Raw genomic sequence first — 243,793 nt, 5'->3', positions numbered from 1 at the left:
TTTGTTGCCACGTTTAGGGAACTGGGGACTTGCATACCCAGATCCCTCTGTATCATAGATCATAGAACCCTACTGGCCCTGGGGACTTGTCTACCTTAATGTAATTTAGGGTACCTACCGCTTCCTCCTTCAATATATTGATATTCCCCAGACATTTACACACCTATCCTTGGCCTTAACATCCTTCACACCCATCTCCTTGATGAATACAGATACAAAGTCCTCATTACGAATCTCACCACCTTCCTGTGACTCCACACGTAACCTCCCTCTATTGCCCATGAGTGGGCCTATTCTTTCTCGAGCTACCCTCTTGCTCAGAATACATGCATAAAAGAACTGGGATTCTCCTTCTCCATGTTTGCTAAAAACGTTTAATTGCTCCTTTTAGCCCTCCTAATTTGGCATTTAAGCTCCTTCCTGTTTTCTCTATACTCAGGGGCTTTGTCAGTTTTTTAGTTGCCTCGACCTATTTTATTTTTTCTTTTTGACTAAGCTTACAGTTTTCCTTGTCATCCATGGTTCCCGAATTCTGCCATTTCTGTCAGGCATTTCCTGCATTTCAATCACTTGGCTTTAAAAGCTTCCCACATGCCAGGCGTGGATTTGCCCTCAAAGAGCCGCTCCCAATCCACCTTCCCCTGTTCCTGTCTAATTTGGATGTATTTGGCCCTTGTCCAATTGAACCGAGGGTCACTCTTGTCCTTATCCATTCCTACCTGAAGTCTTGTGGAATTATATGGAATCCTTTGCTCCTGTATCTGCTCTGAGCTTTCCAGGTGATGTGTAGCTGACTGATGCTTTTTCAGATTTGAATTCCCTTGCTCCACCTTCGACCTATTCTTAGCATCTTTCCAGTTCATGGCTAAACACCCCTTTTTGTTGCAGTGGTGACAAACAGCATCAATACATTTGTGATGATTCACATAGTGTGTCCCTCAACACCTGAAACATCCCATTGCTTTCACCTTCTTGCTGCCTCTTTCTTGATGCAGTGCCCCCTCCTGCACATCACCATTGGTCTTCTGGATATCTTTTGCTGCTGTTGAGATGGGGGGATGTCATTCTGTCTCAGGCAAGGTTAGTTCCAAAGGAAGGTGGTGAAACTTGAACTGAATCTTGAGAAATGAGAAATACGTAGTCGGCAGGATTCAAACATGTGCAGGGAAACCTCAGTGGATTTCTCGTGCTTCATCCTAACCACTTGGCTACGACTACACATCAAACAGCGCCTAAAATCACACTGATCTCCAGTCAAAGGAATTACCAATGTTACCAAGTGTTTCAGCATCTCCCCAGGTTGACGTTAACTTTTCTACCCCAATATCTCTCTCCCTTTTTCTATATCTCTTTCCACATATTCACTCCTTCGATCCTCCATCTCTTCAAGGGATATGGGAGGAATGAGGATATTAAATTCGATGATCAGCCATGATGAAAATGCATGGTGGATCAGGCTCGAAGGGCAGAATGGCCTGCTCCTCTTTCTTGTTTCTCAAAACAGAAGCAGGCTATTTCCCCCATCCCTGTCCCTTCCTCTCTGTTCCCCGATCATACGCTGAAAATTTGCATTCTAATTCAGTAGAATGATGAAAAACAATTCAATAAAATATTGATCAGGATAATTTTGGTGACGGTCATTGTCCTATCAACAGAATAAGATGAGACTGAAAATAAAATGATCAGTTCCTTTAAATCGAACACAAAACTGCAAGAAGTAAAACTTGTAGTGGGTGAGAACAGATCTGTTGCGGTTATATTGGAATTTTCGAATGCCATAAATATCTATAACCTGACAATGTGCTGTATTCGAACTGGAGGTGGTTCTTCAACAGCCAAGATACATTCTCTGAATTTAATTCCGTGTTTAGTTCAATAATAATAGAATTGTGTTTCTCGGGTAGAAGGAGAGAAGTCTAGTTTTCAAACAGGTTCTGTAAATTAGTTCGATAACTGGCTGAAGATAGGTTTAGATGTTTGAATTAGAGAGCATGAAATGATCTGTTTCTGAGTGTTGCTTTGGTCAGTTTTGGTGAGCAGCTTTGCAGTTCTTAGATTCACATTTGCTGAGCGAGAGAGTTGGGTGAAGCGACACTGGAGGTGCTCCATTCATTTTTGACTGTTCCTCAGAGATGAGCGATGGCCTGGTTAAGGAGGACTTGGTAGTTATTTGTGTAACCCTCATAATTATTGAAACTAGATGAAGTATAAGTGATGGGGTTGTGTTAAAGTTAAGTCATGACTCGACAGTTTGGCCATGTGGGAAGGAAAGGACGTTTCCAGTGCCCACAGTGTGTCCACTTTCCTGAAGAGTTTCACGTTGTAACTACCTGGAGCTGCAACTGTGGCTGGAGTCACTGTGGAACATGCACAACGAATTTGATTGAATTCTTTGAGGATGTAACAAAAGGGTTGATGATGTACTGCAGTGGATGTTGTGAACATGGAACTTAGCAAGGCGTTTGACAAGGTCCAATAGGGCAGAATGGTGAAAACAGTAAAAACACATGGGATGGAGTGTAATGTGGCAAACTAGGTAAAAAGATGGCTTAGTAACAGAAAGAATTGCTAATGTTCCATCGATGCCTTGTAACTGGAAAGTTGTTTCAAATGGTGTTCCACAGTGCTCAGTTTTGCGACCCCCTTACTGACTGCGTTACATATTAACGATATGGACATGAACGTGAGGGTACGATTGGGAAATTTGGAGACGTCGAAAAGATTGACCGAGCTGTGAATAGTGTAGAGGGCAGCTATAATTTTGAAATGATATAGATGGGTTAATGGAGTGGGCGGTAAATTAGCAGATGGATTTTCTCACAGAGGTGTGAATTCATGCAGTTAGGGAAGTCAAGCAGTTGTAGAGAGTACACAGTTGATAGGAATATCTTAAGAGGGGTAGATGAGGTGAAATATCTTGGTGCTTTAAGACAGCAGTTTAATGGACAGCATTCCAAAGAAGGCATAGGGAATGTTATCATTCATTGGCAGAGGTATAGAATAAAATATTAAGGATATAATGATGGAATTGGATAAAACAATGATGAGGTGAAAACTGAAGTATGGTGTGAAGTTCTTGTCATCATATAACAGGAAGTAATTGTTCTGGAGAGAATGCAGAGGAGGTTTACAGGAATGTTACCAGGGCTAGAAAACTGTTGCTTTAAGGTGAAATTAAATAGCTTGTGGTTATTTTCCTTGGAACAAAAGTGCACATAATGATGTGGGGAAGAGATCGAGTATAGTGGATGAAATTGTTTCCCTTTGTGGATAGAAATATGGAGCATAGTTTCAAGGTAAGTGTCACAACGTGTAGAAGGGAAATGAGGATAATCTGTTTTATTCAGAGGGTAGTGCGTGTCTGAAATTCTCTACCCGAGTTGGTGTTGAAGGCAGAAACCCTGAACTGTTTTAAAAGGTACCCTGATCTTAAGTTTGAGTTTAGAATGGATACCTGGGTTCCTCGTGCATGGCATTATGTACTGCAACTTTTATATGGCTCTACCTTGATATACCCAACTATTTTGTCACCTTTCCCTCTGGCTATATCCCCACTGACTCTCTCTCTACAACACCCAACAGCACTGAAAACTGGGCTTCCACAGTCTTCCCTCACTGACTACCACATGGCTTCCCAACTGACCACCAGATCCTTACTAATCCCCACCACTGCCTCCACTGTTATCTCATCCTTCAATTGACCACCATCCCTGGGAATTGCGCACTGATCTCCCCCAATGACAAAACACATGGTCACCTGCCCTAGTACTCCATGGAAGCTGTTGACTATATCAGACGTAATGGGGGATTGGTGTTAGAGCATGTATGTTTTGGGTTATCCTCGATGTTCAGCCACTTAAAAAAAAAATGTATTAGATGGAGATAATTAAGTCTCCTAAAGAATGGCTTATGTGATGTGGGAAATCCCAGGGTGATGTCAATATAGATTTGGATCATGTGACTCTGCATCTTGTTTCTTCACCGTGTTGATACTTCACTTTGATGTAGGCATGGTGCTATTCCTCGCATGCCCTCCTGAACACTCTTATCCCGGCGTTGATTTCCTGGCTCAGGGATAAGATCAGAGTGGGGCCATGAAGGTTATGGCCCATTTGTTGAGACAATTCTGTCGGTATTGATGGACAACAGCACTTCAGGGATGCCCGATCTTGAATCTATTGCTCTGTTCAAAACATATCCCACTTAGTGCCACGAATGACGATATAGGCTATTGTAAACTTATAGATGATCTCTGATTTCCAAAAGGACTGATACTAGTCACTACTGCTAATAATATCATGGACAGATACATTGGAAACTGAGAGATTAGTGAGAAAGTTTTTAAGTAGCCATTTCCCTTTTGTTGATTATTTTGCCACAAACTCCACTCCCAGTCTAAAACTATGCCTGTTAAACCCGAAAAACAAGGTCAGACATCTTGCAGCCAAGTCATTCTTGGACTTCAATGGCATAGAAGCCCCCACACAAAGTTAATCATGTGCCCTCAATAGTTTGAGTGCTACTCTCATGTGATATTTAATATGGAGTACTGATTCACTGGAGAGGGGTGGGAGAGTCAAGAGTAAAGCAGCCGGATGTTTGTGACCCAGATTTGACCCGGTGTCATGAGCGCTGTTGAAGCCGAGAGTCAATGTTAAGTACCATCAGTAACTCCCCCTCAACCGCTGTGCCATCACATCTGATCTATCTGCCCTGTTAGTGGGACAGGAATTTACTAATTCCGTTCCCAAAAGTGAAATGATCGCACAGGTGTAATCACAGAATATTACTGGTGGGTGCCTACAAAATGTCTATGGCAGCTCAAAGACTGCTACTTATTAACTGGAGATTATGTCCACATAATCTCTGTTCTGTTGTTAATGAGTAACCAATCTATTGTAGAAAAAGTACAAACTCAGAACATAAGTCTGGTTAATTTTATAGACGGCTGGATATCGGTCAATAGATCTGAAATCCACATGTATATTACATTTAACTGTTAGAATTGGGACAGAAACGAGCCATTGGTCAAAAGCAGATATGATGCAATGTTCAGTGTGCTCTTCCTTCTGGTGTCTGAACCCAATAAATGAGCAAAGTTATTTGCACCTTGTTCTCTCTGGTCTTTTCTAGTCAAATAATCCATAAATAAAACAGTGGGCAATAAAATTAGAACAGCATTGCCCCTAAGTACAGCACATGATATTTTTTGCGGTATTCATTAAACGTCACTCGAGACAGTCAAGAAAAGGCATTCACTGTCAAGTGAGACAGCATAATGACTTAGCCTAAAATGAGCCATGAAATTAGAACAAATAAATCCAAATGAGTGTGAGTGTAATTCACATCCTGCTCTATATGAGGTAACAGTATGGGGAGGGATTTCACTGATCAGCCTGAAGGTTAGGGTTAACATTTGTCACTATAGTGCATATGTTTACCCTGGGTGTGTTCAAAAAAAAACTGCTGAACCCATTACACAAATATTCCTGGACACTCTGGAAGCAGAATCGGGAATTGCAGCACACGATCTGTCCCAGAATTTCGTCCTGAGCATTATGTTTTAGTTTAGTAAATGTGAACCATCATTCCTTTGTTGCACTGGCTGAAAGCACGGGTATAATGTTTGCCAGCACTGAAGAAGGCCAGCGAGTTTCCACCGAGCCCAGCAAGATCATTCATTCCAGTTCCACTATCTCATTTTCATTCTGTTTTAAGGAATAGAATGTCCTTAAGTTTGTTTTCTATGCCTCTATCTGCAAAGTCCAGTACCCCAAACTCACCTATCATTTTTTTTTCAAGCTGCCCCGTCAACTTTAACTATTGTGTGCATGTACTGCAAGTTCCTTCTCCTGCTGCCCCTTTAGGATTATATGTTTGATTTTATATTGCCTCCTCTCTTCCTGCCAAAATCTATGACTGAAATTTTCTGCAATGAATTTCATCTGCTGTATGTTGGCCTGTTCACCAACCTGCCTCTGCAGTTGAAATATTATCACTATCCTCCACATATCACTTCCACATGTCATGTTAGTTTTACATTTAAATGTTATTACTGTACATCTAATTCAAAAGTATTTGCAGATATTAAGAAAACAGTTGCCCTGTTTCTGAACCGGTGTAACCCAGCTGTCTCCCTCCCTCCAATCCCAAAATTCCCTGTTCATTATTGCATTTCATGTTATTCAGCCAACTTTGTATTTATGCGGCCATTGGTCTTTTTCTCAAGGATATCAAATTTGCTGACAAGATTGTGGAACTCTGTTAAATATTATTTCAGACGTCACATCATTGCATTTTCCATCAAATTCAGTCTGTTCCATCCTCAAAAAACATGAATCAAATATTCAAATATGGTTTTGTGGAATACGTTACATAGGCTTCTCTCAATTATTACACTTCATAATAACTTTAACAGTATCATTTTCTTTAGATCAGACAAATGAAATGTACTCATCCTGTGTTCAACCATGGTCTCTGACTCATTGGTACATCATTTTGGTCACTCACCACATTCCTTTTTCATCTTGCTGTTTATTTTGCATTTCATATACTTTTCCAGCACGTCTGTGTTCTATTTAATATTAGCTTCCAATATATACTATCGTTAGTTTTAATCTTACATTGCATGTGGCATAACTGTCAAGGTTAGCCTTTCTCACCCATGCCCTAAGAGCTGAAGGGGACGGACATATTGAATGATTATTAAGATTTAATGAAGAATACACTGTCCACTTGAAGGAAAATTAAGCACCAATTATCGCACTGAAATTACAAAAAAAAACTAGCACCAAGGAAGAAATTCACTATGTTCATTTAATTTAAATTGGTTATGGATAATCCAACGCATCCGATGATGGATACATCTCCTGGGTCTGATGGTTCCTATCCCGGATGTGAAAAAAAACAGATGGCTGTAGGAATCACAGAAATGGTAATCATAATCTTTCAAGTCTGACTTGATTCAAAGTTCTGCTTTAAGGCTGGAAATTTCCTCACTCCATTGTGTGTGTGTGTGTGTGTGTGATAGAGAAGCCAAACACTTAACAGGCCTGTCAGTTTAAATTATGCTCAGTGAATCTACCAGCACTGGTTACTCAGGATTGAGTTGCTGTATAAAAGAACAAATATCAACTGAGCAGAGAAAGCTAACATGGTTTTATTAAATATAATCCATGTCTGCATAATCCAGTTGTTATGGCTGAGGGAACTGCTGAAAAGGTGGACGAATGGTATGTTCCATTAGTTACAAATAATATAAACTGTTTTGCTTTGAATAGATTTCGGCTGATTAAGAACTGATCAAGTTATCATGTAACCATATTAGGGATAAACTTCCATGTGCTTGTGAATGAAGACCATGCTGATTTCATGTTAAATTAGAGTTGAGTTATACCGGACGAGGTTTCTTTGGAAAAAGGTTTGCAGGTATCTGTAGTTAGCTGCCAAAAGTCTGCACAAGCTGATAAAATATCAACTGTCAAAGCTGATATTGATATTTTTGCATTCACAATTTTCTTTAGCCTTGCCTCGTAAATGGAGGTGAGGCATGGAGCAACCATGATAACACTGATTTCCAGGGTCTGAATGTTCATTTACCTCTCTGATATCCCACCAATGTTACGGTTTCCTGGCCTGGAAGATGTGCCCAATAATGATAGAAAAGAAATGGGACGTCGGTTGGATTGAGAAGAAACATAGTTATCAGCAAAAAATGCAATTTAGAGTGAGGCCCCATTGTTATAAACAGTCGAATAAGGATATAACGCAGCTTGATTTTATTTTACAATGGCAATGTGTAATCAAACAGAAAAATGTAGCGGGGAGCATTTAATTGCTTCAGTATTGTCAGTTCCATTCGTCGAGTTTACATCAGTGACGATAATATTAGCTGGGCCGTATATGAAGTGTAATAGAGACTTATGTAATGAGATATATGATTTCTTGTAATAATTTTGGATGTTTCTTTCTTGGTTGCTGGGAAGTCAGACTTGCTTCAGTTTGGTAACTGATAGTTTCCATGAGATTTTTAGCTGATTGTATGTTGAATATATGTTGCAGCATGCTACGGTGCAGAGGGACCTGGGGGTCCTTGTGCACGGGTCGCAAAAACCCAGTCTGCAGGTGCAGCAGGTGGTCAGGAAGGCGAATGGGATGTTGGCCTTTATAGCAAGGGGGGTAGAGTATAAAAGCAGGGAGGTCTTGCTGCAACTGTACAGGGCACTGGTGAGGCCGCAGCTGGAGTACTGTGTGCAGTTTTGGTCGTCGTACTTGCAGAAGGATATATTGGCCTTGGAGGGAGTGCAGAGAAGGTTCACTAGGCTGATACCGGAGATGAGGGGGTTGGACTATGAAGAGAGACTAAATAGACTGGGTCTGTACTCGTTGGAGTTTAGAAGGATGAGGGGGATCTTATAGAGACGTATAAGATAATGAAGGGGATTGATAGGGTAGAGGTAGAGCGATTCTTCCCGCTTAAAAAGGATAGCAGGACTAGAGGGCACAGCCTCAAGATAAGGGGGGGGAGGCGGTTTAGATCGGAGTTGAGGAGGACCTTCTTCACTCAAAGGGTGGTGAATCTCTGGAATTCTCTGCCCATTGAAGTGGTGGAGGCTACCTCGCTAAATATATTTAAGTCACGGGTAGATAGGTTTTTGATAGACAGGGGAATTAAGGGTTATGGGGAGAAAGTGGGAAAGTGGAACTGATCCTCTTCAGATCAGCCATGATCTTATTGAATGGTGGGGCGGGCTAGATGGCCTACTCCTCCTATTTCTTATGAATTTCAATAACCATCTATGCAAATAGCATTAGAATACTGGTCTAACTGAGTGGTGCTGCATGTGCGAGAGCCGAGTCCTGTTCTATACCTCTCTGTATATATAACGAAAAGACTGTGTCAGTCTTATCTTCCACAATATTTAGTTATGTAAACCTTCAGAAAGGTCTCTCCTTAAATGGATCCCTGCACCCTCCTTGAAATTGTAACATCGTGGTTCATACTTCTTGTAAAACGGCAGCAATTTGAACTTCTAGCCATTGAATTAAATTTCATATGACAAGCAACAATCTGTCTCCAGACATCCAACGTTTGATGTTCTTGCCACACTTTGCAGCTGAACATCCAGCTATAATGTGTGAGTTTACTGAAGCTGATGTACAATCCTAGATGTTTAATATATATCAGAAGGAATGGCGGTTCCACGACAAATCCCCCAGGGAAAAAATGGCAGAATTACAATCTGAATTAAAAACTATTGATCACTATCGATTGCTTCTGTTAGTAACTAAATAGACACTAAGCAAAGCACTGCCAAAACAAGTTTGGTTTTGCGAATATGGATGTTGCGTGGTATTTTATCGAACATTTGTTAAAGGCTCACATGCGTAGGACACAGTTCTACGATCGGCTATGCTTTTTTTTAGGGCAGCAGGCCGGGAGAAACACGCGAGCTCCTGTGAGCATTCGCAAACTGTGGTTGGGTCTCCCTGACCTGGATTTCTGGCAGCGGCTGCACGATAGTTCAACATTTAAATAGTATTTTGAAAACTATATAAATGTGATTAGAGGGCTTGGGACTGTATTCTGTGGGACAGCTGGCATCTCTCACACGGCCAGAGTGTTCATTCCAGCTGTGATTACACTAACTTTTGGGAGTTAGCGGCCTGACTCCATCAGAGTGAAGGGGTCAATTGGGTCCTCCAGGGGGTTGGGCAGGAGTGGTCGTTTCCCCCCCCCCCCCCCAATCATGGGCACCCCTGGCACTGATCAAAGGGAAAAGTGCCCATGCCTGGGGGGGAATTTTGGCACTGCCCCATCAGCCATAGGTCAGTTTCAAGGGGAAGGAGGCTATGGGGGCATGGTTGGAGAGCCAGACCTGCGGGGGGATCGGTGAGATTGGGGGTCCACGCTGCCATTCTATCATTGGAATCGATGTGGGCACGAAGGAGGCCAGCAGTCGGGGTGTGCTGGGGTAGTCAGTGGGAGGGAGGGTCGGGGGATTGTGCCGTAGGGTCAGGACTGCCGGGGGGTTTCTGCCTGAAGGGGGGTGACTTCACTGCGGGTATTGAGGTGCTGGAGATCAGGGCGGGCTGAGACGGGGTCAGAGTGGTTGCTGTGTGTGTGTGTGCATGCGTGCATGTGTACGTTGGTGGGGGGGTGGTTACAGCACTGCGGGGGTCCAGCTCGATCAAAGCTGATGAGATGTTCACAGTTCGGGGCCTCTGCACATGTGCAAAGACCCATTGGCTTCAGCTAATCAGGCAGGAAACATAGGAACATAGAAAAACTACAGCACAAACAGGCCCTTCGGTTCACAAGTTGCGCCAAACATGTCCCTACCTATCAGGCTTACCTATAAGCCTCTATCTTACTAAGTTCCATGTACTTATCCAAAAGTCTCTTAAAAGACACTATCAAACCCGCCTCCACCACCACTGCCGGCAGCCGATTCCAAGTGAAAAACTTACCCCAGCACCTCCTCTGTACCGACTCCCCAACACCCTAAACCTGTGTCCTCTTGTGGCAACCATTTCAGCCTTGGGAAAAAGCCTCTGAGAATCCACTTGATCAATACATCTCATCATCTTATACACCTCTATCAGGTCATCCCTCATCCTTCGTCTCTCCAAGGAGGAAAGGCCGAGCTCTCTCAACCTATCCTCACTAGGCTTGCCACCTAAACCAGGCAACATCCTTGTAAATCTCCTCTGCACCCTTTCTATGGCTTCCACATCCCTCCTGTAATGGGGCGACCAGAACTGAGTGCAGTATTCCAAGTGGGGTTTGACCAGGGTCTTACACAGCTGCAGCATTATCTCCTGACTCCTAAACTGAATTCCTTGATTGCTGAAGGCGTTCATCGACGAATAGAGCCCAGCCCCTGAAATCGACTGATATTCATGCCAGTGGCTTCTGCAGTGCAGTGGAATATTCTACTGTGAACACCCAGTGGGGGAAAAAAACATGTATTACTCCAGATTTCCTGTGAATTCAACACCTCAAATTTCTTTGGGAGAATTCCAGCCAAAACCTTTGTTGCGTTGAAATAATCCAGTATCTCCATTGTTTTATAAACACAACAAACTATGTTAATAAAATAACATCTTAACAAATGTTGAGTTTTCAATTATTGATCAACATTCGAACCACATACCAATTATTTTTGCATGAATTCGGTTTCCAACCATTGTCCCCACAATGATGTATTCAATTAAAACCTTTTATCTGCGATTATTTAAGGAATGAGAATGGAAATTGTGGGGGGTGGGGGGGCTATCTATAATCTTTCAGTTTCACTAGACTCTGATGAGATGCCAGAGGATTGGAGAATCGCAAATGTTGCAGCCTTGCTCAAAAAAAAAAGGTTTTAAGGATCATCCATGCAACTACAGGCTATTTAGTTTAATATTTCATTCATTATCTGGACATGTATTGGAATGTAATGAAATACACTGTTTCTTGAGCACTATATAGCCAAAGCATACCGTTCATAGAGGACATGGGGGAGAAGGAAAGGAGAGCGTGCAGAATATCATGTGACGGAGCTTTTAAAGCACAGAATGAGAGTAAAAGATAGAATTAGAAGGTATGATGGTGACGGCCCATATGAAATCAGCATACTGAGATTGTCACCATCTGGGGCACACTTCCAGAAATAATTATTCGCAACAGAAATAGCAGTCACCTGGGAAAAAAGTGAGTTGAGTTGGAAAAGCCGGTGTGGATTTATAAAGATAAATCCTGCTTTAAAAAAAAGTTTCTGGAGTTTATTTTGGGAGGAGACAAACTGAAAGTTCGAGAAGAACACTGCTATTGATGTGGTGTACACGTACTATAAGAAGGCATTGAATATAAAGCAATGCAGAGGATGTCTGAGAAAAGTTCATGGAATGAAATAGACATTAGCAACGTAGATAAGAAAGAAATGGCTGAAAAATTGGAAGCAGAGAGTGACGTTTGATAGATAAATGGCAGAAAAATGGCTGTAGTGGTGTTCCAAAGCGATAGGGATTGTTACCCATGCTTTTTGTTGAATATATTCTGATCTAGATCTTGATGTGCAGAGGATAACTGCAAATTTTGTGGGACAAAGGTGCTGAATATTGTAAACTGTGAGGAGGATAACATGGAAGTCCAAATGTTACAAGTCAGGTTGGATACTTCAGGGTGTTCTATGATGCTCGCCTGATCTGTAATGTTTTACGTTGAATTTCACTAGGATGAGCATAAGAGGTTTCATTTTAGGTGTGATTCAATTAACCCACGAGGAGCTTTTATTAAAACCATTCTTATTTAATTAAGAATATTCTTGATACGTATAGTAAGAATCGTACCAAGAACATTTAACAATTACAAACAAAAAAACACAGCAACCATGATAATATATAACTCTAAAGGTAATATTTCTAATGTCTTCCAATCAAAGACAATGTCCAACACACAAGACCCTACAAACAAACACGTTACAGCAGAGGTTAATGCCTGCTCGTTACAGGAATCCCGCCTGCTGGTTTGAATGCTGAAAATCCCTTGTGAAGAAACTCAGAAGAGGTTGCAGTAAAATCTGTTTCCCTTAAACTCAGCTTCTTTAAGACAGAATCAAATAAAGAAAAAAAAATAGGGAGAGAAAGAGACTTTTTTAACTTCCTGCTAAACTGCTTTCCAAAACAAACCTTGAAAGCCCCAAGGAAGAACAAACCTATCACCTGACAGCTACGGCTTAGCTCCATCCCCAGTGACAGCGCTGAATCTGTAAGATGCAGGATTAAAAAAAAAGCTTTCTTAAAGGTATACTCACATGACAGTATAGACAAGTTGCTGGAGTGGGCATATAGTTGGTAACTATAATTCTTTGTGTTGAGGTGCAAATGGGTGCATTTTAAATGGAAGAAAATGGAGAGACAATAAACAAATAAGGCCTACAATTCTCATTGAGGACAGGAACGAGGGAACGTGTGCACATGCACATCGATCATTGAATATGACAGGAATAGGTGAGCTTTGCTAGGGGTACAATTCCACAAAGCCCTACGGTGATTTACTTCAAGGTGAAAGTGAATGGAAAATGTTGGCTTGAGGGTATAAACCTATAGGAGGATGGATTCAGTGAGATCAGACAGTGTGTAACGCGGGGAGGATGGAGTCAGTGAGATCAGACAGTGTGTAACCCGGGGAGGATGGAGTCAGTGACATCAGACAGGGTGTAACCCGGGGAGGATGGAGTCAGTGACATCAGACAGGGTGTAACCCGGGGAGGATGGAGTCAGTGACATCAGACATTACGTGACCCTGGGTAGATGGAGCCAGTAAGATCAGAAAATTTGTTAACCAGGCAAAATGTAATCATTGAGATCAGACAGTGTCCAGCTGGAGGAGGATAGAGTCAGTGAGATCAGTCATTGTGTAACCCGAGAGGATGGAGTTAGTGCGATCAAAATGTGTGTAAGCTGGCGAGGAGTGGAGTCACTATTCAGACAGTGTGGAACCCAGACAGAATGGAGTCAGTGTGATCAGACAGTGTGTAACCTGGGGAGACTGTTGCCAGGGAGTCCACTCTTTTCCCTTGCTCTCACAGCCCCCACCCTGCCCCCACCAACATTGTCATTCAGATAGACACAATCCCAGGTTGAGGATTCAAAATGTTGGAATCCTCCTCGGCATTTGGACTTGCATTGGAGGGAGGTTACAAGGAGCAGTCACTTAGAGTTAGTTTCTTCTGTTCACACACATTCACAATTCTTACTTCTTTTGAGGCATTTAGGATTCAATGGAACACCCTTAAGGGAAGTTCTCCTTGACTACACACATTTTCTGGTTTTCTGAAGAGCATGTAACTTTGTTAATTTTTGAAGATGTGCCCCCCTCCCGTTTCTGATCTTGGTGCACCCACAGTAGATGAAGCAAAGAGGGGAGTGGTGGAAGTGAAGATGGGGAGGATGTGCAGTAAGAGGAGGGAAGCCCCTCCCGTTCCTTCTTTGGCCTTGTCGCTATTATTGGCTCCAGGAAGACAAGATTCGATGGAGTTCTCCTTCAGTTTACTCATTTTCTGTGGTCAGTTTTACTGCTGGTTTCCCGGGAAGGGGAGTATGCCATATCCACAGGTATGAGTGAGAAATCCCCATCTGGAGGGCGTTGCAAGGTCTGGGATAGGGATTGAATCTCTTGACAGAGATTGTGTTTTGACGTTTCAATTTTTCCGTTATTCTGCCTACTTAATGCCATATCCCAAGATGCAAAAGCAGTACAAGGAAGGAGACCCAGAAACCCCTCAAAAATAACAGAAACCCTACAGTACAGAACGAGGCCATTCGGCCCATCGGGTCTGCACTGACAACAATCGCACATTGGACTTAACCCCACAACCCCATGCAGTTACCCCATCAATCACTCTAACTAACACATCCTGCCACACTAAGGGACAATCTTGCATGACTAATCAATCTAAACCACACATCTTTGGACTGTGGGAGGAAACTGGAGCAGCCTGAGGAAACCCATAATGATACAGGGAGAACGCGCAAACTCCACACAGACAGTGACCAAGCCGGGAATCGAAGGCAGGTCCTTGGAGATGTGAGACAGTAGTACTAATCACTCTGCTGCTATGTTTCCCAATGCTAACCCAGTTTGTTCAGATCCATAGCTCTTAATGAGTATCTCAATTAAAGAAAGTGTTCCACAGGCTGGAAGATGTTTGGGATGAGTATTCCAGAGCGTAGTCTCTTGGCAGCTGAAGGCAAGGGGCCCATGTGTAGAAGAATCCAAATAAGGGTAGGTCAAACTTTCAGGAGTGCTGAAATATTGCCAACATCTAAGGCTGGACTATAATATCTGGCTGGGAAGTGTGAGTCAGTGGAGATATTTGAAAAGTCCGATTGGTGTACAAGGAACTAGGGCTCATGAGTAACTATAGAGTATTCTTTAATTAGTACAGCATTTGACAAAGTTCCTCATGACAGGTTGGATTTTAGTAAAGCGTTTGACAAAGTCCCTCATGATGGGTTGGTGCAAAAGGTTAAATCTCATGGGATAAAATGAGAGGTGGCTCGATGGGTAGAGAACTGGCTTGGCCACAGAAGGGTAGCAGTGGAAAGGTCATTTTTTTTCTGGCTGGAGGTCTGTGACCAGTGGTGTTCCACAGGGCTCTGTACTGGGACCTCTGCTATTTGTGAAATATATAAATGATTTGGAAGAAGGTGTAACTGGTGTGATCAGCAAGTTTGTGGATGACACAAAGATTGCAGGACTTGCGGATAGCGATGAACATTGGTGGAGAACACAGCAGGATATAGATAGGCTGGAAAATTGGGCAGAGTAATGTCAGATGGAATTTAATCCAGATAAATGCGAAGTGATACATTTTGGTAGGACTAATATGGGGGGTGGGGCAGGGGCTATACAATAAATGGCAGAACCATCAAAAGTGTAGGCGGACAGGTGAACCCAGGTGTGCAAGTCCACAGACCCTTGAAGGTGGCAGCACAGAGGGAGAAGGTGGTGAAGAAGGCAAATGGCATGCTTGCCTTTATAGGACGACGTATAGAGTATAAAAGCTGGAGTGTGATGTTACAGCTGTATAGAACGCTGGTTAGGCCACAATTGGAGAACTGCATCCAGTACCAGTCGCTACACTACCAGAAGGCCTTGGAGGCTTTGGAGAGAGTACAGAGAAGGTTTCCAGGATGTTGCCTGGTATGGAGGGTCTTAGCTATGAGGAGAGATTGGGTAAACTGGAGTTGTTCTCCCTGGAAAGATGAGAATGAGGGGAGACCTAATAGAGGTGTACAAAATTATGAGGGGTATGGATTGGGTGAACAGTGGGAAGGTTTTCCCAGGTCGGAGGTGACAAAACACGAGGGGGTCACAGGCTAAAGGTGAGGGAGGCGGGGGCGAGGTATAACTCTGATATCAGAGGGACGTATTTTACAGAGGGTGGTAGGGGCCTGGAATGCGCTGCCAAGCAGGGTGGTGGAGGCGAACACGCTGGGATCGTTTAAGACTTACCTGGATAGTCACAGGAGCAGACGGGGAATGGAGGGATACATAAGAATGCTCTAGTTGGACCAATGAGCGGTGCAGGTTTGGAGGGCCGAAGGGCCTGTTTCCTGTGCTGTACTGTTCTCTGTTCTTTGATCTCGGGTTACTGAGACGTGGTGCAAGTTAGGATACAAGAAGCAAGTTTCAGGGCAGTTCGTAAGATCATCTTGCATGTGGAACACTATTTTTTATTTGCTGACCAGCAATATATTTATGAGAAACAGATAGCTCTCGCAGTGGGACTCTAGGGAATGGGATTGAGAAAATAAACCAATGCCAGTGATATGTGCTCTGCGATTTACTGGATATACATATAGACAGGGATAACTTCCACCCAGCTGGAAGGTAGTGAAGAGGATGATGATGTGATCAGCTGTGACAGAGGCTTCAGAGACATAGAGTCCGCTGATGATATTTCACTGACCATTTTATTTCGTCTAGAATGTAATGTTTGACTCTGATAAGAGCTGTTTCAATATTGTGGCGGAGGTGGAAACCTAGTTAGATGTGTTCAAACACGTTCCAAAAAAATGGTGTCTACATTTAGCAAGTAAAGTTATCGTCATGTGTTTAGAAGAAGTGGGAGGATAGACATGGTCCAGGGATTTTCAAGGGCAAATGAGATCTAGATGATTTTTTGAAGAGGCAGCACAAACAGTACCAAGGCAGTGGGGACACCTTCAGATCTATTTGTTATATATATCTACATGGTGTTTGTGAGATCGTAAATACCAAAAGATAGTCCCCATGTAAATTTTGGAAATCACATTGCTGCTTAAAGATACAATTAAAACATTTTCACTTCACAGTTTCCATTTAACCCTGCTATGGATTTGTTTATTTCAGAGCACCAGAGTTGAAAACACCTGTCACAGCAATGGCTGCAGGTTTCAACAGCAGAGAATATCCAATATCTTCAAAAAGATTGCCATTGGATAATGGTAGGTTCAGTAAATACTCCCAAGTTTTCACCGTCCTGTTAATGAATCCAGACCTCATTCATGAACCTGTAGTTCACACAAGGAACAGAGAAGAATATACGGCAGCAAATTATAAACCAGTTAAACTGATATAATGGAGTTGTGGTGAAAGTAATGTCTAGTGCAAGTCGATAGGCACTGTTTACATGGATATCCAGAAGGCATCTGGACAGAGTTACTTAAAATTTCTGTCATGCAGTGGAAGGCAAATTTTTGACCACATAATGAACTTGCTGGAAAAACAAGGGATAGAGGTTAGGTGAATGGACGTTCGGCTGACGGTCAGGATGCAGCTTGTTCTGTTCCAGAAGCATCTCTGTTCAGCTCTCAGTTATGGGTGGCACTGTAACACAGTGGTTAGCGCTACGACTTCACAGCTCCAGTGACCTGGGTTCGATTCCCGACTCGGGTCATTGTTTGAGTGGAGTTTGCATATTCTCCACATGCCTGCATGGGTTTCCTCCAGGTACTCCGATTTCCTCCCACAGTCCAAAGATGTAAGGGTTAGGTTGATTGGCCATGCTAAAATTGCCCCTGAGTGTCCTAAGATGCATAGGTTAGAGGGATTAGCAGGTAAAATATGTAGGGATATGGGGGTAAAAGTTGGGTGGGATTGGTCGGTGCAGACTAGATGGGCCAAATGGCCTCTTTCTGCACTGTAGTTTTCTATGATTCTATGAATTTCTAACCAAATTTATTGACAACCTAGATTTTGGAATAAAAAAATGAATATTCAAACTGATTATGACACTGTTATTGAAACATTATAGTTAGTATAGCTGGCAATATGCAAAGAGATATCAGTAAATTAAGTGAATTGGCACGTTTGTGGCAAATAGATTAAAATGCAGGCGAATATCAGGTCCTCCACTTTCAATAAGGGATAGAACGGGACCCTTTCCAAATGTGGAAAAACTAGAAACATGGAAACTCTCCAGAACCTTGGGAATTCCTGAATATAGATTGTTAAAATATAATGGAAAGGGAGCAAAAAGTAAAACAAACAATTTAATGTTGGATTTTATGTCCAGAGGACAAGAGCATGTCGGGATAGAAGTTATGTTACAAGCGAGATAAGCTCCTGAATAGACCAATCCTGGCTCTGGTGATTGCAGCTAAAATAAAGGCAAAATCTTTCAGGAATGAAATTGGATCGTGCTTCTGAACACAAAAACATTTCCTGCAAAAAAAACGTGATTGGTGTTGGTAATTTGAGATGAATTGCTTCTGATTAACTAGGGGTATTAATTGATTTGGAGCTCAGCTGGGTATATGGGTTTTATTCACAAATGAGATAAATATCATGAATGTTTTCTGAAAGATGGTTAATAACAAGACTTACATGATGTCTTAGTGGGTTGTTTTAAGTTTACAGGAAATTAAAACCCCCTGGACAGGAACTCATTGTGTTTCATTTATTCCAATTTCTGTTCACAGATCCAAACTCTAAAATCACCGAGTTCTTGAGAAACTGTAAAGATGACCAACTGTTGCTGTTGACCAAATTCTACCGGGACAGAATAGAACAGGCGATTGAGGGAGTGGCGAGACTCTGTCTGATATTTGCAGCATGTGATCATTCTGGTGTGAAAGAAAGTCATGTAAGTCCAGGATATAGTGGGTTTAGTGATTTTGTCCATTTTAACATCACAGACCTGATGAAATTAGAGGGAAAATAATTTGCTGAACAGTAAGAATCCAGGGTCTCTCTTGCTGCTCCACTGAAAAGACAATTGCTCCAGTACAGCTGCAATGCTGGCATCTACTCAACAACGTGTAAGAAATGTCCAAAACAGGACAAATCCATATGGAAAATTTGCATTCCACCAGCCTCCTCCCACTAAGTGACAGAGATAAAATGAATCATTGCCAGTGATTTAAAGTGGCAGATACTTTGGAGTAGGGGATTCAAAGTGACACAGTGGTTAGCATTGCTGCCTCACAGCGCTGAGAGCCTGGATTCGATTCCTGGTTTAAATTATTGTCTACGTGGCATCTGCATGTTCTCCATGTTTTAAAGTTTATTTATTGTTGTCAAGAGTGGGCTTGCATTAACCCTGCAAAGAAGTAACTGTGAATTTCCTCTAGTTGCCATACTCCAGCGCCTTGTTGGTACACTGAGGGTGGATTTAGCATGGCCAATGCACCTAACCAGAGCACCCGGAAGAAACCCACGCAGACACGGGGAGACCGTGTAGATTCTACACAGTGACCCAAGCCGGGAATTGAACCCAGGTCCCTGGCACTATGAGGCAGCGCTGCTAACTACTTTGGAACCGTGCTGCTGAGTTTTTGTGTGCGTTTCCCTCGGCTGTTCAGCTTTCTCCCACAGTCTGAAAGACGGGATTGATAGGTGCATTAACCATGCAAAATTAACCATGCTTGAGTGGAATTATTCCAAAATTCACAATTCTCACATTAACAATAATTGCTCAACTCTGGTAACATCCTTGTTTTGACTGCATGCCAACTTAATATTGAAATGTTAAAACTGCAAAGTTCCTTACCCCTTTCTCCTCAATCCCCAACATCAACAAGTTGAACTTCTTTTTCTTTCATTTATTCTTCCCTGGATGTGCGTGTCACCATCCAGGCCATTATTTATTTATTTATTTATTTATTCCTAATTGATGGTGTTGATCTGATGTCATGGAATGCTGCAGCATATGTGGGTTGTAGAAGTGAAGGTGTTAAACACAACATCTAGAATTCATGCAATAAAGGTTCAACTGAAATGATGGATGACTTAAATTTACCCATAGATTGAACAAACCAAATTAGCAATGGTATAGTAGAGGAGATGTTCCTGGGGTGTTCTTCTTAGACAAATACATTGAGGAGCCAACCAGCGAACATGCTATTCTAAACCAGAGACTGTGAAATGAGGAATGATTTATTAATTCACAATCCTGTGCAGTTCCCTTGGAGAAGAGCACCCATTAAATGACAGAATGTTTCATTCAGTTCGAGAGTTAAATATTTGAATCTGAAACTAGGGCTCTGAATCTATACAAATGAAAGTAAGAGAGTATTTAAAATGAATTATTAAGGGCAGATGATGGAACCTTACAAAAGTGGTTGATGGTGGATAGGAAATGGTTTATATTTAAATAACGTTTGCGTGAATTACAACAGTGCTTACTCCCTGCCTGGCACAAGAAATAAAACTGATGAAATGTGGCTCAAACTCAAACTATAGAATTGAGGGTTGTAAATATAACCCCACTATTTAACAATGTAGGAAGAGAAGAAAACTAGTGTTACAAACCAATTAGCCAGACATCAGTAGTGGGGAAGTTCCCAGAAAAAAAACTGTTCAAAAACATTAACGGGATTGAAAAAAAAAAGCATAGGTTTATAAACGGCAAATAATGCTTTAAAAATCAATAGGAGTTTTCTGAGGATGTAATTAGTAGAATATTTCAGAGAAGAATCACATTTGTCTTTTCAGAAGGCTTTTGATATGATTCCTCAGAACAAATCTGAGGGCAAAGCACGTGGATTAGGGGATAAGTTGTTAGTGTGGATCCAAATTGATTTATACACAAGGAAAAGAGAGTGAGAATAAATGGCAGGCAGAGACTTGTTCAGTATCACCGGTATCAGGGTGTCACACCCAGCTTTTCTCAAAACATATAAATGATCAGGATGAGGGAGCAAAATGTAACAGTTTCACATTTCCTGATGAAACAATACTGGGTGGGATTAACGGAATGGAGGATACACAGAGTTGTCAAAGTGATTTGGACAAGGTGAATGGGTGAGCAGGGAAGTGAATGGCAGATTCAGTGGAATGCCACTAAATGTAAGGTTGTACACTGTGGTGTTGAAAAACATTCAAATGGTGAAATAATCAGAAGCACAAACAGCCAAAGGGATCTGGGTGTCCTTGTCCACCAATCAGTGAAAGTGCAGGCAGATGCCTCAAACAACTGGGAAGGCAAATGGAATGTTGCCTTCTTTACAAAATGATTTCTGATCATAATTAGACATGTCCACCTGAAGCTGTACAGCGCCTTGGCAACACCACAACTTTCGTATTGTGTGCAGGTTTGAAAGGATAGGTTTGTCATAGAGAAAATATGGCGGAAACTGACACAAGAGTTCGCCGCACTGTCCGAAGGGGAGGGATTTGTTCAAATTTGCCAGTTTCACTACAGTTTAGAAGGATGAGAGAAGATCTGACTGAAATGTATAAAAGTCTAACAGCACTGCACAGACTACACACACACAGTACATTTTCCATGGTTGGGGAATCTAGAACCAGGGGAGTGGGGACACAGTCTTAGGATCTGGGAGACCTTTTAGGAGAGGAGGAGTTTTTTTTTCACTTAAAGGGTAGTGGACTTGTGGAATTCTCTGCCATTGAAGGTTCTGGAGGCCAAATCACTGAATACATTCAAGAAAGAAATGCATTTTTCAAAGATACAGAAAAAAAAGCAAGGATATGACATTGAGGTAGATGTGATGTGGAAATGCTGGCATTTGGACTGGGGTAAAAACAGTAAGAAGTCTTATAACACCAGCTTAAGACTTGATTAGCTGCAACGACTCACATTCCAATCATCAATACAATTATTCATGTAAATTGAGTTTGCATCTTTCTGCCCTGTTTGTGATCAGAACTCCCACCCACCTGACAAAGGAACAGTCTGTTCCAAAAGCTAGTGGCGTTTGCTACAAATAAACCTGTTGGACTTTAAGCTGGTCTTGTGAGATTTCTTATTGAGATAGATGGTCAGCTGTGATCTCAATGAATAGAGCATGATCGGAGCAGAAATGTTCTACTGCTCCTGGTTTCCGTGTTTCTACCTATGCACAGGTAATTGTTGCAGAATTCGCAGCCTCTAACTTGCACGTGTTGCTAAATTATCATCTCTCTCCTGCCCCAACGTAGATCATGTCGTTGACTAATAATGTGGACTAATACTGTGGGCACATGCTTTCAAAATCCCAGTATAGAATATTTTGGAAATGAAAATCAACTGATACATCTTGAATTGAAATCTACTTTCTGTAATGCTGACCAGGAAAACACTATTGATGTAAAAACCCATTCCAATCAATAATGCTGTTTGTAGACTGAGATCTGCTGTCCTTGCCTGGACTATGTGTGACCCCAGCTCTAAAACAGTGTCATTATCTCTTGAACAGCCTAACAGGCAACTCAGTTTTATTAAATGGCTGCAAAGTCTAAAAGTGTTGAAACTGAAAGATTCACCCGGAAATTACAATCACATTCCTAACCCTGTCGACCCTACACATTTCATCATGTGGGGCCAGTGCTAAGGTTCGGAAAGCTATCCCACTGACTAGTCAACCAGTACCCTGAAATAATGAAACTCTTATCATCATACTTGCAGATAATGTCCCAAATTCCACCATCATCATTGTTGGATATGACCTGTCCCGCTGACAGGAAAAACCCACAAGAGGTGATGGCACCTTGACATCCAGTGGGGAGCGGATTGCCCTGGATATCCTCAACATTGAGTCTGAATTCCCTGAAGTCTCATTAATCCAGTTGGAAGGGTGGCAATGAAATTGTCTGCTGGTTTCAGCCTACCATGCTCACTATCTGATGACTCCATGTGACACACTGTTTGGAGGAAGCAGTGAGGATGGTAAGGACAGGAAATATACTCTGGGTGGGGATTTAAATATCCATCAGCAAGTCATGCTCAGTACGCCGTCCAAAAAGGCATAGCTGCTTGACTGGGTCTGAGGCAGGTTGTGAGTGAATCAACAAAAGGTTTAACTTATTTGATCTCCTGTTTATCAGGCTGTCCGTTCAGATACACATGGTCAAAGTTATCGGAGTGACCAACAAACTTCCCATCAGGAGGCAAAGTCTGACTTCACCTTCAGGTGCTGTGTGGTGTTACCAGTGAGTTAAATGTGATAGGTTTTCTACAGATCAGTTGAGTCAAAACTGTGCATCCATTGGACACTGTGATTAAACAGTAGAATTGTTTACAACCTTAATGGCCCAGCATATCATCTGCTCTGCTATTGCCAGTGTATCAGTCCCAGTGAATGAACAGTGCAGGAGGGGATAGCACCGGGAGTACCACAACAACAGGTGTCAGACTGGTGAAGGCTCAACGCAGGAATGTTTTTATAGCAAACAGCAGAACAAGCGTGAGGAAAGTGACCTGAAAACCAATGAATCAGATCAAACCCCTGCATCCCTGCTGGATTGGTCCATGGCTGGTGTGAATGGTTAACTAACCATCTGAAGCATTAGGCACCCCAAATATCCACATCCTGAATGAAATATGTTTCAGTATTTCTGAACATTCCAGTATAAAACATAAAGCTGAAACATTAGCAAACATTATTAGACAGAAGAACGCAATAGGTGAAAACAGGAATTGAAGTAAAATATTGCAGATTCTGCAATGTGAAACAAACAAAAAAACCCTGGAAAATCTCAGCAAGTCTGACCGCACCTGTGGAGAGAGAATAGAGCCAACGTTTCCAGCCTAGATGACCCTTCATCAGAACTCTGACAAAGGATTATCTGGACATGAAACTTTGGCTCGATTCTCTCCCCACAGATGCTGTCAGACCTGCTGTGATTTTCTAACCTTTTCTGTTTCAGTAGCCAGTAGATGATCTATTTTGACTGTCTATTGTGATCCCTGTCATCACAGATGTCAGTCCTCAGCTAATTCAGTTCAATCCAAATGATATCATGAAATAACCAAAATAATTTTAAACTGTAAATGCTTTGGGTTCTGGCAAGAGAAAGATGTATCAGTGATCGTACTTATAACTTAATCTCAGATGTGGGGTGTTTGCTGACCATTGCACTATCTTCAGTACAATTTGTAACTCCACAGTTGCTGAAGCAATTAGAACACATATGGAAGAAAACCTGGATACCAGTCAGAGCCGGGCTGCTATATGCCAAGTAACATTCACGCTACAAAAAATGCCAGGCAATTACAAATGTAATCAAAAGAGATTCCACCCCTCCCTCCCTGGCGATTGAATTTCATTACAATCGTTGAATCCCCCTTTATCAGGATGCTGGGGGGTTGGGGGGTGGTGCTGGTGGGGGGTGCAGCTGACCTGAAACTGAATTGTACCAGGCACAAAATGAGGAGAGCAGGTCAGATTCTGGAGATTCTGTGGAGAGTGACTCACTTCCTCACTCCCCAAGATCTATTCATTGTCTAAAATGGTAGGAAGGACTACTACTTACGTGGCGAAAAGCTGCAGCATGCTACGGTGCAGAGGGACCTGGGGGTCCTTGTGCATGAGTTGCAAAAACCCAGCCTACAGGTGCAGCAGGTGGTCAGGAAGGCAAATGGGATGCTGGCTTTCATAGTGAGGGGGATTGAATATAAAAGTAGGGAGGTCTTGCTGCAGCTGTATAGGGCATTGGTGAGGCCGCAGCTGGAGTACTGTGTGCAGTTTTGGTCGCCGCACGCGCAAGGATATTTTGGCCTTGGAGGGAGTGCAGAGGAGGTTTACTAGGCTGATGCCGGAGTTGAGGGGGTTGAGCTATGAGGAGAGGCTGAATAAACTAGGCTTGTACTCGTTAGAGTTTAGAAGAATGAGGGGAGATCTCATTGAGACGTATAAGATGATGAATGGGATGGATAGGATAGAGGTGGAGAGGCTCTTCCCGCTCAGAAAGGACAGTAGGACTAGGGGGCACAGCCTCAAGATAAAGGGGGGGCGGTTCAGATCGGAGTTGAGGAGGAACTTCTTCACTCAAAGGGTGGTGAATCTCTGGAATTCTCTGCCCGTTGAAGTGGTGGAGGCTTCCTCGCTAAATATATTTAAGACACGGGTAGATAGGTTTTTGGTAGGCAAGGGGATTAAGGGTTATGGGGAGAAAGCGGGAAAGTGGAACTGAGCCACTTCAGATCAGCCGTGATCTTATTGTATGGCGGGGCAGGCTCGAAGGGCTAGATGGCCTACTCCTGCTCCTATTTCTTATGTTCTTATGTTCTTAAAAGGCACAAGTCAGAGTGTGATGGAATAGTCTCCACTTGCCTGGATGTGCGCAGTTCCAACAACTTTCAACACGTTCGACAGTATCCTGGACAGAACAGGCCTCTGATTGACGCCCCATCTCACCAACATCAACATTCACACCCTCCACTATCGACACACACGGCAGCAGGGCTTGGGTGTTTGCTATTTACATGATACACTGCCACAACATAATAAAAAAGTGGATCAGGAATCTGATGTCATGTTGGGTACGGAAGTTCAGATAAAATTAATCCCATTGAAATTATTGCTGGTTCTCTGGGATTTCTCACTCTCTCTCTTTGAAAAGTATTTTAAGTTAAAATTTGGATAATTCATATATTGATTAAATGAAGGACAGAATCAAAATGTGACCTTTATTCAGTGTTCAGAACAGATCAGGACCCAGTCCAGGGACTGTCTCCTGTCCTCAAAACAACTGGGAAACCCCTGAACAGATCCTTTCCTTCTCATTCTCAGTGCTTTCACTCTGTTTTTAAATATGCTCCTTATTATTCTTTACAGAAAGTAAATGAAATGGCAGACAATGGGAACCCAGCGGACTGTTCCAAACTTCTCCTGGATCTGGTGATAGAGAAAGGCTCTCGGGCTCTCAGGGTGATGTGGGAATCCTTTGTGGAAATGCACCGTGGGTTACCAAAGTTGGAGAAAATACTGAGAGAATTACGGACACTTGGTACAGTAAAATCGCTCGGTGAATTAAACATTGCAGATTTTTCTGATATTGCAGATTGCTGATTTCATGATTGTAATTCCTTTAATCAGGTCCTGATGCATTTGTTTACATGAACATCCCACAAGGTTTATCAGAAATACCCAGTCACCTAAAAGGTAAGTGATGACACTGAAGATTGAAACTAATTATTTCACTTCTAAGAGTCTGAATAATTAATTGTCAAGATTTGGGAATCAGAAAATTGAAGTCTCAGAATCAGGGTTAAATATTGTTTGAATTTGTCATCCATCCTCATCTGTTCTGTATAGGTTCAAGTTTGACCAATGTTGATCTCTAAACTGCTCCACCATTGAACAAGTCCATACCTGATTGCATTCCTGTTTTTCCCGATCATCTTTCGTCTGTTGTGCTTTATAGTTTTTCACTTAACCAACTCTGAATCACCAGATCCACATTTTCTTGTTCTGTGTGTTTTCCACCACAGTCCATAAATACTTTGAATGCCTGAATTTCACTGAACCATTGCCAAGTTTGTTTATTCAGGTTTATTCTTTAAACAGTTCAAATCCTCAATTAACAAATCCATTTAGGGGGATTAGCGGGGGTAAATATGTGGAGTTACGGGGAAGTTTTTGGGTGGGATGTTCTGTCAGAGAGTCGGTACAGACTCGATGGACCAGGTGGTTTCCTTCCCCACTATAAAGGCTCGCCTTGTCAGCACGCTCGTAATGTCTCTGTTTTACAACTCATAAACACCCTTCAACTTGTTCTGGAAAGTAAATTATCAAGAGCTCGGCGAGCCTTCCTGAGGGAGACCATCAAAGCTAATGAGTGTTGTTTATTGTGTTGGTGTTGTAAATTATGAATTACCTTTTTGCATTTGATCACTTTAATTTATTCTTCCTTTTGGAACAAGTAAATGATACGATGCGACCGCTTAAATGTTCCTTTACACTGTTTCATGGGGTCAGGGACAGAATTGAGTTACAGACAGCATTGTAATTATTCTTTCACAATCATTTAAGAAAGATGCATTCAAACACCATCTCTTTGCCGTAGATTTTTGACCCAGGTCACAAGACTATGGACTTATGATCAGAGAGAGTTACAGCGAGAATATCATTGTCAGTGATTCTGTGAGACTCTGACTCGATTATAAATAAATAGTCAATGTGAGGGAGAAAGCAGTGAGCTTTGGAGTAAAATATAAAGTCTCTGTTACTCGGGTGCAGAAGCTTCCATCTGTCCAGCAGCCCAGCCTCAGTAACATGATTTCTCAGTGATTTCCTTATATTGGAGCACGGGTTTGATGATGCTGAGAGTCAGTCTCCCGTTTGGAACGGAACACAATTCGAATCTCACCCAATAAGAACAATCCTGTACTTTTAGCTAAGATAAGATTGAAAATTATTTTCATGAGTTGTGGGTCATTCTCATTTGGGGCCCATGAAAGACAGTTCTGTGCCTCCTACTGTTCCGTTATACAATACCAATTCGCCTTCATTGTCCGTATGTTGTGAGTGGACACAAAACTTCACCAGTCTGTGAAATAAGATTGCTAAACCCCTTATTCCCCCTGATGGGTGAGAGGAAAAGACCTGGTTCGTCCAGGATCTGCCCAGATATTATGTTCTTTATCTGACCAATGTGTTCCCTTTAAAAATGCAATTTTGCAGCTCAGACAGCAGTTTCCGTTAAGAGGTTTATATTACCCTTTTACGTTCTAGCTAATTATCCTGAACACATCCATAATAATCTGCATTTAATTAATCTGACCGGAGTATCCAGCTAAGGAAATAGCCTGATATCAGAGAAGAAAACATTGAGAGAGGGGGAATGAATGAATTATGAATGAGAGAAAGAAACATGTACTGCCGATACAATGGCTTTTACATGGTTCCCCTGGGATTGCTGTCAGATAAAAACTATATACATAAAAGTTTAACTGCAAATTTGATCCATTTCCAAATGATGAAAACCAATTGAGCTTAAACCAACAAAAGTGGCTCGCTATTCAACCCGTTAAATGTCAACTTGAGTATAAACAATAAATCTCCAGAGCAGATCTTCCGACTCTGAGGCCTCCAGCTCCACTGGTGATAAGCCACATGAGTTAATTCTCTTGTCTAAACAAGCGCAGTCATGTCCATGGATACGGTCAGCTAAGGCTGGTCCCCCTGCCCATCAAAGTGTTCATATCCTCACCCGTTGTGAATTGGTTAAAACTTTCTGAACATAAGAAATAGGAGCAGGAGTAGGCCATCTAGCCCTTCGAGCCTGTCCCGCCATTCAATAAGATCATGGTTGATCTGAAGTGGATCAGTTCCACTTTCCTGCTTTCTCCCCACAACCCTTAATTCCCCTGTCTGTCAGAAACCTATCTACCCGTGACTTAAATATATTTAGCGAGGTAGCCTCCACCACTTCAACGGGCAGAGAATTCCAGAGATTCACCACCCTTTGAGTGAAGAAGTTCCTCCTCAACTCCGTTCTAAACTACCCCCCCCCCCCTTATCTTGAGGCTGTGCCCTCTAGTCCTGCTGTCCTTTCTGAGCGGGAAGAATCTCTCTACCTCTACCCTATCCATTCCTTTCATTATCTCATACGTCTCTATAAGATCCCCCCTCATGCTTCTAAACTCTAACGAGTACAGACCCAGTCTATTCAATCTCTCTTCATAGGCTAACCCCCTCGAAGGGCTCGATGGCCTTCTTCTGCTCCTATTTCTTATGTACTTATGTTCCAACATAACCAGTTGCAATTCATTAAATCTTCACTCAACTTTAACCAACTGAACATCAACTTTCAACTGAACTTTAACTCTTAAACTGCACTTTACCTTTAACTGAACATCCACTTTAATTAAATGTCAACTTTAACTATTTAACTGAAGGTAGATTGTCCCCAGATGAGGAAAATATTGGCCAAAAAATATTTTCAATGTAGAATCTATTTCCCCCATCTCTGAAACATCTTTCAGGGTACAAGTCTACTTGTGATGGTCAGTCTCTTTGAGTTATCGCTGCCAGACAAAGGACTCGCATTGCTTTTTATCCATAATTCCCCACTCACCTCTGAAAGATTATCTGTTATTCAGCCGATTGTGTAACCAGAAACTGATCACATGGCTCAAACATTCACTGAAGTTACTTTTGAAAGATGCCTTTGCGCTTAGTTGATTTTATAAATCTCCTACAGAGCAGCTATATAAATCAGAGACACAGTGTTTCTGTCAATGTAAACAACTTCCCTTATCTGGGCCAATACAGGAAGCTTCAGAACACAGCTCCCAGACCAGAGTGTCTTTATGACCAGTAGCTGGTTTTAATCGATATGTTGAATAAAAATCCCAGCATGCTTCTCTCCCAGCGAGATTACCCTTTTTACAATCCCTGTTGCCATTATTGTTGTTAAGTCATTGTTGTAGCCGTTCTTTCTCCGTCCACACCCTGTGTAAACAGATATTCAAATCCATGTCATGTTACATTTGAAGTATATCTATCAATAGTTCGGGCTTTCTTATGTACAATTACGTTTCTAACTTATTTTCCATTTCACCTCTCCGGATTTCAAATGATCAAAGTATGCATTTGTTACTTTAGCGTCAAAACTACAACAATAATTGCAACATACAAAGTAATTCTTATCCATGGTTGTATTTGTACTTTCATACCCCAATTCCAAAATTCATCTCACCAGTTAGTTCCGTTTGTTGCTGCTATCACTTGCCTGGTTTTCCCTCTTTGTTGAATGACTTGGGCAATAGTTTGGTGAGTTGTATCTGTTTCTTGATCCATTGCAAGTCTTAATGTAAAATTATAATGTTAGCTTCACATTTATCATGTACTTGCCCAAAGTACTGTTTGATTCCTCAGTGACATCATTAATGTTTTCTTTCAATTTATCTATACCGACCAGCTTGAGGTGGTCTTTCCTTGATGGGATCTGGGCTTTTAAGCAAAGGAAAGTTAGCAATGGGGAAAGAAACATCTCACAGCTGTATAATGATTACTGAAATACACTACAATGAAGGGATGGGTATTTTTTGAGTTCTCTGTCTGAAGGCAAGTTTGAACCATGACTGAATGATCTCTGGCACGGGTAAGACAAGGAGTGAGGTCCCGAATTTTCCCCAGAGGCAACGGGGATCGAACCCCATGCTGCTGACACAATATGGCCCACAATCTGAGCAACTGAGCCAACCAGCTCCTCAGTAACATGGGGTGCCTGATAGCACAGCAGAACTTTTCATGTTCAAAACTGTTGGTATTTCAATGTTCCCACAGTGTGAAAGGGAATCTGCTGAAGGTGGGATATTCACAGACTCCTGAATAATTACAATCTCTCCATTTCCCATTCACCATTTCTGCAGTAGATTGGGAACACTGACTAGTTCAGACTGATGGACCTGTAAATCGTCTGTTCATGTAACTATGATCCTTGCAGACTCCCAGTGAGGTGTCTGGATTAAAGGCAGATTAGGCTTTAACCATCAGAGAGAAAACATCACCTTTATAAAATGGACAAGTTGTGGAAATATTAGAGTTAAGTCACGATCTGAAACTTTAATTAAAAATTGTTGCCTGTGAAACGAGGTTTCCAATAACTTAATTTCAATTCCTGCACAAACCTGATGCACACTGTAAAGTAATTCTAACACTTGAGCAAAGATAGCGTTTTAATGCAGCTAACATTTTCTCTCTGTTCTGATTGAAGATCTCCAACAGAAACACAAGGAGACACTCTGGGTACAAACTGAAACACTGAGAGTGAACACTATCCTTATAAAGGAGAAGGTTAAGATTTTCCAGCTGGTTGATCGATACGCTGAGCTAATGGTTATTTCCCATGTTCGAGATCGGAGACTTGTCGAACATGAATTGCTGGCAAGAGGCCGAGACCATGAAGAATGGAGAGAGAAACTTCTCCGGAAAGAACTGGAAAAAATCCGAACTGATCAATTGTTCCAGAGCAGCTTTTCCCAGAGAAAATCCAAATCTGGGAATTCAGCAGCAGTGAGCGGAGTCCCGGGAATTGGAAAAACAACAATGGTACAAAAGATTGTTTATGACTGGGCCACTGGGAAAATATACCCACACTTTCAATTTGTCTTCAGTTTTAAATTCCGGGATTTGAACACTATTAACGGTAGAATAAACCTGAGGAATCTGATACTGTTTTTCTATCCTTACTTTGGGAATATTCTGGGAGAGCTGTGGAAGAACCCAGAGGGATTGCTGTTTATATTCGATGGTTTGGATGAATTCAAGGACACGATTGATTTTGCCGACAATCGGAGAAATACAGAACCTCACTCCATGTGCACAGATCCTGAATTCTGGTGTAAAGTGTCTGACATTGTGTACAGTTTAATACAGCACAAGCTGCTCCCAGGATGTTCAGTGCTAGTGACCAGCCGCCCCACTGCATTACATTTATTAGAAAAGGCTGAGATCAGTGTCCGGGCTGAAATCCTGGGATTTGTTGGTGATGAACGGAAGGAATATTTCAACAAGTTTTTTGAAGATCAGACGGTGGCAGCAGCTGTTTTCAAACATGTGGAGGAGAACGAGATCCTGTACACCATGTGTTACAACCCTTCCTACTGCTCGATCCTTGCTCTGTCACTGGGTCCCTTCTTTACACAAAGAGACAGGAAACAGCAGCAAGTTCCCAAGACCATCACCCAACTATATTCCTACTATATTTACAACATTCTGAAAAACCATGGCCGAGAGATTGAAAACCCCCGTGATGTGTTACTGAAGCTTGGTGAGATGGCCTACACAGGAGTCTCCAAGAAGAAGATTGTGTTTGGAAATGGAGATTTGATTGAGTACGATCTACAACCTTCCCAGTTCCTGTCTGGGTTCCTGATGGAACTTTTAGAGAGAGATGATTCTGCCCAGAGTGTGGTTTATACATTCCCACACCTCACCATCCAAGAGTTTGTATCTGCACTCACACAATTCCTGACTCCAGATCCCGGGGATATCGGGAAACTCCTCAGTGAAGCCCACAGCAAGGAAGATGGGCGATTTGAGATATGTCTCCGTTTTGTTGCTGGTCTCTCCTCCCCACAGTCAGCTCGACCCCTGGAGGAGTTTCTGGGTCCATTTCTTCATCAAACAACCTGCCGAGTGATTGACTGGGTGAAGGAGAAGGTTGAAGGGCAGATTGGAAACACAGAGACTCAAACTGGGAAAAGGAAGCTCCTGAACACATTCCACTACCTGTTTGAGTCTCAGAATAAAGCACTGGCTCAGAACACAGTGGGATCTGTGAAAACACTTTCATTCAGTGAATTGCGACTGACCCCGATTGACTGTGCAGTCCTGTCTCATGTCATTGGACTCTGTGATACAATAAAACACCTCAATCTACGGCAATGCTACATTCAGTGTGAAGGGCTCCAGCGGCTGGGACCCGTTCTGCACAAGTGTCAGGAGTTGAGGTAACTGTTTGTTTGGTCTCACAGCGGATATTTTCATTGTTGAGAAGCCATTTCCTTTGTTCTAATAAAACAGAGGCATGTTCATTTGAGGAAGTCAAGAGAGAAACAATGTCCAATGGTCACAGAGAAAGTGTGGGAGAATGGCACAAAGTAATAATGTTCATTTCAGAGCAGCTGCAGACATGATGGGCCGATTGGCCTCATTCTGAACCTGTAATAAATCTGTGATTCTCTGATAAAACTACATCATTTCAAGAAAGCAGATTCTTGTGGGCAAATAGACATGGGCAGTAAATGTTGGCAACACCAGTGATGCCCACGTTCCTTGAATGAATAAAAACATTATTGGGATGAATTTTAAATAATTAGAGCTGTAAAGGCCTCCCTCCAAAATCTGAAAAAGGATCTTTCCCCCTCCCTACAGAAACCATCTGATTATAGAACATAGAACACTACAGCACAAACAGGCCCTTCGGCCCACGAGTTGCGCCGATCACATCAACACCTATCTATAACCCCGAATCCCATAAAACCCCATATACTCATCCAGAAGTCTTTTAAAAGACCCTAGTGAGTTCGCCTCCACCACCACTGACGGCAGCCGATTCCATTCACTCACCACCCTCTGAGTGAAAAACTTACCCCTAACATCACTTCTGTACTTTCCTCCCCGCACCTTAAACCTGTGTTATGTACGACGCTGTACAGGAATTAGTTTCTCTTGTTCGGTACAGCTTACAGTTTGTGTTTAATTATTATCAGGATTATTTTACTGAGCTCTCCCTCTGTTATATATTACAACAGGTGTGTGTTATATTGGGACAACGTCTCTTTATAAGTCACGTGATCACTGGTGACATCCTCAGTTAGGGTTGGTTTCTGAATCCCTGCATTGCCCTGCCTCTACTGGCAGCCTCTGTGAACACCGTCTGAAACTCAGTGTTTCTATCATTCATTGTGGGTCTCTGAATATAAGAAACCTTTTTTTACCCTCTATAACTCTTACAATGTTGAAAACATTGAATTAAAATGCAGGGACAGTTTAAAATGAAACCAGGCAGGCAGCTTTATTTAACATGAAGTGAAATTAAAGTGTCGGCCTTTTCTTAGCTCACAAGCACAGAAACACAAATTAAACTTCAACTTGTGAATTATTGTCTAATGCCCACAAACACAAACAAAGTCCAAGATGCTGTATTCTTTATTATCTGCTATCTACACTTACTCTCCTAACAGTAATGATCAATATACATACACATCCAGCTCTCTGATCCTGCAATCCATTAACAATTCTACTGATTATTTTATATTGCTTTCACATATGACTCAGATTGCATCAGATGATTTTTGAATATCCGTGTACACCACATGAACAGCAGAACCGTCATTGACCCTTTCTGTTGCTTCTTCCAATTCACAGCAAGAGAAAGCCAGTCCAAACAACATTTCTTAACCAACCAATGAATTTAGTTCCCTCTGTGTCACTATTAGATTTACCATTTCTCTTGATGTCCGTGGTAGGGAAGTTGTTGGAGAGGATTCTTAGAGATAGGATGTATGCGCATTTAGAACGGAACAATCTCATTAGTGACAGGCAACATGGTTTTGTAAGAGGGAGGTCGTGCCTCACAAATCTGGTGGAGTTTTTTGAGGAGGTGACAAAAACGGTTGACAAAGGATGGGCCGTGAATGTCGTCTGTATGGATTTCAGTAAGGCGTTTGACAAAGTCCCTCACGGTAGGTTGGTGAAAAAGGTTAAGGCTCATGGGATACAAGGACAGGTGGCGAGATGGATTGAGAACTGGCTTGGTCACAGAACACAGAAGTTAGCAGTGGGAGGGTCTTTTTCTAGCTGGAGGTCTGTGACCAGTGGTGTTCCGCAGGGCTCCGTACTGGGACCTCTGCTATTTGTAATATATATAATGATTTGGAAGAGGGAGTAACTGGTGTGATCAGCAAGTTTGTGGATGACACGAAGATGGCTGGACTTGCTGATAGTGATGAACATTTTCAAACGATACAGTATGATATAGATAGGCTGGTGAATTGGGTGGAGAAGTGGCAGATGGAATTTAATTCAGATAAATGCAAGGTGATGCATTTTGGAAGAACTAATGTAGGGGGAGTTATACAATAAATGCTAGGACCATCAAGAGCATAGAAACACAGAGGGACCTAGGTGTGCAAGTACACAAGTCCTTGAAGGTGGCAGGACAGGTGAAGAAGGTGGTGAAGAAGGGATATAAGAAATAGGAGCAGGAGCAGGCCATCCGGCCCCTCGAGCCTGCCCCGCCATTCAATAAGATCATGGCTGATCTGTCGTGGCTCAGTTCCACTTTCCCGCCCTCTCCCCATAACCCTTAATCCCCTCTCTTATCAAAAACCCATCAACCTGCTTCTTAAAAATATTTAGCGAGGCAGCCTCCACCACTTCAACGGGCAGAGAATTCCAGAGATTCACCACCCTTTGAGTGAAGAAGTTCCTCCTCAACTCCGTTCTAAACCGCCCCCCCTTTATCTTGAGGCTGTGCCCCCTAGTCCTACTGTCTTTTTTGAGCGGGAAGAGTCTCTCCACCTCTATCCTATCCATCCCATTCATCATCTTATACGTCTCAATGAGATCTCCCCTCATTGTTCTAAACTCTAACGAGTACAAGCCTAGTTTATTCAGCCTCTCCTCATAGCTCAACCCCCTCAACTCCGGTATCAGCCTAGTAAACCTCCTCTGCACTCCCTCCAAGGCCAAAATATCCTTGCGCAGGTGCGGCGCCCAAAACTGCACACAGTACTCCAGCTGCGGCCTCACCAATGCCCTATACAGCTGCAGCAAGACCTCCCTACTTTTATATTCAATCCCCCTCGCTATGAAGGCCAGCATCCCATTCGCCTTCCTGACCACCTGCTGCACCTGCAGGCTGGGTTTTTGCGACTCATGCACAAGGACCCCGAGGTCCCTCTGCACCGTCGCCTGCTGCAGTTTTTCGCCCTGTAAGTAATAGTCCTTCCTACCATTCTTCCTACCAAAGTGGACCACCTCACACTTGCCAACATTAAATTCCATTTGCCATTTCCTGGCCCATTCGCCCAGCCTATCTAGATCCTTCTGCAGACTCTCCACACCCTCCGCACAATTTGCCTTTCCCCCAATCTTGGTGTCATCAGCAAATTTCGACACCCTACACTCGGTTCCCTCCTCCAGATCATCTATATTTGGGCCATATCTTTTGCACTGATGTGTGAGTCTCCTCTGTCATGAGGATGGGATATTTGTGGATCCTCCTCCTTCTGTTATTTCAGCATCCACAACCATCCACAGTTAAATGTGGCAGGACTGCAGAGCTTAGATCTGAGCCGAGGAAACCAGAATTTCCTGAATGAGGAAAATCTCCAGTCAAACTGTCAGTGATATGAAACAGGATTTTCGAATAATCCTTTTCCTATGTGAGGATCTACCGGGAAGAGGGAACTCCGGGTAATTCCCGGAGATAGAACACTAGCCATACCTGCAGAAAATGTAGATCCTGTTTATTGTGGAATGTAACGGGAGACACCCCTCCCCTATAAACTAATCAAACAAAAATATTTCAACTTTCTAATGGGAGAATAATCTTTCCTTGTTGTATAAAATCTAGGGGATGGATCTTAAAGCAACAGTTAGCACAGTTTCACACTTTAACTCACCCTGAGATATTATACAGGTGATATAATGTCAATAGTTAAGAAGCACAGGGAATACTGAGAGATCCACTCTCATAGCTTTATCATTTAACTCTCAGTAAAATCTACAATTCTCATAAAACCCTGGATTTATGTAACAGCAGAAATGATTTTAAATTCAGGAAACGTAGCAGGGTCAGTGAGATTCAGGAGGGTAATTCTGATGATCAGGAGATGAGACCAGAATGTGGGACATGTTTAAAATTACTTTCTTGTTCACAGGATGTGGGTATCTCCTCCTCTAGGGGCCATTAGCAGTGGGAAATAAATGCTGGTCTCGCCATCGACACCCAATCCCATGGACAATTAAACAAAATATACATTTTGAGAGGTGTAAAAGTGGTTTCCCCCAGTAGGCAAACCAGTGAGAGTGAATTGTTCAGTTGTTTCAATGCTGACTATTGCCTTTTCCATTCAACAGAAAGGGTTTGATATTATTTGATTTATTATTGTCACATTTATTAATGCCAAAGCATACCGTACAGAGAGAAGGAAAGGAAAGATCCAGAATGTAGTGTTAGTCATAGCTAGGGTGTAGAGAAAGATCAACTTGGGTGAGGTATAGTATCGTAACTTAAATCAGTTCACCATTGGTGCTAAGTTTCTGACATAAAAATAGATCCAGCTATTTATCCTGTTGAATATTAATCTGAATTTAATGTGTTTCTCACTTTCTCCATTTAGTCTGCGTGGCAATAAAGTGGGAGATTCAGGAGTGAAACTATTGTCTGCGGCTCTGAGGAATCCAGAATGTAAAATACAGAAACTGGAGTAAGTATCAGACTCTGTGAGATTGTGTTAATAATCAGTGGATGTCTAACACTGTAAATTATTATCAGCGCCAGTAATAGTGTCATTAATAACCATTCCACATCATTCCTGTCAGTACTCATGTTAAACATCACGGATTCACTCTGATTCCTGAAATCTTTCTCTCTCTGATCTCCAGTTTGGAGAGTAACAGCCTCAGATATTCTCACCTCTGCTCTCAGTACAAACCAGTCAGTGATGTGTCTGAACCTGAGTTACAATAAACTGCGAGATTCAGGAGTGAAAGATTTAACTAATCATTTATAATTATTCTCAAAACCATTCATGAGAATAAAAAAGATGGACAAAACAATTAAATGTTTATAGATTTTCCAGATATGGCTGGTCACATGTTCAATTATTTAGTTTAATTTGTCATTCAGATTATAGATGTTTATGTCTATTGGCTTCTCAGTTTGATTAAACATAGAAAACTGCTGTATATTGGTAAGGCAGATTACAAACTACATGGAATTCTGTTGAGTTTTATCTCGAGGGATCCACTCTCAAATTTATATTAAACGGAGCTTAAGGAGCATCTTAAAAGAGAATGCAGAGATGGAGGTGGGGAGGGTTATGAAGAGAATTCCAGAGCTTACAGCCCAGCAGTTCAAGGCACAGCTCAGCTGGCAATGGCAATAATCACAGTGCAGAATAGTCTGAATCATGTCCCTATTAATAATGGACATTGCTTTTAAGAAGACAAATAATCATACTAAATATACCATTGCTATCAGTATTCGTGTTATTAAAAACACTGTCCGCTATTAGTAAACACATAATAAGCTTGGGAGCAAAGTTGGAGACCCTGAAATAAAAGAGACAAAGGCAGCCTGGATATGAAGTTTATCTGAGTGACAGGAAACAGGCAGGAGAGGTGAACTGTACCTTTTCATTTATAGGAAGCTGACAGTGGCTTTCCCCAGCAACCAGTACTGTGTCACTACGACTAATTCTCTTTACATATACTACTATATTAGACTTGGGTTTATCTAAAAATGAGATGTGAACCAAGTTCCAGCTCACGGCCACCAGACCACAGAGTGGATACAGCATATAGAACATTCCAGCGCAGTACAGACCCTTCGGCCCTCGATGTTGTGCCAACCAGTGGAACCAATCTAATGACCCTCTAACCTAAACTATTCCAATGTTATCCATATGCCTATCCACTGACCGTTTGAACACCGTTAAAGTTGGCGAGTCCACAACTGCTGCAGGCAGGGCATTCCACGCCCTTACTACCCTCTGAGTAAAGAACCTACCTCTGACATCCGTCCTATAATTACCACCCCTTAATTTAAAGCTATGTCCCCTCGTGTTAGCCATCACCATCCGAGGGAAAAGGCACTCACTGTCCACCCTATCCAACCCTTTGATCATCTTGTATGCCTCAATTAGGTCACCTCGTAACCTTCTTCTCTCGAATGAACCTCAAGCCCCTCAGCCTGTCCTCATAAGACAAAAGAACAAAATTAGCCCGGGAAACAGGCCCTCTGGCCCAACGAGCCCGTGCCGCCATCTCAACACCACCAGTGCCCCCCCTCCACCCATGACCCTTGTCTAATATTTTATGGCCATCCAGATTGAGGGAAACTGATTTAGGGACAATTTATTCCTGCCAATCAGCCTAATAGCACATCTTTGGGGTGTGGGAGGAAACTGGAGCACCCGGAGAAAACCCACGCAAGCACGGGGAGAATGCGCAAACTCCCACAGACACCGGCCCAAATCCATGTGTCTGCACAGCAATCAGCGATAGTCACTGAGCTGTCGTCTTGCCCAGTATCTGGTCCAGTTTAGGCACACACTAACGACATGAAGCACTAGGCCAATCTCAAACAACCAAGAGCAGCCCCAGTACGACCCATTGCGTGTATGCCCCTCGTTGGACACGAGGTGGACCGACTTAAAACCTGTGAATGAAAAGGAAAACAAAAACATTATTATTGTACCAAACCCATTTACATTACCAGGGACGCCCCAATGCTAATGACTCTTATTTAAAACAATCTCCTATATCCACCCATCTCCAACCCACTCATGTGCCTGTCTAAGTTACTCTTAAAGGACTCTAGCGTGTTTGCCTCCACCACCTTACTTGGCAGAGCATTCCATACCCCCACTCCCCTCTGTGTGAAAAACCTCCCTCTAATATCTGTGTTATACCTCTCCCCCCTCACCTTAAGCCCATGGACCCTTGTCCTATGTGTCTCTATCATAGGAAATAGCTTACCTCTGTTTACTCTATCTATACCCTTCATAATCTTATATACCTCTATTAGATGCCCCCTCAGTCGGCGTCTTTCAAGGGAAAAGAGCCCCAATTTCTTCAATCTTTCCTCATACCCCAGTCCTTCCATACCAGGCAACATCCTGGTAAACTTCCTCTGCACTCTCTCCAGAGCCTCCACGTCCTTCCGGTAGTAAGGCAACCAGAACTGGACGCAGTACTCCAAATGCGGCCTAACCAACGTTCTGTACAACTGCAACATTAGACTCCAGCTCTTATATTCTATACCCCTTCCTATAAAGGCTAACATACCAGGGAAGGAAAATCTCCAACAGAAGGGAATCAAAACCATATTCCCTTTACATTGAATGGCAGCACCATCACTGAATCCTAGACCATCAACATCCTGAGTGGTGGGGGCTGCACTGGGACCACTGAACAGACACTGAACTGTAAACACTGTGGCTCCAAGGGTAGATCAACAGCCTGGGAATTCGGAGATGAGGAACTCACCTCCTGTCTCCCAAATTGTTGCCCAAGGCACAAGTCAGCAGTGTGATGGAATCTGCTCATCTTGCTGGATTGATGCAGCTTCAGAAACACTGAAGAAGCTCATCCAGGGAAAAGGAGCCACTGGATCAGCTGGCCATTGACCAAATTAAACATTGACTGTCTCTACCACTGACACACAGTGGCAGGATTTTACCACATACAAGGTGGAATGGAGCAGCTCACCAAGGTTCCTGAGACAGCATCATCCAAACAGGCACTATCCATCACTGAGATGGGCAAGGATATCAGAAGGATGGAACACCAACCAGCTTCAGATTTCTTTCCAAATCACACACCATTCTGACTTGGAATATATTGCTTTTCCATCACTGATGTGGGATCAGAATCCAGGATATTCCTTCCTAACGGTTTTACAAAGAACAACACAGCACGGGAAACAGGCCCTTTGGCCCAACGAGCCCACGCTGCCGTCTTAACAATGTATTTTTCCTACACCTCCCTTGACCCGTGTTTATGCTTATGGTACCCCCGTTGGAAACCAGGTTCAGGGGAGAATAATTTAGGGACAATTTGTTACACCAATCAGCCTAAGAGCACATCTTTGGGGTGTGGGAGGAAACCGGAGCACCCAGAGGAAACCCACGCAACCACAGGGAGAATGCGCAAGCTCCCACAGACACCGGCCCAAATCCATGTATCTGCACAGCCAGCAGTGATAGTCACTGAGCTGTTGTGGTGCCCATCTGCCGGTCCAGTTTGAAGCACACACAAACGACGTGAAGTACTAGGCCATTCTCGAAACATCCAAGAGCAGCCCATGCACGACCCACCGTGTGCATGCCCCTCGCTAGACAACAAGGTGGACCGACTCACCTGCAGAGTAAAAGAGACAAAACATCAACACGTGTAGCATTATGAACATCCCGAGGCTCTGACCCTTATGTAAAACTGTCTCCTATAACCCTCCATCCCTGTTTCGCTCATGTGCCTATTTAAGTAAACCTTAAACAAGTCCAGCATGCCTGCCTCCACCACCTTACTTGGTAGTGCATTCCATACCCCCACGACCCTCTGTGTGAGAAACCTCCCTCTAGCACCCAAATTATACCTCTCCCCGCTCACCCTAAGCTCATGGCCCCTCGTGATATTTGTCTCCAATCTAGGAAAAAGCCTGCCAGATTTTGGACCAGATGCTGTGCAGAATTTAAGAAGATGGCTCACCACCTCCTTCTCAAGAGCAACTGGGGATGGGCTGCAAGTGTTTGCATTGCCCGTGATACCATCATCCCCTGAAATAATTAATAAAGACGAGCTCTACCCACTGAAGGGATGGGTAATTGTGCCTGTGTGTAACCCAAACACCGTCACAGAGGAGAGAGAAAACAGCTGCGACAGGACAAATTGTGTGACCATTGCGCAGGCCAGAGGAATTCCAAAGATAGATCTGGTGGAACTATTCAATATACCCAGCGAGGGTCTCAATGTCCTGGTGTTGTGCTGTGTTCTATACAACCTGGAGTTAGAGTGGAGAAGCTTTGAACAAAGTGTGATGCAATACAATGTTGACCAGATGCTTCATGATGAGGAATCCCATAGACCACAGGCCAGGGACATGGGATATGTGTCAGGGAGGATGGAGATTCAGTAATACAGACATGTTTTCCATGGACCTTAACTCACACAGCCATTCAGTGTAATAAATCTTCCACCATCTCCAGCACTGTTACTGTTTGTGTGAATGTTTTATAATTTCCCTGGAGACGTCACTACATGAAACAAAGACATTGGAATTGTATTGAGCTCATTCAGTGCTGTATTTCCCATCTCACATTCCCAGTGAACTGTTAAAGACCCAGTAATATGGTGAAGGATTTATTTCGTGGTGTTCCATCTCTGAATTTACTGAAAATACAAACATAACAAAGTGACTGGTAACAACAAAGTATAACGCTGTGAAACCCAAGGCAGCAACCCCACCATGACAACCACCCCCATCCCTGCACTTTCCACTGAGCTACAGGCAGGATCTTTACCCCCTCCTCTGGGAATTTCAATGACCGTGGCCTTTGTCCTTGGATTTCCTGAGTCCTGGAAGGATCCGACCGACTGTGAATCCTCTGCACAGATACTGGAGTTGTCTCCATCATCATAGCTTCATGAGGTGTTTCTGTTACAGTCGGAGCAGAAGAGGACCCACTGCCCACACCAGGGGCATCCTGAGAGGAGCTCCCAGATGCTGCAGGCAGCCGCTCCTCTATCCATTCAGGACAAACTGGACCCTCCCTGTTCAGCTGGGAAGTCCTGACAGTGACTCCAGGCACATTTTCCCATCCCTCCCACAGCCCGTGTTCCACAGAGCTCCTGGAGGTGGTGAGAACATGCAGCTCATGTGTATTTGCTGTGGGTGATAGGCTGGATGTGACTCTCCATGAAGGTCACCAATCTCTCTGTGGAGAATGTTATTTGTGCCCATACCTGAGACATGGTAACACTGCTGGCCTGGATTGACTCCTCCATCCTTTGTGTCTGGAGACACACAGCCTTTGGAAACTCCACCGGATGTTAAAATACCTTACACTGCAGCTCCAGTATCTGCTGCATTGTTAAAGACTCCAGTCACATTTCACCTTCCACAAGCTGGCTCTGCCCTCTCCCCTCAAGAGTGTGAGTGAACTCAGCTATTGCTGCCTCCATCAGCTGCTCGGGTTTGTGTGTGCTGTCCTGTGCTGCCAGATTGTAACCCCTTTGCTACTCGTGTGAGACAGTATCTGCTCTGGCGGATGTTATGGGGAATAATATGACAATACATTCTCTGACAACCCCTTCCTCATCTTCAGAGGTGCACACCCATCTCCCTCTCACCAGAGCTGTTGATTTGCGAGAGAGTGAAGAATGTTAGAGGGTAATGCACATTCCAACATGTCCTGGAGACTGTTCCTAACCCAGAGCTCCATGTGACCAATGGTGAACACACAAGCACCAGGTTTTGGACTCAGCAGCAGAGCCTCTCCTGTGCCCATCACTCACTCTCTCTGGATCCACAACCCATCTCACCATCAGCGATTGCCCACCCAGCCTCCAGGTCTCCCAGCTCCAGCATTTCATCTTCCATTGGCATAAGGATAACACAGTCCAGACACTCTCACTCTTGGCTCCTTCTCTGAAGCTGTGTGCCCTCTTCTACAAGCACATAAATTTCCATTGTTACTCACCCATCAAAGACACACACAAGCCTATGGTGCTGCCAGACTGCCGATCATGGGCCCACCAGGATGGTCACTCAGTGTGGGCAGTGCAGCAGTCATCTCTGACTGACCGGAACCCTTCACAGAGAGGCTGACATGTTCCTGAAGATTGATGCTGCTGTTTGGACATTGCCAGTGTCTGGGTGGAGATGTTCTTTCCACAATTTCTCTTTCATCCTTATTCACATATCAGCCTGTAAGTTTAGCATTCACTGTTGTTGGTAAAGATATCTCTGAGACTAGTTGTGAGTCAAAGTATAGCAGTTTATTCAAAAGCTTTTGGGAGATACACCTGGTACCTAACAGCAGTTCCTCTGGCTTCTCTCTGAGCACTAATTAAGAGCACATATTTATACCCCCCCAAGTACGTACATATCTTCTCATTCTCAGCAGGTTCCCAGGCTGTGGTTGTCCTCCATCGTAGGAACATGGCTGCCTCAGCATTTCTTCATGGTTATCTGAAGTGTGATTAGCCATTCGCTAACATACAGGCCGGCACAACAAGTTAACGGGGCCAGTATAACAATTTTATGTTCGTAGGTTCTATTGCATATAATATCTCAGTACATAACACATAAACAGTACAAAACAAATATATATGAAGGCATGCAAGCTCCACTATGTTAGGCAGAATATTAAAGACACAAACATAGGTATGAGCTGGGTCAGCTACATTTCTGAACACAATTAGCTGGGACTATCATAAACTTGTGTACAACAGCAGGGACAGCTGCTGTCTTATCTGTCTGGGACACATGAAAACAAGCCTTACATCTGTCTGGGACACATGAAAATAAGCCTTACATCTGTCTGGGACACATGAAAACAAGCCTTACATCTGTCTGGGACACACGAAAACAAGCCTTACATCTGTCTGGGATACACGAAAACAAGTCTTACATCTGTCTGGGACACATGAAAACAAGCCTTACATCTGTCTGGGATACATGAAAATAAGTTGAAAACAAGTCTTACAATACTTTTTTATAGATCTCTAAGTATTACAAAGTTCATTAACCCATTCCCTACTGCACTCCCCCCTTTTGGTCGGGGGCCAGGGCCCAGGCATGGCCCCATGACCAATTTAGAACCAGTTGTTACCGACATATGGGCCTAGCTCCTTTGTCAGGAGTCTGCCCCCTCTGCCTGTACACTTGCACCCTGTATAACCCGGGCTGTTAACTGTTTTACAACAGGTATTCAATAATGTCATACAAACACAGCAAGCAGTAACAATTACAATTAATACAATTAATCCACACATCAGCTATGAACCCTACGTCCCAAACCATTGCCCCAGCCAGCCCAGAGGGTTATAATCGTGATATTGGGTCTCTTGTCTTTGCTACTTGTTTGATATGATCTGCCAAGCGAGTTAAATTCTCCAAAGCATTTGGAACATACATACAACATTCGGAGCCAACGATAGCGCATGTTCCTCCTTGGGAGGCTAGCACATAATCATGAGCCTGTTGGTTCTGTAAGGCAACGGTCTGGAGAGCTACAACCTCTGCTGATATCTGAGAGATGGCTGTGCTTACTTCATCGAACCCAGCTTTAGTTTTTTTGCAATTCTCTCTAGGGTTGAGACCATATGTATAAGTTCCTGCGCTGCCTTTGCTGTTCCGTAGAATGGGTATGCTAGCATGAGGAATTGCTCTGTTCCACTAATGGCTCGCTTGGTCTTGAGCGAGTGTATCTCGGGTTGGTTCTGTAAGTCGGTGTAATGGTGAATATCGGGTACCACATATGCTTGATAACAGGACCCCGACCATCCCCCGGAAGTCAAGGATAGACATTGTTTCTACAGACAAAATAGGTGCCATTATAGGCAGTCATGCTGCTCACATAGGCGGAGGAGAAACTAACGGAGACATTGTCTGTGGGACAGTGGATTGTGACCTGTTCTACCCGAGTCCAGGCGCTACTGGTAATGTTAATCTATTGAATACAGTAGCTGCGGCCAACAGGTATGGAATCATTTCTTAGCAGGCAGATAGAACCTCTCTGTTGATTTTTCAGAACAAAGTGTGGTGGAGAGTCTGATCTATTATAGTGAGGCTGGTAATTGTTCTTAAAGGCTGATAGAGTGCACCCTCTGCCTCCCAACCCCAGAACAGCATCACTGTCACTGACATTGAAAGAACCTTGTATAGTGGTTCCTGATGGGGATTTAACTGTCACTTTCCTTGTCCCGTCCTGGGTTCCATTCTGATTCAACATCCATTCTATCATTTCCGGGGTCAACAAAGGGAACAAAGGATATTCCCCCCTCGCTTCCGAGTGTGGGAATGTGCAAACAGACCCAGCACTTGCTCAAATTCAACGGTACTACATATAAGTAGGACATGTACACGGATGTGTTTGTATGAAGGGGTCCAATTTCAGAGGATTGTTGATTCCACCAATACCCTCCCTCTGTGGCTGACAGGCCCAAGGTCGTGAGAAACAGCAGGAGAATCATCGTATTACTTAATTATAACCCGCGTGACCGTTATACAATGGTTCAAAGGCTATATCGCCCGCAGCTTCCCATTGACCCGATCACCCGCGCGGAACTTCCTGGGAGCCCGATCAGCTTGCTTGGAGGTCAGCTGTCTCTGTGAATTGAGCACATTACATATTTTCAATTGGTGCTGGTTTATTCTTTCAATTGAGTCCAGTGTTTCCAGACACCCCTGCCTTGCATTTTTATGCAGGCACAGGTGTCGCCACTGATGTTAACCACGTATGGGCTGTTCCATTTGGGGGCAAACCCGGGTCTTCCGGGTAATGTCTTTACCATAACCTTGCTGCCCATCGGGGGTACCTCAGGGTCTGTTCTAGTTCAATTTACTCATCCCTGGTTAATTGGTTTTCCCTTACTGTCTTTCATATACCCTTCAGTTGGGGGTTTAACTCTAAAACCTATCCTCTAATTCTATCTCATAGAGGGCCTACATCTGTCCCCCGGTAATAATGGATTCGGGCAGTTGCATGGTCCTTCCAGCCATTAACTCATATGGTGTCAGCCCTGTGGTTCGATTCATAGTAGCTCTGAGTTTCATTAATATGAGGGGCAATACCTCAGTCCCTCTCCTTCCTGAGTCCCACATGGCCTTTGCCAGGAAGGTCTTAAGGTTTCTATTCATACGTTCCACCATTCCTGAACTTTGAGGGTGGTAGGGTATGTGAAATCTCTGTTTTATCCCTATCAGTTGGCATGTAGTTTTACCTTCCCCATAAAGTGTGTGCCTTGATCACAGTCTATTTGCAAAGGAACCCCCCATCTTGGGATTACTTCCTCAGCCAATATCCTTGTCACAGTTATGGCTGAACAATGTTTATTGGGGAACGCTTCTACCCATTTGGTGAATTGATTGATTATCGCTAAACAGTATGTTCTCCCGTGTGACTGCGGGAGGGGCCCTGTGAAGTCCATTTGTAGATGTTCCCATGGACCCTTAGGGTGAGGCTGATGCCCCATCTTAACCTTTACAGGTTTCCCTGGGTTAAACTGGGCACAGGTTGTGCACCGATGACAATACCAGGCAATATCCCCATTCCCTTCCACCACCACTCCTTTCCTATACTGGCTATCATGGCATCCCTTCCCATCATGATAATCCATGTTGTAACTGTATCAGAGTTTGCTGGATACATTCGGGCACTAACACTTTATAATTTAACCTCCATATACCCCTCTCATCAGGCGTAGCTTCCTGAGATTTCCACCTTGCACGTTCTTCCCCAGGGGTGTCCTCATGTAGCTGTGAGATGTCTATCGGAGGTTCAATTTTAATTGGGGGGGCCTCCCATTGTGACAAATCCCCTTCTTCCCAAATGTTCATATAGTCATGTACAATCCCAAATACATATCTACTGTTGGTGTAAATATTGACCCATTTCCCCACCACTTCAGTAAAAGCCTGGGTCAGGGCTACTAGCTCCGCCACTTGTGCTGACATTCTTCCTGCTTGGAACACTTCTAAGTCCGTGTTTAACACCGCGCATCCCGTTTGTGGTGATCTGTCTATATACTTCCGTGACCCATCCACAAACAGGGTCTCCTCCGGTGCCTCTAAGGGCACATCCTTTATTCTACTTTCCTCTGCTCCTTCATCTCCATTCCCACATGTATGTGGTTTCCTTTCACCTAACATTCCTTCGGTGGGATTCTCTCAATGTCTTGTACGATGGTGATGCTGGGGGGAAGAAGTACTGCCTCCCACTTTGTCCTTTTTATATTTGAGATAGACCGTAATTTTCCTGTATTTAACATTTCCAGCAAGGTATGTTTGGTGTGCAAGACTATATTTCCCGTCATTACAATGGGCTTGCTGACTTTTACCCCGTGCCACGCAATCCAGCACGGCTACACATCGGGGTAATCTGGTCACTACGGGGCCCTCCGCTGTAGAATAATATCCCTCTGGCCACTGTTTGTCCCCATGCGTTTGGGTCACAGGTTAAAGAGATGTGTGTTGTTTCCAGACAGTGCTCCTCTACTCACATTGTCGGCCACTTTAAGACTTGAACAGCAGGTTAGGTGTAAAGATTCGCATTCTAATCAGTAATCTGTAAACTGTTGGTGCTTTATATGCTCTGTCTGAGGCCAGAACTCTCCATTTACCTGAAGAAGAGCTTAACCTCGAAAGCTTGTGAGTTTACTATCAAATAAATCGGTTGGACTTAAACCTGGTGTTGTCAGAGTTTTTACTCAGGGTACGGACATTGGAATCCTGAGCTCTTCCCTTTCACCATCATCCTTTTTGTCATTTAATCACTCTGGCACTTCCAGTTTGTTCTTTCCTTGTCACCCGCCCATCCCCAGCTCCCTGTCACTTAAAACAATTTAATTCACTGATACTTCCAAGTTCTAATTTAAGCTGATTGAACTGAAACTAAATCTGTTTCTGTCTTCACAGATATTGCCTGACCTGATGAGAGTTTCCAACATATTTATTCATATTTCAGATTTACAGCATTAATATAATTTTGCCTTCTGTATCAACTGAAGTTGTGTTTCTTGAATGTCCCACACTGTACATTATTATTGTCAATAATCTTATTCTTAAAAACAGTGTGGATTTACCCTGATTCCTGTTATTTTTCTTTCTCTGATCTCCAGTCTCGATGTTAACGCTCTCACCGATTCCTGTGCCGAGGACCTGGCCTCTGCTCTCAGTACAAACCACTCACTGATAGATCTGAATCTGGGTTACAATAAACTGGGAGATTCAGGAGTGAAACGGCTGTCTGTGGCTCTGAGGAATCCGGACTGTAAAATACAGAAACTGCAGTAAGTAGCAGACTGTGTGAGATTGTGTTTATAATTGATATATAATCATATGGTGCACCCTCTGAGGTTCTCTCCTCTTCCTCAGATGTGTACAGCTCTCCCCGGACACAGCATCCATTGATTTGTGAAAGGGGGGAGAGTGAATAGATGACAGTAAATGGAGGACAGGACATGGTGGTGGAGTCTCGCTGTTAGTAACAGATAACAGTACAGTAGCGAGAGGTGAACTTAGTTCCCATGATCAAGATGCAGAATCAGTTTGGGGAGAGATAAGAATTAAAAAAGTTAAAAGATCACTTGTGGGAATCATTTGTAGGCCCCGAACAATACTTAGAATCTCTGACACAGTTTACAGGAAAAATAATGGGGTCTTGTAAAAACAAACTGCAATAATCACGAGTGATTTTAATCTCCATAGACAAAGAAGAACAAAGAACCACACAACACAGTAACAGGCCCTTCGGCCCACCAAGCCTGCGGTGACTCTTAATCCTTATGCAAACCCAGTACTTACTGCCCAATTTATATTCCTCTGTGTATCTCCTGTTCATGTATCTATAAAGATGCATGTTGGACATTGGTAACATGCCTGCTTCCATCACCTCCATTGACAGTGCATTCAAGGCACCCACCACCCTCTGTGTGAAAAGTTTTCCATAATTGTGTATACCTCCATCAGGTCACCCCTCAGCCTCCCTTTTTGTAATGAAAACAATCCGTGTTTATCCAACCTCTCCTCAAAACTTAACCTCCCCCTTGACCAGGCAACATTCTGGTGAACCTTCTTTACATCCTCTCCAAAGCATCCCCATCCTTCTGGTATTGTGGCAAACAGAACTGCAACCAATATTCAAATGTGACCAACTAAAGTTTCATACAGCTGTAACATAACTTGCTAACTTTTATACTCAATGCCCCAGTCAATGCTGTCTGCCTTCTTCACCACTTCATCCATTTTAGGGATCTGTAGACTTGTACACACAGATCCCTCTGTAGGTCAATGTTCCTATGGGTTCTTCCACTTACTGTATAAATCACTCAGATTGTCAAAAGTTGAATAGAAGATTAGTTCACAGAATGTATTCAAGTAATTTCCTGGAGAAGCACGTTTCAGTCCCAATCACAAAACAAGCTGTTTTAGACATGGTGATGTGTAAATGTGTGGCGTTTCCAACAGAAATAGATTCCTTTCATTTGAAAAACAGCAGCAGAAGTGTTCCAACTGTTACTAATTCAAGGATTGTATTAGTGAAGATGTGGCACTGGGATTGGCACTGCTGCCTCACAGCGTCAGGGACCCAGATTCATTCCAGTCTGTGGAGTTTTCACGTTCTCCCCGTGTCTGTGTGGGTTCCACCGGCTGCTCCCACAGTCCAAAAAATGTGTAGGTTTGGTGGATTGGCCGTGCTAAATTGCCTGTTAGTGTCCAAGATGTGTAGGTGGGGGGATTAGCAACGTAAATATGTGAGGTTACAGGAAACTGGGCAACTGCAGATCTATTAGTCTGACAGTGAGAGTATGGAAAATCCTATAATAATCTATAATAAAGGAAGTGAGAACAGAACATTTCAAAATTAATGTCAGGATTAGACAGGGCCAACATGGATTTATGAAAGGCTGGCACGGTGACACAGTGGTTAACATTATTGTATCACAGCCGGGGGCCCGGGTTCAATTCCAGCCTCGGGTGACTGTGTGGAGTTTCTACATTCTCCCCGTGTCTGTGTGTTTCCTCTGGGTGCTCCGGTTTCCTCCCACACTCCAAAGATATGCATGGTAGATGGATTCACCATGATAAAATTGCCCTTACTGTCCCAAGATGTGTAGGTTAGGTGGATAAGCCCCAGTAAATTGTGATGTTGTGGGGAGCGGATCTTGGTAAAATACTCCATCCGAGTGTATCCTACACTCAGGATTCTACAGTTGGATGATTCACACATAAGAGGTTATTAAAGAAAATTGGAGCACATGGGATTGGGTGAAATATACCAGCATGGATTGAGAACTGGTTAGTGGACAGAAACAAGGAGTTGGAATAAATGGGTTATTTTTGGGTTGACAGCCTCTAACTAGTGGAGTACGGCAGGGATCAGTGTTTGGGTCTCAGCTATTCAAAATCTATATCAATGATGTGGATGTGAGAATCAAATATAATATTTCCAAATTTGTGATGAATAGAAAACCATGTGGAAATCTGAATTGTGAGGAGGATGCAGTGATGTTTGAAGGGGATGTGGAGAGGCTCAGGGAGTGGCCAAATGTTTCCCAGCTGGATGACAAGGTGGAAAAAGGTTATCTAATTTTGTTAGAAAATAAAACTGACATTAAGACAACTCCAAAGATATACATGGTAGATGGATTCACCATGATAAAGATATTTTGATGTCCTAGTTAATGAGGCACTGAAAGTGAAGATGAGAGCAGTTAAGATAACAAATGGTATGTTAGACATTATTCTAAGAGGATTTGAGTTGAGGAAAAAGATGTCTTCCTGTAATTATATGCAGCCTTGCTGAGACCAACCTGGAGAATTGTGGACAGTTTTGGTCTCCTGACCGAAGCAAAGATGTACTTGGCATGTAAAGAAGGTTCACTAAAATAGGTCCAGGGACAGATGGGTTGTCCTCTGAGGAACAAAAACACTTTATTCTCAGACCTTTAGAAGAATGATAGCTGAACTTATTCAAACCTACACTATTTTGTGGGGTTCAATAAACCAGATGCAGAAAGGATGTTTCCCCTTGCTGGAGGGTCTGAAACCTGGGACACAGTCTGAGAATAAGGGGCAGTTATTTAGGCTGAGATGAGGGGTATTTGGTTCCCATTAGAATGCTGGTGAATCAAGGAATGCAGGGATAATGTTGGAAATGGTGTTGAAGCAGAGGATCAGCCATGGTCACATTGAATGGTAGAGTGGATTTGAAGGACAGAATGGATGATTCCTGCTCCTGTTTCTTAAATGTTCTTATTGCAATAGGAATGGAAGGTAAGAGTAAGAAGGTTTTGCTGCAGTTTTACACGACCTGCATTAGAACACAACTGGAGTAATGTGTATAGTGTTGTGCTATTTACTGAAAGAAAACGACAGAGTTGTATTTGAACCAGTTCAGAGAAAGTTCACTTGGCTGATTCCTGGGATGGAGAGATTTATTTTGAGGAAAATTTGAGCAGATTGGAGCAAAATCTGTGAAAGTTCAGAAGATTAAAAGGTGATTGCATTGAGGGGATGAGACAGGGTGGTTACTGAGAGGCTGTTTCCTCTTGTAAGAGAGACCAGAACAAGGGGACAGTTTTCAAATGTAATTGTCAGTCCCTTAAGACTGAGAGGAGGAGAAATTTATTTTTTTAGATGGTCGCTGGTCAGTGGAATTCTCTTCCCTGGAGACGAGTGGAGGCAGAGTCATTGAATATATTCAAGGCTGGGTTAAGAATGATTTTAGATTGAGAAGAGAATCAAGGGTTACAGAGGAGCGAGCGGGAAAATAATTGTGACTACAATTAGATCAGCCATGATGGAGTCTGCTCGAGGGGCTGAATGGCCTTCTGCTGCTCCTAGTTATTTTGTTCTTATCCCAATACGTCCTTCAGACTGCTCTCTGTGACCAGTGATGGATACACAAGCTCTATGTTTTCTCCTCACCAGACACTCTCCTGTGCCTATTCATTAGGCCACCCACTCAACCCATCTCACCAGCAGTAATTACCCACTCTGCCCCCAGGCCTTCCTGATCCAGCACTTCATCTTCCATTGGTGTGAGGATGGCAAGATCTGGATGTCTCCACTCTTCTTCACTCATTCCCTGATGGTGTTTGCTCTCTTTCCAAACACATAAATTATTCCTCACTCATCAAACACATGCACTAGCCCAGGGTTGTCCAACGTGTGGACCAAGGGGTGAATGTGACCTTCGAAGCCCCTCAATGCGGCCCCCGGAGCGAGTTTCGAGAATCTCCGTCACACAGTTCAGTTTGAATGGAAGAGTCTGTGTGGAGCTGCTCCTCCAATCACATGCCATTTCTTTCCCATGTTTGCTGCTGATGGGTTTTTGAGCCAATCTGCAGCAAATGTGGGAGAGAAACAATTTGTGATTGATGAGGATTAAACTCTAATCATCATCTTTATTTATTCCTCATTATTGTGCTCAGCAAGTTGTTTCTTTTCATATCTCAGTTTAGTTTTTAATTGAAATTTCTGCTGTGCCAAACTTGATCATTCTGAAATTTACTCATCGGCCCCTTGAGTGAGAAAAACATTGCCATGTGTTTGCCCAGTGAATATGTTGGTGAACCCTGCTCTAGCCTATGCTGGTGCCAGCCTAACGGACATGTCTCTGACAGTCAATGCTGCTGCCTTTGCATTGCCAGTGCCTGGGTGGAGATGTTCTTTCTACAATTTCCCTCTCATCCTTATTCACATATCAGGCTGTGCTGCACTCACCGTGTCAGAACACATCAGGACATTGATCCTTTTCCACACTGTAACCACGTGTCTGAAACCTGCTCACCTCCCAGCAATCTCCATCCAGACTGGCTTGTAATGATGGGATAACCTCCTCCCATCCTGAGGGAACAGGACCTCCCTCCAAGCCTGAGCAGCCGGGAGGAGCCCCTCCAGGGAGGAATTAGTGATTGGGGGGGGGGGGGGGGTAATCCTTGCTCTGCTTTCTGCCATTTCAGCCCCTCATTCAGTAAGCAGAGCTCCCTCGCTGCTCCCTCCAGAGCTGCTGTGTTTGAAAGTCCTGCTGGCTGCCTTTGGAGATGGTGCCAGCATTGCCTGAACCGGGACTGTCCCCTGCCCAGGCTGCCTCTGTGGGCAGCTCTCCCTGCCTGCCAGCCGTTAATTGTCCGCCTCTGACAATATCACCTTCATAACTCTGCCTATCCTGCCCACACAGACACACCACCCATTTCCAATCCCCATGTTGGGAATTCACAGCTTCTGGGAAAATCACAGCCATTATCTTCACCCTCACCACAAACTGCATTCCCAAACCACTGACCATCCCATGTCCCTCCCGAGCCACTCCGAGTAAGGACATGGGGATCCTGTGATTATGGTCCTGTCCCATCATCACTTTTACCATTTAATCACTCCTGTAATTCCAGTTTGTCCTTTCTTTGTTTCATCCCCAGCCACCCACCGCTGTCCCTTCAAACCTGTCAATTCACTGCCAGTTCCCAGTTCCAATGGAAGCTCAAACTTTACCCCTGTTTCTCTCTTCACAAATATTTCCCTAACCTGCTGAGCATTTCCAGTTTATTTATATTTCATTTTCAGCATTGAGTATTTCCTCATTCTACAGAAATGCAAGTTGTGTTTTTGGAATGTCTCCTACAATACATTATTATTGTTATTAACAGTATTATATAAAACACCGGGGACTGAGCCTGATTCCTGTTATTTCTCTCTCTGGTCTCCAGTCTGTATAATAACCATCTCACAGATTCTTGTGCTGAGGATCTCGTCTCCGCTCTCTGTACAAACCAGTCACTGGGGGTTCTGTACCTGGAATCAAATTCCTTCACAGATCAATCTGTCCCTGCTCTCCGCGACCTCATACTGACCTGCAAGAGCCTGGAGAGGATAGAGTGAGTGTTTGTGTTAATTTTTAGTGTAATAATTAAAATATAAATGGGCCTGAATCTTCCAAGCAGCAGCAATGGTAAGCAGATTGCCGGTATGTGTGAAAATTCCCCCCAACCTGAAACTGCTGCATATTTCTCCCAGAATCTTCAACACTGCGACACCGGGAGCTCCATTAGAGCAGAGTCGGGGAAGAGAGAGCACACACCCTATTTACAGCACAGTGACCCCGGGGAGCTCCATTAGAGCAGAGTCAGGGAAGAGAGAGCACACACCCTATTTACAGCACAGTGACCCCGGGGAGCTCCATCAGAGCAGAGTCAGGGAAGAGAGAGCACACACCCTATTTACAGCACAGTGACCCCGGGGAGCTCCATCAGAGCAGAGTCGGGGAAGAGAGAGCACACACCCTATTTACAGCACAGTGACCCTGGGGAGCTCCGTCAGAGCAGAGTCGGGGAAGAGAGAGCACACACCCTATTTACAGCACAGTGACCCCGGGGAGCTCCATCAGAGCAGAGTCGGGGAAGAGAGAGCACACACTCTATTTACAGCACAGTGACCCCCGGGAGCTCCGTCAGAGTAGAGTTGGGGAAGAGAGAGCACACACCCTATTTACAGCACAGTGACACCGGGAGATCTATTCCCAGTCTGTTCATGTGGCTATCTCGGTAAGTCTTAAATGATCCCAGCGTGTCCGCTTCAACCGCTTTGCTTGGCAGTGCATTCCAGGCCCCCTCCACCCTCTGTGTAAAATACATCCTCCGACATCTGTGTTGAACCTTGCCCCCTTCACCTTGAACTTGTGACCACTTGTGTTCATCTCCTCCGACCTGGGAAAAAGCTTCCCACTGTTATCCCTATCTGTACCCTTCATAATTTTATACGCCTCTATTAGGTCTCCCCTCATCCTCCTCCTTTCCAGGGAGAACAACCCCAGTTTTCCCAATCTCCCCTCATAGCTATGACCCTCCTTACCAGGCAACATCCTGGTAAACCTTTTCTGTACTCTCTCCAAAGCCTCCACGTCCTTCTGGTAGTGCAGTGACCAGAACTGGACACAGTATTCGAAAAGTGGCCTAACCAACGTTCTATACAGCTGTAACATCATGTGCTAACTTTTATACTCTATGCCCCATCCAATAAAGGTAAGCATGCCACATGCCTTCTTTACCACCCTCTCCACCTTTAAGGATCTGTGGACTTGCACACCCAGGTCCCGCTCTGTGTTTATACTCCTGATGGTTCTGTCATTTGTTGTATAACTCCCCCATTCCATTACCTCTACCAAAATGCATCACTTCGCATTCATCTGATTAAATTCCATCTGCCATTTCTCCACCCAATTTTCCAGCCTATCTATATCCTGCTGCATTCTCTGACAATGTTCATCACTATCTGCAGCTCCAGCAATCTTTTGTGTCATCCACAAACTTACTGGTCACACCAGCAACATCTTCTTCCAAATCATTTATATATATCACAAACAGCAGAGGTCCCAGTACAGAGCCCTGTGGAACACAGCTAGTCACAGACTTCCCACTGGGAAAAAAACTCCATGCTACCCTCTGTCTTCTATGGCCAAGCCAGTTCTCCACCCATCGAGCTAGCTGACCTTTTATCCTGTGAACATAATAAGAACATAAGAAATAGGAGCAGGAGTAGGCCAACTAGCCCTTCAAGCCTGCCCCGCCATTCAATAAGATCATGGCTGAGATGTCGTGGCTCAGTTCCACTTTCCCGCCCTCTCCCCATAACCCTTAATCCCCTCTCTTACCAAAAACCCATCAACCCGCATCTTAAAAATATTTAGTGAGGCAGCCTCCACCACTTCAACGGGCAGAGAATTCCAGAGATTCACCACCCTTTGAGTGAAGAAGTTTCTCCTCAACTCCGTTCTAAACCGCCCCCCCTTTATCTTGAGGCTATGCCCCCTAGTCCTACTATCCTTTCTGAGCGGGAAGAGTCTCTCCACCTCTATCCTATCCATCCCATTCATCATCTTATACGTCTCAATGAGATCTCCCCTCATTCTTCTAAACTCTAAAGAGTACAAGCCTAGTTCATTCAGCCTCTCCTCATAGCTCAACCCCCTCAACTCCGGCATCAGCCTAGTAAACCTCCTCTGCACTCCCTCCAAGGCCAAAATATCCTTGCGTAAGTACGGCGCCCAAAACTGCACACAGTACTCCAGCTGTGGCCTCACCAATGCCCTATACAGCCGCAGCAAGACCTCCCTACTTTTATATTCAATCCCCTTCGCTATGAAGGCCAGCATCCCATTCGCCTTCCTGACCACCTGCTGCACCTGCAAGCTGGGTTTTTGCAACTCATGCACAAGGACCCCGAGGTCCCTCTGCACCGTCGCCTGCTGCAGTTTTTCTCCACATAAGTAATAATCCTTCCTACCATTATTCCTACCAAAGTGGACCACCTCGCACTTGCCAACATTAAATTTCATTTGCCATTTCCTGGCCCATTCGCCCAGCCTATCTAGATCCTTCTGTAGACTCTCCCCACCCTCTGCACAATTTGCCTTTCCACCAATTTTGGTGTCATCAGCAAATTTCGACACCCTACACTCAGTTCCCTCCTCCAGATCATCTATATAAATGGTAAATAGCTGAGGCCCCAGCACCGACCCCTGGGGCACTCCACTAGTCACCATCCGCCAATCCGAATAGCACCCATTGACCCCCACTCTCTGCCTCCTATTTGACAACCAGTCCTCTATCCACGCTAACACCCTACCCCCAACTCCATGCCCCCTGACCTTCTGTAATAACCTCTTGTGAGGTACCTTGTCAAACGCCTTCTGAAAATCCAGAAAGACCACATCCACCAGCTCTCCTCTATCCACCGCCCTAGACACATCCTCATAGAACTCCAGTAAATTTGTCAGACACGACTTCCCTTTAATGAAACCGTGCTGTGTCTGCTCTATCAAGTAGTTCCCCTCAAGATGCCTCGCTATTTCCTCCTTGATGACAGATTCTAACATTTTACCTACAACAGACGTTAAACTAACAGGCCTATAATTCCCCGCCTTTTGCCTGGCACCCTTCTTAAACAACGGCGTAACATTAGCCATTTTCCAATCTTCCGGCACTTTCCCGGAATCCAGCAACATCTGGAAAATAACCACCAAGGCATCCACTGTCACCTCCGCCATTTCTTTCAGGACCCTCGGATGCAATCCATCCGGTCCTGGGGACTTGTCCACAATCAGCCCCTCCGGTCTGTCGAGCACCACCTCTCTAGTAACAGTAATGTCATCAAGACCCTCCAGTCCTACCACCTTTCCATCTCTAACATCCGGCAAATTATTCACGTCCTCCTCCGTGAAGACTGAAACAAAAAAGTTATTCAAGACCTTAGCCATATCCCCATCCCCTACCACTAAGTCTCCCTTCTCATCCTCTAAGGGACCAACGTTCACCCTAGCCAGCCTCTTCCTTTTTATATATTTATAAAAACTCTTGCTATCCTTTTTTATATTAAGCGCTAGCCCAGCTTCATAGTTTCTCCTACCCTTCTTTATCAACTTCTTTGTCAATCTTTGTTGACATTTAAACCTCTGCCAATCCTCTTCGTGCCCACTACTCTTAGCTACTCTAAACGCCTCCGCTTTTAATTTAACACTTTCCTTCACCTCCTTCGTTATCCACAGCTTATTACCTCTCCTCCTACGGTCCTTTTTGACCATCAGAATAAATTTCTGCTGAGCACCAAGAAAGATCTCCTTAAAGATCCTCCACTGCTCCTCAGCAGACCTACCTTCCAACGCGCTCCCCCAGTCCACATTTGCCAATTCTTCTCTCATCCTACTGTACTCCCCTCTGTTCAAACAAAGGACGCATGTCCGGGAACCCACTTTCTCCTCCTCCATCTGCACCAGAAACTCCACCATACAATGATCACTCTCCCCAAGAGGATCCTTCACCGCAAGTTCCCTAATTCTACCTGCCTCATTACATAGCACCAGATCCAAGATAGCTCACTCTCTCGTCGGCTCCAACACACTGTTCAAGGAAGCTATCCCGGCAGCATTCCAAGAACTCCTCCTTGAGCCCACCGCGTCCAACATGGGTCAACCAATCAATGTGCAGATTGAAATCCCCCATAACTACAGCCGTCCTATTCCTGCACGCCGCACTCATTTGCACGTTAACAGCCCGCCCCACCTCCAGATCATTATTGGGGGGCCTATAGACGACACCCACCAGCGTCTTCCTCCCTTTGCTGTTCCTAATCTCTACCCACAACGATTCCACCTTCTGCTCCTTTGCTCCAGTATCATCCCTCACTACCACCCTGATGATATCCTTAATCAGCAGAGCTACGCCCCCACCTTTTCCCTCCCGCCTATCCTTCCTAAACACTTGATACCCCTGGACATTCAGCTCCTAGTTCCTGTCACCATGCAGCCACGTCTCCGTAATGGCCACCAGATCATATCCATTTGTGTCGATCTGCGCCACCAGCTCATCCACTTTATTCCGAATGCTTCGTGCATTCAGATAAAGCACCTTCATCCCAGCCTTCACCTGGACCTTATTTGCTGGAACGCCACCAACCATACTCACGCCCCTTACTCCCTCTATTATTGGGACATCCTCGGCCTCTATCCTTACCTGTACCGTCTCCTTAACTTTAGACCCTGTAATGTCACCTACCCTCACACCCCCCCCCCTCCCAATTAGTTTAAAGCCCTGTCTACAGTCCTTTTTACACGATTAGCCAGCACTCTGATCCCAGCACGGTTCAGACCAACCCCATTCCACCTGAACAGGTCCCACCTACCCCAATACTGGTACCAATGCCCCATAAATTCAAACCCATTCCTCCCACACCAATCCCTGAGCCACCCATTCACTTCCTTAATCCTATCAACCCTACGCCCGTCTGCACTCGGTTCAGGCAGTAGCCCAGAGATGATCACCTTGTCAGTTCTACTTTTTAATTCCATTCCCAGCTTTTCATACTCCCTCCCCAGATCCTCAGTTTGCATTTTGCCTACGTCATCAGCACCCACATGAACAACTACGACCGGATTCTCACCCTCCCACTCCAGGTTCCTCTGCAGCCCAGATGTGACATCCTGGACCCGAGCACCAGGCAGACAACACACCCTTGTGTGCGCTTTGTCATTGTGACAAAGGACAGTGTCAATACCCTTCACCCCACTATCCCCAATTACAACTATGTTCCTTTTCCCCTTCTCTTTGCCTATGTCCTGCTGCATCACTGTACCGTGTGCAGTCTGCTCACCGACCTCACCTCCCTCGTTCTCGTCCAGACTGGAAGCAAGAACCTCAAAACTGTTATGCAGCTTGAGAGGCTGAGGCCTCCTCTCCCCACCCTCCTCCCTCCTCTCAGCAGCCCACTCTACCCTTAGAGTTAGCAAGTTTAGGGGGGGTGGATGTCACTTGCACCCCATTGACAATGGCACCTTTTCTCCCCCTGATGAGCCTCAGTGTCTGTAGCTCAGAGGCCAGCTCATCTACCTTGAGCTGGAGCTCCTCTAGCAATCTGCACGTACTGCAGACATGGTCACTGGGAAGGACCCTGGGGTCCACCAGTTCCCACTTCATACAGAAACCACACATCACATGCCCCTCCATTATTCACTGTAGTAATGTTGAAAAATTTCCGCACGAACTCACCTGGCCCTTTTTCTCCCAAGCTCTTTTGATGTTAAGCCCTAATTGCTCACTCTGCTTCCCTCTCACTCCACTGCCCGCTCCGACGCTGCCCGCTGTCTATACCAGGCCTCCTTTTAAACCTGGCGCTGATTTAAAGCTGGCTGGCCCACAACTCCTTCTAACCTCTACCTCAGAATTCTTAAAGCAGTAAATACAATAAATAAATGCTTTAAACAGTTTTACAACGAACAAAGTGCTTTAAACTTATTTAAACATGTTTTTAACAGGTAAAATCTTATCTCTCTCTCTGCTCCTTCACTCGTCTGCTCCAGCAAACAATGGAAGGCTTCACCGTGTGAGATTTGACCTTTTGCACCAGCCTGCCATGAGGGACCTTGTCAAACACTTTACTAAAATCCATATAGACAACATCCACAGCTCTTCCCTCATCAATCGTTTTTGTCACCTCCTTAAAAATATAACAAAATTTCTGAGGCATGACCTCCCTCGTACAAAACCATGCTGTCTATCACTGATGAGATTATTTTGTTCTAAATGTGTATATATCCTATCTCTAATAATCTTCAACGATTTCCCTACTATGGACGTCAAGCTTACCGGCCTATAATTATCCGGGTTATCCTTGCTACCCTTCTTAAATAATGGGACCACATTTGCTATCCTCCAATCCTCTGGGATCTCACCTGTGTCCAGTGAAGAGACAAAGATTTCTGTTAGAGGCCCAGCAATTTCATCTCTTGTCTCCCTGAGCAGTCTAGGACAGATGCCATCAGGCCCTGGGGATTTGTCTGTCTTAATGTTTCCTCAAAAAAACTAACACTTCCTCCCTTGTAATTGACATTTTTTTTCTAACAGGTCAACACATCCCTCTGAGGCACTCCCAGTCAACATGTCCCTCTCCTTTGTGAATACTGATGCATAGGATGCATTTAGGATATCAGCTACTTCCTTGGGTTCTGAGCATAATTCCCCTCCTTTGTCCCTGACAGATCTGATTTTTTTTCCTGATAACCCTCTTCTTCCTAATGGATGAATAAAATGCCTTAGGATGTTCCTTAATCCTGTCTGCTAAGGACATTTCATGTCCCCTTTTTGCCCTTCTAACTCCCTGTTTGAGTGCTTTTCTACTTTCTCTTTATTCTTCCAGTGCTCCATCTGTTTTTTAGCTGCCTGGACATTAAGTATGTTTTTTTTCCTTTTTGATTAGACCCACAATTTCACTGGTTATCCACGGCTCTCAAATCCTACCTTTCCTATCCTTGCTTTTTATAGGCACATATCTGTCCTGCAGCCCCATCAACTGCTTCTTAAAAAAGACTCCCACATGTCAGGTGTGGATTTACCCTTGAACAGCCTCTCCCAATTCCTGCCCAATCCGGCTGTAGTTAGCCTTCCCCTAATTCAGCACCTTACCCATAGGACAACATTCATCGTTTTCCATTACTATCCTAAAGTTAACAGAATTGTGGTCACTATTTGCCACATGTTCCCCTATTGAAACTTTGATGACCTGACCAGGCTCATTCCCCAGTACTAGGTCCAGTATAGCCCCTTCTCTAGTTGGACTATCTACATATTGTTCCAAAGAACGTTCCTGTAGGCATTTTATAAATTCCTCCCCGTCCGGACCCCCAGCCCTAAGTGATTTCCAGTCTATTCTTATTATTCTCCCCTCAATCTGGTTTCCAATGTGGGTGTCATAAGCGTGGACAAGGGTCACGGGAAAGTACAATGTTAAAATGGCGGCGCAGGCTCATTGGGCTGAAGGGCTTGTTTCCCAGGCTGTGTTGTTCTTTGTTCTTTATTCTTTGTATACCAGGGAAATTAAAGTCTCCCACTACAACAACCCTATTTTTTCTGCAACTGTCCAGAATCTCCTTACATATCTGTTCCTCCCCTTCCCGTAGGCTGTTGGGAGACCTGTAGTATATCCCCAGCATAGTGACTGTGCCCTTCCTGTTTCTGAGCTCCACCCACAGTGACTCGTTACATGATCTTTCTAAATTGTCCACCCTCTGTACTGCTGTAATACGCTCCCTAACCAGTATAGCTACTTCACCACCTCTTCTAGCCCCTTCTCTGTCTCACCTAAAACACCTATACCCCCAAATATTCAGCTGCCAGTCCTGTTCTTTTAACCAAGTCTCCGTCACTGCAACCACATCCAAATTCCACGCAATCATTAAGGCTCTAAGTTCATCTGTCTTGCCCGTTACGCTCCTCGCATTGAAGCAGATTCACTCCAGACCTCCAGGCGCACTGAGGTCATCCTCTCCCAGAATGTTCTTCCTCTTAAATAGCCTTGTCCTGGCCCCAAGCTCATTCCCAGCCTCTATGCTTATTGACCTATTGTTTTGATCCCCACACCCTGCCACATTAGTTTAAACCCACCCGAACCACACTAGCAAAACTCCCGGCCAGGATATTGGTGCCCCTCCAGTTTAGGTGTAACCCGTCCTTCTTGTATAGGTGCCATCCTCTCTTGAAGACTTCCCAGTGATCCACGAAATTGAAACCCTCCCACCTGCACCAGTCCTTTAGCCCTGCATTCAGTTGTACAATCCCCCTGTTCCTAGTCTCACTGGTACGTGGTACTGAGAGTAGTCCAGAGATTGCTACACCAGAGGCCCTGCTTTTTAACCTACTACCCAAATCCCTGAATTGCTGTCGCAGGACCTCCCTGCTCTTTCTGCCTACGTCATTTGCACCAATGTGGACAATGATGTCTGCCTGATTACCCGCCCCTTTTAGGATGCTTCCTACCTGCTCAGAGACATCCAGGACCCCGGCACCAGGGAGGCAGACTACCATCCTGGAGTCTCGTTCATGCCCACAGAACCGCCTGTCTGTGCCTCTATTGTGTCCCCCACTACTATTGTTCTCCTAGTCCCCGTCTTTCCCTTTAGAGCCACAGAGCCCGACTCGGTGTCAGTGACCTGGTCACCGTGGCTTACCCCTGGAGGGTCATCACCGTCCCCTCACAGTATCCAAAACAGTATACTTATTTTGGAGGGGGACAACCACAGGGGATCCTTTCACTGACTGCTCACTCCCCTCCCCTCTCCTATCTGTCACCCAGCCCATACGGGTAAGGGGGACAGCCAACGGGGTTCTCTCTGGAACGTGATCTTTACCCTTCCTAACCGTGACCCACGTGTCTTCGTCTCATGGCCCCGGTGTGACTACTCGTCTGTAACTTCTATTAATTCCTCATTCTCCCTGACTAGACTAAGGTCATCGAGCCTCAGCTCCAGTTCCCGAACACGGTCCCTCAGGAGCTGCATTTCGACGTACGTGGGGCAGATACGGACTTCCGGGAGGCGAGGTGACTCCATGAACTCCCACATCCGACACTGAAAGCAACAAACTGGCCTCTGACTCATAATTACTCCTTTCTTTAAATTACTGGAAGAACAGAACCTACCCTGCCTCTACCTGCTCACGCCAAAGCCCATTGAGTCAAAGCCCTTCAGCCTTTACTCTGCTCCCTCTCACTCCACTGCCCACTCTCAATGCTGCCCGCTGTATAGAGTGGCCCGCTCCTTATAGTTCTCGTTGACCACCAGCTGGCGTCAGGCGCCTAGCAGTTTTCCTTAGTAAAATAAAAAATTTTTGAAAAGAAAAAAGCCCGCGAAGAAACTTAAACTTAACAGATAGATAAATAAATAAATAAGCAAACACTAGCTGCCTTACCGTCAGCACGACTCCCTCTCACTCTAGCTCTGGTCCCTCTGTGTGTCAGTACCTGGGTAAAAGTGTGCAAGTGTCTGGGTTTGTATGTGTGTGTTTGTAAGAGTGTGTTTCTCTGTACCCGTGAGCATGTGTGTGAGTTTGTCAGTGCATGGATGTGTGAGAGTGACAGCTTGTGTCTGTGTATTTGTGTGTGTGTGTGTGTCTGGAGGGATGTACGTAGGATGCACAGATGTGTGTATGCGTATGATTATGCTCATCTTCAGTTGTGTGTCTGGGTCTCTGGTGATCCAGAGACCAGAAGATTTGTCCCATTAACTCCAGTCTCCTGTTATTTACCCTGTTGTTCAATCTGTTTATTTCCTGTTTCATCTTTAATCTGTTTCAGACTGGAGAGGAATCAGTTCAGTCCAAATGGAAAGAGACATCTGGAGTCTCTGCGGGGATCCAGATCAGGACTGACAGTGAGAGTGTGAACATTTCAATCTCTGAACATTGCTGCTCCACCGGTCACAGTGAAATCCTGAATTGTGAAGATCTTCGACAGCTCCTTCCAAACCCTTCATTCCTGCCCCTCTCCCTCCCTATTCCATCAGCCCCTCCAGCCTGGCAGTGATTTCCCTGCTTACCTGGTTTCCCAGCTGGAAAACTGTTGTAGTTTTAGTCTCCACATTGAAGGAAAGATTGCTGCAAACCATTGTTTAAGCAGCAATGTCTTGTCAGTGTTCTCAGCAACAGAGTCTTCACCCTCCTTTCAAAATGGAGCAGCAGAGATCATTCTCCGGAGAGAGGGAACAGTGTGTGTGATTCTGACAGTACCCAGCAGAGGACAGATTGGTCAATCTTGTCAGAGTTTCCTCTCTGTCTCTGTGAATGAATTAAAGGCTCCACCAGCCTCTCCTCAAAACCTCTTTCACTGTCTGGGGATTAAAGTGACACAATGCCACCATCTGCTGGTGGCTCACACCTACTGCAGGCGCTGCTCTGTGTGAGCCTCAGACAAGTTCAGTCAGTCCCATGTCTGCATCTGGGAACCGGTTACTGCAGTGTGAATATTGAACAATATTGACTGGAAGTGGAGTTTACAGCAGGAACCTCGGCTGGTGCATTAACCCTTTTATCACCAGACACTGTACATGAACTCTGTTCCCTCATTCCCTATGGGAGATATTGTCTGGAGATTGTAGTTGGGGATGATCTCAGACTGTAATGTGTATATTTGGTGCAGTTATTAGACACTAATCCCATTCAGAATGGGAGTGGGTAAACTGTGCTGCACTCTGTAATTCCTGTGTCAGATATTCAGTGTTTAATCTTCCACAGTGGGTCTTGTTAACGGTTCCTTTAATGTTTCCAAGATAATTGTCTCAATCTCAGACTGATTCTTTGCAAGTTGGAAATATACAATTTTGAGACACAATTACAACCTCTGAACACGGTTTGTCCGTGTTTGAACAGAAAATAATTTCCAAACAAACCCTTCCCCTTTTGCAGTTCTTGCTTTTACAATTGCACAGGTTTCGGTGATAGAGCTGGAATCCAAATGTTCTCATTCCACTCTCACCCGCTCCTGTTTACCCTGCGAATTATCAACCACAACAAAAGTTCCCACATATTTATTAGGGAAAGTTTGTGTTGAAGCAGGGTGACCATTCCTTACCCCACAACACACATTCACACGGGAAATGTTACTTCAATTATTTCTGGAACTGTTAACATCTCAGATGCACAGGTGGGTTAAAGTGATTCCATTCCAAAGATGGATTGTGTTTCTGTTTTATAATCTCAATCTCACACAAGCACTGAAATCCCCACGTAAAAACACATAATCTCACACAGAGCAAGACACAGAGAGGCACAAGCATGGAAACAGACACATAACCATACACACACATACATACATCTGTGCATCCTACACACATCCCTCCAGCACACACACACATACAAACTGATACCCACACACACTTTGACACACTGACAAACTCACACACATGCTCACGGTGCAGAGATACACAAAATCTCTCTTAAAGACACACAACACGCAGCCATCCACCCACAGAAATACACATCACAAACCACAACAAGCAACAAACCCATGAACTACAGCCGTTAATGAATTCTCACCACTGTGTAACCAAGTTAAATTTAATTTGGACAAAAGTGATAACATTTCCTCTGAAACCGACATCCCTAGAACGAAAGCAACAAATGAACACTGGCACAGCATTGGACAGGATCAGAGCCTCGGAAATGCAGTTTCCTCTTTCCTTGTTCCTTATATCTCACTGAGCAGATGCAGAGCTATAGCACAGAAAGCTAGAATTCACAATTTCACTCTGTCCCTGCACACTCACCTCAGCTTTATTTAATTTCTGAATGTATGATTTATTTTGGATTATCCCAAAGATCTCAGGACAGATGCATGATGTCAGATATTACCATTATTTATCAAACTGTTTATTTTACCAAGACAGATATTACCTGGAGTTTGTCAGATTGTTGTTTTTCATCCATCTGCGATTGCAGATGTCAGCGTTGAAAAGTGGAGAGATATTCTATACTATTAAAAGCATCACATTGAATCAGGGAAATTCTTCAAAGACTATGAATTAATCACTTCCAGATTAGTATCATTTCTTCAGAACAAACTATTCATATCATCTATTATTACAATTTAAACTAACTTTATTGTGTTGTCTGGTCTGTGCTAGTTTTAACTGAACACTGCTCAGTTTGTGACATCATCTATGTTATTGAGTCTTGGAAGAGAAAGGGTTAATGTTGCTGCTCTGTAATTGGAATGGATATTCCTCATGTCAGCATCTGTATCACTGGTCATTTGAAATCAAATGCTAGGCGGTTAATTCGTTGAATTCTAATTGGGAACCATTGGAATGCTGAAACTAATATGGACACAAGCTAATAAAGAGCAGGGAACTAGTATAAATACTGTAGCTAACACTGAGTGTGAAACTAAAAAGTCATATGATGCAGGAGCAGAATTTAAGGTATTCTGTTCATTGCATATACTCTGTCATTTAATCAAGGCTGATAAGTTTCTCAATCCCATTCTCCTGTCTTTTCCCCATAACATTTGATCCCCTTACCAATCAGCAACCTATCTATCTCTGTCTAAATACACTCAATGAACTGGCCATGCACAGCCTTCTATGGCAATGAATTCCACAGATTCACCACCCTCTGGCTGAAGAAAGTCCTCCTCATCTCGGTGCAAAACGATTGTCCTTTTATTCTGAGGCGGTGCGCTGGGATCATAGTCTCTCCTACAAATGGAAGCATCTTCCTCATGTCCACTCTATCCAGGCTTTTCAGTATTCTGTAGGTTTCAGTAAGGACCCCCTCATCTTTCTAAACTCCGAGTACAGACCCAGAATTCTCAAACACTCCTCCAATGTCCAGCTTTTCATTCCTGGGATTATTCTTGTGAACCTCTTCTGGACCTTCTCCAGGACCAGCACATTCATTCTTCAATACAGGCCCAACTTTACTCACAGTGCTCTAAAGGTCGTCTGACTAGAACCTTATAAAGTTTCAGCAGTACATCCCTTTTTTGATGGTACATATGATTTTAATTTGTAAATGTGGCAAAGACCTTGAGGTTGACAATAAAACTCAGCTAATAAAGTAATTTCTTACATGTCAATGTCCCAGATTGGTCTGTCATGGTTGACCTAACAACAGGAACAAACCAACAGAGACACAAACCAGAGGCAGAGACGCTGCAAATGTCCCAGTGTTTATTTATAAAACAGTGGGACATTTACTGACATGTTCAGGTCAATCTCAGTGATGGTCAGTGACCAGGTCTACATTAAAACAACGGGTGCAGTCCAAGGTTAAACATCATTGGAACAAAGTTCTCCTGAAATTGGACATTGCCGGTGAGTCCCAATGTGATGGAGAGATTCAAACTCAGCCCCACACCCTGATGTGGTGAAGGGGACACCAGGCCCAGCTACAGAGTTGGATGTAAAGAACAGCGGCGTGTGTTTGATTCTGGTGATGTACACACTCCGAGCCGAGTATTGAATCATTCTGAGGCAGAGAGACATCAGATTGAGACCATATGACACACTGGGGGCCTTTTCATCTCCCATAACAATCCCTCCCCCTCCCTCTAATATCAGAGAATCATCGAAACCCTACGGCACAGAAAGAGGCCATTCGGCCCATCGAGTCTGCACCGACCGCAATCCCACCCAGGCCCTACCCCCTTATCCCTACACATTTACCCACTAATCCCTCTAACCTACACATCTCAGGACACTAAGGGGTGATTTTTAACATGGCCAATGAACCTAACCCACACATCTTTGGACTGCGGGAAGAAACCGGAGCAGGGCCCAGACTGAAATAATGGGGGGAAAATCTGGTGCTGTGTTTATTCATACAAGTGCTTGATTGTAGTGACTGAGATGGTGCAGCACAGTGTTTACACAAACAAGGACTAGATTGTAATAACAGATCTTTCTACGAAATATCCAGTTCCTGCAGGGCAGGAGGAGGCCATTCAGTCCATCCAGACAGATCCTATCCCCCTGACCCTGAGCAGTAACTGAGCCTGCCCAGTGTCCCTGTGCTGCTGATGTTTGGAGAGTGTGAGGAAAGGTTCCCCCCGCAGACACGGGGACAATGTACAGACTCCACACAGACTTTTTTTTACCAAAAATATACTTTATTCACAAAAAACTTGATTAATCTATTTCAAATATATAGGGCTTTGAACAGCAAACACAACGTGGAACTAAAACACTTTTACAGATCCGTACAAACTACAATGACTACATTTCAAAACTTAAAAAACTATATCCATGCCTCAATATTTACAGATTTGTTCTGATTACAATGATTACATTTCAATACCTAAACCTTTCTACATGCCTCAATTAATTACTGTGTGCCGTTAGTGCTCAGATTGGCACACAGCTCCGCAGGTCGAGGGTGTTCTGCAGTTCCCGGGCCCTCGGTCTGCCTCCGTTAAAAGGCCTTACAGTGTGGCCTTTCCCCACTGTGCCTTTGCGGCGGCTGCCCCAAGCTTCAGCGCGTCCCTCAGCACGTAGTCCTGGACCTTGGAATGTGCCAGTGTGTAACACTCGGTCGGGGACAGTTCTTTCTGCTGGAAGGTCAGCAAGGTTCGGGCGGACCAAAGTGTGTCCTTCACCGAGTTGATGATCTTCCAGCAGCAGTTGATATTTGTCTCGGTATGCGTCCCCAGAAACAGCCCGTAGAGCACAGAGTCCCGCGACACCGAACTGTTGGGGACGAACCTCGACAAATACCACTGCATCTCACTCCAGACCTTCTTTGTAAAGGCACATTCCATGAGGGAGTGAGCGACTGTCTCATCAGCCCTGCAGCCGCTTCGAGGGCAGCGTGTGGTGATGTCGAGACCTCGAGCGTGCATAAAGGATCTGACGGGGAGTGCCCTTCTCACCACCAGCCAAGCCAGATCTTGGTGCTTGTTTGTCAGTTCTGGTGATGAGGCGTTCTGCCAGATGACACTGACAGTCCGCTCAGGGAACCTTCCGACAGGATCCGCCATCTCCTTTTCCCTCAGGGCCCCAAGGACGTCACGCGCTGACCACTGCTTAATCGCCGTGTGGTCAAAGGAGTGTTCCCGGAAAAATTCCTCCACGAAGGACAGGTGCTGCGGTATGGTCCAACTACTCGGAGCGTTCCGCGGCAGTGTGGCCAGACCCATTCTTCGCAACACAGGGGACAGGTAGAACCTCAAAACAAAATGGCACTTGCTGTTAGTGTGCCGAGGATCTACGCACAGCTTGATGCAGCCGCACACAAAGGTAGCCATCAGGATGAGGGCGGCGTTGGGAACGTTTTTCCCTCCGTTCTCTGGAGATTCGTACATCACTTCCCTCCGGACGCGATCCATCTTTGATCTCCAGATAAACTTGAAGATGGCCCGCGTCACTGCTGCAGCGCAGGATTTGGGGATAGGCCACACCTGCGCCACGTACAATAACCTGGACAGCATCTCGCACTGGATCACCAGGTTTTTTCCTGTCATGGAGAGGGAGCGTTGCTCCCACAAGCCCAGTTTCTGCCTGGCTTTGGCGATGTGCTCCTCCCAGTTTTTGGTGCAAGCCCCTGCCGCTCCAAACCATATCCCCAGCACCTTCAGGTAATCTGCCCTGATGGTGAAGGGGACAAAGGATTTGTCAGTCCAGTTCCCAAAGAACATGGCCTCGCTCTTACCCTGGTTGACTTTGGCTCCCGAGGCCAGCTCGAACTGCTCACAGACCTGGAGGAGCCTGCGGACAGACGGGGGGTCCGAGCAGAAGACAGCCACGTCATCCATGTACAGGGAGGCTTTGACCTGCGTGCCTCCGCTGCCTGGGATTGTCACCCCTTTGATGCCTGGGTCGCTTCTGAGGGCCTGGGCAAAGGGTTCAATGCAACACACAAAAAGGACGGAGGAGAGAGGACAGCCCTGTCAGGCTCCAGACCTGATTTGAAAGCTATCTGTTTCCTCCCCATTGACTGAAACTGTGCTGCTGATGTCTCTGTAGAGCAGCCGGATCCAATTGCGGATTCCCTCCCCAAAGCCCATTTTGGACAGCACATCCATCATGTCGCTGTGCGATATTCTGTCAAATGCCTTCTCCTGGTCGAGGCTGATGAGGCACGTGTCCACCTGCCTGTCCTGCACGTAGGCAATCGTATCCCTGAGTAGCGCGAGGCTGTCAGAGATCTTCCTGCCGGGTACAGCACAGGTTTGATCAGGATGGATTACTGACCCCAGAGCAGACTGGACCCGGTTGGTGATGACTTTGGACAGAATTTTATAATCCACGTTCAATAGCGAAATGGGTCGCCAATTTCGAATTTCTTCCCTCTCCCCCTTCTGCTTGTAGATGAGGGTAATGATGCCTTTCCTCATGGATTCTGACATCCTGCCTTCCAGAAGCATACTCTCGTATATTTCCAGGAGGTCCGGGCCCGTCAAGTCCCACAACGCCGAGTAAAACTCAGCCGGTAAGCCGTCGCTTCCGGGAGTTTTACCCTTCTGCAAGGACTCGACGGCCTTGGTCAGCTCGTCCACAGATACCGGTCTGTCCAGGCTGTTCCGCTCGCCGTTGTCTAAGACCTGCGTGATAGACAACAGGAAAGACTGGGAGGCCTTGCTGTCTGTCGGCTTCAGGTCATACAGTTTGACATAGAAGGATTTGCAGATCCTCAGTATGTCAGACTGCGATGACCCTACTGAGCCGTCCTCTTCCTTCAGGCTGCTGATCACAGAGGTTTCTCTGTGTACCTTCTGGAAGAAGAAACGCGAGCACTTTTCGTCCTGCTCCACTGAGCTGACCCTGGACCGGAAGATGACCTTGGTGGCCTCCGAGGCAAAGAGCGAGGCTTGCTGGCTCTTCACCTCCTGGAGCTCCTCCCTGACATCAACCCCCATCAACTGCAGTTGGAGCAGTTCCTGCATGCTTTTCTGGAGTCGGGACATGTCCCCCCGTCTCTCCCTGGCCTTCTGAACCCCTTTGCGAATGAAGAACCTTTTGATGTTGTCTTTGATGGTTTCCCACCAGAGCGATAGAGACTCAAAAAAGGGTTTGACGGTCCTCCAACTGTGGTAAACCCTCCTGAGTTCCTCGAGGTTCTCTGGGGTCAACAGTTCTACATTCAGCTTCCAGGACCCCCTGCCCACTCTCTGGTTTGCCTCCAGCTGACAGTCGGCCAGCAGGAGGCAGTGGTCAGAAAAGAACACCGGCCTGACGTCGGTGGGCCTGACCGTGAGCGTGCGGGACACAAACATAAAGTCGATCCTGGAGCGAACTGACCCGTCGGGCCGCGACCACGTGTACCTGCGCTGCCCTCCGTCTGCTGGGTTGCTGAAGACGTCGAGCAGCTTGGCATCTTTGACCGTCTCCAGCAGGGCTCTGGACGTAGCGTCCAGTTTGTTTTCAGCCCTGCTGGATCAGTCGGCCTTGTCTATGATACAATTGAAATCCCCACCCAGAATGACCGGCCTGGAGGTGGTGAGCAGCAGTGGCAGCTGCTCAAAAACCACCAGCCGCTCGGTTTTGACGGCAGGGGAATACACATTAATCAACCTGAGAGGGCAGTTTTTGTACGTGACGTCTGCTACGAGGAGGCGTCCCCCCACCACCTCCCTAACTTCGGAAATGGTAAAGCCACCTCCCCGCAGCAGGATGCCGAGGCCCCAGGAACGGCAGTCGTTTCCACCTGACCAGATGGACGGTCCGTGGGACCATACACTCGACCAACGCCTGTAGCTGGTGAGGTGGGGTATCCCACACTCCTGCAGGAACAGCAGGTCAGCCTTGACATGGGCCAGGTAGGATAATGTGGACGCACATCTCAACCCGTCTTTGACACTGCGTACATTAACCGAGGCAAACTTTAAAGACATTTTTTTGAGTAGAAAGAGATTTGGCAGTTCTTACATGTCCGTCAGATAGCATGCACCAGGTTCCGCATTCCTGTGGTGCTGACGAAATTCTGCAGGGCGTCAGGGCTGATGTAACCGTCCGACCCTGCCTCAGGTCCCTGCCGGCGACCGGGTGACATCGTCGGAGTCCTGTGGCCGTTGGTTTGAGTCGGGGTTGCTGGCCGGTCTTCGTACCGGACGGTGTCAGTGTCCTTGTTCCTGTTCTGCGGAGTCAGGATCGCCTCGGCCGCAGTGTTGTCTCCATCGTCTGGATGGTCTGCTGGTGCTGCAATGGCGTTGGTTGTCTCTGTCACCTGTGGATCCAGCGCCGCTTTTAAAATGAGCCTCTTGCGGTTCTGTCGTCTGGCAGCTTTTCTCTCATCATCTGAGGAGACGTCATCGCTAAAGGGTTTCGCTGCCACAGATTTCCTTTTCCGGATATTTTTCCTCGATTTGACGCACTGCCAGGGGTTCTCAAGGTCTGCGTTCTCCTGTTCCATGGCCTCTGCGTCCTCTGTTGGTGGTGCTGACGATGCGTCCTCCTGCTGCAGTGGGGGGTCCACTCGTCCTTCAGAAGCTTTCTCCGGGCCTGCTTCTGTGCCGGTGGTCTTTTCCTCTGAGGTGGCAGAGGCGCTTGCCTTCTTCACTCCGCCTCCGGTGATTTGGGCGTAAGTGACCTTCCGCTTGGGGCAGGCTCTGTAAACGTGGCCAGCCTCCCCACACAGGTTGCAACATTTGCTGTCCTTGCAGTCCTTTGTCGCGTGCCCCTCCTTCAGGCAGTTTCTGCAGAAGGTGGTGCTGCAGTTTGCGGCAAGATGGCCGGTTTTTCCGCAGATTCGGCACACTCGTGGCTGTCCCACATAGTACAGGAAGCCTCGATTCCCCCCGATGGCAAAATTGGAGGGCGGGTGCAGGAGGCCTCCGTTGGGGTCAGTCTTGAGAGTTACTCTCACCTGTCTCTTACAGGTCCAGATCCCGTATTTGTCCATCACGTCCACGCTCTCACCCTTCACTTCCACGTACCTGGAGAGGAACGTCAGCCGCAGGGACGTAGGGGTTATACATTTGGAACGTGATACCCCGGTTCCTCTGGGACGGCACGGTGAACAGGGGCTCCGCCGTCAGGATGGAGAGGGGCCCCTCTTTGCCTTTCCCCTTGAGTGCTGTCAGGAACTTGAGGTATCCTGACAGGCTCCTGAAGCTGACGTCCACGTACGGCTGGTTGTTGTATTCAGCCACACCGTAGACGTCTGCTGCCTGGAACCCACAGCACTCGAACAGAACCTTCTTCACCACGAAGTTGCGGCCCACGGGCGAGTCTCCTCCCGAAGCCTTCACCCGGATGGTGTTGGGCAGCCCCTGGCCTGTAGCTCTCGATGCAGCTGCAGCCATAGCTCGATGACACTGAGTCTTACTGTACCGGCGTTAGGTCCAAGCCAGAGGCTTGAAACCAGCATTAAGATCCACCAGTAGCAGCAGAGCTCACGTGTTACAAACGGTCTTCTCCCGGTCGTCCGACGCCTGCTTCTTCAATCCACAACGCCCATGGAATCCCGATCGCTCTTTCAGCAGAGACTCCACACAGACTCCACACAGACACTGAGCCCAAGGCCGCCAATTGAAGCCGGGGCCTCCCTGACGCTGTGAGAGCGCAGCACCAACCACTGAGCCCCCACCGTGCCGCCTCACAGTGTAACTGACCATCCCCCCGGCTCTGTTAATATTATACAGAGACACGCTGTATTTACACAGTAAATCACCATTTTAATCCTGAAGCTGAATGTTGAACCTTTTTCTGGGCCGTTAATTCCTTACCGTTATTCACAAATCCGCGCGCTCCGCTCGACGCCGGTCAGTTCCCGCCGAAGAAGAAGATTCCCGCTTCTCCGGTCACGTGACACCAGTCCGCCCCGCCCCCGCCGCGCGCAGAAACCGTTTAACGGCCGCTTCCCGACACGTCAGAGTGGGCGGGACCGCACGGCGTTCGCATTCTTCATTGGTCCACGGCGCTGTCCATCAGATGGAGACAGCCAATAGGAGCCCGCTCCAGCAGAATGATTGACAGCTGGTCTGGGTGGACTCGGGCAGATTGTGATGAGTCAGTGTCCTGGCTGGAGATAACAGCACAGCCTCTGTAAGCTGCTGCTCAAACCCTCTCTCCACTCACACTGTCTGCACCTTTAACACTTGGAAAGACCCACATTCCAACCATTATCCTGGAAATGGAGTCTGTGCCTATATACACCCTGTTTGTGAACACATCTCCCGCTCACCTGAAGAAGGAGCCACACTCGGAAAGCTCGTGCTGCCAGATAAACCTGTTGGGCTGTAACCTGGTGTTGTGAGACATCTTACTGTGTCCACCCCAGTCCAACACCGGCATCTCCACATCAAGATTGTGATGAAGCAGCGACTCGCCGTGGATTCGCTGCCATTGGGGACAATCCCAGCCAGCGAGAGGCAGCACCTTCCGTCCCCAAGAGCAGCATTCGCACCGTCCCACTTTCTCCTCCATTTGGGCAGCACCACAAACAGCTTCTTGTTATTTCTTCCATTGGCAGCACCCACAGGTGCTCTTGGTGCTCCCATTCCAGCACCTTCCCTCTTAATGATGGGGGAATGAGGCTCCCATCGCCCAGAATAAACATCCAGCAACACCGACAACTCCCAGCTTCCACACACTTATCGCCGTAACTCCGGGTGTTTTCTACTCATCCTCCCTCTCTGGACAAGTTCCACTCCCTGCCTCATAACCGGATCATTCCGGGTGACTTTCCGTACCTGGTTAGCGGTTACCAGAACTTTATCTTCTTGTGTGAAATACATTATCTTCACATTCCAGCAGGAACATCTTTATCTCCAGGCAAAGGCAGCTTGGACAGAGCATCCACATTGCCGTGTTTCTCTGACTGACAGCACCAACACCCAACTCTACAATCAAACTGCTGCCATGGACACTATCCCAGTGTATGGTCCAAGGATGGAAGAGAAAACATAGGAATTATGAGTGGGAGATGGCAATTCAGCCCTTCGAGCTCGCTCCGTCATACAACATCATCATGGCAAAGCTTTTAATTTCTTGACATAAAGACGATGCCTAAGCCGCTTTCTTCCACCCGAGCAGACTTTTCCTCAGCTTTCGTCAACAATCTAGAAGTGAATACTATGGATCTTCCTCTCCGTTTGACATAATGTGAGACAGGATGACACCAATCCCATTGGGTGTGGAGTAACATGTAAGCTGCAGCAGTAACTTTTTTAAGTTGAACTAGTATTTCCAATCTCTTCAAAGCCTGCTTTACCGCTAGGGAAGCCTCCTTTTGTTTTGTTCACTTCCACGCTGTCCTTTCACCAGCAGCTGGAGCATCAGTTTCAACGCTGTCACCAGATCCAGAATGAGCTTGCCATATTAATTGATTAGACCCAAAAACAACCTTAATTGGGAAGCATTGTCTGGTCTTGGGGCCATCATGATGACGCCTTGTGTAATCCATTGCCGTCAATTTCATGACCCAGGCATTCAATGGGGTCCTTGAAGAACTCATATTACTCTCTTGACTTGCTGGCACTGCTCCTGCAACCTCTTTAAGAGATTCTCCAAGTACTTAGAAAATAGTCGAATCCATGACCAAGATATCATCCAGGTAAGGCTGGACTCCTGTCATTCCACTCAGGATTTGGTCCATGGCCCTCTAATCGAGATAATGGCACACATAATCGAGATGGGGGCTCTCCAACTCGAAATGGGGGGCATTCCAACTCAAAATAGGGGGCACTCCAACTCGAAATAGGGAGCATTCCTAATTGACGGGGCACTTGTAATTAACAGGGGGCACTCCTAATTCACCTGGGCACTCCTAATTGACAGGAGCACTGCTGGCAGATGTGCAGGCACTCATAATTGAAACTGTCGTTGCCCTAAATCTGAATGGAAGCACATCTAATCCAGATAGAAGTCTCTTATTCAAGGCAGGGGGTGCTCCCAGTCAAGACAGGGAGAGCTCCCAATCGAATTTGGGGTGCTCCTAATGGCGACGGGGGGACACTCCTAATTGAATTAGTTGCTGCTCCAAATCTAAATACCCCAAACTGACAGAGAAGGCTTCATTATTCGAGATGCAGGGCACTCCTAATCCAGGGAGATGCAGACCAAATCGAGGTAGGCAGCATTCCTAATTGACCGGGGAGACTCAGAAGTGATTGGGGGCGGGGGGGGGCGGGGGGGGGGGGCACCCTAACGGAAATAGCCACTGGTCCAAATCTAAACAGGGGGGCATTCCTAATTGAGATAGGAGGCTCTCTTATTGCAGATAGGGACACTCCAAAATCGAGAAGGGCTACTCCTAATCGTTAGTGGGGCATTCACAATCAAGATAGGGGGCTCTCCAAATTGAGATAGTTGGGACTTCAAATCGAGATAGAGGGCACTACTATGAACCTGGCAGTGAACCCAGCCAGGCCTGTGACACTGAACCTCAAAGGACAGAGTGAACCTAGCCAGGCCTGTGACACTGAATCCCCAAAGGACAGAGTGAACCTAGCCAGGCCTGTGACACTGAATCTCAAAGGACAGAGTGAACCCAGCCAGGCCTGTGACACTGAATCTCAAAGGACAGAGTGAACCCAGCCAGGCCTGTGACACTGAATCCCCAAAGGACAGAGTGAACCCAGCCAGGCCTGTGACACTGAATCTCAAAGGACAGAGTGAACCCAGCCAGGCCTGTGACACTGAATCTCAAAGGACAGAGTGAACCCAGCCAGGCCTGTGACACTGAATCTCAAAGGACAGAGTGAACCCAGCCAGGCCTGTGACACTGAATCTAAAGGACAGAGACTTGTTTCTATGAGACAGCCAGTTACTTATTCAATTGGCCAAATTTCCTTCTATCCCCACCTACCATGGGGGAACCTTATCAAACGCCTTACTAAAATCCATGTATACGACACCAACTGCTCTACCTTTGTCTACACACTTAGTTACTTCCTCAAAGAATTCAATCAAACTTGTGAGGTAGGACTTACCCCTCATGAAACCTCCCTGATTAAATTGCATCTTTCCAAATGATCATAAATCCTATCCCTCAGGACCCTTTCCATTAAATTACTGACCACTGAAGAAAGACTAACTGGCCTATAATTACCAGGGTCATTCCCATTTCCTTTCTTGAAGAGAGGAACAACATTCACCACTCTCCAGTCCCCTGACACAATCCACGTGGACAGTGAGGACCCAAAGATCAAAGCTAAAGGTTCCACAACCTCATCCCTTGCCTCCCAAAGTACCCTAGGAGTACCCCATCTTGCCCAGGGGACTTATTGACCCTCAGGTTTTTCAAAATTGCTAATACATCTTCCATCAGAACATCTACCTCCTCCATTCTATCAGCCTGTGTCACACACTCATCCTTACAAACATGGCCTGCTCCTTAGTGAACACTGAAGAAAAGTATTCATTCAATGCCTCTCCTATCTCTTTGGACTCCATGCGTGAGTTCCCACTACTATCCTTGACTGGCCCTAATCTCACCCTGGTCATTCTTTTATTTCTCACATAAGAGTAACAAGCCTTGGGTTTTTTTTTATCCGACTCGCCAAGGACTTCTCATGCCTCCTCCTAGCTCTCCTAAGCCCTTTTTTTAACTCATTCCTAGCTACCTTGTAACTCTCAAGTGACCCAACTGAACCCATTGTCCACTGCACATGTAATGTTCTCAAAGAATTCCACCAAATTAGTCAACCATGACCGGCCCTTCATGAATCCATGCTGCGTCTTACCAATGGGACAATTTATATCCAGATGTCTCACTATTTCTTCCTTGATGATAGATTCAAGCATTTTCCCTACTACAGAAGTTCCCTGGGGCCCCACCCTTTCTCCGCGGATTCCTGGCACCTTTCCCGGGGGACTTCGTCCTACTACCCCCACTTCCCATGGTTTACCTACCACGACCCGGTCGCCAAGGCAATACTTAAAAGTCAATTTTCTTACCTTGGTCCGTGCACAGAGTTGCCCAACCACGACGGTGTCTATCGTCTCCCCCTTACTCATTCGGAATGACCTTCCTAGGATTCTCAACAGTCCGCTGGCGGAGAGGCCCACCGACGAGTACGTGGGACCGTTCAATGAGGAACGGTACGCGTCTTCCCAGTCGTCGCCAGCGACCGTCCCACCAGGGTTGTTAGGATCCAGGACGAGCCCCCAGTTGTTAGAAACGCAGCTCACAGTCAAACAATTTAGTCGAGTCAAGTTCCGAAGGAGCAAGATAGTTTATTTAATGCAAGACCGGGTGTCCAAAAAATAGGCACCCCTTACATTGAGTTTAAGCAGGGGTTTTATACTATTTCTACAAGCATGTTAATCAATTACACAATACATTGTTCTCCCCTAATTGGTGGTCCCTATCCCATTTATGTGTTGTCATTCCCCTATTGGCTCAAGGTGCCCCAAGTTCCCATCCCCTCTACTCCCCTTCTAACCATGTCTCCTGTTATCACAAGAGTGCATGTTTGTCGTGTTGATTTAATGTCCTTACTTGATTAGTCCTTATGGGTACCCATCCGTCTTATCTAAAACTGTTTACATGTCCAGTTCAGATCGGCTGTACTCAATCTTTTGCTAACTGAATCACTGCTGTCCCGACTATCTCAGTGACCTTCTTCCCCTTTAGGGAGTATGCTCAGTTGTAGAAACAACACATCTTGCATACCATTTGTTTTTAAAACCTGGACCTTATACATTCTTACAGGATGAGGTGGGTGTGCCTCACTGCACACGGCACATCTGGTGTTATTCCTTCACTACAGGCAGTCTCTTCACTGTCCCTGACTATTGCTCTGTTCAGCATCAGTGAATTTTATATCCTGTGTTTGTGACTAAAATCACAGTTGTTCCCATAATGTGGGTTAGCAATGTGCCTGACTATATCCAGTCTACCTGACTTTAGGCTATTTCTCTATGGTGTACAGATATATGTGTTAACAGTATCTTTACCTGTTGCTCACAGGTTGTAGAGCAAATTCACCATAGTGCTGCCTGGGCTGGAACTTCAAAATTATAAATAACATTCCAATAGACTTGGGTTGTTTTCCTTGCAACAGAAAGGACTGAGAAGTGACCGATTTAGATGTACAAAATTAAACTGGACAAGAGCAGAGTGAATAGGGAGCAGCTATTCTCCTTCGTTGGAAAGTCAGTAATGAGGTGACAACTTTTATAGTGATAGGTAAGAGATTTATGGGGTGTGGGCAAAACACTTTTTTAATTAACCCAAAGGTCGTGATGTTCTGAATTACACACCCTGGGGGACTGGTAGAGATGAATTGTCTCACATCTTTAAAAAGTTACTGGATGAGCACTTTGCACATCATGAATTTCAGGGTTATTGGCCAAGTGCTGGTAAAAGGGATTAGTGAGTTATGTCAGGTCTTCACAACTTGTCAGTGCAGACGCGATGGTGAATGGCCTCTTTTGTGATATCTCCATATTCGGATTCCCTGAATGGGTGACCCCCGGTCAGAGGAAGTGTGTAAGTGGCAGGGTTGCAGTTGTAGGCAGGTAGGAAGGAATATCCCTGAGTGTTTATCACTCAATAATCGTTTTTCTGTGCAGCAAAATGGTGTGAATGAGAGTTCCTCTAAGGAATATATCCAGTGCCTAATTCACGGCATTAGAGTTGACTCAGTTGCTAAGTGATCATCAAGCATGTGTTTGAACCTTCTTTTCATTCACATAAAACAGGACAAATAGAACCCCGCCAATGGCTGTCCCATCAGTCTATTCTCCAATACCAGACATGTGAGGCCTGTGCCCATGCAATCAAGTAGCACTTAATCAACAAAGACCTACTCACGAAGTTCCCTGTGAATATTGTCAAACCCATATCCTGACTGCATTTCAACATGGATCCAAACACAGAAGAAATATCTCCAGAGATGTGTCTGACACCCTTGATGCCATGATTGCATTTTACCGAGTAAAGCTTTAACAATCTTTATCAAAACTGAAATGAATGCTAATGAGGGATTTTCTTTCCCAGTTATTGGTGTTATTACACACACAGCACATCAACCAGGAGTTCCCAGCTCGGACACAAAGAGGTACCATCTTTAGTTGCTTCATCAATAAATGCTCAGCCCGATTCAGGGCCCCTCTGATATTGATTCAATTGTTTCCCAGGTGCAATAAGTTCTAGACAGCATCCAGGTTTTGTCTATTTGGGAAAGTATTATTCCAAATCACTCAGATGCTCAATGAAAACAATCTCCCACAGTGGAAATCCAATCTTCTCCACTTGCCATTTAATGAAATCGCTCTGGGAAAGACACCTTAAAGTGCAAAATGCCAACTTCTGTATTAACACCATTTCAGTATAACGTGTGATAAACAGACAGTGAAAAGAGGTTTTTAAGCAAATTTCATTGCTTTTTCACAACTAATAAAAATAAATCAATTGAAATGAAATGCCATTTAATTCAGATCCAGCTCGAAATAAAAGTACAATGTGTTAATGGTTTGTGCTGATCAGGCTGAAGGTTTTGTTTATGACCCTGATGTGTAGTTATTCTTTACCCATGGTGTGTTCGATAATCTGCTGTAAGCTCTGCACTAATTTATGAGGACTCTCTGGAACCAGAACCAAGAACTGCAGCACAAGGTAAGAACCGAGAATATACCAACAGCTATTCCAGCACAAGGTAAGAACCGAGAATATATTAACTATTCCAGTGATTTAAGAAAGGAAACATGAGCCTTTGTTGCATTTTACAGAGTGGTCCAGTAGATTTATTGAATAGTTAACAGCACTGAGGAACGTCAGCGAGTCTGTGCTGGACAGTGCAAGATCAATCCTTCTAGCCCAAATATCCTGCCTCCCTTATCACCCTGTTTCCTTCAAATCGATTGGTTTTCTTTGGAAGTGATTGGAGAAATTGAGACAAAGATTTTCATTTGTTCCAACAACAGTTACAGTTTCTCTGTACTTCGTCTACATCTCTCAGTAGTTGTCTGCCACCTACAGAAGGTGTAGGCAGCAGACAAGAATAATAACAAGATATTGAAGTTAACTAGTCGTAATATTACTGTTCAGAAATAAGGCTTATAAAACAGAAATATCACATGTAATTACATAAGGACCATCTCCAGGACATTCCAGTCATTACTCGACTGTTAGATGGTAAAACAAAGAAATCATGGAGGGAGCTGCACATAGTCAAGGCTGTATAAATGAGGTAACATGATAGAAACCTGACACCGAGATAAATCAAACCAAGTTGCAAATACATTCCGTTTACTGAGATAAAATTGTAACAAAATAGAATTAAAGATCTAATGGTTGAAAACAAAGTTTTTTTTATTAACACATATTTCAACACATTTCCTACATGATGATGTCTGAACCCAATAAAGGAACAATACTCTTTGCACATTGCTCTCTCTGGATGTTTACAGTCAAATGATAAAGACATTATACAGTGGGTAATAAAATAAGGAAAACATCAAATCTAACAACTGCATAATGTTTCCCGGTAGATCTGAATTTGCCAGGGAATGTATTACTGTCAACAGGCACACAAAATGACTGACGTTGTTTAACTTGATCAGTGAATTATCGGTATAAGTTAATATACATGAGAATATGAGTGATTCAGATCCAGCACTAAATTAGGGGAAAATGTGATGAGGATTTGTACTGAGCAGGCTGAAGTTCATGTTTATGACTCTGCTGTGTGACAACAATTATCAAATTTTAACGTTGTGAAATTGTGAAATATTGACTTTTTGGTGCAGTCGTTATCTATCTATCTATCTATCTATCTATGTATCTGACACACGTATATAAGTCCCTCTGTGAAATTGAATAAGAAGTTTCTGAATCCTGTCACCAATTGTAACAGAGTCACACGAGTTAATGCTCAAAATGTCCATCATTTTGTACAACATTTAAATTTAGTGATTGAAAGCAAGTATGTTTCAAAGAAGAGAGTTTATTGTGTCCTATTCTCTGCCGGATGAAACCCATAAATAAGCATTGTTCTTTGAATCTTGTTCTCCTGGGAATTGCCTCATTAAATAATAGATAAGTTAGACAGTGGGTAATAACATCTAACAACTGCTGACTATTTCTCTGTGGGTCTGAAAGAGTCTGTGGAAAATACTCTCTGTTATCAGACACACAGAATGAATGTCTTCGTTTAAATTGATTATGGATTTATTGAAAGGATTTAGTAAAATTATACTGTTTAATTCAGAGCCAGCTGGCATTAAGAGAAAGGTGTGGTGAGGAGTTGCACTGATCAGGCTGAAGGTCGTATTTATGACTGTGTGTAACTGATCTTTATCCAGGGTGTGTTTGATAAGCGGTTGAATCCACTGTACTAATTTGTTCAGACTTCCTGGAACTAGGAGCGGGAATGGCTGCTCAAGGTAAGAGCCCAGAATATCCTCACCACCTTTACATTGTTTTAATGTAGGGAATCTGAACAATCTCGAGTTTTGGTGCAGTAGTTCCATAGATCCATAGGTTAGAAAGTTCAAGGAGGTCAGTGTGTCTGTGTTAGTTTTCCATAAGACCAATCCAGACAGTCCTTCTTTCCCCATTTGTCCATGTACCTACTCATCCTTTCCTTCAATACTTCTTTGTTTCTGTTTAAACAAAGTGAAATGGGATATAAATGCTTCCCAATCCTTCTAACGACGATAACAGTTTGTCTGCAATTCATATTAAACTGTTCAGTGTTTGTAACATCACGTGAAAGCTTCTGTTGAACCTTTTTTTACATGTGCCGACAGTAATCATGCAACTGAGTTCCTTCATCCATGTATGATTTTCCTACTTTTTTTCTTTATCCTCTGTGAACCTTACAGCTTCACTCTAGTGTGTGTCTTTTACTCGAGGGGATATTCCCGCTTGAAGCTGGAACAAAGTTTCATAAAGTTTCATCGTAACCTCCAAGGTCTGAGCAAGTCAAGTCTGACATGCAGTGTGGGGCCGGGGACATCCTAACTGTGCGGTATCCAAAGATGTTCCTACAACAGGCCAGAGGTCCTTTAGTCAGAGTTGCACGACATTGCCCGAGAAGTTCAATTCTGAGTGTTCCCACCACCTCTCCTGTGATAATACTGACACTCCCTCTGGTAGATCTGTTCTCTCATGGGACAGACATTGAGTGATTCCATTCCAAAAAATGAAACCAGCAGACAAAGCCAATTACCAAATATTGAGGCTAGTTAGCTGCTATATTTCTGATCACATCTCAGGCTATAAACAAAAAATAGCGCAGATAACCAACTAAAGACAAGTCTGAGATATTCTCCTCATTAATCTACTGTTGCTGGGAGAATAATCAATGATGGAAAATGCACAAGTTCAGGGCAGTAGAATATGATAGAAGCCTGGGTACCGAGATTAATGGATCAACAATATCAATAAATTACATTTACACGGATAGAATTGCAGCAAATTGGAGTGAAAATCTAGCGATTGAAAATGAAGATATTTTAACGGGAAGTCTCAGTGTTTCCTATCCTCTGGTGTCTGAACCCAAAAAACCAACAACGTTTGAGTTTTGAACTTTGCTATGCTTGAAAGTTGATAGTCCAATAGTAAAGACGTTACACAGTGAGTAATAAAAAGAGAAAAAAAACATCACAGCCAGTAAATGGAGACTGTTTTTCTGTGTGTGTCTAAAAGAGCAGGGGGAAATGTAATCACTATCAACAGGCAACAAAATGAACATCCTTGTCAAAATTGATCAATGAATAATCAGAGTAATTCAATTAAAATGATATGCCATTTAACTCAGATCCAGCTCTAAATAAAAGTACAATGTGTTAATGGTTTGTGCTGATCAGGCTGAAGGTTTTGTTTATGACCCTGATGTGTAGTTATTCTTTACCCAGGGTGTGTTCGATAATCTACTGTAAGCTCTACACTAATTTATCAGGACTCTCTGGAACCAGAATCAAGAACCACAGCACAAGGTAAGAACCGAGAATATATTAACTATTCCAGTGATTTAAGAAAGGAAACATAAGCCTTTGTTGCATTTTACAGAGTGGTCCAGTAGATTAATTGAATGGTTAATAGCACTGAGGAACGTCAGCGAGTCTGTGCCGCACACTGCAAGATCAATCCTTCTAGCCCAAGTATCCCGCCTCCCTTATCACCCTGTTTCCTTCAAATCAATTGGTTTTCTTCGGAAGATATCGGTGAAATTAAGACAAATATATTCAATTCTTCCAGCAATAGTTACAGTTTCTCTGCACTTCATTTAAACCACTCAGAACTTTGAACATCTATTGAAAATACTTCTCAATGCTGTTCTCCATGTTGCTAATGTAAATTAATATTACTAATGTAACTGAATGTAATGTTACCAATGTAACTGAAGATCGTCATTTCTGGGACCATTTTTATCAACATTTTCTTCACCTCTCTGAATAGGTTATGTTCTTGTACTTGTCCAATGTTCAACTCATTATTCCTGCTTAATGCTGAACTAATGTTTTAGGTTCATTCAATTTGGGCTCATACTTTTTGCACTCTGAGACATCCTAATTGGGCATACCCAAAAAAGATGCTGGGGACACCCACACCACACCCCAGAAATCCCCCGGTAAATCTTGTGTGACAATTACCCAAGAAGTTCAATCTTTAACTGAGCCCATTGTTCTGTAATGGAACCACCAGATATTGTGATATAAATTACAAACTTCCGATTGTTCAGACTGCCTGACAATAGTCATCACTTAGACAAATTTAGAAGAATTAAATTCACTTCAAATTTAGATCTCACTAGATTACTGAGGCATCTATCGATAACATGGTGATCGATAGATCCACAGACCACCCACCAGTGGCTAATAATCCAATAGGAACAACAGACTGCCTTCTTAAAACACCCACCCTCCTATCTGACTACCCATTGATACCACATGGCATTCTGTCTTCCCACCATGACGCTCCATGTTATTCCATATCTAACTTCCTAACGTCCTGACCGTCCCCTCGATCTTCTCTGGCCAAATCCACAGGACATCAATTGCCCTCCCTGTGTCCCGACTTCACCACCTCCATATTCCACTGGATCCCATGGAAAACCATCTGATCTACAGAGCACTTCTGTCTGTGTCTTCCCTGTGAACCCACCAGAACATGCCTGCCTGCCAGATACTACCACGTGAGTTATTATGAGTGCCTTGGGGAAACCCCACCTCCCTTCCTCACAACTACAAATTTAATTACCTCCCAGTCAACTTGTCACTGATTAAATGCCATTGAGCACCATTCACTACTGACCACTATACCCACTGATCATCCAGACCATCTGAACATCCCCCTGCAGCCCACCCTCCCCACTGACCACCATCCAAAGACTTGACCATTCTAATGACTGACCCGACTGACAATCTGACCGATCTCCACCAAGTAACGACGTCATTGAAAATATGATACCCCAGAGGAACTTCATTCAGCATCCGACAACACCACACTGAACACCTCCTATCCAAGCCTTCCAATGACCATGCCTCTGGCCACTTGTCCCTCTGGCAACTTCCTTGATCACCCAAAGTTCTAACATTCCCCATGGATCCCACGCGACATCCAAAACCCACTCCCATCACGTGACCCATCTGCTAGCCTCTTGGAGATCCATGGACCAAACGATTGCCCTCTGCCACAAAATTATTCCCTCCATCCAGAACAGGACAATATAACTCCGATCAGCTGATGAATACACACCACCTCACTTGCAGCTCAGTGCACCCACCGATAACCACCCAACATACCGCAGAATTCCAGCTCAAATTCCACAGCTGGAGCCATGCCCCACTGACTATTCTGATAATGATTTTCCAATCATCACTCGATATAGAGGAGCTAACTGTGGGCTGCAGAAACGCAAACTTAGAATCATAGAAACCCTACGGTGCTGAAAGAGGCCATTTGGCCCATTGAGTCTGCACCGACCACAATCCCACCCAGGCCCTACCCCCATGTCCCAACACATTTTTTTTGTGCTAATCCCTCTAACCTATGTATTTGAGGACACTAAGGAACAATTTTAGCATGGACAATCAACCTAACCCGCACATCTTTAGACTGGGGAGGAAACCCCTCCCCAGGGGTCCAAAGAGGGTGGCACAGTAACACAGTGGTTGGCACTGCTGCTTCACAACTCCAGGGATTTGGGTTCGATACCCAGCTTGGGTTACTATCTGTGTGGAGTTTGCACATTCTCCTTGTGTCTGCATGGGTTTCCACCAGGTGCTCCAGTTTCCTCCCACAGTCCAAAGATGTGCGGGTTAGGTTAATTGGCCATGCTAAAATTGCCCCTTAGTGTCCAGGGATGCTTGGGTTAGAGGGATTAGCAGGGAAAATGTATAGGGATATGGGGGTAGGGCCTGGGTGGGATTGTGTGGTGCAGACTCAATGGGCTGAAGGGCCTCTTTCTGCACTGTAGGATTCTATGATTCTATTCTATAAAACCGGAACACCCGGAGGAAACACATGTAGACAGGAGGAGACTGTCCAAGCTCCACACAGACAGTGACCCGAGCCGGGAATTGAAGCCAGGTCCATGGGGCTGTGAAGCAGCAGTGCTGATCACTGTGCTACAGTGCTGCCCCATTCCGTTTTTTTAAAACTATTGAACTAAGTGTCGAGAGAAATGCCAAACAATTATAGGTCAGTTCACCTTAACTTGGTGATGGGCAAATCGTTAGAAGTAATCTTGAGTGAGCGGATTAATTGTCTTGTAGAAAGGCATGGACTTGTCAGGGATGGTTAACGTGCATTTGTCAAAGGAAAATCTTGCCTCATGAATTTCACTGAGTTCTTTGGGGGCGTGATAAGAAGGGATGAAGAAGGTCGTGTTGTGTTTGTTGTGTACATCAAACTTAGCCAGGCGTTTGACAAGCACCCATATGGCACATTGGTGAGAAGTGTAAAAACCCATGGGGTACAATGTAATGTGCCAAACTGGATAAAAAGTTCAAGAATGCTCGTTTTGCGACCCCTTACTGTTTGCTACATGTCAATGATATGGACATGAAAGTGGTGGCACGATTTGGAAATTTGCAGATGGCAAAAAGATTGGCCGAGTAACGAATAGAGGGTAGTTATAATTTTGAAATGATATAGATGGGTTGGTGGAGTAGGCGGTAAAGTGGCAGAAGGATTTTACCACAAAGAAGTGAGAAGTCATGCAATTAGGGAGGTGAAACAGTTGTAGAGATTACACAAAAAATGGAAATATATTAAGAGGAATAGATGAGGTGAATGATCATGATGTACAAGCGTGTTAGTGCCTAAATGCAGCAGTTCAAGTAGACAAGGTTGTGAAGAAGGCACAGGGAATGTTCTCCTTCATTGTCCAAGGTCTAGAATACAAAAGTAAGGATGTAATGTTGGAATTGGACAAAATAGTGATGGGGCCACAACTGAAATATAGTGTGCAGTTCTTGTCACCATATTACAGTAAGGACAGAATTGCTCTGGAATGGATGTCGAGGAGGTTTACAAGAATGGTGCCAGGGCTAAAAAACTTGCTCTGAGGAGAGATTAAATAGATTGTGGTTATTTTCCTTCGAACAAAGGCATACAGTATGATGAGTAGAAGAAATAGATTATAGAGGATAAACTTTTTGGAGAATTATGGAACTATGGGACATAGATTCATGATAAGTGTCAGATAGTTTGGAGGGGACATGTAGATAATCTGTTGTATTCTGAGGGTCGTGGGTGTCTGGAATTCACTACCCAAGGTGTTGGTAAAGCACAAAACCTAAACTATGGGGATCTGCATCTTAATTGCAGGATTAGAAAGGATGCCTGGCTGTTCTCAGGCTGGCATGGTCAATATGGGTTTGCATCATTTCTATGGCTTTACCCTGATCTAACCAACTATCTTCTGACAATTTCCTCCAGCTGCATTCCTCACTGACTTCCTCTGTACAATGTCCACCAGTTATCTCTGAAAACTATCTTTCCCCACTGACCACGCTATGGCTTACCACCTGATCATGAGATCCTTACTAACCACCGCCACTGCCTCCATTGTTATCTCACCCTCCCATTGACCATTATCCCTGGGAATTATGCACTGATCTCCCCAAATGACAAAACACAAAATCAACTGCCCAAGTACTCCATGGAAGCTGTTGACTATCATGTCAGATATAATGGTGTATTGGTGTTAGAGCACAGATATATTTTGGGATATCCAATATGTTCAGCCACTTCAAAATATATGTATTACACGCAGAGAATTAAGTTTCCTGAAGACTGGCTTCTTTGATGTGGGAAACCTCAGGGTGATGCTGGTATAGATTTGGGTCATGTGACTCAACATCTTGTTGCTTCACACTGTTGACACCTCAGTTTGAGGAACACTTTGTTATTCCGGGATTGATCTCCTGGCTCAGTGGTAGGATCAGAGTAAAGGTCTTTGAGGTTACAGTTCGTTCTTTGACACAATCATGTTTGTGATGATGGACGACAACAACACCTCAGAGAAGTCCGATCTTGAGTCTATTGATCTGTTCAAAACATATTCCATTTCATACATTGACAGTGCCACAAATGACGATGTAGGCTATTGTAAACTTATCAGCAATTCCTGATTTCCACAAGGACTGAGTACTAGTCGCTACTGCAAATGATATCAGGGGCAGATACATCGAAAACTGGTAGATTGGTGGGAAAGTTTTTTAAGTGGCCATTTTGTTTTTGTTGATTACCTCGCCACATGCTTCATTCCAAGATGAAAACGATGCCCATTAAACCTGAAAAGCAAGTTCAGAATTGTTGCAGCCGAGTCACTCTTGGACTTAAGTGGCACAGAGGTCCCCAACACAATGTCGATCATGTGCCCTCAATATTCTCAGTGCTAATTTCATGTGAAGTTTAACATGGAGGAGTGGGAGAGTCAAGTGTTCAGCAGCCGGATGCCTGTGGTCCAGATTTGACCCAATGTCATGAGTGCTGATGGAGCGAGACTCAATGTTATGTACTACCAGTACCTTCCTTCCAACAGCTGTCCCATCACATCTGATCTATCTGCCCTGTTAGTGGAACAGCCATTTACAAACTGAAAGTTTGAGAAGAATGCTGCTATTGATGTGGTGTACATGTACTACAAGAAGTCATTGTATATAAAACAATGCAGAGGACATGTGAGAAAAATTGTAGTTCATGGAATGAAATGGACATTAGCAACGTAGATAAGAAAGAAATGGCTGAAAAATTGGAAGCAGAGAGTGACGTTTGATGGATAAATAGCAGAAAAACAGCTGTAGTGGTGTTCCAAAGCGATGGGGATTGTTACCCATGCTTTTCCTTGAATATATTCTGATCTAGATCTTGATGTGCAGAGGATAACTGCAAATTTTGTGGGACAAAGGTGCTGAATATTGTAAACTGTGAGGAGGATAACATGGAAGTCCAAATGTTACAAGTCAGGTTGGATACTTCAAGGTGTTCTATGATGCTCGCCCGACCTGTAATGTTTTACGTTGAATTTCGCTAGGATGAGCATAAGAGGTTTCATTTTAGGTGTGATTCAATTAACCCACAAGGAGCTTTTATTAAAACCAATGTTTAATTAAGAATATTCTTAACATGTACAGTAAGAATCGTAGCAAGAACATTTAACAATTACAAACAATAAAACACAGCAACCTCGATAATATATAACTCTAAAGGTAATACTTCTAATGTCTTCCAACCAAAGACAACGTCCAACAGACAAGACCCTACAAACAAACACGTTACAGCAGAGGTTAATGCCCGCTCGTTACAGGAATCCCGCCTGCTGGTTTGAATGCTGAAAATCCCTTGTGAAGAAACTCAGAAGAGGTTGCAGTAAAATCTGTTTCCCTTAAACTCAGCTTTTTTAAGGCAGAATCAAACAAAGAAAAAAAAGGGAGAAAAAGAGATTGTTTCTTATCTTCCTGCTAAACTGCTTTCCAAAACAAACTTGATAGCCCCAAGGAAGAACAAGCCTATCACCTGACAGCTATGGCTTAACTCCATCCCCAGTGACAGCGCTGAATCTGTAAGGTGCAGGATTTAAAAAAAAGCTTTCTTAAAGGTATACTCACATGACAGTGTAGACAAGCTGCTGGAGTGGGCATATAGTTGGCAACTATAATTCTTTACGTTGAGTGTAACTTGATGCATTTTCACCAGAGGAAAATGGAGAGACAATAAAAAATAAGGTGTACAATTCTCATTGAGGACAGAAAATGGGGAACGTGTGAGCATTCACATAAATCATTGAACGTGACAGGAGTAGGTCAGCTTTGCCAGGGGTACAATTGCGCAAAGGCCGACGGTGATTTACTTCAAGGTGAAAGTGAATGGAAAATGCTGCTTTGAGGGTAAAAAACTACAGGAGGATGGAGTCGGTGAGATCAGACAGTGTGTAACCCGGGGAGGATGGAGTCAGTGAGATCAGACAGTGTGTAACCCGGGGAGGATGGAGTCAGTGAGATCAGACAGTGTGTAACCGGGGGAGGATGGAGTCAGTGAGATCAGACAGAGTATAACCTGGGGAGGATGGAGTCAGTGAGATCAGACAGTGTGTTACCCAGGGAGGATGGAGTCAGTGAGATCAGACAGTGTGTAACCCAGGGAGGATGGAGCCAGTGAGATCAGACAGTGTGTAACCCAGGGAGGATGGAGTCAGTGAGATCAGACAGTGTGTAACCCGGGGAGGATGGAGTCAGTGAGATGAGACAGTGTGTAACCCGGGGAGGATGGAGTCAGTGAGATCGGACAGTGTGTAACCCGAGGAGGATGGAGTCAGTGAGATCAGACAGTGTGTAACCCGGGGAGGATGGAGTGAGTGAGATCAGACAGTGTGTTACCCAGGGAGGATGGAGTCAGTGAGATCAGACAGTGTGTAACCCGGGGAGGATGGAGTCAGTGAGATCAGACAGTGTGTTACCCAGGGAGGATGGAGTCAGTGAGATCAGACAGTGTGTAACCCAGGGAGGATGGAGCCAGTGAGATCAGACAGTGTGTAACCCGGGGAGGATGGAGTCAGTGAGATGAGACAGTGTGTAACCTGGCAAAGATGGAGTCAGTGAGCTCAAAGAACAAAGAACAAAAACAGCCCGGGAAACAGGTCCTTCAGCCCAACGAGCCCGCACCGCCATCTTAACATTACCAGTCCCCCCCTTCCACCCATGACCCTTATCTGTTGTTTTATGGCCATCCACATTGAGGGAAACTAATTTAGGGACAATTTATTACATCCAGTCAGCCTAATAGCACATCTTTGGGGTATGGGAGGAAACCGGAGCACCCGGAGAAAACCCACGCAAACACGGGGAGAATGCGTAAACTCCCACAGACACTGATTGCTGTGCAGATACAAGTATTTGAACCAGTGTCTGACTCAATCCTCCCCGGGTTACAGTGAGATCAGACAGTGTGTAACCCGGGGAGGATGGAGTCAGTGAGATCAGACAGTGTGTAACCCGGGGAGGATGGAGTCAGTGAGATCAGACAGTGTGTAACCCGGGGAGGATGGAGTCAGTGAGATCAGACAGTGTGTAACCCGGGGAGGATGGAGTCAGTGAGATCAGACAGTGTGTAACCCAGGGAGGATGGGTACAGTGAGATCAGACAGCGCGTAACCCGGGGAGATGGAGTCAGTGAGATCAGACAGTGTGTAACCCGGGGAGGATGGAGTCAGTGAGATCAGACAGTGTGTAACCCGGGGAGGATGGAGTCAGTGAGATCAGACGGTGTGTAACCCGGGGAGGATGGGTACAGTGAGATCAGACAGTGTGTAACCCGGGGAGGATGGAGTCAGTGAGATCAGACAGTGTATAACCCGGGGAGGATGGAGTCAGTGAGATCAGACAGTGTGTAACCCAGGGAGGATGGGTACAGTGAGATCAGACAGCGCGTAACCCGGGGAGATGGAGTCAGTGAGATCAGACAGTGTGTAACCCGGGGAGGATGGAGTCAGTGAGATCAGACAGTGTGTAACCCGGGGAGGATGGAGTCAGTGAGATCAGACAGTGTGTAACCCGGGGAGGATGGGTACAGTGAGATCAGACAGTGAGATCAGACATGAGAGGGATGGAGCCTATGAGATCAAATAGTTTGTGAACTTGGTTAATATGTGGAATGGTAATACTGTAATTGAAACATTTCCAACACTCCTGCTTCCCCTTCAGCATCTTTTGATGTCGGATATAAGGGCTAAATTGTCATTTTGATTAATACTGGCAGTATTTGACTCTCTTTCTCTCTCGGCATAATCAGATCTCTGGGGAAACGCTGGATTAATTGTGAAAATTCACAGTTGCAATTAAGCAGAGATTGTGGCCGGGAAGAGGTGATCCAGCATAATATTGTGAGAGCTACAGCCAGAGAGAACCCTTCACTTTCGAAGAGCTGCCATATATTTTCTGGAGAGGAAGGTAAGAGGAAGTTCCATTTACTCTGGTCCTGTAGCAAGTACAAAAAGATTATAATGTGAGGTGGGAAATGCTGAGTGAGATATGGAGAGTCTGAGCACAATTATCCAGTGTAAGGCTGTGTGATGTATGATGAAGTTGGAGCAGTTTGTGTCTGAGGAAGCACCAGGCCTGAATTTCACAAACCCCCTAGAGTATAATATTAGAATTGCAGTTTCGTTGTTAAACAGAACTGGTTTGACTGTTCTGGGTTAATCTTCCTCTTAGCTGAACTGAGGGTGTGTGATGGTGGTTTTGATATTTCCGTTTTCAGTTATTTTTGCTGAGCGGTTTCCTCTGTTCCCAGGGTAACAATCTGATCTCAGTATCAGAGGCAGAGCTGTGGACACCAACCAGTGGAGAGAAACTGGCTGGGTGGGAGCCAGGCGAAGGGGATTAGTACGTGTGAGGCAGATCCTGGAGATAGACAGAGGCAATCAGATATGTTAATCAGAAAGGAGAGAGGGGCCAGGGCGAACCGACACTGAGACAGACAGTGGTAAGGGAGAAGAGGAAAAACAGTGAGCTGGAGAGAGACACATTACTGCAGACACGGGGAAATAGAAATGCAGATGTGGTGAGGAAGGAGCAATGATAAAAAAACAGGCAGCCAGTGGTGGGGGCAATTTTTGTATATTAGAGAGGGCATTAGTAGTGTCGTGAGAGATGAGCCTTAGTTCTTGAAGATGAAAGTGTAAAATCAGTTGGGTGACCCGGAGTAACAGCCAGGGACAGAAACCATTGGAGTGAATTATTTGTGCTCCCAATTTCCTTCCAACAAGCGCACAGGTGAAGACATCCTATTGGCAAACCAAATAAATCAGCTAAACTGAGGGGCAAAATTAAAGCAGAGACCCCTTAAAAAGACGGGAGTCACCCCAAACAAAATAAAACAAAGTGTAAAGAAAAGTTTAATCATGTTTTGATTTGATGTTTTAAGGAATCGATAATGGACTCCAGCCCCTGCCGGGGTTCAGTGATGTCTGTGGACCTCACATGCTCCCTCTCCAGGGACACCCTGCCATGTAGCTGCAGTAGAGAGACAGAGTCGGGTGGGATTATCCTCTTGGTTGTCCTCTGCCTGGATCTGATTATGGCAAATCTAGCCAGGCCCAGGAACACGTTCACAAGGAAGTTCTCTGCCTTCCCCACCCCCACCCCTCCGCACCAGGTGTCTGTAAATCGGGTGCAAACAGAGCATCAATAAAATGTTTCTTGTGTAACGAAAAGGGAGTACAGCCTAAGACAGTGAATGTAAACGTGTCCCACGCATTCCACAAGACCGCAAAAAGGGCAGGATACTTGGGAAACCGTGAACTGGTACAATTTACAGTTGCATTGAACTGCTGCGTGCATGAGTCTCCACCCAGATCCCAGAGTATTGGAAGATGATCCATTTGTTGCGGGACCTCCATTGGGAACCTCTGCCGCAGGACGGCAACAAAGCGCTCCAAGGAATGTCTGGGCGATGAATGAGGACACGAGAGTGGAAGGTGTGCAGCAGCAGCCCATACAGGAAATTCTCCGTACTGTGGCAAAGGCCACAGAGGGCATTTCCACAAGGCAGATCAAACTATGGGGTGCCAGATCCAGGAAGTGGGATCTGAGCTTAGGGCCAATGTGAAATTCCATCCGAGCATGTTGTATGATTAGACAGGATCCCACCGCATGTGTGACATAGAACCGTTTTTCCCAAACCTGAAGGTCAGAGATGACTTGGCCATGAGCTGAACCTCCACTGCTTCATACTCAGCTAGCTCATAGTGACATCCAGCCCACTCTATCACCACACAGTACATCCCAGACCCTGGAACCCAGCAGCAACAGCCTTCCTCTCTGCCAGCCACCTGAAATGGTATTGGTGGAGGAGCAGATTCCTGAGGAGCGACTCCTGAATGACAGCCGCTACTCCAGACGGGAGAAAGATGTGGAACAAGGTGACCATGACCCAGACTTTCAGAAGCTCCTTGTAAAAGATGGGCAACACTGGAAAGGAGTCACGGAGGCTGCTCAGGTCTGTGAACAGGAGCTGCATGTCACAGTTCAGGCCATGTATCTGGTGGAAGAAATACATCGCCAGGGCAGACCATCCAGGAGGGGGTTCAAAGTGAGGTTTCCCTGCAGGGTCTGAAAGCAGAAGGTCGCCACCTGATTGTGAAGACGCACCAGCGCCTGCTCATCCTCCCTAAGTGGGAGACTCAACCACAGCAGTGACCCAGTGCAGTCTTTTCTCCCAGAAGATTCCTACGAGCGTTCTCTGGATCTTTGTGACAAAGGTTGGGAGGGGTTGAAATGAGCAGCAGGTACCACAGCATCGAAGCAATCAGCTGATTTATGATGAGAATTCACACCCTGAGAGACGGCACTCAGAACAGTCCTGTCCAGGTATTCAGGCAGGCGGCGACCTTGCTCTCCAGATCTTGTCAATTTGGCAAAATGTTATTCAAATATGTGAAGCCGTGTTCCATCTCTGGACAAGATTTATCAGATGATAATGTCACATGGTATCATAATGCTGTGATCATATTGAATTCCAGAACACTTCTGAATCACCCACTTCTGTTTAAAGTTTATTTATTAGTCTCAAAAATAGGTTTACGTTAACACTTCAATGAAGTTACTGTGAACATGCCCCAGTCACCTCACTCAGGCACCTGTTTGGTTACACTGAGGGTGAATTTAGCACGGCCAATGCACATAACCAGAATGTCTTTCAGACTATAAGAAGAAACTGGGCACCCAGAGGAAACCCACACACAGATGGGAGAATGTGGGGAGTCACGTACAGTCACCCAAGCCAGGAATCGAACTTGGGTCCCTGGCACAGTGAAGCAGCAGTGCGAACCACTTGCCACCATGCCACCTGATTTGCTCTCTCTCCTCCCTCCCTGAACCATTTAATTTATTATTGTCACATGTATTTATCTACAGTGAGAAGTATTCCTGCATGCTTTATGGACAAAGCATACCATTCAGAGAGAAGGAAAGTGGAGAGTGCTGTGTTATAGTCATTGTTAGGGTGCAGAGAAAGATCAATTTAATGCGATTCAGCTTGATTCAAAAGCCTGATAGAGAGTTTAAAGTAATACGAGTTTTAGAAGCATAAAACGAGAGTGAAATCTCGAATTAGAGAGTATGCTGGGCACAGCTCACAAGAGGTTGCCACACTCTGGCACCATCTTGGATTAATTTTCATTTGTTCTTTCTCCACACCTGAAGCATTTGCACCCTCACTACCCTCCCTCCCTGAACCATTTACTCTCTCTCTGTCCTTGAACAATTTGTGTTCTTTCTCTGCCTCTCTCCCTGCACTATTCTCTCTCTTCTCCTTTCTCAAAAATAGTTATGAGTGTCACATTACATTGTGAACTCTCTCATTTCCTTCTCTATGAATGGTATGCTTTGTCTGTGTCTTGCACAAGAAACAATACTTTTCACTGTATGCTCATACATGCAACAATAATAAATCAAATTTACTGGGTTTCTTTCTATCAATCAGTGACCATAATGAAGCTGAGCTCTCTATTGGGTAGGGACAGCTGATTGACATCTGGCTCCATGGATATGAGGAAGGGGCAGCATAACTCCTCCCTTAGGCCTCTCGCATGTGCAGGTACAGCAATGAGCATGTGCAGAATCAAACTGGAAATGAGGCACAGGACCACGCAATGCACATGCGCTGGCATTCTGTCACAGCGTGCGCAAGAGGAAATGGTGACTGAATAACAGTGAGAAACAGTCTCAGCACTGAGAAAATCTGGGTGATTCCATTCTGAATACAGACCATCAATACTGAGGATATCTGGGTGACTCTAGTCTGAATAGAAACAGCCTTATAACACTGAATATATCTGGGTGATTCTAGTCTGAATACAGGCAGCATCAACACTGAGTATATAAGGTTAAAGTTAATTCATTTGTCACAAGTAAGACTTATATTAATGTAAAGAAGTTACTATGAAATCCCCTCAGTCACCACAGTCTAAGGGAACACCTTGAGGTGACACGGTGAGAACATGCAAACTCCACACAAACAGTAACCCCAGCCGGGATTCCTGGGCTCCTGGCACTGTGAAGCAGCAGTGCGAAGCACTGTGCTACCATGTCACGTTTTGGTTTGTAAAGGGAGAGCAAATGGGTTAGTCAAGGAGGAGCGAGATAGAGAGAGCAAATGGTTCAGGGAAGGAGCAGAGAGAGAGAAAGGGAGAGAGAAAGACAAAGAGAACAAAGGAGGAGAGACAGAGAAAATTGGAGACTGGGAGTGGGGTAGGGGGTGAGGGAGGGAGGATAGAGGGCAAGGAAGGAGGTGGGGAGTAGAGGGTTGGGGGGGGCGGGGAGGTCGAGGGCCAGGGGAAGAGAGCGGGAGCAGAAGCGAGCGACAGAGTGCGCTTGAATGGTTCAGGGAAGGATGATGAGAGAGAGACAGAGGAAGACAGAGAGTGGAAGACAGAGAGCAAGAGAGCAAACAGTTTGGGGAAGGAGGAGAGAGATACACTCAGTGTGGATGATGTGTTTTCAGACTGGAATCACCCAGATACACTCAGTGTTATAATCTCTGTCTCTGTCTCTCTCTCTCTCTCTCGCTCTCGCACGCAGGCTTTTTTATACATAAAAAGCAAGATGGTAGCCATGCAGACACGGGAAGAATGTGCAATCTCGATGCAGTCACCCAAGGCAGGAATTGAACCCGGGTCCCTGGTGCTGTGAGCACTGTGACACTGTGCGTTCATGCAGCTGTAAATTGTACCGGTTCACAGGTTATCAATAAATCTATCCTGCACGTCTTTGGAGTGCAGACCGTGCAGTGACCCAAACTGGGAATTGAACCCCCTACCCCCCACCCCCACCATCTACCCTCCCAGCCCCTCCTCGCCCTCTACCCCCCTCCCACCCCCACACCACTCCCACTCTCCAACTTTCTCTGTCTCTCCTCCATCCCTGAACGATTTGTTCTCTGTCTTTCTCTCTTTCTCTCTCTCCTCTCCTACCCTGAAATATTTGCTCTCTGTCTGTCTCTGCTCCTTTCCCTGGTGCTGTGAGGCAGCAGTGCGAACCACTGTGCCGCTGTCACTACTACTGATATCACGGCAACAAGTAAGATTCTGAAATATATCTTACATCACAGTGAAGATCTTAATGCTCTGCTTCTGATTTTCATATTTACACCTGACCCTGATATTATCCTTATTACAGAGTCTCAGAATCAGGGATCGTCTGTCAATATCATGGCTGAAGGTTCAAACAGGGGAGAATGTTCAACATCTCCAACAAGAATGAGATTGGACGCAGGTAGGATCACAAAAAAATACAAATATCATTCCTATCCTGTCTGCAGCTCACAGAGGAAGAGGGAGCTGGACAGGGACTGAGTAGAAAGTTGGAATGAGTGACCATCTAGAGCAGATTTAACCAAGGGTTGTTCCAGGGGTTGGGTGTGACCTGCAAAGCTCCTCTACATGATCCCAGAGACCAGTTTCACATTGGTGTCAAACTGCTGAGTTCCATTTCAAATTCAGAGGTTGTTTTCTCTCCTCCATTTGCTGCTGATAGGCCGACTAGTGAGAATATCAGCAGCTAATGAACGAGAGAAGCAATCTATGATTGGTGGAGAAGTGAACAGTCTGCTGAAGGATGGGGTTGGGCAGGTGCAGCAGAGCCGGGTGGATAAAGTCACTGAGCTATTAGTGTTTAGAAACCCACATTCCCATCTATCCTCAGTAACATTTGGTCTGCTTGCAGAACAAGAATTCATTCACCTCCAATTTAAAGTATGTAATGGCCCACCACCTCCAACCTCTTCAGAGGCCGAGAATTCCAGAGGGCCACATCAGCTCTGAGAGAGAGAGAAAAAAAACTCTTAATCTTTGACCTAAAAAAGGCAAATCCTGATTTTAAAACAGTACCCCCTATTCCTGGACTTACCCACAAGATTAAAAATCCTTTTCATGTCTTTGTTGTGAATATTGTTCAGGATCTTAAATACTTCAGTTAAATCACTGCTCACGTTTCTGAACGCTGGGGGATACAATCCCAGTTTATGCAACCATTCTTCATCAGACAACTCGCTCATTCTGGGAATCACCTCTTCTGAATCGCCTCCAATGCAATTACATCCTTTCTTTAAATAATGATCCCTAAAACTGCATGCAATTTTCGAGATGTGGTCTTACCAATTCCCTGTACAGCTGAGGCATAATACCCTTTTGGAGTTACATTCCCTTTGTAATGAAGGATAACATTCCATTAGGCTTCATTACTTGCTGCACCTACATTTTAACTCCATGTGACTCATGTCTGCAGCTCTGAACTTTGCAACCATTCTCCTGTTTAATAATACTCTGCTTTCTTATCCTTCCTCCGCATTTTCCCACATAATACTCCATCTGCCAGATGTTACCCACTCACTCAACTATGCTCAACCTCCTTTCGTGGAATTTTCCCATCCTGCCTGCTACAGGAATCGGAGCAGGCGGGACATGGACCATGCAAAGGTCCATTTACCTCAGGCAGGATTTTCCAGCATTGGGGCGAGCACGGCAGGAAAATCCTTCACAACATACTTTCCTACCAATCTCTGTGTCTTCTGTAAATTTAGCCCTGATGCCTTCCCTTCATTCATTGCATGATCTCTTTTCATTCACAGGTTTTAAGTTGGTCCACCTCGTGTCCAACGAGGGGCATACACGCAATGGGTCGTACTGGGGCTGCTCTTGGTTGTTCGAGATTGGCCCAGTGCTTCATGTCGTTAGTGTGTGCCTAAACTGGACAAGATACTGGGCAAGACGACAGCTCAGTGACTATCGCTGATTGCTGTGCAGACACATGGATTTGGGCCGGTGTCTGTGGGAGTTTGCGCATTCTCCCTGTGCTTGCGTGGGTTTTCTCCGGGTGCTCCGGTTTCCTCCCACACCCCAAAGATGTGCTGTTAGGCTGATTGGCAGGAATAAATTGTCCCTAGATTAGTTTCCCTCAATCTGGATGGTCATAAAACATTAGACAAGGGTCGTGGATAGAGAAGTGGACTGGTGGTGTTGAGATGGCGGAGCGGGCTCGTTGGGCCGAAGGGCCTGTTTCCCGGGCTGATTTTGTTCTTTGATCTAAATTGTAACAAGTTGAGGCCCCAGAACAGACCCCTGCGGGACTCTACTTGTCCCATCGTGTCAATCAGAAAAACACCCATTCATAAATATTCTGTGTTTTCTGCCAGCCAATCTTCTGTCAATATGTTTCCCCCTAAACTGTGAGTTTTTACTTTCTGCAAAAAGTGACATGGCCCCTTAGCAAATGGCCTCTGGAAATCTGAGTGCAGCTTATCTGCAGGCTCTGCTTTATCTACAGAGCACATTACTCCTTCAAAGAATGCCAATAAATCAGTTCAATACAACTTCCTTTGTACAAAACCAAATTTCCTTGAGTTTTTCAAGTACCCAGCTATGGTCTTTTTAATGATTGATTTGTACACCTTACCCACGACAGGCGTTAAACTAGCTGGCCTATAGATTCCTGTTTTCTGCCTCCATCTGTTAATGAAGACACAGGTTAAATTTACTGGTTCTTCAGCCTGATGGAACCTTTCCAGAAGCTAGGGAGTTGTAGGAAATTAACAGCAACACATATCCTACCTCATTAGCCTCCGCTTTAAGGTCCTGGGATGTAGTCCATCAGGACCTGGCGATTTGACAGTATATAGTTCCTGCAGTTTGCTCAGTACCCTGGCGCTGAGAGGCAGCAGTGCTTGTCACTGTACAACTGTGCCATCTGCAAACTAAGTGAGGCATTTTTTTTCAGATTCATTATAGGGATCTGAGTCTGGTTGATGAGGCCAGCAATTATTACCCATCTTATCTTCCCTTGAAAGGTGGTGATTCACCACCACTACCTCGAACTGCTGCAGTCCATGTGGTGCAGGGACACTCGCTGTGTATTGGAAAAGGAGTTTGACAAAGTGGCAGGGAGTGAGGTAGGATATAATTCCAAGTCAGATATACAGCTTGGAGGGGACCTTCAGATGGTGTGTTCCTATGCCTCCGCTGCCCTACCAGGTGATCGAGGTCATGGTTTTGGAAGATGATATCGAACAGCACCAGAGACCCAAGTTCAATTCCGGCCTTTGGTGACTGTGTGGAGTTTGGATGTTATCCCCACGTACGTGTGGGTTTCCTCCGGGTGTTCTGGTTTCCTTCCACACTCCAAAGACGTGCTGGTTGGGTAGATTGATCATGTTAAATTGCACCTTAGTATCCAAAGATGTTTAGGTTAGGTGGATCAGCTATGATCAATGTCTGAGATGACAGGGATAGAGCAGGGCAGTGGTCCAAGGGAGTATGTTCTTGCAAAGAGTTGCTGCAGACTCATTGGGTGGAATAACCTCCTTCTGCACTGTTGGGGTTCTGTGGTTCTGTGGATCATTGGTGAGTTGCTGCAGCACATCTTGTCGATGCCACCTATTGCCTTTGTTGAGGAGGCAATGCATGTGCTTAGGTTCTCTCTTGTTAGACATCATCATTCTTTGGCACTTGTGTGACTCAATTGTTACATGTCACCTCCACTTGGCAGCCAATTCTGCATTACCATCACTCTACTGGCCATTATTGATATTCTGGGGATCGTTTTTGACCAGGGTGACCAACCATCTCACATGTTTCTGGACCATCCTTTATGTGAACTCTGTGTCTCTGAGTTGTCTCCTGATCGGACACTTGTTGTCCTGTAATTTGTGCTTCAAATTCAGCACATGCACTGTGTGTTAGTTGAGGAAGAAGCCTCACAACACCAGATTAAATTCCAACGAGTTTATTTGACAGTAAACCCACTAGCTTTGTGAGCATAGCAGAGATATGCTCTGTTTGTGACCAGAACTCTCCATTCACCTGACAAAGGGGCAAACCCCGAAAGTTATTGGGTTTACTATCAAATAAACCTGTTGGACTTTAGCCTGGCGTTATGAGACTTCATACTGTGTTTACTCCAGTCCAACGCCGGCATCTCCACATCATGTTAGCTGAGGTGCAGCCTTTCTGGCAGGTAGCTCTGGGAGTGGCCTGCCCCATCCCCCTACGCCTGCCCCCGCACTGGATATTTGGAAGCATCTCCCCCTCCCTCCACCCCCCCACCCCATTCTGATGCCGAAGTTATTTCCTTACTTCATAGTTGGTCACGTTGCCTTTGACCAGAAACTGATCAGCTTTATAAATGCTGTAGCAGCAAAGAGAGCAGGTTGGAAGCTGGGCTTTCTGCGGAGACTGTCACCTCCCTTCTCTGTAGGGTCAACAATCCACAAGGTACAATGTTCATTTTAAGTTTATTTTGTTAGTTCATATCTAAGCTTATATTAACACTGCAATGAAGTAATTGTGAAAATCCCCTGCTGGCCACAGTCTGGCACCAGTTCAGGTACACTGAGGGAGAATGTAGCCTGGGCAATGCACCTAACCAGCACGACTTCAGACTGGGAGGAAATTGAAGCATCCAGAAGAAACACACAGACACGGGGAGAATGTGCGGAGTCCGCACAATCACCTAAGCTGGGAATCGAACCTGGGTCCCTGGCACTGTGATGCAGGAGTGCTAGCCACTGAGGTGTAATGGAAAACTTGCAACTTACCTGATAACTGTGGCTTCACAAGCACACAAGAAGTTCTACACCACTTAGGAGAATGTAGCCCATCTGATCAGCAGCCCATCCACCATCTAACTGCCTTTACCACAAATGCACAAAGATAGCAATATGCATCATTTACAGGATGGACTGCAGGAACTCACCAAATCGCCTTTAACAACACTTTCCAATCCTGTGATTTCTGCCCACCCAGAAGGACAATGACAGCAGAAAGATGGGAAGATCACTCTCACTAATTACAGATTTCCTCCAATCCACACAACACCCTCACTTGGAACCAGACCTTCACTGTCACTGGATAGAGATCCTGTCATTAACTTCCCAGCAGCATTGAGTGTACATACACCAGGTATATTGCAGCGGTTCGAGAGTGTCTCACCAGCTTTCCAATGGCAATTAAGTATTCACAACAAACTCTGTCCTTGTCAGGAACCCTCACATCCAGTGACTAATTTTAAAAAAATATTGAATTTATTTTTGAAATTGGTAGCCTCTTTTTAACCTTGGGTACTAATGGGTCTGGGCAAAAGTGGTTATTGGGAGTAAGGTCAAATACGTCATTGCTGAATGTTTGTATTCCCACAGGTGGCTCACAAGAGCCTTGAGTTGCTTCCTGTAAAGGCATGTTTCATTGACAGAAATGTGTTTATTTTTCTCCATTTGTGTTTACAGATCTGAACTCTCCAATCTCTCAGTTCCTGACAAAGTGTGATGATTACAAACTGTTCCAATTAACAAAATTCTACCAGGACAGACTAGAACAGGCGATGGAAGGAGGAGTGGATGGAGTCAGCTTATCATTAACATACGAGAGGATTTTCACCGGACAAGAACATCGGGTAAGTGGGAGGGATGTATTAACAAATGATGATGAAGGAGTTGGTTCTGTTTCGATCATCTTCTAGCAGACAAGGAATCAGATGCTGCATTGATAATGAAGTTATTGACCAGTAACAATCCTGTTATTAGTCTGCACCAGACTCAGGCATGAGGTGAGGATGGCCACAGGGGTGGACAGCTTTGGGAACCTAAAGCCATCAGTTTCTTCTAATCATACACAACTCACCCACATGGGTACAGCAGCAGAGTGGCTATGTTACTGGATGAACAAACTGAGATCTGAACTCCTAATCCAGAGATGCAAGATTCAATCTCATTGTTTGTGAATTTGAACAAAGTTAATTAAATAAGTTTAGACTGTCTAGAAAACCCATCTGCTTTATTAAGGTCCTTTCGGGAAGCAGACCTACTGCCCTTACTCAACCTGGCCTGTATGTGGCTCCAGATATACAGTAACACAGCTGACTCTTCACTGACCTCTGAAATGGCCTAGGAAACAAGGCAAAGTAATGACAGTAAGGTATAATAAAATAAATTGGGGGCACCACGCTGGACTGGATTCGGTTACATGGCCCAGTCGACTCTGCAAAGTTCTCACTAACATTTGTGGACTTGTAGCAGGCGTTACAGAACCCATCCCGCAGACATGTCAAGATCTAACCCACCATCAACATGATCCTATAATTATGATGATCAAACAATGTCCCAGACTCCTCCCCTACAATTCCTGGGAATGTATGTTCCCACCAGATGGATCTGCATCAAATTACAGCCCAGTGATATTGTATAAATGTGGAGACTCCTCAACATTGTCTCTGAAGCCCACAAAATCTTATGTCCTGAGGTCAAACTTAGACAAGAAAACCTCCTCCAGATCATTGTCTTCCTTCAGTTGAAGAAAATGGATTTTTCCATGTCAATGTGAGTAAAAAAAACAGGTACAAAATTTATTTGTGGGGCTGGCGGGCCACGGTGATGGAGAGAGGGTTTAATTTCTCCTGTCAGACTGTCTCAGTAGCACGATTACTGAATGAAGTTCCCAGGTTTTGAAAGTCAAATCAGCCAGACTGAGCTTGTGGCTCTGGGGAAGTGAACATGGAAAATCCTAATTTTGTTCTCATCCAGCTGACAGTCACAAATGCACCAGTCCATGACAGTATTAGTAAGACTTACCGCATTGTCCTTAGTGGAGATGAAGTACTGTCTGCAAATGGACAAGTGGTTATGCTGTTTGCGATGTTATCCCCACACTAAATGTGATAGATATTGAATAGATTGACTTTTTCTATTCTGACAGTTGGCCATCAGTCACAGTATTGTATTTCCCCACCATTTATTAGATTATAGCACAGCACACTCACCACACCACCATTACAATCAAACCAGAGGCTCCGTCCTGGTTCAATGAGTTCTGTCGGAGAGCATTACAGGAGCAGCACCAGGAATATATAAAAATGATGTGGCAACCTGGTAAATCTAAAACCAACCACAATGGGATAGAGAGAGGAGCAACTAACAGCTTGATGATTTTCAGTCCGGCCCTGTCAGACTGAATTAGACCAAAAAAATGTGTAGAGGGGATTCCACAAATATTGACATCAGAAACAGCAGATCCCAGCTCGTGGCTGACAAGACTGAAACATTCGCAACCATCTTCAGCCATAAGTGTTTACTGGATCATTCATCTCGGCCTCTTCCCGAGATCTCCTTCAGCACAGAAACTAGTCTTCCCTCGACATGTTATAAAGGAATGACTGAGGGAATGATGTTCAGAGACACTGGCACCATCCTGGCTGTAATGCTGTAGGTGAGTGTTCCAGGACTGGCCACACTGTGAGCCAAGCTGTTCACTGCAGCTACAACACTGGCACTTACCCAACAATATGGAAAAAAATAATCCCAGGAAAGACCATGATGGAAAGAGCAAATACAATCCAGTGATTACCAATTTATTCATCTACTTACAGTTATCAAAACAATGGAAGGTATAATAGTTTTTTGAAGTTGTTTTTGATCAGCAATGATCTGTTCTCAGGTATTTAGTTTGAGTTCTGCTCCAGAGCTCCTTTGGTTCAAACATGGCTAAAAAATTTACAGAGGAGAGGTGACAGTGCCTACCATTCAGATCAAAATAGTGTTTTTAAATTGTGTAGCATCACACAGTTTTGGAAAAAACTGGAATAAATGGAAAATATCAATCATATCGCCTCTCAAACCTTTATTTTCTAGTGAGGACATGTTCACTTTACACACTGGCTCCCACTCACCCCCACCATTGTCTCATGGGGTCGAGTTGTTCTCATCAGAAGCTGCAATAAGCTTGTTGTACTGAGGGAAACACAACTGAATATAATCTGAATGTGATCACACCAATGTTTTTAGGAAGGCACACAGGAGTATCTCAGTTTCTTATTTCAATATTGCCCTTTTAATACATCACAACATTAAGTTTATTCCCAAAGTGACACAGAGAATAGTATTAATATTCAATATTTTAATTTCAGAATTTTATAGAACAGAAGCTGGAAAATAGGACAAAATGTGGATAACACTGCAAATATTGTGAATCTGAAACAATATGGAGAGGTGACAATAGATCTGTCAGTATCTGTACAAAGGGCAGGGGAACAGATCTGGTTTAACTCTCATGTGACTGGCAAAAAAAAGCAAGTGTTTGAGTGGGACTGGAGAGACCAGAGGAATAAGCCAGGATGTAGCAGAAAAGGAACAGTTCAGTATTACTATAACAAATTCTGGTCGAGAGCGATGCTCACATCTTGTGAAAAAAATATTTAAAACAATGCTGTCCCTGTTCTCTCATGATGAAAATTCAGTCTTCATGGGGAACATCAGGTAATTGAATTTATTCAGTGTGATTTTCTGTTCTGGGAATGTTACATCCCCCCTCCCCGAATCCCACTAAACATGGGAAGGATTGACACCATTGCCTGTTCCCCCCACAGACTCCATCTCCAAACCACTTGATTGTATTCCTTTTCCCAGCCTCTGACTGAGATCTAGCCAGACTATCTGTGATTTCAGCATTCAGGATCAAGCAGAACTCCATAATTGCCAGTACAGAAATATCCTTATTCTCTGTATGTAACACTGCAAGTTTGCACCCCTACCTCAGTGAGAAGTCTCACACCACCAGGTTAAAGTCCAACAGGTTCATTTGGTACCACACACCAACCTACCTCAGCACAGGGCCTACTGAATCCTATTCCATGTCTTTGTTTGCCTCAGATTCAGCTGTTCCAATGTTCTCCGACATTGCATCGTATCTTCAGCTACTCAGATTCTGCTGCCTTTACTGTGGCCCCACTAGACTCCAGATGGCACTGTCTGCTCATAAACCCCCAGTCCTCAGATGCCTTCGATTTAAAATATTCTTATTGTCTGTGTGTAAGTCTGAACCCCTACCTCAGCACAGTGCCTGCTTTATTCCTATTCCATGTCTTTGTTCATCCCAGATTCAGCTGTTCCAATGTTCTCCTACATTGCGTCTTATCTTCAGCTACTCAGATTCTTTACTGTGTTCCCACTAGACTCCAGATAACACTGTGTGCTCAGATGCCTTCAATTTAAAATATCCATTCTTCTATTTGACCTGAGTCAATAAATTTGAACCTTTCCTTTCTTGTAAACTCCAGTCTGAAATTCTCCATTGCTCTGACTCTGACATTGTGTGGCAGACTCTCCTTCACAGTCCACAGTGGTAGCTAAATATTTATCTGTCAAAATGTATCTAACTCCTCAATCGTCCTTACTGAGCTTTCATGCATACTAGTATTTTCTTTTTTTTTTAATTTTGTCCCTGGCATTTGAGTTACTGAGCAGAAATGATTAAGTGATTAGATTTTTCACCGTTATTATTAGCTCGTTTCCATAAATCATCAATCAGTATGTGGATTAGCCAATTGTACTTTATCAGTCAAATTTAATTCTAAAATTCCTGCTACTTAAATATCTTAATGATCAGAATAATCCTTTCTCTGCCATCTGTGTTCTGATTTGTTGCTGTTTTATTTACATACACATGGGGAACAGGGATAGGCCATTTAGTTCCTCGATACTGTCGCACTGTTAAATAGTATTGCGGTTTATTTAATGGTACCCTCATATCTGCATTCTTTCCCCACCCCCAACAACCATCTATAACCTTTGCCCCTTGATACCAAGCGTCCATCTATTTCTGTCTTAGAAACATTCAAAGACTCTGTTTCCACCATTGTTTTTCAGGGAGAGATTTCCAAAGACTGTTGACCGTCTCAGAGAAAATAGACCTTGTGTCATTGCCTCTGGATTCCTGAGTAAATCACACCGTGAGGCAGCAGGAATTAGGGTTCAGAGAAAAGTGGGTCAAATTGTTCATCAGGAACCTGATATCATGTCAGACACTGAAAGACAGGCAAACAATTACATTAACATGCTGCAGATTCTCAATGATTCCTCACTCTCTGGAAATATATTTTTGATTCTGGTTTAGTTAATTCACATTTGTTTGGTGTTAGCAATTCTTGAGAGTATGAAAATAGATAAGTCCCCTGGGCCGGATGGGATTTACCCTAGGATTCTCTGGGAGGCTAGGGAGGAGATTGCAGAGCCTTTGGCTTTGATCTTCATGTCATCATTGGCTACAGGTACAGTGCTGGAAGACTGGAGGATAGTAAATGTTGTCCCCTTGTTCAAGAAGGGGAGTAGGGACCATCCTGGGAATTAGAGACCAGTGAGCCTTACTTCTGTTGTGGGCAAAGTTTTGGAAAGGATTATAAGGGATAGGATTCATAATCATCTAGAGAGAAATAAACTGATTAGGGATAGTCAACACAGTTTTGTGAAGGGTAGGTCGTGCCTCACAAACCTTATCGAGTTTTTTGAAAAGGTGACCGAAGAGGTGGATAAGGGTAAGGCAGTTGCCGTGGTGTATATGGATTTTAGCAAAGCGTTTGATAAGGATCCCCATGGTAGGCTACTGCAGAAAATGCAGATGCATGGGATTGAGGGTGATTTAGCAGTTTGGATCAGGAATTGGTGAGCTGATAGAAGACAGAGGGTGGTGGTTGATGGGAAATATTCAACCTGGAGTTCAGTTACAAGTGGTGTACCTCAAGGATCTGTTTTGGGACCACTGCTGTTTGTCATTTTTATAAATGACCTAGATGAGGGTGTAGAAGGATGGATTAGTAAATTTGCGGACGGCACCAAAGTCAGAGGAGTTGTAGACAGTGAGGATGGATGTTACAGTTTGCAGAGGGACTTAGATAAGCTGCAGAGCTGTGCTAAGAGATGGCAAATGGAGTTTAATACGGAAAAGTGTGAGGCGATTCACTTTGGTAAGAGTAACAGGAGTACAGAATATAGGGCTAATGGAATCTTAGTAGTGTTGACGAGCAGAGACATCTTGGGCTACATGTGCATAGATCCCTGAAAAATGGCACTCAGGTTGATAAGGTTGTTAAGAAGGCGTACGGTGTGTTAGCTTTTATTGGTAGAGGGATTGAATTTCGGAGCCGTGAGGTCATGTTACAACTGTACAAAACTCTGGTGCAGCCGCACTTGGAGTATTGCGTACAGTTCTGGTCGCCGCATTATAAGAAAGATGTGGAGGCATTGGAAAGGGTGCAGAGGAGGTTTACCAGGATGTTGCCTGGTATGGTGGGAAGGTCTTATGAGGAAAGGCTGAGGGACTTGAGGTTATTTTCATTGGAGAGAAGAAGGTTCAGAGGTGACCTAATTGAGGCATACAAGATGATCAGAGGATTGGATAGGGTGGACAGTGAGAGCCTTTTACCTCGGATGGTGATGGCTAACATGAGGGGACATAGATTTAAATTAAGGGGTGGTAATTATTGGAAGGATGTCAGAGGAAGGTTCTTTACTCAGAGGGTAGTAAGGGCGTGGAATGCCCTGCCTGCAGCAGTTGTGGACTCGCCAACTTTAAGGGCGTTCAAATGGTCAGTGGATAGGCATATGGATAACATTGGAATAGTTTAGGTTAGAGGGTCGTTAGATTGGTTCCACTGGTCGGCGCAACATCGAGGGCCAAAGGGCCTGTACTGCGCTGTAATGTTCTATGTTCTATTAATGACTGCAATGAGATGTGAGGAGATTTTTCAGACCGTGTTCGTTATGGATCAGGACTGGGCCCAGTGACTGACTTCTGAGCTAAAAAAAAACAACAGGGAAATCCCATCACCGACAGGTCATTTCCATCTCGCTCTCAGTGTTTATCTTTCATTCTGTGTCACATTATCCTTCATTATTATTCTTCATAGAAAGTCACTGATCTCGTGGATAAGGGAAACCGGGCGGACAGTTCCAAACTTCTCCTCAGTCTGGTGATGGGAAAAGGATCTCGGGCTCAAAGGGTGATGTGGGAATCCTTTGTGAGAATGCGTCACGGAGTCCCAAAGCTGGATAAAATACTGAAAGAAATACAGGAGCTTGGTACGGTAAAATCACAGTGAATTCAATTTCCCATTTAAACACTGCCGATATCACTGATTTGATTTCATGAATTTATTTAAACAGGTTCTGATGCACTCGATGATATGAACACTGCACAAGGTTTATCTGAATTGCCCAGTCGCCTGAAAGGTAAGAGATGGAATGGAGATTATAAACTATTTCACTTTTGAGAATCTGAATTACAGTCTTTGTTTAAGAGGTTGGGAAAATCTGGGAATGAGGGAGTTAAAACCTGGGGTAACAGGATTGAACATGATTGGGATTTGTCATTGATCCTCAACTATACAGAGATTCATTCCAGTACACAGGGTTTCTCTTGTAATCATTACATTTCCGTCTCTTACCTAGGACCTTGACAAAAACCTTCTGAAAATTCAAATAAATCACAGCCGTTCCTCACCTTCATCACCTCGGCCAGTTACATCCTAGAAAAATTCAAATACATTTGTCAAGCAAGAATTCCGCTTCATAATCCATCCGATTCGGTCCAAACCTGCTACAGTTTTCACGTGCTCTGTGATTAATGAACTATAACATTTTCCCCACTGCCAATAGAATGTTCCAGAAAACCGTTCCCTAAACACTCCAGTAATTCCTAGTCTACGTTAGATTTCCATTGGCAAGTCTATATGCAGATTAAAATCACCCACAATTACTGATGTTCCTTTATCACTTGCATCACTAATTTCCCATTTAATGCCATCCTCAGCCTCATCACTACTGTTTGTGGGTCTATCTGCAACCCCCGCTAACATTTTACATAAGTACATAAGATATAGGAGCAGGAATAGGCCATTGGGCCCGTTGAGTCTGCTCCACCATTCAGTCATGGTTTATATGCTTCTCATCCCCATTTTCCTGCCCTCTCCCAATAACCCTTCAAACAACTAACAAATAAAAATCCATCTAACTCCTCCTTAAATTTGCTCCTATCCCAGCATCCACTACACTTTGTGTAGCAAATTCACACATTCACAACCCTTTGGACGTAGTTTCTCCTCATCTCTGCTTTAAATTTGTTACCTCATATCCTAATTCTATGGCCTCTTGTCCAAGAATGCCCCACCAGCGGAAGTATCGCTCCAAATCTACTTTTCCCATCCCTTTCATCATCTCGAATACCTTAATTTGATCTCCCCTCATTCTTCTCAATTCCAGAGGTTATGGGCCTAAACTGTTCAATCTCTCTTCATACGACAAACTCCTCATCTCTGGAATCCATCTTGTGAACCTCCTCTGAATTACCTTCAGTGCCACTATATCTTTTCTCAAATAAGGGGACTAAGACTGTGCACAATCCAGGTGCGGCCTCACCAATGCCTTGTAGAATTGCAACAATACTTTTTTGCCTTTATGTCCTATTATTTTAGCTACCAATGTCAACATTCCATTTGCTTTCTTTATTATCTGTTGTAGCTGCATGCTAATTTTCTGTGACTCATGAATAAGGACACCCAGATCCCTCTGCATCGGAGCACTCTGAAGACTCTCCCCATTTCGATAATAAGTCTCCTTCCCATTTTAAGACCAAAATGTATGATCTCACATTTATCCAGGTTAACCCTTTGTAACCTCTGAGCCTTTTCAGCACTACCCATGTGGATTACACATCAGAGCTAATATCCTACCTCCTGATTTAGCTAATTTCCTTTTCAATCAGCAAAACCACTCTACCACCTTTTCCTTTTTGACTGCCCTTCCCAGATATTGAACACCACTGGATGTCCCATCGCTTGTCACCCTGTAGTCATGTCTTCGTATTCCCGACTACGTCACACCTGTTTGCATCTATTTGCACAATTAACTCATCCACTTTATTACAAATTTACAGTGTGTTAAAGCACAAAGTATTTTCTTCAATTTATCAATTGTCCCATTCCCATTATTTTTTCACTGTGGCCCTGTTTGATTTTGGCAACAGATTTATCTGCTTATCACTTATCTCATTCCCCTTCCTTTTTTTTTGTTTGTCCATGAAGCACGTTTTGACTCTCGAACCAGGGAGGCAACATATCACCCAGGAATTTAGTCTGTGGCCACAAAACGGCCTGTTTATTTCCCATACAATTGAATCCCCTTTAACAATTTCATTCCCACACTTTTCTCTCCTCCTCTATGCAGCAACCATGGTGCAACAGATTTGTGTTGCTGATTTTCCATGAGAGGTCATTTCCAAAGCGGTTTACCTGATTTGCAAGGGAATAGCGACAGGAGATCCCTGCACTGTCTACCTACTCCTCCTGCTCTGTCTGGTTGTCACCCATTCCCTTTCTGATTATTCTGATTTAGCCTGCGGTGTCACCATCTGTTTATATGTGCTATTCTCAATACTCTCTGCCTTCTGGATGCTCCATGGTGTCCCAGCCGCCCTCCAGCTCTGAAACAAGGAGCTGCAGCTGGAGACACTTGCTGCACACTGGGTTTCCCACATGGAACACAAGGAGCATACCATGGCTTTGAGAACTCCTGCCCTGACCCTAACACTTTACCTTTTTCAATGATTTTTACATTGAAATAATTGCAGTTACTCTAGGGCTCTAATGATGAACCACAAAATAAAGACTTTACAAACCGTAAGTGATAAAACCAATAAAAACTTACCCGATCATACTTACCCAATTAGCTGATTCCCCTGGCCCCATACCACTTTTGAATCCTGATGTCAAAATTGCATCTCCAAACTCCAAGCAAGTGTTCAAATTTCTCACTGCACTGTTTGCTCTATATTCAAACTTCTCTTCATGCTGTTGACTGTCTGTCCCTGTGACCTCCTCTCCCACACTCCTCCAGGTGCTGCTGACTATACGCCCCAGTGTCCTCCTCTCTCAATCTCCTCTACGTACTGCTGTCTATCGGTCCTGGTCAGCCAGTGTCCTCCTCTCTCAATCTCCTCTACGTGCAGCTGTCTATCTGTCCCAGTGTTCTCTCTCACTCTCTTCTGGGTGCTGCTATCTGTCCTGGTCAGCCAGTGTCCTCCTCTCTCTCTCTCCTCTAGGTGCTGCTGACAGTCTGTTCCCGTGTCTTCCTCTCTCACTCTCCTCTAGCTGCTGCTGACAGTCTGTTCCAATGTCCTCTCTCTCTCTCCTCTAGCTGCTGCTGACAGTCTGTTCCAATGTCCTCCTCTCTCTCTTTCCTCTAGGTGCTGCTGACTGTCTGTTCCAGTGTCCTCCTCTCTCTCTCTCTCCTCTAGGTGCTGCTGACTGTCTGTTCCCGTGTCCTCCTCTCTCTCTCCTCTAGCTGCTGCTGACAGTCTGTTCCAATGTCCTCTCTCACTCTCCTCTAACTGCTGCTGACAGTCTGTTCCAATGTCCTCCTCTCTCTCTCTCCTCTAGGTGCTGCTGACTGTCTGTTCCAGTGGCCCAATATCCTCTCAGTCTCTCCTCTAGGTATTGCTGACTGTCTGTCCAATTGTCCTCCTCTCTCCCTCTTGTTTAGGTGCTGCTGACTATCCCAGTATTCCAGTGTACTCCCCTCTCACTCTCTTCTAGGTGCTGCTGAATGTCTGGCCCAGAGTCCTCCTCTGACACTCTCCTCTAGGTCATGTGATCCTTTGCAATATCCCAGTGTTCTCTTCTCTCCCCTAAAGGCTGTTGAATGTCCTTGTGTCTTCTCCTCTTACTCTCCTCTAGGTACTGTCGTTCTCTTCAATAGAAATTGGTTCCACTAATGTAACCCAATATTGTGTTACCTTTAGCTACAGGTTCTCAACATTGACCTCCAGTGATGTGTGTACATCTTTCACGCAAAGTATCTATTTGTTCAATATTGTCTTGGTCACTATTTACGAGATACATTTATTTTAATGAAGCATTGCTTTTTGAATCTGTGGAATTCGCTACCATTGGATGCTGGGACAGTGAGTAGGCTTACGGAGGAATTAGACAGATTTTTAATTGGTCATGTGTTGAAGGGTTAGGGGAGAAGACAGGTAAATGAAAATGAGGAACATATCAGCCATGATCGAATGGCGGAGGTGACCAGATGGGTCGAATGGCCTGATTTTGCTCCGATAGCTTATGAACAATGTGTGGCTACTGCTGTCACAGATCTAAATGTTTCTTTATCTCACTCCTTCTACGATGTTAATCCTTGTGTAAGTGTCGGTAGCATCTGCAGACTTACTGTAGACATATCATGCTAATACTACATGCTCCTCGTTCATATGTTTAACCTTGTTCAGCTCCTGAATTTAAGACTGTGAGGAGTAATGAATCTCAGGCTAATTTCTCACAGAAGATCATTTTCAATGAAATCCGTAGATGGTGGAAATCGGAAGTAAATACCAACAAAAAAAGGAGATAGACTTAGTTTTGGTAGTATCTGTGGAGAAAGAACGATACTTAACATTTTGAGTCCAATGTCACTGAGTTCTGAAGTAGTGTCATAATTATAAATACTGACTTCATGGATGCTAATCTCATCCAATATTTTCTCTTCAGATCACTTATGACATACCTTTAATCCAAACTACATCAAGACCACTAAGTTTTATTTGCAACATTGAAGACAATTCCTAAAGCAGAATTTCAAATTTCCGCTGATATATAATAACATTCTTAGGTCAGGAAACCTATCAACGGCTTTTGAAAAATCTAGGGAGCCAATGTCCAACATATTTCCATCATTTACAATTCTACTCACTTCCTCAAACCACAGCAGGTTGGACTTTTCTCAAGTTGTCTTCTGAATTCCTAATGGTCTCTTCCCTTTCCCAGAGATCATAAAGAAAATTTTATAATATCCTTTCCAATGTCCAGTTGATAATGTCAGGTTAGTACGCTTGCAGGTTCCCAGCTCTGATTTATCCCATGTAGGGCTGTACGTCCAGGAAAATTCGTGAAAGTTTCTTGCGAATTTCTATTCGTATTTTCCCTTTCTCAGTAACCATAAAGAACAGCTTTTTATTATCCCTTCCAGTATCTTCCCAATAACAGTGGTCAGGCTAAGAGGCCTGGACTGCCCGGGCTGTGATTTGTTCCATTTAAAACAGGCAGGAAAATGGTGAAGAAATGAGCAATACTGGGGGTGATTCTCCCAAATTCTACATGCTGAATTGGTGGGAAACTGGTGTAAATCGCAATTGTTTTTTCAGTGGGAACTCACACTCCAATCCCCCACATTCTGTGCAATACAGAGGTCACAATCGTGAATCTCATTAAAAGTTTGGGTGGTGGGGGAGGGGGGGCAGGGCCTGTTCATAACAGAGGTTGACAGTTCCTGACCTATGTGCGTGCGCAGTGGCTCCGAAATGTCAGCCTGCAGTTTGCTGGCCAACTCGATCGCTGGTCAGCCCGGTACCCTCGCAGTGCTGCACCACCCCACTCCCCGCAGCAAACCTCCACCACCACAACCCCACCACCCCCCCCCCGCCCACACACACACGCGCACACACACACACAGAGGACCCCTGGCCACTGCCGGGGGTTCAGGCTCGCACTGACAGGGTGCCCATGTCCAAGGGGCATCAACCGCTTTTGCCCGACCCCAGGGGGGGTCCGAGTACGCCTCCCCCCTTCCCTCCAGCGGGGTCTCCTACTAGTTCCCCAAAATGGGGAGCTAGTCTGAACCCCGCCAAAGAGAAATTGCACTGATAGGTTGGGAGATGCTAGCAGGCCCAGAGACTTCATCCCCGGCCCACTAATAACGCTAAAATATTATAATTATTGTTAAACAGTTCAACTGAACTGTGAATGTTCACTGGTTTCATATTACACTTAGTAAAGTAACTCTTTGTTCTGTTCCTTATTGCCATCATGGCAGAATGGTTATCAAAACACAGTTCACGAATCTATATATACAGCTCCTGAAATATAGCTTGTGATTACTGAAATAACTATAGTAAAAGGATGGGTATTCTTTGAAATCTCTGTGTGAAGGCAGGTTTGAACCAGGGCTAAAAGATCTCTGGCATGGGCAAGGGAAGGGGTTAGGTCCCGAATTTGCTTCCGATAAAACCGGGTTCGCACCCCATGCTGCTGACACAATATGGCCCACAATCTGACCAACTGAGCCACCGGCCTCCCCAGTAATGTGGGTGACCAGGTAACAGTCTGATAGAATAGGAGAACTTTCCATGTTCAAAACTGTTGGTATTCCAGTGCTCACAGAGTGTGAAAGGGAATCTGTTGAAGGTGGGATAGAGTCATAGTGAGACTCTGAAAGAATTACAATCTCTCCATCTCCCATTCATATCCAATAACCCATTTACCATTTCTGCAGCAGATTGCGAACATCGACTAGTTCACAGATTGATGGATCTGTAAATCGTCTGTTCATGTAACCATGCTCCTTGCAGACTCCCAGTGAGGTGTCTGTATTAACGGCAGGTTGGAAAACATTAATCATCAGAGATAAAACATCATCTTTCTAAAATGGACAAGTTATGGAAATGTTGAAGTCAATTCACAATCTGAAACTAATTGAAAATTGTTGATTGTCAATTGAGGTTTCCAATAACTTAATTTCAATTCCTGCACAAACCTTGACTGACACTGCAAAGTAAGTCTAACACATGAGCAAAGATGGTGTTTTGATGCAACTAACATTTCTCTCTGTTCTGACTGAAGATCTCCAACAGAAACACAAGGAGACACTCCGGGTACAAACTGAAACTCTGAGAGTGAACACTATCCTCATAAAGGAGAAGGTTAAGATTTTCCAGCTGGTTGATCGGTACGCTGAGCTAACGGTTATTTCCGATGTTCGAGATCGGAGACTTGTCGAACATGAACTGCTGGCAAGAGGCCGAGACCATGAAGAATGGAGAGAGAAACATCTCCGGAAAGAACTGGAAAAAATCCGAACTGATCAATTGTTTCAGAGCAGTTTTTCCCAGAGGGGCAGTTTGCTGCAGAAAATGAGGAGATTATTCCACAAATCCCATTCAAGATCCAAATCTGGAAATTCAGCAGCAGTGAGCGGAGTCCCGGGAATTGGAAAAACAACAATGGTACAAAAGATTGTTTATGACTGGGCCACTGGGAAAATGTACCCACACTTTCAATTTGTCTTCAGTTTTAAATTCCGGGATTTGAACACTATTAACTGTAGAATAAACCTGAGGAATCTAATACTGTTTTTCTATCCTTACTTTGGGAATATTCTGGGAGAGCTCTGGAAGAACCCAGAGGGATTGCTGTTTATATTCGATGGTTTGGATGAATTCAAGGACACGATTGATTTTGCCGACAATCGGAGAAATACAGAACCTCAGTCCATGTGCACAGATCCTGAATTCCGGTGTAAAGTGTCTGACATTGTGTACAGTTTAATACAGCACAAACTGCTCCCAGGATGTTCAGTGCTAGTGACCAGCCGCCCCACTGCACTACATTTATTAGAAAAGGCTGAGATCAGTGTCTGGGCTGAAATCCTGGGATTTGTTGGTGATGAACGGAAGGAATATTTCAACAAGTTTTTTGAAGATCAGATGTTGGCAGCAGCTGTTTTCAAACACGTAGAGGAGAACGAGATCCTGTACACCATGTGTTACAACCCTTCCTACTGCTGGATCCTCGCTCTGTCACTGGGCCCCTTCTTTACACAAAGAGACAGGAAACAGCAGCAAGTTCCCAAGACCATCACCCAACTATATTCCTACTATATTTACAACATTCTGAAAAACCATGGCCGAGAGATTGAAAACCCCCGTGATGTGTTACTGAAGCTTGGTGAGATGGCCTACACAGGAGTCTCCAAGAAGAAGATTGTGTTTAGAAATGCAGATTTGATTGAGTACAATCTACAACCTTCCCAGTTCCTGTCTGGGTTCCTGATGGAACTTTTGGAGAGAGATGATTCTGCCCAGAGTGTGGTTTACACATTCCCACATCTCACCATCCAAGAGTTTGTATCTGCACTCACACAATTCCTGACTCCAGATCCCAGGGAGATCGGGAAACTCCTCAGTGAAGCCCACAGCGAGGAAGATGGGCGATTTGAGATATTTCTCCGTTTTGTTGCTGGTCTGTCCTCCCCACAGTCAGCTCGACCCCTGGAGAAGTTTCTGGGTCCATTTCTCCATCAAACAACCTGCCGAGTGATTGACTGGGTGAAGGAGAAGGTTGAAGGGCAGATTGGAAACACAGAGACTAAAACTGGGAAAAGGAAGCTCCTGAACACATTCCACTACCTCTTTGAGTCTCAGAATAAAGCACTGGCTCAGAACACAGTGGGATCTGTGAAAACACTTCCATTTCGCGGATTGGGACTGACCCCGATTGACTGTGCAGTCCTGTCTCATGTCATTGGACTCTGTGATACAATAAAACACCTCGATGTACAGCAATGCTACATTCAGTATGAAGGGCTCCAGCGGCTGGGACCCGTTCTGCACAAGTGTCAGGAGTTGAGGTAACTGCTTGTTTGGTCTCATAGCGAATATTTTCATTGTTGAGAAGCCATTTCCTTTGTTCTAATAAAACAGAGGCATGTTCATTCGAGGAAGTCGAGAGAGAAACAATGTCCAATGGTCACAGAGAAAGTGTGGGAGAATGGTGTAAAGTAATAATGTTCATTTCAGAGCAGCTGCAGACATGATGGGCCGATTGGCCTCATTCTGAACCTGTAATAAATCAATGATTCTCTGATAAAACTACATCATTTCAAGAAAGCAGATTCTTGTGGGCAAATAGACATGGGCAGTAAATGTTGGCAACACCAGTGATGCCCACGTTCCTTGAATGAATAAAAACATTATTGGGATGAATTTTAAATAATTAGAGCTGTAAAGGCCTCCCTCCAAAATCTGAAAAAGGATCTTTCCCTCTCCCAACAGAAACCATCTGATTATGTACGATGCTGTACAGAAATTAGTTTCTCTTGTTCGGTACAGCTTACAGTTTGTGTTTAATTATTATCAGGATTATTTTACTGAGCTCTACCTCTGTTATATATTACAGTAGGTGTGTGTTATATTGGAACAATGTCCCTTTATAAGTCACGTGATCACTGGTGACATCCTCAGTTAGGGTTGCTTTCTGAATCCCTGCATTGCCCTGCCTCTACTGACAGCCTCTGTGAACACTGTCTGAAACTCGGTGCTTTGATCATTCATTGTGGGCCTTCTATCATTCATTGTGGGCTTCTATCATTCATTGTGGGCCTTTTTTTAAGTTAGCTAAAAACTGGAAGCCGTCGTCAGGAGGCTTACCAGTAGTTGTAGTTTCTTTTACTTTATAAGCACTTACCTCCGAGTATCGGCCTCATTGTTCCTGTGGAGCAGCACGGAGAGGCAGCGATTTTGGGCACGCGTGGAGGTCGCGATTAAGGTAATTTTTTACAAAATTTTTACTTTTTCTTTTCAGTTAAAGTTGCGAGCAGCAGTGGTTTTTTTCCTTTTTTTAAGTTAGCTAGAAACCGGAAGTCGTCATTAGGAGGCTTACCGGTATTTGTAGTTTTTTTTTGTCCCTCTGACCCTATAAATTGGTACAGGGAGGATACCCGATCCTCTACACAGGTAGAGTATCCCACCCTCCCCCCTCCTCTGACCTAATAATAAGCGCGTGGGAAGTTTTTTTTTCTTATCCCCTCCTGGATTTTGTTTCAGAGATGGTGGTTCAGGCAGTAAGCTGCACCTCCTGCGGTATGTACGAGGTGAGGGACACCAGTAGTGTTCCTGCTGATTTTACCTGCAGGAAGTGTGTACGATTGCAGCTTCTGGAGGATCGTGTTAAGGAGCTGGAGCTGGAATTGGAGGAACTCCGGATAATTCGGGAGGTTGAGGCGGACATTGATAGGAGTTACAAAGAGATAGTCACTCCTAAAAATGAGTCTTGGGTAACTGCTAGGAAGAGGGGAAAGAAGCACTCGGGGAGACGATCCCCTAGGGCTGTTCCCCTCCAAAATAAGTTTTCTGTCCTGGAGGCTACAGTTGAGGAAGAATCAACTGGAGATAGCCAAAGGGAGCAGGTCTCTGGAGGTGAGCCTGCTGTGAAGGCTCAGGTGGGTAAGGGAAGTAAAAGATTGGGTCTGGTGATTGGGGACTCCATAGTTAGGGGGACAGATAGGAGAGTCAGCAGAAATGGAAGGGACTCAGGGCTGGTGTGTTGCCTCCCAGGGGCTGGGGTCCGGGATGTTTCAGAGCGGGTGTTTAAGACCCTCAAGGGAGAGGGGAGTCAGCCCCAAGTCATAGTTCATCTGGGGACACATGACATAGGGAGGATAAGGGAAAGGGATATTAAACAGAAATTTATGGAATTGGGGTGAAACTTCGGGCCAAATCAAACAGAGCGGTTATCTCGGGACTCTTGCCTGTGCCATGGGATAGTTTAGAGAAGAACAGAGAGAGGGAAAGTTTGAACTCGTGGCTGAGGGGATGGTGCAGGAGGGAGGGGAGGTTCTTGAACAATTGGGGCTCATTCTGGGGAAGGTGGGACCTCTACAAGTGTGATTGTCTACACCTGAATCAGAGGGGAACCAATATCTTGGGGGAAAATTTGCAAAGGCTATGCAGGGGGGTTTAAACTGATTCAGAGGGGGGGTGGGATCCTGAGTAGCAGGGATGAAATTGAGGGGGTCATAGAAGAGGACTGCAAAGCGTGGCATTGTTATGGTACGAAAGTTATAATTTTGCAGGAGACTCAAGAGAGTGAGAGAATGATTCGGTATACAACAAGATTAGGTTCACACTTCGTACCTTTATTTATCTTTACTTATCTATCCTTATTTATCTATGGTATACAATTACATTATACACACAGTTTTCAGCACTCAAAAAGAAGAACAGCTACTATTGCAGTTTACAGAAGAACAGTTACGTATATTTACCATCAGGACTGTGCCTTCATCCTTCCAACGACTGGGGAGCCCGTTTCAGTCTCGGTGAAGAACCAACACGTTGTCCCGATAACGACCGGGCGATGCGCGCTTACCCCACGGTTGAGCGTCCACCGAGACAATGGGAATCCCTTTTTTTAAAGGCTGAGGAATGAGTTGATCAGGCTCATTCCTCTGCTCTGATATCCAATCAATGACAGTCCTGAGAGTGTTCACGCGCTGTTCCCGAGTACTTCACGCGATTACGTGAGTTACTTGCTTGTGCAGTTTGGCACGTATACCTTTGTTTATGTACGCAAATAGGGCTTTTATCACCTTGTTTGCTTATGTATGTAGTCTGATACATACGCAAATAGGGCTTTGTAAGTTGAAGAATCTTTAATGTGTTTTTGGATTGCATTGAGTGCCCTGTTAACATTCTGTGATTTAGGAAGCATTGTTTCGCGGACCAGACATTGATTACTTCTATTACAGGCATCGTGGGGGTGGAGTAGAGCATGGTTTGAAATGCGTATACTTTAATGCGAGAAGTATTCGCAATAAGGTGGATGAACTTGCAGCGTGGATCAGTACCTGGAACTTTGATGTTGTGGCCATTTCAGAGACATGGATAGAGCAGGGACAGGAATGGTTGTTGCAGGTTCCGGGGTTCAAATGCTTCAGTCGGAGTAGAGAAGGAGGTAGAAGTGGGGGAGGAGTAGCATTATTAGTTAAGGACTGTATCACAGTGACAGAAAAGAAGTTTGATGAGGACTTGTCTGTTGAGGTAGTAAGGGGTGAGATTAGAAATAGGAGAGGAGAGGTCACCCTGTTGGGAGTCTTTTATAGACCTCCTAAAAGTTCGAGAGAGGTAGAGGAAAGGATTGCAGAGACGATCCTGGACAGGAGTGAAAGTAATAGAGTAATTGTTATGGGTGACTTTAACTTTACTAATATTGATTGGAATAGCTATAGCTCTAGCTCGTTAGAGGGGTCAGTTTTTACACAAAGCTTGCAGGAAGGTTTTTTGACTCAGTATGTGGATAGGCCAACTAGAGGTGAGGCTATATTGGACTTGGTGCTGGGAAATGAGCCAGACCAGGTGCTAGACTTGGAAGTTGGTGAACATTTTGGTGATAGTGACCACAATTCGGTTACGTTCACCTTAGTGATGGAAAGGGATAGGCACGAACCTCGGGGCAGTAGTTATAGCTGGGGTAAGGGTAATTATGAGGCTATTAGGAGAGAATTAGGGAGCATAGGTTGGACTAGGAAACTACAGGGGCTTGGAACATCCGAAAAGTGGAGTTTATTCACGGAGCAGCTACTGCGAGTCCTTGATAAGTACGTCCCTGTCAGGCAAGGAGGAAATGGTCGGGCAAGGGAACCGTGGTGCACTAAAAAAGTTGATTCGCTGGTTAGAAGGAAAAAGGAGGCTTATGTCAGGATGAGGCTTGAGGGCTCAGGTAGTGCACTGGAAAGCTATAGATTAGCCAGGAGGGAGTTAAAGAGGGAGTTAAGAAGAGCTAAAAGAGGACACGAGAAGACTTTGGCTGATAGGATTAAGGAGAATCCTAAGGCTTTCTTTAGATATGTTAAGAATAGAAGATTGGTTAGGGCACGATTAGGGCCAGTCAGCAACAGCAGTGGGAAATTATGTGTGGAACCGGAAGAGATTGGAGAGGCACTGAACAAATATTTCTCTTCGGTATTCACGCAGGGAGATGTAAATGTAGTTGTGGAGAACACTGGGTTACAGGGTTGTAAACTGGATAGTATTGCAGTAGATAAAGAGGATATGCTAGATATTCTTGAAGGTTTGAAAATAGATAAGTCCCCTGGGCCGGATGGGATTTACCCTAGGATTCTCTGGGAGGCAAGGGAGGCGATTGCAGAGCCTCTGGCTCTGATCTTCGGGTTGTCGTTGGTCACAGGTATAGTGCCAGAAGACTGGAGGATAGCGAATGTTGTCCCATTGTTTAAGAAGGGGAATAGAGAATTCCCCGGGAATTATAGACCGGTGAGTCTTACTTCTGTTGTGGGCAAAGTATTAGAAAAAATTATTAGGGATAGGATTTATAGTTATTTAGAGAGTAATGAATTGATTGGAGATAGTCAGCACGGTTTTGTGAAGGGTAGGTCGTGCCTTACTAACCTTATTGAGTTTTTTGAAAAAGTGACCAAAGAGGTGGATGGGGGTAAGGCAGTTGACGTGGTATATATGGACTTTAGTAAGGCGTTTGATAAGGTTCACCATGGAAGGCTTCTGCAGAAAATGCAGATGTATGGGATTGAGGGTGATTTAGTTAATTGGATCAGGAATTGGCTAGCTGATAGAAGACAGAGGGTGGTGGTTGATGGAAAATATTCATCATGGAGTTCGGTTACAAGTGGTGTGCCTCAGGGATCTGTTTTGGGGCCACTGCTGTTTGTAGTTTTTATAAATGATCTGGATGAGGATATAGAAGGATGGATCAGTAAATTTGCTGATGACACCAAAGTCAAAGGAGTGGCAGATAGTGAAGAGGGGTATCATAGTTTACAGAGAGACTTGGACAAGTTGCAGAGCTGGGCCAAGAGGTGGCAAATGGAGTTTAATGCGGAAAAGTGTGAGGTAATTCACTTTGGCAGGAGCAACAGATGTGTAGAGTATAGGGCTAACGGTAGGACTCTGAATAGTGTTGACGAGCAGAGGGATCTAGGTGTATATGTGCATAGATCCCTGAAAGTTGGAAATCAAGTCGATAAGGTTGTTAGGAAGGCATACGGTGTCTTGGCGTTTATTGGTAGGGGGATTGAATTTAGGAGCCGCAACGTCATGTTGCAACTGTACAAAACTCTAGTGCGGCCGCACTTGGAGTATTGTGTACAGTTCTGGTCCCCACATTATAGGAAGGATGTGGAGGCATTGGAGAGGGTGCAGAGGAGGTTTACCAGGATGTTGCCTGGTATGGAGGGAAGGTCCTATGAGGAGAGACTGAGGGATTTGGGGTTGTTTTCGTTGGAAAGAAGGCGGCTAAGAGGAGACCTTATTGAAACTTTCAAGGTGATTAGAGGTTTAGATAAGGTGGACAGTGATAGCCTTTTTCCTCGGATGGAGAAAGCTAGCACGAGGGGACATTGCTTTAAATTAAGAGGTGGGAGTTATAGGGCGGATGTCAGAGGTAGGTTCTTTACCCAGAGGGTGGTGGGGGAATGGAATGCCCTGCCTGCTGCAGTTGTAGATGCGCCTAGTTTGGGGGCGTTTAAGAGGTCCATGGATAGGTTTATGGATGGAAAGGGATTGGTTTAGGTTAGAGGGTCATTGCTTTTTCTTAATTGGTCGGCGCAACATCATGGGCCGAAGGGCCTGTTCTGCGCTGTAATGTTCTATGTTCTATGAATATAAAAAACGATTTTTTAACCTCTATAACTCTTACAATGTCGAAAACATTAAATTAAAATGCAGGGACAGTTTAAAGTGAAACCAGGCAGGCAGCTTTATTTAACATGAAGTGAAATTAAAGTGTCGGCCCTTTCTTAGCTCACAAGCACAGAAACACAAATTAAACTTCAACTTGTGAATTATTGTCTAATGCCCACAAACACAAACAAAGTCCAAGATGCTGTATTCATTATTATCTGCTATCTACACTTACTCTCCTAACAGCAGTGATCAATGTACATATACATCCAGTCTCTCTGATCCTGCAATCCGTTAACAATTCTACTGATTATGTTATATTGCTTTCACATATGACTCAGATTGCTTCAGATGATTTTTGAATATCCATGTACACCACATCAACAGCAGAACCGTCATTGATCCTTTCTGTTGCAGCTTCCAATTCACAGCAATATAAAGCCAGTTGCAAACGACATTTTTTTTAACCAACCAATGAATTTAGTTCCCTCTGTGTCACTATTAGATTTACCATTTCTCTTGATGTCCGTGGTAGGGAAGTTGTTGGAGAGGATTCTTAGAGATAGGATGTATGCGCATTTAGAACAGAACAATCTCATTAGTGACAGGCAACATGGTTTTGTAAGATGGAGGTCGTGCCTTACAAATCTGGTGGAGTTTTTTGAGGAGGTGACAAAAACGGTTGATGAAGGAAGAGCCGTGGATGTCGTCTACATGGATTTCAGTAAAGCGTTTGACAAAGACCCTCATGGTAGGTTGGTGAAAAAGGTTAAGGCTCATGGGATACAAGGACAGGTGGCTAGATGGGTTCAGAACTGGCTTGGTCACAGGAAACAGAGGGTAGCAGTGGGAGGGTCTTTTTCTGGCTGGAGGTGTGTGACCAGTGGTGCTCCGCATGGCTCCGTACTGGGACCTCTGCTATTTGTAATATATTTAAATGATTTGGAAGAGGGAGTAACTGGTGTGATCAGCAAATTTGCAGATGACACTAAGATGTCTGGACTTGCTGATAGTGATGAACATTTTCAGACAATACAGCAGGATATAGATAGGCTGGTAAATTGGTGGAGAAATGGCAGATGGAATTTAATCCAGATAAATGTGAGGTGATGCATTTTGGTAGAACTAATGTAGGGGGGAGTTATACAATAAATGGTAGGACCATCAAGAGTATAGAAACACAGAGGGACCTAGGTGTGCAAGTCCACAAGTCCTTGAAGGGGGCAGCACAGGTGGAGAAGGTGGTGAAGAAGGGATATGGTATGCATGCCTTTATAGGAAGGGGTACAGAGTATAAAAGCTGGAATCTGATGTTGCAGTTGCACAGAACGTTGGTTCGCCCACATTTCGAGTACTGCATCCAGTTTTGGTCGCCACACTACCGGAAGGACGTGGAGGCTTTAGAGAGGGTGCAGAGGAGGTTTACCAGAATGCCGCCTGGTATGGAGGGTCTTAGCTATGACGAGAGATTGGGCAAACTGGAGTTGTTCTCCCTGGAACGACGGAGAATGAGGGGAGACCTAATAGAGGTGTATAAAATTATGAAGGGTATAGATAGGGTGAACAGTGGGAAGTTTTTTTTCCCCAGGTCAGAGGTGACGATCACGAGGGGTCATGGGCTGAAGGTGAGAGGGGCGAGGTATAACTCAGAGGGACGTCAGAGGGACGTTGTTTACACAGAGGGTGGTGGGGGCCTGGAATGCGCTGCCAAGTAGGGTGGTGGAGGCAGACATGCTAGGGTTGTTTAAGACTCACCTGGATAGGCACATGAGCAGACTGGAAATGGAGGGATACAAAATGTTCTAGTTGAAGATCAAGTTCCTCAGGACGTTCCTGGGAATTAATAGATTCCTATCAGTCGTCCAACAGATTTGAAGACTCACCTTGTCAATTACATTGGAGCTATTGGGGAACTTCCATTACTGTCTGCATAGCCTGTTGTATGTCTATTTATGTTTATTGATGCCTTTTTTTTACATCCACAGGTGATTCGGTCCGCCTTGTTGCCCAACAAGGGGCATACACGCGGTGGGTCGTGCGAGGGCTGCTCTTGGATGTTGCTCCAAGAGTTGCCTAGTGCTTCACGTCGTTAGTGTACGCTGAAACTGGACCAATTGACGGGCAACACGACAGCTCAGTGACTATCACTGATTGCTGTACAGTTAAAGGGACGTGGGTCAGATCTCCGGCTTGGGTCGGTGTCTGTGGGAGTTTGCACATTCTCCCCATGCTTGCGTGGGTTTTCTCCGGGTGCTCCAGTTTCCTCCCACACCCGGAAAATGAGCTTTTTAGGCTGATTGGTGTCAATAAATTATCCCTGAATTGGATCTCCCTTCATCTGGCACACATATAATTCCCTAAATTTCCACCCTGCTTTATTGTGGAGTCCACTAGAGGTAGACAAAAACATTGACGAGTGACGACAGACTTGTATAAGGCGCTCACTGAGTGTTAAAATGGGTAGCACGGGCTTGTAGGGCTGAAGGGCCTGTTTCCTGTGCTGTTCTTTGTTCTTTTGAACTAATCGTGGGCCAGCTCAGAGTAGCTGAATGATCAACTCCCCTCTGACCCTTGGCTAAGTTTAACACTGCTGCTCCAGTCGGGAGCCGCAGACTTGATGAAAATGAATTAAACCACTCTTTTCGGTTGTGGTTACTGGCTCCTGGCCTTCTCTTTGTCCACTCTAACAAACGGAGACATCTGGGAATTAAACTCGTGTCATTGCCTGGAGAACAATTATGCTCATTATTATATTACCATCATTGCATTTAGGGACTCCCGTGGTGTTGGTGCACCCACAGTGCTGTGAGAAAGAGAATCCCAGGACATGTGACCCAGTCACTGTGAAGGAACGATGATATATTTCCAAGTCAGGATGATGTGTATTTTGAAGGAAACTTCCAGGTGGAGATGTCTCCATTTATCTGCTGTTCTTGTCCTTCTAGGGATAGAAGTCACAATATTGGGAGGTGCTGTGTAATGGGCCATTGGGAATTGTTACATTGCATCTTGTAGATAGTACACACTGCTAGCTCTGTACCTCTGTGGTAGATGGAATGAATGTTGACGGTGCTGGGTGATGTACCAGTCAACAAGCAGAGTTATCCTGGATGGTGGTGAGCTTCCTGAATCTTGAGCTGCTCTCATGCAGACAAGTGGACGGTATTCAATCAAATTCCTGACATATGTCTTGTAGATGGTGGAAATGTTTTGGGAAGTCAGGAGGTGACTTACTCTGTGCAGAAATCCTGGTCTTTAATCTTCCCTTATAGCCACAGTATTGCTATGTCTTGTCTGTTTCTGGCCAATGGTAGCCTCCAAGGTGCTGATAGTCGGGATCCAGGGGATAATAATCCCATTGAATGTAAAGGGAAATGACTGTATTCTCTCTTGGTGGAGATGGTCATTGCCTGGCACTTGTCAGCCCTTCCCTTAATATTGTTCAAAACTTGCCAAATATGGACATGTTCCACATCACTATCTTGCGGAGTTGAGAATGGTGCTGAACGTTGTGCAGACATCAGCAAACATCTCCAGTTCTGACTTTATGATGGATGAAATGTAATTGATGAAGCAGCTGAAGATGGTTGGGACGAGGGCCCTCTCCTGAGAAATTCCTGCTGTGATTTCCTGGAGATGGGATAACCCTCTCTTCACCCACTCCAACAAACTGAGATAGCTGGGAATTAAACCCCTATCAACTCTTTGGAGAGCAACTATGCTCACTATTATATCACTGGCATTGCATTTAGGGACTCCTCTGGTGTAGGTGCACCCACAATGCTGTGAGAAAGAGAGACCCAGGATTTTGACCCAGTCACTGTGAAGGAACGGTGATATGTTTCTAAGTCAGGATGGTGTGTATCTTGGAAGGGAACTTCCAGGTGGTGATGTTTCCATTCATCTGCTGCCCTTGTCCTTCCAGGGATAGAAATCCCCAGTTTGGAAGGTGCTGTGTAACGGGCCATGGTGAGTTGCTGCACTGCATCTTGTAGATGGTCCAATAATCACAACTATCTTCCTCTGTGCTGGTGTTACTCCAACCAGCAAAGGTTTTTTTTTTCTCTTATTTCCATTGATTTCCGTTTTTCTTTGGCTCCTTTTTGCTACATATGGTCATATTCTGCCTTGATGTCAAGAGCAGACACTCTCATCTCACATCCTGTGTTCATCTGTTGTCTGTGTTTGCATCAAGACTGTAATGCGATAGGGGACTGAGTGACCCTAAGTAAGCACAAGCTCAGAGTCAGCGAGCAGGTCATTGCTACAAAGAACAAAGAACAACACAGCACAGGAAACGGGCCCTTCGGCCCATGAGCCCGCGCCGCCCATTTTAACACTCTGTGAGTGCCTCATTCCAATCCTTCTTCTACCCATCACTTCTGTCTACATCTCAGGGACTCCACAATAAAGGGGCACACATTTAGGGAATTATATGTACACCAGATTAAGGGAAATCCAATTCAGGGACAATTTATTAAAACCAATCAGCCTAAAAGCACGTTTTGGGGGTGTGGGAGGAAACCGGAGCACCCGGGGAAAACCCATGCAAGCATGGGGAGAATGTGCAAACTCCCACAGACACTGACCCAAGCCGGAGATCCGACCCGGGTCCCTGTAACTGTACAGCAAACACTGATAGTCGCTGAGCTGTCGTGTTGCCCATCAGTTGGTCCAGTTTAAACGTACACTAACGATGTGAAGCACTAGACAACTCTCGAAGCAACATCCAAGAGCAGCCCTCGCACGACCCACTGCGTGTATGCCCCTTGTTGGACAACAAGGCGGACCGAATCACCTGTGGATATATAAAAAAAGACACCAATAAACATACAACAGCCTATACAGAATCCAGGAAGATCCCCAGAAGCTCAAACGTAAGAGACAGGTGAGCCATAAACTATGTTGGACGGCCCATAGGAATCTGTTAATTCCCAGGAACACCCTGAGGCTCTTGATCTTCAACTGGAACATTCTTTTGTATCCCTCCATCTCCAGTCTGCGCATGTGCCTATCTAGGTAAGTCTTAAACAACCCTAGCATGTCTGTCTCCACCACCCTACTTGGCAGCGCATTCCAGGCCCCCACAACCATCTGTGTGAAAAACCACCCTCTAACATCTGAGTTATACCTCGCCCCTCTCACTCTAAGCCCGTGACCCCTCGTGATTTTCACCCCTATCCTGGGAAAAACCTTCCCACTGTTCACTCTATCTATACCCTTCATAATCTTATACACCTCTATTAGGTCTCCCCTCATTCTCCATCTTTCCAGGGAGAACAACCCCAATTTGCCCAACCTCTGCTCATAGCTAAGACCCTCCATATCAGGCAGCATCCTGGTAAATCTCCTCTGCACTCTCTCTAAGGCCTCCATGTTCTTCCAGTTATACGGCGACCAGACCTGGACACAGTACTCCAAATGCGGTCTGACCAACGTTCTGTACAACTGCAGCATTAGACGCCAGCTCTTATACTCTGTACCCTTTCCTATAAAGGTAAGCATGCCATATGCCATCTTCACCACCTTCTCCACCTGTGCTGCCACCTTCAAGGACTTGTGGACTTGCACACCTAGGTCCCTCTGTGTTTCTATACTCTTAATGGTCCTACCATTTATTGTATAACTCCCCCCTACATTATTTCTTCCAAAATGCATCACCTCACATCTATCTGGATTAAATTCCATCTGCCATTTCTCTGCCCAGTTTACCAGCGTATCTATATCCTGCTGTATTGCCTGACACTGCTCCTCACTGTCAGCAAGTCCAGCCATCTTTGTGTCATCTGCAAACTTGCTGATCACACCACATACTCCCTCTTCCAAATCATTTATATATATTACAAATAGCAGAGGTCCCAGTACTGAGCTCTGTGGAACACCACAGACCTCCAGCTAGAAAAAGACCCTCCCACTGCTACCCTCTGTCTCCTGTGGCCAAGCCAGTTCTCAATCCATCTAGCCCCCTGTCCTTAACATTTTTCTACCAACTTACCATGAAGGACTTTGTCAAACACTTTACTGAAATCCATATAGACGACACCCACGGCCCTTCCTTCATCAACTGTTTTTGTTACCTCCTCAAAAAATTCTACCGGATTTGTAAGGCATGACCTCCCCTTTACAAAGCCATGTTGCCTGTCACTAATTAGAGTACTATGTTCTAAATGAGTATATATCCAATCTCTAAGAATCCTCTACAACACCTTCCCTACCCCTGACGTTAAGCTCACCAGCCTATAATTTCCCCGGTTATCCCTACTACCCTTTTTAAACAACGGTACCATGTTCGCTACCCTCCAATCCTCTGGGACCTCACCTGTGTCCAAAGAAGAGACAAAGATTTCCATCAGAGGCGCAGCAATTCCATCTCTCATCTCCCTGAGCAGTTGAGGATAAATGCCATCAGCGCCAGAGATTTATCAGTTTTAATGTTCCCGAAATACCCTAACACTTCCTCCCTTGTAATGGAGATTTTCTCCAATGGATCGACAACTCCCTCCAGGACACTTCCAGACAACAAGTCCCTCTCCTTTGTGAATACTGACACAAAGTATTTATTCAGGATCTTCCCCATTCCCTCGGGGTCGAAACATAGTTCCCCTCCTCTGTCCCTAAGAGGACCGATTTTTTTCTCTAACAAATCTTTTGTTCCAAACATGTGAATAAAATGCCTTTGGATTGACCTTAATCCTGTCTGCCAAGACCATTTCATGCCCCCTTTTCGCTCTTCTAACTCCCTGTTTGAGTTCCCTCCTTCTCCCCCTTTATTCCTCCAAAGCTCTCTCTGTCCTCAGTTGCCTGGACCTAACATACTAATTAATTGTCACTTGTTAGTCTTGTTAGCCTTTCTGTGCTGATGATCGAGAGTAGACTGATGGGATGGTAAATGGACAGATTGGATTTGTTCTCTCCTTGTTGTTTACTGTCATACATGGAAAATTTCCCACCATTTTGGGTAAACATCAGTGTTGTAGCTCTACTGGAACAGCTTGGCTAGGAACAGAGCAACTTCTGGAGCAGTAATCTTCAGTACTGGAATATTGTCAGGATCTGTGGTCTTTACAGGATCCGTTACCTTTAGATATTTCTTGACACCATGTGGAGTGAATCGAATTAACTGAAGACATATCTGTGATGCTGGGGACCTCTGGATGGTTCAGTCACTGAAGTTAGTTACTAACATTTGAGCCATATCTTTTGCACTGATGTGTTAGTCTCCTCCGTCCATGAGGATGGGATATTTGTGGATCCTCCTCCTTCTGTTATTTCATCATCCACAACCATTCACTGTTAAATGTGGCAGGACTGCAGAGCTTAGATCTGAGCCGAGGAAAACAGCATTTCCTGAATGAGAAAAATCTCCAGTCAAACTGTCAGTGATATGAAACAGGATTTTCGGATAATCCTTTTCCTATGTGAGCATCTACAGGGAAGAGGGAACTCCTGGTAATTCCCAGATAGAACACTAACTATACCTGCAGAAAATATAGAGCCTGTTTACTGTGGAATGTAACGGGAGAAACCCCTCCCCTATAAACTAATCAAACAGAAATATTTCAACTTTCTAATGGGGAATAATCTTTCCTTGTTGTATAAAATCTAGGGGATGGATCTTAAAGAAACAGTTAGCACAGTTTCACACTTTAACTCACCCTGAGATATTATACAGGTGATATAATGTCAATAGTTAAGAAGCACAGAGAATCCTGAGAGATCCACTCTCACAGCTTTACCATTTAACTCTCAGTAAAATCTACAATTCTCATAAAACCCTGGATTTCTGTAACAGCAGAAATGATTTCAATTTCCGGAAACATAGCAGGGTCAGTGAGATTCAGGAGGGTAATTCTGATGATCAGGAAATGAGACCAGGATGTGGGACATGTTTAAAATTACTTTCTTGTTCACAGGATGTGGAATCACCTCCTCTAGGGGCCATTAGCAGTGGGAAATAAATGCTGGTCGAGCCATCGACACCCATATCCCATGGACAATTAAACAAAATATATATTTTGAGAGGTGTAAAAGTGGTTTCCCCCAGTAGGCAAACCAGTGAGAGTGAATTGTTCAGTTGTTTCAATGCTGACTATTGCCTTTTCCATTCAACAGAAAGGGTTTGATATTATTTGATCTATGATTGTCACATTTATTAGTGCCAAAGCATACCGTACATAGAGAAGGAAAGGAAAGAGTCCAGAATGTAGTGTTACAATCATAGCTAGGGTGTAGAGAAAGATCAACTTGGGTGAGGTATAGTATCGTAACTTAAATCAGTCCACCACTGGTGCTAAGTTTCTGACACAAAAATAGATCCAGCTATTTCTCCTGCTGAACATTAATCTGAATTTGATGTGTTTCTCACTTCCTCCATTTAGTCTGGCTGAAAATAAAGTGGGAGATTCAGGAGTAAAACTATTGTCTGCGGCTCTGAGGAATCCAGAATTTAAAATACAGAAACTGGAGTAAGTATCAGACTGTGTGAGATTGTGTTAATAATCAGTGAATGTCTAACACTGTAAATTATTATCAGTGTCAGTAATAGTGTCATTAATAACCATTCCACATCATTCCTGTCAGTATTCGTGTTAAACATCACGGATTCACTCTGATTCCTGAAATCATTCTCTCTCTGATCTCCAGTTTGGAGAGTAACAGCCTCAGATATTCTCACCTCTGCTCTCAGTACAAACCAGTCAGTGATGTGTCTGAACCTGAGTTACAATAAACTGTGAGATTCAGGAGTGAAAGATTTAACTAATCATTTATAATTATTCTCAAAACCATTCATGAGAATAAAAAAGATGGACAAAACAATTAAATGTTTATAGAATTACCAGATATGGCTGGTCACATGTTTAATTTAGTTTAATTTGTTATTCAGATTATAGATGTTTATGTCTGTCGGCTTCTCAGTTTAATTAAACATAGAAAACTGTTGTATATTGGTAAGGCAGATTACAAACTACATGGAATTCTGATGAGTTTTATCCCGAGGGATCCACTCTCAAATTTATATTAAACGGAGCTTAAGGAGCATCTTAAAAGAGAATGCAGAGATGGAGGTGGGGAGGGTTATGAAGAGAATTCCAGAGCTTACAGCCCAGCAGTTCAAGGCACAGCTCAGCTGGCAATAATCCCAGTGCAGAATAGTCTGAATCATGTCCCTATTAATAATGGACATTGTTTTTAAGCACAAATAATGATACTAAATATACCATTGCTATCAGTGTTTGTGTTATTAAAAACACTGTCCGCTGTAAGTAAACACATAATAAGTTTGGGAGCAGAGTTGGAGACCCTGAAATGAAAGAGACAAAGGCAGCCTGGATATGAAGTTATCTGAGTGACAGGAAACAGACAGGAGAGGTGAACTGTACCTTTTCATTTATAGGAAGCTGACAGTGACTTTCCCCAGCAACCAGTACTGTGTTACTACGATTAATTTTCTTTACATATACTACTATATTAGACTTGGGTTTATCTAAAAATGAGATGTGAACCTGGTGTAGTTCCAGCTCACAGCCACCAGACCACAGAGTGGATACAGCATGTAGAACATTACAGCACAGTACAGACCCTTCGGCCCTCGATGTTGCGCCAACCAGTGGAACCAATCCAATGACCCTCTGACCTAAACTATTCCAGTGTTATCCATATGCCTATCCACTGACCATTTGAACGCCCTTAAAGTGGGCGAGTCCACAACTGCTGCAGGCAGGGCATTCCACGCTCTTACTACCCTCTGAGTAAAGAACCTACCTCTGACATCCATCCTATAATTACCACCCCTTAATTTAAAGCTATGTCCCCTTGTGTTAGCCGTCACCATCCGAGGAAAAAGGCTCTCACTGTCCACCCTATCTAACCCTCTGATCATCTTGTATGTCTCAATTAGGTCACCTCATAACCTTCTTCTCTCGAATGAAAATAACCTCAAGTCCCTCAGCCTTTCCTCATAAGACAATTAATAATTAATGAATAATTAATAATTAATAATGTTGTACCTCTCCCCCATTACCTTAAGTCCATGGCCCCTTGTCCTACGTGTCTCTATCATAGGAAATAGCTTACCTCTGTTTACTCTATCTATACCCTTCATAATCTTATATACCTCTATTAGATCCCCCCTCAGTCTGCGTCTTTCAAGGGAAAAGAGCCCCAATTTCTTCAATCTTTCCTTATACCCCAGTCCTTCCATACCAGGCAACATCCTGGTAAACCTCCTCTGCACTCTCTCCAGAGTCTCCACGTCCTTCCGGTAGTAAGGCGTCCAGAATTGGACGCAGTGCTCTAAATGCGGCCTAACCAACGTTCTGTACAACTGCAACATTAGACTCCAGCTCTTATATTCTATACCCCTTCCTATAAAGGCTAACATACCAAAGGCTTTCTTCACCACACTCTCCACTTGCACTGCCACCATCAAAGACTTGTGCACTTGCACCCCCATGTCTCGCTGCGATTCTATACTCCTTACTGGCTTACCCTTTATCATATAACTACCCCCTGCATTATTAAGGCCAAAATGCATCACCTCACATTTATCCGGATTAAACTCCATTTTCCATGTATCTGCCCAATATACCAGCCTATCAATATCCCGCTGTATTGCCAGACACTGCTCCTCACTGCCCGCCAATCCAGCCATCTTGCTGTCATCAGCAAATTTGCTGCTCGCACCACTTACTCCCGCTTCCAAGTCATTTATATACACTACAAAGAGAAGAGGTCCCAGTACTGAGCCCTGCGGCAAACCACTAGTGACAGACCTCCAGCTAGAAAAGGATCCCTCCACTACTACTCTTTGACTCCTCTTTGCAAGCCAGTTCTCAACCCATCTGGATACCTGACCACGTATCCCATGAGCTTTAATCTTCTGTACCAACCTACCATGAGGGACTTTGTCAAACGCCTTACTGAAATCCATATGGATGACATCAACGGCTCGTCCTTCGTTGACCGTTTTTGTCACCTCCTCAAAGAATTCTACCAGATTCGTAAGGCAAGACTTCCCCTTTACAAAGCCATGCTGCGTATCCTTAATCAGATCGCAACGCTCTAAGTGCTCATACATCCTATCCCTAAGAATCCTCTCCATTAACTTGCCCACCACTGACGTTAAACTCACCGGCCTGTAGTTACCCGGGCGATCCGTCCTACCCTTTTTAAACAACGGTACCACGTTCGCTATCCTCCAGTCCTCTGGGACCTCACCTGTGTCCAAAGAAGAGACAAAGATTTGTGTCAGAGGCCCAGCAATCTCATCCCTCGCCTCCCTAAGCAGCCGAGGATAAATGCAATCGGGCCTCGGAGATTTATCGGTTTTAATGCCAGCTAAAAGCCCTAACACTTCTTCCCTCGTAATCAATAGATCTTTCAATTGGTCTACCGCTCCCTTGATGACCATACCAGACATCAAGCCCCTCTCCTTCATGAATACTGACGCAAAGTATTCATTTAGGATCTCCCCCATTCCCTCTGCCTCTAAGCACAATTCCCCACGTCTGTCCCTAAGAGGACCAATTTTACCCCTCGCCACCCTTTTGTTCTTAAGATAGGAGTAAAACGCCTTTGGATTCTCCTTAACCCTACCTGCCAAAGCCATCTGATGCCCCCTCTTTGTTCTCCTAACTCCCCGTTTGAGATCCCTCCTACTCTCTCTGTATTCCTCCAATGTTCTCTCCGTTCCCAGCTGCTTAGACCTGACATACGCCTCTCGTTTCTTCCTAACCAGGTCTTCTATATCTCTGGTAATCCACGGCTCTCTAATCCTACCTTTCCCATCCTTTCTCCTAACCGGCACATGCCTTTCCTGCACCCATTGCAGTTTTCCCTTGAACCTTCCCACCATACCAGGCAACATCCTGGTAAACCTCCTCTGCACCCTTTCTAATGCCTCCACATCTTTCTTATAATGCGGCGACCAGAACTGTACGCAATACTCCAAGTGCGGCCGCACCAGAGTTTTGTACAGTTGTAACATGACCTCACGGCTCCGAAATTCAATCCCTCTACCAATAAAAGCTAACGCACCATACGCCTTCTTGACAACCTTATCAGCCTGGGTGCCAACTTTCAGGGATCTATGCACATGTACCCCGAGATCTCTCTGCTCGTCAACACTACTAAGAGTCCTTCCATTAGCCCTATATTCTGTACTCCTGTTACTCTTAGCAGAGTGAATCACCTCACACTTTTCCGTATAAAACTCTATCTGCCACCTCTCAGCCCAGCTCTGCAGCTTATCTATGTCCCTCTGCAAACTGTAACATCCATCCTCACTGTCTACAACTTCCCCGACTTTGGTGTCATCAGCAAATTTACTAACCCATCCTTCTACACCCTCATCGAGGTCATTTATAAAAATGACAAACAGCAGTGGCCCCAAAACAGAAACTTGAGGTACACCACTTGTAACTGAACTCCAGGTTGAATATTTCCCATCTACTACCATCCTCTGTCTTCTATCAGCTCACCAATTCCTGATCCAAACTGCTAAATCACCCTCAATCCCATGCATCTGCATTTTCTGCAGTAGCCTACCATGGGGAACCTTATCAAACACTTTGCTAAAATCCATATACACTACATCAACTGCCTTATCCGTATCCATCTCTTTGGTCACCTTTTCAAAAGCTCGATAAGGTTTGTGAGGCACGATCTATCCTTCACAAAACTGTGTTGACTATCCCTAATCAATTTATCCCTAATCAATATGATAGACTGAGCTCAATCACACCAAAACCAATGGATCAGATCAGAGATCTGCTGTCTTGCCAAATCCACTCAGAAATAGTGTTAGACATGGAACAAATGTTGGACATGCCGGTTACATTAGGCGACACAGTGGCACAGTGGTTAGCACTGCTGCCTAACAGCGCCAGGGATCAGGGCTCAATTCCGGCCTTGGGTGACTGTACGTGTAGAGTTTGCATACTTGCCCCATGTCTGTGTGGGTTACCTTCCACAGTCCAAAGGTGTACAGTTTCACCTGATTGGCTATGGTACGTTGTTCCTAAGTGTCTCAGGGTGTGTAGGTTAGGGGGATAAGTGGGCCATATATGTGGAGTTACAGAGATAGGGCCTGGATATGATATTCTTTCAAAGAATTGGTGAAGACTCGAATGGGCCAAAGGGCCTCCTTCTACACTGTGGGAATTGTATGATTCTATAAACATACCACAAGAATTCCATCATTACTGATGAGGGAACCCAGAGCATCAGTGCCATCTTCAGCCAGAAGTGCTGAGTAGAATGATTAATCTCGGCCTCCTCCTGAGGTCCCCAGCATTACAGATATCAATTTGATTCACTGTATGTGAGGTAAAGAAATGACTGAAGGCACTGCGTACTGCAAAATCTGTCAGCCTGGCAGTACCCCAGCAATGGTACTGAAGAATTGTGTTCCATAACTAACCATTCCCCGAGCCAAGATGTTCCAGTACAGTTACAACACTGGATCTACCGGACAATGTGGAACAAAGCAGGACAAATCCAATCTGGTGAATTACTATTCCATCAGTCTGCTCTTGATCATCAGAAAAGTGTCATCCTTCCAATGCCTCATGATCATCACTGCAGGAGTTCCTCAGGGTGATGTCCGAAGCCCAACCACCTTCAATTGTTTTATCAATGTCCTTCCTTCCATTATAAGGTCAGAGTGAGGATGCTCACTAATGATTGTACAATGCTCAGTACTGTTCACAATTCCTCAGATACTGAAGCAGTCCATGTCCGTAAACAGCAAGACCTGAACAAAACAGAAAATGCTGGAAAACCCCAGCATCCTGACAGCTTCTGTGGAGAGAAAACAGCTAACCCTTCGAATCTGGATGACTCTTCAACAGAGCGAGTGCATTAAGGTCTGAAGAACATTCAGATTTAACCTCATAAATGGCAAGTAATGTTTCCCTACACAAACGCCAGGGAATGACCATCTCCAACAGAAGGGAATCAAAACCATATTCCCCTTACATTGAATGACAGCACCATCACTGAATCCTCGACCGTCAACATCCTGAGTGGTGGGGGCTGCACTGGGACCATTGAACAGACACTGAACTGTAAACACTGTGGCTCCAAGGGTAGATCACAGCCTGGGAATTCGGAGATGAGGAACTCGCTTCCTGTCTCCCAAATTGTTGCCCAAGGCACAAGTCAGCAGTGTGATGGAATCCGCTCATCTTGCTGGATTGATGCAGCTTCAGAAACACTGAAGAAGCTCATCCAGGGAAAAGGAGCCACTGGATCAGCTGGCCATTCACCAAATTAAACATTGACTGTCTCTACCACTGACACACAGCGGCAGGATTTTACCACATACAAGGTGGAATGGAGCAGCTCACCAAGGTTCCTGAGACAGCATCATCCAAACAGGCACTATCCATCACTGAGATGGGCAAGGATATCAGAAGGATGGAACACCAACCAGCTTCAGATTTCTTTCCATTCTGACTTGGAATATATTCCTTTTCCATCACTGATGTGGGATCATAATCCCGGATGTCCCTTCCTAACGGTTTTACAAAGAACAACACAGCACAGGAAACAGGCCCTTCGGCCCAACGAGCCCACGCCGCCATCTTAACAATGTATTTTTCCTACACCTCCCTTGACCCGTGTGTATGCGTATGGGACCCCCATTGGAAATCAGATTCAGGGGAGAATAATTTAGGGACAATTTGTGACACCGATCAGCCGAAGAGCACATCTTTGGGGTGTGGGAGGAAACCAGAGCACCCCGGAGGAAACCCACGCAACCACAGGGAGAATGTGCAAACTCCCACAGACACTGGCCCAAATCCATGTATCTGCACTGCTAGCAGTGATAGTCACTGAGCTGTCGTGGTGCCCATCTGCTGGTCCAGTTTTAAGCATACACAAACGACATGAAGTACTAGGCCACTCTCGAAACATCCAAGAGCAGTCCACACATGACCCACCGTGTGCATGCCCCTCGGTAAACAACAAGGTGGACCGACACACCTGCGGAGTAAAAGAGACAAAACATCAACACATGTAGCATTAGATTTCCAGGATCGTCCCGAGGCTCTGACCCTTTTTAAAACTGTCTCCTATAACCCTCCATCCCTGTTTCGCTCATGTGCCTATTTAAGTAAACCTTAAACAAGTCCAGCGTGCCTGCCTCCACCACCTTACTTGGTAGTACATTCCAAACCCCCACGACCCTCTGTGTGAAAAACCTCCCTCTAGCATCCAAATTATACTTCTCCCCACTCACCCTAAGCTCGTGGCCCCTCGTGATATTTGTCTCCAATCTAGGAAAAAGCCTGCCAGATTTGGACCAGATGCTGTGCAGAATTTAAGAAGATGGCTCACCACCTCCTTCTCAAGGGCAATTGGGGATGGGCTGCAAGTGTTTGCATTGCCCGTGATACCATCATCCCCTGAAATAATTAATAAAGACCAGCGCTACCCACTGAAGGGATGGGTAATTGTGCCTGTGTGTAACCCAAACACCGTCACAGAGGAGAGATACACCAGCTGCTACAGGACAAATTGTGTGACCATTGTTCAGGCCAGAGGAATTCTAAAGATAGATCTGGTGGAACTATTCAATATACCCAGCGAGGGTCTCAATGTCCTGGTGTTGTGCTGTGTTATATACAACCTGGAGTTAGAGTGGAGAAGCTTTGAACAAAGTGTGATGCAATACAATGTTGACCAGATGCTTCATGATGAGGAACCCCATGGACCACAGGCCAGGGACATGGGATATGTGTCAGGGAGGATGGAGATTCAGTAATACAGACATGTTTTCCATGGACCTTAACTCACACAGCCATTCAGTGTAATAAATCTTCCACCATCTCCAGCACTGTTACTGTTTCTGTGAATGTTTTATAATTTCCCTGGAGCCGTCACTACATGAAACAAAGGCATTGGAATTGTATTGAGCTCATTCAGTGCTGTATTTCCCATCTCACATTCCCAGTGAACTGTTAAAGACCCAGTAATATGGTGAAGGATTTATTTAGTGGTGTTCCATCTCTGAATTTACTGAAAATACAAACTTAACAAAGTGACCGGTAACAACAAAGTATAACCCTGCAAAACCCAAGGCAGCAACCCCACCATGACAACCACCCCCATCCCTGCACTTTCCACAGAGCTGCAGGCAGGATCTTTATCTCTCTCCTCCGGGAATTTCGATGACAGTGGCCTTTGTCCTCGGATTTCCTGAGTCCTGGAAGGATCCGGCCGACTGTGAATCCTCTGCACAGATACTGGAGTTGTCTCTATCATCATAGCTTCATGAGGTGTTTCTGTTACAGTCGGAGCAGAAGAGGACCCACTGCCCACACCAGGGGCATCCTGAGAGGAGCTCCCAAATGCTGCAGGCAGCCGCTCCTCTATCCATTCAGGGCAAACTGGACCCTCCCTGTTCAGCTGGGAAGTCCTGACAGTGACTCCAGGCACATTTTCCCATCCCTCCCACAGCCCGTGTTCCACAGAGCTCCTGGAGGTGGTGAGAACATGCAGCTCATGTGTATTTGCTGTGGGTGATAGGCTGGATGTGACTCTCCATGAAGGTCACCAATCTCTCTGTGGAGGATGTTATTTGTCCTCTTACCTGAGACATGGTAACACTGCTGGTCTGGATTGACTCCTCCATCCCTTGTGTATGGATACACACAGCCTTTGGAAACTCCACCAGATGTTAAAATACCTTACACTGCAGCTCCAGTATCTGCTATATTGTTAAAGACTCCAGTCACATTTCACCTTCCACAAGCTGGCTCTGCCCTCTCCCCTCAAGAGTGTGAGTGAACTCAGCTATTGCTGCCTCCATCAGCTGCTTGGGTTTGTGTGTGCTGTCCTGTGCTGCCAGATTGTAACCCCTTTGCTACTCGTGTGAGACAGTATCTGCTCTGGCGGACGCTATGGGGAATAATATGACAATCCATCCTCTGACAACCCCTCCTCATCTTCAGAGCTGCACACCCGTCTCCCACTCACCACAGCTGTTGATCTGTGAGAGAGTGAAGAATGTTAGAGGGTAATGCACATTCCAACATGTCCTGGAGACTGTTCCTAACCCAGAGCTCCATCTGACCAATGGTGAACACACAAGCACCAGGTTTTGGACTCAGCAGCAGAGCCTCTCCTGTGCCCATCACTCACTCACTCTCTCTCTCTGGATCCACAACCCATCTCACCATCAGTGATTGCCCACCCAGTCTCCAGGTCTCCCAGTTCCAGCACTTCATCTTCCATTGGCATAAGGATGACACAATGCAGACACTCTCACTCTTGGCTCCTTCTCTGATGCTCTGTGCCCTCTTCTACAAGCACATAAATTTCCATTGTTACTCACCCATCAAAGACACACACAAGCCTATGGTGCTGCCAGACTGCCCATCATGGGCCCACCAGGATGGTCACTCAGTGTGGGCAGTACAGCAGTCATCTCTGACTGACCGGAACCCTTCACAGAGAGGCTGACATGTTCCTGAAGATTGATGCTGCTGTTTGGACATTGCCAGTGTCTGGGTGGAGATGTTCTTTCCACAATTTCTCTTCCATCCTTATTCACATATCAGCCTGTAAGTTTAATGCTCACCTTGTCAGAACATATCAGGTTATTGAAACTTTTGCCTCACTGCAGCCACATGCTGCCTGCTCTGGCTCTTGGCAGTTTCTATCCAGACTTGCTTGGGTTGATGTGACAGGTCTCCTCCTCCAGTCCTGAGGGAACAGAACCTCCCTCCAAACCGATATAGCCTTGAGAATTTCCAGGGAAGTGTCAGTGAATTGGGTTTAATCTTCCTTCTGCCATTTCAGCCCTTTGTTCATTAACCAGGGCTCCCTCACTGCTCCCTTCAGAGCCTTTAAAAGTGCTGCTGGCTGCCTTTAAATCTGGTGCCTGCTTTGCCTGAATGGGATCTTCCCCTGCAGTCAGTGGTTAAGCTCTGGAATACACAGGGTTTTGGGGGTAGGTGGGGGAATGACACTTAGTGAATTGCTCATTCAGAGAGTCAGTGCAGACACAATGGGCCGAGTGGCCTCCTTCTGCTCTGTAACAATTCTGTGATTCTGCCTGTGCTGCCTGAGTGGACGGATTCCCCTAACCTGTCATATTAATGTGTCCGTTCTGGTTCTGTGTGGAGTTGGTTAGTTTAGTTGGTTTGGTGTCTGGAGTGTGATGTGGAATGAGGCTAATGTTGAGGGTTTGGTCCTCGTACCAGCTGTGGGGTTCATGGAGTCCCACCTCTTCCCATTGCCCGACATTTACTAAGTTTTGTCCCTGAAGCAACATGTAACAAATTGTCTCTCTCTCTATTGGAGAGAAATATTAATATTTCACTGGGGACTATGGCTACTAACACTGTCCACACAGCAACATCACCAACTCCCAGTTGAAATATCGATACATTTCCAACCATTATCTTCACAGAATTGTTACGGTTCACAATGAGGCCATAAGGCCCATCGTGTCTGTACTAGCTCACCAAATTAGCATTAGGAATTTGTGTCATTCTCCAGCCATTTTCTCGTATCCTCGCTCATTGTTTCTATTCAAATAATCATCTAATTCCTTTCTGACTGTTTCGATCCAGCCGACCTCCACCACACTTCCCGACTGTAATTCCAGACCCGAACCACTGGCAGTGTGAAAAAGGTTTCTCTCTCATCATCTTCAACCCCACCACACACTCCATTCCTGAGCCACTGACCATCCCATTGTCCCTCCCTGTAACTCAGGGTAAGGACATGGGAATCCTGAGCTCTTCCCTTTCACCATCATCCTTTTTGTCATTTAATCTCTCCAGCACTTCCATTTTCTTCTTTCCTTGTCACCCGCCCATCCCCAGCTCCCTGTCACTTCAAACAATTTAATTCACTGATATTTCCAATTTCTAATTTTAGCTAATTGAACTGAAACTAAATCTGTTCCTCTCTTCACAGATATTGCCTGACCTGATGAGAGTTTCCAACATATCTATGCAGATTTCAGATTTACAGCATTAATATAATTTTGCCTTCAGTATCAACTGAATTGGTGTTTCTTGAATGTCCCGCACTGTACATTATTATTGTTAATGACCTTATTCTTCAAAACACTGTGGATTTACCCTGATTCCTGTTATTTTTCTCTCTCTGATCGCCAGTCTGAATCGTAATAATCTCACCAATTCTTGTGCCGAGGACCTGGCCTCTGCTCTCAGTACAAACCGCTCACTGATAGATCTGAATCTGGGTGACAATAAACTGAGAGATTCAGGAGTGAAACGGCTGTCTGTGGCTCTGAGGAATCCGGACCATAAAATACAGAAACTGCAGTAAGTAGCAGACTGTGTGAGATTGTGTTTATAATAACTGAATATTCAACAATATAATTTCACCACTGGTATTTGTATTTAAAAAAATACTGCCCATTACTATTGGCCATGATGTGGAGATGCCAGTGTTGGACTGGGGCAAACTCAGTAAGAAGTCTAACAAGTTTATTTGATAGGAAACCCATAAGCTTTTAGAATGCTGTTTCTTTGTCAGGTGAGTGGAAAGTTCTGATGGATCTTTTCACAGACCTTTCCACACACCTGACGAAGGAACAGCGTTCTGAAAGCTTGTGGGTTTACTATCAAATAAATTTGTTGCAATTTAACTTGGTGTTGTGAGACTTCTTACTGCATTGTGATTGGCGTCAGTTATGAATGAGGAAAACTGCTTTTCCTCTAACTCCCCTTGCTTCTCTCTTACTGCTCAGCAATTCTCCCACAAATCCTTATTTTGAGGATGTGGGGGGATAATGTTACAGTGCACACTCTGAGGTTCTCTCCTCCTCCTCAGATGTGCACAGCTCTCCCCGGACACAGTAAATGGAGGACAGGACATGGTGGTGGAGTCTCGCTGTTAGTAACAGATGAAGGTAACTAGAGAGAGTTGAACTTAGTTCCAATGATCAAGATGCGTAACAACATAGTAAGAACATAAGAACAAAAGAAATAGGAGCAGGAGTAGGCCACCTAGCCCTTCGAGCCTGCCCCGCCATCCAATAAGATCATGGCTGATCTGTCGTGTCTCAGTTCCACATTCCCACCCTCTCCCCATAACCCTTAATCCCCTTGCCTATCAAAAACCTATCAACCCGCGTCTTAAATATATTTAGCGAGGCAGCCTCCACCACTTCAACGGGCAGAGAATTCCAGAGATTCACCACCCTTTGAGTGAAGAAGTTCCTCCTCAACTCTGTTCTAAACCGCGCCCCGCTTTATCTTGAGGTTGTGCCCTCTAGTCCTACTATCCTTTCTGAGCGGGAAGAGTCTCTCCACCTCTATCCTATCCATCCCATTCATCATCTTATATGTCTCAATGAGATCTCCCCTCATTCTTCTAAACTCTAAGGAGTACAAGCCTAGTTCATTCAGCAGAATAAGATGCAGAATCAGTTTGGGTAGAGATAAGAATTAACAAACTTGAAAGATCATTTGTGGGAATCATTTAATCGCCCCTAACAATATTCAGAATATCCTCCGATGCAGTACAAAGGAGAAATAATTGGGTCTTGCAAAAAAAATCCTTCAATTATCACGGGTGGTTTTAACATTCACGTACAAAGAAGAACAAAGAGCCATACAGCAAAGTAACAGGACCTTCGGCCCAACAAATCTGCAGCGCTGACTCATTCTTATTCAGACCCAGTACTTGTTGCTCATACGCGGTTTCTATTCCTCTGTTTCTCTCCCGTTCATGTTTCTATCGAGATAAACCTTGAACATTGGGAACGTGCCTGCTTCTGTCAACTTCACTGGCTGTGCATTCGAGGCACCCACCACCCTCTGTGAAAACTTTCCCTGCACATCTCCTCTAAACTTTCCCCCTCTTGCCTTCAAACTGTCCCGTCCTGTAGTTGACCTTTCCACCCTGGGGAAAAGACTCCAACTATCAACCATATATCTGCCTCTATCAGGTCACCCCTCAGCCTCTGTCTTTCCAGTGAAAACAATCCGAGTTTATTCAACTTCTCTTCATACCTTAACCAGACCAGGCAACATCCTTGGAAACCTTCTTTGGTTCTGAATATTGTTAGGGGCCTATAAATGATTCCCACAAGTGATCTTTTAACTTTGTTAATTCTTATCTGTACCCAAACTGATTCTGCATCTTGAGCATTGGAACTAAATTCAACTCTCTCTGCTTACATCATCTGTTACTAACAGCGAGACTCCACCACCATGTCCTGTCCTCCATTTACTGTCATCTATTCACTCTCCCCTTCTCCAAAGCATCCACATCCTTCTGGTTGTCTGGCGATCAGCACTGCACTCAATATTCCATATAGAGCCTAACTAAAGTTTAATACAGCTGGAACATAACTTGCCAACTTTTATACTCGATGCCCTGGCCAGTGAAGCAAGCATGCTGCATGCCTTGTTGACCAAGTTATCCACCTGTGTTACCACTTTCAGGGATCAGTGGACAAGTACGCACAGATCCCTCTGTATGTCAATGCTCCTGGTGTTTTACTCAGACAGGGAAGGCTGGGGGACAACCATGTGGAGTTCTATCAAACTATAGAAAGAAATCTTTCTCCTTCGTTTTAGGGGGCAGTAACCAGTTGTATTGATTTAAGGCATTGAACAGAAGTTCCAGAGGAGAATTGAAGATGGCTCATTGGTTAGCATTGCTGCCTCACAACATCAGGGACCTTTGTTTAATTCCAGCCTCAGCTAATTGCCTGCGGAGTTTGCATGATCTCCCTGTGTGTGCAGGTTTCTGTTAGGTACTCCGGTTTCCTCCCATAGTCCTAAGATGTGTAGTTTTGGTAGATTTGCCATGGTAAATGTCCAGTGATAAGCAGTTGTGTGGGCCTGGTTAAGTTGCATCTTCGGAGAGTCAGTGTAGAGTGGATGGGGCGATTGGGAGCCTTCTGCACAGTGGGGATTCTCTGGTTCTGTGGAAATGTTTTTTCACCCAGAGGGTAGCGGGAATCTGGATCTCACTGTCTGAAAGGGTGGTGGAATCAGGAACACTCTCAACATTTAAGAAGCATTCAGACAAGCACTTGAAATGCCGCAGCGTACAAGGCTATGGAGCAAGTGCTGGTAATGGATTAGAATAGATTGGTGCTTGATGGCTGACACAGACATGGTGGGCCGAAGGGCCTCTTTCTGTGCTGAAAACCTCTATAAAGGCCCAGGGATTGGAAGTTATGAACCAGAACCTGAATTTTCACTGATTCCTATTATTTCTCTCTCTGATCCCAATGCAATGAAGTGTCAATCGCCATTGATTTTTTGTGCCCTGGGTATAGGGCACATGTGACGGTGACTCTGAGGACCCATTCACATGCTTTCAAGGGGACAGTTGTCACCCCAGTCACACAACCCTTGATTTGTGAGGAAGAGGAAAGAGTGAATGGAGGCAATTGTTAAGACACAGGCCAGAAAATCCAAGGTGTTTTGTGAAGTTAGCCTGGACCTTTGGTTTTACCTTTGGTTTTATATTTGATTTTGGTATTGATGAGCATGAGGTGTTTCACTCCAGGTATGAATCAAGTGACCCACTAGGATGCTTTTGTCAAATACAATTTATTTAAGAACGCAGTTAGAATATAACAACAAGAATTAGCATAACCTTTACCAATTGCAAGGCTTAAACATGACACAGTATAACTCATAACAGCTAGCTATCTCTGTTGTTCCAATATAAAGCAATACCCACAGACACACACCCTTCTCCAACATTAGTTAGCACAAAAACAAGTATGCTCACACGTTGCCGATTTTCCAGCTTTTTAACACTTCCAGACAGCCAACCGACAATTGTTTTCAGAGAAAGATTCAGCCTCCGAGCAGCCCAATCGCAGAGAGGAAACCCCAGTCTCTGACAGCTTCCAACACAGCAACACTTCAACAGCAAAAACTCCAACTTCAGAGAGGGAAACAGCACTGCTGTTTGTCTTAACTTCAAGCAGCTTCTGAAAGCAGAATAAAAACTAGAATGCTCTGTGAAAAATAGCTGTCCCTCAGTCACATGACATAACCTGTCAATCACCCACAATCAAGCTCAACTCTGCCATCCCAGGGGAACACTGAAACAACAGAACACTGCATTAGTTCAGATTAAAATCAACATGATGTCAATTATACTGCTTCAGTAACAATAAAGGAAACCGGTTACAGATAGCACGGTGCAGACAGTATAACCTGCATAGAAACATGATTAAAATAGAAACTAGAAGCAGGAGTCGGCCATTTGGCCCTTCGAGCCTGCTCCACCATTCATTTTGTTCATGGCTGGCCATCGAATTCAATATTCTTCAATATTCAGTATATTTCTTAAGGGTATAGTTTGTAACAAAATGTACATCCCAACACATCCTTCAGCTGGTTCCATGTTACCAGTGATGGGTAAACAGGTGGATTTACCCTGATTCAACCTCACGTGCTATAAAATGATTCACCACCTTGTCAGAACAAAGCAAGTTATTCATCCTTTTGCCTCGTGTAACCGTATAACCCACACCTGCCCAGGTGTTGCGGGTACCAGAGTGTCTCCTGTGCCCATCCATTCAACCGCTCGCTCTCAGCTTACAACAAATATCACAATCAGTGATTTCCCACCCTGTCTGCTGTTTACACAGTTCCAGCGCTGTGAATTCTCGGTGTAAGGATGGCAAGATCTGGATGCTGTCACCATTTTGAATTCATTTCCTGACATTTCATGCTCTCTTCTACAGACATATAAAGTTCCATTGTTACTCTCCCATCAAAGACACAAGCCTGTGCTAGTGACAACCTGACTGACCATGTCTGCAGAGCAAAGGTCTCCTGCATGTGATCATCCCATTCTCACAGTGCAAGAGTTATCTGACTAACCAGAACCCTGCAGAGAGAGACTGACATGTCTCTGACAGTCGATGCTGCTCTCTGGGCATTTCCTGTGTCTGTGTGGAGATGACCTTTCTACAATTTCACTTTCATCCTCATTTGACCTCATATGCCTCTGCTTACATGTTATAGGATGCTTCACCACCTTGTCAGAACATAGCAGGTTCTTCATCCTTTTGCCTCACTGCAACCATATAACCCACGCCTGCTCAGGTCTCCGGCAATCTCCATCCCGTTATACTTGGATTGATGTGGCAGATACACTCCAGTCCTGAGAGAACAGAAATTTGCTCCAAACTCACGTAGCCTTGGGGAACACGACCAAGTTGCCAAGTACATCATTGAATTGAGTTTAACCTTCCTCCTCCTATTTCAGCCCTGTGTTCAGTAACCAGGCCTTCCTCACTGCTCTCTCCAGAGCTGCTGCTCTGAAATTGCTGCTGGTGCCAGCATTGCCTGAACCGGGACATCCCCTGCAGCGAGTGGTTAACGGCTGGAATTCACTGTCCGAGAGTATGGTGGAGACACGTTCAGGTGAAAATTTCCACAGGGAATTGGATTGTTATCTGAAAAGGGAGAATGTGCAGGGTTACGGGGAGAATTTGGGGGAATGACACTTAGTAAATTGCTGATTCAGAGAGTCAGTGCAAACAGCGTGGGCCAAATGGCCTCCTTCTGTTCTGTAACAATTCTGTGATTCTACCTGAGAGAGATACCAATGGCCCTTAGTGGACACTGGTTAAATTATCTAACCCTGTTAACACGGCAACATCACCAGCTTCCAGTTAAAATATTGATACATTTCCAACCATTATCTTCACAGAATTATTGCCAAGCACCACGAGGTGAAATGTGTCTGCACCGGCTCACCAAACTAGTATTAGGAATTTGTCTCATTCTACTGCCTTCTCCTCGTATCTTTACACATTGTTTCATTCGAATGTTCATCAACTGCCCTCTGTTATGCCTCGAATCAGCCTCCCTCCACCACACTTCCTGGCTGTAATTCCAGACCCGAACCACTGGCAGTGTGAAAAAGGTTTCTCTCTCATCATCTTCAACCCCACCACACACTCCATTCCTGAGCCACTGACCATCCCATGTCCCTCCCTGTGACTCAGGGTAAGGACATGGGAATCCTGAGCTCTTCCCTTTCTCCATCATCCTTTTTGTCATTTAATCACTCCGGCACTTCCATTTTGTTCTTTCCTTGTCACCCGCCCATCCCCAGCTCCCCGTCACTTCAAACAATTTAATTCACTGCTACTTCCAAGTTCTAATTTAAGCTGATTGAACTGAAACTAAATCTGTTTCTATCTTCACAGATATTGCCTGACCTGATGAGAGTTTCCAACATATTTATTCATATTTCAGATTTACAGCATTAATATAATTTTGCCTTCTGTATGAACTGAAGTTGTGTTTCTTGAATGTCCCGCACTGTACATTATTATTGTTAATGATCTTATTCTTAAAAACACTGTGGATTTACCCTGATTCCTGTTATTTTTCTCTCTCTGATCTCCAGTCTGTTTGGTAATGCTCTCACTGATTCTTGTGCTGAGGACCTGGCCTCTGCTCTCAGTACAAACCGCTCACTGATACATCTGAATCTGGGTAGGAATAACCTGGGAGATTCAGGAGTGAAACGGCTGTCTGTGGCTCTGAGGAATCCGGACTGTAAAATACAGAAACTGCAGTAAGTAGCAGACTGTGTGAGATTGTGTTTATAATAACTGAATATTCAACAATATAATTTCACCACTGGTATTTGTGTAAAAACACTGCCCATTACTATTGGTGTCAGTTATGAATAAGGAAAATTGCTTTTCCTCTGACTCCTGTTGCTTCTCTCTCTGATCCCTGAGCAATGGGGTGTCAGTCCCACAGATCCTTATGTTGAGGGTGTGAGGGAAGAATGTTATGGTGCACCCTCTGAGGTTCTCTCCTCCTCCTCAGATGTGCACAGCTCTCCCCGGATACAGGCTCTTCGGCCCATCAAGCCTGTAGCAGTGACTCATTCTTGTTCAGACCCAGTACTTGTTGGTCATTCGCAGTTTCTAATCCTCTGTTCATCTCCCGTTCATGTTTCTATCGAGATAAACCTTGAACATTGGGAACGTGCCTGCTTCTGTCAACTTCACTGGCTGTACATTCGAGGCACCCACCACCCTCTCTGTGAAAACTTTCCCCGCACATCTCCTCTAAACTTTCCCCCTCTTGCCTTCAAACTGTCCTGTCCTGTAGTTGACCTTTCCACCCTGGGGAAAAGACTCCAACTATCAACCATATATCTGCCTCTATCAGGTCACCCCTCAGCCCCTGTCTTTCCAGTGAAAACAATCCGAGTTTATTCAACTTCTCTTCATACCTTAACCAGACCAGGCAACATCCTTGTAAACCTTCTTTGGTTCTGAATATTGTTAGGGGCCTATAAATGATTCCCACAAGTGATCTTTTAACTTTGTTAATTCTTATCTGTACCCAAACTGATTCTGCATCTTGATCATTGGAACTAAGTTCAACTCTCTCTACTTACATCACCTGTTACTAACAGCGAGACTCCACCACCATGTCCTGTCCTCCATTTACTGTCATCTATTCACTCTCCCCTTCTCCAAAGCACCCACATCCTTCTGGTTATCTGGCGATCAGCACTGCACTCAATATTCCATATTGGGCCTAACTAAAGTTTAATACAGCTGTAACATAACTTGCCAACTTTTATACTCGATGCCCTGGCCAGTGAAGCGAGCATGCTGCATGCCTTGTTGACCAAGTTATCCACCTGTGTTACCACTTTCAGGGATCAGTGGACAAGTACGCACAGATCCCTCTGTATGTCAATGCTCCTGGTGTTTTACTCAGACAGGGAAGGCTGGGGGTCAACCATGTGGAGTTCTATCAAATTATAGAAAGAAATCTTTCTCCTTCGTTTTAGGGGGCAGTAACCAGTTGTATTGATTTAAGGCATTGAACAGAAGTTCCAGAGGAGAATTGAAGATGGCTCAGTGGTTAGCATTGCTGCCTCACAACATCAGGGACCTTTGTTTAATTCCAGCCTCTGGTGACTGCCTGTGGAGTTTGCACGATCTCCCCGTGTGTGCGGGTTTCTGTCAGGTACTCTGGTTTCTCCCACAGTCCAAACTAGTGTAGGTTAGGTGGATCGACCATGCTAAATTATCCCTTAGTGTCCTAGGATGTGTAGTTTTGGTGGATTTGCAATGGTAAATGTCCAGTGATAAGCAGTTGTGTGGGTCTGGTTAAGATGCATCTTCGGAGAGTCAGTGTGGAGTGGATGGGGCGATTGGGAGCCTTCTGCACAGTGGGGATTCTCTGGTTCTGTGGAAATGTTTTTTCACCCAGAGGGTAGTGGGAATCTGGATCTCACTGTCTGAAAGGGTGGTGGAGTCAGGAACACTCAACATTTAACAAGCATTCAGACAAGCACTTGAAATGCCGCAGCGTACAAGGCTATGGAGCAAGTGCTGGTAATGGATTAGAATAGATTGGTGCTTGATGGCTGACACAGACATGGTGGGCCGAAGGGCCTCTTTCTGTGCTGAAAACCTCTATAAAGGCCCAGGGATTGGAAGTTATGAACCAGAACCTGAATTTTCACTAATCCCTGTTATTTCTCTCCCTCTGATCCCAATGCAATGGAATGTCAATCACATTGATTTTTGTGCCGTGGGTGTAGGGGAATAATGTAACGGTGACTCTGAGGAACCGTTCACATGCTCACAGGGGGACAGGTGTCACCCAGTCTCACAATCCTTCTTTTGTGAGAAAGAGAAAAGCGTGAATGGAGGCAATTGTTAAGACGCAGGCCAGAAACTCCAGGTTGTTTTGTGAAGTTAGCCTGGACCCTTGGTTTTACATTTGATTTTGGTATTGATGAGCATGAGGTGTTTCACTCCAGGTATGAATCAAGTGACCCACTAGGATGCTTTTATCAAACACAGTTTATTTAAGAATGCAATTAGAATATAACAACAAGAATTAGCATAACCTTTACCAATTGCAAAACTTAAACATAACACAGTATAACTCTTCACAGCTAGCTATCTCTGTTGTTCCAATATAAAACAATACCCACATACACACACCCTTCTCCAACATTAGTTAGCACAAAAACAAGTATGCTCACGTGTTGCCAATTTTCCAGCTTTTTAACACTTCCAGACAGCCAACCGACAATTGTTTTCAGAGAAGGATTTAGCCTCCGAGCAGCCCAATCGCAGAGAGGTAACCCCAGTCTCTGACAGCTTCCAACACAGCAACACTTCAACAGCAAAAACTCCAACTTCAGAGAGGGAAACAGCACTGCTGTTTGTCTTAACTTCAAGCAGCTTCTGAAAGCAGAATAAAAACTAGAATGTTCTGTGAAAAATAGCTGTCCCTCAGTCACATGACATAACCTGTCAATCACCCACAATCAAGCTCAACTCTGCCATCCCAGGGGAACACTGAAACAACAGAACACTGCATTAGTTCAGATTAAAATCAACATGATGTCAATTATACTGCTTCAGTAACAATAAAGGAAACCGGTTACAGATAGCACGGTGCGGACAGTATAACCTGCATAGAAACATGATTAAAATAGACACTAGAAGCAGGAGTTGTCCATTTGGCCCTTCGAGCCTGCTCCTCCATTCATTTTGTTCATGGCTGGTCATCGAATTCAATATCCTTCAATATTCAGTATATTTCTTAAGGGTTTAGTTTGTAACAAAATGTAAATTCCAACACATCCTTCAGCTGGTTCCATGTTACCAGTGATGGGCAAACAGGTGGATTTACCCTGATTCAACCTCACGTGCTATAAAATGATTCACCACCTTGTCAGAACAAAGCAAGTTATTCATCCTTTTGCCTCGTGTAACCGTATAACCCACACCTGCCCAGGTGTTGCAGGTACCAGAGAGTCGCCTGTGCCCATCCATTCAACCGCTCGCTCTCAGCTTACAACAAATATCACAATCAGTGATTTCCCACCCTGTCTGCTGTTTACACAGTTCCAGCGCTGCCAATTCTAGGTGTAAGGATGGCAAGATCTGGATGCTGTCACCATTTTTAATTCATTTCCTGACATTTCACGCTCTCTTCTACAGGCATATAAAGTTCCATTGTTACTCTCCCCTCAAAGACACAAGCCTGTGCTAGTGACAACCTGACTGACCATGTCTGCAGAGCAAAGGTCTCCTGCATGTGACCATCTCATTCTCACAGTGCAAGAGTTATCTGACTAACCAGAACGCTGCAGAGAGAGACTGACATGTCTCTGACAGTCGATGCTGCTCCCTGGGCATTTCCTGTGTCTGTGTGGGGATGACCTTTCCACCATTTCACTTTCATTCTCATTTGACCTCATATCCCTCTGCTTACATGTTATAGGATGCTTCACCACCTTGTCAGAACATAGCAGGTTATTCATCCTTTTGCCTCACTGCAACCATATAATCCACGCCTGCTCAGGACTCCAGCAATCTCCACCCCGTTAGACTTGGATTGATGTGGCAGATACTCTCCAGTCCTGGGAGAACAAATTTGCTCCAAACTCACGCAGCCTTGGGGAACACGACCAAGTGTTGCCAAGTGCATCATTGAATTGAGTTTAATCTTCCTCCTTCTATTTCAGCCCTGTGTTCAGTAACCAGGCCTTCCTCACTGCTCTCTCCAGAGCTGCTGCCTATGAAATTGCTGCTGGTGCCAGCATTGCCTGAGCCGGGACATCCCCTGCAGCGAGTGCTTAATGGCTGGAATTCACTGTCCGAGAGTGTGGTGGAGACACCTTAAGTTGAAAATTTCCAAAAGGGAATTGGATTATTATCTGAAAAGGAAGAACGTGCAGGGTTACCGGGAAAATTTGGGGGAATAACACTTAGTAAATCGAGGGGTTGAGTTTAGGAGACGGAAGGTAATGCTGCAACTTGATAAGACCCTTGTCAGACCCCACTTGGAGTACTGTGCGCAGTTCTGGTCGCTTCACTACAGGAAGGACATGGAAGCTATTGAAAGGGTACAGAGGAGATTTACAAGGATGTTGCCTGGATTGGGAGGCATGCCTTATGAAGATAGGTTGAGGCAGCTGGGACTCTTCTCCCTGGAGAGACGAAGGTTGAGAGGCGACCTGATAGATGTTTATAAGATGTTGAGAGGAATAGATAGGGTGGATTCTCGGAGGTTATTTCCCCGAGAGGACACAAGTTTAAGGTGCTGGGAAGCAAGTACAGAGGAGATGTTAGGGGTAAGTTTTTCACTCAGAGGGTGGTGAGTGAATGGAATCGGCTGCCGTCAGTGGTGGTGGAGGCGAACTCACTGGGGTCTCTTAAAAGACTTCTGGATGAGTACATGGGATCTAATGGGATTGGGGGTCATGGATAGGTCTATGCCTTAGTAGGTATAGAAGTGATCGGCGCAACTTGTGGGCCGAAGGGCCTGTTTGTGCTGTAGTGTTCTATGTTCTATGCTCTATATTGCTCATTCAGAGAGTCAGTGCAGACAGCATGGGCCGAGTGGCCTTCTGCTCTGTAACAATTCTGTGATTCTACCTGAGAGAGATACCAATGGCCCTTAGTGGACACTGGCTAAATTATCTAACCCTGTTAACACGGCAACATCACCAGCTTCCAGTTAAAATATCGATACATTTCCAACCATTATCTTCACAGAATTATTGCCGAGCTCCACGAGGTGAAATGTGTCTGCACCAGCTCAAAAAACTAGTGTTAGGAATTTGTCTCATTCTACTGCCTTCTCCTCGTATCTTTACACATTGTTTCATTCGAATGTTCATCGACTGCCCTCTGTTATGCCTCGAATCAGCCTCCCTCCACCACACTTCCCGGCTGTAATTCCAGACCTGAACCACTGGCAGTGTGAAAAAGGTTTCTCTCTCATCATCTTCAACCCCACCACACACTCCATTCCTGAGCCACTGACCATCCCATGTCCCTCCCTGTGACTCAGGGTAAGGACATGGGAATCCTGTGCTCTTCGCTTTCACCATCATCCTTTTTATCATTTAATCACTCCGGCACTTCCATTTTGTTCTTTCCTTGTCACCCGCCCATCCCCAGCTCCCTGTCACTTCAAACAATTTAATTCACTGATACTTCCAAGTTCTAATTTTAACTAATTAAACTGAAACTAAATTTGTTTCTCTCTTCACAGATATTGCCTGACCTGATGAGAGTTTCCAACATATTTATTCATATTTCAGATTTACAGCGTTAATATAATTTTGCCTTCTGTATGAACTGAAGTTGTGTTTCTTGAATGTCCCGCACTGTACATTATTATTGTTAATGATCTTATTCTTAAAACACTGGGGATTTACCCTGATTTCTGTTATTTCTCTCTCTCTGATCTCCAGTCTGAAAGATAATGCTCTCGCCGATTCTTGTGCTGAGGACCTGGCCTCTGCTCTCAGTACAAACCGCTCACTGATAGATCTGAATCTGGGTATCAATTACCTGGGAGATTCAGGAGTGAAACGGCTGTCTGTGGCTCTGAGGAATCCGGACTGTAAAATACAGAAACTGGGGTAAGTAGCAGACTGTGTGAGATTGTGTTTATAATAACTGGATATTCAACAATATAATTTCACCACTGGTATTTGTATAAAAACACTGCCCGTTACTATTGGTGTCAGTTATGAATAAGGAAAACTGTTTTTCCTCTGACTCCTGTTGCTTCTCTCTCTGATCCCTGAGCAATGGGATGTCAGTCCCACAGATCCTTATGTTGAGGGTGTGGGGGAATAATGTTATGGTGCACCCTTTGAGGTTCTCTCCTCCTCAGATGTGCTCAGCTCTCCCCGGACACAGCATCCATTGATTTGTGAAAGGGGGGAGAGTGAATAGATGACAGTAAATGGAGGACAGGACATGGTGGTGGAGTCTCGCTGTTAGTAACAGATGATAGTACAGTAGCGAGAGGTGAACTTAGTTCCAATGATCAAGATGCAGAATCAGTTTGGGTAGAGAGATAAGAATTAACAAAGTTAAAAGATCACTTGTGGGAATCATATATAGGCCTTTAACAATATTCAGAATCTCTGACACAGTTTACAGGAAAAATAATGGGGTCTTGTAAAAACAAACTGCAATAATCACGGGTGATTTTAATCTTCATAGACAAAGAAGAACAAAGAACCACACAACCCAGTAACAGGCCCTTCGGCCCACCAAGCCTGCAGCGACTCTTAATCCTTATTCAGACCCAGTACTTACTGCCCAATTTATATTCCTCTGTTTATCTCCTGTTCATGTATCTATAAACATGCATGTTGGACATTGGTAACATGCCTGCTTCCATCACCTCCATTGGCAGTGCATTCAAGGCACCCACCACCCTCTGTGTGAAAAGTTTTCCATAATTGTGTATACCTCTATCAGGTCATCCCTCAGCCTCCCTTTTTGTAATGAAAACAATCCGTGTTTATCCAACCTCTCCTCAAAACTTAACCCCCCCCTTGACCAGGCAACATTCTGGTGAACCTTCTTTACATCCTCTCCAAAGCATCCCCATCCTTCTGGTAGTGTGGCAAACAGAACTGCAACCAATATTCAAATGTGGCCAACCAAAGTTTCATACAGCTGTAACATAACTTGCCAACTTTTATACTCGATGCCCCAGTCAATGCTGTCTGCCTTCTTCACCACTTCATCCATCTGTGTTACCATTTTAGAGATCTGTAGACTTGTACACACAGATCCCTCTGTAGGTCAATGTTCCTATGCGTTCTTCCATTTACTGTATAAATCGCTCAGATTGTCAGAAGTTGAATAGAAGATTAGTTCACAGAATGTATTCAAGTAATTTCCTGGAGAAGCACGTTCCAGTGCTAATCACAAAACAAGCTGTTTTAGACATGGTGATGTGTAAATGTGTGGCGTTTCCAACAAAAATAGATTCCTTTCATTTGCAAAAACAGCAGCAGAAGTGTTCCAACTGTTACTAATTCAAGGATTGTATTAGATTAAGTGAAGATGTGGCACTGGGGTTGGCACTGCTGCCTCACAGCGTCAGGGACCCAGATTCATTCCAGTCTGTGGAGTTTTCACGTTCTCCCTGTGTCTGTGTGGGTTCCACCGGCTGCTCCCACAATCCAAAAAATGTGTCGGTTTGGTGGATTGGCCATGATAAATTGCCTGTTAGTGTCCAAGATGTGTAGGTGGGGGGATTAGCAATGTAAATATGTGGGGTTACAGGAAACCGGGTAACTGCAGATCTATTAGTCTGACAGTGAGAGTATGGAAGATCCTATAATAATCTATAATAAAGGAGGTGAGAACAGAACACTTCAAAATTAATGGCAGGATGAGACAGGGCCAACATGGATTTATGAAAGGCTGGCACAGTGACACAGTGGTTAACATTATTGTATCACAACCACGGGCCCGGGTTCAATTCCAGCCTTGGGTGTCCGTGTGGAGTTTCTACATTCTCCCCGTGTCTGTGTGTGTTTCCTCTGGGTGCTCCGGTTTCCTCCCACACTTCAAAGATATGCATGGTAGATGGATTCACCGTGATAAAATTGCCCTTACTGTCCCAAGATGTGTAGGTTAGGTGGATTAGCCCCAGTAAATTGTGATGTTGTGGGGAGCGGATCTTGGTAAAATACTCCATCCGAGTGTATCCTACACTGGGGATTCTACAGTTGGATGATTCACACATAAGAGGTTATTAAAGAAAATTGGAGCACATGGGATTGGGTGAAATATACCAGCATGGATTGAGAACTGGTTAGTGGACAGAAACAAGGAGTTGGAATAAATGGGTTATTTTTGGGTTGACAGCCTCTAACTAGTGGAGTACGGCAGGGATCAGTGTTTGGGTCTCAGCTATTCAGAATCTATATCAATGATATGGATGTGAGGATCAGATATAATATTTCCAAATGTGTGAATAATAGAAAACCATGTGGAAATCTGAATTGTGAGGAGGATGCAGTGATGTTTGAAGGGGATGTGGAGAGGCTCAGGGAGTGGCCAAATGTTTCCCAGCTGGATGACAAGGTGGAAAAAGGTTATCTAATTTTGTTAGAAAATAAAACTGACATTAAGACAACTCCAAAGATATACATGGTAGATGGATTCACCATGATAAAGATATTTTGATGTCCTTGTTCATGAGGCACTGAAAGTGAAGATGAGAGCAGTTAAGATAACAAATGGTATATTAGCCATTATTCTAAGAGGATTTGAGTTGAGGAAAAAGATGTCTTCCTGCAATTATATGCAGCCTTGCTGAGACCAACCTGGAGAATTGTGGACTGTTTTGGTCTCCTGACCGAAGCAAAGATGTACTTGGCATGTAAAGAAGGTTCACTAAAATAGGTCCAGGGACAGATGGGTTGTCCTCTGAGGAACAAAAACACTTTATTCTCAGGCCTTTAGAAGAATGATAGCTGAACTTATTCAAACCTACACTATTTTACGGAGTTCAGTAGGCCAGATGTAGAAAGGATGTTTCCCCTTGCTGGAGGGTCTGAAACCTGGGACACAGTCTGAGAATAAGGGACAGTTATTTAGGCTGAGATGAGGGGTATTTGTTTCCCATTAGAATGCTGGTGAATCAAGGAATGCAGGGATAATGTTGGAAATGGTGTTGAAGCAGAGGATCAGTCATGGTCACATTGAATGATGGAGTGGATTTGAAGGACAGAATGGATGATTCCTGCTCCTGTTTCTTAACTTTCTTATTGCAATAGGAATGGAAGGTAAGAGTAAGAAGGTTTTGCTGCAGCTTTACACGACCTGCCTTAGAACACAACTGGAGTAATGTGTATAGTGTTGAGCTATTTACTAAAAAAAAATGATAGAATTGTATTAGAACCAATTCAGAGAAAGTTCACTTGGCTGATTCCTGGGATGGAGAGATTTATTTTGAGGAAAATTTGAGCAGATTGGAGCAATATCTGTGAAAGTTCAGAAGATTAAAAGGTGATCGTATTGAGGGGATGAGACAGGGTGGTTGCTGAGAGGCTGTTTCCTCTTGTCAGAGAGACCAGAACAAGGAGACAGATTTTCAAATGTAATTGTCAGTCCCTTAAGACTGAGATGAGGAGAAATTTATTTTTTAGATGGTTGCTGGTCAGTGGAATTCTCTTCCCTGGAGACTAGTGGAGGCAGAGTCATTGAATATGTTCAAGGCTGAGTTAAGAATGATTTTGGATTCAGAAATGAATCAAGGGTTACAGAGGAGCGAGCGGGAAAATAATTGTGACTACAATTCGATCAGCCGTGATGGAGTCTGCTCGAGGGGCTGAATGGCCTTCTGCTGCTCCCAGTTATTTTGTTCTTATCCCAATACGTCCTTCAGACTGCTCTCTGTGACCAGTGATGGATACACAAGCTCTATGTTTTGTCCTCACCAGACACTCTCCTGTACCCATTCATTAGGCCACCCACTCAACCCATCTCACCAGCAGTAATTACCCACTCTGCCCCCAGGCCTTCCTGATCCAGCACTTCATCTTCCATTGGTGTAAGGATGGCAAGATCTGGATGTCTCCACTCTTTTTCACTCATTCCCTGATGGTGTTTGCTCTCTTTCCAAACACATAAATTGTTCCTCACTCATCAAACACATGCACTAGCCCAGGGTTGTCCAACGTGTGGACCAAGGGGTGAATGTGACCCTCGAAGCCCCTCAATGCGGCCCCCGGAGCGAGTTTCCAGAATCTCAGTCACACAGTTCAGTTTGAATGGAAGAATCTGTATGGAGCTGCTCCTCCAATCACATGCCGTTTCTTTCCCATGTTTGCTGCTGATGGGTTTTTGAGCCAAACTGCAGCAAATGTGGGAGAGAAACAATTTGTGATTGATGAGGATTAAACTCTAATCATCATCTTTACTTATTCCTCATTATTGTGCTCAGCAAGTTGTTTCTTTTCATATCTCAGTTTAGTTTTTAATTGAAATTTCTGCTGTGCCAAAATTGATCATTCTGAAATTTACTCATTGGCCCCTTGAGTGAGAAAAACATTGCCATGTGTTTGCCCAGTGAATATGTTGGTGAACCCTGCTCTAGCCTATGCTGGTGCCAGCCTAACGGACATGTCTCTGACAGTCAATGCTGCTGCCTTTGCATTGCCAGTGTCTGGGTGGAGATGTTCTTTCTACAATTTCACTCTCATCCTTATTCACATATCAGGCTGTGCTGCACTCACCGTGTCAGAACACATCAGGACATTGATCCTTTTCCACACTGTAACCACGTGTCTGAAACCTGCTCACCTCCCAGCAATCTCCATCCAGACTGGCTTGTAATGATGGGATAACCTCCTCCCATCCTGAGGGAACAGGACCTCCCTCCGAGCCTGAGCAGCCGGGAGGAGCCCCTCCAGGGAGGAATTAGTGATTGGGGGGTAACCCGTGCTCTGCTTTCTGACATTTCAGCCCCTCATTCAGTAAGCAGAGCTCCCTCACTGATCCCTCCAGAGCTGCTGTGTTTGAAAGTCCTGCTGGCTGCCTTTGGAGATGGTGCCAGCATTGCCTGAACCGGGACTGCTCCCTGCCCAGGCTGCCTCAGTGGGCAGCTCCCCCTGCCTGCCAGCCGTTAATTGTCCGCCTCTGACAATATCACCTTCATAACTCTGCCTATCCTGCCCACACAGACACACCACCCATTTCCAATCCCCATGTTGGGAATTCACAGCTTCTGGTAAAATCACAGCCATTATCTTCACCCTCACCACAAACTGCATTCCCAAACCACTGACCATCCCATGTCCCTCCCGAGCCACTCCAAGTAAGGACATGGGGATCCTGTGATTATGGTCCTGTCCCATCATCACTTTTACCATTTAATCACTCCTGTAATTCCAGTTTGTCCTTTCTTTGTTTCATCCCCAGCCACCCACCGCTGTCCCTTCAAACCTGTCAATTCACTGCCAGTTCCCAGTTCCAATGGAAGCTCAAACTTTACCCCTGTTTCTCTCTTCACAAATATTTCCCTAACCTGCTGAACATTTCCAGTCTACTATATTTCATTTTCAGCATTCAGTATTTCCTCATTCTACAGAAATGCAAGTTGTGTTTTTGGAATGTCTCCTACAATACATTATTATTGTTATTAACAGTATTATATAAAACACTGGGGATTGAGCCTGATTCCTGTTATTTCTCTCTCTGGTCTCCAGTCTGTATAAGAACGCTCTCACAGATTCTTGTGCTGAGGATCTTGTCTCCGCTCTCTGTACAAACCAGACACTGAGGATTCTGTCCCTGGGATTAAACTCCTTCACAGATCAATCTGTCCCTGCTCTCCGCCGCCTCATACTGACCTGCAGGAGTCTGGAGAGTGTTTGTGTTAATTTTTAGTGTAACAATTAAAACATAAATGGATTTAAAATATAAATGCGCCTGAATCTAGTTTGGGGGCGTTTAAGAGATCCGTGGATAGGTTTATGGATGGAAAGGGTTTGGTTTAGGTTAGAGGGTCATTGTTTTTTAACTGGTCGGCGCAACATCGTGGGCCAAAGGGCCTGTTCTGCGCTGTAATGTTCTATGTTCCATGAATCTTCCGAGCAGCAGCAATGGTAAGCAGATTGCCGGAATGTGTGAAAATTCCCCCAACCTGAAACTGCTGCATGTTTCTCCCAGAATCTTCAGCACTGCGACACCGGGAGCTCCATCAGAGCAGAGTCGGGGAAGAGAGAGCACACACCCCATTTACAGCACAGTGACCCCGGGGAGCTCCATCAGAGCAGAGTCGGGGAAGAGAGAGCACACACCCTATTTACAGCACAGTGACCCCGGGGAGCTCAGTCAGAGCAGAGTCGGGGAAGAGAGAGCACACACCCTATTTACAGCACAGTGACCCCGGGGAGCTCCGTGTTAGTTGATGGGGGGAGTGAATGGGTTGGTGTGTCGCTGGATGAATGGTTAGTCAGGGAGCTGGGGAGAGGTTGGAGGATTAGTTCTGGGTGTCGGGGGAGTGGACGAGTTGTATTGTGTTGGGTTGGAGGGTTAATCGGGAGTTTGGATGGTGTCTGGGAGTTGGTCATGTTGTTGGGGTCTAAACAGATGTGGTTGTGTGGTGGGGGGTTGGGATTGGTTAATAGCTTTGAAGAGGGTAGTGGGGTGGGGTTGGTTCTGGGGAAATGAGTTTAAGTCAGAGGTTTAGTCAAGAATGTATTCAAGAGGCAGCCGGATAGAGCACTTGGAGTGAAGGGGATCAAAGGTTATTGGGAGAAAGCAGGATGAGGCTATTGAGTTGGACGATCAGACATGATGGTGATGGATGGTGGAGCAGGTTCGAAGGGCCAAATGGCCTCCTCCTGCTCCGATCTTCTATGTTTCTATGTCAGGTGAGGAGAGGTTGGCTCAGGATGAGGCCAAGTTGGGAGAGTTAGTCCGATTAGTTTAAGGGCTCATGGGAGGTGGCCAGGCTGGAGGGGAGGTAGGGATGAGTGGGTCTAGTCAGATTGTGGGAGGTGTAGTATGGGGGATCAGTGGGAAGTGATTGGGGGACTCGGTTGTGCTATTCAGGTATTAGCCCAGGTGGTGAGCTGTCTAACATTACCTGAGTAACTATCCAGGTAAATTTTGTGGATCTGTCCCAAGTCTCTGACTCTAACTGCAGCAGGGGACTTCCCCAATAGTAGTTACTACCTCTGGGACAATTCCCAGGTAGATCAGTGTGTCAGGACATCCACAGGGTCCCGATGCTCATCTTCAGTTGTGTGTCTGGGTCTCTGGTGATCCAGAGACCAGAAGATTTGTCCCATTAACTCCAGTCTCCTGTTATTTACCCTGTTGTTCAATCTGTTTATTTCCTGTTTCATCTTTAATCTGTTTCAGGCTGGGGTGGAATCAATTCAGTCCAAATGGAGAGATACAGCTGGAGTCACTGCGGGGATCCAGACCGGGACTGGCAGTGACAGTGTGAACATTTCAATCTATGAACATTGCTGCTCCACCGGTTACAGTGAAATCCTGAATTGTGAAGATCTTTGACAGCTCCTTCCAAACCCTTCATTCCTGCCCCTCTCCCTCCCTATTCCATCAGCCCCTCCGGCCTGGCAGTGATTTCCCTGCTTACCTGGTTTCCCAGCTGGAAAACTGTTGTAGTTTTAGTCTCCACATTGAAGGAAAGATTGCTGCAAACCATTGTTTAAGCAGCAATGTGTTGTCAGTGTTCTCAGCAACAGAGTCTTCACCCTCCTTTCAAAATGGAGCAGCAGAGATCATTCTCCAGAGAGAGGGAACAGTGTGTGTGATTCTGACAGTACCCAGCAGAGGACAGATTGGTCAATCTTGTCAGAGTTTCCTCTCTGTCTCTGTGAATTAAAGGCTCCACCAGCCTCTCCTCAAAACCTCTTTCACTGTCTGGGGATTAAAGTGACACAATGCCACCATCTGCTGGTGGCTCACACCTACTGCAGGCGCTGCTCTGTGTGAGCCTCAGACAAGTTCAGTCAGTCCCATGTCTGCATCTGGGAACCGGTTACTGCAGTGTGAATATTGATCAATATTGACAGGGATTGGAGTTTACAGCAAGAACCTCGGCTGGTGAATTAACCCTTTTATCACCAGACGCTGTCCATGAACTCTGTTCCCTCATTCCCTATGGGAGATATTGTCTGGAGATTGTAGTTAGGGATGATCTCAGACTGTAATGTGTACATTTGGTGCAGTTATTAGACACTAATCCCATTCAGAATGGGAGTGGGTAAACTGTGCTGCACTCTGTAATTCCTGTGTCAGACATTCAGTGTTTAATCTTCCACAGAGGATCTTGCTAATGGTTCTTTTAATGTTTCCAAGATAATTGTCTCAATCTCAGACTGAGTCTTTGAAAATTGGAAACACAAACATCTTGGACACAATTACATCCTTTAATCACATTTTGTGCCTGCTCAAACAGAAAATAATTTCCAAATAAAGTATTCCCTGTTTGCAGCTCTTGCTTTACAATTTCACAGGGTGAGACAGAGAGCAGTTCCATTGGAATCAAGATGCTCTCATTCCATCCCCCTCTTCTTTCCCATCCCACCCCACCCTCCCCAACCATGCCAATTATCAATCTCAACAAAAGTTCCCACATCTTTATGTGGGAAAGTTTCAGTTTTGACTCTGGTGAAGCAGGGTGTCCATTCCTTAACCCACAACGCACACATACTGACAAACTCACACATATGCTCATAGGCACAGAGATAAACTCTCAGGCACTTCACACTCTTACCCATGTACTGTTACACAGAGAGACTTACAGAGAGAAATACAGAACCTCTCTTGAATACACCAGCCATCACCCACAGAAACGCATTATGAATCACAAGCCCACGCATTATAGGGGGTAGTGAATTCTCAGCACCCTTAACCAAAGGAAATTTAAGTTGAACAGCAGTAATAACATTTCCTCCGAAACCAACATCCCCAGAACGAAAACAACAAATGAACACTGGCACAGCACTGGACAGGATCGGAGCCTGGGAAATGTAGTTTCCTCTTTCCTTGTTCCTTATATCTCACTGAGCAGATGCAGAGCTATAGCACAGAAAGCTAGAATTCACAATTTCACTCTGTCCCTGCACACTCACCTCAGCTTTATTTAATTTCTGAATGTATGATTTATTTTGGATTATCCCAAAGATCTCAGGACAGATGCATGATGTCAGATATTACCATTATTTATCAAACTGTTTATTTTACCATGACAGATATTACCTGGGGTTTGTCAGATTGTTGTTTTTCATCCATCTGCAGTTGCAGATGTCAGCGTTGAAAAGTGGAGAGATATTCTATACCATTAAAAACATCACATTGAATCAGGGAAATTCTTCAAAGACTATGAATTAATCACTTTCAAATTAGTATCATTTCTTCAGAACAAACTATTCATATCATCTATTATTACAATTTAAACTAACTTTATTGTGTTGTCTTGTCTGTGCTAGTTTTAACTGAACACTGCTCAGTATGTGACATGATCTATGTTATTGAGGCTTGGAAGAGAAAGGGTTAATGTTGCTGCTCTGTAATTGTGATTTTTTTTTCTACTATATTAGATAACCTCACATTTTCCCACTTTTTTTTAACCAAAAATATACTTTATTCATTAAAAAAACTCTATTAATCTATTTCAAATATATAGGGCTTTGAACAGCAAACACAACGTGGAACTAAAACACTTTTACAGATCCGTACAAACTACAATGACTACATTTCAAAACTTAAAAAACGATATCCAAGCCTCAATATTTACAGATTTGTTCTGATTGCAATGATTACATTTCAATACCTAAACCTTTCTACATCCCTCAATAAATTACTGTGTGCCGTTAGTGCTCAGATTGGCACACAGCTCCGCAGGTCGAGGGTATTCTGCAGTTCCCGGGCCCTCGGTCTGCCTCCGTTAAAAGGCCTTACAGTGTGGCCTTTCCCCACTGTGCCACCAGGGACCTGGGTTCAATCCCCAGCTTGGGTCACTGTCTGTGTGGAGTCGGCACGTTCTCCCGTGGCTGTGTGGGTTTCCTCCAGGTGCTCAGGTTTTCTCCCACAGTCCCCAGATGTGCAGGTTAGATGGATTGGCCATGCTAAATTGCCCTTTCGTCCCACCTTTCTATTACATATGTCAGCCACAGGAGTAGGAAGCTGCCAGATATAGTAAATAATAAGATTGCAGACTTCCTTCTGCTCTCCATCTCTGGGTCACCCTCACATTCTCCCTTATTCTGACCCCTCAGTCTCTTCCGGACTCGACTGGCCACGAAAATATGTCTGACTGTCAGAATGTTGAGCAGTAAAATTATAGTGAATGGGAGTAATGGAGTGAAAGCTGGAACAAACCAATCAACTACCATCCATCCTATCTCTGTGTAATAATTTTGCTTCCCTACACAGAGTGTGGGGACATTGTTGATTATAACTCCTGGCTCAACGACAAAGTAGTGTGGGATTTTTTTTATACAGACAAAAGTGCAGGTTGTTGCTAGGACCACAGATGCAGTTTTCTCAATGCAATATTTTGTTCTCAACTTCTGACAATAAATGGCCACAAAACTATCAAAGGTGAAAGTGGCGGTGAACCAAACAGAACCTTCTATTGCTATACGACTCAGGACAAGATTGACACCACAGGATGCGGGGAAAATGAGGAAAAATCCAGGAAAATAATAATAACTGATCCGCCAAATAATGACATATGTGTTTGCACGGGCTTCCTCCGGATGCTCCTTTTCCCTCACAGTCCCAGGTTTTGCAGTGCAGGTGGATTGGCCATGCTGAAAAAATTGCCGCAAAGTGTCTCATGATGTGTGAGTTGTGGGAGTTAATGCGGTAAATGCAGGAACATTCCCGGAATAGTGCATAGACCGGGCATGCGTGTGATTCTCTGTTCCAGAATCAATGTAGACTCAATTGGCAGATTGGGCCCCTTCTGCACTGTTGCCTGTGGTCAATACTGCATTGCTCCTCCTTGAGATACAAATGGTGGTTGGGGTTTGATGGGTCAGAGCGGATGTTGCTGGTGCTGACGGCTAACTGGTGTCGGTGTGGTATATTCTGGATTGGTTCTGAGCCTTGCTGTTGCTGCTCCTGCTGCTGTGTTTGCTACGGAAGGTATTAGACTGTCTGCTTCCAGAGTTGCTGCTGCTACTGGTTGTTGGTGCTGCCCTTCCACTTGGTGCAGTGCTGCAGGAGTCTGAGATGCCTGTGGTGATGGCAAACCAACTTCTTTTTCCTTGAACCCATACCTGTCAGGTTGATATCTACATGAATATCTCTGTTATATTCATGACCTAGTTCAGTAATAAAGAGAATGACAGTAGAGGGGTAAGGCCTGTCTACCAGAGAGTCAGAAAAGTACAATCACTCAGTGCAGCAGTTGACAGAATGAATCACTTTCTCCAGTAAGTGAAGAGCCAGGAAACGTCATCCACATCAACAACAATGGCATGTGTAGAAATAGGGAAAAGGTGTTTCAATCAGAATATAAGGAACAATCTAGAGACATCAAAGATAATAATTGAAATGGGCTGACTTGCAGAATATCAATTTGCAGATCAGTGCTCCTTCCACTCACGTTGTTGGCCACTTTAGCACTTGAACAGCAGGTTAGGTGTAAAGATTCACATTCTACTCAGTAATCTGTAAACTGTCTGTGCTTTATATGCTCTGTCTGAGGCCAGAACTCTCCATTCACCTGACGAAGAGGGAAACCTCGAAAGCTAGTGAGTTTACTATCAAATAAATCGGTTGGACTTAAACCTGGTGTTGTCAGACTTTTTATTGCAGAATATCCCCAGTCCTCCTAAGCAAGGGAATGAATAGACTGGAGGTTAAGATAGATATTTGACAGGAATGATGTTGTAAGAATGAGAGCTTCCTAACTTTGGGAATCTGTGAATGGATGTGGGATAGGCGTGCCCTATGCAGTAAAGAAATTTGGTACCGTAGTGGCATCAGGACCTCTGCCTTCAGAGAGGCTGTAAGCTGACTGAACATGTGTGTGGGAATCAGCAGAAAATAACAGGGACCAGCAAAGGTAACATGCTAGGGTGCAAAGCGTAGTGGGAGAGGGTGGTCGCAAGAAATTAGTGAAGTGTGATATAATATCTGGTGCTACTGAAAGTGAGAAAATAACAGACTAAACCAGCGTTACACAGCATATATGTGAATTGATGAAGCTTTGCTAATAGAAGAAATCATTTGTGTGTGTTTGTGGGCATGTGTGTCTATGTGTGTGCACGCACGTGTGTGTGTGTGTGTGTGTGTGGTGAGGGAATCTGACTCGGCTGGGTCTATGAAACAAACCAGGAACAATTACAGCGATCGATGGAGTCCACAGATGACATCTGGTGGTCAGGTTACATGTGTGTGAATCAACAGAAAGGGGATGCTGGCCTTCTGCGAATGGGATGCTGGCCTTCATAGCAAGGGAGATTGAATATAAAAGTAGGGAGGTCTTGCTGCAACTGTACAGGGCACAGGTGAGGCCGCAGCTGGAGTACTGTGTGCAGTTTTGGGCGCCGTACTTATGCAGGGGTATTTTGGCCTTGGAGGGAGTGCAGAGGAGGTTTACTAGGCTGATGCCGGAGTTGAGGGGGTTGAGCTATGAGGAGAGGCTGAATAAACTAGGCTTGTACTCGTTAGAGTTTAGAAGAATGAGGGGAGATCTCATTGAGACATATAAGATGATGAATGGGATGGATAGGATAGAGGTGGAGAGGCTCTTCCCGCTCAGAAAGGACAGTAGGACTAGGGGGCACAGCCTCAAGATAAAGGGGGGGGGTGGTTTAGAACGGAGTTGAGGAGGAACTTCTTCACTGAAAGGGTGGTGAATCTCTGGAATTCTCTGCCCGTTGAAGTGGTGGAGGCTGCCTCGCTAAATATATTTAAGACGCGGGTTGATGGGTTTTTGATAAGAGAGGGGATTAAGGGTTATGGGGAGAGGGTGGGAAAGTGGAACTGAGACACGACAGATCAGCCATGATCTTATTGAATGGCGGGGCAGGCTCGAGGGGCTAGATGGCCTACTCCTGCTCCTATTTCTTATGTTCTTACAAAGGAAAGTAATTACAAGTATAGGGTGGCGCAGAAATATATGCAGTGGTTGGAATTAGGGAAAATAATGATGCTAATGTGGATTGGGACATCTACAGTCCAATCAGGAACAAGTGTCATGAGTTCCAAAAGTGTTCAGGAACATTTCCTGTGGCTGTGTATTTCTTGTTCAATAAAAAATGGACTTTTGATCTGAATTCTTGAAATGAAGTGGGTCAGTTTGATAATTTCCCAATGGGGAATCCCAGTGATCATAGTGTCATATGTGATCGAAAAGGAAATAAATGAAGCATTTACAATATCCAGTAAGATTACTTATCTGGGTGAACAACAATTTCAATGTGGTAAGAACTTTTTATGGGATGAAAAATAAGTGTTAAAGGTCGGCAGGTATTTTTTGCTGATCAGAAATATTCCTCCTCTACTTTGACTCTGAACATTTGAGGCATATTGTCCAAAAACGGGGAGCTAGTGCGAAACCCCATTACTTCTGGGATGCAAAGGAGGGTGCATTTTAGTTCAAGGAATTGTTTTTAATGCAGCAGATGTCTTCTGGAAAGTGGCACTAAGAATCACGCTAAATAAAGCAAGTTTATGGGAAAGATGTAAATAGTAATCTGCAATGCATCAACAGAGGGTGAATAGAATATGAGGAAAATAAGAACGTAACATAAGAACGTAAGGACTAGGAGCAGGAGTAGGTTATCGGTCCCCTCGAACTTGCTCCACCATTCTGTAAGGTCATGGCTGATCTTTTCATTGGACTCAGATCCACTTACCTGCCTGCTCAAGATGATCTTTAATTCCTTTACTGTTCAAAAAAAAACTCCTTGCCTTAAAGACATTCAATGTGGTACTCTCAACCTCTTCACTGGGCAGGAAATATGTCAGATTCACAATGCTTTGTGTGAAGAAGTCGTTCATTAACTCAGTCCTAAATCTGCTCGCCCTTATTCAGAGCCATGCCTCCCTCGTTGTAGTTTTGCCAACCAGTGGAAACAGCTTTCCTCCTTCTATCTTGCCCACGCTCTTCATGATATTATATGTTTCTATAAGACCTTCCCTCATTCTTCCGAATTCCAATGAGTATAAACCCAGTCTATCCAGTCTCTCCTCATAAGGTAACCCTTTCAACTCCAGAATCAATCAAGTGAATCTCCTCTGTTCCCCCAAATACGAAGCTATTATAAATGAAATGTTAAATTGTGTTTCAAGGTAGGCATAGAAAAAGTAACGTAAAAGTGGCAATGGGGGCGGGGGGGAGGTGATTCATAGCAAAAGGGCATGAATTATTCATGAACAGGGTTAGGGTGAAGCGGGGAATTTGAATAATAATTTACCTGAGATGTTAAAAAACAAGAAATTCTCTTCAATCTACAGTGAAAACAAGGATATTTAGGAGCAATACTTTATAAGGTGGACACACGCATTAGACTGCTGGCAGTTAGCTGTGATGGAGCCAAGATTAGAACACAGGATAAGAGAACTTTCTGTTCAGAAAGGGGAGTTTCCAAGTGCAGAGGCACTCGCCATGATTCCCTCAGTTGAGTCAGATGTAGTGTCAGAGTACCGGAGTATTTTAATCATTACACCTTGAATACATTTACACCATTCAAAACTCTTGTAAGGATAATTCCAGGGCTTATAAATCAGTTGTTTTGCCATCTCAACAAATTATATTTTGCCACGGAACTGGTATTCATATTGATAACTGCGGGTCCGCTAACCTGGATAGCGTGGGTTGTTTCTGGAATAATCATATTGAAATAACTTGCTCGGTTTCCATTTGGGAGACATTGTATTAATGTTATTAACTGAGTGATTCGGGAGTACAAAATGCATTTGAGATTTAAGTACATGAGAAATAAGAGCAGGAGTAGGCCAATTAGCCCCTTGATCCTGCCCCACCATTCAATAAGATCATGGCTGATCTGTCGTGGCTCAGTTCCACATTCCCGCCCTCTCCCCATAACCCTTAATCCCCTCTCTTATCAAAAACTCATCAACCCGCGTCTTAAAAATATTTAGCGAGGCAGCCTCCACCACTTCAACGGGCAGAGAATTCCAGAGATTCACCACCCTTTGAGTGAAGAAGTTCCTCCTCAACTCTGTTCTAAACCCCCCCCACCTTTATCTTGAGGCTGTGCCCCCTAGTCCTACTGTCCTTTCTGAGCGGGAAGAGTCTCTCCACCTCTATCCTATCTGTCCCATTCATCATCTTATACGTCTCAATGAGATCTCCCCTCATTCTTCTAAACTCTAACGAGTACAAGCCTAGTTTATTCAGCCTCTCCTCATAGTTCAACCCCCTCAACTCCGGTATCAGCCTAGTACCTCCTCTGCACTCCCTCCAAGGCCAAAATATCTTTGCACAGGTGCGGCGCCCAAAACTGCACACAGTACTCCAGCTGCAGCCTCACCAGTGACCTGTACAGTTGCAGCAAGACCTCCCTACTTTTATATTCAATCCCCCTCGCTATGAAGGCCAGCATCCCATTCACCTTCCTGACCACCTGCTGCACCTGCAGGCTGGGTTTTTGCGACTCATGCACAAGGTCCCCGAGGTCCCTCTGCACCGTCGCCTGCTGCAGTTTTTCGCCATGTAAGTAATAGTCCTTCCTACCATTATTCCTACCAAAGTGGACCACCTCGCACTTGCCAACATTAAATTCCATTTGCCAGTTCCTGGCCCATTCGCCCAGCCTATCCAGATCCTTCTGCAGACTCTCCACACCCTCCGCGCAATTTGCCTTTCCACCAATCTTGGTGTCATCAGCAAATTTTGACACCATACACTCGGTTCCCTCCTCCAGATCATCTATATAAATGGTAAATAGCTGAGGCCCCAGCACCGACCCCTGGGGCACTCCACTAGTCACCAACCGCCAATCCAAATAGCACCCATTAACCCCCACTCTCTGCCTGATGTGTGTGTGTGTCTGTCTGTGTGTATGTGTGTGGATGTGCATGTGTGTGTGGGTGTGTGTATGGGTGTGTGTGTGTGTATTCCTTGTTTCATGGAACCACAGAGTCAAACAGTGCAAGACAGGCCTTTGACCCAGAGAGAGTACACCCACAATAACTACCCCTAAATTTATGCTCATTCCATTTTCCAGCACTTGTTCAATATCCTTGAATGTTGGGATGTTTCAAGTGCTCATGTAATTATTTTTGAAGGGTGTAAGGCTTCCGGTTTCCACTCCCTTCCCAGTCAGTGCATTCCGGGTTCCCACCACAATCTGAGTGAATTTTTTTTTCCCTCTCAAATCCACTTTGAATTTCCTGTCCCTTATCAAAACTTAAGCCCCTCGTGATGAAGAATTGCTTCATTTTACTCCGCCCTATCCCTCATAATTTTATACACCTCAATCCGGTCACCTTTCAGCCCATATCCCAGTGCCAGGGATATGTTACCGGCAGGACCGGAGAATCCCGCCGGTGAGAACATCTGGAGAATTCTGTCCAAGTTCTCATTAATTGATGATATTTGGGGCGATTCTCCAGGCGGCTGCCCTGCTGGATTATAACAGCGAGCTGAGACATCAGTGCGGGGGCTGGAGTGAGACCCGTGAATGGAATCTTACAAATGTTCCCATCAGCGGGGACTGGGCATTAGCACAATGTTGGTGGGGACAGAGACCATTGAGCCCCTTCCCTGGGATAGGCAAGGGCAGGGGGTGCCACTCAGTCAGTGCCAGCCCAGCACTCTCTGCCTTACACCCTGGCACTTCTGCTGGCCACTTTGACACTTCCCAACGGGCACCACTCAGTGGTGAGGGGGTTGGGACCAGAGGAGGCCTGACCTACTGGGGGTGGAGGGTGCTGGGGGGGCCGATCAGTGGTGTTGGTAATGAGATATGCTGCACAATCTCAAATTGGGTCAGTGGGAGGCTATCAAGGCAACATATTTGGCGGCTTTTCCGGGGAGCAAATTGGTAGTGGTGGTGGTGGGGGGTGGGGCGGAGGGGGTGGTGGTGTGGGTGGAAGGGGAGATTTGGGTTCTGCATTGGGGGGTGTCTGGTAAGCCATCCATAGGCATATTTCCCCGGCAGGCCGTTCAGTGTGCCTCTGATTGAACTATTGTGTTGGGAAACAATTGGTAGGCCAGCAATTGGGAGGCTGGCGATGCAGAGAGCCAATGCATGTCTGCCCACCTTCACATTCCCAGATTGTCAGCTGGACAGTCTCCTGTTTAGCGCACTGATTCCGGCTTCTCCAGTGGGATGAGACTGCACCCCCCACTTCCCCCCACCTCCCCCCCTCCCCCCCCAATGTGATTCCCTCTGAGCCAATCTGTGGAACACAAAAAAATAGGAACGCTCAAAATGATGGAAGGAGCAGCTCCAGTTTTCCTGCCTGTTGTGCCTGCATTTCTTTTTGGGAGGCACCCTGGCAGGATAATTATGTAGACATGCACAATTTGCCATTGGACCACAATACTCAATCTTAATCTACATATAGAGATATAGATTAGGATTGATATCATATATATATTACATATATACTATATGTAAATTCATATACGTAACGTTTATACAAATGCGCATCTCTTATTGGTTCTATACTTGTATTTGAATATGAAAATATATTTGTTTGTCTAATTTCTGTATCAAATCTCTGACTGACCATTAGCTGGCAGACTATATCTCTTGCTATAGCTCAGTAAATAAAGCAGCTGATTTTAACATTCGAAATACATTCCCTGGTTACTTGAAGCATAAAAAGTCTGTATGTAAAATGCTAAAAAACTAAACATCGCCAGAAAATTACCAATAGGAATGTCATTAGCTCTCGTTGTCTGGGACATGACATCAGTTTGACGAGGATTTTCTGTTTATTCTCCAGTCAAACGCAAACTGTTGAAAATCGGCAGGTTGTTTGGAGAGTATAATCTGAGCCCACTGGAGATCAGGTGAAAGGAGGGCCTGGAGACGCCTCAATATCAGTTGTAAAAAATCTGCGAGCACAAGGAGTGGTCCATACAACAAAGGGCCAGGACAAAAAGGAAACATTTGGTAAGAGGAGAAGGTGAAAAGTGAGGAGGAAAAAGTTGTGAATGTGGAACTCATGGAATAGGAATGAGATGCAACAATCCTTCAAGTTCATCCAAAAACGTTGTATTTTCATTGGAAATATGCCAAAAACAGTGTCATAGACACAAACTCCAACAATATTGTTACCAAGACCTTCACAAGAACAAATGGAGTAAGGCACATCCACATTACAGGCTGCCATCCACTCACAAACAGCTTGGCTGAGTGAATGTTCCACACACTGCAAAATTACAGAAAGAAACAAAACAGTTTCTCGAGAAACAGCGCTCCCACATTTCCTTATTTCCTATAGCACAGTTTCACATATAACAATGAGGATAGCCCTGGTGCAGCTATTCATGGGCCAATGACTTCGGACAAGGTTTAGCCTGAGGTCTACAAATTTTGCAGGTAACAAGTAACCCTGATAAATGGTCAGAGACTAAATGAAAACTTTCATTAAGTGTGCCAATCCAATCATTATAGGGGATCCAATTGCAAGGGGAATAAACAGGTGTTCCTGTGGCCACAGAGGAGCCGCCGGGATTGTGTGTTACCTTCCTGGTGCCAGGGATAAAGACGTCTCTGAGTGTCTGCAGGACATTCTGAAGGGGGAGATCGAACAGCCAGTGGTCATAGTGCACGTTGGTAAAAACGACACAGATTAAAAAAAAGGATGAAGCCCTAAAAGCAGAATACATGGAGCTAGGAAGAAAGTTCAGAAATCAGACTTCAATGTAATGGTCTCAGGATTACAACCGGTGTCACATGCTGGTCAGAGTAGAACAGAGAGGATCTATCCAATAAATACCTATCTGAAGAGATGGTGTCAGGGGGAGAGTTTCAGATTTCTGGGGATTTCGGGCTAGTTCTGGGGGAGGTGGGACCTGTACACATTGGGCAGGTTAAACATGGAGCTGGAGTGGGACTGATGTCCTGGGGGGAATATTTACCAAAGTGGTTGGGGAGATTTTAAATTAAGATGCCAGGGGGATGGAAACATACCTAAGGAGTCAGAGAAGAAGGGGGCAAGGACAAACTATTGGGAGAAGTTTCCAACTGCACCAAATATCAGAATAAATTTTAAAAGCAAGGAGGAGTCAGGAGATGTTATTAATGAAGTGTTAGAATTCAAAACAAAGGCACAGATTCGAGAATAAAGGCACTTTGTCTGAAGTTCATAGCATTCGAAACAAGGCAAATGAGTTGACACCATAAATCATTGTGAATGTGTATGATTTGATGGCCATTACAGAGACATTGTTGCAGGATAGTCACGACTGGGAGTTAAATATCCAGGGGTATCAGACTTTTCAGAGGGAGCGGCAGGAATGAGTGGGAGGTGGTGTAGCTCTGAAATTTAAGGATGACATCAGGATGGTAGTGAGAGATTATGTAGATTCTATGGGAAAAAAAAGGTTGAATCCATTGAGGTGGAAATTAGAAATAATAAGGAGAAAAAGTCACTGATGGGCGTCATCTATAGGTCACCAAAGAGTAACATCACGGTGGGGCGAGAAAAAATAATGATGAATGTGGAACTGACACAGCAATTATTATGAGGGTATTCTAACCTACATGTCAAGTGGACAAACCAGGTCTGTAAAAGCAGACTAGAGGATCAGTTCATAGAATGTATCCGCAATAGATTTTTGAACAGTATGTATGGAACGTACGTGGGAACAAGCTATCCTAGATCTGGTCCTGTTTAATGAGACAGGAATAAATAATGATCTTACAGTTGTGGATCCTCTTGGAAGAATTAATCACAGTATGGTTGAATTTAACATACAGATGGAGCATGGGAAGGTAAAATCCAACACCAGTGTCTTGTGCTTAAACAAATGAGACGACAATAGGATGAGGGAGGAGAAGGCTGAGGGAGGCTGGGAGCAGAAAGTTTATTCTGTAACAATTGAGAAACAGTGAATGACTTTCATAGCGAGTTTTCACCATTCTCAGCAAGAGTATATACCGGTGATAAGGAAGGATTACAGAAAAAAGAGAATCAGCCATGGGTACCTTAGGAAATAAAGGAGGTTATCAAATCGAAATGAAATGCATACAAAGTGGCAAAAATCAGTGGGAAACTAGATGATTGGGAAATCTATAAAGGTCAACAGAAAGCCACGAAAAATGCTACAAAGAAACGTACGATGGATTATGAAAGTATTCTAGCTCAGAATATTAAAACAGATAGCAAACACATCAAACAAAAGAGTGAAGAAAGTAAACATTGACTTTTTAGAGGATGAGAAGGGGGATGTAATCATTGGAAATAAGGATATAGCTGAGTCATTGCACAGTTATTTTGTGTTGGTCTTCACGGTGGAAAAAGAAAGAAAATGCCAAAACTTGATAACAAGAAAGCTCTGGCAGGTGTGGACCGAGAAACTATCATTATCACGAAAGAGGTAGTGCTGGGAGAACTAATGGGTCTAAAGGTGGGCAGGTCTCCGGGCCCTGACGGAATGCATCCCAGGGTACTAAAAGGCAGGAGAAAATTCAAATGCACTAAGAGTAATTTATCAAAATTCGCTGGACTCTGGGTGCTTCCCACAGATTGGAAAACAACAAGGATGACGCCAATGTTAGAAAAAACAGGAGGGGAGCTAAAAGGGGGTAACTATAGGCCCGTTAGCTTAACTTCTGCGGTAGGGAAAATACTTGAATGTATCATCAAGGATGGAATGGCGAGACAGTTTATATACATTGTCCCACTGGGAAGGCAAAGCAGCCTTGGTTCCTAAAGGGCAGGCCACGTTTGACTCATTTGGTGGAATTCTGAGAAAACATTACAAATGCAGTGGACAGTGGGGACCCTGTGGATAGGGTGTATCTGGATTTCCAGAATGCATTTGACAGGGTGCAGCACCAAGGGTAGGCGTATAAAAGTACCCCGTGCTACGGCTAATGTATTAGCATGGATGTAGGAATGGGTAACTGACAAAAAGCAAAACGTGGGAGGTGGGGGAGGTAAATGGATTTCTGCTTGGCGATCAGTGACAAAGAACAAAGAACAACCCAGCACGGGAAACAGGCCCTTCGGCCCAACAAGCCCGCGCCACCATCTTAACAAAGCATTTTCCTACACCTGCCTTGACCCGTGTGTATGCGTATGGGACCCCCATTGGAAACCAGATTCAGGGGAGAATCGTTCAGGGACAATTTGTTACACCAATCAGCCTAATAGCACATCTTTGGGGTGCGGGAGGAAACCGGAGCACCCGGAGGAAACCCACGCAACCACAGGGAGAATGCGCAAACTCCAACAGACACAGGCCCAAATCCATGTATCTGCACAGCTCGCAGTGATAGTCACTGAGCTGTTGTGGTGCCCATCTGCTGGTCCAGTTTTAAGCATACACAAACGACATGAAGTACTAGGCCACTCTCGAAACATCCAAGAGCAGCCCACGCACGACCCACCGTGTGCATGCCCCTCGGTAGACAACAAGGTGGACTGACTCACCTGCGGAGTAAAAGAGACAAAACATCAACACATGAAGCATTAGATTTCCAGGAACGTCCCGAGGCTCTGACCCTTATTTAAAACCGTTTCCTATAACCCTCCATCCCTGTTTCGCTCATGTGTCTATCTAAGTAAACCTTAAACAAGTCCAGCATGCCTGCCCCCACCACCTTACTTGGTAGTGCATTCCATACCCCCACGACCCTCTGTGTGATAAACCTCCCTCTAGCATCCAAATTATACTCCTCCCCCCTCACCTTAAGCCCATGGCCCTTCGTGATATTTGTCTCCAATCTAGGAAAAAGCCTGCCACTGTTTACTCTATCTATACCCTTCATTATTTTATACACCTCTATCAGATCTCCCCTTAATCTCCGTCTCTCTAAGGGAAAGAGCCCCAATTTACCCAATCTTTCCTCATCACCCAGTCCTTCCATACCAGGCAGCATCCTGGTAAACCTCCTCTGCACTCTCTCCAGGGTCTCTATGTCCTTCTGGTAGTAAGGTGACCAGAACTGGATGCAGTACTCCAAATGCGGTCTAACCAACGTTCTGTACAACTGTAGCATTAGACGCCAGCTCTTGTACTCTATATCCCTTCCTATAAAGGCTAGCATACCATAGGCTTTCTTTGCAACCTTCTCCACCTGTGTTGCCACCTTCAGAGACTTGTGCACTTGCACTCCCAGGTCCCTCTGCATTTCTATACTCTTAATAGGTCTACCCTTTATCATGTAACTCCCCTCTACATTATTCCTTCCAAAATGCATCACCTCGCATTTATCAGGATTAAATTCCATCTGCCATCTACCTGCCCAATATACCAGCCTATCTATATCCTGCTGTGTCACCTGACACTCCTCCTCAGTATCTGCCAATCCTGCCATCTTTGTGTCATCTGCAAACTTGCTGATCACACCACGTACACCCTCTTCCAAGTCATTTATATAACGAATAGAAGAGGTCCCAGTACTGAGCCCTGCGGCACACCACTGGTGACAGACCTCCAGCTAGAAAAGGACCCTTCCACTACTATTGTGTCTCCTGTTGCCCAGCCAGTTTTCAATCCATCTAGATACCTGTCCCTGTATCCCATGAGCCTTAACCTTTTCTACCAACCTACCATGAGGGACTTTGTCAAACGCCTCACTGAAATCCATATCGACGACATCAACGGCTCATCCTTCATCGACCGTTTTTGTCACCTCCTCAAAAAATTCTACCAGATTCGTAAGGCAAGACCTCCCCTGAACAAAGCCATGCTGTGTATCCCTAATCAGATTGCAACACTCCAAATGCGTATACATCCTATCCCTAAGAACTTTTTTCCAACAACTTTCCTACCACTGACGTCAAACTCACTGGCCTATAATTACCAGGGTTATCCCTACTCGAGATCCCTCATCTCGGTGCAAAACGGTTGTTCTTTTATTCTGAGGCTGTGCCCTCGGATCATAGTCTCTCCTACAAATGGAAGCATCTTCCTCAATTCCATTCTATCCAGGTCTTTCAGTATTCTGTATGTTTCAATGAGGACCCCCTCATCTTTCTAAACTCCGAGTACAGACCCAGAGTCCTCAAACACTCCTCCAATCTCCAGCTTTTCATTCCCGGGATCATTCTTGTGAACCTCTTCTGGATCTTTTCCAGGACCAGCACATTCTTTGATACAGACCCAAATTTGTTCACAATAATCCAAAGGCAGTCTGACCAGAGCCTTATAAAGCTTCAGCAGTACAACCCTGGTTTTGGTGGCACAAATTATTTTAATTTCTAAATGTGGCAAAGACCTTGAAGTTAACAAATAAAACTCAGCTGATAAAGTCATTTATTACATGTCAATGTCCCAGATTGGTCTGTCATGGTTAACCTAACAACAGGAGATTCAGATGCAGCTTCCAGTCGTTTTCTCATCTGCTGGGATTTTAATTGTTTTATCTTTTGATTCGATTTATTATTGTCACATATATTAACATTCATTGTAAAGTATTGTTTCTTACGCACTAGACAAGCAGAACGTGACATTCATAGAGAAGGAGAGAGTGCAAAATGTTGAGTTACAGTCACAGTTCGGGTGTAGCAATGCACTACAGAGTACTATTGCAAGACAGATCCATTCAAAAAGTTGACGGCAGCTGGGAAGAAGCTGTTCCTGAATTGGTTGTAACGGAACCTCAGACGTAGAGGCTGAGCTGCGCCAAACTGTGAGACAATCAGAAAGAATGCTTTCCATGGTGCATTTGTAAAAGTTGCTGAGAGTCACAGGGAGCATGTCAAATTTCCTTCGTCTGTCTGTGATCGCCTTGGACAAATATGAAATTGGAGAGATGTTAATGTTTGAATTGTAATATCTAATGGTGTAAAGTATCTGGGAGCAGAGTGGATTTGATAAAGGCTGGAATACAGACTGGGGGAATGAGCGGGAAGATGTTGTGCTGAATGAATGGTTCTTCTTGTAGGAGAGGGATGGATGGAGAGAGGGAAGGAGGGTGAGATGGGCAGAGGGAGGGTGAGGTGGATACAGGGAGAGTGAGTTGGATGGATGGATGTTGAATTTGAGAAGCTGCAGTTTCCATTTGAAGAGGTTCCCAGTGCCTCTGAGCAGCTGAACTGGGGAAGCCTTTGGGCAGAGATGGTGCTGCTGCTGTTTCCCCTCCCAGCCACGAGGGGCCGCTGTAACCCTCCCGGCTGGTGCTGCAGCTGCTGCTCCTCCCAGTGTCGCCTCCTGCCTCCTCTGGCCCAGCCGCTGCTCATTGGCGGAACATCCGGGGCCTGTGGAGGGGCGGGGCCTCCGCCATGTTGCCGTGACGTCACGGTGAGGCCCCACCCCCTCCCCCGCCGTTTGTTTTTAAATAAAAAGGAAGAAGTGAGTGTTGAGCAATGGGGAAAGTGAGAGAAATTCCGAGCCGGAAACCCCGCCAGGAACGGAATCAAAATTAAATCAAATCCATATTTATATCCAGAGGCCGGGGCGGGACCGCGCCTGCGCGCTGTGTTCTCCCAGACTGCACCGCGCGGATCAGGATTAAAAAAAAATTAAAAAACAAGAAGCGACCTTCCCGAATCGAACAGGAACAGAAATTCTGCCGGGAGCGGATAAGGAATAAAAATCATCAACATTTAAAAAAGATTAACATCTACCTGCCGGTGCGCATGTGCGGGAGGGGGATTCTCCCAGAGGGCCGCACGTGGGCCGCCACCGCATTGAAACCCCTGGCAACGGCAAGATGGCGGAGGGCCGTCTCCCCTGGCAACGGCAAGATGGTGGAGGGCCATCTCCCCTGGCAATGGCAAGATGGCAGAGGGCTGTCTCCCCTGGCAACGGCAAGATGGCAGAGGGCCATCTTCCCTGGCAACGGCAAGATGGCGGAGGGCCGTCTCCCCTGGCAACACTTTTATAAATCCAAATGTTTATCCAATCCCATTAAACTGTCCATTTAACATTGACCCATCGCCAAATGTGAACAAACCAACAGAGACACAAACCAGAGGCAGAGACGCTGCAAATGTCCCAATGTGTTAGAGATGAATATAAAATGTGGTAAACATAAAATTATGACTGAGAAATAGAATTAGGACCTTGTAACTGTACAACAGCAAACAGACATAGTTTAAACAACACAGGATGGGGAAAGGATGAGGGGGAATGAATGTTATCTCATGAGAACAAACTAAGCAGGACAGAAACCTACGATTCGGCATATTGCCAACTGACATTATGGGAACAACTGTGGTTTTAATCACTAATACAGGGGATGAAAGTTGCTGAAGCTAGACAGAACTACAGTCAAGGACAGTGAAGAAACTGCCTATTGTGTAGGGATAACACCAGACGTGCAGAGTGAAGTAAAACATGTACATCACATCTTGTAGGAATGTAAAATGTCCAGATTGTGAAACAAATGGTAAGCAAGATGTGTTGTTACTGCAACTGAGTATACCTTCTAACTACAGGGGAATAAAAGGTCACTGAGATAGTAGGGACATCAGCGATTAAGTTAGCAGAAGACTGGATACAGCCGGTCTGAACTGGACTTGTTAACAGTTCTCCGGGGAACATTGATAAGACGGATGAATCTCATGAGAACTAATCAAGTAAGGATATTGAAACAACCCTACAATATGCACTCTTGCAATAACAGAAAAAGATGGTTAGAGGGGAGCAGAGGGGCTTGGGACATGAGCCAACATACAGCACAACCTGTAACTAGGGGCACCTTAAGCCAATAGGGGAATGACAACACATAAATGAGACAGGGGAGAACAATGTATTGTGTAATTGATTAACATGCTTGTAGAAATAGTATAAAACCCCTGCTTAAACTCGATGTAAGGTGTGCCTATCTTTTGGACACCCAGTCTTGCAAGAAAGTTAAATAAAATATCTTGCTCCTTCGGAACGTGACTTGACTAAATTGTTTGACTGTGAGCTGCGTTTCTCACAAATGTTTATTTATAAAACAATGGGACACTTACTGACATGTTCAGGTCAATCTCAGTGATGGTCAGTGACCAGGTCTACATTAAAACAACGGGTGCAGTCCAAGGTTAAACATCATTGGAACAAAGTTCTCCTGAAATTGGACATTGCCGGTGAGTCCCAATGTGATGGAGAGATCCAAACTCAGCCCCCAGACCCTGATGTGGTGAAGGGGACACCAGGCCCAGCTACAGAGTTGGATGTAAAGAACAGCGGCGTGTGTTTGATTCTGGTGATGTACACACTCCGAGCCGAGTATTGAATCATTCTGAGGCAGAGAGACATCAGATTGAGACCATATGACACATTGGGGCCTTTTCATCTCCCATAACAATCCCTCCCCCTCCCTCTGATATCAGAGAATCATCGAAACCCTACAGCACAGAAAGAGGCCATTCGGCCCATCGAGTCTGCACCGACCGCAATCCCACCCAGGCCCTACCCCCTTATCCCTACACATTTACCCACTAATCCCTCTAACCTACACATCTCAGGACACTAAAGGGAATTTTTTAACATGGCCAATCAATGTAACCTGCACATCTTTGGACTGTGGGAGGAAACCGGAGCACCCAGAGGAAACCCATGAAGACACAAGGAGAATGTGCAAACTCCACAGAGAGTGTGGAACATGATGTCCCTGTGTGTGAATGGGGGATCTTTGAGTGTCCGCTGATTCCTGAGGGTAACAGGACAGCTCGATAAGGTGGTTTCGACCGGCAGACGGAATACTTTACTGGCTAATGTGTAGAATGCAGTAAAGAGTCTCAATACAGCAGATTAAAGTCTAACAGGTTTCCCTGAGCAGGGATATTTGAATCATCGATAGTCACAGGTGAGGTGCCTGAAGATCGGAGTGACAAATGTTGTGCCTTCATTTAAAAAGGTCTACAGGGAAAAGCTTGGGAACTACAGGTCAGTGAGCTTCACATCTGTGGTGGGTAAATTGTTGGAAGGTATTTTGAGAGGCAGGATCTACAGGTATTTAGAGGTGCAAGGACTGATTAGGGACAGTCAGCATGGCTTTGTGAGTGGAAAATCATGTCTCACAAATTTAATTGCGGTTTTTTGAAGGGGTGAACAAGAAGGTAGATGAGGGCAGGGGAGTTGATGTTGCCTACATGGACTTTAGCAAGGCCTTTGACAAGGTACCGCGTGGTAGATTGTTGCATAAATTTAAATCTCATGGGATCCAGGGTGCAGTATCTAAATGGATACAAAATTGACTTCTTGACAGAAGCCAGAGAGTGGTTGTAGAGGGTCGTTTTTCAAACTGAAGGCCTGTAACTCGTGGTGTGCCTCAGGGATCAGTGCTGGGCCCACTGTTATTTGTCATTTATATTAATGATTTGGTTGAGAATATAGGAGGCATGGTTACTAAGTTTGCAGATGACACTAAGATTGGTGGCATAGTGGACAGTGAAGAAAGTTATCTCCAATTGCAATGGAATCTTAATCAATTTGGCCAGTGGGCTGATGAGTATCAGATAGAGTTTAATTTAGACAAATGGGAGATTGAACCAGGGCAGGACTTACTCAGTTAATGGTAGGGCATTGGGGAGAGTTACAGAACAGAGCGATCTAGGGCTGTATGTTCATAGCTCCTTGAAAGTGGAGTGACATGTGGACAGAGTGGTGAAGAAGGCATTTGGCGCGCTTGGTTTCATCAGTCAGAACATTGCATACAGGAGTTGGAATGATTTGTTGAAGTTGTACAAGACATTGGTAAGGCCACACTTGGAATACTGTGAGCAATTCTGGTTTCCCTATTATAGAAAGGATATTATTAAACTAGAAAGAGTGCAGAAAAGATTTATGAGGATGCAACCGGGACTTGATGGATTGAGAGATAAGGAGAGGCTGGATAGACCAGGACTTTTTCCTCTGGAGTGCAGGAGGCTGAGGGGTGATCTTATAGAGGTCTATAAAATAATGAGGGGCACAGGTCAGCTCGATAGTCAATATCTTTTCCCAAATGTAGGGGAGTCGAAAACTTAAGGGCATAGGTTTAACAGGCACATGACATGCAGAGGCATCTGGGATTAAGTGAATCCCTTGAAGAGTATAGGAGGTGTAGGAATGGAGTAAAGAGAGAAATCAGGAGGGCAAAAAAGAGATATGAAAGGCAAAAAAGAGAAAAGAAAGTGGGGCAATTTTTTCACACAGAGGGTGGTGAGTGTCTGGAACAAGCTGCCAGAGGTAATAGTAGAGTGGGTACAATTTTGTCTTTTAAAAAGCATTCAGGCAGTTAAATGGACATAGAGGGATATGGGCCAAATGCGGGAAATTGGGATTAGCATAGGGATTAAAACAAGAAGGGTGTCTTAGACAAGTTGGGCCGAAGGGTGTGCTCCCATGCTGCGAATCTCTATGATTCTATAATTTGGCAGCAATAGCCACGAGCTTTCGGAGTATTGCTCCTTCATCAGGTGCGTGGGATTTCAGTTCACAATCCAGGCATATAAAGACACATATAAAAAACGGGCAGATAAAGTGTAGACCAGTTTGTAATAAGCTCCATCAGCAAACAGCATCAACCAGCTCCATCAACAAACAGCACCAACCAGCTCCATCAGCAAACAGCATCAACCAGCTCCATCAACAAAACAACATCAACCAGCTCCATCAACAAACAGCATCAACCTGCTCCATCAACAAACAGCACCAACCAGCTCCATCAACAAACAGCATCAACCAGCTCCATCAACAAACAGCATCAACCAGCTCCATCAACAAACACCATCAAACAGCTCCATCAACAAACAGCATCAACCAGCTCCATCAGCAAAAGGCATCAACCAGCTCCATCAGCAAACAGCATCAACCAGCTCCATCAACAAACAACATCAACCAGCTCCATCAACAAACAACATCAACCAGCTCCATCAACAAACAGCATCAACCAGCTCCATCAACAAACAGAATGAACCAGCTCCATCAACAAACAACATCAACCAGCTCCATCAACAAACAGCATCAAACAGCTCCATCAACAAACAGCATCAACCTGCTCCATCAACAAACAGCATCAACCAGCTCCATCAGCAAACAGCATCAACCAGCTCCATCAACAAACAACATCAACCAGCTCCATCAACAAACAGCATCAACCAGCTCCATCAGCAAACAACATCAACCAGCTCCATCAACAAACTGCATCAACCAGCTCCATCAACAAACAACATCAACCAGCTCCATCAACAAACAACATCAACCAGCTCCATCAACAAACAACATGAACCAGCTCCATCAGCAAACAACATCAACCAGCTCCATCAACAAACAGCATCAACCAGCTCCATCAACAAACAGAATCAACCAGCTCCATCAACAAACAGCATCAACCAGCTCCATCAACACACAACATCAACCAGCTCCATCAACAAACAACATCAACCAGCTCCATCAACAAACAGCATCAACCAGCTCCATCAACAAACAGCATCAACCAGCTCCATCAACAAACAGCATCAACCAGCTCCATCAACAAACAGCATCAACCAGCTCCATCAACAAACAGCATCAACCAGCTCCATCAGCAAACAGCATCAACCAGCTCCATCAACAAACAACATCAACCAGCTCCATCAACAAACAGCATCAACCAGCTCCATCAACAAACAGCATCAACCAGAACCATCAACAAACAGCATCAACCAGCTTCATCAACAAACAACATCAACCAGCTCCATCAGCAAACAGCATCAACCAGCTCCATCAACAAACAGCATCAACCAGCTCCATCAACAAACTGCATCAACCAGCTCCACCAACAAACAGCATCAACCAGCTCCATCAACAAACAGCATCAACCAGCTCCATCAACAAACTGCATCAACCAGCACCATCAACAAACAACATCAACCAGCTCCATCAGCAAACAGCATCAACCAGCTCCATCAGCAAACAACATCAACCAGCTCCATCAACACACAACATCAACCAGCTCCATCAGCAAACAGCATCAACCAGCTCCATCAACAAACAGCATCAACCAGCTCCATCAACAAACAGCATCAACCAGCTCCATCAACACACAGCATCAACCAGCTCCATCAACAAACAACATCAACCAGCTCCATCAACACACAGCATCAACCAGCTCCATCAACAAACAGCATCAAACAGCTCCATCAGCAAACAACATCAACCAGCTCCATCAACAAACAACATCAACCAGCTCCATCAACAAACAACATCAACCAGCTCCATCAACAAACAGCATCAACCAGCTCCATCAACAAACAGCATCAACCAGCTCCATCAACACACAGCATCAACCAGCTCCATCAACAAACAGCATCAACCAGCTCCATCAACAAACAACATCAGCCAGCTCCATCAACAAACAGCATCAACCAGCTCCATCAACAAACAGCATCAACCAGCTCCATCACCAAACAGCATCAACCAGCTCCATCAACAAACAGCATCAACCAGCTCCATCAACAAACAGCATCAACCAGCTCCATCAACAAACAGCATCAACCAGCTCCATCAACAAACAACATCAACCAGCTCCATCACCAAACAGCATCAACCAGCTCCATCAACAAACAGCATCAACCAGCTCCATCAACAAACAGCATCAACCAGCTCCATCAACAAACAGCATCAACCAGCTCCATCAACAAACAGCATCAACCAGCTCCATCAACAAATAGCATCAACCAGCTCCATCAACAAACAACATCAACCAGCTCCATCACCAAACAGCATCAACCAGCTCCATCAACAAACAGCATCAACCAGCTCCATCAACAAACAGCATCAACCAGCTCCATCAACAAACAGCATCAACCAGCTCCATCAACAAATAGCATCAACCAGCTCCATCAACAAACAACATCAACCAGCTCCATCACCAAACAGCATCAACCAGCTCCATCAACAAACAGCATCAACCAGCTCCATCAACAAACAGCATCAACCAGCTCCATCAACAAACAGCATCAACCAGCTCCATCAACAAACAGCATCAACCAGCTCCATCAACAAACAGCATCAACCAGCTCCATCAACAAAAAGCATCAACCAGCTCCATCAGCAAACAACATCAACCAGAACCATCAACAAACAACATCAACCAGCTCCATCAGCAAACAGCATCAACCAGCTCCATCAACAAACAACATCAACCAGCTCCATCAGCAAACAGCATCAACCAGCTCCATCAGCAAACAGCATCAACCAGCTCCATCAGCAAACAGCATCACCCAGCTCCATCAACAAACAACATCAACCAGCTCCATCAACAAACAGCATCAACCAGCTCCAACAACAAACAGCATCAACCAGCTCCATCAACAAACAGCATCAACCAGCTCCATCAACAAACAGCATCAACCAGCTCCATCAACAAATAGCATCAACCAGCTCCATCAACAAACAACATCAACCAGCTCCATCACCAAACAGCATCAACCAGCTCCATCAACAAACAGCATCAACCAGCTCCATCAACAAACAGCATCAACCAGCTCCATCAACAAACAGCATCAACCAGCTCCATCAACAAACAGCATCAACCAGCTCCATCAACAGACAGCATCAACCAGCTCCATCAGCAAACAACATCAACCAGCTCCATCAGCAAACAGCATCAACCAGCTCCATCAACAAACAGCATCAACCAGCTCCATCAACAAACAGCATCAACCAGAACCATCAACAAACAGCATCAACCAGCTCCATCAACAAACAGCATCAACCAGCTCCATCAGCAAACAGCATCAACCAGCTCCATCAACAAACAGCATCAACCAGCTCCATCAACCAACAGCATCAACCAGCTCCATCAACAAACAGCATCAACCAGCTCCACCAACAAACAACATCAACCACCTCCAGGAACAAACAACATCAACCAGCTCCATCAGCAAACAGCATCAACCAGCTCCATCAACAAACAGCATCAACCAGCTCCATCAGCAAACAGCATCAACCAGCTCCATCAACAAACAACATCAACCAGCTCCATCAACAAACAGCATCAACCAGCTCCATCAACAAACAACATCAACCAGCTCCATCAACAAACAGCATCAACCAGCTCCATCAACAAACAACATCAACCAGCTCCATCAACAAACAACATCAACCAGCTCCATCAACAAACAGCATCAACCAGCTTCATCAACAAACAACATCAACCAGCTCCATCAACAAACAACATCAACCAGCTCTATCAGCAAACAGCATCAACCAGCTCCATCAACAAATAGCATCAACCAGCTCCATCAACAAACAGCATCAACCAGATCCATCAGCAAACAACATCAACCAGCTCCATCAACAAACAGCATCAACCAGCTCCATCAACAAACAACATCTACCAGCTCCATCAACAAACAGCATCAACCAGCTCCATCAGCAAACAGCATCAACCAGCTCCATCAACAAACAACATCAACCAGCTCCATCAACAAACAACATCAACCAGCTCCATCAGCAAACAGCATCAACCAGCTCCATCAACAAACACCATCAACCAGCTCCATCTACAAACAGCATCAACCAGCTTCATCAGCAAACAACATCAACCAGCTCCATCAGCAAACAGCATCAACCAGCTCCATCAACAAACAACATCAACCAGCTTCATCAGCAAACACCATCAACCAGCTCCATCTACAAACAGCATCAACCAGCTCCATCAACAAACAGCATCAACCAGCTTCATCAGCAAACAACATCAACCAGCTCCATCAACAAACAGCATCAACCAGCTCCATCAACAAACAACATCAACCAGCTCCATCAACAAACAACATCAACCAGCTCCATCTACAAACAGCATCAACCAGCTCCATCAACACACAACATCAACCAGCTCCATCAGCAAACAGCATCAACCAGCTCCATCAACAAACAGCATCAACCAGCTTCATCAGCAAACAACATCAACCAGCTCCATCAACAAACAGCATCAACCAGCTCCATCAACAAACAACATCAACCAGCTCCATCAACAAACAACATCAACCAGCTCCATCAACAAACAGCATCAACCAGCTCCATCAACAAACAACATCAACCAGCTCTATCAGCAAACAGCATCAACCAGCTCCATCAACAAATAGCATCAACCAGCTCCATCAACAAACAACATCAACCAGCTCCATCAACAAACAACATCACCCAGCTCCATCAACAAATAGCATCAACCAGCTCCATCAACACACAGCATCAACCAGCTCCATCAACAAACAACATCAACCAGCTTCATCAGCAAACAACATCAACCAGCTCCATCAACAAACAGCATCAACCAGCTCCATCAACAAACAACATCAACCAGCTCCATCAACAAACAACATCAACCAGCTCCATCAACAAACAACATCAACCAGCTCCATCAACAAACAACATCAACCAGCTGCATCAACAAACAACATCAACCAGCTCCATCAACAAACAGCATCAACCAGCTCCGTCAGCAAACAGCATCAACCAGCTCCATCAACAAACAGCATCAACCAGCTCCATCAACAAACAACATCAACCAGCTCCATCAACAAACAACATCAACCAGCTCCATCTACAAACAGCATCAACCAGCTCCATCAACACACAACATCAACCAGCTCCATCAGCAAACAGCATCAAACAGCTCCATCAGCAAACAACATCAACCAGCTCCATCAACAAACAACATCAACCAGCTCCATCAACAAACAACATCAACCAGCTCTATCAGCAAACAGCATCACCCAGCTCCATCAACAAACAACATCAACCAGCTCCATCAACAAACAGCATCAACCAGCTCCATCAAAAAACAGCATCAACCAGCTCCATCAACAAACAGCATCAACCAGCTCCATCAACAAACAGCATCAACCAGCTCCATCAGCAAACAACATCAACCAGCTCCATCAGCAAACAGCATCAACCAGCTCCATCAACAAACAGCATCAACCAGCTCCATCAACAAACAGCATCAACCAGAACCATCAACAAACAGCATCAACCAGCTCCATCAACAAACAGCATCAACCAGCTCCATCAGCAAACAGCATCAACCAGCTCCATCAACAAACAGCATCAACCAGCTCCATCAACCAACAGCATCAACCAGCTCCATCAACAAACAGCATCAACCAGCTCCACCAACAAACAACATCAACCACCTCCAGGAACAAACAACATCAACCAGCTCCATCAGCAAACAGCATCAACCAGCTCCATCAACAAACAGCATCAACCAGCTCCATCAGCAAACAGCATCAACCAGCTCAATCAACAAACAACATCAACCAGCTCCATCAACAAACAGCATCAACCAGCTCCATCAACAAACAACATCAACCAGCTCCATCAACAAACAGCATCAACCAGCTCCATCAACAAACAACATCAACCAGCTCCATCAACAAACAACATCAACCAGCTCCATCAACAAACAGCATCAACCAGCTTCATCAACAAACAACATCAACCAGCTCCAACAACAAACAACATCAACCAGCTCTATCAGCAAACAGCATCAACCAGCTCCATCAACAAACAGCATCAACCAGCTCCATCAACAAACAGCATCAACCAGATCCATCAGCAAACAACATCAACCAGCTCCATCAACAAACAGCATCAACCAGCTCCATCAACAAACAACATCTACCAGCTCCATCAACAAACAGCATCAACCAGCTCCATCAACAAACAACATCAACCAGCTCCATCAAAAAACAACATCAACCAGCTCCATCAGCAAACAGCATCAACCAGCTCCATCAACAAACACCATCAACCAGCTCCATCTACAAACAGCATCAACCAGCTCCATCAACAAACAACATCAACCAGCTCCATCAACAAACAACATCAACCAGCTTCATCAGCAAACACCATCAACCAGCTCCATCTACAAACAGCATCAACCAGCTCCATCAACAAACAGCATCAACCAGCTTCATCAGCAAACAACATCAACCAGCTCCATCAACAAACAGCATCAACCAGCTCCATCAACAAACAACATCAACCAGCTCCATCAACAAACAACATCAACCAGCTCCATCTACAAACAGCATCAACCAGCTCCATCAACACACAACATCAACCAGCTCCATCAGCAAACAGCATCAACCAGCTCCATCAACAAACAGCATCAACCAGCTTCATCAGCAAACAACATCAACCAGCTCCATCAACAAACAGCATCAACCAGCTCCATCAACAAACAACATCAACCAGCTCCATCAACAAACAACATCAACCAGCTCCATCAACAAACAGCATCAACCAGCTCCATCAACAAACAACATCAACCAGCTCTATCAGCAAACAGCATCAACCAGCTCCATCAACAAATAGCATCAACCAGCTCCATCAACAAACAACATCAACCAGCTCCATCAACAAACAGCATCACCCAGCTCCATCAACAAATAGCATCAACCAGCTCCATCAACACACAGCATCACCCAGCTCCATCAACAAATAGCATCAACCAGCTCCATCAACACACAGCATCAACCAGCTCCATCAACAAACAACATCAACCAGCTTCATCAGCAAACAACATCAACCAGCTCCATCAACAAACAGCATCAACCAGCTCCATCAACAAACAACATCAACCAGCTCCATCAACAAACAACATCAACCAGCTCCATCAACAAACAACATCAACCAGCTCCATCAACAAACAACATCAACCAGCTGCATCAACAAACAACATCAACCAGCTCCATCAACAAACAGCATCAACCAGCTCCGTCAGCAAACAGCATCAACCAGCTCCATCAACAAACAGCATCAACCAGCTCCATCAACAAACAACATCAACCAGCTCCATCAACAAACAACATCAACCAGCTCCATCTACAAACAGCATCAACCAGCTCCATCAACACACAACATCAACCAGCTCCATCAGCAAACAGCATCAAACAGCTCCATCAGCAAACAACATCAACCAGCTCCATCAACAAACAACATCAACCAGCTCCATCAACAAACAACATCAACCAGCTCTATCAGCAAACAGCATCAACCAGCTCCATCAACAAATAGCATCAACCAGCTCCATTAACAAACAACATCAACCAGATCCATCAGCAAACAACATCAACCAGCTCCATCAACAAACAGAATCAACCAGCTCCATCAACAAACAACATCAACCAGCTCCATCAACAAACAACATCAACCAGCTCCATCAACAAACAGCATCAACCAGCTCCATCAACAAACAGCATCAACCCGCTTCATCAGCAAACAACATCAACCAGCTCCATCAACAAACAGCATCAACCAGCTCCATCAGCAAACAGCATCAACCAGCTTCATCAGCAAACAACATCAACCAGCTCCATCAACAAACAGCATCAACCACCTCCATCAGCAAACAACATCACCCAGCTCCATCAACAAACAGCATCAACCAGCTCCAACAACAAACAGCATCAACCAGCTCCATCAGCAAACAGCATCAACCAGCTCCATCAAGAAACAGCATCAACCAGCTCCATCAACCAACAGCATCAACCAGCTCCATCGACAAACAGCATCAACCAGCTCCACCAACAAACAACATCAACCAGCTCCATGAACAAACAACATCAACCAGCTCCATCAGCAAACAGCATCAACCAGCTCCATCAACAAACAGCATCAACCAGCTCCATCAGCAAACAGCATCAACCAGCTCCATCAACAAACAACATCAACCAGCTCCATCAACAAACAGCATCAACCAGCTCCATCAACAAACAACATCAACCAGCTCCATCAACAAACAGCATCAACCAGCTCCATCAACAAACAACATCAACCAGCTCCATCAACAAACAACATCAACCAGCTCCATCAACAAACAGCATCAACCAGCTTCATCAACAAACAGCATCAACCAGCTCCATCAACAAACAACATCAACCAGCTCTATCAGCAAACAGCATCAACCAGCTCCATCAACAAATAGCATCAACCAGCTCCATCAAGAAACAGCATCAACCAGATCCATCAGCAAACAACATCAACCAGCTCCATCAACAAACAGCATCAACCAGCTCCATCAACAAACAACATGTACCAGCTCCATCAACAAACAGCATCAACCAGCTCCATCAGCAAACAGCATCAACCAGCTCCATCAACAAACAACATCAACCAGCTCCATCAACAAACAACATCAACCAGCTCCATCAGCAAACAGCATCAACCAACTCCATCAACAAACATCATCAACCAGCTCCATCAACAAACACCATCAACCAGCTCCATCTGCAAACAGCATCAACCAGCGCCATCAACAAACAACATCAACCAGCTCCATCAACAAATAGCATCAACCAGCTCCATCAACAAACAACATCAACCAGCTCCATCAACAAACAGCATCACCCAGCTCCATCAACAAATAGCATCAACCAGCTCCATCAACACACAGCATCAACCAGCTCCATCAACAAACAACATCAACCAGCTCTATCAGCAAACAGCATCAACCAGCTCCATCAACAAATAGCATCAACCAGCTCCATCAACAAACAACATCAACCAGCTCCATCAACAAACAGCATCACCCAGCTCCATCAACAAATGGCATCAACCAGCTCCATCAACACACAGCATCAACCAGCTCCATCAACAAACAACATCAACCAGCTCCATCAACAAACAACATCAACCAGCTGCATCAACAAACAACATCAACCAGCTCCATCAACAAACAGCATCAACCAGCTCCGTCAGCAAACAGCATTAACCAGCTCCATCAACAAACAGCATCAACCAGCTCCATCAACAAACAACATCAACCAGCTCCATCAACAAACAACATCAACCAGCTCCATCTACAAACAGCATCAACCAGCTCCATCAACACACAACATCAACCAGCTCCATCAGCAAACAGCATCAAACAGCTCCATCAGCAAACAACATCAACCAGCTCCATCAACAAATAGCATCAACCAGCTCCATTAACAAACAACATCAACCAGATCCATCAGCAAACAACATCAACCAGCTCCATCAACAAACAACATCAACCAGCTCTATCAGCAAACAGCATCAACCAGCTCCATCAACAAATAGCATCAACCAGCTCCATTAACAAACAGCATCAACCAGCTCCATCAACAAACAGCATCAACCAGCTCCATCAACAAACAACATCAACCAGCTCCATCAACAAACAACATCAACCAGCTCCATCAACAAATAGCATCAACCAGCTCCATCAACAAACAGCATCAACCAGCTCCACCAACAAACAACATCAACCAGCTCCATCAACAAACAACATCAACCAGCTCCATCAACAAACAACATCAACCAGCTCCATCAACAAACAGCATCAACCCGCTTCATCAGCAAACAACATCAACCAGCTCCATCAACAAACAACATCAACCAGCTCCATCAACAAACAGCATCAACCAGCTTCATCAGCAAACAACATCAACCAGCTCCATCAACAAACAGCATCAACCAGCTTCATCAGCAAACAACATCAACCAGCTCCATCAACAAACAGCATCAACCAGCTCCATCAACAAACAACATCAACCAGCTCCATCAACAAACAACATCAACCAGCTCCATCAACAAACAACATCAACCAGCTCCATCAACACACAGCATCAACCAGCTCCATCAGCAAACAGCATCAACCAGCTCCATCAACAAACAGCATCATCCAGCTCCATCAACAAACAACATCAACCAGCTCCATCAACAAACAGCATCAACCAGCTCCATCAACACACAACATCAACCAGCTCCATCAACAAACAGTATCAACCAGCTCCATCAGCAAACAGCATCAACCAGCTCCATCAACAAACAACATCAACCAGCTCCATCAACAAACAGCTTCAACCAGCTCCATCAACAAACAGCATCAACCAGCTCCATCAACAAACAACATCAACCAGCTCCATCAACAAACAACATCAACCAGCTCCATCAACAAACAACATCAACCAGCTCCATCAACAAACAGCATCAACCAGCTCCATCAGCAAACAGCATTAACCAGCTCTATCAGCAAACAACATCGACCAGCTCCATCAACAAATAGCATCAACCAGCTCCATCAACAAACAACATCAACCAGATCCATCAGCAAACAACATCAACCAGCTCCATCAGCAAACAGCATCAACCAGCTCCATCAACAAACAACATCAACCAGCTCCATCAACAAACAGCATCAACCAGCTCCATCAACAAACAACATCAACCAGCTCCATTAACAAACAGCACCAACCAGCTCCATCAGCAAACAGCATCAACCAGCTCCATCAACAAACAGCATCAACCAGCTCCATCAACAAACAGCATCAACCAGCTCCATCAACAAACAGCATCAACCAGCTCCATCAACACACAGCATCAACCAGCTCCATCAGCAAACAGCATCAACCAGCTCCATCAGCAAACAGCATCAACCAGCTCCATCAACAAACAACATCAACCAGCTCCATCAACAAACAGCATCAACCAGCTCCATCAACAAACAACATCAACCAGCTCCATCAACAAACAACATCAACCAGCTCCATCAACAAACAGCATCAACCAGCTCCATCAGCAAACAGCATCGACCAGCTCCATCTACAAACAGCATCAACCAGCTCCATCAACACACAACATCAACCAGCTCCATCAGCAAACAGCATCAACCAGCTCCATCAACAAACAGCATCAACCAGCTCCATCAGCAAACAGCATCGACCAGCTCCATCTACAAACAGCATCAACCAGCTCCATCAACACACAACATCAACCAGCTCCATCAGCAAACAGCATCAACCAGCTCCATCAGCAAACAGCATCAACCAGCCCCCTCAACAACAACATCAACCAGCTCCATCAGCAAACAGCTTCAACCAGCTCCATCATCAAACAGCATCAACCAGCTCCATCAACAAACATCATCAACCAGCTCCATCAGCAAACAACATCAACCAGCTCCATCAACAAACAGCATCAACCAGCTCCATCAGCAAACAGCATCAACCAGCTCCATCAACAAACAACATCAACCAGCTCCATCAACAAACAGCATCAACCAGCTCCATCAGCAAACAGCATCAACCAGCTCCATCAACAAACAGCATCAACCAGCTCCATCAGCAAACAGCATCGACCAGCTCCATCTACAAACAGCATCAACCAGCTCCATCAACAAACAACATCAACCAGCTCCATCAGCAAACAGCATCAACCAGCTCCATCAACAAACAGCATCAACCAGCTCCATCAACAAACAGCATCAACCAGCTCCATCAACAAACAACATCAACCAGCTCCATCAGCAAACAACATCAACCAGCTCCATCAACAAACAGCATCAACCAGCTCCATCAACAAACAACATCAACCAGCTCCATCAACAAACAGCATCAACCAGCTCCATCAACAAACAGCATCAACCAGCTCCATCAACAAACAACATCAACCAGCTCCATCAACAAACAGCATCAACCAGCTCCATCAACAAACAACATCAACCAGCTCCATCAACAAACAACATCAACCAGCTCCATCAACAAACAGCATCAACCAGCTTCATCAACAAACAGCATCAACCAGCTCCATCAGCAAACAGCATCAACCAGCTCCAGCAGCACACAGCATCAACCAGCTCCATCAACAAACAGCATCAACCAGCTCCATCAACAAACAGCATCAACCAGCTCCGTCAGCAAACAACTTCAACCAGCTCCATCCACAAACAACATCAACCAGCTCCATCAACAAACAGCATCAACCAGCTCCATCAACACACAACATCAACCAGCTCCATCAGCAAACAGTATCAACCAGCTCCATCAGCAAACAGCATCAACCAGCTCCATCAACAAACAACATCAACCAGCTCCATCAGCAAACAGCATCAACCAGCTCCATCAACAAACAGCATCAACCAGCTCCATCAACAAACAACATCAACCAGCTCCATCAACAAACAGCATCAACCAGCTCCATCAACAAACTGCATCAACCAGCTCCATCAACAAACAACATCAACCAGCTCCATCAACACACAACATCAACCAACTCCATCAACAAACAGCATCAACCAGCTCCATCAAGAAACAGCATCAACCAGCTCCATCAACAAACAACATCAACCAGCTCCATCAGCAAACAACATCAACCAGCTCCATCAGCAAACAACATCAACCAGCTCCATCAGCAAACAACATCAACCAGCTCCATCAGCAAACAACATCAACCAGCTCCATCAGCAAACAACATCAACCAGCTCCATCAACAAATAACATCAACCAGCTCCATCAACAAACAGCATCAACCAGCTCCATCAACAAACAGCATCAACCAGCTCCATCAACAAACAGCATCAACCAACTCCATCAACAAACAGCATCAACCAGTTCCATCAACAAACAGCATCAACCAGCTCCATCAACAAACAGCATCAACCAGCTCCATCAACAAACAGCATCAACCAGCTTCATCAACAAACAGCATCAACCAGCTCCATCAACACACAACATCAACCAGCTCCATCAGCAAACAGCATCAACCAGCTCCAGCAGCACACAGCATCAACCAGCTCCATCAACAAACAGCATCAACCAGCTCCATCAACAAACAGCATCAACCAGCTCCATCAACAAACAGCATCAACCAGCTCCATCAGCAAACAACATCAACCAGCTCCATCAACAAACAACATCAACCAGCTCCATCAACAAACAGCATCAACCAGCTCCATCAACAAACAGCATCAACCAGCTCCATCAACAAACAACATCAACCAGCTCCATCAACAAACAGCATCAACCAGCTCCATCAACAAACAACATCAACCAGCTCCATCAACAAACAATATCAACCAGCTCCATCAACAAACAGCATCAACCAGCTCCATCAGCAAACAACATCAACCAGCTTCATCAACAAACAACATCAACCAGCTCCATCAACAAACAATATCAACCAGCTCCATCAACAAACAGCATCAACCAGCTCCATCAGCAAACAACATCAACCAGCTTCATCAACAAACAACATCAACCAGCTCCATCAACAAACAATATCAACCAGCTCCATCAACAAACAGCATCAACCAGCTCCATCAGCAAACAACATCAACCAGCTTCATCAACAAACAACATCAACCAGCTCCATTAACAAAGAGCAGTAACCGGCTCTTAAGAACATAAGAAATAGGAGCAGGAGTAGGCCGTCTAGCCTTTTGAGCCTGCCTCGCCATTCAATAAGATCATGGCTGATCTGAAGTGGATCAGTTCCACTTTCTTGCCTGATCCCGAAACCTTTAATTCCGTGACGTATGAGAAACCTATCAACCTGTGAATTGAAAAGATTGCAATGTTGTCTCCACCACTTCAACGGGCAGAGAATTCAACAGACTCACCACCCTCTGAGTGAAGAAGTTCCTCCTCAACTCTGTTCTAAGCTGCACCCCCCTACCCCCACCGCCCACCCCTCTCCCCCTCGCCACCCCTCCTTTTGAGGCTGTGCCCTCTCGTTCCGCTAAATGTAACTTGTAAAGGAAATCAATGGTTATGGTGAGCAGGTGGGTAAGTGGACCTGAGTCCACAGAAAATTCAGGTATGATCTTATTGAATGGCGGAGCAGGTTCGAGGGGCCAGATCGCCTTCTCCTGCTCCTAATTCTTATGTTCTTATATCCTTATATTTATGAAATGGATGTCAAGTCGCTTGTCATGCTTCCCTCAGCAAATACCCAGTCATTCAAATATATCGCCTGAGGCTCAGTCAGGTCGTTCAATATTGGTGATCCCGTTCATTCTACATGATCGACATTGCTAACCCCTTTCCAGAGTAATTTTAGATATTTGTCCGAGTTTCGGTGCTTTTCCCTGTTGTGGATCAACAGAGGAGATTATTGAGTCATTAGATGAGGGATGACAGGAGGTGATGAGCTGCTGAGGTTACAGAGATTTTGGTTGCCCTGATGCAATGAGACATGATGGAGACTGGCTACTGGGATGTCCTCCGGCTAGAACTTTCTGACTGCACGAAGATGTGCTCCTACAGCTTATAAATCTGTTTTGAGAGTGGGACATGACCTACACAATGATATTAATGGACAATTATGGGACACTTGTGGAAAAGCCCGATACCGTGACTGATGCCACGTTGGACGAAATGGATGATTGGCATTTGTGGCCTTCCCTCCCACCCAGTCAATGTAGTAACACAACACCTTCAAATAAGAAATAAGAGACAGACAAGAAGCAGTGATTAATGCAAATTTATTTCATGGCAGGACTGAGACAGCTGGTGTGAGGGAGTCTGCCTGATCAGAGAAATCATGAGTCACAACGTTCTGTAGCCTCAGCCAGGCCCATAGTTCGGTTTATCTTGTATTCGGATGCAGCAACGGTAGCCCGAGAAACAAAGGTGGGGTATCTCAATCGTTTCCAGTCCGCAGAAATCTACGTAGCAAGAACCACCAATGGAGGTGCATCCGAATTTATCACCTGTAATCAAGCAAGGAGCACTGATTTGGTCAATAATTCTAGGGGTGGAGTGAAGGTGGCGATCTTTGAAATATCCCCACATTATACCTGTCGATATCACACTCAAGGTGAGGTACTGAGGAACACAGTGTGACATAAAATTACATTTCTGACTCACGTCCTTATCCAGATTCACCTTAAATGACATCAAGTCATCTGAAACCCTCCTCTTGGGTAGGAGATTGAATATTCTCACCACTCTCTGGTCAAAGACATTCCTCCTAATTCCTTCACGGCACTGTGATTCCGATAGCACCTAGATTTTAACTCTAGACCACAAGTGGAAAACTTTTGCAACTTCCAGCACATGAGAATTTTCCACATCTTAGTCACAAAACAAACAATTAGTGTTGAAACCGAATACAATTCACCACGGTGATTTTTGATGAGAATTGTCACATTAATTCACTCGTTCCCCGACCTGGCAAATACCTGGCAAATACCAGGGCAGGTGGCCAGAAGCCTCCTGCTTTATCACATAACTTCAGAACAAATCAAACGGGGACAGGCTGAAGAGGTTTTAGGGAAATAATTCATTGGTCTGTTTCACTGGGGTTTTAACGCCACAGCAAATGATGCTTTGGTTCGTATGAGCTGGACTCTAATGGCCCAAATTGGAGGAGTTGAGAGAACTTGGCGAACAGTTAGACTGAATAAGATTGCAGAGATAGTGAATTGGCGAGGCCATGGTTAATTTGAAAACAAGCATTAGACTTTGAATGCTAAATAATTAAATGGACTCGAACCAAGGTAGCTCGGTGGATAAGGAGTCCCTGCGTGAACAGGACTTGGTGAGGGTAAAGACATTTCCGCAGCTATTTGGAAGGTGTATCTTTACAGAGCCAGGTGTGCATTGGGATTGTGGTGTATACAGATAACCAAGGGCTGTTTTTGGATTGCAGCGGTTGATGAGATAAGACAATAATATTATCGAGTGATGCTGTACAGCTTGTAGCAGGCAGTACCAGAGGTATGCGATTGCATTTGCATTGGAATTCATAATACACCTGTGCTACGGAGAGTTTGCTCCAGCACTTACCTTCAATTTTAGCCCAATTGTCTCTCTTATTCAGGACGTTGCTGTGGGCCCGTGACATGACACCAAGCACCAAGAGCAGTGTTTTCATTATCTTCGGTTCAGTTTGTCACCTTACTTTGCAAGCGGACTGGAGTTATATCACTTCAGAAAGCATTATCTAGTTAATGATCATACACCCCCTCTGCGGATTGGCTAGAACCTGGGCGAATTATATTGTCAGTTCAGTAACTGACAGCGATAATAAGTCCAATCATTGACTCAATATTTCTCCAAGGAAAGCCTTTGATTAATAACCAAAGCAAAACCTGAGGGAACAGAGCTGATTTATAGAAACAAAGTGCTTTGATTAAATTGACTCCTTTCAGCAGAACAAGAGGTCATTGGAGAACAGTATCTCCAAATTTTCATGAAAAACACAATCCAAATGTATCCAAACATCCTCCACCCACGGCGCACCCTCCCCACCCAGCTCCCCAATGGCCCGGCGCAATTTCATTGTCTACATGTTGATGCTTTTCATATTTTGATTTTTTTAAATAATGAATGTGTTTCCACCACCCTTTAAGAGAACGCAGTGTAGATCATTGATGCATCAAAATAAATTATCTACAACTTTGATATGGCCCTGATCTCCCAACAGTAACCTTTGAAATATTCCAGCTCCATCCATTGATGAAGAGTTTGGAACAATTCCTTTGCACCCTGAAGCCAATGGCTCAGAAGACGGCACACAAAACTAACAAAGTTCATCAGGACTTGCTGTTGCCAAGATATTTCGGCGCACACTTTGTCGCGTTACCTATGCTACGATATTGACTACAAATCAAGGTTATTTCATTGGACACAGGGACCTTCCATTCATCAATTTGATGGTAACAGCACGATAGTAATACAAATCTTTACCATTTCTACATTGGATCTAAAGCCCATTGAACATCATGGAATCACAGAATGACTTCAAAGACATATAGCAACGGCTCATCAAAGTTGGCCTTGTAAGTGGCTTTCACGTCCTAAGAACTTGTAATAATGAGATGTGGAAGGTGCCTGAATATTGGGTCACAGTTTTGGGGGGCAGACTGCATTCCACGTGAATACAACAATTCCATTCTTGCCATTTGTGTTGCAACATGTTTTGCTCGTTTTGAGCTGTTATATATTTACCTGCATCACGGAACTGGCCGGCCACCAGTTACCATCCTGTCTGATGGCCGTGAACATGGTATGAGGATCTGAGAGTGATGGATAGGATCCAGCCTCATATTGACTGAATATGAAGACAATTCACAGGCCAACATTCAACAAGGTTGTGTAAAAAAATGACCTGAATACAATCAGCTAGATTGTTCCCCCTTAACCATATTTCACTTGGCTATGATAAATCTACCAAACACTGTATTAAAAATACCAATTCCTCTAGAATTGATTCTTGTTTGCAGAACACCTATTATAAAGATTCAGAGACATTTGTTTGTTTATAGTACAGACATCTGTAATTAATCATCTATTTCCTTCCATCGCTGGGATAGAAATCATCCTACACTGTGGAAATATCACTCCATAATCCCATTATTTCCTGAATTTGTGTATCATTACTTTTTCCAGATCTTCAATGGGTATTTTATGTTAATTTGATCTGTTTCACTGGTGAGACACACATCCGTAGCTTGTCGCTAGTTTCCTGTGAACTGAAAGGCTCACTGGGCTGTTTCCAAGAAGAATTAAATGTCAAAAAAAAAACTTTGTTTAGTGTCTGGAGTGATATAGAGGCCAATTCAGGGAGACTATAACTGCACTGTATCCTCTGCTCCTGGTTTTATATTTCCCATGAATGGTTTTCCCATTCAACAGCAATAGTATCATTGTAATGTCACTGTGCCAATAATCCAGAAACATCAGGAAATGGTCTGGAGATGTGGGTGTAAATCTAAACGCCACATTCGAACAATCTCTATATAATTCACTCATTCTTTCTGTAATGAAAAGATGGTTCCAGAAATGGTGAATTGAAACTGGGAGGTTGTCATCAGAGCTCATTGTAATTGCAATGCCTGATAAAAAAAGGACATTTGCTGTATTTATCTTATGGTTCAGTTATTCTGCAACAGAAGGTGGATATTTGAGACGTGGGGGCAATGCCAGCTCTCTGTAGAATCATCCGCTCAGCCTCATTCCTCCTAACATAAGAACATAAGAAATAAGAGCAGGAGTAGGACATCTAGCCCTTCGAGCCTGCCCCGCCATTCAATAAGATCATGGCTGATCTGTCGTGGCTCAGTTCCACATTCCCGCCCTCTCCCCATATCCCTTAATCCCCTTGCCTATCAAAAACCCATCAACCCGCGTCTTAAATATATTTAGCGAGGCAGCCTCCACCACTTCAACGGGCAGAGAATTCCAGAGATTCACCACCCTTTGAGTGAAGAAGTTCCTCCTCAACTCTGTTCTAAACCGCCCCCCCTTTATCTTGAGGCTGTGCCCCCTAGTCCTACTGTCCTTTCTGAGCGGGAAGAGTCTCTCCACCTCTATCCTATCCATCCCATTCATCATCTTATACGTCTCAATGAGATCTCCCCTCATTCTTCTAAACTCTAATGAGTAGAAGCCTAGTTTATTCAGCCTCTCCTCATAGCTCAACCCCCTCAACTCCGGTATCAGCCTAGTAAACCTCCTCTGCACTCCCTCCAAGGCCAAAATATCCTTGCGTAAGTGCGGCGACCAAAACTGCACACAGTACTCCAGCTGCGGCCTCACCAGTGCCCTATACAGCTGCAGCAAGACCTCCCTACTTTTATATTCAATCCCCCTTGCTATGAAGGCCAGCATCCCATTCACCTTCCTGACCACCTGCTACACCTGTAGGCTGGGTTTTTGCGACTCATGCACAAGGACCCCGAGGTCCCTCTGCACCGTCGCATGCTGCAGTTTTTCTCCACGTAAGTAATAGTCCTTCCTACCATTATTCCTACCAAAGTGGACCACCTCGCACTTGCCAACATTAAATTCCATTTGCCAGTTCCTGGCCCATTCACCCAGCCTATCTAGATCCTTCTGCTGACTCTCCACACCCTCCGCGCAATTTGCCGTTCCACCAATCTTGGTGTCATCAGCAAATTTCGACACCATACACTCGGTTCCCTCCTCCAGATCATCTATATAAATGGTAAATAGCTGAGGCCCCAGCACCGACTCCTGGGGCACTCCACTAGTCACCATCCGCCAATCCGAATAGCACCCATTGACCCCCACTCTCTGCCTCCTATTTGACAGCCAGTCCTCTATCCACGCTAACACCCTACCCCCAACTCCATGCCCCCTGACCTTCTGTAATAACCTCTTGTGAGGCACCTTGTCAAACGCCTTCTGAAAATCAAGAAACACCACATCCACCGGCTCTCCTCTATCCACCGCCCTAGACATATCCTCATAGAGCTCCAATAAATTCGTCAGACACGACTTCCCCTTAACGAAACCGTGCTGCGTCTGCTCTATCAAACAATTCTCCTCAAGATGCCTCGCTATTTTCTCCTTGATCACGGATTCTAACATTTTACCTGCAACAGACGTTAAACTAACCGGCCTATAATTCCCTGCCTTTTGCCTGCCACCCTTCTTTAACAACGGCGTAACATTAGCCGTTTTCCAATCTTCCGGCACTTCCCCGGAATCCAGCGACGTTTGGAAAATAATCACCAAGGCATCCACTGTCATCTCCGCCATTCCTTTCAGGACCCTTGGATGCATTCCATCCGGTCCTGGCGACTTGTCCACAATCAGCACCTCCAGTCTGTCGAGCACCGCCTCTCTAGTAACAATAATGTCATTCAGGCCCTCCACTCCTACGATCTTTCCATCGCTAACACCCGGCAAACTATTCACGTCCTCCTCCGTGAAGACAGAAACAAAAAAGTTATTCAAGACCTCAGCCATATCCCCATCCCCTACCACTAAGACCCCCTCTAATCCTCTCAGGGTCCAACGTTCACCCTAGCCAGCCTCTTCCTTTATATTTATAAAAACTCTTGCTTTCCTTTTTTATATTAAGTGCTAGCCCAGCTTCATAGTTTATATAAGCCAAGACTCAATCTCGGCTTATAAAATCCAGCAAGGCAACGTTAATCTTCATTACACTGATTCCTAATAGAGATGCTCCTTTAATCTGCCATGTGGCTTCCAGGTTGAATTCAATGGACCCTGTCAATAAACTGGAGAATATTATGGGAAAGTACTGCCCTTCTATACATAGCCACTGGTGGCATAACATTTACAGTAAAGGTGCTACACAAATGCAAATTGTTGCATTTTCTCTATTTATATCACTGTGTGCCCCCTATAGCTGTGCACTAATTCAAACTCAGTCTGTGTCCTCTCCTTACTCCGCTGTGGAAATGCAAAAGTGAGTCAGCTCATCAACCCCATCTCACACACCAGCCCCGCCCTCTGCTGACATGGTCCCGCCTAGTGTTGACCAGCCCCGCCCTCTGCTGATGGGGTCCCACCTAGTGCTGACCAGCCCCGCCCTCTGCTGACATGGACCCGCCTAGTGCTGACCAGCCCCACCCTCTGCTGATGGGGTCCCACCTCGTGCTGACCAGCCCCGCCCTCTGCTGATGGGGTCCCACCTAGTGCTGACCAGCCCGGCCTCTGCTGACGTGGTCTCGCCTCGTGCTGACCAGCCCCACCCGCTGCTGACCAAACCCCGCCTCCTGCTGACCCAGCCCCACCTGTTGCTTCCCCAGCCCCACCCACTGCTGACCAAATCCCACCTCCTGCTGACCCAGCCCCACCCCTTGCTGACCCAACTCTGCCTCCCGCTGACCTGGCTCCTACTCCTGTTGACGCAGCTCCACCTCCAGTTGATGCAGCCCCGCCCACTGCTGACATGACCCCGCCCACTGCTGACTTGGCCCCGCCCACTGCTGACCTGGCCCCGCCCACTGCTGACCAAGTCACTCCCCCTGCTGACCCAGTCCCGCGCCCGGTGACCCGGCCCCCTGCTGACCCAGCTCCGTCCTTTGCTGACCCAGCCCTGCCCCCACTGACCCAGCACCACCCCCTGCTGACCCGGCCCCACACCCTGCTGACCCTGCCCTGCCCGCCCCGCTGACTCAGCCCCGGCCCCCCGCTGACCCATCCCCGCTCCCCGCTGACTCAGCCCTGCCCCCTCTGCTGACCCAGTCCCACTCCCTGCTGACTCAGCCCCACCCCCCGCTGACTCAGCCCCACCCCCCCGCTGACTCAGCCCCACCCCCCCGCTGACTCAGCCCCACCCCCCACTGACTCAGCCCCGCCCCCCCCCCCACTGACCCAGACCTTCTCCCCACTGACCCAGCCCTCCCCCCCCACTGAGCTCTGCCTCCCCACTGACCGACCCCCTGCTTACTCAGCCCTGTCCCTGCTGACCCATCCCCGCTCCCCGCTGACTCGGCCCTGCCCCCCTGCTGACCCAGACCCGCTCCCTGCTGGCCCAGCCCTGCCCCCCCCGCTGACCCAGCCCTACCCCCCGCTGACCCAGCCCTGCCCCCCCGCTGACACAGCCCTGCCCCTGCTGACAGCCCCGCCCCCTGCTGACTCAGCCCCGCCCCTGATGACACAGCCCCACCCCCTGCTGACACAGCCCCACCCCCTGCTGACTCAGCCCCGCCCCTGCTGACTCAGCCCCGCCCCCTGCTGACTCAGCCCCACCCCCCCCGCTGACTCAGCCCCACCCCCCCGCTGACTCAGCCCCACCCCCCCGCTGACTCAGCCCCACCCCCCGCTGACTCAGCCCCACCCTCCGCTGACTCAGCCCCACCCCCCACTGACTCAGCCCCACCCCCCACTGACTCAGCCCCACCCCCCACTGACTCAGCCCCACCCCCCACTGACTCAGCCCCGCCCCCCCCCACTGACCCAGACCTTCTCCCCACTGACCCAGCCCTCCCCCCCCCACTGAGCTCTGCCTCCCCACTGACCGACCCCCTGCTGACTCAGCCCTGTCCCTGCTGACCCATCCCCGCTCCCCGCTGACTCGGCCCTGCCCCCCTGCTGACCCAGACCCGCTCCCTGCTGGCCCAGCCCTGCCCCCCCCGCTGACCCAGCCCTACCCCCCGATGACCCAGCCCTGCCCCCCCGCTGACACAGCCCTGCCCCTGCTGACAGCCCCGCCCCCTGCTGACTCAGCCCTGCCCCCTGCTGACTCAGCCCCGCCCCTGATGACTCAGCCCCACCCCCTGCTGACTCAGCCCCACCCCCTGCTGACTCAGCCCCGCCCCTGCTGACTCAGCCCCGCCCCCTGCTGACTCAGCCCCGCCCCCTGCTGACTCAGCCCCGCCCCCTGCCGACTCAGCCCCGCCCCCTGCCGACTCAGCCCCCTCCCCACTGACCCAGCTCCACCCGCTGCTGACTCAGCCCCGCCTCCCTGCTTACCCAGCCCCGCCCCCTGCTGACTCAGCCCTGCCCCCCCACTGACCCAGCCCCGCCCCTGCTGACTCAGCCCCGCCTCCCTGCTTACCCAGACCCGCACCCTGCTGACCCAGCCCTGCCCCCCCACTGACCCAGACCTGTCCCCTGGCGACCCAGCCCCACAATCTCAGGTGGCAGTGTACTCAAGCAACACAGGAACTTCGGAACATGAGCTCCTCGCCAACCTGGCAAAGGTCCAACGGCAACTTTGGAAGGTTCAGGTATGCAGGAAAAGGGACAAATGTATCTTCTAAACAACTGCCCTGTACAACCCAGGCTATTGAATAGGTGGCAAGGGTGTCCATCTGGTGGAAGCGAAGGCCAAGTCGCGCTTGCTCCAATGAACCCCACAGAACTGAATTCCTTCCTGGGGTTAGTGAATGATTACAGGAGGTTTGTTCCTAATTGAACTTCTCTGCTGGGCCCTGAGTGTCCCACCATATCAAAGGTGGCCTGGGGGCTGGGAGGAGGGGGCAGGGGTAGGGCTGGAGTTGCCTCAATGCAGCTGGAGGTTAAACGGCAACTTTTGTCCCTCTAATTCATTTTGACTCATAAGAACATAAGAACATAACAAGTAGGAGCAGGAGTAGGCCATCTAGACCCTCGAGCCTGCCCCGCCATTCAATAAGATCATGGCTGATCTGAAGTGGCTCAGTTCCACTTTCCTGCTTTCTCCCCATATCCCTTAATTCCCTTGCCTACCAAAAAACTTATCCACCCGTGTCTTAAATAAATTCAGCGAGGCAGCCTCCACCACTTCAACGGGCAGAGAATTCCAGAGATTCACCACCCTTTGAGTGAAGAAGTTCCTCCTCAACTCCGTTCTAAATCGCCCCCCTTTATCTTGAGGCTGTGCCCTCTAGTTCTGCTGTCCTTTCTGAGTGGGAAGAATCTCTCTATCTCTACCCTATCCATCCCCTTCATTATCTTATACGTCTTATATACATCATTATCTTATAAGATCCACCCTCATCCTTCTAAACTCCAATGAGTATAGACCCAGTCTATTCAGCCTCTGTCCATAGTCCAACCCCCTCATCTCCGGTATCAGCCTAGTGAACGTCCTCTGCACTCCCTCCAAGGCCAAAATATCCTTGCGCAAGTGCGGGGAGCAAAACTGCACACAGTACTCCAGCTGCGGCCTCATCAGTACCCTGTACAGTTGCAGCAAGACCCCCTTGCTTTTATATTCAATCCCCCTCGCTATAAAGGCCAGCATCCCATTCGCCTTCTTGACCACCTGCAGACTGGGTTTTTGCGACTCATGCACAAGGACCCCCAGGTCCCTCTGCCCCGTAGCATGCTGCAGCTTTTCGCCCTTTAAATAGTAATCCCTCCTACTATTATTCCTGCCAAAGTGGATAACCTCACACTTGCTAACATTGTACGCCATCTGCCAGGTCCTCGCCCACTCGCTCAGCCTATTTAGATCCCTCTGCAGACTTTCCACACCCTTCGCACAATTTGCTTTTCCACTTATCTTTGTGTCATCAGCAAATTTCGACACCCTACACTCAGCCCCCTCCTCCAGATCATCGATATAAATGGTAAATAGCTGAGGCCCCAGCACCGATCCCTGGGGCACTCCACTAGTCACCAACCACCAATCAGAATGGCACCCACTGATACCAACTCTCTGCCTCCTATTAGACAGCCAATCCTCTATCCACGCTAACACCTTACCCCCATCTCCATGCCTCCTGACCTTCTGAAGCAACCTTTTGTGCGGCACCTTATCAAACGCCTTCTGAAAATCGAGAAACACCACATCCACCGGTTCCCCTCCATCTACCGCACGAGTCATATCCTCATAGAATTCCAATAAATTTGTCAGACACGACTTCCCCTTAACGAATCCATGCTGCGTCTGCTCTATAAAACAATTCTTCTCAAGGTTCCTCGCTATTTCTTCTTTGATGACGGATTCAAGCATTTTTCCAACAACAGACGCTAAACTAACCGGCCTATAATTCCCTGCCTTTTGCCTGCTACCTTTTTTAAACAGCGGTGTAACATTAGCTGTTTTCCAATCTTCCGGCACTTCCCCAGAATCCAGCGAAGTTTGGTAAATAATCACTAAGACATCTACTATCACCTCTGCCATTTCCTTCAGAACCCTGGGATGCATACCATCCGGTCCTGGGGACTTGTCCACCATCAGTCCCGCTAGTCGATGAAGCACTACCTCTCTAGTAACAATGATCTCATTCAGGCCCTCCACTCCTACCATCTTTCCATCTTTAACACCCGGCAAACTATTCGCGTCCTCCTCCGTGAAGACCGAGGCAAAAAACTTATTTAAGGCCTCAGCCATTTCCTCATCCCCCACCACTAAATCCCCCCTCTCATCCTCTAAGCGTCCAACATTCACTCTAGCCAGCCTCCTCCTCTTTATATATTCATAAAAACTCTTACTGTCCTTTTTTATATTTGGTACTGGTTTAGCTTCATAGTCTATCCCTCCTTTCTTTATCAACTTCTTAGTCAATCTTTGTTGATTTTCAAACCTCTCCCAACCTTCTACTCGCCCACTACTTTTAGCCACTCGAAACGCATCAGCTTTTATGCGACTCCAAATAGGACCTTACTTTGATGGGTTCCCTTAACCTCAATGTTTTTGCCGGTATCCATGACTGGACACATAAAGACCCAACCCCTGAGAATTGAAAACATAATCTTCTGTGGGTGACTCAGAGAGCAGCCCTGAGACAATATGATACACTACTGGGACAAGGAAAGACAAATTCAGTGTTGAGTATGGCATCATCCTGTGGGTTCCACATAGTTGTCCCTCACCCAGAGTGATAATGGATATTTATGCAATTACACAACAGCACCCCGAGATATCGCAGCACCCCGAGATATCGCAGCACTTCGAGATTTTGCAACACCCGGAGATTTCACAGTACCCCGAGATTTTGCAGCACCCCGAGATTTCAGAGATGGAAACGCTCACCTGGAGCTACATATGGTGGCCTGGGCATGACACAGACATTATTGACTCGGTTCAACAGTGTGAATTGTACCAGGAGAGTCAAAAACTGCCCCTCAGCCTCCCTACATCCATGGGAGTGGTCTATTAGGCCTTGGTACGGTCCAGTTAGACTTCACTGGGCCTTTTTTGGGCTCTATGTTCCTGATCGTGGATGAAGCACATTCCAAATGGTTGGAGATACATCAGATGTACTCTACCACTTCCCATGCTACCATTGAGAACCTAGGACAAAGTTTCAGCACGCACAGGTTACCTGAAATCCTGCTCTCTGACCATTGCACTGCCTTCAGAAGCATCGAGTTTCAGGCCTTCATACTTTCCAATGGAATCAAACACAGTAGGACAGTGCCCTATTACCCATTATCAAATGGTGCAGATTTTTAATCTGTACTTTAAGAAGCAACCTGTGGTGTCCATAGGGACCAAACTGGTGCAATTTCACTTCAACTACAGGCCAATCTCTCATAAAACAACAGGAATCACCCCAGTGGAAATATCAATGGGATGAAGGCTTCAAACAAGACAAACATTACATTTCCCAAACCTGACAGGGAGGGTGGATCCACAACAGAAGACCCACATGCAGAACCAGGATTCTGTGCAAACAGAAAGAGCATTTATGACCCATGATCCAGTCCACGTGAGGAACTTCAGGATGGCATCCATTGGGTCCTCAAGATTATAACAGAAAATACAGGGCCCATGTTGTACCAAGTCCAAGTGCAGGTCAAGATCATCAGGAAACACCTGAACCATCACCGGAATAGAGAGCCTGTGTCAGTACAGGCATCAGTACCAGTCACAGCATGGCCACTGCCAATGACGAGCCACAGATGGAGATCACCCTGGGGTCGGGGGGGGGGGGGGAAGGGGGGGGGTGGTGGGATTGAAAATCAGTTGGCTCCACTCAGGCCAGCAGTTGTACACTCAGGGCCTATTAACACTCAAGAGCAGTCGAACGGCACTCAACTGCCACTGCAAATAAATAGGTATTTGGTGATGGAAAATTGGCCTTGATAAGATTACTACACCTTGATATTCTTTATTTTCATGGATATTAAAATAGTTTAAAATTCAGTGAACACACGCTGATATCTGCACTGGCTTTTTATGAGAACATGGTTAAGGTTTTCTCACTCTGCATATTCTTCCTTCATTCATTTATCTAATTCCATTGAAGGATGTCGGGGTCTGTGCTGAACCGCTGCTCAAACTATTCCCTTCCAGTTTAACGCACTGTTTGATCTAACAATTCAATCCTGATGGTACCACAAGTAACCCGCTGTGTGTTACTGAATGGGTATCTGTTTCCTAACCACACAATCCTTCAGAATATGAAAAGTACTTTCTTTCCTTTAATAGGATTTATTACCATTTTAATGAATGAAATTCACAGGATCTTACAGAGAAAGAATTATCAGTTGAAGTAAATCAACAAATGGGAGCAGCATATTAATTTAAATGCTGATTTAGTCTCAGAAATATAACCAGTTGAACTAGCTGATCAGCAGCTCAGTCCCTTCATCTCAGGTATTTTTTTAAATCCAATTCAATCAAATCAAGTCCAATTCAGAGTCTCAACAGGTTGGGACATTCCCGATCTAAGCTGACAAGACAGGGCTCTCACCTTCTGTCTTCGACTGATCTACATGATCCAAGCTGATTGGAGTCGGCAATGCCTCTCCTCCAAGGCTCGATCTCATTTGCATCTTCGCCAAAAAGCCGAGATGCTGCTTTTGAAAATTGCTTCAAATGAAGCTAAAATGTAACCTAATGACTTCAGCCAAGTACAGTATGTTGATACTACACTCGATCTTAGCCAAAAGGCGAAGAAGAGATCTCAAGTATTAACCTAATAATTATAGCACAGCTCCACCTGGAGCCACTGTCGATGGCTGGAAAGGAATTCAAAGCTGAACACACTGAGCTCCAACTAACCTCATTATAGTGGCTTGTGAAAACTAATTCAAACTGAATCCAACAGTTACTGATTTCTGTATCAAGGATCAGTCTCAGTATGACCATGTGTTGTTAATGTCCTACTCAATTCAGACCTGTCACTTTTAAACCTAAAGTGCATTATCTGACATTGTGCCCCAAGAGGCCCCTTCCACAATCTTGTCACTCTGTCTATGGAGACTCTGTGCTTCCTGTCCCTGGTTAATGTCATCACCTCTTATTCAAAATGAGACGGATAGCGGAGAATAGAAACAAGTTGAGCTGTGAGGGTCCCAGTGTTGAATAAACTGTTTCTCAGTTGCCATCTCAGATTACCATTGGATAATAGCTAGAACCGCAAAGGATGGATTCACTGCAGGGAGCTCACAGATAGATAATAGCTACAGCTGCAATGGATGGATTCACTGCAGGGAGCTCACAGTTAGATAATAGCTACAGCACAAAGGATGGATTCACTGCGGGGAGCTCACAGTTAGATATTAGTTACAGTTGCAAAGGATGGATTCACTGCAGGGAGCTCACAGTTAGATAATAGCTACAGCGCAAAGGATGGATTCACTGCAGGGAGCTCACAGTTAGATAATAGTTACAGTTGCAAAGGATGGATTCACTGCAGGGAGCTCACAGTTAGATAGTAACTACAGCACAAAGGATGGATTCACTGCAGGGAGCTCATAGTTAGATAATAGCTACAGCTGCAAAGGATGGATTCACTGCGGGGAGATCACAGTTAGATAATAACTACAGCACAAAGGATGGATTCACTGCAGGGAGCTCACAGTTAGATAATAACTACAGCTGCAAAGGATGGATTCACTGCAGGGAGCTCACAGTTAGATAGTAACTACAGCACAAAGGATGGATTCACTGCAGGGAGCTCACAGTTAGATAGTAACTACAGCACAAAGGATGGATTCACTGCAGGGAGCTCACAGTTAGATAATAGTTACAGCTACAAAGGATGGATTCACTGCAGGAAGCTCACAGTTAGATAATACCTACAGCACAAAGGATGGATTCACTGCGGGATGCTCACAGTTAGATAATAGCTACAGCCGCAAAGGATGGATTCACTGCGGGATGCTCACAGTTAGATAATAGCTACAGCTGCAAAGGATGGATTCACTGCAGGGAGCTCACAGTTAGATAATAGCTACAGCTGCAAAGGATGGATTCACTGCAGGGAGCTCACAGTTAGATAATAGCTACAGCTGCAAAGGATGGATTCACTGCAGGGAGCTCACAGTTAGATAATAGTTACAGCTGCAAAGGATGGATTCACTGCAGGGAGCTCACAGTTAGATAATACCTACAGCACAAAGGATGGATTCACTGCGGGATGCTCACAGTTAGATAATAGCTACAGCTGCAAAGGATGGATTCACTGCAGGGAGCTCACAGTTAGATAATACCTACAGCACAAAGGATGGATTCACTGCGGGATGCTCACAGTTAGATAATAGCTACAGCCGCAAAGGATGGATTCACTGCGGGATGCTCACAGTTAGATAATAGCTACAGCTGCAAAGGATGGATTCACTGCAGGGAGCTCACAGTTAGATAATAGCTACAGCTGCAAAGGATGGATTCACTGCAGGGAGCTCACAGTTAGATAATAGTTACAGCACAAAGGATAGATTCACTGCAGGAAGCTCACAGTTAGATAATAGCTAGAGCTGCAAAGGATGGATTCACTGCAGGGAGCTCACAGTTAGATAATAGCTACAGCCACAAAGGATGGATTCACTGCAGGGAGAGGAGGAAAGTAATCTCCCTGAGAGGCAACACATTTAAATGGAAGGGAGAAAGAGATACTTCACAATCAATTCAGAAACTACATTCCTCAATCACACTGGGTCACTGTGTATATCCTGCCTTTGTTAATTCACTGCAGCTAATTCCTGGTTATCTCAGTAGAAATCACACCGATCATCTGAGCTGGCCCTGTTTATAATACCTGTGTCTGAGTTTCACCCTCTGGTAAAAGCTGCTGTGAGATCTTTTAGAGTTTCTATTTACAGGAGACAGAAATCAATTGAACCAGTTTGACAAGTCTACACCCAATTCACTTGGAAACAAAGTTTCAGGCTGGTTAGAAAGTTTATCATTTCCAATTCGGTAAATGCAATGAATTTCTTTCTGTAACATTGCAAAAAGTCACAGGGTTCATCTGATATTTTGAGCGTGTGTTTATTACCCGAGTGTTGGTTGGAGCAGGGAGATGCAGACTGTGCAGCTCAACTCTGTATATTGAGGGCATCAGAGCTCCTAAAATTAATTCCCTGTAATTTTGAAAATTGAAACCTTCTCCAAAAGATACAGTAAATGTTGCGGTAAAACCCATATCGAGGAAGGTCCAGGGCCCATCCCGGTCTGAACTGGGATGTGGGAGCGCTCCGATTCATCTCATTCCATCCCTCTGTAAAATGATGATCTGGAACAGGAGTGATCTGATTCTAGGAGCCTCACTGTTAAACAGATCACCTTCATCACTGCTCCAGCTCAGTCACTGTATAAAACCACTTTGAAAGGGAACAGCTGCAACATCCTTGTAACATAATCTGACTGAGAAAATGCTTTAAAATAAAGAAATATATAAGTACAGGAGCAGACAAATCTTCATAGCGAGGGGGATTGAATATAAAAGTAGGGAGGTCTTGCTGCAGCTGTATAGGGCACTGGTGAGGCCGCAGCTGGAATATTGTGTGCAGTTTTGGTCGCCGCACTTACGCAAGGATATTTTGGCCTTGGAGGGAGTGAAGAAGAGGTTTACTAGGCTGATACCGGAGTTGAGGGGGTTGAGCTATGACGAGAGGCTGAATAAACTGGGCTTGTACTCGTTGGAGTTTAGAAGAATGAGGGGAGATCTCATTGAGACGTATAAGATGATGAATGGGATAGATAGGATAGAGGTGGAGAGACTCTTCCCGCTCAGAAAGGATAGTAGGACTAGAGGGCACAGCCTCAAGATAAAGGGGGGAGCGGTTTAGAACGGAGTTGAGGAGGAGCTTCTTCACTCAAAGGGTGGTGAATCTCTGGAATTCTCTGCCCGTTGAAGTGGTGGAGGCTGCCTCACTAAATATTTTTAAGACACGGGTTGATGGGTTTTTGATAAGAGAGGGGATTAAGGGTTATGGGGAGAGGGCGGGAGTGTGGAACTGAGACGCGACAGATCAGCCATGATCTTATTGAATGGCGGGGCAGGCTCGAGGGGCTAGATGTCCAAAGAACATAAGAACATAAGAAATAGGAGCAGGAGTAGGCCATCTAGCCCTTCGAGCCTGCCTCGCCATTCAATAAGATCATGGCTGATCTGTCGTGGCTCAGTTCCACTTTCCCGCCCTCTCCCCATAACCCTTAATCCCCTCTCTTATCAAAAACCCATCAACCCGTGTCTTAAAAATATTTAGCGAGGTAGCCTCCACCACTTCAACAGGCAGAGAGTTCCACAGATTCACCACCCTTTGAGTGAAGAAGTTCCTCCTCAATCCCGTTCTAAACTGCCCCCCCTTTATCTTGAGGCTGTCCCCCTAGTCCTACTTTCTTTTTTGAGCGGGAAGAGTCTCTCCACCTCTATCCTATCCATCCCATTCATCATCTTATACATCTCAATGAGATCTCCCCTCATTCTTCTAAACTCTAACGAGTACAAGCCTAGTTTATTCAGCCTCTCCTCGTAGCTCAACCCCCTCAACTCCGGTATCAGCCTAGTAAACCTCCTCTGCACTCCCTCCAAGGCCAAAATATCTTTGCGCAGGTGCGGCACCCAAAACTGCACACAGTACTCCAGCTGCGGCCTCACCAATGCCCTATACAGCTGCAGCAAGACCTCCCTACTTTTATATTCAATCCCCCTCGCGATGAAGGCCAGCATCCCATTCGCTTTCCTGACCACCTGCTGCACCTGCAAGCTGGGCTTTTGCGACTCATGCACAAGGACCCCGAGGTCCCTCTGCACCGTCGCCTGCTGCAGTTTTTCGCCACGTAAGTAATAGTCCTTCCTACCATTATTCCTACCAAAGTGGACCACCTCGCACTTGCCAACATTAAATTCCATTTGCCATTTCCTGGCCCATTCGCCCAGCCTATCTAGATCCTTCTGCAGACTCTCCACACCCTCCGCACAATTTGCCGTTCCCCCAATCTTGGTGTCATCAGCAAATTTCGGCACCCTACACTCGGTTCCCTCCTCCAGATCATCTATATAAATGGTAAAAAGCTGAGGCCCCAGCACCGACCCCTGGGGCACTCCACTAGTCACCATTCGCCAATCCGAATAGCACCCGTTGACCCCCACTCTCTGCCTCCTATTTGACAACCAGTCCTCTATCCACGCTAACACCCTACCCCCAACTCCATGTCCCCTGACCTTCTGCAATAACCTCTTGTGAGGCACCTTGTCAAACGCCTTCTGAAAATCAAGAAAGACCACATCCACCGGCTCTCCTCTATCCACTGCCCTAGACACATCCTCATAAGCTCCAGTAAATTTGTCAGACACGACTTCCCTTTAACGAAACCGTGCTGCGTCTGCTCTATCAAGCAGTTCCCCTCAAGATGCCTCGCTATTTCCTCCTTGATGACGGATTCTAACATTTTACCTACCACAGACGTTAAACTAGTGGCCTATAATTCCCCGCCTTTTGCCTGGCACCCTTCTTAAACAATGGCGTAACATTAGCCATTTTCCAATCTTCCGGCACTTCCCCGGAATCCAGCGACGCCTGGAAAATAACCAACACTCCTGCTCCTATTTCTTATGTTCTTACCTTGACCTGCTGATTCTTTGTTTCCACATCGAGTCTGCTAGTTTTCTCTTTGTAAACTCATTGTTACCAGGTGTGATGTTGTTCCTGGTTTTCTTTCAGCAAATCACAGTTCAGTAATTGGATCTGATCTTTGTAATTTGAGATTTGTATCACATCTCGATGAGTTGAATGGCTTCCTGCTTTGCTGGAATGACCCTGCCTCTGCCTCGGTCCTCCAAATGGAAGTTGCTATTTCAAAAATATATCATTGAGCCAGTTTAAAAACTCTTCGAACTATGAACAAAGTTAGTTAATAACAATTTGTAATTAATTGCTATCACACAGTGAGTTCAATAGGATTCACAGAGGTTTACAGCATGGAAACAGGCCCTTCGGCCCAACTTGTCCATGCTGCCTTTTTTTTAAACCCCTAAACTAATCCCAATTGCCCGCATTTGGCTATATCCCTCTATACCCATCATACCCATGTAACTGTCTAAATGCTTTTTAAAAGACAAAATTGTACCCACTTCTACTACTACCTCTGGCAACTTGTTCCAGACACGCACCACCCTCTGTGTGGAAAAAAATGCCCCTCTGGACACTTTGTATCTCTCCCCTCTCACCTTAAACCTATGCCGTCGAGTTTTAGACTCCCCTACCTTTGGGAAAAAATATTGACTATCTGGCTGATCGGTGCCCCTCATTATTTTATAGATCTGTATAAGATCAACCCTCAACCTCCTACGCTCCAGAGAAAAAAGTTCCAGTCTATCCAGCCGCTCCTTATAACTCAATCCATCAAGTCCCGGTAATATCCTAGTAAATCTTTTCTGCACTCTTTCTACTTTAATAATATCCTTTCTATAATAGGGTGACCAGAATTGCACACAGTATTTCAGGTGTGGTCTTACCAATGTCTTGTACAACTTCAACAAGACATTCTAACTCCTATATTCAATGTTCTGACCAATGAAACCAAGCATGCTGAATGCCTTCTTCACCACTCTGTCCACCTGTGATTCCACTTTCAAGGAGCTATGAACATGTACCTCTAGATCTCTTTGTTCTGTAACTTTCCCCAACACCCTACCATTAACTGAGTGAGTCCTGCCCTGGTTCAATCTACCAAAATGCAAAGCTTCACATTTGTCTCAATTAAACTCTATTTGCCATTCGTCAGCCCACTGGCTCAATTGATCAAGATCTTGTTGCAATTGGAGACAACTTTCTTCACTGTCCACTAGGCCAACAATCTTAGTGTCATCTGCAAATGTCCTAACCATGCCTCCTATATTCTCATCCAAATCATTAATATAAATGACAAATAACAGTGGGCCCAGCACTAATCCCTGAGGCACACCACTGGTCACAGACCTCCAGTTTGAAAAAACACTTCTTGACAACCACCCTCTGGCTTCTATCAAGAACACAGTAAAAAGTCTGACAACACCAGGTGAATGAAGAGAACTCTCCATTCACCTGACGAAGAGGCAGTCCCCTCGAAAGCTTGTGAGTATATTATCAAATAAATAGGTTGGACTAAAACCTGGTGTTGTCAGACTTTTTACTGTGTTTACGCCAGTCCAACGCTGGCATACCCACATCATGACTTCTATCAAGAAGCCAATTTTGTACACATTTAGATACCTCACCCTGAATCCCATGAAATTTAACCTTATGCAACAACCTACCATGTGGTACCTTGTCAAAGGCTTTGCTAAAGTCCATGTAGACAACATCAACTGCAGTGCCCCCATCTACCTTCTTGGTTCCTTCAAAAAAGTCAATCAAATTTGTGAGACATGATTTTCCACTCACAAAGCCAAGCTAACTGTCCCAAAACAGTACTTGCATCTCTAGATGCCTGTAGATCCTGTCTCTCAAAATACCTTCCAACCATTTACCCATCACAGATGTGAGGCTCCATCGATTGTCTCATGTTCAGATTTTCAAAATAAGAGTAAGTGTCCAGATGTTTCAATGCAGGATCTGGTAACTTAAAAGGTGAACACATTAACCACTTAACTGTTGAATGGAAGTGTGGTTGCACAGAAAGAAATTTATTTCCCCATGCTTACTCATATTACAAAACTGGATCTTATTCACTCCAGCTGCTTGTCAACCATGCATCCTGCGCTCACTGACCAACATTAGGATTCAGTCCAGAATTGCCTTGATTTTAAAATTCCTATTCCCATATTCAATTTTCTGAATGATTTCAGCCTTTCCAATATCTTTAACATTCTACAACGCTGTAACCATCCAAAGTTTCAGCGTTCTTTCAATTCTGCTTCCCTCATTTCTTTCATCCCTCCATTGTCAGCCATACCTTCATCTGCCTGGGTCAAATCGCTAGAACTTACTCCCTTGTCTCCCATAAAAATCTCTTAAAAATCTGCCTCTTTTATCATGCTTTTATGGTCGTGTCCAGTAAGACAATAAACTTGCCTGATTTTGCTCGAGTAAATGTCTTTGGAATATTTTATAGCATCAAAGGAGCTGTAAGAATACAAATTGCTTTTGTTGAAATCAAAGCAAAACACTGTGGATGCTGGAATCTGAAGCAAAGGGTGGCACGGGTGGTCCAGTGGTTAGCACTGGTGACTCTCAGTGCTAGGGACCCGGGTTTGATTCCCGGCTCGGATCACTGTGTGTGGACTTTGCAAGTTCAACCCATGTTTACCTGGGTTTCCTCCGTTGCTCCGGTTTCCTCCCACAATCTGAAAGGCGTGCTGCTTAGGTGCATTGCCAATGCTAACTTCTCCCTCAGTATAACCCAAACAGGCACCGGAGTGTGTCAACCTGGTGATTTTCACAGTAACTTCATTGCAGTGTTAATGTAAACCTGGTTGTGACACCAGTGAGTAAACTTAAACAGAAAACGCTGGAAAATCTCAGCAGGTCTGACAGCATCTGTCAAATAGAGCCAACGACCCTTAGTAAAGCTGACCATGGTCCTTGTGAGCATTCCCATGGTGAAATGGCGCTAGTGGCGACAGGCTCTGAACTTTTGAACAAGACAAACATATTGCTGCTCTCTCCTCAATTTGGATATCAAGTCCTGACCACTAAAAATAACTTCTTTCATAAGACAGCTGTCCTATGGAAACCTGACTTATAATATTTTATGGTATGTCTGGCTCCCGTGAGAAATGAAATCCTAGTATGAGGCCCAAAAGTCATTGTTAGTGACAGATTATCCACTAATTAAGTAAATTTCCTTCCACATAGGTGTTGGGCTGATTTTGAAAATTATTTCTGGAGATTCTTTTTATTTGTGTGCATAGTTCATTCCTGTTCTATTCAAGGTCCTGGTGCCACAGCTATCAGCTTCTCTTTCCCATTGGACATTATGTGAGAAACTACAGCTTCCATCCCATAAGCTGATGCTTTACACGTCAGTTGCAAGGGTAAATTCTCATTAAAGTATGTCAGGACTTCTGACTTTACTAGTACCTCTCACACAGATCCACACATTTCTATTTCCATTTCCTGTTATGACACAAAATGTTGTGTAAAGGTTTGAGAATAGTTGCTAGATTAGTGACAAACCTTTCAGGAATAATCCTTTAATACGCCCAAAGGAGAACTAAGATGATCGTTGTTGAGGTACAAGTACCTTAGACTTTTGAAGACAATTTGTGTAGTATTTTTGCATCTACAGAAGATTGGAAATCTTCTGTACTTATCTTTCCATATTCTTAATCCAACATCTTCTAATCTCTGGAGTGTGACATCGAGGTTGTGGAGATGTTCTTCCTCATTCTTTCCAGTATCTTAGATATGACCTATGAAATACTGGACTCTTTCTAATCTACTTAGAATGTGACCATGGCACATTGGAACAACACAGGTACAAATGTGATGCTAAATGGAAGTCGTGTATACCTGAATAGCCCTTGGTATGTCACAACAGTCAAATATGGTTGTGAATCTGGATCACATTCATCTGGAGATAAGCATGACTAAGATCAATTTGACTGAAGTGTTGCCTTTAGCCAAATCAGTGAATAAATCCACCTCTCCATCATACAGCATCTGTTAGCTCTGGGATCAGGCATTTCCCAAGAGTTATCATTCACTCTCCACATCAGGTGTGACACAGACAGCTGCCCAGTGAAATCCAAAGAGTCCCACTGATCTCCACAACCTGGTTACAGGTGGGATCCTGTTCACTGAGACTCCAAACTGGGAAATCCCTTTGGTTGAAGATTTACACTCAGTGCAGGATGAAACCAGACTAATTCTCTTGGCAGAGAATATTCTCAAGTAAAATGTGGAATTTGGTGATCAATGGTGAATTGAATGATCCTTCACTTGGTTTCCAACAGCTTGGCAGGATTGTACTATGTAAAAGTTTATGTTTGATGTTTTTGATTTGATGGAATTTTGATATTAAGCTCTTGTATTTTATGAATTATATCTCTGCATTTATATGTTATAAGTCGATTGATTCTTCTGGACAATGGCACTCTCCATGAGATGAGCGCCCTGATTGAATATAGTTACTAAATTTCTCATTGCATCAGCAGTTGACCAATGACCACTGTAGGAGGTGAAAATAGCTACCACTCTTCCACTAATATTAACATCAATGTATAACACTGTCATTCATAAAGGTATCATCAAATAAGGTCATATGGTTTGAACTCAAGAACAAGAAAGAGAGTATAACATCTAGCCCAGGCAGCCAAAAGGAAGTCAAAGAGTAAATATGTAGTGAAATTGCTAAGAAAAATGTATTCCAGAGGCAGCTCAATATAACGTTTGGGGCAATTGGGACCAAAGGTTATGGGGAAAATGCAAGATTAGGCTATTGAGTCGGGTGATCAGCCATGATCGTAGTGATGGTGGAATTGGCCCAAAGGGCTAAATGGCCTCCTCCTGCTCCTATCTTCTATATTTCTATCCATAGAACATAGCACAGGAAACATGACGCCAAATTAAACTAATCCCTTCTGCCTGTCCTTGGTCCATATACCTCTCTTTGCATATTCATGTGCTTATCTAAAAGCCTATTAAATTCCCCTATTGTACCACCCCTGGCAACACGTTCCAGACACCTACCACCACCACCCCTGGCAATGCATTCCAGACATCTACAACTCTGAGTAAAAAACATGCCTTTCACATGTCTGTTGAAGCATGCCCCCTATTAGTAGACATTGTAACTCTCGGTAGAAAATTCTGACTGTCAACCCTATGACCATTTTATAGATTCCGGCCAGGCCTCTCCTCAGCCTCTGCCGCTGCAGAGAAAAGAACCCTTAGTTTGTTCATCCTCTCCTTACAGCTCATATCCCCTAATCTAGGCGGCATTCTGGTAAACCTCTTCTGCACTGTCTCCAAAGCCTCCACACCCTTCCTGTAACGTGGCAACCAGAATTGATTGCAAAATCGAACTGCAGCCTAACCAAAGTTTTAGAAAGCTGAAACATGACATCCTAACACTTAAACTCAATGCCCCGACCAATAAAGGCAAGCACGCCATACATTTTCTTGACCACCCTATCTACTTGTGTAGTCACTTTCAGGGAGCTATGGACTTGAACCCCAAGATCCCTCTGTATATCCCTGCCATTAACTGTATACTTACCCTTAACATTTGACCTCCTAAAGTGCAACACTTCACACTTGCCTGGATTAAACTCCATCTGCCATTTCTCCACAAATATCTGCAACTAATCTATATCCCGCTGTATCCTTTGACAATCTTCTATACTGTCCACAATTCCACTTATCTGGAGTTGTCTGCAAATTTACTAACTCACCCATGTTATCATCCAAGTCATTTGTGTATATCCCAAAGAAATAGGTCCAAGTGCAGATCCCTGTGGAACATAACACGGACCTCGAACCAGAAAAAAGAAACGCCTTCTACCACAACCCTCTGACTTCTTTGCGCAAGTCAATTCGGAATCCAAGTGGCCAAGTCACCGTGGATCCTTTGCATCTTAATCTTCTGGATGAACCTACCATGAGGGACATTGTCAAAAGCCATGTAGACAACATCCACGACTCTACCGTCATCACCCCTCAAAAAAAAACGATCAAGTTAGTAAGACATGACCTGCCCCATACACGTCCATGCTGGCATTCCGGAACAGGCCATGCCTTTCCAAGTACAGTAACAAAATGACAGCGATCAAAGTGGATTTCAACTGTCCCAAAATTAACTGAGATGTATTGAGCGCAATGAGGTTAGGGGACAAAGAGCAATTAGAATGTATTTGTTCCACAATACACTCTATACGTTAGGTTTGTAAAAAGTATATTACAATACTACTCAAAGCTGACAGCAGACAAAGTGCAAAACAAATAAGTTTCTTGCAGTTCTATATGTTATTCACTCCATTCACAATCACAGTTAACATTTAGCGTGAACATATGTCAAACATGTAACCTGAGGGTTTATTTTGTGCCTTCGTTCTCTCACTGAGAGGTCTTAAAAAGCAGCCTTTTCCCTTTATGGTAGCTGCCCCAGATTTTACTGAGGCTCCCAGCACGTTGTTCTGAACCTGGGAATGTGTCAGTCTGCAATTACAGAGGTGGAATTAAAAAGGAACATGGAAAAGCAAAGAAAGGGCAAAAAAAAAGGTCAGTAAAAAAAGAAAGCCAAAAGATATTTTATAAAGACAAAAATGCAAACAGATAACTAAGAAAAGAGTGCCAAGGATTAAAACAAAATGGTAACTTGTGAATGGAGAGAGAGATGAAATGCGCATGGTTCTTAATGATCCGTGTGTCTGCTTTCACAAAACAGGGAAGCGAAGCAGACCTCTCAGTTGAAGGTGAGGGTTGTGAAATATTGAATGTGTTAAACTTAGGGAGAGATGAAGTGTTGAGATATTCACATCTTTGAAAGTGAATAAATCACCAGATCAGGATGAAATGCATCCCAGACTGCCAAGATGAGTAAGGGAATAAAAAGAAGAAGCTTTAACCATCACTTTCCAACTCTTTGGCTACGGTGTGATGTTGTCAGATTGGAGAATTGCTGATCTTGTAGTTATTTCAAAAGCAGCAAGGGCAGGTGGCAGTTACATAAATAGGGGTGGCTGTATGGACTCGAGATTACAGAGATTGAGATTGTTAGACGCTAGAGGTAGTCCCACGATAGGGAATGCTGTAGAGCCTGGTGGAGATGATAGAGATCGGGTGGGTTGTAATCCTATCTCAGGCCTATCTACAAATGAGAGTAGCATCAGAGTCACAACCACCCCTAACGACAGTCACACAGATAAGAACAAGGAGCAGCAGTCGGCCATCATAAGAACATAAGAACATAAGAAATAGGAGCAGGAGTAGGCCATCCAGCCCTTCGAGCCTGCCCCGCCATTCAATAAGATCATGGCTGATCTGTCGCTGCTCAGTTCCACTTTCCCGCCCTCTCCCCATAACCCTTAACCCCCTCTCCTATCAAAAACCCATCAACCCGCGTCTTAAAAATATTTAGCGAGGCAGCCTCCACCACTTCAACGGGCAGAGAATTCCAGAATTCACCACCCTTTGAGTGAAGAAGTTCCTCCTCAACTCCGTTCTAAACCGCCCCCCTTTTATCTTGAGGCTGTGCCCCCTAGTCCTACTGTCTTTTTTGAGCGGGAAGAGTCTCTCCACCTCTATCCTATCCATCCCATTCATCATCTTATATGTCTCAATGAGATCTCCTCTCATTCTTCTAAACTCTAACGAGTATAAGCCCAGTTTATTCAGCCTCTCCTCATAGCTCAACCCCCTCAACTCCGGTATCAGCCTAGTAAACCTCCTCTGCACTCCCTCCAAGGCCAAAATATCTTTGCGCAGGTGCGGCGCCCAAAAATGCACACAGTACTCCAGTTGCGGCCTCACCAATGCCCTATACAGTTGCAGCAAGACCTCCCTACTTTTATATTCAATCACTTTCGCTATGAAGGCCAGCATCCCATTCGCCTTCCTGACCACCTGCTGCACCTGCAAGCTGGGTTTTTGCGACTCATGCACAAGGACCCCGAGGTCCCTCTGCACCGTCGCCTGCTGCAGTTTTTCGCCTCGTAAGTAATAGTCCTTCCTACCATTTTTCCTTCCAAAGTGGACCACCTCACACTTGCCAACATTAAATTCCATTTGCCATTTCCTGGCCCATTCGCCCAGCCTATCTAGATCCTTCTGCAGACTCTCTACACCCTCCGCACAATTTGCCGTTCCCCCAATCTTGGTGTCATCAGCAAATTTCGACACTCTACACTCGGTTCCCTCCTCCAGATCATCTATATAAATGGTAAAAAGCTGAGGCCCCAGCACCGATCCCTGGGGCACTCCACTAGTCACCATCCGCCAATCCGAATAGCACCCGTTGACCCCAACTCTCTGCCTCCTATTTGACAACCAATCCTCTATCCACGCTAACACCCTACCCCCAACTCCATGTCCCTCGACCTTCTGCAATAACCTCTTGTGAGGCACTTTGTCAAACGCTTTCTGAAAATCTAGAAAGACCACATCCACCGGCTCTCCTCTATCCACCGCCCTAGACACATCCTCATAGAACTTCAGTAAATTTGTCAGACACGACTTCCCTTTAATGAAACCGTGCTGCGTCTGCTCTATCAAGCAATTCCCTTCAAGATGCCTCGCAATTTCCTCCTTAATGACAGATTCTAACATTTTACCTACCACAGGTGTTAAACTAACCGGCCTATAATTCCCCGCCTTTTGCCTGGCACCCTTCTTAAACAACGGCGTAACATTAGCCATTTTCCAATCATCCGGCACTTCCCCGGAATCCAGCGACGTTTGGAAAATAACCACCAAGGCATCCACTATCACCTCCGCCATTTCTTTCAGAACCCTCGGATGCATTCCATCCGGTCCTGGGGACTTGTCCACAATCAGCCCCTCCAGTCTGTCGAGCACCGCCTTTCTAGTAACAGTAATGTCATTAAGACCCTCCAGTCCTACCACCTTTCTATCGCTAACACCCGGTAAATTATTCACGTCCTCCTCCGTGAAGACAGAAACAAAAAAGTTATTCAATACCTTAGCCATATCCCCATCCCCTACCACTAGGTCCCCTTTCTCATCCTCTAAAGGACTAATTGGTCCATCAGGTCCCTCGAGCTTGCTCCACCATTCAATAAGATTGTGGCTGATCTTTTTGTGGACTCAGCTCCACTTAATTAGGCCTGTTACATGGGCCTGTTGTGCTTTAAGCGGCTTCCCTTTCGCATCATGTCAGCTCAGAGTCTGTTCGGGATGGCCATGGACCAAATCCTGAATGAAATGACAGGAGTCCAGTGGTACTTGGACAATATCTCAGTCACAGATTCAATTATTTTATGAAAATTTTGAGAATACTTTAAACAGTCTGCAGGAGCACGGCCTGCAAGTCAAGAGAGAAATGTGAGTTCTTCATTGAATACCTGGGTCATGAAATTGAAAACGATGGATTGCACAAGGCCTCAGATGGAGGCCATCATAAAGGCCTCAAGACCAGACAATGTGCTCCAATTAGTGATTTTTGGCAAGCTCATTCCAGATCTGGCAGCAGCATTGAAATTGATGCTCCGGTTGCTGGCGAATGGACAGCTATGGAAGTGGACACAAAAAATGAGAGGCCTCCCTGGAGGTAAGGAAGGCGTTGAAGAGATTGGAAATGTCAGTTCACTGTAACCTAAAGTTGCCACTGCAGCGTGCATGTGACACCTCGCCTACAGGATTGGGCTGTCCTGTCTCACATCATGCCAAACAAGGAGGAAAGATCCACAGTATTCACTTCTAGATCATTAACAAAAGCTGAGGAAAATTATGCTCAGGAAAAGAAAGGCTTAGGTATTGCCTTTGTCAAGAAATTAAAAGCTCTGCCATGATTAGATTAGACATTGGCTCAATGGAAGAAACCAGCAAGTGGTGGCGAAGGATTGCTTCTCTGACTGGAGGCCTGTGACTAGTGGTGTGCCACAGGGATCAGTGCTGGGTCCATTGTTATTTATCATCTATACAAATGATCTGGATAATAATGTGGTAAAGTGGATCAGCACATTTGCTGATGATACAAAGATTGGAGGTGTAGTGGACAGTGAGGAAGGTTTTCAAAGCTTGCAGAAGGATTTGGACCAAATAGAAAAATGGGCTGAAAAATGGTGGATGGAGTTTAATGCAATGCAGACAAGTGTGAGCTATTTTCCCTCAATGTGGATGGCCATAAAATATTAGATAAGGGTCATGGGTAGAGGGGGGGACTGGTGGTGTTAAGATGGTGGCGCGGGCTCGTTGGGCCGAAGGGCCTGTTTCTCGGGCTGTTTTTGTTCTTTGTTGTTCTTATTTCACTTTGAAAGGACAAACCAAGGTACAACATACAAGATAAATGGTAGCACACTGAGGAGTGCAGTAGATCAGAGAGATCTGGGAATACAGAATACATGGAATTCTCTAAAAATGGTGTCACAGGTAGATAGGGTCGTAAAGAATGCTTTTGGTGCATTGGCCTTTATGAATCAAAGTATTGAGTATAACAGTTGGAATGGTTGAATAGATTAGGACTTTATTCCCTGGAGTGTAGAAGAATGAGGGAAGATTTGATAGAGGCATATAAAATGATGATAGAGTGAATGAAAGCAGGCTTTTTCCACTGAGGGTAGGGGAGAAAAAAACCAGAGGGCATGAGCTAAGGTGAAGGGGGAAAAGTTTAAAGGAATATTGGCGGTCGGGGGGGGTGGGTGCTTCTTCACACAGAGTGTGGTGGGAGTGTGGAATGAGCTGCCAGATGAAGTGGTGAATGCTGGCTCGCTTTTAACATTTAAGAAAAACTTGGACAGGTACATGGATGAGAGGGGTGTGAAGGGAAGTGGCCCAGGTGCAGGTCAGTGGGACTAGGCAGAAAAATGGTTTGGCACAGCCAAGGAGGGCCATAAGGTCTGTTCCTGTGCTGTAATGCTCTATGGTTCTATTCTATGGTTCTATGGAAATGGGGTAATTACAGGATCAGTCTGTTTTATCTTGGTAGACAAATTATTCAAAGAAAGTTATTATAAATGATCCTTAGGAAAGGCATCAATTTGTTAAAGAAAAGTGATGTCTGACTAACCTCTCTGATTTTTTCTCAAATTAGAGAGACACTTGTTTGATGCAGTCTACGTGAGTTTTTTTTCTGACGACAAGTTGGAAAAGTAAAAGCCATTGGATCCAAGGAAAATGAAGTGGTCATCTGGATCCAAAACTGGCTCAATGGCTGGAATCAAATTGCAATGGTGTATGGATATTTTTTGTAATTGAATGACTATCCAGTGAGAACTCCGTACTCGGCGCCTTGCTGCTTGTGGTAAATATCAATAATTCAGTCCTAAATAAAGCAGATTACCAGGAAGTTCCTCTGCTTATTTCTTCACTCTTCACAGTTCTGCACATTCCTGTCTAAATATTCATTACAGCGTACCATTTTCAACTTCAACGAGCAATAATCCGTGTGAAAAGCATATGTCAAGTAGTTTCCTGACTTCCTGTAAACTAAACACAAGACCTCTTCCTGACAAGTCTTCACCCGTAAGCTTCCATTGTACCTCAGGGTTCCCGCACTTCCAATATTGCCATCAAACATTTACTGGTTCCACTACTATTAGCCATGACACGTAAACCTGACAGGGGAGACTTAATTGGGGCTGGAGTGAATTGCAGAAGCAAAATCTTCCTGAGGTTGCAAATCATCCTCCTACACTGACTTAAATATAGGATATGGAAATGCCACTGTTGGACTCGGGTAAACACAGTAAGACGTCTCACAACACCAGGTTAAAGTCCAATAGGTTTACCAAATAGGTGAGTGATGAAGGGTCAGAGGCCCAAAAGCTAGTGGCTTTTGAAACCAAATAAACCTGCTGGACTTTAACCTGGCGGTGCGAGACTTCTTATTAAATATAAGAGACATGACTAAGAAGCTTGCAAGTTATATGAAAATTGGTTAAGTAGTTAACAGTGAGACAGAAAACTTTAGAATGAAGAAAGATGTCTGTGGACAGAACAATTAGGCAGAAAAGTGTCAAACAGAAATTAATCCTGTGAAGTGTGAGGTAATGCATTTAGAAAAGGCAAATAAGCTGATGAAATAAACAATATATGAATGGATTGGGAAAAGAGAGACAAGAAACAGAGATATGTTGGGGTCCAGGACGAGCTCATATACACGATACTGGTCAAGGCATTAAATGTCAGACGTTACATTAATCCTACCTGCTGTCTGCAAAAAAATCCCCGTCTCTTTATTTCAGTGTAGTTTGTGTAAGTTCTGTCCCTGATCCTCTGCATCAATGAGATAGAAATTTCTTGTAACTTGCTCAAATTAAACAAATTGGAAATGTGATTGTATCCCTTTTCAGTGAGGCTTACTGCTTTACCCTCTGTGTGAAAGCTGCTGACAAGCTTTCGGGTTAGTCCCTTCGTCAGGTGAATGGAGAGTTCTGGCCTCAGACAGAGCATATAAAGCACAGACAGTTTAGAGATTACTGATTAGAATGCGAATCCTTACACCTAACCTGCTGTTCAAGACCTGAAGTGGCTGACAATGTGAGTGGAAGGAGCACTGATCACAGGTTAAAGAGATGTGTATTGTCTCCAGACAGTACAGTAAGTGAGGTTTTGCAAACCCAGGCAAGTCACGGGGGTTACAGATAGTGCGACATGAACCCAAGATCCCTGTTGAGACCATCCTCGTGTGTGCGGAACTTGGCTTTCAGTCTCTGTTCAGCGACTCTGCGCTGTCGTGTGTCGTGAAGGCCGCCTTGGAAAATGCTTACCCGAAGGTCAGAGGCTGAATGCCCGTGACCACTGAAGTGTTCGCCAACAGGAAGGGAACAGTCTTGCCTGGTGATTGTCGAGCGATGTTCATTCATCCGTTGTCGTCGTCGTCCAGTACTTCCCCAGAGCGGAGAAGCTACGACATCTTCTCCGGAGTCTTCAACATATCATTGATGAAGACAAACATCTCGCCAGGGCTATCTCCACACCCCCACTTCTTGCCTTCAGACAACCACAAAACCTCAAACAGACCATTGTTCGCAGCAAACTACCCAGCCTTCAGGAGAACAGTGACCACAATACCACACAACCCTGCCACAGCAACCTCTGCAAGACATGCCGGATCATTGACATGGATACCATCATCACACGTGAGAATACCATCCACCAGGTACATGGTAAATACTCTTGCAACTCCGCCAACATTGTCTACCTGATACGTTGCAAGAAAGGATGTCCCGAAGCATGGTACATTGGGGAGACCATGCAGACGCTACGACAACGGATGAATGAACATCGCTCGACAATCGCCAGGCAAGACTGTTCCCTTCCTGTTGGCGAACACTTCAGTGGTCACGGGCATTCAGCCTCTGACCTTCGGGTAAGCATTCTCCAAGGCGGCCTTCACGACACATGACAGCGCAGAGTCGCTGAACAGAGACTGATAGCCAAGTTCCGCACACACAAGGACGGTCTCAACAGGGATCTTGGGTTCATGTCGCACTATCTGTAACCCCCGTGACTTGCCTGGGTTTGCAAAACCTCACTTACTGTACTGTCTGGAGACAATACACATCTCTTTAACCTGTGATCAGTGCTCCTTCCACTCACAATGTCAGCCACTTCAGGTCTTGAACAGCAGGTTAGGTGTAAGGATTCGCATTCTAATCAGTAATCTCTAAACTGTCTGTGCTTTATATGCTCTGTCTGAGGCCAGAACTCTCCATTCATCTGACGAAGGGACTAACCCGAAAGCTTGTGAGTCTATTATCAAATAAATCGGTTGGACTTAAACCTGGTGTTGTCAGACTTTTTACTGTGTTTACGCCAGTCCAATGCCGGCATACCCACATCATGAAAGCTGCTGCCCATCCTCAGCATGGAATTCAATTTAAACATTCCTCACTTACTGCAGAGAAGGGAGCGGCCCCATTCCAGGGATCAAATTCAACCAGTTTGACAACCCGCGGCTAATTCAACTGTCAAAAAATTTCATTTGAAATTTTACTTTAACTCTTCTTGTTCCAGAGATGTTCAGTAGATCCATCAAATGCTAAGAAACAAATTCCAACCGGGGCTTCGGAATTTTGAGCAAATATTGATTTCCTCATATTTGTGGTTTCACTCCAGAGCCCAGGAGCCAGTTCCTTGTCAATGAGCTGAGAGAAGGACAGTTTCTGTACCTGGAGATTAACCATTTAACTTCCAAACTGAATGATCTCTGAACAACAATGGCTGCAGCTGTTGGGCAATGAGCACTAACACTCCAGTTACATTTATTATTGTAAACCAGCAACAGAGGCACCAAACGGGGTGGATTCTGGCCCAATGGAGTTTCATTCATTCAGGATGACAAGTGAAGTGAACCAATGGCAGGTCATCGTCAACTGTCCTTATCGAGGATGAGATGGAATTAAAATGCAGATGAGGAAAAATGTAATTAAATAGAGGAATAGGTTCAAGGGACAGAATAATTGCCTCCTGTTACTGTATTTAAATGTTTGTTGAATAATGATGTGTAAAACTTCTGGAGGATTTACACCTCCCTGTTAATTAGTTGAACTTGGATTGTTTATTTCAGGTGGTGCAACAGTTTTATTCAGAGAATGGTCAGATAATCGGTTTCAAAGGGAACTTTAGAAACAATAGTTTCGCAAAAACACTTTCAATGTTCCATCCTGTGCCAGTTATAGAATCAGGCACCTACTCTCTGCCTCCTATTTGACAGCCAATCCTATATCCACGCTAACACCTTGCCCCCAACTCCATGCCCCCTAACCTTCTGTAACAACCTTTTATGCGGCACCTTATCAAACGCCTTCTGAAAATCGAGAAACACCACATCCACCGGTTCCCCCCTGTCCACTGCACTAGTCACATCCTCATAGAATTCCAATAAATTCGTAAGACACGACTTCCCCTTAACGAATCCATGCTGCGTCTGCTCTATCAAACAATTCTTCTCAAGGTGCCTCGCTATTTCTTCTTTGATGATGGATTCAAGCATTTTTCCGACAAAGTTATGAGGGATATTGGATGAAAACATGATTTCCATCTCCAGGTAAAAGAGATTAAAGCAAACAGGTTAGGGAAGGAATTTCAGAGCTGCATGTCAAAGGGAGTGGAGATACACAGGAGGCCAAACGTGGAGGAATGCTGAGATCTCAGAGGGGAAAAACCATGGACCTATGTGAACAGGAGTCTGAAAACTCTAAGGCTGGAAGCAGACACAGAGCTAAAGAGAAATGAGGCCTCAAAGGGATATGAAATGCAGGATGAAATAGTTCTCCTTGGATGACAAAACTGAATAATTTTGGCTAATACTCTGAGTTGAAATCAATGAGATGTGATTGCACTGAAACATACAAGTATTTGAAAGGACTGGTCAATGTAGACACTAAGTAATTGTTATCCTCTCGTTCGGAAGTTGAAAACAGGAGTGCAAAATCTCAGGCTAAGTCGTAGATTGTTTAGAATTGGGGTGAGGTGAAATGTTTTCAATCAGAGGGTTGTTAATCTTTGGAATTCTCTACCCCAGAGAAGGTGGATGATCCAGTACTGAAAATATTCAGGACTGAGATTTCTGATTTCTAATAAAGCGGAGGGATATGAGGAGCAGCTGGGAGAGTTGGGGCAGAAGAGCAGTCAGGATTATACTCAATGCAGAGCAGGGTTGAGGCCATGCAGTCTACAACTGCTACTGTTACTGATGCTTTTCAATTAAAAATTAAAACTATGAACAGAAATCCCACTGACCTGATGAAGGGGCAACACTCCGAAAGCTAGTGGCTTGTGCTACCGAATAAACCTGTTGGATTTTAACCTGGTGTTGTGAGACTTCTTACTTTAAATTAAGAGCCAGACATTTGCCAACTGGGGACCAAGATAGTAATATAAAATTTAATGCTTACGGTTGCCTAGCAGACAGGAAAAGAAAATATTACTGTCCATGGAGAAGTAGTCAGGATCAAAGCAACAGTCAAGTTTACACATTTAGCCAATTAGGAATAGCTGGAACAGAAAAGAGACAGATTTTACAGTGGAGCATGGGCAGTCTTCAAAACCATCACCTTGTCTGAATCCTCAATCACCAGCTTCTCCCTTTCCCAAAATACAAATGAAGAATGTATCCACCCACTGCTCCCTACTTATTCAATTGCAGCTCCCAGCTTCACTTCCAATTGAAATCCTTCATGGTAATTTGTGATGCAATTTGAAAGGTAGCCCAAAAAGAGAGACTTGAGGAAATGGGCAGAAAATTTTAAAGACAACACAGTTTAAAAAGCTGGGATAAAGTTCCAAGTGCCAAGTTTGTGGAAAAAACTGGAGTAATTCCCGCTAGGGTTTGTTTTAGCGGGATTTTCAAACCTCACATACTCTGCGCACTGCAGAATGCACTCGCGTGAATCTCCTTAAAAATCCAGGGTGGACCCTATTCCAGCTGGAGAGACCGGTGGCACAGCACTGAGTGGGCCACTGTGTAGATGCTGATTTATCAGAGCAGAGACTGGCGCTGCTGCAGTAGTCCACACTGGCAGCCTCCTGATTGCTGTCCAGCCCCACGACCCCACACACATTACTGACCACCCCTCCCCCACACGCTGTAATCACTGGTCTTGCAGACATCTCTGGGCCAGCCATGACCTCTCTCCCCAAACCCCCCCCCTCCCCCACAGTGGCCTGGAAGGGGTTGGGCAGGGGGTTGGGAGATGCTTGCAGGCCCAAAGACTTCAGTCTCAGGTCGGCTATGCAAATGGTCATCAGCATATCTTATGCAGCTCCTCACTGATTTCTGGCACAAAGCTGACTGCGCCAAAACTCTGGCCAGAAACTCCTGAAGGCCGTGGCACCCAGCAGGAAGCTGCTACACAGTCTTTGCTTGCATCTCTCGGCTCACTGTGCTGCTAGTGGACTGGGGGAATCACCTCCACAAGCTGCAAAAGGCGAGAGGTTATGTTTATCATTCACCAGTTCAGCCTCAGCTACAGCATTACATCCAATTTGAGGTCTCTGGAAAGGATGTAAAGCAGCATTACCAGCACAGGACCAAGAATCAGGATCTTTACCAAATGAATGAAAAGGTTCATGAAGGTGACTCATCGCCACCTTATCGACAATTAGGGATCAGCAACAAATGCCAGTGATGTCCTGATTCCATTGACAGGGAATAAAAACTTCCGTTTTTCAGACCATGGAGAAACTGGCACTATTCTCCAAGGGCAAAGAATAAAGACAGCACCAAGGACCCAGATTTGATTCCCGGCTTGGGTCGCAGTATGGAGTTTGCATGTTCTCCCGATGTCCGCTTGGGTTTTCTCCCGGTGCTCCAGTTTCCTCCCACATTCTGAAAGACATGCTGGTTCGGTGCATTGACCCGAACAGGCGCCAACTAGGGGAATTTCACAGTAACTTCATTGCAGTGTTAATGTAAGACTGAGTTGTGACCAATAGATGAATTTTACCTTTGAATTCTAAACACTAACCACCCCCTGAGAGAAAAAAAAAATTCCTCCTCATTTCCACCTTTAATAGCAGCTGTATGAATTTAAAATGGTTCCCTCCCTGAGACTAGATTCCCCCATGTTGGCCTTGTTCTGTGATAATTAATATAGATGTTTAAAGATGATTCAGTAGTTCTTTAAGGGTAGCAGACACAGTGAAAAAAAGAAACGACTCTGTACACAATAGATATATTTCAAGGGGATATTGCAGCCAGCTGTATCTGAGTGGGCAGGAATCTTCTCTCAGAATCAGATTGTGGGTTCAGCTCAGAGCCTCAAATACTGGGCCCTGAGCATCGATCAGAAACTCTGAACACAGCATGATGGGAGAGGGGACAAAGGAAAGTGGGGTTGAATTTGTGAACCTTGCCTTGTGGAAAGCTTTAGTGCTTGGGGAGAATGTCAACTTTTCAATGGACCTACCATATATTAAGCTGATCTTTCTCTATACCCTATCGGTAACTGCAACATTATATTCTGCATCCTCTCCTCTCATTCTCCCCTATGTATTCTGTGTACGGTATGTTTTGTCTGTCCAGCGCACAAGAAACAATACTTTTCACTGTATCCCAATACATGCGGCAATAATAAATCAAATTAACATGGTGAAGTTTAGATTCTGTGGGGTGACAGTTGTCTGAAAACAGATTCGATCTTATTGTAATATTAAGGTACCACATGTGCTGAGCTCACCAGCATTCAGTCTGTATTGTGTGAATCCAGTCTTGAAATATCCACTAATGTTGCTAATTCTGCCAAGACAGAAACAGAAAGTGTTTGCATTCTCCGTGATTAGACCACTTAATGACAGACATCATGGTAGACGAGAAGGATAGAGAGAGGAAGAGATGCGAGTAACAGAGGGGTAGGGAGAATGAGAGAGAGCAATGCAGAGAGTAACAGTTGTCTGAATACAGATTCTATCTTATTGTAACATTCAGGTACCTCATGTATTGAGCTCACCAGCATTTGCAGAAGCCATTATATAAATACCGTTCTGTCTATATTGTGTGGATCCAGTCTTGAAATTTGCACTCATGTTGCTAATTCTGCCAAGACAGAAACAGGAAGAGTGTTTGAATTCTCCATGATTAGACCCCTTAACGATAAACAACATGGTGGATGACAGGGATAGAGAGAGAGAGGAAGAGAGAGAGTTGGAGCGATGCAGAGTAACAGAGAGATAGGGAAAGGGAGCAATGCAGAGAATAACAGTTAGATAGTGAGGAATAGAGATTAATTCCGATGGACAGTGAGTGTCAAGGGAGTCTGAGACACCACACAGGCAAGGTAAAGATTTGAAAATGGAGGAGTGTTTCTTATCTACTTTTAAAAGATAAACCATACTCAAGCCAGTCACATTTCACACTCTCTGCTCAGTCCTGTGTTAGGGGATGTTGAGTGTGGGATCAGTGTTTGCTTTTCTCAAACCGCACTGATATTCCCAACAAAGGCAAGAGGTTTCAATGTTTAAAAATGTAAACAATTCAAGGCAAAACTAGACCGGATTTGGTTAAATCTCACAGGACCCAGGGTAAGGTAGTCAAATGGATACAAAATTGGTTGATGACAGAAGACAGAGGGTGGTTGTAGAGGGTTGTTTTTCAAACTGGAAGCCTGTGACCAGTGGTGTGCCTCAGGGATCAGTGCTGGGTCCACTGTTATTTGTCATTTATATTAATGATTTGGATGAGAGTTTAGTAGGCATGGTTAGTAATTTTGCAGATGACACCAAGATTTGTGGCATTGTGAACAGTGAAGAAGTTTATCTAGGACTGCAATGGGACATTGATCTTTGATCGAGTGGGCTGATGAATGGCGCATGGAGTTTAATTTCCATAAATGCAAGGTGATGTACTTTGGTAGATCAAACCAGCGCACTACTTAGTTAATGGTAGGGCATTGGTGAAAGTCATAGAACAGAGATATGGGGGTACAGATTCATAGCTCCTTGAAAGTGGGGTCACAGTGGATAGAGTGGTGAAGAAGATAGTCGGCACGCTTGGTTTCATTGGTCAGAATATGGAATAGGAATTGGGACATCATGTTGAAGTTACACAACATTGGTAAGGCCACACTTGCAATACTGTGTATTGTCCTGGTCACTATTATATAAAGGATATTACTAAACTAGGAAATGTGCAAAAAAGAACTTTTGGGCTAATGCTGGGTCTTAATGATTTGACTTATAAACAAAGGCTGCATGGACTGGGACATGTTTTCCTGGAGCATAGGAGACTAAGGGGTGGTCTTATAGTGGACTCGCTGGATTCACTCTGTCCTTTGAGATTCAGTGTCACAGGCCTGGCTGGGTTCACTCTGTCCTTTGAGATTCAGTGTCACAGGCCTGGCTGGGTTCACTCTGTCCTTTGAGATTCAGTGTCACAGGCCTGGCTGGGTTCACTCTGTCCTTTGAGATTCAGTGTCACAGGCCTGGCTGGGCTCACTCTGTCCTTTGAGATTCAGTGTCACAGGCCTGGCTGGGTTCACTCTGTCCTTTGGGGATTCAGTGTCACAGGCCTGGCTGGGTTCACTCTGTCCTTTGAGATTCAGTATCACAGGCCTGGCTGGGTTCATTCTGTCCTTTGGGGATTCAGTGTCACAGGCCTGGCTGGGTTCACTCTGTCCTTTGGGGATTCAGTGTCACAGGCCTGGCTGGGTTCACTGTGTCCTTTGAGATTCAGTGTCACAGGCCTGGCTGGGTTCAGTCTGTCCTTTGAGATTCAGTGTCACAGGCCTGGCTGGGTTCACTCTGTCCTTTGAGATTCAGTATCACAGGCCTGGCTGGGTTCACTCTGTCCTTTGAGATTCAGTGTCACAGGCCTGGCTGGGTTCACTCTGTCCTTTGGGATTCAGTGTCACAGGCCTGGCTGGGTTCATTCTGTCCTTTGGGGATTCAGTGTCACAGGCCTGGCTGGGTTCACTCTGTCCTTTGGGATTCAGTGTCACAGGCCTGGCTGGGTTCACTCTGTCCTTTGGGATTCAGTGTCACAGGCCTGGCTGGGTTCACTCTGTCCTTTGAGATTCAGTGTCACAGGCCTGGCTGGGTTCACTGTGTCCTTTGAGATTCAGTGTCACAGGCCTGGCTGGGTTCACTGTGTCCTTTGGGATTCAGTGTCACAGGCCTGGCTGGGTTCACTCTGTCCTTTGGGATTCAGTGTCACAGGCCTGGCTGGGTTCACTGCCAGGTTCATAGTAGTGCCCTCTATCTCGATTTGAAGTCCCAACTATCTCAATTTGGAGAGCCCCCCTATCTTGATTATGAATGCCCCACTAACGATTAGGAGTGCCCCATCTCGATTTTTGGAGTGTCCCTATCTGCAATAAGAGAGCCTTCTATCTCAATTAGGAATGCCCCCCTGTTTAGATTTGGACCAGTGACTATTTCAGTTAGGAGAGCTCTCTGTCATTTCTGAGTCAATCAGGAATGCTGCCTACCTCGATTAGGTCTGTCCCTTCCTCGATTAGGAGTGACCCGTATCTCGAATAACGGAGCCTTCTATTTCAATGAGGGGAGCCTGCACTTAGATTTGGAGCAGCAACTAATTCAATTAGAGCCCCCCCTGCCCGCCATCACCGTTGGCAGTGACCCCCCCATCGCCGTTGGCAGTGCCCCCCCTCCCCCCCCCATCTCGATCATGGGCTGTCCTGTCTGATATCAAACGCAGAGGAAGATCCAGAGTATTCATTTCTGGGTCATTGATAAAAGCTGAGGAAAAGTCTGCTCGGGTGGAAGAAGGTGGATTAGACATTGTCTTTATGTTGCGAAATTAAAAGCTTTGCCATGATGATGTTGTATGACGGAGCGAGCTCGAAGGGCTGAATTGCCGTCTCCCACTCATAATTCCTATGTTTTATGCTCCATCCTTGGACCATACACTGGGATAGCGTCCATGGCAGCAGTTTGATTGTAGAGTTGGGTGTTGGTGCTGTCAGTCAGAGAAACACAGCAATGTGGATGCTCTGTCCAAGCTGCCTTTGCCTGGAGATAAAGATGTTCCTGCTGGAATGTGAAGATAATGTATTTCACACGAGAAGATAAAGTTCTGGTAACCGCTAACCAGGTACGGAAAGTCACCCGGAATGATCCGGTTATGAGGCAGGGAGTGGAACTTGTCCAGAGAGGGAGGATGAGTAGAAAGCACCCGGAGTTACGGCGATAAGTGTGTGGAAGCTGGGAGTCGTCGGTGTTGCTGGATGTTTATTCTGGGCGATGGGAGCCTCATTCCCCCATCATTAAGAGGAAAGGTGCTGGAACGGGAGCACCAAGAGCACCCGTGGGTGCTGCCAATGGAAGAAATAACAAGAAGCTGTTTGTGGTGCTGCCCAAATGGAGGAGAAAGTGGGACGGTGCGAATGCTGCTCTTGAGGACGGAAGGTGCTGCCTCTCGCTGGCTGGGATTGTCCCCAATGGCAGCGAATCCACGGCGAGTCGCTGCTTCATCACAATCTTGATGTGGAGATGCCGGTGTTGGACTGGGGTGAACACAGTAAGATGTCTCACAACACCAGGTTACAGCCCAACAGGTTTATTTGGCAGCACGAGCTTTCGGAGTGTGGCTCCTTCTTCAGGTGAGCGGGAGATGTGTTCACAAACAGGGTGTATATAGGCACAGACTCCATTTCCAGGATAATGGTTGGAATGTGGGTCTTTCCAAGTGTTAAAGGTGCAGACAGTGTGAGTGGAGAGAGGGTTTGAGCAGCAGCTTACAGAGGCTGTGCTGTTATCTCCAGCCAGGACACTGACTCATCACAATCTGCCCGAGTCCACCCAGACCAGCTGTCAATCATTCTGCTGGAGCGGGCTCCTATTGGCTGTCACCATCTGATGGACAGCATAAGTAGCCAATGAGGAATGCGAACGCCATACGGTCCCGCCCACTCTGACGTGTCGGGAAGCGGCCGTTAAACGGTTTCTGCGCGCGGCGGGGGCGGGGCGGACTGGTGTCACGTGAGCGGAGAAGCGGGAATCTTCTTCTTCGGCGGGAACTGACCGGCGTCGAGCGGAGCGCGCGGATTTGTGAATAACGGTAAGGAATTAACGGCCCAGAAAAAGGTTCAACATTCAGCTTCAGGATTAAAATGGTGATTTACTGTGTAAATACAGCGTGTCTCTGTATAATATTAACAGAGCCGGGGGGATGGTCAGTTACACTGTGAGGCGGCACGGTGGGGGCTCAGTGGTTGGTGCTGCGCTCTCACAGCGTCAGGGAGGCCCCGGCTTCAATTGGCGGCCTTGGGCTCAGTGTCTGTGTGGAGTCTGTACATTGTCCCCGTGTCTGCGGGGGGAGCCTTTCCTCACACTCTCCAAACATCAGCAGCATAGGGAGACTGGGCAGGATCAGGGGGATAGGATCTGTCTGGATGGACTGAATGGCCTCCTCCTGCCCTGCAGGAACTGGATATTTCATAGAAAGATCTGTTATTACAATCTAGTCCTTGTTTGTGTAAACACTGTGCTGCACCATCTCAGTCACTACAATCAAGCACTTGTATGAATAAACACAGCACCAGATTTTTCCCCATTATTTCAGTCTGGGCCCTGCTCCGGTTTCTTCCCGCAGTCCAAAGATGTGTGGGTTAGGTTCATTGGCCGTGTTAAAAATCACCCCTTAGTGTCCTGAGATGTGTAGGTTAGAGGGATTAGTGGGTAAATGTGTAGGGATAAGGGGGTAGGGCCTGGGTGGGATTGCGGTCGGTGCAGACTCGATGGGCTGAATGGCCTCTTTCTGTGCTGTAGGGTTTCGATGATTCTCTGATATTAGAGGGAGGGGGAGGGATTGTTATGGGAGATGAAAAGGCCCCCAATGTGTCATATGGTCTCAATCTGATGTCTCTCTGCCTCAGAATGATTCAATACTCGGCTCGGAGTGTGTACATCACCAGAATCAAACACACGCTGCTGTTCTTTACATCCAACTCTGTAGCTGGGCCTGGTGTCCCCTTCACCACATCAGGGTGTGGGGCTGAGTTTGGATCTCTCCATCACATTGGGACTCACCGGCAATGTCCAATTTCAGGAGAACTTTGTTCCAATGATGTTTAACCTTGGACTGCACCCGTTGTTTTAATGTAGACCTGGTCACTGACCATCACTGAGATTGACCTGAACATGTCAGTAAATGTCCCACTGTTTTATAAATAAACACTGGGACATTTGCAGCGTCTCTGCCTCTGGTTTGTGTCTCTGTTGGTTTGGCCCATCACCAAATGTGAACAATGTTAAATGGACAGTTTATTGGGGTTGGATAAACATTTGTAGTCGTTGCCAGGGGAGACGGCCCTCCGCCATCTTGCCGTTGCCAGGGGAGACGGCCCTCCGCCATCTTGCCGTTGCCGGGGGAGACGGCCCTCCGCCATCATGCCGTTGCCAGGGGAGACGGCCCTCCGCCATCATGCCGTTGCCAGGGGAGACGGCCCTCCGCCATCTTGCCGTTGCCAGGGGAGACGGCCCTCCGCCATCTTGCCGTTGCCAGGGGAGACGGCCCTCTGCCATCTTGCCGTTGCCAGGGGAGACGGCCCTCCGCCATATTGCCGTTGCCAGGGGTTTTAATGCGGCGGCGGTCCGTGCGCGGCCCTCTGGGAGAATCCCCCTCCCGTACATGCGCACCGGCAGGTAGATGTTAATTTTTTTTAAATGTTGATGATTTTTATTCCTTATCCGCTCCCGGCAGAATTTCTGTTCCTGCTCGATTCGGGAAGGTCGCTTCTTGTTTTTTAATTTTTTTTTAATCCTGATCCGCGCGGTGCAGTCTGGGAGAACACAGCGCGCAGGCGTGGTCCCGCCCCGGCCTCTGGATATAAATATGGATTTGATTTAATTTTGATTCGGTTCCTGGCGGGGTTTCCGGCTCGGAATTTCTCTCACTTTCCCCATTGCTCAACACTCACTTCTTCCTTTTTATTTAAAAACAAACGGCGGGGGAGGGGGATGGGCCTCACCGTGACGTCACGGCAACATGGCGGAGGCCCCGCCCCTCCACAGGCCCCGGATGTTCCGCCAGCGAGCAGCGGCTGGGCCAGAGGCGGCAGGAGGTGACACTGGGAGGAGCAGCAGCTGCAGCACCAGCGGGGAGGGTTACAGCGATCCCTGGTGGACGGGAGGGGAAACAGCAGCAGCACTGTCTCTGCCCAAAGGCTTCCCCAGTTCAGTTGCTCAGAGGCACTGGGAACCTCTTCAAATGGAAACTGCAGCTTCTCAAATTCAACATCCGTCCAACTCACCCTCCCTCTGCCCACCTCACCCTCCTTCCCTCTCTCCATCCATCCCTCTCCTACAAGAAGAACCATTCATTCAGCACAACATCTTCTCGCTCATCCCCCCAGTCTGTATTCCAGCCTTTATCAAATCCACTCTGCTCCCAGATACTTTACACTGTTCGATATTCAATTCAAACATTAACATCTCTCCAATTTAATATTTGTCCAAGGCGATCACAGACAGACTAAGGAAATTTGGCATGCCCACTACAACTCTCAGCAACTTTTACAAATGCACCATGGAAAGCATTCTTTCTGATTGTCTCACAGTTTGGCGCGGCTCAGCCTCTACGTCTGAGGTTCCGTTACAACCAATTCAGGAACAGCTTCTTCCCAGCTGCCGTCAACTTTTTGAATGGATCTGACTTGCAATAATACACCGTAGTGCATTGCTACACCCGAACTGTGACTGTAACTCAACATTTTGCACTCTCTCCTTCTCCTTCTCTATGAATGTCATGCTCTGCTTGTCTAGTGCGTAAGAAACAATACTTTACAATGAATGGTAATATATGTGACAATAATAAATCGAATCAAAAGATAAATCAATTAAAATCCCAGCAGATGAGAAAACGACTGGAAGTTGCATCTGAATCTCCTGTTGTTAGGTTAACCATGACAGACCAATCTGGGACATTGACTTGTAATAAATGACTTTATCAGCTGAGTTAAATGTGTTAACTTCAAGGTCTTTGCCACATTTAGAAATTAAAATAATTTGTGCCACCAAAACCAGGGATGTACTGCTGAAGCTTTATAAGGCTCTGGTCAGACTATCTTTGGATTATTGTGAGCAAATTTGGGCCTGTATTAAAGAAAGAATGTGCTGGTCCTGGAGAAGGTCCAGAAGAGGTTCACAAGAATGATCCCGGGAATGAAAAGCTGGACATTGGAGGAGTGTTTGAGGACTCTGGGTCTGTACTCAGAGTTTAGAAAGATGAGGGGGTCCTCATTGAAACATACAGAATACTGAAAGGTCTGGATCGAGTGGACATGAGGAAGATGCTTCCATTTGTAGGAGAGACTATGATCCGAGGGTACAGCCTCAGAATAAAAGGACAGCCATTTTGCACTGAGATGAGGGATCTCGAGTAGGGATAACCCTGGTAATTATAGGCCGGTGAGTTTGACGTCAGTGGTAGGAAAGTTGTTGGAAAAAATTCTTAGGGATAGGATGTATATGCATTTGGAGTGTTGCAACCTAATTAGGGATACACAGCATGGCTTTGTTCAGGGGAGGTCTTGCCTTACGAATCTGGTAGAATTTTTTGAGGAGGTGACAAAAACGGTCGATGAAGGATGAGCCGTTGATGTCGTCGATATGGATTTCAGTAAGGCGTTTGACGGAGTCCCTCATGGTAGGTTGGTAGAAAAGGTTAAGGCTCATGGGATACAGGGACAGGTATCTAGATGGATTGAAAACTGGCTGGGCAACAGGAGACACAATAGTAGTGGAAGGGTCCTTTTCTAGCTGGAGGTCTGTCACCAGTGGTGTGCCGCAGGGCTCAGTACTGGGACCTCTTCTATTCGTTATATAAATGACTTGGAAGAGGGTGTACGTGGTGTGATCAGCAAGTTTGCAGATGACACAAAGATGGTAGGATTGGCGGATAGTGAGGAGGAGTGTCAGGTGACACAGCAGGATATAGATAGGCTGGTATATTGGGCAGGGAGATGGCAGATGGAATTTAATCCTGATAAATGCGAGGTGATGCATTTTGGAAGGAATAATGTAGAGGGGAGTTACATGATAAAGGGTAGACCTATTAAGAGTATAGAAATGCTGAGGGACCTGGGGGTGCAAGTGCACAAGTCTCTGAAGGTGGCAACACAAGTGGAGAAGGTTGCGAAGAAAGCCTATGGTATGTTGGCCTTTATAGGAAGGGGTATAGAATCATAGAATCATAGAACCCTACAGTGCAGAAAGAGGCCCTTCGGCCCATCGAGTCTATATATATATATATATATATATATAGAGAGTATAAGAGCTGGTGTCTAATGCTACAGTTGTACAGAACGTTGGTTAGACTGCATTTGGAGTACTGCATCCAGTTCTGGTCACCTTACTACCAGAAGGACGTGGAGATCTTGGAGAGAGTGCAGAGGAGGTTTGCCAGGATGCTGCCTGGTATGGAAGGACTGGGTGATGAGGAAAGATTGGGTAAATTGGGGCTCTTTCCCTTAGAGAGACGGAGATTAAGGGGAGATCTGATAGAGGTGTATAAAATAATGAAGGGTATAGATAGAGGAAACAGTGGCAGGCTTTTTCTTAGATTGGAGACAAATATCACGAGGGGCCATGGGCTTAAGGTGAGGGGGGAGAGGTATAATTTGGATACTAGAGGGAGGTTTTTCACACAGAGGGTCGTGGGCGTATGGAATGCACTACCAAGTAAGGTGGTGGAGGCAGGCACGCTGGACTTGTTTAAGGTTTACTTAGATAGGCACATGAGTGAAACAGGGATGAAGGGTTAAAGGAGACGGTTTTAAATAAGGGTCAGAGCCTCGGGACATTCCTCGAAATCTAATGCTACATGTGTTGATGTTTTGTCTCTTTTACTCCGCAGGTGTGTTGGTCCACCTTGTTGTCAAACGAGGGGCATGCACATGCTGCGTCGTGCGTGGGCTGCTCTTCGCTGTTTTGAGAGTGGCCTAGTACTTCACGTTGTTGTGTGTGCTTAAAACTGGACCAGCAGATGGTCACCACAACAGCTCAGTGACTATCACTGCTAGCTGTGCAGATACATGGATTTGGGCCAGTGTCTGTGGGAGTTTGCACATTCTCCCTGTGGTTGCGCGGGTTTCCTCCGGGTGCTCCGGTTTCCTCCCACACCCCAAGGATGTGCTCTTAGGCTGATTGGTGTAACAAATTGTCCCTAAACTATTCTCCCCTGAATCTGGTTTCCAGTGGGGGTACCATAATCATAGACACGGGTCAAGGGAAGTGTAGGAAAAACACAATGTTAAGATGGCGGCGTGGGCTCATTGGGCTGAAGGGCCTGTTTCCTGTGCTGTGTTGTTCTTTGTTCTAAATGGCAAATGTCCCATTTCTGTCCAGTCAGTGTCCAGAACCACAATGATGGATAGGTGAAGTGACCAGTTGCAGAGGAGAGCTGATGGCAATGTTCCATCTGTCCAATCAGTATGAGGATGTTTGTTGTCATATCGTTTGAAAGTCCAATAGGAAAATATAGAGGCCATGTGGGTGGGTGTCTCTCTCAGCCTTAAATGAATTGAAGAATTTTAGTGAAGGGAAATTTCAACACGTTTTTCATCTGCTGTCTGAACTGAGTCTGTGCCACAGCGTAAATTGCAGTGTTTGTACAGCAACTCAGGAGCTGCATCATGAAACCAAATTCCCTAAAGCTATAAGCAAAAGATTCAGTGTGGTACCCCAACCACGAAAGCCGTTCAGAGGTCGTATAAACCATGGTCATTGACCATAACAGAATGAAATTGCCTGATACTAAAAGCAGTAAAATGATGGATTTCCTTCGACTCTCCATCTCAGGATCTTTGAGATACACCCCACTGCTATAAGCTCGGAGTCTCCTGCGGGCTCTGCTGCTCACTATAATATGTCTGATGGTGAAGACATTGAGCAGCAAAATGAGGACAAATGGAACACATGGGTTCAAAATGTTGTGGAGGAACACGGTTGTTACCCAGGCCAGAGATTCCTCAACATTTGATGTAACTCGACAAAACCAGGGTAAGTTCATCAGCCAATATTCACTGGTTAACATAAAATACCAGAAAATGTTCTTTAAAAAGCTGAGCACGCTCACTGTTCCCAGAACCACAGCTGCCGTTTTCTCACTGCAATATTTAATTTTCAGCTTGGGGCAGCAAATGGCCACAAATCGATCAAAGGTGAAAGTGACGGTGAACCAGACAGAACAGTCAGTGGCTGCAAAAAGCAGGACTGCGTGGATATTACACACGGGGATGGACAACAGGAATTTAAAATGTTCCCCATAAACAATGGGAATGTGTCTCAATATCAGGTCCAGAAAAACGACCAGTAGATCCCCCAATGACATGGCGACCAGGTACCGAGTGACACATTTGGACAGACCACAGTTCCGGGTACTC

At 45.1% G+C, this 243,793-nt stretch overlaps 2 protein-coding genes and 1 long non-coding RNA gene across 3 annotated transcripts; 2 read left to right on the top strand and 1 right to left on the bottom strand.

Moving 5' to 3' along the window:
- The first annotated feature begins 16,726 nt into the window (after positions 1–16,726).
- LOC145337420 (NACHT, LRR and PYD domains-containing protein 3-like) lies at positions 16,727–172,198 on the top strand. Its single transcript, XM_080182194.1, has 10 exons — positions 16,727–16,980; positions 18,457–18,620; positions 25,534–25,705; positions 25,795–25,860; positions 30,422–32,159; positions 36,561–36,647; positions 47,788–47,958; positions 148,286–148,456; positions 154,139–154,194; positions 172,128–172,198. Exons 1-10 carry the CDS (start codon positions 16,917–16,919, stop codon positions 172,196–172,198), a joined length of 2,760 nt encoding a protein of 919 aa, XP_080038320.1. The 5' UTR covers positions 16,727–16,916.
- On the top strand, positions 108,746–137,171 carry LOC145337398 (NACHT, LRR and PYD domains-containing protein 3-like). The gene is made up of 4 exons (XM_080182176.1): positions 108,746–108,867; positions 115,305–117,090; positions 131,275–131,361; positions 136,886–137,171. The coding sequence occupies exons 1-4, from the start codon at positions 108,822–108,824 to the stop codon at positions 137,169–137,171; spliced, it is 2,205 nt and encodes a 734-aa protein (XP_080038302.1). The 5' UTR covers positions 108,746–108,821.
- A 25,282-nt stretch (positions 172,199–197,480) lies between the features above and the next one.
- LOC145337432 (uncharacterized) lies at positions 197,481–215,194 on the bottom strand. The gene is made up of 2 exons (XR_013885349.1): positions 214,971–215,194; positions 197,481–197,725 (listed from the first exon to the last, which is right to left on the bottom strand). It is a non-coding gene; the product is annotated as an uncharacterized LOC145337432 (long non-coding RNA).
- Positions 215,195–243,793: the final 28,599 nt, after the last annotated feature.

The sequence above is a fragment of the Carcharhinus amblyrhynchos genome, unplaced genomic scaffold, assembly GCF_965287045.1.
Source record: "Carcharhinus amblyrhynchos unplaced genomic scaffold, sCarAmb.v2.hapA scaffold_48, whole genome shotgun sequence".
Taxonomy (NCBI): Eukaryota; Metazoa; Chordata; class Chondrichthyes; order Carcharhiniformes; family Carcharhinidae; genus Carcharhinus; species Carcharhinus amblyrhynchos.
Note: the sequence above shows the minus strand (reverse complement) of the source record. Positions and strands in the feature narration are given on the sequence as shown.

Bases quoted from the DNA above. Each gene is read 5' to 3' on its own strand.
- LOC145337398 (XM_080182176.1), top strand. From the start codon at position 108,822: ATGAACACTGCACAAGGTTTATCTGAATTGCCCAGTCGCCTGAAAG. The intron at 108,868-115,304 runs GTAAGAGATGGA...TTCTGACTGAAG, and splicing joins ATTGCCCAGTCGCCTGAAAG to ATCTCCAACAGAAACACAAG. The intron at 117,091-131,274 runs GTAACTGCTTGT...TCCTCCATTTAG, and splicing joins CACAAGTGTCAGGAGTTGAG to TCTGGCTGAAAATAAAGTGG.
- LOC145337420 (XM_080182194.1), top strand. From the start codon at position 16,917: ATGGCTGCAGGTTTCAACAGCAGAGAATATCCAATATCTTCAAAAAGA. The intron at 16,981-18,456 runs GTAGGTTCAGTA...TTCTGTTCACAG, and splicing joins AAGATTGCCATTGGATAATG to ATCCAAACTCTAAAATCACC. The intron at 154,195-172,127 runs GTACAAACCGCT...TTTATTCTCCAG, and splicing joins GGACCTGGCCTCTGCTCTCA to TCAAACGCAAACTGTTGAAA.